This window comes from Staurois parvus, unplaced genomic scaffold, assembly GCF_062004578.1.
Source record: "Staurois parvus isolate SC_StPar_1 unplaced genomic scaffold, SC_StPar_1.0 ptg000014l, whole genome shotgun sequence".
Classification (NCBI taxonomy): domain Eukaryota; kingdom Metazoa; phylum Chordata; class Amphibia; order Anura; family Ranidae; genus Staurois; species Staurois parvus.
Window position 1 is genome coordinate 795,074 of NW_028317810.1, and position 288,358 is coordinate 1,083,431.

Sequence of the window (288,358 nt, forward strand, 5' to 3'; positions counted from 1 at the left end):
TTTTATAGCTGAAAGTAAAAAATATAATTTGTCTTCAAAATGTTTGGACTTTTTTTGTTTATAGCGTGAAAAATAAAAAGCACACAGGTAATCAAATACCACCGAAAGAAAGCTCTATTTGTGTGAAAAAAAGGACGTATATTTCGTTTGCATGCAGCATTGCATGACCGCGCAATTATCAGTTGAATTAGTGCAGCGCTGAGTAGCAAAAAGAGGCCTGGTCAGGAAGGGGGGTAAATCCTCAGGAGGGCAAGTGGTTATGTACCATTCCTATGCTGATGATACACAAATCTATCTTTCTACTCCTCACCTCACCCCTTCAGTCTCCTCTCGCATTACTAACCTGCTAAGTGACATATCGGCATGGATGTCACTCCACTTCCTCAAACTCAATCTTTCTAAAACTGAGCTCTTAGTATTCCCCTTAGCCCGTGCCCCCTCCCCTGACTTCTCCATCAAGATCAATAACACAATCATCAGTCCCTCCCCTCATGCCAGGGTACTAGGTGTAATCCTAGACTCCCATCTGTCCTTTCACCCCCAAATCCAATCACTGTCCAAATCTTGTAGACTTCACCTCCGCAACATCTCCAAGATACGGCCATTCTTAACCACTAAGCCACTTATTCACTCCCTTGTTATATCTCGCCTCGACTATTGTAACTCCCACCTCATTGGCCTACCTAATCGCAGGCTATCCCCTCTTCAGTCTATCATGAATGCTGCTGCCAGACTCATCCACCTTACTAACTGTTCTGTATCTGCCACCCCTCTCTGCCAATCCCTCCGCTGGCTTCCCATTGCACAACGGATACAATTCAAAACAATAATAATATATAAAGCCATTTATAACTCTGCCCCAAATTACATCACCAATCTTGTCTCCAAATATCACCCAAACCGTACTCTCCGCTCCTCGCAAGACCTCCTACTCTCTAGCTCCCTCGTCTCCTCCTCCCATGCTCATCTCCAGGACTTCTCCAGAGCTTCCCCCATCCTCTGGAACTCTCTACCCCAATTTATCAGACTATCACCTACTCTGCTCACTTTTAGGCGATCTCTGAAAACCTATCTCTTCAGGGAAGGCTATCCTGCCCTCAGCTAATAATGGAATCTTCTACTCTTCCAACCAGTCCATCCCCCACAGTTACTACCTTTTGTGCCACTAGACCCTCCCTCCTAGATTGTAAGCTCCAAGGAGCAGGGCCCTCTAATCCCTCTTGTATTGAACTGTATTGTTGCTGTATTGTCTCCCGTTATATTGTAAATCGCTGAGCAAACTGTTGGCGATATATAAATCCTGTATAATAATATTAATGATAATAATAAATGCATGTCACTGCCTGCTGGCCTCCTCTCGGCCGTCTTCCATCATTAGAAACGTTTCAAAAGCCTTCTAGACTTCGGCCGCTAGAGGTCAGCATAGCACACGAGCTGAGGAGCTGCTGCGCGCTCTCGCTCTCTACTGTGACGAGCCTTTATCTGCTGTTCCTGAGACTTCCTCTCATGACAGGAAGTGACCTTAGCAGTGAGGAGAGCGTCTCCTTGACAACTGTGTCACGCTTCTTCTAGGACTGTCTATTGTGTCAGGTAACATTTCACGTTTCTGTGCTTTTCATTTCTCTTTTTGTAGAGTAGTATTATACTTGATGCGAATGAGAATGTTCTGGAACTTTGTTTAAATAGTATTGGAGATAGGACCTTCCATGAGAGGATATGGGGCTGCCATTGTTCACCCGACTGCCAATGTTAGTTGCTTGGCTCTGACACTGACCCGCTGCCTTCAGTAGCTTAACCCCGTGCCTAGCCATGTGACATTTTTACCGTTTTCTGAGATAGCTTTCTCTTGGTGGTGTTTTGGTACTTTTTGCTAAACAATCGGAAAAAAATGTTTTTCTTAGTTTTTGTTATTTTGCAAATAAGTAATTTTTCTGCTGCACTGATGGGCACTGATAGGCATCAGTGATAGGCTGAACTGATGAGGAGGCACTGATAGGCTGAACTGATGAGGAGGCACTGATAGGTGGAACTGATGAGGAGGCACTGATGGGCACTGATAGGCATCAGTAATAGGCTGAACTGATGAGGAGGCACTGATGGGCACTGATAGGCATCAGTGATAGGCTGAACTGATGAGGCACTGATGGGCGGAACTGATGAGGATGCACTGATGGGCGGAACTGATGAGGATGCACTGATAGGTGGAACTGATGAGGACGCACTGATGGGCGGAACTGATGAGGACGCACTGATGGGCAGAACTGATGAGGTGGCATTGATGGGCGAAACTGATGAGGAGGCACTGATGGGCGAAACTGATGAGGAGGCACTGATGGGCGAAACTGATGAGGAGGCACTGATGGGCGGAACTGATGAGGAGGCACTGATGGGCGGAACTGATGAGGAGGCACTGATGGGCGGAACTGAAGAGGAGGCACTGATGGGCGGAACTGAAGAGGAGGCACTGATTGGCGGAAAAGATGAGGAGGCACTGATGAGGATGCACTGATAGGCGGAACTGATGAGGTGGCACTGATGGGCGGAACTGATGAGGTGGCACTGATGGGCGGAACTGATGAGGAGGCACTGATGGGCGGAACTGAAGAGGAGGCACTGATGGGCGGAAAAGATGAGGAGGCACAGATGAGGTGGCACTGATGGGCGGAACTGATGAGGTGGCACTGATGGGCGGAACTGATGAGGAGGTACTGATGGGCGGAACTGATGAGGAGGCACTGACGGGCGGAGCTGATGAGGAGGCACTTACGGGCAGCACCGATGGGCACTTATGGGTAGCACCGATAGGTGTCACTGATAGGTGGAACTGATGAGGAGGCACTTACAGGTAGCACTGATGGGTACTTATGGGGCTGCACTGATTGCACTGATAATCAAGGTCCTGATGATCAGTGCCCTGATTATCAGTGTAGATGTTCCGAGAGAATCGCCGTTGACTGGCTCTCTTCTCCTCATATTGTCACCACGCATGAGGAGAGGACTGCGGATAAGCGGCAAGTCTATTTACACTGTGATCAGCTGTGATTGGACACAGCTTATTACATGGTAAAGGGCCGATGTGATAGGCACTTTACCTCTCTTTGTGATCAGCTTTGTCCAAACGTCACAGTGATGACAGAGCACTCTCGATGCGTGCCCCGGGGGGGATTCTGGGAGGACATCCTCCCAGAACAAGCTGACCACGCTGTAGCCATCTTTCGGCTATAGTCTGGGCAGAAAGTGGTTCTAAAGTAAACATTTTTTACCTTATTGCATTCTCTGTGTTAGGGCCCATTCATACTAGGAACTGCATGTGACTTGCACAGGAACACTGAGCGATTCCTGTGTGATTCACATGTAGTTCTGTGCAGTGCGATTTTTAGCCCTTTCATCTTCAATGGGCTGAAATCGCACTACACGGCGCTGCACAATAGTAGTGAATGCGCTACTTTGGAAACACACTGTAACCGGATCGCATCTGATGGTGCTTTTGTACCATGTGATCTGGCGCTGACATATGCACTGTGTTTGTGACCTGCGTTTGGGGTGTCGTTAACTAAGCTGTAGATCTTAAGGGCAGTGCAATTGGAAGGCAATTCGGGAAACCGGCATAGAATGTGGGTCTCCCGTACAATGTCTCTAGTGTGAATGGGCCCCTAAAACAGAACTAAACCCTCTTATCCTTTTCAGCCAGGGAAGTTGTTTGGGTGAGAACAAAATGAAATGTGACAGTTCTATTCCTGGCACTCTGGGAATGTGTTTTTTGAAACTGTTAAATTGATGGGTTTAGTTCAGCTTTAAGATAAAAAAAAACTCCCCACTACTTGTTCCCCCCCCATCCCTAAACACTTACCTGACGCTGTCCTGTCTGCAGCACCTCTCTCCCCTCTTCCTGGTCGCAAGGAGATGCTGAGGACAGCAATAGCCATAGGCTACTACTACTGTCAGTAAAACTGCTATGGGCTTACTGGTGCTGTGTGTGTCCATGGACGCACACAGCCTGGCTCTTCCTTCGGAGGAAGAAAGGTCAGGCAGCACCAGTGGGGGGACCACCAAAGAGGAGGTAAGAAACTGCTTTTGGCAATATTATTGCACAGAACGGGTATGTATAACATGTGTTTTATTTTAATTAGGGTAAGGGGGAGCGGACGCCGCTCAGAACCAGACCCAGGAGTCCGATGTGATGAGTGTATGAAGTTTCTTCAGCATCGCACTAGCCACGTCCAGTGGGCGTGGCTAGTGTGGTGCTGAGGCCACTCCATACACTCAACACGTTGGACTCTTGGGGTTGGTTCTGAGCGGCGTCCGCTCCCCCTCACCTTACTCTAGATACTGGAACGGACCTAGGACACTGCTCCCTTTATTCCCGAGCTGGTGGGGCGATCCTTTTCTGTGAATCCAGCTTTGGAGCAGCGAGATTTAAGATTCACACAATGTTTTTTATTTTGGCATAGAAATAATAAGCCGTTAATATTGCTCTAAGTCACTGACTTGAAACATGCAAGCAAAATCAGGAATAATGTTCGGTTCACACCAGAACACGGTGTGGGAAACTTTCTATGCATGTTTCCCACACCGCGTTCAAAATGCACTGCACTTAGGATCTGCAGCAGGTGTCAGTGTTAACACCCCAAATGCAGGTCACAAACGCAATGCATTTGTCTGGCCCAGATCACATGGTACAACAGCACCATGCGATCCAGTTGTGGCGTGTTTTATAAAGTGCATGCACTACTTTTGATGCGGTCTGGCATGATTTCAGGCTACTCAAATGAATGAGCTGAAATTACACTGCACCCGGAACGCTCAGCAGGTTCCTGTGTGATTCATGGTGTGAACCTTGAGGTGGAACACAATTGCAAAATCAGTTTTGGGTGGAGCACTGGATCAACTCGGTGGGGAAAAATCACAAAACTTGTGGAAAATACAATAGGTTGTGAGAAATCACTTAATTTCACATCTAAGAGACTGTTGAATGTATGAATGTACAATGTGGTAATTATTACTTTTTGATAACAGAAGAGTGTATATATATATATATATATATATATGTGCAAAAATGGTTTAATGAGTGCATGTAGTTACATATACAAGTAAGTTGGAGTCACTATAGTTTGGTGATTATTTTGAGCTGTGCAACACTAACATTTACAACAAGTTTTTTTTCTTTTTCTTTTTTTTGTGTGGGAAGAAAAGGCTATATATAGGCAGGCAAGAGTCTTTTACTGTTTTTAGTTTTAATTCAGAAGCTGTTACCTTCATATTTATTCTAGGCTGGTGACCTAAAGTATCACTAAACAATACCCCTACTCTCCAAAATCCATACACAGCCATTACTTAACAGCTCTGTAATCTGTTTTCCATTAAATTGTTTCTTAGGGCTCATGCACACTAGTGTCACCCTCTGAAGAGCAATCTGTAGTGGAACCCTTTTCAGAGGGCATTTGACAGTTGGCAAGGAGATGTTATGTTGCATCCTCTCTGCCTACTTAAATCCCATAAAGTCTGCTTGATTGTGGGGTTGTTGAAGCGCGGCCCTATTCACTTGCATAGGTTGCAATTTTGCAGGCAGTGCTACCCATCAACCGTGACGGAGGGGATCATTTTGGATGCATCGCGGAGGCTGAATGTGTATATAATCTTGTACGGCTGCCTCTGCAGCTAAGGGTGGTAGTTGAAAATGCTACTGTTTTTACTGCTCCCCAATCACAATTGTAAACTAGGTCTTACTGTATTTTTCTGCCTACTTGTAACATTCTCATTTAGCTCCTGACCCCCCCCCCACCACCACTTCCATTTGTTTTGAGCAAGCATTACACCGTAGTTAAGGTCATGTGAACTGCTCTATGCACACTTCACATCCCGTAGCCCATTGTTTGTCTTGAGAGCAAGCCATAGAGGGTGGCTGCGTTCATACATATGGTAAGACCATGGAGAACGAATATAGCCACCCTCTAAGAGGAAACTGGGTCACAACAGCAAAAGAAAGGAACTTGGTGGAGGCTGAGAGCAATAGAAGTACTTTTCTGAGTTAAGAATATATACTTGAATAGAACTGAGTTTAAAGCGGTATAAAACCCAAAAACAAAAATGTAATGTATTTCAGCTTACCGATCATTGGATGTGGTGGCTGCATTAGTTTTCTTTTTTATTATTATTATACAGTTTGCTCAGCGCTTTACTTTTATAGGCTTTTCCCCTCTGTTTTCGCCTGGTGATCTGGCCAGTAACATACCTCCTGTAGTAGAGTAGACTCTGAAAGAAGGAGCACAGAGACACCTTTGGAGAGCAGCATTGGCAGTTCGGGGGAGGGGAGTGTTAGATGGAATAGGAAATTTAGATACACCAACAAATTGAAGCCAAACTCCAACTTAGGGCTCGTTCACACTTGACTGTTTTACCAATGCTTGCCAAACGCCCCTATAGCGTTTGGCAAGCGTTGGTCCAGCGTTTGCGGAACGTTTTTTAACGCTCCGCAAACGCCGCATGCACGGTTTAGCGGTGGTTGCTAGGCATTTGCTGAGCATTAAAAACGCCCCATAAACGCCTAGAATGAAGTTTGAATGGTGTTACCGCTCCGCAAACGCACCACGACGCAAACGCCGGCCGGGCGTTTGCGGATCGGCATCATAGACAAGAATAGGAGGCTTCAACGCCTCCTGACTCGTCCAGAGGTGTCCGTTTTGCCGCACCGCGACATTCTGAGACGCTACCGCTCCCGTTAGAACAGCACCATGTGCTGCAATGTGCAGAATTGTCAGAGGCATTTGGGAAGCGGTAAAAATGCTTCCCAAACGCCTCTCTGCCGCCTGCACACAACGCTAGTGTGAACGTAGCCTAATACTTATTAAGCAATAGCAGCAATATTTTTATCCTCTTGGGCTAAGAGTTTTACATAAATAAATAAAAGCTGATAATTGTAATCACCCCTGTCAGTGTTAAATGGTTTGTCTTAACCCCCTAAGTACTACATCTTCAGGACAGCTTGTTTTGTTTAAAAATAACAAACTTACTGGATAGATCACCAGATGAAAATAAAAGAAAGAAAGCCTAAAAAAAGAAAGCGAATGCAGCTACCGCATACCTCTAAGGATTAGTAAGCTGAAATATAATAAATGTTTGCTTTTGGGTTTATTACCACTTTAATGTCACATTAAATAATCTGAGCCAGAAAACAGTATAAAAATCAGGTGCCTGTTATTTCCTGAAAGGTAGGTGCCCTGCCAGAGAAGAGCTCTTATACTCACCCCTCCAGTGGCCCGTGTCTCCTACCTTTCTTCTTTCGCTGAGCATCCATCTTCATGTGTTTGATGTTTAGAGTTTTGGAGCTTTGGATGCCTTTTGGATGGCCATATGGCCATATTAGGTCAATGATATCTTAAGCATTGATGCTCATATGCGTGACTGTGGTAGGCGAGGAATGCCTTTGTAGGTAGTGTGGGAGTGGCAGCTTGCTTCTGGGTTCAGTTTGCACCTAAATTCCAACCAAACCCATGTTCATCAATACTTAGGAAGGCTGGTCCTTATCCAGCCCCATAGATGTCTATGGGGTCCTACTGCACATATACAGGCAGCAGTAACTGACATTCAGTCTCTGTGTTGCTGGTCTCCTCTAGCCTGCAGTGATCCCCGAACATACCAGCAATCAGGACCTGGCCCAGGAAGTCTTCCATTACTGATAACGTATTTGTGACTCTCTTCATTAGATCATGACATGAATAAGCAAATAAGTCATTAGTGATGAGACATTTGCTGTGCCAGATTGCTGATTGTTAGAAGAACAGCACTGTCACTAAATGTCAGGTCCATTCTTGGCTTATCCCAAAGACACGCGTGGTAGCATCAACAGCTGCCATCCACGACAGCCGTATCCAACAGAAAACATATAAACCAGTCTTTGTACTGGGCGAATTTGTGTTGCAATAGGAAAGAGTAATTTCTAGCCACATCAACTCACACCACCTCCCTACACCCCCACACATCTGCCAGCATCCTTCACCAGCACTTTGGCAGACCCTCCCCATTGCCAACTACTTACCACTATGCCTCAAACCCCACCACTAACTGCACCTCCACAACAAACCCCCCCACGCGCACTCTCACCACTGTATTTGACCAATTAATATACACCTATTGAGATTTTTTTTTACCAAAGACATATAGCAAAATGTGTGGAGAATATAAACAGTGAGCGCAAAGGAATATAAGAGCAGCTAGCACAATGTGGCAAACCCTTTGCTTCCACTGTACAAACATATAAACAAAGGTGCAGCGCTAACACAAATGACAAATGTGTGAACGTTATACACTATCATGCAGTATGCCATAATTAATCTATGTATGAATAATGACCAGAAATTAAATGTTCAACATATTGTAAAATTCAAATAGCAAATATGTGAATATAATTCACTATTAAACAATATTAGAGTGTCCCAAAAATAGTCTTGTGTGACCAGAAGTAAAAATGTCCAACGTATTGTGTGAATCAGTAGTTATCAGAAATAAAGGTGACTTCTGTGGTAATCCTTCACCACTGTGCACTCACCAGAAGCAAAAAGAAAACCAGTATTGAATGGAAATGACTCCGAAGAATGTATCCGTCCACTTCATGTCACCAGTCACTGATCCATCAAAGGTGCAGTACCTCCTAAGGGAAGAGCTCACATACAGAGCCCGAAGACAGTGTGCTATAGTGTAGTATATTTTTCTTAATAATTATTGCAGCCATGTGGAGTATAAACATTAACCTCCCTAGCGATATGATTATGTCAATATTTCTGTGCTCAAAGCAGTACTTTTTTTGCATGTAAATATGTTGTTTTTTTATTGTAGGCCTTTAATTTTGAGGAATAACTCACTGAAATCTGTCCAAACAAGAATCTAGTAAACATCCCGGGTATGATAAAATCTGAAACACGAAATCATAAATTATAATATAATCATTAAAAATAATAATATAATAATAATTATTGTACGGTATTTATAAAGCGCCAACAGTTCGCTCAGCACTGTACATTACAGTGGGAGACAGAACATGCGACAGTACAATAACAATACAATGCGATACATGAGGGGTTCGAGGGCCCTGCTCCTTGGAGCTTACAATCTAGGAGGGAGGGGATAGTGGAACAGGAGGAAATAACTGTGGGGGATGGAGTGGTAGGAAGAGTGGAGGAGGTCGGGAATTAGCAGAGGGTGGGGTAGGCTTCCCTGAAGAGGTGGGTTTTCAGGGTGCGCCTAAAGGAGAGGAGAGTAGGTGATAGTCTGATGGATTGGGGTAGGGAGTTCCAGAGGATGGGTGACGCCCTGGAGAAGTCCTGGAGGCGGGCATGGGAGGAGGAGACCAGGGAACTAGAGAGAAGGAGGTCTTGTGAGGAGCGAGAGTGCGTGTAGGGTGGTACTTGGATATTAGGTCAGTGATGTAGTTAGGGGCAGTATGATGGACCGCTTTGTACGTCAGTGTTAGGATTTTGAATTTGATCCGTTGCGCAATCGGAAGCCAGTGGAGGGATTGGCAGAGTGGGGTGGCGAAAACGGAGCGGTTGGTAAGGTGGATGAGTCTGGCTGCCGTATTCAGGAACGACTGAAGCGGGGATAGCCTGTGGCGTGGCAGGCCAGTGAGGAGGGAGTTGCAGTAATCGAGACGTGATATGATGAGGGAGTGGATGAGCTGCTTAGTGGTTTCTGGAGTTAGGAACGTGCGTATTTTGGCGATGTTGTGGAGGTGGAGTCTCCATGAGTTTGTTAGTGATTGGACTTGGGGCTGAAAGGATAGATTGGAGTCAAGAATGACACCAAGTACTCTGGCCTGCAGGGCGGGCCTGATTGTGGCATTGTTGGACGTGATGGAGAAGTCAGCAGGGGGTGGTGTGCGGGCTGGGGGGAAGACTAGGAGCTCGGTTTTGGAGATGTTCAGTTTAAGGAAGTGGAGCGACATCCAATCTGATATGTCGTTCAGTAGGCTTGTGATTCGGGCGGAGATTGAGGGGGTGAGGCGAGGGGTCGAGAGATAGATTTGTGTGTCGTCGGCATAGAGGTGGTAGTTGAAGCTGTGAGAGTGTATGAGTTGGCCAAGGGAGGAGGTGTAGATTGAGAAGAGAAGGGGCCCGAGGACAGAGCCTTGAGGGACCCCAACAGAGAGGGGGAGTGAGGGGGAGTTGGTAGCATTATAGGTAACGCTGAAGGAGCGTTGTAATAGGTAGGATGAGAGCCAGGAGAGAGCGGAATCTCTGAGGCCAAGGGAGTGAAGTTTTTTGAGGAGGAGAGGGTGGTCGACTGTGTTGAAAGAATGTTAGGTGAGGTGGAGGTCTGAACAGTGGTAAGGCCGAGGGAGAGGGGTGATGAGGGGGTTGCTGTGTGAGAGGGGATGGGTGGGGAGGACGTTTGAGCAGCAGCGATGCCCTTGCGAATTGCAAAGTGATTGGCAATCTCAAGGGCGGTGAGTGAGGTGCTGGGTGAAGGTGGGGGTGGAGAGAGTAGAGAGTTGAAGGTGGACAAGAGCCGGCGAGGATTGGAGTAGAGGGTCTTGATGAGGGTCAGGAAGTAGGCTTCTTTGGCATCGTGGAGGGAGGAGATCTAGGTGTGGAAGGCAGATTTATAGCGGGTGAATGCTAGTTGGGATCTGGTTTTGCACCATAGTCGCTCCAGCGCATGACTGCGTCGTTTGAGAGTTTTGGTGTGATCAGTCTGCCAGGGCTGGAGCGGTCAATAATATAATCAAACCAAAAACACTGAAATTTGAAATATAGCGCCAAGTTCGCACATCACTGAGCTTAGTCGCAAAATTGTTTTCAGTACTTGATGACGAATTTCCCCCACGAATCATCACTCAATTCTGCAAGTGGTTCTGATTTACTATCGCTGTTTTCTAGCTGGTCTAAAACCGCTTTTGACATAAAGGGACGGTTTTTGGACGCCATGGACATTTCTCAGTTTCAAGGTGGTAAAAATGTAGGTAGGGCACAGGACAAAGCACTAGGGACAAAATGTATGTGAAATGCTTTGAAACAGTAATGGTTTCTATGTGATTTTAGTGTATTTTGTGAATGTCACTTTTTAAAATTATTTCAATTTCCCGCTGGTTCCGGCCCCCATACATCCCGATGCTCGGAAGGGACCGGAACTCGGAAGATGGATGCCGGCATTGGCCAGAGGAGATGGCCAGGGACACTGCAGGGGGGATATCGCGGGAGCGCAGGACAAGGTAAGTGAAACAGGGATCCCGGAGCAACGCTGCAGTGTAATCCTGAGTGTAGCTCGGGGTTACCGCTTTTGGCACTGATAATTAACCCCGAGCTACACTTGGGAATACTGCCAGGGAGGTTAGAGAAGCAACAGATCACTCACAAAGATGTCCGCTGGACCATCGCATGGACTAGGCGGCGTGACATCAGCACGTAGGCTCCTCACTGACGCGTTTTGTGCACATGCACGTTCTCAAAGGGACCCGCCTCACACTGACGCCATTACAATGCATGCCTTAAATAGGTCTGGGGCGCTTGACCGAACCGGCACCATTTTCCCGAAGGTGCACAGATGAGCAGGTACCATTTTCTTGTGGACCAAACACACCATCACAACCATGCCTCGGAATCAAAACGATCACTGCAAATATGATCATCAAACAAACATTAATTACCCTCTAAACTATAATAATTTAAAACCCATAACCAGAGCATCTTCGCAAGGGCTCAGAATAACTTGGTAAGGAATATTGAGCCTGAATCTCCAGAAACACTGTGAGTAAGAGCTGGAGCACATCTGGCTATTGTATTGATTATTCTAGAAATTATCATAATTGCAATGTCCATGGTCTCTTAATAAGGGCTCAAAACTTAATAAATGATAATTAGCTTGAATCTCCAGAGCACTGTGGGTATAAGCATAATAACTGGAGATCATCAAGCCATTAATAGTTATATACTAAATCTCAGTGTGAACAGTAAAGGAAACTACAAATGCCTCTAAATCGCGCTAGTGCAAAAAATTATAAATAAGTTAAATCATGTGTAAATAATACAACTCCCTTGCTGCCACTATACAATAATCAAAACTAATATAAATAAACCCACAGTGAATTTGTGAAAAAGTGGCGCACACGCTTCACAGTGCCATACTTATCATAAAAAATAAAAATTTAAATATAAACATGCTACCCCAAACATGTTATCATATATACTCAAAATATCTTCCAGTGACCAATAAAAATGAAAATAAAATTGCAGTGATAAAAGATCAAGTGTTCAAATCAAGACAATATAGTGAGAAAAGAAAATCCAGTGATTAAAAAAATGTCCAGCCATGAAAATCATAAAGTGTTACAAAACAAACAGTGGTCACAGTGCGCCCCCACTCGGGTGTGCACTCACCAGTGTTTTAATGTCCTGTGCCTTTGGTATGTAGAATACAGAAGAGGGCTTCAACTTGCAAGTACTGGGAGATCCCAAACTTTGCTCATTCAACAATCAAATGCTAGGGTTCAACAAAATATCCACTCCATTGTTACTCCATGCTCCACCACATCATGAAAAGAGAGAAGAACAAGACCCGCTCTAATGGTGTAGTACCCAAGATATATCGCTTTATTGCTACAAATATTGCACTTACAATGTGTAAAATTAAAACAAGCCCATAATAGTAGTAATAGTAAACAACGGGGACCGCTTGGTGCTCTCACCACGTCCGGAACTATCGGACAAGACGTCGTCGCATCACTTTCGGTTACGGACCCACGTCACTTCCGTTTTGCTGCACCATCACACCCTTATCCACAGGAGGTTTTAAATCTTGTCAATCTATTTTGATGTTTAAAATGGTTTTCAGATTGCATCACTTTCTTTAGAGATCATTTTTCAGCATTCACTGCCTTTAGGTCATCTGCCAGAAGCATTCACTTTCCTGCTTTCAAACAGGAAGGGTCTTGATAGTCTTTGTAATGTTTAGAAAGAGAATGCTCTTTGAAAACCTTCCTAATATTATAAAGAGAGGAGGCTTGTGTCCAGAGGAGGGATCCTGGTTCCATATTGTCTGGCAGTTCCATTTAAAGGGGTTCCTTACAGATTCATATTCAGCTTATTGCGCATATATTATGCCCAGCTGGTGAGTGCGCATTTCTTACAGTCTTTGGCAGGGATTAGGTCACATGGATTCATTGGATGTCACTAGAGCAATATAACTATATGGAGCACTAATATGCTGACCTGATCTCGTCAAGCCTGCACTAATCTATGAACACTTTTTTAGATAATAGACTGTTCACATGATCACATTTATGTTTGGTGCCTAAATTAGCGCTATATTCACTTATAGATTTATTATTTACTACGTTATAATCTGGATGATTTGATTATTATTGATTATTATAGATAAAGAAACGTATCAGTGGGGAAATAAACCAGGAAAATATCTGATGAGAAGAGTAAGAGAGAGGAAATGAAGGAATTACATAGAAAAAAATAAAAGATGAAAACAGTGAAATGGTTTATTCAACCACTTATATAGCTAGAACGTTCCAAAAATATTATAGTAAGTTATATGATTTAAAACTCAGTAACCCAAAATAATCAGAGGGGGAAAGCGAAAGAGGCAACAATATTTAAAGGAAGCAGGATTGCCCAGGATAGAGGAAGAGAGATTGTTAGCATTAGAAAAATTAATCTCCCATGAAGAAATAAGTAAGGCATTGAGAAGTACAGCAATAGGAAAAAGCCCAGGACCAGATGGTTTTACGCTGAGATACTACATGAATTTTCAAAAACGGCTTATGCCCAAATTGTGTAGATATATGAACGCATTGGGAGAAGGGATGAATATAAGGGAGGAGTCTCTGCAGGAAATATCAGTTATTCCGAAGGAGGGAAAGGACCCCTCCCAATGTTCTAGTTATAGGCCAATATCACTCTTAAATATAGATACAAAATTATTTGCAAAGGTTTTAGCAAACAAGATGAAGGATCTGATGGCAGATTGGATACATATTGATCAAGTAGGATTTGTACCTTGGAGGAAGGGAAGAGACAATGGATTAAGATCATTGCTCCTTTTGCAAAAAAGTAAGAAAGAGAGGGGTTCGACGTTGATAATGTAGATTGACGCCGAAAAAGCCTTTGACAGGGTAGATTGGTGGTTCATGATGAGCACACTAGAAGCATTGGGTATTGGATATAAGATGATGCAGTGGATAAAAAAAATTGTATAGCTTTCCTTCAGCTGCAGTGAAGCTTAATGGTTCATTATCACAACTCTTCAAAATGTATAACTGGACAAGGCAAGGTTGTCCTTTGTCACCACTATTTTTTGTTATCTCACTGGAACCACTTCTGGCGACCGTTCGAAAGTCTTCAGATGTAAAAGGAGTTATGATTGGGAAGGAAGAACATAAGGTTGCGGCTTATGCAGATGACATGTTATTCTATATCACGAACCCTAGAGTAACATTACCCATTCTAATGAAAATTTTAAAATACTATGGCGAACTGTCAAATTTGAAGATCAATCCCTCAAAATCAGAGATATTGAATATTTCAGTCTCAAAGTTAGAAAAACAGAACTTGCAGGAAGCCTTCCCCTTTGGAGAGAAAGAGAATTAAGTTATTTAGGAGTAAAGCTCACTCCCTCTTGGAAAAATCTTTACCAAATAAACTATATCTCACTTGTAAATGAAGTTAAGGAAAAATTGAAGAAAATGTCTGTTGGGGCACTCGCGTGGTTGGGCCGCATAAATGTTATAAAAATGGTTATAGTTCCGAAAATCCTGTATAAGTTCCATGTGCTTCCAATATATTTACCAGTCCTTTTTTAAGACCATAAAAAAAAAAAAATTCATTTGGTCAAATAAAAAAGAGAGATAAGGCTAATGGTGGTTTAGGCGTTCAGATTTTAAGAGGTATTATTGCGCTGTACTAATTTCACCAATGATTGAGTGGATTTACAATACACTGGAGAAGTTATGGGTAAAAATAGAAAATACACTAAGTGGGTCACAGTTAGACAAGATAATATGGCTTCCACAACAATACCAAACTTTTTCAGAAAATATAAGTATTTTAACATGGAATGTTTTAAGGGAATGGGATAGATTACATAAGCGAATGGGATGGGAATATAATTTACTATTCCACTGGAGGGAACAGATTTTACAGGGAACAGGGAAGGAAGACGTTGTAGGTCACTGGATAAAAAATAATCATGCACGTTTGAAGGATATCACGGAAAAGGGGGAGTTGCTTTCTTTTTTAGGATTAAAAGATAAGAAGGATTTGTTTTTTAGGTTAGATGTGTGGCGGTACCACCAACTGAGGCATTTTGTATCAGCTGTTCCGCAACCCTTAAGGACGGTGGACAGTATGTATCTTCTGAAATGATTTTTTAGTCAGGAGATGACATGTAAACATACTTCTTGTATTTATAAGATTCTTACTAATATTGCAGGAACTGTCTGTCCGCTGTACCTTGAGAAATGGGAAAAAGAGCTTTGAACAAAACTAGAGGAACATGATGAGAAGAAAATATTTAGACTGGCCCATAGTGCTATAAATCTGAATATAGTAGAGATGAACTATAAATGTCTAGTAAGATGGTACTGTACACCGAGTGTAGCACATAAACAACGATCACAAAATGAACTGCTATGTTGGAGGGGATGTGGGTTTGAAGGAACTATTGCACATATATGGTGGGATTGCCGTTATATTCAAGAGTTTTGGCAAGGAATAATTCAGCAAATTCAGATAACAGGAACAAGATAACCAGATAACCCTTGCGTGTGTATATTTCACAAAGGAGACTTCACGGTGAAGCAATATAAAAATATATTAATATTTCACTTAATAAATGCAGCTAAAGGGTTGATTCCAAAATTTTGGCAGAGTATGGAAACCCCTAAGTTAAAAGATTGGTTTAGCAGAGTGGAATATGTGTATAGGATGGAGGAACTTTACCAAATTGGAGAAGATAAAACTAAAGAATTTAGAAAAACGTTGGAGGAGTGGATAATTTATAAAACAACTAAGATTTATGCAGAATTGAAAGGAATGTGAAGGAAAAGAAAGGAAAGCGAGGAGGGGAAGAAGGAAGATGAAAGAGAAGGGGACTTCTGTGGTAAAGGAAGGAATGAGGTTATTTGAGGGTTAAGGTGACCGGGGAGAGGGGAGGTTGGGGAGGGTGGTGTGTAGGTTTTTTCTTTGTTTAGTGTAACCATTTTTGATATGGAAAAACACTGTTGTAGAATGTGAAATAATGTATGTTAATTAAAAAAAAAAAAAAAGGAACAGCTTTGCTCAAAATTAAAAATGCCATTGTTGCCTACATCCGTCTTTTTTTGGGATCTGCAAACCCTCTTTCCCAGAAGAGGCCTAAATTTATGACAAAATTTTAGTTTATTGGATATTTTTTATAACAGAAATGAGAAAATATTGTGGTTTTTAAAAATATTTTTGGTCTTTTTTTATTCATAGCGCAAAAAAGAAAAAATCCAGAGGAGATCAAATACCACCGAGGGATGTAGAACTTTTTTAAAAAAACTACTTGTCCAGGGACTAAATCGGGGCTCCACTCTACTTGTCCCTCATGACAATCTACTTGTCCTGATAGAAAAATAAATACATTTTTTTACCAAAACCGTATTTAAATCGGAGGTGATTTTAGGTATATGTGGGACTTTGAAAAACAAAAGGGGCTTTATGGCGACTTAAACATGATATTTTTAACATTGAGCTGTTTATCTCTTCCTCCCCTCCCTGCCTGTCTCCAGCAACGCACCCGGGGACTAGCAGGGACGCGGGAGACCTTTCAGTGTGATGAAAAACGATTGGGTGCTCGTCAGGAAAGGGGCGTGTTGGCTTATACTATATCTCTCTCACTGCCAGAGCCGTTTATGCGTTTTTTGCACATGTTTAAAAAAAATCATTTTAGGCCTGAAGATTACATAAAACCCCCACACATTATGTATTGTATGAAAGCAGAGATCCTAGAGAATAAAACAGTGGTAGTTCCAATTTTTTATGTTGCATGATTTTAGTGCAAAATTTTAGTAAAAATTACAAGTAGGTTAATTTTAGGGCACAAAAAAGCAATAAATTACCCTATTTTTTTGTAAAATATAAAAGATGAGGTTGCACCCAGTAAATACATATCCAACTACATATCAAACCTTAAATTTGTGCGCGCTCATGAAATGGTGACGAACTTCTGTACCCTATATTTTCTATAGGTTGACACTTTTAAAGCTCCTTATAGGTCACCAGTATAGTGTACGGAGGAGGTCTGGTGCTAGAATTATCGCTCTCATCCTGGAGTGTGAGGCGATATGTGACGTGTATCGCAATCGACGGTTGCATGCATAGGCACCCCAGCGTGTGCTTTTACGTTTGTACGTGCGTATAAGTGGGGGTGGGTACCGCAGTATTTTTTTGGGGGGGATGTATGTGCTTGGGTGTAACTTTTTTACAATAAAAAAATTAAAAACAAAACTTTTTTTTTTCATCACATAGGGGACAAAGTCCCCTATGTGATGATTTTTGGTGACAGGTTCTCTTTGAGACATCCAAGGTCTAAAAGACCCTGCATGTTTCCCCTCTGCTCCACTGAATGTAATGTGGTGCACATGCACCATATTTAGTTCATTCCAAGGGATTGTATTGCAATCTCTCAACGGGGACCTGGAAGTGACATTGTAATGTCACTTCCAGATCAGCACCAGAAGAGGAGGCGAGGGGAGTGGAATTGTCTGCTCTTCTCCCTCCCTTCTAGCCGACGGCGAGCCGGGCCCACAGATGAGCAAGCGGAGCCCGGGAAACATCACGGCGGGGGCGCGGAGACGCTGGCACTGTGTGAAAGCAATTGGCGTCAGCGCTGCCGCCGATTGCTTCACCTGACAGGTGAGCCCGCTGCTTGCCCGCAGCAGGGCTAAAGGAAGAAGAAAACTACCTACCCGGCGCCATAACTACTTGTCCCGGGCGTTGGGCGATTGAAATCCAACATCCCTGCCACCAAAAGAAAGGTCTATTTGTGTGAAAAAAAATTACATAAATTTAATTTATGTACCATATTGCATGACCGCACAATTGTCAGTTAAACTAGAGCAGTGCTGTATAGCAAAAAATGGAGTAAATTCCAGTATCTGTACCATAGTTTGTAGACGCTATAAGTTTCACACAAAGCAATTAATATACACTTATTGAGATTTTTTTTTTACCAAAGACATGTAGCAGAATACATTTTGGCCAAAATTTATGACTAACTTTCAGTTTACTATATATTTTTTATAACCACAAAAAATAAATTGTTATTTTTAAAAATTTTCAGTCTTTTTTTGTTTATCGCGCAAAAAATGAAAAAACCAGAGGTAATTAAATACCACTAAAAGAAAGCCCTGTTTATGTGAAAAAAGGGCATACATTTTGTTTGGGTACAGCATTGCATGACCACGCAATTACCAGTTGAAATAGCGCGGCAAAAATGGCCTGGTCAGGAAGGAGGGTAAAGCCTCTGAAGGGCAAGTGGTTAAATACCAGGTTGACAGTGACGGCTCCCATGTTTTATTTTAACAATTTCTTTCCAAATTGAAGAATTGAGAACATTCAATATTATTGTTTGGTAACTGGCAGCAGCATAAGTAAATATGATTGTCTTTACACTAAAATAATATTTTTTTTTTCCAAAGTTAATATATAGAGACAGTTTCTCACCTTAAACTGTATTTTACTGTACCTTTTTGTATTTTATTTGTGTACTTTTAATGTTGTTTTATATCTGCAATTAACCAGGAGCTTTTATGTATTTAAAGGTTAATTTTTTAAAACCCAAAATGAGCGATCAACTTAAATTCATTGTTGAAAAGCTCAATAAGGAGCCATTTAAGAAGAACTTTAACCTGATAACATTTGACTCCCTGGAGCCCATGCAGCTGTTACAAGTCCTGAATGATGTTCTTGCTGAAATTGATCCAAAGGTAATGCATGCATTTTATCTTTATTATAATACTCAAGAGTGATACCATGCCTTGCAAAATGAATGTCTTTCAATAAACCTAGGAAAATACTGTGTATTATAAAAACTATAGTCAGTTGTGTTCCTTGGTCCTGTATTCATTGTACTTTGTACTCCTTTTTTTTTTTTGTCAGATGTGTAATGTCTTGTGTGTGGGCCTGAATTTTTAGTGTATGTATAAACAGATATAAAAGACCCCCCATTTAGTCAAATTATGTATTCAACAACCAGTGGAGGATCTTGGGCGTAGTCCCGAAAAAACTTCTATGAAGTACCTTGGGTGTATGCTGTTTACCCTGGCCACTCTTGCTGGCAAATTCTAGGACTTGTTCTGCAGTGAAACTTCTGCAAAACAGAAGCCATGCAAAACAGAAAGTTTGTGTAAAGAGCCTATGTGTAATTTCAAACTGCATATACATAAAAACAATGTTTTTTTAAAACAACGAGCAATGATAAGATTTTTTACTTCAAGTTGGTCTCCTCTACAGTATATATTTGAAATAAATATTGAAAAGATGGTATATTACCTCTAAAGCAAAGCTGTCAAGAAGTGTAACTAAACCTGTTAAGAGCAGATCATAAAAACAGGCACTGCATGGTGCATACATATACCTTTCACCCATGTGAAAATATTTTTTTTGTGACTCAAGATCCTCCAGATCTAGTTGTTTCAAGCAAATGATGTCTTCAGCTTGGTAAAGGGCTCGTTCACACTTGACTGTTTTACTAACGCTTGCCAAACGCCCCTATAGCGTTTGGCAAGCGTTGGTCCGGCGTTTGCGGAGCGTTTTTTAACGCTCGGCAAACGCCGCATGTGCGGTTTAGCGGCGGTGGCTAGGCATTTGCCGAGCGTTAAAAATGCTCCGCAAACGCCTATAATGAAGTTTAAATGGTGTTACCGCTCCAAAAAACACCCCGCAACCGCGCCGCAACCGCCCGGCCGGACGTTTGTGGAGCGGCACCATAGACTAGAATAGGAGGCTACAACACCTCCTGACTCGACCAGAGGCGTCCGTTTTGCCGCGACGCTGACGCTCCCGTTAGAACAGCACCATGTGCTGCAATGTGCAGAATTGTCAGAGGCGTTTGGGAAGCGGTAAAAATGCTTCCCAAATGCCTCTCTGCCGCCTGCACACAATGCTAGTGTGAATGTAGCCTTAAGCTTTGGGATAGTTCACTGCTATCCTTATATACAAAAGGGCCTCTTTGTGACCCTAATAGATGCAACAGCAGGGAACACTTGCCATAATTCTAACCACTTGCTTCCCAACCCTATTCTGACACTTCTCTCCTGTAATGTAAAAATCTATATTTTTTTTTTAGCTAGAAAAATACCAAGAACCCCAGAACATCATATACAGTCAGGTCCATAAATATTGGGACATCTACACAATTCTAACATTTTTGGCTCTATACACCACCACAATGGATTTGAAATGAAACGAACAAGATGCGCTTTAACTGCAGACTGTCAGCTTTAATTTGAGGGTATTTACATCCAAATCAGGTGAACGGTGTAGGAATTACAACAGTTTGCATATGTGCCTCCCACTTGTTAAGGGACCAAAAGTAATGGGACAGAATAATAATCATAAATCAAACTTTCACTTTTTAATACTTGGTTGCAAATCCTTTGCAGTCAATTACAGCCTGAAGTGTGGAACGCATAGACATCACCAGACGCTGGGTTTCATCCCTGGTGATGCTCTGCCAGGCCTCTACTGCAACTCTCTTCAGTTCCTGCTTGTTCTTGGGGCATTTTCCCTTCAGTTTTGTCTTCAGCAAGTGAAATGCATGCTCAATCGGATTCAGGTAAGGTGATTAACTTGGCCATTGCATAACATTCCACTTCTTTTCCTTAAAAAACTCTTTGGTTGCTTTTGCAGTATGCTTTGGGTCATTATCCATCTGCACTGTGAAGCGTCCAATGAGTTCTGAAGCATTTGGCTGAATATGAGCAGATAATATTGCCCGAAACACTTCAGAATTCATCCTGCTGCTTTTGTCAGCAGTCACATCATCAATAAATACAAGAGAACCAGTTCCATTGGCAGCCATACATGCTCACGCCATGACACTACCACCACCATGCTTCACTGATGAGGTGGTATGCTTAGGATCATGAGCAGTTCCTTTCCTTCTCCATACTCTTCTCTTCCCATCACTCTGGTACAAGTTGATCTCGGTCTCATCTGTCCATAGGATGTTGTTCCAGAACTGTGAAGGCTTTCTTCGATGTCGTTTGGCAAACTCTAACCTGGCCTTCCTGTTTTTGAGGCTCACCAATGGTTTACATCTTGTGGTGAACCCTCTGTATTCACTCTGGTGAAGTCTTCTCTTGATTGTTGACTTTGACACACATACACCTACCTCCTGGAGAGTGTTCTTGATCTGGCCAACTGTTGTGAAGGGTGTTTTCTTCACCAGGGAAAGAATTCTTCGGTCATCCACCACAGTTGTTTTCCGTGGTCTTCCGGGTCTTTTGCGGTTGCTGAGCTCACCGGTGCGTTCCTTCGTTTTAAGAATGTTCCAAACAGTTGTTTTGGCCACGCCTAATGTTTTTGCTATCTCTCTGATGGGTTTGTTTTGTTTTTTCAGCCTAATGATGGCTTGCTTCACTGATAGTGACAGCTCTTTGGATCTCATCTTGAGAGTTGACAGCAACAGATTCCAAATGCAAATAGCACACTTGAAATGAACTTTGTGACCTTTTATCTGCTCATTGTAATTGGGATAATGAGGGAATAACACACACCTGGCCATGGAACAGCTGAGAAGCCAATTGTCCCATTACTTTTGGTCCCTTAACAAGTGGGAGGCACATATGCAAACTGTTGTAATTCCTACACTGTTCGCCTGATTTGGATGTAAATACCCTCAAATTAAAGCTGACAGTCTGCAGTTAAAGCACATCTTGTTCGTTTCATTTCAAATCCATTGTGGTGGTGTATAGAGACAAAAATGTTAGAATTGTGTCGATGTCCCAATATTTATGGACCTGACTGTATATATATATTTTTAAACTGAGACCCTAGAGAATAAAATGGTGGATTTTGCATGTTTTTATGTCATATGAAATTTGCACAGCAGTTTTTCAAACACAATTTTTTGTGAGAAAAGTACAAAAAGAGGTACAGTAGATGTGTGCCGCAATCTTCAAGTATGCCATGCATACTTGCAGATTATAGCAAAAGCTCACCCTCCACCAACACATTTTTCTTCCTCTTTAAAATGTTTATAAACTTTTAAACATTAGAGCAGGAAATAATTGAACTTCATCTGTATTAGGATATCGCTAATATGCCCTCTTCTACTTGGAGTTTCCCATAAAGAAGGCCACTTTCTAATTAATCCTAATTTTGATAGACAAAATTATTGAAGTCCTACAGGGGGTTTTAACCAGAGAGAAAAATGTGGACCAGTTTTTCACAGTTGTATTGAATGATTCTCTAGTTTCCTTACCTCAATGTATGCATCTTATCTAAATCTCCTCTCTGAAGTGCGATTACTGATCACCAGCTACCTCCAAATGTTTATAGATGCTTCAAAGTCATCTACCTATTCATTTAAATAACTAACTATAAATTAAAATGTCTTTTATGCTGGGGTTTTATATACTAAAACTTGACTGTGTTGGTCTTAGTTTAAACTTCCTAGCAAACAGCTAAATATACAATCCAGTTCTCAGATATAAGCCTTAAGATAAAAAAAAAGAAGCCTTCCAGTATTAGCTCCTCCCAACAACACTCCCCCCCCCCCCCCATCCACCACCAAATACATACCTTGCTTCTCTTTCAGTCCACTGTACCAAAGTGCAGCATTGCTGCTTTCTCTCTCTCCTCACAGGACTCAGAGGCAGCAGCAGGAGCCATTGGTTCCTGCTGCTGCCAATCAAATTCTGTCAGGAGTGAGGGGGGGGGGGGCGAGACTGAGCAGCAGTGTGTGTCTATGGACAGACAAGCCTGCACATCTTCCCCCTACAGCAGAAATGGGGAAGCCAAGGTTGCCAGCGGGGGACCCTAGAAAAGGAGGTTTGGTGCCGCTCTGTGTAATACCATTGCACAGAGCAGATGAGTATATTTATTTATATTTATTATTTTAATTAGAAAAATTTCCTTTAATAACACTGTAGGTAACACTTACAGGTCTTGTCCCTCCCCCAGCCTATGAATGGACATTGGAAGAAGAAGCAGCACATGAGATCATCTCTGTCGCTCTGCCCTTATTCTGCACTGTAGTACAACTTCTGCTTCTCCCTCTTCCAGCTCAGTTCTAAAGGGAATTTACAAGAGACTGTTATAATACAAAATTGGGTGCTTACACTGCTTGCATATAAAAAAATAAATAAATATATATATATATATATATATATATATATATTACAATTGTGATTCAAGTAATATTGTTATTGAGTGTTATTAAAATTACCTTTCCTTTTGAATCTGTAGTGCTGTAATTTTCTGTAAAATCCAATGCAACATGGCTACCTTGAGGCGTTTTGTACACAGATGGTATACTTAACCACTAGGGGACTGCCCTGCAGTACATATACTGCTACAAGGCGGCCCCTGTGCGCAGGATCACTTATATAAACGTGATCCTGCATTTCAGGGTAGGGGGTGCACGCTCGCCCTACCTGTGGCACCGATCACGGCCGTGGGTGTCAATCACAGGATCCCGGCAGGTGATTACCCGCCGATTGCCGGCAGACACTGACGCAGAGGAAGGTTGCATTGTTTTTAATGGCGCTTTCCTCCCTGTCAGTTTTCAGCACACTGTTGTGGATTGCTGGGCACAGCCTTCCGGAACAGTGTGTAACAGTGAAGTACACACCTCCCGCCCCTTAGTAAAACACTCCCCTCACACAGTTAACCCTTTGATTGCCTCCAAATGTTAACCTCTTCCTCCCCAGAGCCATTATTACAATGTCAGTGTTTTTTTTTTTGCATTGATCACTGTATTGGTGTCACTGGGGATGTCAGTGACCCCAAGTCAGTTCCCCCCCAGTTTCAGATTGTCCACCGTAGTCCCGGAGTCCTGTCATAAGTCGCTGATCACCGCCATAAGTCGTTGCTTGCCGCCATAAGTCACTGATCGCCACTATTATTAGTATATAAAAAAAATAAATCCAGTATCTATACTGCCATTTGTAAACGCTATAACTTTCACGTAAACCAATTAATTTACACGTATTGGGATTTTTAGCAAAGACATGTCGCAGAATACATTTTCGCCTTCATTTATGTCGAAATTTTATTTTTATACTGGACATGTTTTATAGCAAAAAGTCCAAAGTATTGTTTTTTTTCTTCTCAAAATTGTCATTCTTTTTTTATAGCACAAAAAAATTAAAAACGCACAGGCGATCAAATACCACCAAATTTCTTTTGGTGGTTTTTTTTGGACTTTTTGCTATAAAACATGTCCAGTATAAAAATCAAATTTTGTGGGGAAAAAAAGGACGTAAATTTAATTTTGGTGCAGTGTTGCATGACCGCGCAATTGTCAGTTATATTGATGCAGCGCCATAACACAAACCACTTATGTAATGCCCCCTGCTGGTGCAGCAGCTGATTGATAATTATAAAACCACTCCCATACAGATTCACTCACATGGACACAGACAAACTGCTATTACTTCAGAATAACAAATGGTAGGAATCTGCAACTAATTTTTAAAAAATCCCTGCAATTTACATAGATCACCCAGAGGGGAATGTTTTTTCTCAACGGAAATTGATATAATCAGTATATACTGTGTGGTTACCAATTCAATATATTTGCATTTTGGGTTCTCAGCATGTGGATAGGTTTTTATAAATTAAAATGTGGAATCATGGCAGTTTCTACTTTATCACGAAAGAGGCAGTATCAGCAGCAGAAAGCAGGTGCTAGGTTTTAGGGAAGTTAGAAGTCAATATTTTTCCTTCTGAAGCAGAGGTATAAAATAGTCATGGTCCTGAAAGGCAAATGCTCCCAAACAGGAAGAAAGACTGAGCTTGAACCATAAAAAACTCATGGCATGGCTTGTCTGGATTGTTTACGTTTAAACGTGAAAGAGTATTTAGAATGATGAATACACTTATGGGATCGTGACATCACAAGAATTTAATACAATCCACAAGAATGAATTCTTTTTCACTCTTCTCTCTGTATAACGATAATAGTGTGATATGTATTATTTATTAATATTTTTGTCTTTGCAGCATTCTGTTGATATTCGTGAGGAAACACCTGATCAAACAGCAAAGAGAATGTTAAACATTCTTGGTATCCTTAAATATAAACCTCCAGGAAATGCTGCAGACATGTAGGTACCAATAATCATCAGACCGTGTGCTCTGTAAGAAAGACCTGTTTATTATACTCATATTTACTGCATATCTAGTTGTCAGAATTGCACAATTAATCATTTGTGATTTTCTTCCTTCAACAACTTTTGCTTCCTCAGTGTAGTCTATCTTTGTTTTCCTTTTCCCTGTCTGCTATATTTTATTATGACAAAATCTGTCAAGTATTGTGGCCCCTCTTTGTGCTAGCACAAAGGTTTCCATGGATTTGTATATGAACTGATATTGCTTGCTCTATATATACAGTACTGTATATGTGTAAGTATACACCTGTATGACCTGTTGTTGGTCTGCACTGTATATATGTGTTCATATGCACACATTCACTTCATTGCCAAAAGTATTGGTATGCCTGCCTTGAGACACACATGAACTTTAATGGCATCCCAGTCTGTAAGGTTCAATATTGAGTTGGCCCACCCTTTGCAGCTATAACAGCTTCAACTCCCCTGGGAAGGCTGTCCATAAGGTTTAGGAGTGTCTGTGGGAATGTTTGATCATTATTCCAGAAGCACATTTGTATCAGGCACTGATGTCGGACGAGAAGGACTAGCTTGCAGTCTCCACTCTAATTCGTGCCAGAGGTTGAGGTCATGACTCTATGCAGGCCAGTCAAGTTCCTCCACTCCAAACTCGCTCATCCATGTTTTTATGGACCTTGTTTTGTGCAGTGGTGCGCAGTCATGTTGGAATAGGAAAGAGCCATCCCCAAACTGTTCCTACAAAGTTGGGATCATGAAATTGTCCAAAATGTCTTGGTATGCTGACACCTTAAGAGTTATCTTCACTGGAACTAAGGGGCCAAGCCCAACCCCTGAAAAACAACCCCACACCATAATCCCCCCTCCACCAAACTTAACACTTGGCACAATGTAGTCAGGCAAGTACCGTTCTCCTGGCAACCAACAAAGCCAGACACGTCCATTGGATTGCCAGACAGAGAAGTGTGATTCGTTACGCCAGAGAACACGTCTCCACTGCTGTAGAGTCCAGTGGCGGCGTACTTTACACCACTGCATCTGACGCTTTGCATTGCACTTGGTGATGTAAGGCTTGGTTGCAGCTGCTAGGCCATGGAAACCCATTCCATGAAGCTCTCTACGCATTGTTGTTGTACTAACCTGAAGGCCACATGAAGTTTGGAGGTATTTAGCTATTGACTCTGCAGACAGTTGGCAACTTCTGCGCACTGTGCGCTTCAGCATGCACTGACTCTGCTCTGTCATTTTACGTGGCCTACCACTTGGTGGCTGAGTTGCTGTTGTTCCCAGTTGCTTCCACTTTGTTATAATACCACTAACAGTTGACCGTGGAATATTTAGAAGCAAGGAAATTTCACGGATGGACTTATTGCACAGGTGGCAACCTATCACGGTACCACGCTTGAATTCACTGAGTGCCTGAGAGCGACCCATTCTTTCACAAATGTTTTAGAAGCAGTCTGCAGGCCTCGGTGCTTGATTTTATACACCTGTGGCCATGTACAGTTGCAAGAAAAAGTATGTGAACCCCTTGGGATTATGTGGCGTTTTGCATGAATTGGGCATAAAATGTGCTCTGAACGTCATCTAAGTCACAACAATAGAAGAACACAGTCTGCTGAACATAATACTACACAAACATTAGATGTTGCCATGGTTTAATTGCACATAACATGTAAACATTCACAGTGCAGGGAGGAAAAAGTATGTGAGGCCCTAGCTTAATGACTTCTCCCAGAGCTAATTGGAGCCAGGAGTGAACCAACCTTGACTCCAGTCAGTGTGATGATATTGGATGTGTTGCTGACAGCTGTCCTGCCCTTAAAAACATACACCTGTTTTGGGTTTACTGGTTTCAAGAAGCACTGTCTGATGTGAACCATGCCTCACAGAAAAGAGCTCTCAGAAGACCCACGATCAAGAATTGCTGACTTGCCTGAAGCTGGAAAGGGTTACAAAATGATCTCCAAAAGCCTTGATGTTCATGTGTCCATGGTAAGACAGACTGTCTACAAATGGAGAAAGTTTAGCACTGTTGCTACTCTCCCTAGGCGTGGTCGTCCTGTAAAAATGACTGCAAGAGCACAGCGCAGAATGCTGCATGAGGTAAAGAAGAATCCCAGAGTGTCAGCTAAAGACCTACAGAAATCTCTGGCACATGCTAACATTTTTGTTGACACATCTACAATAAGGAAAACATTAAACAAGAATGGAGTACATGCGAGGACACCATGGAGGAAGCCATTGCTGTCCAAAAAGAATATTGCAGCACGTTTGAAGTTTGCAAAAGAGCACCTGGATGTTCCACAGCACTACTGGCAAAATATACTGTGGACAGATGAAACCAAGATTGAGTTGTTTGGGAAGAACACACAACACTGTGTGGAGAAAAAAAGGCACAGCACAACATCAAAACCTCATCCCCACTGTAAAACATGGCGGAGGGAGAATCATGGTTTGGGGCTGCTTTGCTGCCTCAGGGCCTGGACGGATTGTTGTCATTGATGGGAAATTGAATTCCAGAGTTTATCAAGACATTTTGCAGGAAAATGTACGACCATCTGTCCGCCAACTGAAGCTCCGCAGAGGATGGGTGATGCAACAGGACAATGACTCAAAGCATACAAGTAATTCAACAAAACAATGGCTGCAACAGCACAGAATACGCCTTCTGGAGTGGCCCAGTCAGAGTCCTGACCTCAAACCGATTGAAATGCTGTGGCATGACCTTAAGAGAGCGATTCACACCAGACATCCCAATAATATTGCTACACTGAAACAGTTTTGTGAAGAGGAGTGGTCCAAAATTACTCCAGATCGTTGTGCAGGTCTGATCTGCAACTACAGGAAACGTTTGGTTGAGGTTATTGCTGCCAAAGGAGGGTCAACCAGTTATTAAGTCCAAAGGTTCACATATTTTTTCCTCCCTGCACTGTGAATGTTTACATGTTATGTGCAATTAAACCATGGCAACATCTAATGTTTGTGTAGTATTATGTTCAGCAGACTGTGTTATTCTATTGTTGTGACTTAGATGACGTTCAGAGCACATTTTATGCCAATTCATGCAAAACTCCACGTAATCCCAAGGGGTTCACATACTTTTTCTTGCAACTGTAGGTGATTGGAACACCTGAATCCAATGCTTTGGAGGGCTGTTCCAATACTTTTGGTAATGTACTGTATATAAACTGGTGTTTCTCTGCTCTATATATGTGTGTACATATGCACATAGTATATGAACTAGTATTGCTCTGCTCTGTATATATGTGTACATATACACATAGTATATCAACTGGTGTTGCCCTGCTATGTATATGTGTGTACATATGCACATATATGAACTGGTGTTACTCTGCATATATGTGTACATATACACATAGTATATGAACTGGTGTTGCTCCGATTTGTATATGTGTGTACATATACACATAATAGGTACTGGTTTTACATTATATGTGTTTTTTTTCTAGCATATTTTTAATACCTTACACTGCCTGCAACATATGGAGTGTACATCATACACTCCTGGCATCTATCAGATTGCCAAAGTTAGGAACCGAGAGACAGAAAGGGACAACTCCATCACATGCATGGGAGTTGCACCATAATTGGCCACCCTACATCTACAGTGCAAAGACCAGGATTTCAGGATATTTATAAACCCACAGTTGTATGGTGTGTATAACCCCAGCTTCTGTACAAAGATATCTCCCTCAATAGCTAACCAGTATATAATTATCCACTTGCCCTCCAGAAGATTTACCCCCCTTCATGACCAGGCCATTTTTTTGCTATATGGTGCTGCACTACAATTTCGTGGTCATGCAACACTGTACACAAATGAAATTGATATAATGTTTTTCACATAAATAGAACTTTCTTATGGTGATATTTGATCACCAATGGGTTTTTTTATATTTTAAAAATTCAAAAAGACCGAAAATTAAAAAAAAACAAAACTATTTTTTACTTTTTGCTATGACACATATCCAGTAAAACAACAACAACAAAAAATCATAAATTTAGGCCAAAATGTATTCTGTTACGTTTTTAGTACAAAAAAAAAAATCCCAGTAAGTGTATTCTAATTGGCTTGCATAAAAGTTATAGTGTCTACAAATGGCGGTATATATGCTGGAATTTTTATTTATTTATTTTTTAATACTTGTAATGGCAGCGATCAGCAACTTATAGCGGGCTTGCGATAGTACGGCGGCCATTCTGACACTAACTAACTGCCACTGACATCTCCAGTGATCGCTGCTAATAAAAAGCACTGCCACCTGACACTGTACCAACCCACACTGGGCAGGAAGGGGTTAACATCTGGGGTGATCAAAGGGTTAAATGTGTGTTAGGGATTGATTTAATTGTGTATTGTGTAGTGTTTTACTAGGAGACATGCTGACTTTTATCTCCCTGCTTTGCAGAGAGATAAAAACAAGCACGTCCCCGCTTATAGGAGAGAGATCTGTGTTTACACTTACAGATCTCTCTCTTGTCAGTTTCTCCGCTGAATCGCTGGCCTTGGACCTGGTGATTGACACCTACAGGAGCCATTGACAGCACAGATGGGATGGTGCCCCCTACCCAGAAATGCAGAATCATATATATATGATTTTGCGCGGAGTGGCTGCAGGGCTATTGGCAAGTGGTTAAATAAATAAATAAAATATTTATATATATATATGTTACTGCTCTCTTAAAAATATACCTTTATCCATATATTGTGCAACCCCTATATACTATCATGAATAAAATACTACTATTATGTGCAAGCACTAGTAAGTTTGTATTTGTCACATGTAAAGTGCTTCAGTGTGCTCAATATTTTAATATCCTCTATTCTGATCCATAATAGTGTCCTTTAACACACTCCATATCATCAATTTGGAGTTATTCACTTTAACCTGTTCTTGCCTGGCCAATAACAGAATGACGGGCGAGCGGGACTCTCGTCGATCTGGGTGGGCGTCCTGTGGCGTCCTTCCTGGATTGCGTGCTCACGCGTGCCCACAGGGCCACGCTGTGGCGAGATCTGTCACCAGCTGTATACCTCGGACACTGAGCCAATGACAGATCTGCGTACTGGTCCATTGCCAGTACCATATGACCTGCTGTGACCAATCACATCCGGTCACACGACAATTGTAAACAATGTATGACTTCCTTTCATGCCATCCATTGTATACAATTGTGTCACTAGCTGTGATGGGTCACAGTGATCACATGTATAGAATGGGGAAAATCACAGCCCATCTGTGTTATGTGATTAGCTGTGGCTAATCATAACAAAGAAACCTGAATGAAACAATTTAATTCAGTTAAAGGCTTGCTTATATTAAAGAAATTCTTTGCTATAAGCAATCCTAATGTGTAAAAAAAAAAAAATACTGATCACTTCCCCAAAGAAGTACAATGTTACTATGGTAACATTATACTACTCTGGTCACGGTGTATTATGAAAAAAGAAATCTTTAAGAAAAAAATGCACTAGTAACTTAGTTTGGGTACAGCGGTGCATGACTGCGCAATTGTCAAAGTGTGAGAGCGCTGAAAATTGGCCTGGGCAGAAAGGGGGTAAAAGTGCTCAGTATTGAAGTGGTTAAGGTCATTACAAAGGACAAGAGCGCACTCTCTACACCTAAAAAAAGGCTTCTTCACAGTAAGAGCTGTGAAAGTGTGGAATAGACTCCCTAAAGAACTAGTTCTGGGCAGCTGAATAGATTGTTTAAAAAAGGGCTGGATGCATTCCTAAAGTGTTACTAAATCTACAACAGTACAATCATTCTGTATATGCAGTAAAGCATGCTTGTTATACTCTCTGTGGAACTTAAGGGGTTAATCATTTGCAATGTGTAAAAATGTTGTTTGATCCTGACTTTTCTGATCCTCCCCTTCTTCCAGTGCCCCCTTCTTATCTCCTGATAAGACATATCGTGTGGAGTCACTCTGCACGTGCTCAGTTTGGTGCGTATTGCTAGAGAGGTGTTTTTTTTTTTTTTTGGGGAGAGTGCGTGTGATCAGCACAGGGCCAATCAGCACTGTCCAGACAAAGGTCAGGGATTCTGCATCTTCCTGGAGGAAAATGAAAACTCATACAAAGCTTTAGCATGGGCTTAGCTGGACGCTGATAGAGCAGTCATGTGACTTCTACAGTGAAAGAAATACGTATTTGATCCCCTGCTGATTTTGAATGTTTGCCCACTCACAAAGAAATGATCAGTCTAAAAATTAAATGGTAGATGTATTGTAATACTGAGAGACAGAATAGCAACAAAAAAATTGAAAAAAAATGCATGTCTAACAAATTATGCACTGATTTGCATGTTCATGAGGGAAATAAGTATTTGATCCCCATCACAAAACATGACTTAGTACTCGGTGGAAAATCCCTTGTTGGCAATTACAGAGGTCAGACATTTCCTGTAGTTGGCCACCAGGTTTGCACACATCTCAGGAGGGATTTTGGCTCACTCCTCTTGGTAGATCCTCTCCAAATCTTTGAGGTTTGGTGGCTGACGTTTGGCAACTTGAACTTTCAGCTCCCTCCAAAGTATTTCAATCGGATTAAGGTCTGGAGACTGGCTAGGCCACTCCAGGACCTTAATGTGCTTCTTCTTGAGCCACTCCTTTGTTGCCTTGGCCGTGTGTTTTGGGTCATTGTCATGCTAGAACACCCATCCACGACCCATTTTCAATGCCCTGGCTGAGGGAAGAAGGTTCTCACCCAAGATTTGATGGTACATTTCCCCGTCCATCGTCCCTTTGATGCGGTGTCCTGTCCCCTTAGCAGAAAAACACCCCCAAAGCAGAATGTTTCCACCACCATGTTTGACAGCTGGGATGGTGTTCTTGGGGTCATAGGCAGCATTCCTCCCCCTCCAAACACGGCGAGTTAAGTTGATGCCAAACAGCTCGATTTTGGTCTCATCTGACCACAACACTTTCAACCAGACCTCCTCTGCATCATTCAGATGTTCAGTGGCAAACTTCAGATGGGCCTGGACATGTGCTTTCTTGAGCAGAAGGACCTTGTGGGCACTGTAGGATTTCAATCCTTGTCGGTGTAATGTGTTATCAATTGTTTTCTTGGTGACTGTGGTCACAGCTGCCTGGAGATCATTGACAGTTGTTTGGTCTTTCTCCCATTTGCGAATGATTGCACCAACGGTTGTCACCTTTTCACCAAGCTGATTGGCGATAGTTTTGTAGCTCAGTCCAGCCTTGTGTAGGTCTACAATCTTGTCCCTGACATCTTTGGACAGCTCTTTGGTCTTTGCCATGGTGGAGAGCTTGGAATCTGATTGTTTGCTCCTGTGGACAGGTGTCTTTTATACAGGTAACAAAATGCGATTAGCAGCACTCCCTTTAAGAGACTGCTTCTAATCCCAGCTTGTTACCTGTATGAAAGATACCTGGTGACCAGAAATGCTGCTGAATGATAGGGGATCAAATACTTATTTCCCTCATGAACGTGCAAATCAGTGCATAATTTGTTAGACATGCATTTCTTTAGAATTTTTTGTTGCTATTCTGTCTCTCAGTGTTATAATACACCTACCATTCGATTTTTAGACTGGTCATTTCTTTGTGAGTAGGCAAACATTCAAAATCAGCAGGGGATCAAATACTTATTTCCTTCACTGTAACTGCTGCTGAGAATTGGTATTTAGCAGTTTATATTTACTAACATAGTTGCATTTCCATGTTGTGTGTACTGTGAGAGACCAGATATAGTGAATGCAGGGTCCTGGGTTTATTAACAACTAAATTCCTAGACATAACTGAATATTAACTTTTGTAGGTAACAATACCAGGGATTGTTAATCCAGAAATCATTTGATTTCTTTCTGGGGGATCAAGAAGAAATTTATTTTTTCCCCCATTGGAGCAAATTGGACTATGCTTTAGGCTAGGCTCACACATACAGCTGGTAAAATAAGTATTGAACCCATCACCATATTTCTCAGTAAATATATTTCTAAAAGTGCTATTAACTTTAAACTTTCACTACATGTCGGTAACAACCCATGCAATCCATACATACAAAGAAACAAAAACAAATAAGTTAAACACAGGGAAAAATGATTGAACACATAAAGGGAGGTTTAAAAAGGCATGGAAAGCCAAGACACCAGCTGAAATCAATCCTGCCCCTTGTCAGTGTAAATTAATATCTGCTTGTTCAGTCTCAACTGATGGTCTATAAAAAAGTGGCTCATTACCAAGGTGTCACATAAAAAGCAAAGAGCTCTCTCAAGATCTTCGCAATTTTATTGTTGCAAAACATACTGATGGCATAGGTTTCAGAAAGATTTCTAAATGTTTGAGTGTTCCAGTGAGCACTGTTGGGGCCATAATCTGGAAGTGGAAAGAACCAGTTGATCCTCCCAAGATTCCTGACAGAGGAGTAAAAAGAATTATCAGTAGAGTTGTCCAAGAGCAAAGACCTGGAATTACCAGGTACATTTGTTTCAAAGAAAACAATAAGTAATGCACTCACCCGCCATGGCCTGTATGCACACTCACCAAGCAAGACTCCATTGCTGAAGAAAAAGCATGTTGAAGCTCGTTTAAAGTTTGCTGCAAAGCATTTAGACAAGCCTGTGAAATACTGGGAGAATATAGTCTGGTCAGATGAGGACAAAATTTAACTCTGGATGCCATGTCTGGAGGTCAAATGGCACTGCACATCACCCCAAAAACACCCCAATACCAACAGTGAAGTTTGGAGGTGGGAACATCATGGTGTGGGGCTGTTTTTCGGTATAGGGTACTGGCAAACCTCTTATCATTGAAGGAAGGATGAATGGAAAAATGTACCAAGACATTTTTGATAAAAATATGCTGCCATCTACCAGGATGATGACGATGAAACAAGGGTGGACATTTCAACAAGACAATCATCTCAAACACAAAACCAAGGAAACTCTCAATTGGTTTCAAAGAGAAAATAAAGCTGCCAGAATGGCCCAGCCAATCACCTGATTTAAATCCAATAGAAACTCTATGGAAAGAACTAAAGGTCAGAGTTCATAGAAGAGGCCCATGGGACCTTCAAGATTTGAAGACTGTTTGTGTGGAAGAATGTTTCTCCATACAGGAGGAGTTTTGAAGCTGTCATTGCCAATAAAGGATTTTGTATGACGTATTAAATAAATTTCACTTAGCGTGTTCAATATTTTTTTCCCTGTGACATACCATATTAGTATACATAACTTAATTTGTGAACTTATTTTTTTTGTTTTCTTTGTATGTATGGATTGCATGATTTTTTTACTGACGTGGTGAACATTTCATATCAATAGCACCTTTAGAAATATATTTACTGAGAAAAATGGTGACGTGTTCAATACTTACTTTACCTGCTGCATGTGGGTTGGGGAATGCATGCAAATTGCATGTGTCTTCCTACCCACAGGTAAAATGCACTGCTCTTTAATAGCAATGCAACTTTTAACAAAAATCAATGAAAAGAACCTTGTTAAACATATATCAAAACTAAGATGCATACTATTTAATTTGGTTGTAACCCTCAGTTATATTATTTTTCATCAGTTAAGAAAGTGCTTAAGTGTATATCACATCGCCTTTGCATGTTTACTATAGTACATATGTATGTAAGCAAGGGTTATAAATGAGAAGTGGTTGTGGTTATTTTTATATATATATATATATATATATATATATATATATATATATATATATATATATATATATTTTATTTTATTTTATTCTGCTGTCTAAACCATCCACAAGTCATATTTGAAGTCTCTAATGAAGACTGGTTATATTGAGTACTTTCAACAGTTCTGTTTTCACTGTTCATGAGCAATTGTCAATTATTAAAGGTTAAGAATAAGAATTGCGAAAGTGGTACCTTGGAAAGAATTTAGAAACCGCACTTAATCTATTTACAATACAAAAAGTATTCATATTACAAAATCATTTAATGTACTTTACATGCAGTTATCATCTGAATTCTTAATAATATCAACATTTTGTAATGCCCTGCACTACAGAACCTGATAAAGAAGGAGCTTTATTACTTTTTTTCACAGTGCTGTCAGCCTTACGCTGAACATGTTTTAGAAACCGAGAACACAGGACTGACCTCTTCAAGGTGCTACTGATCCTTCAATATCGACTCAGCTGGCTGGGGGAAGAGAGCCAAGGAAGCTAAATGTTAAAGAAAAAATGCACTTAGCCCAGGGGTGGGCAAACTTTTTGACTTGAGGGCCGCAATGGGTTCATATATTGGACCCGGGGGCCGGACCAAGAGTAGATGAATGATGTGTATGTGTCATCCATAGTAAGTATAGTAATATTCCCCCATAGTAAGCATAGTAATTAATCCCCCATATAGTAATTCATCCCCCATAGTAATTCATCCCCCATATAGTAATTCATCCCCCATATAGTAATTCATCCCCCCTATAGTAATTCATCCCCCCTATAGTAATTCATTCCCCATATTAATTCATCCCCCATATTAAGTCCCCAAGTCCCCCCTGTGTCAATTCACTTACCTTTGCTCCGCGCGTTCCTCTCGCCGTGTTCCCGCGCCGTTCCGGTGTAACATGAAAATCTGTCTCCTATGAGGATCTGTCCCCCTCGACGTATCTGCGCATGTGCCAGTTTCAGGCATTAGCAGCCGATCGGCGATCTCCGGCACATGCGCAGATACGTCGAGGGGGACAGATCCTCATAGGAGACAGATTTTCATGCTACACCGGTCTTCAGGGCGGACTGTGAGAGGAGCCTAGCGGGAGCCTAGCTCCGCGGGCCGGATTAAAAGGTCCGCCGGGCCGTAGTTTGCCCATTGCTGACTTAGCCAGTCTGCCCCTTTAAGATGATCTAATCATTCCCAGCCTGCAGCTATAATAATAGGGTAAAAATGTATGTTTGACATATATTTGAGATCCTAAGAATATGAATTTGTGCTTAAACACAACTAAAAGCTTCTCTATGACAGTCTAAACAGATGCTGAATCCATTTACTATATGATGCACAAGCCTCGTAAAGTATTAAAAAACTTCCCTTATCTTCCCATGAGCCGTACTGTGTGTCTTCATTCTCCTCCTCCCACACACTGCAACTCATTGTACATGGATTTTAGGAACAGAGGCACTGCTGTCAATCCAGAAAGCAGTCGGCAGGATTAGGTGTAGCCATTTACTAATTCAGGTTTGTGAATCAACACTGACAATTCTGATAGCCACATCCCCTGCAACTTTGTTTTATTCCATCATAGTGCAAGCAGGCACAGCCAACATGAAACTGGCAGCTCTGCTCTGAGCAGTGAACCAACTTTGCCACATCTTCTAGTCCTGTGGTTTCTAGTAACATCCACCCCAAACTAACTATGGTGTGACAGCACTGACATTGAAAACATGCAGGTACGTGTCTCTCAGCTATGGCCTATTTGCTACCAACAGGCCTGATCATGCACCCTGTTAATCCCTCTCCCCGTGGCAGCAAGTGAGAGGGGAGAACAGGCCCAGCGATGATGTCACTAGGTCTGCCTATTGCTGTAAATTAAAGTTGGAGCAAAATCATTGGATTCATATTTTTGCTATAATGTGAGGAGATAAAGAGGGGTTTTTTTTAATTACATTACTAGACAAGAGTTGAGCTTTAAAAATCCTGGAAGTTTGTTTTAGCTGTACAGAGACTGTTTGCTAATACAATACCAACCCAATTCCGAAAAAGTTGGGACAGTGTGTAAAGTCTACATAAACACATAATGCAATGATTTGCAAATCTCATAAACCCAAGTTAAACTCCACAGGTCACCATAAGCACTTTTATTTTGATACAGCACTGCAGATTTTTGTAACACTATGCATTATTTATGTGCAAACGGATTCTTAGAATAAGATATGAAACCACAGAAATTTTGACTTGCAACCCCAATTCCAAAATAGTTGGGACACTGTGTAAAATCTACATAAAAACAAAATGCAATGATTTGCATATCTCAAAAAAAAACATATTTTATGCACAATATAATACAGAAAACATTGAAAAAAGGAAGGTAATTTTTAAATTGTTGGCAGCAACATGTTTAAAAAAAATTGGGACAGGACAACAAAAAGCTGTGTAAGTAAGTGGTACTATCAAGGAAGAGCATGAACAACATTTTGCAACTAATTAGGTTAATTGGCAACAGGTCAGCAACATGATTGGGTGTAAGAAAGAGCATCTTAGAGAGTCAGAGTGTTTCAGAAGTAAAGTTGGGCAGAGGTTCACCAATCTGAAGAGCTGCATCTAAAAATTGTCAAACAATTTCAGGAAAAAAAAAATTCCTTGATATATTTAAAGTCTTTGCAATTTTAACAATGTACCATGTAGAGTACATAATATCAAAAGAGTCCAAGAATCTGGATAAATCTCTGTGCGCATAGGGCAAGGCTGAAATGCAGTATTGGATACCTGTGATCTTCAGGCTTTCAGATAGCACTGCATTAAAAACAGACATGATTCTGTGATGGACATCACTTCGTGGGCTCAGGAATACTTCCAAAAATCACTGTCTGTGAACACTGTTGCCATTCCATCCAAAAATTTGAGGTAAAGCTCTATTATGCAAAGAAGAAACCATATCTGGACATGATCCAAAAACACTGCCGTCTTCTCTGTGCCAAAATGTTTATTTTAAAATGGTCTGTTGCAAAGTAGAAAACTGTTCTGTGGTCATATGAATTGAAATTCAACACTTTTTGGCAATCATAGTTGCTGCATTCTCCTGACTAAAGAGGAGAGGGACCTTCTGGCTTGCTATCAGTGCTTAGTTCAAAAGCTTGCATTCTTAATGCTCTCGGGGTGCACTACTTCGTATGGAATGGGCAGCTTGCACATCTGGAAAGGCACCATTGATTCTGAAAGGTATATCCAGGTTTTAGAGCTGCATATGCTCCCATCCAGGGAATGTCTTTTTCAGGGAAGGCCTTGCATATTTCAGCAGGACAATGCTAAACCCATATACTGCACCCGTGGCAAGATAATGGCTTCTTAGTAGAGGAGTCCAGGTGCTTAACTGGCCTGCCTGCAGTGCAGACCTTTCACCAGTTGAATATAATGACAAAAATCCCAGTGTCTGTTTAGCATTTAAAATCCTATATCGGTCAAGAATGGAACAACATTCCTCTCCAAAAACTCCAGCAACTGGTCTTCTTAGTTCCCACGTGTTGTTAAAAAATGAAGGCATGCTGCACCGTGGTAAACATGACCCTGTCCCAACTTTTTTGGAGACATGTTGCCATCAATTTCAAAATGACCTAATTTTTTTCTTAAAATGGTACATCTCAGTTTAAACATTTCATATGTTTTCTATTTTCTGTTGTGAATACAATATGAATATATGAGATCTACAAATTATTGCATTCTGTTTCTATTTAGATTTTACACAGCATCCCAACTTTTTTCAAATTGAGGTTGTATGTAGTACAACCCTCCTCTGACCTCGCAACGGCACTGCCCCCCACCACACCCAAGGCCCTGCCTACCGTAACCCCCCCATCACTGCACTCCTTCTGCCCTACTACCACTGAGGAAGTCAGCAGAGTCTTCTCAGAAGCCCGCCTCACTACCTGCCCCCTGGACCCTATCCCCTCTCAACTCCTCCGGTCACCCCCCTCTTCCCTCATCCGCTCCCTTACCCACATCTTTAATCTCTCCCTCTCTACTGGCGTCTTCCCCTCCCCCCTAAAACATGCGCACATCACCCCCATACTCAAAAAGCCCTCCCTGGACCCCACTGACCTCAACAACCTCAGACCAATTTCCCTGCTGCCACTCACTTCCAAGCTCCTTGAGCGCTTGGTCTTCGATCGCCTAAGCGCCCACCTGACTGACAGCAACCTCCTTGACCCACTACAGTCCGGCTTCCGTCCCCTTCACTCCACCGAAACTGCCCTCCTCAAAATCACCAACGATCTACTAACCGCCAAAGCCAAACTCTGTCCTCCTCCTCCTAGACCTCTCCGCGGCCTTTGACACAGTCGACCACCCCCTCCTCCTTAATAAACTACTCTCCCTTGGCATCAGAGACACCGCTCTCTCCTGGTTCTCGTCCTATCTATCCCAACGCTCCTTCAGCGTTTCCTACAACGGTGCCACCTCCTCCTCACTCCCCCTCTCTGTTGGGGTCCCCCAGGGCTCTGTCCTTGGACCCCTTCTCTTCTCCATCTACACCTCCTCCCTTGGCAAGCTCATACACTCCCACGGCTTCAATTACCACCTCTATGTTGATGATACTCAAATCTACCTATCCACCCCTCACCTCACCCCCACATTCTCCGCCCGCATCACTCACCTCCTAAACGACATCTCTGACTGGATGTCGCTCCATTTCCTCAAACTCAACCTCTCCAAAACCGAGCTTCTCATCTTCCCCCCAGCCCGCGCCCCCCCCCCCCATCCTTTCCATCACTACCAACAACACCACCATCAATCCCGCCCAGCAAGCCAAGGTCCTTGGCGTCATTCTGGACTCAAACCTTTCCTTTCAACCTCATATCAAATCTCTCACAAACACATGCCGGCTCCACCTCCGGAACATCTCCAAGATACGCTCCTTCCTTACCCCAGACACCACTAAACTACTAGTACACTCCCTGATTATCTCACGCCTGGACTACTGCAACTCCCTCCTCACCGGCCTACCCCAGTGCAGGCTCTCCCCGCTTCAGACCATCCTGAACTCAGCGGCCAGACTCATCCACCTCACCAGCCGCTCCACCTCTGCCACCCCCCTCTGCCTCTCCCTCCACTGGCTCCCCATTGCCCAACGCATTAAATTCAAATTGCTCACCCTGACCTATAAGGCCATTCACAACACTGCCCCTAACTACCTCACCGACCTGATTCCCAGGTACCACCCTACCCGTACCCTTCGCTCTTCACAGGACCTCCTTCTATCTTGCTCCCTGGTCTCCTCCTCTCACGCACGAGTGCAAGACTTCTCCAGGTCCTCCCCCATCCTCTGGAACTCACTACCCCAATCCATCAGACTGTCACCTTCCCTCCTCACCTTCAGGCGCTCCCTGAAAACCCACCTCTTCAGGGAAGCCTACCCCACCCTCACCTAACAGCTGCTGCCCTTCCCTCCTCCTACCACTCCATCCCCCACAGCCGTTTCCTCCTGTGCCTCTACCCCCTCCCTCCTAGATTGTAAGCTCGAAAGAGTAGGGCCCTCTTACCCCTTGTGTACTGTTTGATGTTACTGTTCTGTTTCATGTATTGTCCCTCCTCTATTGTACAGCGCTGAGCAAACCCTTTGGCGCTATATAAACTCGATAAATAAATAAATGTACAGTTGTGGCCAAAATTATTCAACCCCCAATGCTGTAAAGGGGTTTAGGGACTATAGTGTACATTTGGAATTGTATTCAGAATCAAATCCTACAAGGACGTTGTAACTACCCAAATGCAACTAAAATGACATCAATTGTTTATGTAATACAGTAGTAAATGGTTCTTATGTGGTTTCTTCATTGCCACAATTATTCAACCCCTTAAAGACTACCACTCTGAAGAACAGAGGTTCATACAGGTGCTTTCCATCAGGTATTGAAAACACCTGTGGATGTCACCGAGCAGCAATCAAGCATAATAAGCACCAATTAGGCAGCTTTAAAATGACTGTGATACTCAGCTCCTTCTAGACATTTACTGGTGTGGTTACAAACATGGTGAAGGCAAGAGAATGGTCCAGGAAGACAAGAGAAGAGGTGATTTCTCTTCACAGGAAGGGCAATGGCTATAAGAAGATTGCAAAGATGTTAAACATACCAAGAGACACCTTAGGAAGCATCATTCGCAAATTCAAGGCAAAGGGCACTGTTGAAACGCTACCTGGTCGTGGCAGAAAGAAGATGCTGACTTCGACTGCTGTGCGCTACCTGAAGCGTAGAGTGGAGAGAAGTCCCCGTGTGACTGCTGAGGAACTGAGAAAAGATTTGTCAGATGTGGGTACAGAAGTTTCAGCCCAGACAATAAGACGCACACTGCGTAATGAAGGCCTCCGTGCCAGAACTCCCAGGCGTACCCCCTTGCTGTCTCCAAAGAATAAGAAGAGTCGACTGCAGTATGCCAAAAGCCATGTGGACAAACCACAAAAGTTGTGGGATAGTGTTCTGTGGACTGATGAAACAAAATTAGAACTGTTTGGGCCCATGGATCAACGCTATGTTTGGAGGAGGAAGAACAAGGCCTATGATGAAAAGAACACCTTGCCTACTGTGAAGCATGGTGGAGGGTCAATCATGCTTTGGGGCTGTTTTGCTTCTGCAGGTACAGGGAAGCTTCAGCGTGTGCAAGGTACCATGAATTCTCTTCAGTACCAGGAGATATTGGATGGAAACGTGATGCAGTCCGTCACACACCTGAGGCTTGGGAGACGTTGGACCTTTCAACAGGACAATGATCCCAAGCATACCTCCAAGTCCACTAGAGCATGGTTGCAGAGGAAAGGCTGGAACATTTTGGAGTGGCCATCGCAGTCACCAGACTTAAATCCGATTGAGAACCTCTGGTGGGACTTAAAGAAAGCAGTTGCAGTGCGCAAGCCTAAGAATGTGACTGAACTGGAGGCCTTTGCCCATGAAGAATGGGCGAAGATACCCGTAGATCGCTGCAAGACACTTGTGTCAAGCTATGCTTCACGTTTAAAAGCTGTTATAACTGTAAAAGGATGCTGTACTAAGTACTAAGATTGAATGTCACTTGGGGGTTGAATAAAACTGATAATGCTGTGAGCACAGAAAAGACATTTGTGGTTATTTCATTATAACTGTTATGTTATATTTGTCTGACCTACAAGTGCCTCTTTAATGTAAATGTAAGCAAGATGACTGAATGATCAAAAGCAATGTCAAACTGGCCAAAACACTCAATTTCAGTGGGGGTTGAATAATTTTGGCCACAACTGTAGTACTGCATAGAGGCGTATATTAAATACTTTCCTTTCTTTCATGTGATAGTACTGGTGGTTGGCCAAGCACTGTTACGTGGGGGTGGGAAAAGAGTCCTTAGCCCGTGTAAACTCCCACAAGAGTGACCTGAAGATTGCTTGGAACTGCCTTTTTTTTGCTCTTGACAGCTGTATGAAATGGCAGGAAAGAGAAGAATTAGTATTTGCTGCTGAGTAATTGGGCAGTAAAGCAGTTGTCGGTCTACTTCACCTGAAACAAAGTGTATCATTAGAAGTACAGTTGGTCACCAAAACTGGAGGAATGAAGATCTGGAAAACATTTCCTTTAGATATGGTGTACTCAGGAAAAATCTATTGGGATGACATGAACTTTGAAGCATGAATCTGTGATCGTCAAGAAATGAAATTTCAAGCAGTTCTGAAGGCAAATGGGAGGCTTTCCTGGTACCAGATAGTAGTAACTAATGATTGTGGTCTTGCAAGACCACTTCCCAGTTTTACCTGCTGGTGACAATATGCTTCAACAGCTGGCAGCATTTGGTTCCATTTGTCATCTGCCTTGGACTCATGAAGCCCTGTGATTATTACCATCTGTAAGTCTCATAGGATTCTGTGACCACTTGGTGTATGCGCTCATGATGTCCAGGAAAGTTAGATAGTAATATGCAGAGTTGATAGGCTCAGGTGTGGGGAGGGGGTAATGAGGGTGAATAAAAATCTTAAATTAATACCCACATCTTTCCTAGCTCAGTTCATTTATAATGTCCATAAACCTGGTTCAGTATCATAAAAGTCATAATTTCAAGACAACTTGCATATAACTGTATGGCTGGGCTGTCAAAGAATCCAGTAATCTAATTCCAATTTTGTCAGGCTATTTAGGGCCATTGGAAGTATGGCTTCACCATTGTAAAGCAAGTAAAATGCATACTGATTACAGCGTTACACAAATATACACTCAGCGGTCACTTTATTTAGTACACCTTTTCAATTGCTTGTTAACACAAATTGCTAATCAACCAATCACGACAGCAACTCAATGCATTTAGGCATCTAAACTTGGTGAAGACGACTTTCTGAAGTTCAAACTGAGCATCAGAATGGGGACAAAAGGGGTATTAAGTGACTTTGAACGTAGCATAGTTATTGGTGCCAGATGGGCTGGTCTGAGTATTTCAAAAACTGCTGATCTACTGGGATTTTCACGCACAACCATCTCTAGGGTTTACAGAGAATGGTCCAAAAAAGAGAAAATATCTAGTGAGTGGCATTTGTGTGGACTAAAATGCCTTGTTGATGTCGGAGGAGAATGGGCATTCGATTTCAGCTGCGACATTCAGATGGTAGGGTCAGCATTTGGTGTAAACAATATGAAAGCATGGATCCATCCTGCCTTTTATCAACGGTTCAGGCTGGTGGTGGTGAAGTAATGGTGTGGGGGAGATTTTCTTGGCACTAGCACCTAATAAAGTGGCCTGTGAATGTAAATTTATAAGCAATTTTAATTAGTATTTGTATTTTTAGCAAAATGGTCTGTCTATATAATCCTTCAATTTTATAAGCATTCTGGCCAACAAACCCAATACACATATACAGTAGTTCTTAGAGGGCTGTAGGGTTCTTATAGGGCCTCATGCACACAGGATGTTTTGCTAACTCTCCTAAACACCTTGCCACCTGCAGTGGTGTTTTTTGGCAGAAAAAATGCTTGACACTTCGCCAGGTCAAGTACTTGGGTGTTAACCCATTTCGTTGGCCAGAATAATAATTTTTTTTTTCGAATAATTTTTTTTTCTGCCTCTAAACATCTGTGTGTGCATGGACACAGAGGCTAACATGCAGGGGTGTTTAGAGGCAGGAAAAAAATACAAAACTGCCAGACTCCCCTAAGAGCAGGTTCAATAATGTTCAGTGTGTATGAGGCCTAATGAAAAGATATGAGGATGCTGATTATAAAGTATACCACAGTACATTTCTACTCCTCATTAAGTTTGTGGAACTATAGCATATTTGTAGTTACTGTTAAGAGTTGGCTGGGGACCACAGTGCTACAGCACTTGTTACCAAACAAAGATATCTCCTCTGTTATCTAATGAATGTCCTGCTACATGTTATTTGCACCTTCCTAATCTCTGGAATCTGGTCTGGCAGGCCTGTTTTGTTAAATAGAATAATATTGTAATTGGCTAAGGGACTGAAATTTAGAGCAAAGCTTTCAGATCAGTCAAGTTTCCCTTGGTTGGCTAAATCTGGAGTAATTTTGTAATGATTTAAATCTCCTGTGAACTTAAACACCTGTTCTAATTTTGGCTGCTCTATATTCTATCATTATTTGCCAGTTAAATCCATGGAGACACACATGTTATTCCACAAATCAACCAGAAGAGTGTAGTATTTGTTTGGTGAAAGCTCCTTCTCAGAGAAAACCCATGACTATTCAGACAGGCTGTTATTTCTCTTTGTAGTGCCATTAGCATGTGTGGTAAAAGACTACTGTAATAGCACAATAATACACTGAAAATGTATATTAACCGAGAAATGTGCTATCTTATGAATGTTACATTATGTTGATAGATGTCTCAAAACACTTGAAAGCATGGGGTTCTTGGATAAATGCTCTTCTTCCTCTCTGTGGACTTTGCTATTGTGATATGATTTAGTTTTTTCCATGTTTTTCCTAGTCTCCGTGTTAGAATATTTTCTGACGATCTGTCAAAGTCCTAATTAGCTTTAGTTATGCAGAAGCAAAAAAACCTATACCAACCAGTCAGAACTGTATTTTTTTACTGACTCCTATTGATGGAGGAAGCTGGAGTGGTTTCATTCATTCTGCTGTCAAAAATTGTGATTTATCACTATTGGCTACTCTTTTCTGTAGTTTTAAAGTGTCAACAGCAAAACTTTTTTAGTTTTGGATAGAGCGGTGAAGGATTAGAGCTCTTGTCATGTTTTTATTGCTGTCTGTTCCCCTCTTTAGGGAGGGAGATTCATCCTCTCTATTTGTACTGTTTATTGCTATCATTAAAAGTGAAATTAAATGACACCAGAACTGGTATAGCAGGGAAATCTTCCAATTGGGATACTAGTTCTGGTGACCCTAGTGGACACCCCTAAATTCCTTTGCACTTCCTGTTTTGGCTATGAGACAGAAAGTGAAGGCAAATCTCCCCATGGGACACAGATGGCATAAAAAAATGATAGTGCTTCTAACATCCCTTGGTCTATCCAAAATTAAACAAAATGCCTTTTGTGACTCTTTCTTTCATTTGAATTAGGCTTTACATAAGTTGGTGGTCTGAAGCACTATGTCAGAAATCAACAGGGTGACTCCACTACAGTTAAAGCAATACTCCACTTTAATTGGAAAAACAAAAAACCGTCTGAGTGTATTTGTGTACATTGCAAAGATTATAACAAAATTCATTACAGATTTTAACTGTACCTGCTCTGTTGATACTGATGTATTCATTCTACTTACTTCCTCCTTCCTAAGTGCTATCATCAAGCCATCAGTCAAAATTGTAATAAGAACAGATTGCTGCGAAGATTAGTGCGTGAATCCATGTGAAGGAAATGGCAAAGACAGTATGCACAACACCCTAGTTACCATAGTTACAATGAAGAGACATTTGACTTTTTGGCAGTGATAAAAAATTATAGTGGCTGCTGACTGAACTGGAATAAATAACATTAAAGTGTAGAATTGCTTGTGTAAGAATTATAAAAATGACATACATTTTTAATGAGAAAATGTATACATCTTGAATTTATTGCAGTGAAACTTGTACAGAACAAATTATATTTGAGAGGTATTAAAGCATAAATTACAGTTCACAGCATCTAGCCCCCCCAATTAATCGACTTGTAAGAAAAAAATATTCAAAAAATACCTTGAACTCTGACATTTTTGTCTGAAGGTGCTACTAAGGATTCCAAATCTTTTAAGAAGACACTACTTCAATCATGCAGAATTGATCCCACATAGGCACATGATCATTTTTCAGTATGATTGCTTTCAGACAGATATGGTGATGTTAAACTAATTTATTCATCTCATTAGCATTAAGCCAGCCATAGGTTTGAATCTCTGCCAGTTCAACAGAGACTGGCCTGAGATTTGAACCACCTATGAGCAGGCTGATTGTACCCAAGTTGATCCATTGAATGACTTGGGTACAACCAGCATGTTGGATTTTTACATGCAATTATTGCCAGTGGCTATCGCTGCTAGCAATAATCACTGTGTTCTCCTGGCAGGGACGGCTCCCCTGCTCCTCCTCGTCACTGGGAGAACATAATAGCTGTGTTGGAGAGATTCCCCCATCAACATGGACTGTGTTGATGGGGGAAATTAGCTATTTTCTTTCTTGCAACCCGTGGTTGCAGGAAAGAAAACTGTACTATTGTCAGGGATCTTGAGTTTCTCCGTGGCGCACGGGTCTGCGCATGCGCGGAATCCCGATGCGGACAAGTGTGTGGGCACTAGGACATAGGCGCCCGTGGCAACAGCTGCGGCCGCGCATGCGCACTCGCGCACATGGCCGCGCGCTTGGCACCAATGACAGCGCAGGTCGCACTATTTAAACCGGTTCTTGCAATGCTCAAATTGCCGTATGGTCTTATTCCATTTATCCTGTTCCTGTGAGAGTATCTTGTCGTTGCCGAACCCTGCCTGAACCTGATTACTGCTGACTGTCTCCTGTCCTGACCCCTTGCTCGTTTTTGACCACTCTTCTGTCTGTCCCCGATTGTCTGACCTCCTGCTGCTGAACCTGGTCTGTGACCCGATGATTCTCTGCCTGCTGCTCTGTTCCATTCTGCCTCCACTGTTACCGACCCGGCCTGTCTGATTCTGCTACCATTCACAGTGTGTTCTGTCCATCCATCCTGCACGGATCCATCCGTTACTGTCGAGGACTGCTCAGCCTCTTCACATCAGGCTCTTATCCAGCTACGTGCCACTGGTGGTTTCATCTACTACAGCTGGGCGTACCCAGGGGTCGCGCCGGTACGGTGGTCACACTACCTCCACCTGAACCCCGTGTGCTGACGCCGGAGCGTTTCAATGGGAGATCGAAGTAGATACAGGGCTTTCCAGAACGCCTGCCAGCTATACTTCGATCTGGAGCCACGAACATTCTCCTCAGAATCCGTAAAAGTGGGGTTCATCATATCTTTACTGCAAGGTGTACCCTAGGGCTGGGCCCACCGTCTGCTCAAAGCTCGCCATCCACACATGAACTCTGTGTCCACATTCTTCAATGCGATGGCGCAGTTGTATGACGACCCACAGCGGGCTACTTCGGCTGAGGCGGCTCTACACACACTCCGACAAGGTCACCGAGCAGCAGAAGACTACGCTTCTGATTTTAGACTCTGGAGTGGCGAAACGAGTTGGAATGATGCAGCCCTGCGTCATCAGTTTCGCTTGGGCCTATCTGAAATTCTCAAGGATGAGCTGGCTAGAGTAGGCATACCCGATTCCTTGGAGGACCTAATAACGTTGGCCATTCAGATCGACCGCAGGCTGCGCAAACGGAGGCTAGAAAGGTCCAGTCAAGGCCAGAGGCCGACATGGGTGTTACTTCGATTTCCAGTCCAGTCCAATCTCCCTGTCAGGAACCGGCATTCAGAAGCTACTGATGTACCTGAGCCAATGCAACTTGGACTGATACGACCTTCATTAACATTAGAGGAACGCCAAAGACGTCGGTTGAATAACCTCTGTCTTTATTGTGGAGAAGAAGGCCATTTTGTGCGCTCCTGTCCAGTGAAGCGGAGTAAGTGCTTCTCTGTTTCTTCTGCTGTGTCTCCAGCCTGTCTCAATAAGTCAACTCACCTAGACGTGCCCATCTCATTCGAGCTTACCGAAAGAACCGTGTCGGTGATGGCAATTATTGATTCAGGAGCCTGCAGCTGTTTTATAGACCTAGATTTTGCAGCCCAGCAGCGTATCCCTTTGCAGACCAAGGAGCATGGTTTGAACATCTTCCTGGCCGATGCTTCCCGTATTAGGTTTGGGCTGGTAGACCGAGAGACCCCACCAATCCACACTACGGTTGCCAGCCATCATCAGGAGTTTCTTCGTTTGGATGCCATCGCGTCGCCCATTATTTCCAGTTATTTTGGGACTTCCCTGGCTACGAGCGCATGACACCCAAATCAATTGGAGGACAGGGTCAATCCAGTTCTTTTCACCCTACTGTCAAGAACATTGTTTACCCAAGACACCCTTGGCGACACAGACCCTACTATGCATGGATTCTGACACGGAACTGACTCAAGCAATCCCTTCGGTTTACCATGATTACCTTGATGTGTTCAGTAAACGGGGAGCAGACATTCCTCCCCCTCATCGAGCCTATGATTGCCCAATTGACCTACTCCCCGGATCCGAGATCTCATTCGGGCGAATCTTTCCTTTTATCGGAGCGAGAGCTGGGGGTGTTAAAGGATTATATAGACGAGAACCTCCGAAAAGGATTCATCCACCCTTCCACTTCACCAGCTGGAGTCGGGATATTCTTTGTGGAGAAAAATGATAAGTCCCTGAGGCCTTGCATGGACTATCGGGAACTGAATAAAATAACCGTAAAGAACCGTTATCCCCTTCCCTTAGTTCCTGAGCTGTTCCAAAGATTGAAGACGGCAACTGTCTTTACTAAATTGGATCTGTGAGGGGCCTACAACTTGGTCCGCATACGAGAAGGGGATGAATGGAAGACAGCTTTCCGCACTCGGTTCGGCCACTTTGAGTATCTGGTCATGCCATTTGGATTGTGCAACGCACCTGCCACGTTCCAGCATTTTATCAATGATGTTTTCAAGGACTACCTAGATATCTGTGTTATCTACCTAGATGACATTCTAATTTTTTCATCGTCCCTGGAAATTCACCGAGGTCATGTCAGGAACGTGTTGGAGCGACTTCGCCAGCATGGGCTTTATGCCAATGCAGAGAAATGTAGTTTTGAGCAGCGTAGCATTCCATTCCTGGGATTGATTATCTCTACCGCAGGAATTACCATGGATCCTCAGAAGATTTCTGCAATTCTGGAATGTCCGGTGCCCTCAGATAAGAAGGGTATTCAGCGGTTCATCAGCTTTGCCAATTTTTACCGGAAGTTTTATTAAGAATTTTTCGGGCCTTGTGTCTCCTATTACCCAGCTCACAAAGCTAGGGGTCCGTTTCCATTGGACCCCTGAGGCACAGGTTGCTTTTGAAGCCCTAAAAAAATTGTTTACAGCAGCACCCATCTTAAGCCACCCAGACTCCGCTCTACCTTACATACTGGAGGTAGATGTGTCCGAAAACGCAGTGGGGGCGATCTTATCGCAAAGAAAAGGCCTCAAAGAGCTTATGCATCCAGTGGCTTTCTTTTCCAAAAAACTTAATCCGGCAGAAAGAAACTATGTTGGAGATCGAGAGCTTTTGGCAATCAAGGTGGCATTGGAAGAGTGGAGGTACTTGCTGGAAGGGGCCATGCACCCGATCTTGGTATTTACGGACCATAAGAATCTGGAGTATTTAAGGATGGCTAAGCGCCTTAATCCACGCCAAGCCAGATGGGCATTATTTTTTTCAAGGTTTGTTTTCCATATAACTTACAGGCCGGGGTCTAAAAACACGAAACCTGATGTGCTCTCTCGCATGTTCGAGGATCCAAAAGAATCCCCAGAGCCAGACACCATCCTGCCTGCAGGGAATTTCTTATTATTACAGTTCGAACTCTTGTCCAAATTACAAACGGCGTCCGTAGGAATGCCCCGTCCACCCGGAGTCTCGGTGCAGAGCAGAGAAGGACTCTTATGGAAAGGGGAGCAGATCCTGGTACCCGAGGAAGCTCGAACTTTGGTCCTGGGCTACTGCCACGATCACCCGTTGGCAGGTCAGTTTGGGGTGTTCAAGACATTAGAGCTGGCACAGCACACGTTCTGGTGGCCGAGTATGGCTAAGGACTGCAAGGCATATGTGAGAACCTGCACCATCTGTAATAGGAATAAGCCCACCAGAAACAAGGCTTGGGGCCTACTACGACCCTTGCCAGTACCTGATAGATCGTGGAGAATGATATCCATAGACTTTATAGTGGAACTTCCACCCTCCCAAGATCATACTGCTATCTTCGTGGTAGTGGATCGCCTATCAAAAATGGCCCACTTCCTACCATTAAGGAATACACCTTCTGTTCCGGAGACTGCGCGGATCTTTATTAAAGAAATGGTAAGGCTCCATGGAGTGCCTAAAGATATTGTCTCTGACCGAGGGGTTCAATTCACTTCGAGGTTCTGGAAGGCATTGTGCGAGACTTTAGAAATCAAGTTGACCTTTTCTTCTGCGTACCATCCGCAAACAAATGGGCAGACCGAACGGACTAACCAAACCTTAGAGCAATACCTCAGGTGTTATACTTCTTTCCTCCAAGATGACTGGCTGGCACTCTTGCCCTTAGCAGAATTTGCCTACAACAATGCGAGTCATTCTGCCACAAACCAATCTCCGTTTTTTGCTAATTACGGGTTCCATCCTACCTTCCTACCTGATCTGATCCCGGAAATTTTGGTTCCTGCTGCTCAGGATACACTGAATTTATTTTCTTCCAATAACAGGGTGTTGCAAGAGGCAGTTGCAAAGGCTCAGGAAGATAAGAGGGTCTTTGATAGAAGGAGAAGAGGGGAATTGATCTTGCGCCCAGGAGACCAAGTTTGGTTGGCAATAACCAACCTGAAGATGGCATGTCCGTTGAGGAAGTTGGCACCCAAGTTTGTGGGTCCATTCTGGGTAAGACGCAAAATGAATGACGTTGCTTATGAGCTAGCACTCTGTCGGAGATCGCCGCGCCGCTGGTCCCGGCGCAGGCGCAGTACACCTCCCTGTACGCGAGCGCCGGGACTTGGCCGACCGCGGCAATCAGGTTCGCGCATGCGCAGTAGTGACCGCGGGCGCGCGCCTGGCACCAATGACAGCGCAGGGCGGGATATTTAAACGGCCCTGAGCTGTCATTCAGTGCCTTTTGGTCTTTTGTATCCTGTGTACCTGTGAACCTGTCTGAAGTAAGTTGCTGACCCGGATTGTGCCCTGACCTTGCTGTTTTCTCCTGTTTTGACCCTTGCTTGCCTGACCTCTCTCCTGAATGCCCCCTATTGGATCTGACCTGCTGTTGCTGACCTGGCGTGTGACCCGACTATTCTCTGCCCGCCGCTCTGTACCGCACCGTCCCCATAGTTACCGACCCGGCTTGTATGACCCTGCTCCTGCTCAGCCATCCATCCATCCATCCATCCATCCGTCCCTCTCTACGGGGTCTCCAGACCTCCTCATACCTGGCTCTCTCCCGTGGGAGCCCCTGGCGAATACCCCTACCACTGACGGGTGTCCTCAGTAGTCACGACCTGGTCCTAGGGTACTCCAAGTCCATCCCCACCATCAGGGGCCCTGGTGAACAAGTACCCTGGGGCTTAGACTCCGTGCGCTGGGAACATCCGACCAGTGGAGTGCTAGTGGTACCGCCGGGCGGTCCCTTACACACTCCCTGAATCCTTCAGGATACATCCTGTCTTTCATGTATCTCTACTAAAGCCTGTTGCACCAGATCTTTCCCTGATCGTAGGTCAAGACCCCCGGAGGCCATAGACATTAATGGGGAAGAGGAATTTGAGGTCCAGGCAATCGTAGACTGCAGGAAAAGGGGGGGGGGGGGGTCAGACGCAGTACCTCATTAAGTGGAGGGGTTATGGCCCGGAGGAAATTTCTTGAGAACCGGCTCAAAATGTCCATGCTACGAGGCTAATTCAATTTTTTTTTCGCAACCAGCCACAAAAGAGAAGTCAGTTGGGCATCCGGAGGCTGCCCATAAGGGGGGGCATTGTCAGGGATCTCGAGTTTCTCCTCGGCGCACGGGTCTGCGTATGCGCGGAATTTCGATGCGGACAGGCGTGCGGGCGCTAGGACACAGGCGTCCGTGGCGACAGCTGCGGCCACGCATGCGCATGCGGACGCGCGTCTGGCACTAATGACAGTGCAGGGCGCACTATTTAAACTGGTTCTTGCAATGCTCAAATTGCCATATGGTCTTGTTCCCTGTTTATCCCGTTCCTGTGAGAGTATCTTGTCGTTGCCGAACCCTGCCTGATCCTGATTACTGCTGACCGTCTCCTGCCCTGACCCCTGGCTCGTTTTTGACCACTCTTCTGTCTGTCCCTGATTGTCTGACCTCCTGCTGCTGAACCTGGCCTGTGACCCGACGATTCTCTGCCTGCTGCTCTGTTCCATTCTGCCTCCACTGTTACCGACCCGGCCTGTCTGATTCTGCTACTGTTCACAGTGTGTTCTGTTCATCCATCCTGCACGGATCCATCCGTTACTGTCGAGGACTGCTCAGCCTCTTCACATAAGGCTCTTATCTAGCTACGTGCCACTGGCGGTTTCATCTACTACAGCTGGGCGTGCCCAGGGACCGCGACCTGGTTTCAGCCTGCTCCAAGTCCATCCCCACCATCAGGGGCTCTGAGGAACAAGCAGACTGGGGCTTAGACTCCGTGCCCTGGGGAATCCCGGTCTGTGGATCCATAGAGCTACCGTCAGTAGGTACGTGACAACCATTTATGGCCTGCCTTATTCATTGTTTTCAGATAGGCATTAAAATACGTTTCCTTAATCAGACATTACATTTTGTTGAATTCCCTTTCAATGCATAATTTATGATGTTGTTCGTGTACACTGAAATTTCTTTTCATTCTCTCTAGTTTTCCTATTACTTTATTTATCCAGTCTTTTACACCACAGAATACAGATTCCCACTTGGTTATATAATGATTTTCTGTTGATCTGTGCTTATACTTTGATCATAAGTTGTGCTCCTAATTTACTTATTTAATGTGTTGTAGAAGACGTACTCTAAAACTTTGAGTTGTTCCTTTTTGTAGGTTAATTAGCAGGCTTCTTTTTAATAATCAGTTTTTAAAGCAAAATAGCCCCAACCTTTGTGGTATTATTTGAGTCTGTCTCATCATCGTTATCTTCACTCATAATTTTCTCATTTATCAATGTTTCAACTAGAGAGATACAGTATGTGGTACTGAATAACAGGATTTTTCAGTAATATATGAAAAGGCCAAGGGTTGGATACCAAACTTTTGAAACAAAACACCATCAACATGTACATTCATAGTAAAAAGCATTTCTGGTCAGAATTAGGAATAATTATATTATTTTTATTGAAGGAAATACAGAGTCCATCCTAAATTCAAGTTTCTAAATGCAGCATTAGGGCTCATGTACCCTGCAGCTGATAAAGTCACGTTTAGGGACTGTTCAGCATTTTTTCAGCAGCCCCTGAACTCACCCTAATGTTTTCCTATGTGTCCGTTTACAGGCATTTGAGTTTACAGTCTTTTTTTTTAATGCAATAAACTTGCGTTCAGCAGTTGATTTTATCAGCGTTTAAAATGCAAAACGCTTGTAAACGTGGCTGAACGCGGCAAATCACATTTATAAGCATTTGCGTCTGAATTTTTTTTTTAACTCTTCCAGTTCCCGATGCTGTCCAGAGCCTTTTTTCATCATGAAAAATGCATGCAAAACGTTTTCAAGGTTCTGGGATTGGACAAAACACTGCCACAGGATGTTCCTACCAAGCTTGTCACACATTGTAATAACCAATTCGCACCTCAGTCCTCTCCCACCCTTGGAAACAAAAGATATGTTAATGAACATTCACACATCAAATTCCTTATGCAGACCCCCTGCCAGGTGGCCTTAATGACTCCACCAGACACCTTTCCCACCCTTGGAAACAAAAGAAATGTTAATGAGCAACTCACACCTAAGCTATTCTCAACACATACTGCTGTCTCTGCTTCTACTCTGTGTATTTCTCTGAAACAGTCTGAAATAGTTAATAATTTACCACTTTTCAGTGCATTCTGGGCATTTGCGAGGTTCTCCTGTGCTTATCTTTAAAAAATGCTTCTAAACGTAAACGCACATAAACATATTCTGCAAACACTGCTAAACAGACTTTTTTAACCTACGTTTTCCAGCAGTCCGTTTTTTTTACAGAAAAATAATTGCTAAACTAATACCATTTACCAGGAAAGTGTGTATACATTGTTACATATCTTTAAAGCTGAATTCATTAAAAGTAAGGTTGCACCGATACTGATACTTGTGCTCAAGTACTAGCGCATGGGTGTCAAACTGGCAGCCCTCCAGCTGTTGCCAAACTACAAGTCCCATGAGGCATTGCAAGATTGACAGTTACAAGCACGACTCCCAAAGGCAGAGGCATGATGGGACTTGCAGTTTCAACACAGCTAGAGGGCCGCAAGTTTGACAACCCTGTACTAGCGGATACCGATTACCGATACCTTTGCGGTGTGATTTGAGCCCATACAAAATGAATTGGCTCAAATCGCACTGCAAAGAATCACATGTGATTTGAACAGGAATGCGGTGTGATTCCGGTCCGAATCACATGCGTTTTCCCTGCGGGTGCAGTACAATTTTCAGTGTAATTTGAGCCATACAAAATGACCCACACCTGTAGGGCAACTGTATGTGATTCAGATAGGAATCGCACTTCATTCCTGTTCAAATCACATGCGATTCTTTACAGTGCAATTTGAGCCCATTCATTTTGTATGGGATCCAAGCGCACTGCAAAGGTACGGGCTTCAAATATTTTAGCATTTGCACAAGTACTAGTGCTTGTGCAAATGCTTAGTATCAGTATTGGTGTAACCCTAATTAAAAGCATAGTGTATATTTTTTGGGCAGCATGGAAAAACGTACAGAATTACAGTGTATCTAAAGGCAAAACATTATTTAAGGAGCTGGGAGGGATTAGAATGCCTGTCAGGTGTTTATCACTGTCTTTGTCCACGCTAGGGAGATTCATTCTCCCAGAGCATCCTTGTAACTTTCATCACAGTAAGTGAGGGAATAGCCAACATTTGAGTTGTCACCAGAAGCAGAATACAGGGGAATTCTTCCAATGTGGACAGATGTTCTGGTGACAACTGTCTAAAGAGGAGATTTCCTCTATCTTTCTTTTGAATCTACAGGACAAGTAAATGAAAATCTCTCAAATAGGATGCAGATGACAAAGAAAACTTGACAATGTTTTTGACCATTCCTCACTCTGTCCAAAATGGAAAAAAAATGTTTTGGCTTTAGACATATTTTATCTTATTTAAAATGTTTAGTATTTTAATTACATTCTCCGGGTTTGAGCCACATGATGCCAAGCAGCATATGCAAAATTAGGTGACAGTCTGTGAGGGTGCAATAAACAGCTCTTGTTTGTGTTATCTTCTGGACTAGTCCTAGCTGTTCTCTTGTGGGCAGAAACATGAAAAATAATAGTGCCATGTAAATATCCAGAGTCCTAGTGCCAGTCAATTGATGGAGGTTGTAATGGGCAGGTCTGCTATGGAACACAGCACTTGGCTCAGCCCTCCCGGCAGTACAGGAAAAATGGTAAAGCTTAGCTGCTTTACGCAGGCAGCCAGGGAAGTTCAAGGGCTAGAGTGAAAATAGCTTAGAGGAAACATAGGTCATTCTGGTCAACCAACTGAAAAGGGAAAATGGTGGATCCAGCACCATATTTTTTTTACTTTCTTAATTAAAGTGTTACTAAACCCAGGACCCTGCATTCACTATATCTGGTGTCCCACAGTACACAGAACGTGGAAATGCAATTATTTTAGTAAATATAAACTGCTAAATACCTTTTCTCATCTGCAGCTAGAGCAGTCTTGTGACTTCTATCAGTCTCCAGCAGAGCACTGGTTAAAGCTTGTAGGGAGGAGTTTTCATTCTCCCCTGATTGTCCTATGAGGCTGCAGGACCCCTGACCCTCTGTCTGGACAGCGCTGATTGGCCCTGCTTGTGCTGATCACATGCACTCTCCCAAGAAAAAAAAAACTCTAGCAACACACACCAAACTGAGCATGTGCATGCCTACGGTTCAGTCTGGAGATAAGTGGTCACTTGAAAAAGGCGAGGAACAGAGAAGAAAGGATCAAACAGCCTTTTTACACAATGCAGAGGATTATCCCATTAGGTTCCACAGTATAACAAGCATGCTTTACTGCATATACAGACTGATCTTACTGTTGTGGGTTTAGCAACATTTTAAATTTCTTACTGTGTTTTTCTGTCTCCTTGTAAAGTCCTCCGTAAGCTCCCGTACCTGTCATTTTCCCATGTATTTCCTTTTGTTTGTAATGAGTGGTGCACATTAGTTAAGAGTCATGTACACTGCTGTATGCACACTACACATTCCAAAGTCCCTAATCCATCTCAGGAGTGAACAAAGAGGGTAGCTGCACTCTTACATCCAGCACTGTCCAGACAGAGGTCAGGGGATTTCCATACTCCTAGAGCAGAAAGAAAACTCCTCCTACAAGCTTTAGCTAGTGCTGAGCTGGACACAGATAGAAGCCAGAAGATTTCTTTAACTTCTGATGAGAAAAGGAATTTAGCAGTTTTTATATTGGCTAAAATAATTGCACTTCCATGTTCTGTGTACTATGGGAGACCAGACATAGTGGATGCAGGGTCCTGGGTTTAGTAACACTTTAATGAAAAATAGTTTACAGTGCCATTAAGTAGTGGGTGTGTCTGAATTATTTTTGGAGAATAAGGACATAGCTTAGTGTGCCTTTCCCTTTATTGTGGTAGCCCCTGCCACTTTGTAATGTTTCTCAGTACGAGTATTTTAAAATTCATGTTTTTTTGCATTTAGATGCACACGGCATGTTACTGCAATCTTCTACAGAGACACAGCCATAAGGGGCATGGTCAGCACCTGGTTTTTAGTAACTCCTGTATCCAGACATGCAGAACCCTATCCAGTCAGAACTCCACTTCAGTCTGGTCTTGATCAGTGTCTGGCCCTGAGTACCCTCAATGGACAAGTTTCTGTCTTATCTATTATCTTCCAGAAGCCCCTTGCTTCACAGTCCTTTATCAAGACTTTTCGTAAGGGAGTTGTTCATATAAATTCCCCAGTTTGCCCTCCTGTGTCACCTTGGGATCTTAACTTGGTCCTTCAGAGTCTTCCTTTTGAACCGATTAAAGACATTCCTTTGGAAGTCCTCACATGTAAGGTTGCTATTTTCATGGTCTTCACATCAGTTAGATGTGTTTCTGAGTTGACAGCTCTTTCTTCTAAAGAGCCTTTTCTTGTTTTGCACAGGAAGAAGGTAGTTTTGAGACTAAAACCTCTCTTCTTTCCACCTCATTGAGGACAATGTCTTCCCTTTCTTTTCCTGCTCCAAAACATGGTAAGAAAATTGCCTTACACTTCCTGAATATTGTCAGGACTGTCGGCCTTCTTGTCAGGTATGGCTTCTGTTCACAAGACTGAATCTTCCTTTGTTCCGCCTGGAGGTAGAGGACATCCTACTTCCTGATCCACCATTTCCAGGTGGATCAAACAACTTCTTTTCATGGCCTACACTTTGCAGAAAAGGGTTCCTCCTTGTCCATCAAGTGCTCCTTTCACCAGGGCTGCTGGTGTCCCTTGGGCTTTTCAGCATCAAGCATCCTTATCCCAGATTTGTAAGGCTGCTGTCTGGTCCTCTGTTAACACTTTCTCCAAGTTCTATCTGGGTGATTTTCAGGCCTAGGCTGATGCAAGCTTCAGCCACAAGGTGCTTCAAGCTGTTATCTGGGTTTTCTTGGGTTCTTTTTTGTTTGTGTGCCTGTTGGCAGTTCTGTTTGCTATGTTGTTGCCCACCCACCAGTTTATTGCTTGGAGATGTCCCATGGTCTTGTACTGTGTGTTTAAGATAATAGGAACTTTGACTTATCTGAAATTCCTTTTCTTTGAGTACAGTACAGTATAGGACACAGGGCCCTCTCTTTTGTGACTTGATCACTCCTTATTGCTTGCTTAAAAAAAAGGAGGGTGCAGGGTTATGTGAGTGTGCTCTAGGGGCATCCCTAGCAAGTTTTGTGCCAGTGTCCAATCACCTGAAGGTACCCTGAATATAACTCATAATCTATAAATACAAGTTCTGTGTGCTGTACTGTACCCCAAAATAAGGAATAGATAGGTACAACCCCAATTCCAAAAGAGCTGGGACGCTGAAAGAAAGAAAGAAAATCACATCGTTGTTGGCTTGTGTTAGTTTCTCTTTTTATACCCAATCATATTACTGACCTGTTGCTAATTAACCTAATTAGTTGCAAAATGGTCTCTGGTTACATTGCCAGCTTTTTGTTGCCCTGTCCCAACTTTTTTGAGACGTGTTGCTGCCATCAATTTCAAAATTACCTTTTTTTTTTTCTAAAAATTGTACACTTTATCAGTTTAAACATTTGATATGTTTTGTATTATCTATTATCTATTGTGAATAAAAGATAGGTTTATGCATCCCAACTTTTTGGAAATTGGGATTGTAAGTCAAAATTCCTGTTTTTTATATCTTTTTCCAAAAATCCCTTTGAACATAGATAATGCATGATGTTACAAAAATCCACCATACTGTATTAAAATAAAGTGCTGATGGTGACCTGTGAGTTAAATTTGACCCTTCTTTTTTTTTTTCACCCATATTCTGATTCTGCTTTGTAATGTTCTTTTCACATAATCTTATAAAGACTATGTAATAAAAGATTTCTTAATATCCAGACTCTTTACAATTTAGTAAATAAGGCAATCAAATGCACATTTTATGGCCTATTATTGTCTGCATTTCATCATTTTGTTGGGAAAGAATTACAGGCTGTTATGGCAATCGGCCTCCAATTTACACTTTTAAAGTGATTCGCTTTAACACTAAAAAACACTGTTGAAGTTTGCCCAATCAGAGTGGTCTGGGATAATCATGTAGCATGAGTGGGTGGGCTTCAGACTGCTGTAAGTATTTCTAAAACTGAAATTCCTGCCTGAGAATTATACCATAAGATGCTAGCCATTATTTTTAATAGCCAGAGAGGACTCTTCTGTGATTTCATTTCTGATTGTTAATGATGCCTGACTGCTCTGGATTTCATGACAAACCTCTCTGAACTGTCATTATTTATATTATTTTGTGCAGCAGTTTACAAACTGAAGGTAGACATTACAGTTCCAATACAATTTGGTACAAGAAGAAACAGAGGGCCTTGCTCGTTAGAGATTACAATCTAGGAAATCATTTAATTGTCTATTGAAAGTGCCTCAGTGGATAGTGAGGGCAGTCTTATTGGACAGTGAATGGCCTTTTTGGCTAACAGCAGATATTCTGCAGTCTCTGCTTTTAGACAGAGATATTGCTATTATTCAAATCAGTATTTGACAGAGTACAATTGCTGATACAAGTCATACCATTGGACATGAGTAGTGATTAAACAATAGGTAAAGCACATAGGTGCAAATGGTAGACATAACCCAAACTATTGCTTTTAAATATTTATAGTGAACTATAGGTACACTTTAACACTATCATGCTGATGCTTGTAACATTTCTTCATCTGATATATTATTTTTCATTCTCCATATTTATAGGAGTACATTTCGTCAAGGTTTGGTTGTTGGAAGTAAACCTGTAATTCATCCAGCATTATACTGGCTACTCCAGAAAACAAATGAGTTGAAGAAGAGAGCTTATTTAGCCCGTTTTCTGGTAAAATTAGAAATTCCTGCTGAGTTTTTACAAGATGATTTGGTGTTTGAGACCAACAAGCAGGTATGGGCATTATATAATAAATATTTAATAAATGTTCAGTTATTGTATATTTGGCCATTGTTTTATTCATTACCTATTCTGTGTGCATAATGTTTGGCAATTGTATTTGATGACAGGATAGATAGCTGGATTTCAAGACCGCCATAGAAAAAAACTTCCATCTTTGAAGGATGGGTACTTTCTAATCAGCCCATCAGATGGACAGTATCCCATCCTCCCCTGTCCAGATGCATACTTACCTGAATCTGGTGGCTTCAATGTTTACAGCCCATAGCCAAAATTGTTTTTGCTTCTGGCAGCACCTGTGCATTGTGTCCCCATAGAATTTTTTATGGGCTTGAGACACATACGAGACAACCTTATGGAAGTCGCAGCAACAGTCAGTGGCAAGACAATTTCAACCAGAGTAGAAACATTGCAGAAGGCCTCATGTTTCAGATTCAGGGAATTATTGCAGCTTAACATTCATTAGATGTGATGGATGCATTGGGTCTCTTTATTTTAGGCTTTTTCCCCTCAGTTTTCCTATGGTGATCTGGCCAGTAACACACCTCCTGTATTAGAATACCTCTGCTCTGGATAAATGAGCACAAGGGCAGATGTGGAGAGCAAATCAGGCTGGGCGTGGGAGTGTTAGATGTACTATCAGATTTGAATACACTAACAAATTAAAGCCGAACTCCAGCTAACACTTTATAAGCAGTTACAGCAAACAGTTTTTTCCTTTTGGGATAAACGTTTTACATAAATAAAAGCTGATCATTATACAGTCGTAAATGGTTTGTCTCATCCCTGTAACGACAAGAGAGCTTGTTCTTTTGAAAAACAACAGACTTACTGGCTGAATCACCAGATGACAATAAAAGAGCCTAAAAAAATGAATACAGCCAGAGTTGGTAGGCTGCAATATATTAAATGTTTGCTTTTGGGTTCAATACCATCATCTGGGAAAGGGAAAAGTGGAATATGTGTTATCATAGGACACAGCCCCTTTAGAGCTAATGTTAGAGCTAAAAAAAAAAAAATCCTTACAGCTTTAGTCATATCATGTACCTATAATGAAGTACTGTATGTCCTATGTTGTGGACATGGAGATTGTTTTGGATCCTGGAAAAAATGTCCCTTTAGGGATGTCTGTCCTCTTCCTGTCTCGGAACATCTGATGCAACAATGGTTAACAGCTTTGGGTCTTCAGGCAGGACAGCAGTACGGATAGTCTGATGGGGACATGTCTCCTCATTCATGGAGATAATGTATTTCATTGTACAAGTGTAAACTGAGTTCATTTTGAAATGGAATGGTAAGGGTAAGAAATCGCCAAATCAGTTTAGTTGATTGAGAAGTACAATAAAAGCAAAAGGAAAAAAGGAAAGGAGGATAAAAACTGAGGAAAATCAGAAAAATGGGAGGAAAACTCCTGAGTAAAAAGACATTTGAATAAAGGGAGCATAAAGGAAAAGGAGCAAAACAGTAGGGAAACACCAATGCAGGAAAGCTTAAAAAAACACACTGGGGGAGATTTACTAACACTGTAGCACTCAGACTCTGGTGCAATTGTGCATGGTAGCCAATCTGCTTCTAACTTCACCTTGCTTAATTAGGCTTTGATCAAAAAACCTGAAAGCTGATTGGCTTCTTTGCAGAGCTGCAGCAGGTTTTATACTCTGCAGTTTTAGTAAATCTCCTCCATGGTCTCAAAGTGTTAAGCTGGGACAAGAAATCATCCGACTCAATTATTTTGAAAGCTGAGAGCTAACTGACTATTATACATTTAATTCTGGCTTTGTCTTCTGTGAAATTAAGTACTGATGAATTCTATGATTTGTCATCTGCATTTGTTTTCCAATATCTTCTCATTTCATAAGTTAATGAAGTGATGAAAACTTAGTTTTGGTCCTGTATGTATAATGTTCAGTAAACTCTTCCATCAGATATATGCTGTCAGAGGGTAAAAAGGTATGAAAAACTGCAATAAAGCTAGTTACACACCATTGAAGCACAGTTGGAGAACGGTTGTACTAAAGAGAAAAAGATTTCAGTTATCAGATATTTAAAAACAACAGGAATATGTTCTACAGTGGACAAAAAGTACCAGCTGCAATTGGTGTGAAATCTTATAATTGGCCAGCCTTTTTACGCCTACATTCCACCACAAGGGTCCTGTATCTGTTTGTCTTAATACCAATTCAAGCATGCTGTTTCCATAACAGGCTGTGCAGAGCGAAGTGTTTTTCTGCTCACTTAAAGGTTACAGAGCACATTTTACAGCAGTTGAGGTAGTGTACAGTCTGCCACAAAACTGATACTTACAGGCACAAGAAGATAAGAATTCTGTAGCTGGAAATTATTTCACTACATGCTCAGCACGTGTTAATTTCATATGAAAGATGATTGATCGTAGGTCTATTACACTTACAGATACTTAATTTCTTGCATTGTGCATTGGTTATCCTACATGTGAATAACAACCCCTTGATGAGTTTCTTTTCCCAATAAATTAATTTTGGAGTGTTTCCTGATTTTTATCAGTTGTTGAATAGTATCAGGAGTCCTGGAAGACTTGCCAGCATGATGTTTACATCTAAAACACAAGCCCTAAATAATTGACATATTTAAATGCCATGTACTTCAAAAAGCAGTATTTTATTGCTGCAGCCTTATTCTTTTTTGTTCTAGAACGAAGAGCTGTGATAGAAAAGATTTCAATAATTTCCTTTTATGATAACAATTATAGTTCAAAGAGAAAAGGGTACATCTGTGATGAATAATTTTAACACTTTGTCGCCATGATGTAGACATGTAAGGGAAAAGATGTTTATAAAGTTTTGGAGCCACCTTATCACAGGATCATATGCTATTACCTTGATTTTTCTAAAGGTTTAATGGCATACTATTTTGTAAATGCTTCTGTTGAGATGGAAATATGTAATAATTGTTAAGTCCCTTTTAATTGGGGATGTACAGCAGTCAAGTCCTGCAATGGTTTTGTTTCTAGCAGAGGGCTCTATCCCCATTTTTGGTTGCTAGTGATAGGTTCTTTGGGGAGCGAAAGTGAGGCATTCATAGGATAGAGAAGTGCAGAGTTGATTGTTGTGGTGCAAGCGCACTGTCGTGCTTCAAGACAGCACAAGGCATTCTGTGATGAAGGCTTACTGCAGTTCACTCCTGCGGCAGACGCGAGAACCTCCTGTGTTACAAATGCATGGGTAGCCAGCCTGGGTAGATCACAATTAGGCTTGTTACCTGACTTGTTTATAGAAAGTTCTTCTAGGCAAGGCACAGCTGATGCTTGTGCATATATCTACAGCTGATGCTTGTGCCATCAGTGAAGGAAGTACATCATACCAAAACTCCATCAGATGGAACTTACAGGATTGCAAGATGCAAGCTCATAAAAATCTTGTTTGGGTGTAATGTTTTTAATTTTATTAGCAACATTTTCCTTTTGTAAAGAGTTTGCAAGGTTGGGAATGTTACACACAAATTGAAGTAGCATTTTAGAGGACAATATGTACTGAAGAGGAGGGGACATGTGGTATGTGGAGGAGAGGAATGCAAATGTAGGACAACTAACACTATGCGCAGGAGAAGAGTGCTGATGGTATGACAGCGGGCAGTATTTGCAGGAGAGGAGAACAGAGAGTATGAAAGCAAGTCAGTATATGCAGGGTATGATTGCTGAGTATATGACAGTAGGAACTTTGCGGAGCAGTGAATTGCTGAAGGGTATAACATGAGCCAGGATGTGCAGGAAAGTTGTGTTAAATTTATTAGAAGGGGCGGTATATGCAGGAGAGAAATGCAAAGGGTATGACAGCAAGCTTTATGTACAGAAGAGAAATGCAGAGGGTATGACAGCAAGCTGTATCTGCCGTAGAGGAGTGCTGAGTGTATGACATGGGGCAACATGTTCAGGAGAGGGGGTATGGAGGGTGTGAAATCAGGCAATATGTGCAGGAGATGTGTGTGGAGGGTATGACGTGGGGCAGGATGTACAGGAGAGGATTGTGAAGGGTATACAGAATTGAAAATTTTGCATTCTATTGCATTTTCAAATATGTATTATGAGACACTGGCTGACAGAATTGCGGAGGGTGTATGTGTGCCATCTAGGGTCCTGGAGCCTAGAGGTTTTTATAGAATTTTGGTGTAATAGTTGCCATCAGTATGTCCACATCTTACCTGTTAGCCAGACCTCATTATTAGCCTCAGCTGTCCATGTCTAGCTGTTTATGTGTGAGCCGACTGATGCTGAGCCCTTTCTCTCTGCTGAGAAAGTCTGCTGCAGGGTGAAAAGTCTGACTGCGGATAGAACACTTGGAGGAAACATGGTAGGCTGCATGCATGTTTTGGGTTGCCCAGTTAGTTATGAACTGATAAGTTTATTTAGTGGCTCAGACAAGCAGTTGTTTTTGTTTGTTTTGTACAAGGCCCACTTGCATTGAGCTCTCCTTTTTTACTGCTTTGTTGAATAAAAGTGCAGGCCAAACCGCTTGAACTGTTCTGAATATCTTGTTGAGGAGTATTGTAAATCTTTCCATGACTGTCAAATGAATGCACTCCATTCACATTTTCAAAGTCTGCTAGAACCCTTGGCTATAATTTAGGTCCCCTTTTAGAGGGTTGCTGTAGATCGGCTGGCCAGGTCCATGGCAAAGTCTACCAGAATGCACCAGCACATATCCTTGACTTTGTCACCCTATATCCAGAAGCAATCCTTCACAGAAACAGGTATTCCTAAACAAATTTTGACAATGAACCCTTTTCATGTAAAAAATAACCAAATAGCTGTGTTGGTTGCTGAAAATTTACATACCTATGCTTCTCAGTGCTCCATCCCCAAACTGATGAATTAGTGAAATGGTTTGATAGAAATCTGAAAGGTATGCTAAAGTAAGTGGTTGTTAAGGATAGAAAAGACTAGGACTTCCTATTACCATTCTTAATTTTTCATTAAGGGAATTGTCACAGTCCTCTACAGGGTTTTACTTTGAAGTTTTGCACTTTGGATGTCCCTGGGAGTCCTAGATATAGTCCATGAAAATGTTAACTTTGCTCAGATATGGGATAGCAACCGTTATGCCCATAGTTTAGGATCTTAAGTCACAAGCTCAGGAGGAACAGGCCAGAGTTTTTACCCACTCGATGGGATAGTCTTAGTTTTGGTGCCCACTGTACAGAGTAAATTTCCGACAAAATGTCAGGGCCTCTATGAGGTGAGAGGAAATAATCAGTGATGTCAGAGAAAAAAATCAGGTTTTTCAAGCCCTAAAAGAAGGACCTACAAATATACAGTATCATGTTAACCTGATAGAAACAATTGAGTACTGTCCGTGATACTTTTTTTATTTGCACTAACATACAATTTTGAGAACAAGCTTTCGGGGAATGTCCCCTTCTTCAAGGTCTAAGCAGTACTACTCACAAAGTTAGCAGAATGTTAGAAGAGATGAAAGAAAAAAAAAAAAAAAGGTGGCTAGAGATAAGATGCAGTCAAAGCGAGGGGGGAGGGGGGGTACTACACTCACACAGAGGGAGTCAAGCTGCAGCTAATAGTCATAAAAATGTCGGATAATGATTGAGGAATCCCATGTCCAAATTAAGGCCCTTATCTCTTGTGTCAAATAGACACAAATACACTGCTGAGGATGTTACGCAGCTCATTGAATTCATACTTACACACAACTACTTTGCCTTCAATAAAGACATCTATCTTCAATGTATGGGTACTGCGATGGGAAGTAAAATGGCACCCCAATATGCCAATTTATTTATGGCTGACCTGGAGGAAAAATTCCTGAACAGCATGGAACAAAAACCATACAGATACTATCGCTATATTAATAATATTTTCATCATATGGACAGAAGGTGAAGAAAACCTAAAACAATTTTACTCATTGATCAACACTTTTCATCCATCAATCAAACTAAAAATGGAATACTCAAACACACACGTCAACTTCCTAGACACCACAGTATACATCAGGGATGATATGCTTCACACCTCAATATACAGGAAACCCACTGACAGATGCAACTACCTCCACAGTTCCAGCTTCCACCCCCAACACACGAAACGTGCCATCATACACAGTCAGGCCATCAGAAACCACCGAATATGTTCTAAACCAAGAGACAGAGATAAACTTCTCGGGACACTAGCAGACTCCTTCCATAAGAAAGGTTACAAGGACAAAACTATCAACACCGGCATAAACACAGCCTTGAGAACCCGAAGAGAAAATCTGCTTCAGTACAAGGAGAAAAAAACAAACAACCGTGTACCTCTAGTAACCACATACAACCCAGCACTAGAAGGGATAAGAAAAATAATCAAAGATTTACAACCCATCATAACGGAGGATGGAACTCTGAAAGAAATATTCCAGCAACCCCCAATACTGGCCTTCAAACAACCCCCCAAACTCAGAAATAAACTAATCAGTAGGAAACTTCCTTCTGATAATGATGTCACAAATAATGGAAGCGAACCCTGCAATAAGAAACGCTGCAAACTGTGCAACCAAATCAATCCATCAAAAAGTGTCAGACACTCAAAAGGGATCTTCAATATTTCCGGATCATACAGCTGCACCTCCAGTAATGTTGTGTACCTTATCCAGTGCAGAAAATGCAGCAAAGGATCTTATGTTGGCGAAACAGGACAGAAGTTACAAACAAGGATGAATTTGCACAGACATACCATCAAGGAACATAAAGAAGATGACCTCTGCACACCTGTAGGACAGCATTTTGCACAACCGGACCACACAATGGGAGACCTCAATGTTTTAGTACTTAAAGGAAATTTCAAATCCATTCAGGAAAGAAAAACTTTTGAACTAAGAATGATAATTCTATTTGACACAAGAGATAAGGGCCTTAATTTGGACACGGATTCCTCAATCATTATCCGACATTTTTATGACTATTAGCTGTAGCTTGACTCCCTCTGTGTGAGTGTAGTATCCTCCCCCCTCGCTTTGACTGCATCTTATCTCTAGCCTCCTTTTTTTTTTTTTCTTTTTTTTTTTTTCTTTCATCTCTTCTAACATTCTGCTAACTTTGTGAGTAGTACTGCTTAGACCTTGAAGAAGGGGACATTCCCTGAAAGCTTGTCCTCAAAATTGTATGTTAGTGCAAAAAAAAAAAAGTATCACGGACAGTACTCAATTGTTTCTGTCACAAATGCACTAATACGGCTACAATCAACTCAAACAAAATGTTGACCTGATAAAACCCTGGAAGGGTCAGGAGGCTTTCTAAGAAGAAGGTGAACCTAATGTATCACTAGCAAATGGTATAAGTGAGGTTAGGATCTCAGAGACTGTCTGCTGCTTACCTGATATCATTTACAGGGCCTCACATCAAATAAAGTTAAAACCTTAAAATCAGGCACCTGAGGCTCAGAGAAAAGACATTTCATAAAAGGTACACAAACTGTATTTGTTTATTGCCTTGCTGAATAAAAGTAGCGGGACTATTCCTAGGTGTCGCTGTCTCCTGCATGGTTCTCTGCTTCCACTACCAATTGATTCTGTCCTTTTGTACAGTATATTTTGTTCAGTTTTTTTGCGGTTCAGTTTAATATAAACAATGCATGTTTCCTTTGTAGTATGAAGAGCTCATGGAAAACTTCAAAACCCTTCATAAAGAGTGCGAGCAGCTTAAATCATCTGGCTTCTCCACTGCAGAGATTCGACGGGTAATGTCTGCATTATGCATATATAAAACAATTTTTTGTTCTGTCCTGTTGATATTTCTCTTGGTGAGCCTCAGCTCACAGTGTCTCAGGATACCTCTTAGACAATAAGTCATTGCCTGGCTCAAGTGACAGTTTTCAGGGTAAGCCAGCACTGAGCACCCTAAGAACACATAATTTAGGTACATCATTTTCTGTGGATACGACCTTGTTCTTAGTCATTTGGTACAGGACATAGGCATAGTCTTAGACAACTGGGTCATATATTGTTACCTTCACCTTACCAGTGATTGGACACTGGCAAATAGGAAAAAATGGGTATTTATAATGTTTATGTTATGTTGAGATTTTGGCCACAAGGTGACACGCCTTGTGACACACACAGGCTAAAATGACTATAAAAGTTAATTTCCCACATCTGTGGCTTTTTAAATTGCAGTTAGTGTCTGTGTATAAATAGTCAATGAGTTTGTTAGTGCTCACGTGGATGCACTGAGCAAGCTAGATACTGAGTCATGGGGAGCAGAACTGTCAAAAGACCTGCATAACAAGGCAATGGAACTCTATAGAGATTGAAAAGGATATAAAAAGATATCCAAAGCCTTGAATATGCAAGTCAGTGCTGTTTAATTACTTACAAAGAAGTAGAAATTTTGGGGATCTCTTGATACTAAGCCAAGGTCAGGCAAGACCAAGAAAGATTGCAGCCACAACTGCCAGAGGAATTGTTTGGAATACAAAGAAAACCAACAGGTAACCTCAGGAGAAATACAGGTTGCTCTGGAAAAAGATGCTGTGATTGTTTCAAGGAGCGCAATGCGACGATACTTGAACGAAAATGAGCTGCATGGTCGAGTTGCCAGAAAGAAGCCTATACTGCGCCAATGTCACATAAAAGCTCAGGTACAACATGACAACATCTTGACATGCCTTACAGCTTTCTGTTACATTCAGGGGCGGACTGACAACTCATGGGGCCCCTGGGCAATAGGGGATCATGGGGCCCCTGTGTCCTTGCCCAGACTCAAAAAAGCCTATGAAACGGGTACCAGGGGCATCTCATGGGGCCCCCTACTGACCCCGGACCCTCAGGCAGTGCCTCGAGTTTCCAAATGGTCAGTCCACCCCTGGTTACATTGTAATCTTGAGACCAAAATAGATCTTTATGGTCACAACCATAAGCGCTATATTTGGAGAGGGGTCAACAGAGACAACAGCAACAAGAATACCAACCACCATATGAAACATAGTGGTGGCTCACTGATGTTTTGGGGGGGGTGTATGAGCTCTAAAGGCATGGGGAATGTTGTGAAAATTGATGGCCAGGTGTATGCAGCGTGTTATCAGAAAATACTGGCAATTTGCATTCTTCTGTATAAAAACTGTTTATGGGATGCTCTTGGACTAGCTAGCATGACAGTGACCCTAAGCACAAGGCCAAGTTGACCCTCCAGTGGTTACAGCAGAAAAAAGTGAAGGTTCTGGAGTGGCCATTATATTCTCCTGACCTTAGTATAATTGAGCCACTCTGGGGAGATCTCAAATATATGGTTCATGCAAGACAACCAAAGACTTTGCATGACCTGGAGGCATTTTGCCAAGACAAATTGGCAGCCATATCACCTGCAAGAATTTGGGGCCTCATAGACAACTATTACAAAAGACTGCACACTGTCATTGATGCTAGGGGGCAATACACAGTGTTAAGCTAAAGGTATGCAGACTTTTGAACAAGGGGCAATTTAATTTGTTTACTTATTGCCATGTTTTGCTTTATGATTGTGCCATTTTGTTATGACCTACAGTTGAATATGAATCCCATAAGAAATGTGTTTTGCCTGCTTTATGTATTTTTGTGAAGTGCTTATTGAATTTTTTACTCATTGATTTATTTCTATACCTGTGGGTGATTGATTTGTCCAGTGCAATCCAGCTGCTGCTACTTTGTTTTCAGAGTTAAGTTCTTCTTTCTTGCACTTTAAGAATATACTTTTTTTTTTACCTGTGCACATTCCATGCAGACTCATTAGCACAGCTTCCAGATGGTACCCTAGGCATGCAACTGGGATCGCAGCCAGACCTTGCCAGATGGCAGTTTTGAGACTGGCTTGTAAAGCTGCTTTGGGCACTGGATCCTGTGTTTTGCACTCTTAAGCACATTGTACAACATATGAGTTTAGCCGCACAGTGCTATGTAGGTCCAGAGCAGTGGCAATCTGCACCAGTGTGTCCCAATCCCAAAGCCCCTCTCAGGATGTTGCCCTTGCAAAGTGGGGGTGCTGCATTTCTCACTTAACACTGCTGCTCATCTGTCCCTTTGGGTTAGTTCAGGTAAATCAAGAAAATCCTGTGTGTTCTCTGGCCATCTCTCTTTTTCCCCACGGTGCCTATGTAGAGCATGGCATCTTGCATTGTTGAGTAGTTTTGTGTGGGGGAGCAGGGTTGCAGCACTGCATGTTAGCGCCCTGGGAGCAGGCTGCAACAGTTTTATATGCGGTAGCGTAGCCATGAGAGACTGCTGCATGTGTTTTCAGTCAGGCACTTGGCCTCTCCCTTCTGCACTGCCCCTTAGAGGTCTTTGCTGTGCCTGTGCACCTCCAAGTGAAGGATGGAGCCAGGAAACTCTTCTAAGAGTAGAAACGTTTCCTGGCTCCACCATGGCCTGAGCCTTGCTGCAGAAGGAGGAGAGGAGGAAGAGGGTTAATCCTTTATGGAGTCTGAGAATTCCATGCAGTTAGAGGCTACCTTTTCTGCTATCTAACCCAAACTCAGGGACACCAGTTCTGCCCTGGTGGATGAGGTTCACACTTGCTTAAAGCATGAGTTGCTGGTGTCTGTTTGGCCACAAATTACCACAAAATCAAAAAAAGGTTTGCCAAACCACCTTTCCTTGCACTCTGTGTATGTGAAGTGTTGCCCTGTGAAGAAGGGGTTTTGCAAAGATGGGTGGTTTTCTGTTCTGTTGTGCCACCTGCTATTGCTGCCATGAAAGTATCTGAGACCTTTACGGTCTGGTATAGATGTATGGCCCAGAATCCAGGCTGTATTCTCAACAACCCTTCTGTCCTGCAGTGTTACTGCTTCCTATTGCTTTATGGTATTGTATAGGACCATGTGCTTTAGTTACTGCTATGCAGAGTTTGCATGTAAGAAACACCTGGAGCGGAAGCTTTTTGCAGGGGGAACATCTCTTCGGTGAGCATCTGGACTCCTTCAGCGTGGTTACTGAGGTACATGCTTTTGTCTAACAAAAGGAGAGGAAGGCCCTGACTAGCATGTTTTTCCTTTTTCAGGTTTGGGAAGAAATCCTTTCAGACCTCCAAGTCCTAGTCCAGGGCCAAGTTTGCCCCAAGTCCTGATCTAATCCCACCTAGCTATGGCGGGGCACCCCCACTTCTGGGTTCAGAATGTCATCTACTGGGGGAACAAGCTGAAGTTTCATTCACCTCCTCCTGTCTCACTGCCCTCCTGGCTCTCAAATCTGTGCTGTTCCCACAAATCCCGGGACACCTGCAGGCTGTGCAGCAAAATCTGTTTGCCATGGGGTCATTTTACTTGTGCGGGCAGAGAAAATGGCTTCTGGCTTTATGCTCCACCTTGTTTGTGCTTCCTAAGGCCAAGGCAGCATTCATCCCATCCTGGACCTGAGGTTTCTACAATTTCTTTTCCCTCAGGTACAAAAGTTTTGCATGCAATTAGCCAGGTCGATCATTGGCTTCCTCCATCTGGGGGATCCCTTGATTTCCATAGACATCTGGGATGCTTCATTTGTATTTGGTGGGTAAGCAACATTTTCAGTTTGTTGCTTTTCTATTTGGTTTGTTCACAGCTCCACAGGTCCTCATGAAAGGTCCCGCCTTGTTTCTCCCTCAGGTGTCCACATCCTGGGTGACATCTGTTAAAAAACTAGTCCATCCAGGCAGTTTGTGTTATTGTGCAATGGATAGTACAAACACTGCAGAGCTTTGGGTAGATCCTAAACTTTCAAAAGTTGTTTACCACCTGAAATACCTGGGTTTAGTTCTGGACATGAAACAGGCTGTTCCTCATCATAAGCCCTCTATCCAGATGGCGGGCATCTCGCTGATTCTCGTGGCTCCATAGTGGCTCAGTAAATTATGGCATTTGGACATACTCCGCCTGCTGGCAGACATACTATGGCCATTTCCAGACAACCCAGACCTTCTATTTGAAAGGTCCTAGATACTGCTTCTTGATCATTGACCTTGATGGTTTGGCATTTTGAAGGCCAGGAACTGAGGTATAAAGGTTTATTGATTCGATCATCCTTCTGCTTCACCATGCTGGAAAGTCCACTTCTTGCTAGGTCTACCATCGCACCTGGAAATCTCACTTTGCTTGATGTGAGCAGAGTAAGTTCAGTTCTAGGCCTTTGTGCACAGAGTTGTTTTTCTTGTTGTACTCTCCCCCGCTGGGTGAGTGAAATAGTTGGTAGCCTTATTGCATAAAGAAACATTTCTGGTGTTACACAAGAAAACTGTTTTGGGTCCCTCCTTTTTGCCTATGGTGGCTGACATTGTCCTGCTATTTGTTGTCTGGCTCCAAAACCGCCCCAAGGAGATTTCTTTCCAAGGTTTGGGCATGGTCTTTGCAGCACAATATTTCTTCTCTGTAATGGCTTTTGGGTTATCTTTTTTTGTTCCTGAGAATTCTTGAGGGGAATTTCCTGCTTCTTGATAAACCATTGTTCAGTGGATTAGGCAGGTCATTGTTGTAGCCTGTTCTTTGCGGGATAAGGTTCTGCCCTTCCCCATTAAGGTACATTCCAACAGATCTGCGGGTGCCTCATGGGCTTTTCAGCTATAGACATCCGATTTGCAAGGCTGCCAACTGGGCCTCTGCTCACAAGTTTGCAAAATTTTACCAATTGGATAATCAGACCTCTGATCTGACATCTGTTGGCATTTGTTGTATTGCCCACCCCTCATTTTTTTTATATTGCTTTTGGATCTCACAGTCATCTAAGACTCTGCCTGCATCCTGTAATGTATGACAACAAAAACCCCAGGAATTTTGACTTACCTGTAAAATCCTCTGTACTTGTATCCTCTTATTGTTTAATAAAAACAGATGATTTTTTTGAAGTGGGAGGGTTATATGGGGGTCTTTACAGCTCTGCTTTGCCAGTGCCTAATCACCTGAAGCTAACCACATGCAACCAAGTTCTCTAAGACTATGCCTGTGTCCTGTTCTGTACTCCCAGAAAATTATTTTACAGGTAAGTAAAAAATCCTGTTTCACTGTATAGTTTACAATTAGTTATATACTTGACATATAGTATAGTTCCCCTTTAAAACTATCCACAAATGATGTTATAATAGCTGTAAAGACTTTACATGTGATACTGAAAATTTCAATAATTCGACACATGTCAATGCAATTTTGTCAGTTTGTTAGAGCATTTAAAGTAGCCTGTCTTAGTTCATCTTTTTTACAATGTCTAAATTCAAAATTTGTTTATTTGTATGTATTTTGTGATGAATTAACTAACAATTTATCGAAGCATTCTCAATAATCAGAGCACATCCAATTCTTAGGACATCATAGCTATGGAAGAGGAAAAGGATCAGCTGATGAAGAGAGTTGAGCGCCTTAAAAAAAGGGTAAGGAGGAATATGATACTGTAACATTTCAATGTCAAAGCTGTTGGCTGAGGGAATGCAAACAAGGATTAAGAACAGCATGTTGCACTTGTAATAAGGTAGCTGAAAATGCAAGTGATGGAAAGGGAATCTCCTTAGGCCAAAGGCCAAAGCTTTTAGACTTCTTGAATCCAATACCTCTGTCAGCTGCTGGGAGAAATTGACATGAAGAGGAAATGCTAGACACAGTTACACATAATACTGTCTACTTATTTTCTGTAGGATGGATGTGACAGTAACTTGAATAACTTGAACTACACCATCACTTGTTGCAGGTGGAGACAGTTCAGAATCACCGGCGGATGCTTGAGATGGCAAGTCAATTGAGAGTAGAAAAAGAGAGGGAAGAATCTCTGGCTCAACAGAAGCAGGAACAAAGAAATCAGGTAGGTTTCCTCCATTGTCTTTTACTATCCAGGGATGTGGAAATTGTTGTAAAAACTGCCTGTCCCGGGACTAAATCGGGGTCCCATTCTACTTGTCCCTCATGACAATCTACTTGTCCAGATAAAAACAAAATACATTTTTAACCAAAACCGTACTTAAATCTGAGGTGCTTTTAGGAATGTCTGGGGCTTTTAAAATGAAAAGGTCTTTATGGCGACTTAAACATTTAATATTTTTAACATTGCACTGTTTTTCTCCTACTCCCCTCCCTGCCTGTCTCCACCATCGCACCCGAGGACTAGCAGGGAGGAGAGAGACCTTGTAATTAGCACTGATTGGGTGCTCATCAGGAAAGGGGCGTATCGGGCTCTCTTAACGCTCAGTAGAACTGCTTCTGCTGAGTAAGTAAATGAGGTGCTGGCCAAGATGAGAAAAAAAATAACTTTTTTCCTTCAGGTTTCCCTCACACACAGAAGCACTTGGGTGGTCAGTACAAGTGCATGCTGATCAGCCAAATCAAGCTCCGGTGTCTGCTCCGTTTAAAGCATAAGTTCACATTTAAAAAGAAATAAAAACAAAGAAATGCACAAGTTGTTTTCTTTTTTTTTTTGGTAGGAGCTTGGAAAGCATTGCACCAGCGATCAGCAAATCCCTGGTGCACTGCAGGACTCCTGAAGACTATCAATGTAAGCTGTCTGCTTGTACATTGTACAGAGTTCTGTGAATTAATCATGTGCGGTGTGGGTGGAGCCCCGCAAAGCTGCGCTCTTTTCAAAAAGTGATGGCTGGTATGGCGAACTTCTTCCCTTACTGCTGTCACACAGAAGGCTTAGATCGCCGAGCCACTGCAGGTGGAAAACAGATGGAACATGTAACACATTTCTGAAGGCGAACTTATGTTTTATCTCTTTCGCTACTAGAGATCTTTTTGAGTTATTTGCAGACCTTTAAAAAATCATTTTAGGCCTGAAGATTACATAAAACTCCAAAACATTATATATTTTCTGAAAGCAGAAACCTTAGAGAATAAAATAGGGGTAGTTCCAATTTTTTATGCCACACAATATTACCACAAAGGTCTAGGAAACATATAATTTCAGTAAAAAAATACACCTAAGTTAATTTTAGGGTACAAAAAGACATTAAATTACTCAGTTTTTTGGTAAAATATAAAATATGAGGTTGCACCGAGTAAATAGATGTCCAACATGTCAAACCTTAAATTTGCATGCGCTTGTGAAATGGTGACAAACTTTTGTACCCTATATTCCTATAGGCGGTGCTTTTAAAGCCCCTTATAGGTCATCAGTTTAGTGATACAGAGGAGGTCTGGTGCTAGAATTATTGATCTCATTCTGGCGTGTGCGGCGATATGTAATGTGTATTGCAGTCAACATTTTCATGCTTAGGTGTCTAGGCATGTGCATTTAGATTTGTACGTGCATATAAGTGGGTGTGGATGTGGGCTTAACGTTTCTTGGGGGGTGGGGGTTATGTGCTTGAGTGGAACTTAAATTTTTAACAATTCAAAAAAATGAATTGGCTCTGTAGTGGGGTGTGTGAAAGCAATCAGGCGGCAGCGCTGCCGCCCGAATACTTTCACCTGCCAAGTGAGCCCTGCTGTAAACCAACAGAGAGCGCACCGACCTAGTGCATTATCCAAGGATCCATTTATTTAAAACCTGGATAAAATTATAATCACAAGTATAAAGCTCCTTTTCAGGCATTACAGGGTCCATTGTGTCTCATCATAATCACAACATGTGGTGACACTTGTTTTGCGACCATTTCACTATAATGTTTGTGAGTATAATTTTACCCAGTTTTTAAATAAATTGATCCTTGGATAATGCACTAGGTCGGTGTGCTCTGTTTGTTTGTTTGTTTGTTTGTTTACAGTTGCCTTTGGACTACCCCAGTCATCTGTGAGAGCAGCAAGGCCTTTCAAAGCTGTTGGTTTACTTTGGTCATCCATACATCCTATGTGACACTATCAAGAGTGGCCTCTAGTCCTTCTCACTCATGTGCAGGAAAAATTAGCTCTGCTGCTTGCCCACAGCAGGGCTAAACGTTAAAAAAAAAAAAAAAAAAAGAAAAACTGCCTGCCTGGCGCCCGGAACTACATATCCCGGGCATTGGGTGATAGGAATTGCACATCCCTGTTATCTATAAACGTCAAAGTCTGTAATCAAAAAATAAGACAACAACTTTACAGTTCAACATTTGTAAAATTGCTGTTTGTCCACCTCATTTGCAGGAAATGGAAAATCAAATTTGTAGTTCCAGCAAACACCATCATCTCTTTCCGAGTATAATTAAAGCCAGCGCTCTAACTCTGTTGCAGCAGTTTTGATCTGCCAAATCCTTCATTACAAATGTATACATTCAACTGCAATTATATAAATACTCAGTAATAACCGCAGCACTTGGAATAATTTGTTGCATGAATGCCATCTTAGAAGGCTAGAAGGACATTCTGTAATTACTTTCTGCTCAAGTAAAAATAATTTCATAGCCTAGAAAGGTGTACGCTTAAATGTGCAAGCAGTTACATTTGATTTCAAATAGCTCTGGTCCAGTGTTAATTACTTGACCTGCAATGTTTTATAAATGTTCTACAAGATGTCATTTAAGCCTCCACAGCATTTATATATTTTAGCCAACCATCCACCATCTATGCACTCTCCCAAGCACACTTCTGCAGGTACCCGTTGTCAGCACGACAGGTTAAATATCAGTTAGCAAGTATGAACCAGAGCAGCTTTACTTGAAACTGCTAAAACCATTAGGTCACCCTAAGCTGGGACTGGTGCCCAAAACTGAGTAGTACCGACAGTTGTGTTTAAAATAATAGCAGTGTGTTGAAAAAAGTGAATAAAGCTCAAAATCCTTCTAATAGCTTTTATTTCCATACACTCAAATGCATTGGGAACACTACACATTCTATTCCAAATCAAAACATGAAGAAAAATATATCAAATTTGTTTTCCTCTAAAAAAATTGAAGAAAAGTGAATATTAGACTGTTCAAAAAAATAGCAGTGTTTGTATTCTTCTTTACGAACTCAGACATTCACTATATAAACTGAAAAATGTTTGAAGATTTTGCTTTCCTTTAAATCACTTAATTAATATTTAGTTGTATAACCACTATTTCTGAGAACTGCTGTACATCTGTGTTGCATGCAGTCCACCAACTTCTGGCACCTGTGAACAGGTATTCCAGCCCAGGATGATTGGACTACATTCCACAGTTCTTCTCTACTTCTTGGTTTTGCTTCAAAAACTGCATTTTTGATGTCACCCCACAAGTTTTCTATTGGATTAAGATCCGGGGATTGGGCTGGCCATTCCATAACGTCAATCTTGTTGGTCTGGAACCAAGATGTTGCACGTTTACGGGTGTGTTTGGGGTCGTTGTCTTGTTGGAATACCCATTTCAAGGGCATTTCCTCTTCAGCATAATAAGGCAGCATGACCTCTTCAGGTATTCTGATGTATTCAAACTGATCCATGATCCTTGGTATGCGATAAATAGGCCCAACACCGTAGTATGAGAAACATCCCCATATCATTATGCTTGCGCAACCATGCTTCACTGTCTTCACAGTGTACTGTGGCTTGAATTCAGTGTTTGGGGGTCGTCTGACAAACTGTCTCCGGCCACTAGACCGAAAAGGAACAATCTTACTTTCATCAGTCCACAAAATGTTGCGCCATTTCTCTTTAGGCCAGTCAATGTGCTCTTTGGCAAATTGTAACCTCTTCAGCACATGTCTTTTTTTCAACAGTGGGACTTTGCGGGGGCTTCTTGCAGATAGCTTGGCTTCACATAGGCGTCTTCCAATTGTAATAGTACTCACAGGTAACTTTACACCTTCTTTGATCTTCCTGGAGCTGATTGTTGGCTGAGTCCTTGCCATTTTGGCTATTCTTCTATCCATTCGAATGGTAGTTTTTCGCTTCTTCCATGTCTTTCAGGTTTTGGTTGCCATTTTAAAGCATTTGCGATCATTTTAGCTGAGCAGCCTATCATTTTCTGCACTTCTTTATATGTTTTCCCCTCTCCAATCAACTTTTTAATCAAGGTACGCTGTTCTTCTGAACAATGTCAGGAATGACCCATTTTCCTCAGAATTTCAGAGAGAAATGCACTGTAACCAGCATGTTCAACATTTGCTACCTTCCTTCCTTAAATAAGGGCAATAATTGCCACCTGTTTTTCAAAGAATGAATGACCTCACTAATAGAACTCCACACTGCTATTATTTTGAACATGCCCCTTTCAATTAGTGATTCAATGACACAGAATCAGCAGCATGCATGTCATGACTGTTGGGTCTGTTGGATTTCTATTACTCTACTACATCTGCTAGTAAATTATTTGCCATGTAGAAATATCATTTCTACCAAAAACAGTGATTGATCAGGTTAGGGATGTCTGACTCCTATTATTTTGAACACAACTGTATGTACGAGCATTAAAAATGACTTTTGGTTTAGAGCAGGGGTCTCCAAACCTTTTAAACAATGGAACAATTTTCTGTTCTTCAGACTTTAGGGGGCTGGACTGTGGCGATTAGGAGTAAAAAAATTGTATAACACCTGTGGTCAGTAGGAGGAGGAATTGTGTCCCATAGCAGGTATTAGTGATAGGAATAATACCCTATTGTTGGTGTCAGTGGAATGAATAGTGCCCCATCATTGCAGTCAGTGAGAGGAATAGAATGCCATCATTGCAGTCAGTGAGAGGAATAGTGCTCCACCATTGGTATCAGTGGAAGAATAATGTCCCATCATTAAGGTCAGTGAAAGAAATAATATTCCATCATTTACATCAGTGGAAGGAATAGTGCCTCATCGATAGTGTCAACGGGAGGAGTAGTGCCAATCATTGGTATCAGTGGAATGAATAATGCCCCATCATTGTCAGTGAAAGAAATAAAGTTTCAGCGTTTATATGAGTGGGAGGAATAACTCTTAATATCTGTAAACAGAATCCCTAAGGGCCGGATAAAGGCATGCAAAGTTCCACATTCTGGCCGCAGTTTGGAGACCACTGGTTTAGCGCGATCTTTCAGTGTAAATTTGAACACGGCTGCAGCTCTGTTAGTGAAAATATGTTTTGACACCATGTTTTTGGGATACTAATTTTTTTTTACAAATGTAGGATTATAGATACGAAAGTATTCATCTCTCGGCATACCTGTCTCTGCGTGCTCACAATTTTTGAGACCTTTAAGACCTGAGCACCATTTTAGCTTCATTATACTCCCTTCCTTCCTGATAAATTGTCCAGCCCTCTGATGGCATGCTTTTCAGAATTACTTGAGAAGTTACCTTTCAGGGCAACCTGCCCATAGGGATTTAACAACTTCTAGTCATCAAGTGGTTAGAATCTGTAGAAGGGGACAAGTAAAAACAGCTAATACATTACCAATGTTATGCAACAAAAGAGAGACATAATTTTCAGACTTTTAACCTTACAAACATTATGAACTAAACAAAGAAATGCAGATAAAATATGAATACATTTCTAGATTTCTACATCTCCAAGATTCACCCGTTCCTAACTCCTGAAACCACTAAGTTACTTATTCACTCCCTTGTCTTATCACGCCTCGACTATTGTAACTCCCTCCTCATTGGCCTACCTCATCGCAGGCTATCCCCACTCCAGTCTATCATGAACTTTGCTGCCAGACTCATCCACCTTACTACTCATTCTGTATCTGCCACCCCTCTCTGCCAATCCCTCCACTGGCTCCCAGTTGCCCAACGGATAAAATTCAAAACACTAACAATGACATATAAAGCCATCCACAGCACTGCCCCAATTTACATATCCGATCTTATCTCTAAATATCACGCAAACCGTACACTCACCTCCTCGCAAGACCTCCTACTCTCTAGCTCCCTTATCTCCTCCTCCCATGCTCGTCGCCAAGATTACTCTAGGGCGTTACCCATCCTCTGGAACTCCCTAACCCAATCTATCAGACTATCACCTACTCTACTTATCTATAGGCGATCATTGAAAACCTATCTCTTCAGGGAACCCTATCCCGCCCTCTGCTAATACTGGTATCCTCTACGCTTCCAACCACTCCATCCCCCACAGTTATTACCTATTGTACCACTCACCCCTCCTTCCTAGATTGTAAGCTCCAAGGAGCAGGGCCCTCAACTCCCTCTTGTATTGAACTGTATTGTTACTGTATTGTCCCCCACTATAATGTAAATCGCTCAGCAAACCATTGGCGCTACATAAATCCTGTATAATAATAATAATAATAATAGATATTGATCCATAACTTTTTTGAGAATCACAGAAGGTGAGCTAATTAGTCACCCAGAAGTCCAATGTTTTCTAAACAATAGAATGCTACCCTCAAGCCAAGCAGTACATTTTTCATTCATCTATATTTTGTTCAGTCTCTGTGGAAATGTGGGAATAGGAGCTTTGGCTGTGAGTCGGTTGGAAGCAATGACCTTCTTTATTGCTGAGCAGGCATGGAGGCAGACTTTACAGGCAAGTTTAGAGACCTTTTTTTTTAATCAAGTAATTTTTATTAAAGTGTTTTTGCATTTTATAAAAACAAAACGGCAAACAAGATATATAAATGCTACATGGAACAATATTATGCCAAAACCAGCTGATGCAAATCTGGACATTATTTGAACTAGAACAGAAAACAGAGAAAATGATTACAATAGATGAGGCTATAGGCCTTATGGCCAGAAAATATTTTTGTTATATATAGAGATCGTGCAAAATGACATCACTTATATACAAGATAGTCAGAGCCAGTATGATCAGACACCTCAATACAACCCTTCTCCGATATCACCACTGCAGACAAAACCTGAAGACCTTTCAGTATAAGTAACATTGTATCTATTTATACTTGATATCTAACTCCCCTCATCCATCCCCATGGATAATGATGAAAATGCTGATTCATTATACTCCAACCACAGAGACCATATTTTCCTAATTTTTTTAGGGCAGTTCCTATGCTTGTAAGTCAGTTCCTCTCTCTTCTAATTAACATTAAGAGTACTACGCCATTGACTATAAGTTGGTGGTGTAGTGGAGATCCACTTTTGAAGGATATGTTTACAGGCTAAATATAGGGATCTAATACATAATAAGTGCATCTCAACGGGGAGGATGTCCTCAGAAATTATGCTTAGTAATGCAATTTAGGGATCTAATTGCACTTGAATGGAACAGATTGAATTAAGGGTGTTAAAGACAGAAGACCGGTGACGTTTAGGGCAGCACCACAGCATATGATAAGTGTACCGGTATCTAAGTGACATCTAGAGCATAATGGAGATTCTATTCTCCCCCAGGAGTGAAGCTTTTGTGGGTTATAATGCACCCTATGAATTATAAACAGTTGTGTCAGGAGTTGTGATGGGAATAAAGAAACTTGTGAAAGGGATTTCAGTGCCTGAACCCATTCCCTGTCCTGTATTATTTCAAGATCCTGCCGCCACTGTAGTAAACTCTGCATTTGGGAGTGAGCAGTAATAGATGTTTGTAGGGAGGAGTATAGATCCCCAATGAGACCTCTCTTTGGGCAAGATGTGAATACCGCCATAGTCAATGGTATGGAAGGGTTATATTTAGATAGGATTGTCACAGCTTGGCAATGTAATGCATGGCGTAACTGTAGATATTGAAAAAAACTTTATGATATCGGTCTACTAGCGAGCTCTCTAAAGGGCAAAAATACATCTTGATTATACAATTGATGGAGAAACCACAGGCCAGACCGTTTACAAAGATCAAAGCCCTCAAGGTTCGCCACTGCTGATAACTGGGGGTTATTCCAAATAGACATATATTGAGTGTACCCCTTATGCGTGGTTATGGTTCGTACACAGTCCCATACCTTATTAATTAAATTAAAAGTAGGAAAGAAGAGACTTAACAATTGTACTGGTGGGGCACTAATAAATTGAGAGGGAATAATACACTGGATTGGGTCAGAGGCATCCAGCTTATTCCAGCCATACCAATGTTGCATCTGCAACGCTATAAAATATAATCTGCCATTAGGTACAGCCAGGCCCCCCCCATCCTTGGGCAGTTGTAATGTGGAAAGCCGTATTCTGGGATGTCTATATTTCCAGATAAGATCCCTAAAAAGAGATTACATTTTTCAAAAAAAGAGCTGCGAAAGCCACACTGGGCAATTATGTAAAATATAGAGGAGCTGAGGCATCCAAACCATCTTAACTAAATTAGCCCTACCAATGACCATTAGAGGCAATTTACACCACGTTCCACCCGTTTGTTTTAACCTATGGAATAAGGATTCCAAATTACATTTCTCATAGGCACCTGAGGGGTGACCAGAACTCCCAAATATTTGAAGGAGGACACAACCGATATCTGCTTAGCAATTTGGGGTAGGTCTAATGGAAGGGGGTCCAGCGGTAAAAGAACTGACTTGTCCCAATTAATAGTAAAACCTGAAAATGAACCATATGTGTTGATAAGGGACATTACTTCAATTGACCACTTCTAGTCCGAACACTTTTACCCCCTTCCTGTCCAGGCCAATTTTCAGCTTTCAGCGCTATCACACTTTGAATGACAATTGCACGGTCATGCAACACTGTACCCATATTAATTTTTTAGCATTTTTTTGAGACAGATCAAGCTTTATTTTGGTGGTATTTATTCACCACTGTGTTTTTTATTTATTCACCACTGTGATCACTGATTGTAAATGAAAAAGTCCAAAAATTTTGAAAAAGAAAGTGTTTTTCTTATAAAATTTTGCTAATAAATAATATTTCATCATAAATCTTGGGCAAAATTTATTCCGTTATCTTTTTAGTAAAAAAAAAAAAACTCAAATTAGTTTATAACCAAAAATTAAAATTTTTAAACATTTTACTTTATTTTTTTTAGATTATTATTTGTTTTTTTTTTGCATACTGGCACCCTAGCAGTACAGTGTCACCATGGTGACACTGTACTACTTGTGGGGGGTGATGAAGATTTTTTTTTTTTTTTTACACTGATTGCTTTTACACCCATAAAGGCTGTAAAAGCAATCATTTATCCTTCTCTCTGGCTGCATTCTTGCAGCCATTGAGAACTACTGTGTGAGCTGTGATTGGTCACAGCTTGTCACATGGTACATGGCTGTTGTGAATAGCCTTGTACCATGTGACCTCTGTGATCATTCACAGATTTCACATGTAGTAAGCAATGATGTCAGAAGTGACATCTTGCTTACTACTCTGCATGTGATCACTGATTGGCCAATCAGTGATCACATGATCGGGACCTTGCACAGAGGTCCTGTCCGACGATCGGTGTTCCACTGTGTCCGGAGGACACAGCGGGCACCGGATCATGGTGCTGCGCGCTCCCAGGGAGCGCGCACAAGCAGGGGGCGGGGAGACCGTTTATAAACGGCCACCCGACCCTGCACTGCCACCGTCCGGCCGTTTATATACAACGGCTGGACGGGAAGTGGTAAAGAGGAGGAAGTGTCCCCCAAAAACAATAAGGTGTCATCAGCATATAATGCTATTTTGTCCTCCCCTGTAGACCTTTTGAATCCTATGATATTAGAGGGCTCCAAAGCCAACGCAAAAAGGAGGGGTGATAATGGGCATCCCTGTCTCGTACCTCTATATAGAGGGAAAGGATCCGAAACATGCCCATTATTTTGTACTCTAGCTGTCGGCGCTACATAGAGAAGTTGGATTCATTGTAGAAATTTGGGCCCAATTCCAAACTTCCTTAGACAGTGCCACAGGAAACTCCATTCTATACTATTGAATACTTTCGCCGCATTAAGCGATAACACTGCTCTATTACCATCATCACTCGTAGGGATTTTCAAGTTCAGAAACATTCTTCTAATTTTTATGGAAGTTGCTCTAGTTGGAATAAAGCCTGACTGATCTAGATGAACTATCTTGCAAATGATATTCGATCTGGTGTAAACTTTAGGAGGTCCCTAAGGATGTCAAGTGAATAGGGAGGAGGGATATAGTTTTTAGCCACCAAATATGGTTTCCTAAACAACGTACAATACAGGAATATATACCTCCCTTTCATATCCTGCTGGACCTGGCTTCAGGAGAAGTCCATCCCATTAGCTATTAAGATAGGCACCCCTCTAGAATAAGAGGTATAAGTAGAATGATAATGAGTACTATAAGTAGTGCGTTTCAAATATTTTAGAGTATCTAAAGGTGGGTCTCCTGCAAACAGATCACAGAAAGAGAATGACATTTCAGAGTAGCAAACACAGCTTGTCGCTTGGTGGCATCACCGAGTCCTCTCACATTCCAGGAAATTAAAGTGTCAGTCAATGTACCCATAATAGTTCAGCAAAAATCAAAGTATAATAAAATTTCCTGCTCCAGCGAGTGGAGCCAAAAAAGTGGAATGGGGGCCCCACGCCATGAAACAGAGTGAAAGAGTTCAGAGCGTATATGATCATCACTTTGAGAAGACTAATTCTTACTGCTTCGGAGAGCATCTGGCTCATAAACCTTTGAGAATAGCACTGATCTCAAGCCCATACAATCAAATATTTTGCATGATCATAAAAACCAAAAGTCATCAAAAAGGAAAAAATAAATGAAAAACATAAAAAGAAGAAAAATATAAACAGCCTATAAAATAACTCGCTCCTTGCAGGAGCCACTACCTGGGGGGCCATGTGACCAGGGTTCAAGGTGGGTTGGAAGAGCAACTGGGTCACATATATTCATCTAGCCACTGGGCAGCTACAGCTGGCACATTAAAAAAGTAGGTAGTATTATGAGCAACTACCCACAGCCTAACCTGATATAGCGTGGAGTAACTAAGATCCAATTGGCGCATCTTTCTCTTCACATCAGAATACTTTGCACGTTGGTGCTGCATTTCCGCCAAAAAATCAGGAAAATGATGTCTTGACCTTGATAATTAAGCATCCTTATCAGAAAGGTTCTAGGAGGTGCTCCTGGCGGTGACGGCCTAGCTGGCACTCTGTGCGCCCTCTCTACAGCAAATAAAGGAGTAAAACTTTCAACTACAAATGTAGTTTTAAGCCAGGTTTCCACAATGTCCACCCGTTCTTTCATGAAGACCCATTATTCTAACAAGATTCCGGCATAAACAATTTTCTAGATCCTCCAAACGGAAGTCATGACTGGCTAACTTCTGAGTTGTAGATTGCAGCAAGGGATGAACATTGTCCTTCAGCACACTAATTCTGTCTTCCACAGCAGTAACCGTTTCTTTAAATTTGCGTAAATCTTGTTTAAGTAAAGAAATATCTTCCCTCATGCCTCCAAATCCCTGGGTTAGAGTAGTAAGAGAGCTATTACAGGAGGCAATTGCTGACATAAAATCTTTTAATGTCGGTTCAGTGTCACCATCAGGGATGGAGTCAGGGTCTGGAGCAGGGTTTTTTACTGCGCCCTCAGGAATAGGCCATGTGGCTGCGTCCTCCTCCCAGTCCGGGGAGTTGGAAGTCAAGGAAGTAGCTATCCCCACTGGAGATGCCGATGTACTGGGGCCGCCAGAATCCTTAGCCGGTGTTCGGGCAAAATGCTCCAAGCGGGCGGTTGTATCACGCAGCTTCTCCTTAACTGAGCGCTGAGGCTGAGGTCCGGCGCCATCTTAAGTGGCGTGGTCGGCCGCCAACCTCTCTTCCCTGTTGTCATGAGCCCGGAGCAAGAATTACAAGCACCAAGAGATCCAGGGGTCTCAGGAGAGCGAGGGTGTACAATCTAGCTTGGTAAATCAGGATGGGTCCCCATGTAGGATGGGAAAGGAGAGCTCTAGCCCGCACGTCCACTCACATCGCTGCCCAAGTCACACCCATAAGTTTAAAGTTAAATATGTAGTTAATACAGAATTAAATAATCTGTAGTAGACATGCTTATGGAATGTACCAGCAGCGTGTCAAATTTACCCTAAATATTTTGGTTTAAAGGTGAGGGTGGCATTTTATCAATGTTGAGCAGCATAATAAAATGCCCAAATATTCAAAAACCCTCTTTTCCCTAAAAATGCTAAAACACATGCAATTAACTGTATTCCTGGGTTTTTACCCCAACTCTGAGAAATATCAAATTTTAAGTGCTCTTTGTACACTGTGCAGATAGGAAGAACACAAAATAAAATTAGAAATTTGAGTTGAGGTGACTATTTCAATGGCTATAGTCCAGCCTAGCTGCAAAATGATATACAAACATCCCTGTTGATGTATTATGCCTGTACGTAAACACTACATAAACCCCATCACCACCACCACCCTTTCTGACATTCTGTAGCCTGTATATCTCTTTAAATCTAAAAAATAAAAAAAGAGAGTGAACAAATTAAGATGGCAGAACCATCCTTCAAAGGCCCTAACAAAGCATCTGAATAATAAGGGAAAGGTTGCCTGGTTAAATGCCCTATGATATACAGTATATGATCATCCTCTTTCCTAGATAATTTGATATAATATATTTTCTTTAACATTGGTAGAGAGATGAATTCTCAGTGATTCTGATTTTACTGTGTTGATAGCTTTATAAAGCAAGAAAGGGAGAACAGTGGATTTCCTATGTTTTACAAAATATCATTTGCATAAAAAGCAACCTGAAATTAACTGGACTGGGTGATCTAGGGAACCGAGAACAGAGAAGGGTGAGTCTCTACCTCTGTTGCAGAAAAGAAAATGCTGTCTCTACGTTCTAGGACAGGCGTTACCTCAGCCTCTACTTTCTTCTATTGAAAGCTTCTCAAAGACTTCCTGGTATAAGTCTTATAGGATGTGAAAACTGTTAGTATAAAGAGGAAGTACTTCAGCTGCTGACCTCATTAACACACACCCTGAACCTGTCCTCCCCCTGCAGAAAATTGCTCCCACCCACCTCTGTACTTACATGCTTCTCTAATGCAATTATTTACAGCACAGGTCTCTCTGAATACATAGTGTCTTCCACTGCTAATCAGTAGTTTTTTATCTCTTCATCTCCCTGCATAGATCGTTTATTGGGCAGAGTGTGCACACTGGAGCAGGAGAAGTTTTTTGAATTGAACAGTTTATGTGGAGCAGAGCTGTAGTATTGAACAAAATAAGTGTGTCCCTGGAAGTCTGTAAAGCTTGCCGTACACTGCATACATACAATCTAATTGTACAGTCTCCTTTAGATCTACCATCAACTACAGTGGGGGAAAATAATTATTTGATCCCATGCAGATTTTGTAAGTTTGCATACATATAAAGAAATGAAGGGTCTATAACTTTTATCATAGGTTTATTTTAAATGATAAAGACGACAGAATATCAACCAAAAATCCAGAAAAAAACCCCACATGATACAAATGTTATAAATTGGGTTGCAGTTCAGTGAGTAAAATAAGTATTTGATCCCCTACCAACCAACAATAGTTCTGGCTCCCACAGACTGACTAGATGCTCATGTGGTATACAGATTAGTCCTGCCAATTTAAGAAGGTGCTCCTAACAACAACTCATTATGTGTATAAAAGACACCTGTCCACAGAATCTTTCTTCCATACAAAATTCACTATCATGGGAAAGACCAAAGAGCTGTCAAAGAACATCAGGGACAAGATTGTAGACCTGCACAAGGCTGGAATGGGGTACAAGGCCATCAGCAAGAAGCTTGGTGTGAAGGAGACAACTGTTGGAGCGATTATTCGCAAATGGAAGAAATACAAAATAGCCATCAATTGCCCTTGGTCTGGAGCTCCATGTGAGATATCACCTCATGGGGTAAGGATGATCGTGAGAAAAGTGAGGGATCAGCCCAGAACTACATGGGAGGAGCTTGTAAATCATCTCAAGGCAGTTGGGACCACAGTCACCAAACCATTGGTATCACAATATGCCGATATGGATTTAAATCCCACAGCGCCCGCAAGGTCCCCCTCCTGAGGAAGGCACATGTACAGGACCATCTGAAGTTTGCCAATGAACATCTAAATGATTCAGAGAAGGATTGGGAGAAAGTGCTGTGAGACCAAATAAGACCAAAATTGAGCTCTTTGGCATTAACTTGACTTACCGTGTTTGGAGGAAGAAAAATGCTGACTATGACCATCCCTACAGACAAGCACGGAGGTGGAAACATTCTGTTTTGGGGCTATTCCTCTACTAAAGGTACAGGCTTACTTTGTCGCATTGAGGGGCCAATGGACAAGGCATGTATTGTAAATTTTTGGATGAGAACCTTATTTCAGGGCCTTCCAGCATGACAATGACCCAAAACATTCCACCAAGGCAACAGGAGTGGCTCAAGAAGAAGCACATTAAGGTCATGGAAAGGCCTAGCCAGTCTCCAGACCTATAGAAAGTTTATGGAGGGAGCTGAAACTGCGAGTTGCCAAGCGACAGCTAAGAAACCTTAGGGATTTAGAGAAGATCTGTAAAGAAGAGTGGACCAAAATCCCTCCTGAGATGTGTGCAAACCTGGTAACCAACTACAAGAAACGTCTTACCTCTGTGCTTGCCAACAAGGGTTTCTCCACCAAGTACTAAGTCATGTTTTGCATGGGGATCAAATACTTAATTTACTTTTAATTTTAATTTACTTTTACTCTTATTATATAGTTTTGGCAAATCTAAAGGAGATTTTACAGAGATTGTACAATCAGATTGTGTAGTTTGTGGCCACCTAAAACAAACTAGTTGGACTAGGTACATGAGAGATGGACACACTGGGATGGCTTAAATAGAGACGACATTAACAATAAATATAAATGAAATTCTTCTATTTATTGTGAAAAGTAAAATTCTGCCTGAAAAGCCTTTAATGGGAAGAGACTACATACGCAAAGAGGGCCATCATTTCCTGCTGCAGAGGAGAAATGCGGAAAGGATGTTTGTTTGGACCCTTGTTGAAGACTGGTAAAATCCAGGAGGTGCATTAGTAAAAGAGCCTTATTAAAGTGGTTGTAAAGGCTCAAGGTTTTTTACCATCATGCATTCTATGCCCCCAGTGATGTGCACTGGAGTCTCTGCTATCTCCGGACTCCCTCTCTTCATTGGCTGAGACCGTAGCGGGAGCCATTGACTCCCACTGCTGTCAATCACAGCCAGTAAGCCAATGAGAAGAGACGGGGCGGCGCTGAGCCGCAGCTCCGTGTGTAAATGGACACATGGAGCAGCAGGTACCCTCATAGCAAGCTATTTGCACCCCACAAGAGGGAAGGGCTAGGTGTGCCAGCGGGGGATCCAAGAAAAGGAGGATCCAGGCTGCTCTGTGCAAAACCACTGCACACAGCAGGTAAGTATAACATGTTTGTTATTTTTTAAAAATGTAAGCCTTTAGAATCACTTTAAAGACAGCAGACCCCCAAAATCAGAAAATGGTGGAGACCTAGCTCACATTGATCTCACATTTTGTCCACATTAGCCCTTTGTATAAATTCGCTCCCAGTTCCAGAGTTTTATGTCAAGTTTGATCTGATTGATAACTGTGAAGAAAATATTGAAATTTTTTAAATATTAGATATTCTGAATATGAGATACAGCAAAGAGCCTACAGTGCTGTGTTTAGGAATATTCTCCCTTTATGGCAAACCAGATGCAATTGCAGGACAGATCAGCAGAGGACAAACAAAAGTATTAGGGCGTACTGGTGCACCACAGCTTTACCTGCATGAAAAATGGAAGCTCTGGTTAAACAGGTTGTGTTCCCTGTTTATAGATTGCTTATTTAAAAAAGAAAATAAAAGTGGAGGCTGCTACTGTGTTGGAAGATGTCCACACAAAAGTGTTTCTTTTAATTCTTTTCCGTGTACCTCACCATAGCATAGGGATATTATGAGCATTTTTATTTCACAGAAAGTGTTTTAAAGAAAGTATCTGAAATTTGCTTTAGGGCTTTTATATGAAAAGTTTAATTGCAAACGCAGTTAAGTAGAGTTACTTGATGTTTTCCTTTCTATCTGTTAATGCACAGCATGTGAATTGACAGGGTCTTTATTTTGTTTCAAAGCTTTTTAATGCAGAACAGAAACTACAAAGAGCACAACTTCACTTGAAAAACATGCGACATGCTGCGACTGATGCGAAACCTGAAGGTAAATGTAAATTTGTGTAGAAATCTTTAGTTGCAATTGTTGGACATGTGTAAAAAAAAAATTAATTTCCTCTAGTTTTCTCTGTTATTTTACATTTTGTTGAGATTTTCTGGTAGTTCTAGTTTTTTGGTAGTTCTAGCTAGAGTCCTAGAGAGGAAAAACAATGGCACAAAACTAGCACAAACTGCTAGTTTATATTACTTATAAACATATCAATATTATTATATGCAACATATAGATTGGCACGTGTCTCTTTGTATCTAATATACTGTATGTACTGTATACTGTAAGTTTCTGTCTTAAAAAGCCTGCTATTAACCTGTGTATTTATGACAGTTTAATAATTTTTTTTTTTTTTACTGGCTAGCGTGAAAGTGTGCTAGAGACCCCCTTTGTATTGCTTTGTATTTCGCCCTGCCCAAGTGCACCTTTCTTCTTCTTGCTAGTTACAAACTGATTTGCGTTAGTGCCATTTTTTGGTGCAGACGCACATTGGAAGTCTTCAGTTGCCTTGTATGGGTGATGTCTAAGCTTCTGGTGTGTTGCTGTAATTTTAAGTAAGAAGGGGTTGCATCCACATGAGCTTGCTATTGGTTGGTGCACTGACTACACATGGCGCATAGTTGGGGACTCCGACAAGTTTTGAGTCAGGGACTCTATAGCAGTGTCTTGGCACAGCTGTGTGACTTCACCATGTATTTGCAAATATATGCAACAAAAGCTACTGTTTTTACCTGAGACCGTTTAGTTTAGGTCCCCTTTGTTATGCCATAATTGTGTCTGGATGTGTCTGCACAGGTCTGCAGGGTCATTATAAGCCTGGTCTGAGAGTAGCTCAGGGCAGTTGCTACCATTCAGGGACACAGCGTTTGTGTAGAGATTGCAATGTGCGCCAGCCAGGGGGGATGACCTTCTCGGGAGACAAGGCCCTATATTGGAAGGACTTCTTGCACACAGGACTACGAGTGTCAGACTGAGAAAGCTCAGGTGACTAGCAAGTCCACAGAAGGGGGCTGGAGGGAAGTCCTGTGTGAATACGTATGCCAATGTAATATTTCACTTTTTTCTTTTTAATAAATTTCACTTTGTCATTATGGGGTATTGAATGTAGATTAATGAGAAAAAAATGAATTTTAAACAACTGTAGTATCAGGCTACAACATAACAAAAGTGAAAAAAGTGGAGGGAGTCTGAATGCTTAATGAATGCACTGTATGTACACACACACACTTCACTGTACTTTTGGACAAACTAGATGTTTTGTAAAATGGAGTAAGAAAGTATAAGGTGGGACAGTGAATAACAAGTTTGTACAAATAATAAAAAGTGGAAAATGATTTTATATTTATGTAGAAAGCTGATTTGCTAGGTTGTTGGCCAGACTTGGATATTATTAGTTAACTGTCTGCCAGTTCATAACTTTCATAACATCTCTTCTATCCCAGCTGCATAGGCCTACAGGTAGTAGCTTCAAAATGAGCTAAGTTCTGATTCTTTTCTGTAAGACTGCACAACCATTTTGTTTCTTATTACCGATATACAGTGCTCAGCATAAATAAGTACACCCCTTTTGAAAAGTAAGATTTTACTCAATATCTCAATGAACACAAGAGCAATTTCCAAATCTGTGACAAAACTGAGTTATAGAACATTTGTTTAGTTCATTACATGAAAGTAAGGTTAATAGTATAACTTAGATTACAAAATCTTCAATTTTACTCAAATTAGTTAAAGCAAAAAAAAGAATACACCCCACAACAAAAACTACTACATCTATTATTTTGTATGACCTCCATGATTTGTAAGGATATCACCAGTCTTCAAGGCATGGAATGAACACATTGACGACATCTATTATTTTTATTTTATTTTTATTTATTTCAGGTACTTATATAGTGCTGTCAATTTATGCAGCGCTTTACATACATATACAGTTGTGTCCAAAATTATTCAACCCCCACTGAAATTGAGTGTTTTGGCCAGTTTGACATTGCTTTTGATCATTCAGTCATCTTGCTTACATTTACATTAAAGAGGCACTTGTAGGTCAGACAAATATAACATAACAGTTATAATGAAATAACCACAAATGTCTTTTCTGTGCTCACAGCATTATCAGTTTTATTCAACCCCCAAGTGACATTCAATCTTAGTACTTAGTACAGCATCCTTTTACAGTTATAACAGCTTTTAAACGTGAAGCATAGCTTGACACAAGTGTCTTGCAGCGATCTACGGGTATCTTCGCCCATTCTTCATGGGCAAAGGCCTCCAGTTCAGTCACATTCTTAGGCTTGCGCACTGCAACTGCTTTCTTTAAGTCCCACCAGAGGTTCTCAATCGGATTTAAGTCTGGTGACTGCGATGGCCACTCCAAAATGTTCCAGCCTTTCCTCTGCAACCATGCTCTAGTGGACTTGGAGGTATGCTTGGGATCATTGTCCTGTTGAAAGGTCCAACGTCTCCCAAGCCTCAGGTGTGTGACGGACTGCATCACGTTTCCATCCAATATCTCCTGGTACTGAAGAGAATTCATGGTACCTTGCACACGCTGAAGCTTCCCTGTACCTGCAGAAGCAAAACAGCCCCAAAGCATGATTGACCCTCCACCATGCTTCACAGTAGGCAAGGTGTTCTTTTCATCATAGGCCTTGTTCTTCCTCCTCCAAACATAGCGTTGATCCATGGGCCCAAACAGTTCTAATTTTGTTTCATCAGTCCACAGAACACTATCCCACAACTTTTGTGGTTTGTCCACATGGCTTTTGGCATACTGCAGTCGACTCTTCTTATTCTTTGGAGACAGCAAGGGGGTACGCCTGGGAGTTCTGGCACGGAGGCCTTCATTACGCAGTGTGCGTCTTATTGTCTGGGCTGAAACTTCTGTACCCACATCTGACAAATCTTTTCTCAGTTCCTCAGCAGTCACACGGGGACTTCTCTCCACTCTACGCTTCAGGTAGCGCACAGCAGTCGAAGTCAGCATCTTCTTTCTGCCACGACCAGGTAGCGTTTCAACAGTGCCCTTTGCCTTGAATTTGCGAATGATGCTTCCTAAGGTGTCTCTTGGTATGTTTAACATCTTTGCAATCTTCTTATAGCCATTGCCCTTCCTGTGAAGAGAAATCACCTCTTCTCTTGTCTTCCTGGACCATTCTCTTGCCTTCACCATGTTTGTAACCACACCAGTAAATGTCTAGAAGGAGCTGAGTATCACAGTCATTTTAAAGCTGCCTAATTGGTGCTTATTATGCTTGATTGCTGCTCGGTGACATCCACAGGTGTTTTCAATACCTGATGGAAAGCACCTGTATGAACCTCTGTTCTTCAGAGTGGTAGTCTTTAAGGGGTTGAATAATTGTGGCAATGAAGAAACCACATAAGAACCATTTACTACTGTATTACATAAACAATTGATGTCATTTTAGTTGCATTTGGGTAGTTACAACGTCCTTGTAGGATTTGATTCTGAATACAATTCCAAATGTACACTATAGTCCCTAAACCCCTTTACAGCATTGGGGGTTGAATAATTTTGGACACAACTGTATATGTTACATTCACATCTGTCCCTAACCCTCAAGGGGTGTAAAATCTAAGGTCCCTAACTCACATTCATACATACACATACTAGGGCCAATTTAGACAGGAGCCAATTAACCTACCAGAATGTCTCTGGAGTGTGGGAGGAAACCGAAGTACCCGGAGGAAACCCACGCAAGCACAGGGAAAACATGAAAACTCCAGGCAGGTGGTGCCATGGTTGGGATTTGAACCAGCGACCCTAGTACTGCCAGGCAGAAGTTCTAACCATTAAGCCACTGTGCTGCTCCTTTTCCATTCTGCAAGAACGACCTCTTTTGATGGAGAGTGATGCTCAACCTATCTCTTCAGAATTACCCTTAGGTGTTTGATTGAGTTCGGATCAGGAGACATACTTGGACACTGAATCACTTTCACCCTGTTCTTCTTCAGAAATGCAGCAGGAGCCTTAGATGTGTGTTTTGGATCATTGTCATGGTGGAAAAGTGCATGATGACAAAGGGCACGGAGTGATGGTAGCATCTTCTTTCAATATAGAGCAGTACATCTGTGAATTCATGATACTATCAATGAAATGCAGCTCCCTGACACCAGCAGCACTCATGCAGCCCCACAGAAGGACACTGCTACCACCATGTTTCACTGTAAGCACCATGCATTTTTCTTTGTACTCACCTTTGCAACGCCATACGGTTTTGAAACCTTCAGTTCCAAAAACATTTATCTTGGTCTCATCCCTCCAGAGTACAGAGTCCCAGTAGTCGTCTTCTTTTTCAGCAAGGCCCTGGCATATTCTAGGCGAGCTCTTTTGTGCATGGGCTTTAGGAGAGGCTTCCTTCGTGGACAGCACCCATGCATGCCAATCCTCTGTAGTGTACGCTGTATTGTGTCACAGGAAACAATCACCCCAGTTTGGCTTTCTACTCTTTAGCTAACTGCAGTGAATTTGCATGGCGATTTTCTTCATCCCTTCTCATCAGGAGACGCTCCTGTTGAGGTGTTGAGATTTCTCTGCACAATGGTTGCAGTTCAATCTTTGTTATATTTTTGGATCACTTTTGCTACAGTATTTTGACTGATGAGTACAGCTTTGCTGATCTTCTTGTAGCCTTCTCCTTTCTTGTGTAAAGAAATTATTTTCTTTCTCAGGCCTTGTGATATTTCTCTTCCATGTGGTGACAGCATGAAATGGGAAAGGTTTTCTTTGTTAGGTAACTCCCTTTTATAATCAACTGTCTGCTGGACACCTGTTTAATGAATAATTAGACTCACCTGTAGTTGAATTCTTGTTAATTATGATTTTGTTGGCTAAAATTTAGCTTTGCTCCTAACACTTTCATTGGGGTGTATTTATTTTTGCAACATGGTCTTGAATGAATTTGTTAGGAAAAATATGTTTTTGTGTGTGCAAATTAACAAATCTTGTTTGCAATCAATGGCCCACGTGTGTGGGAGTATAATGTACTGAAGTGTCTCAAAGAAAATGTTGATTCTGAAAGGAAAGGAAAGGTTTTCTGACAAATCTGTTCAGGTGTACTCATTTACAGTGGATATAAAAAGTCTACCCCCCCCCCCCCCCATTAAAATATCAGGTTTCTGTGATGTAGAAAAAATGAGACAAAGATAAATCATTTCAGAACGTTTTCCACCTTTTAATGTGACCTATAAACTGTACAACTCAATTGAAAAACAAACTGAAGTAAACATATGCAACCACATTATTTTAGTTTTTTAAGTGTGCACACCCTATTATAACTGAGGATATAGCTTTGTTCAGAATTAAGCAATCACATTTAAAACCATGCTAACTAGGAGTCAGTACACACCTGCCATCATTTAAAGTGCCTCTGAATAACCCCAAATAAAGCTCAGCTGTTCTAGTAGGTCTTTCCTGACATTTTCTTAGTTGCATCCTACAGCAAAAGCCATGGTCCGAGGAATCTCATTGTTAAAAGGTATCAGTCAGGAGAAGAGTTTAAAAAAAATTTTTCAAGGCATTAGATACCATGGAACACAGTGAAGACAGTCATCATCAAGTGGAGAAAATATGGCGCAACAGTGACATTAACAAGAACTGGATGGCCCTCCAAAATTGATGAAAATACGAGAAAACTTTTCTGGGAGGCTGCCAAGAGGCCTACAGCAACATAAAAGGAGTGTGTGCGGTACATGTGACAACAATCTCCCTTATTCTTCACATGTCTGGGCTACGGGGTAGCCTTTTCTTATGAAGAAAAACATCCAAGCCCAGCTAAAGTTTGCAAAAACACATCTGAAGTCTCCCAAAGGCATGTGGGAAAATGTGTTATGGTCTGATGAAACCAGGGTTGAACTTTTTGGCCATAATTCCAAAAGATATGTTTGGCGCATAAACAACACTGCGCATTACCAAAAGAACACGATACCCACAGTGAAGCATGGTGGTGGCAGCATCATGCTTTGGGGCTGTTTTTCTTCAGCTGGAACTGGGGCCTTAGTCAAGCTAGAGGGAATTATGAACAGTTCCAAATACCAGTCAATATTGGCACAAAACCTTCAGGCTTCTTCTAGAAAGCTGAACATGAAGAGGAACTTCATCTTTCAGCATTAAAACGACCCAAAGCATACATCCAAATCAACAAAGGAATGACTTCACTAGAAGAAGACTAAAGCTTTGGAATTGCCCAGCCAGAGCCTAGACCTGAATCCAATGGAAAATCTGTGGGGTAATCTAAAAAGGGCTGTGCACAGGAGATGCTCTGGCAATCTGACAGATTTGGTGTGTTTTTGCAAGGAAGAGTGGGCAAATATTGGCAAGTCAAGATGTGCCATGCTGATAGACTCATACCCAAAAGACTGAGTGCTATAATAAAATCAAAAGGGGCTTCAACAAAGTATTATTTTAAGGGTGTGCACACTTATACAATCATATTATTTTCGTTTTTTATTTTTACTTCCCTCCAGCTAAAAGATTTCAGTTTGTTGTTCAACTGACTTGTGCAGTGTATAGGTTACATTAAAGGTGGAAAAAGTTCTGAAATTATTTATCTTTGTCTCATTTTTTTACATCACAGAAACCTGAAATTTTAACAGGGGAGTGAAGACTTTTTATATCCACTGTATGCTGAGCATTGTATCTTTAAAGCATAAAAATGAAATAGCAAGATACTGATACTGTGATACCATGTGCTCTGTAATATCACTTATACTGTTACTATTTTTAACTTTGTGAACAGTATATTAATATGCAATTTGCTTGACACTCTGTAATGCTTTGCTCAATAAAAATGTACATGCTAAAAACAAAACACAAGGAAAACTTGCCTTTTAAATCATTTATTGAACAAAAGTATCAATAGATTTAAAGGTGCTCTGTGGAAAAAGTGAGTACACCCTTGGTCGTAGAAGCTGGTATTGCCCCATTTGGCAAAATTGACTTCTTGTGTGCATTATGCATAACTGCTGACCAGTCTCTGATTTTGACTTTTGAAAATTTTGATCACTCCTTCATGCAAAATTCTTTCAAATGTAAGATGCTTGTGGGTTGCCTTGCATAAATTGCCCTTTTCAAATTCCCCCACAGCATTTCAATGAGATTCAAATCAGGCCTTTATCTCTGGGTCAGTCCATAAAGTTTCATTTCCTATTTTTCAGCTATATCTCTGTGATTTTCTAGTGTTCTTTGGACCATTATCATGTTTTAAGATCTATTTCGGGTCATCTTTAACTTTTAGACAGGTAGCCTCACAATCTCATCATACACACTTTGGTATAATGGAAAATTCATAGCTGACTCAATGACTGCAAGCTGACCAGCAAAGCAATCCCACACAGAAACCTTTTCACCATCATGCTTCACATTTGGTATGAAGTTTTTTCCAGAAATGCTGTCTGTTATTTATACCAAACACGACCGCTGTTACTGTTGCCACACAAATTTACTTCTGATTCATCAGTTCACAGCACATTTTTTCAGAAGGCCTGTTCTTTGTCTATATGTTCAATGTTAAACTATATTCCTGATCTATGTTCTCTTTAGATTGCAAAAGGTTTTTTCCTTTCATGCCAGTTAAAGTGGTAATAAACTCTCCTTGACAGCTCAGCAGAATTTAAATCATTGCAACATGACAAAATATTAGGTGCCTTTTAAAGTTTTTCCAGGTGTGCTGTTTAGGATATACAGTTGTGTTCAAAATAATAGCAGTCAGACATCACTAACCTGATCAATCACAGTTTTTGGTAGAAATGATATTTCTACATGGCAAATAATTTACTAGCAGGTGTAATAGAGTAATAGAAATCCAACAGACCCAACAGTCATGACATGAATGCTTCTGATTCTGTGTAATTGAATCACTAATTGAAAGGGGCATTTTCAAAATAATAGCAATGTGGAGTTCTATTAGTGAGGTCCTTCATTCTTTGAAAAACAGGTGGCAATTATTGCCCTTATTTAAGGAAGGAAGGCAGCAAATGTTGTACATGCTGGTTACAGTGCATTTCTCTCTGAAATTCTGAGGAAAATGGGTCGTTCCTGACATTGTTCAGAAGAACAGCGTACCTTGATTAAAAGGTTGATTGGAGAGGGGAAAACATATAAAGAAGTGCAGAAAATGATAGGCTGCTCAGCTAAAATGATCGCAAATGCTTTAAAATGGCAACCAAAACCTGAAAGATGTGGAAGAAAGTGAAAAACTACCTTCAAAATGGCAAGGACTCTGCCAACAATCAGCTCCAGGAAGATCAAAGAAGGTCTAAAATTACCTGTGAGTACTGTTACAATTAGAAGACGCCTATGTGAAGCCAAGCTATCTGCAAGAAGCCCCACTGTTGAAAAAAAGACGTGCTGAAGAGGTTACAATTTGCCAAAGAGCACATTGACTGGCCTAAAGAAAAATGGCGCAACATTTTGTGGACTGATGAAAGTAAGATTGTTCTTTTTGGGTCTAGTGGCCGGAGACAGTTTGTCAGACGACCTCCAAACACTGAATTCAAGCCACAGTACACTGTGAAGACAGTGAAGCATGGTTGCGCAAGCATCATGATATGGGGATGTTTCTCATACTACGGTGTTGGGCCTATTTATCGCATACCAGGGATCATGGATCAGTTTGAATACATCAGAATACTTGAAGAGGTCATGCTGCCTTATGCTGAAGAGGAAATGCCCTTTAAATGGGTGTTCCAACAAGACAACGACCCCAAACACACCAGTAAACGTGCAACATCTTTGTTCCAGACCAACAAGATTGACGTTATGGAGTGGCCAGCCCAATCCCCGGATCTTAATCCAATAGAAAACTTGTGGGGTGACATCAAAAATGCAGTTTCTGAGGCAAAACCAAGAAATAGAGAAGAACTGTGGAATGTAGTCCAATCATCCTGGGCTGGAATACCTGTTCACAGGTGCCAGAAGTTGGTTGACTCCATGCAACACAGATGTACAGCAGTTCTCAGAAACAGTGCTTATACAACTAAATATTAATTAAGTGATTCAAAGGAAAGCAAAATCTTCAAACATTTTTCAGTTTATATAGTGAATGTTTGAGTTTGTAAAGAAGAATACAAACACTGCTATTTTTTTGAACAGTCTAATATTCACTTTTCTTCAATTTTTTTAGAGGAACAACACACTTTTGATATATTTTTCTTCATGTTTTGATTTGGAATAGAATGTGTAGTGTTCCCAATGCATTTGTGTGTATGGAAATAAAAGTTATTAGAAGGATTTTTAGCTTTATTCACTTTTTTCAACACACTGCTATTATTTTGAACACAACTGTATCCCCCGCTTCTTCTTTCTATGACATCATTCAGGCATGCCCAATGGAATCTCAATTGATGGTACATGCTGTCAATTTGTAGAGATATGTGCCTTGTTTGTCATCATTACTGCTTGGTATTATGTTGTAATACTGCGAGAGTGCTGACAATCATCAGTTCAGACTGGGTTTTATCCTATTGCGCATGCACAGGTTCAATGCAATGATGTATGAAAAGGGCAAAGTTCGGTTTCTGCAAATATGGTGCTGGCTTGGGATGACACAGACTACAATCATAAAAAGCTGCAGAAGTCATGAGAAGACTTTTATAATGCTCTAGCATATCCCAATATACAGTACTTGAAAGTGAATTGAATTCTGGTATTACGCTTTTACTGGATTATTTCCATTGAATTTACAAGCACTTTAAATTGGTGAAGTCTCTTTATGATTGTTATTGCATGCACTTTAAAACTGATTGTTGCAAAAGTTACATGCAGATCCCACATTTAAATGTTGGGGTTCTTGGAGACTTGTTTATCAGCAAATAGTTAGCTTTTAGACTGAATGTTTTGGGCTGGCTAGTCCTGAACAAATTATCAGTTGTTTGAAATCGTCTTATTTTCCTTAAAATAAAATTATTAATTTCAAATCATTTTACAATCTTTTTCAATCCCTTACAAGACACCTAGGCTTTCACAATCTTCTTTCTGAGGACTTTATGATCTTATGATGACACCACATGACAATAGCAAAGAGATCATCAGACTTTGGATATCTTGGGTTCAAATTTCTATCTGAATACTCCCTAAGGAGTTTGTAATCATTGGCACCAAATCTAAAACACTGCATTCTAATTTGAAGGTGGTGTTAAATGTAAGCGTGTACATACTTTTTCTACATTTTCATTAATTTAGTGTATGAGAGTGAATACATCATGTCAATTTTATCTGTAATTTGTTAAAGGGTATCACTTTTATCTGGCTACATGAATATCTGATGCTTGTATTTTCAAATACTTATTCAATATAATGAAAAAATGAACAATTTATATGTGGTGTTCTTACTTTTTTACAGACATGTACATGTGTATACACTGTATGTGTGTGTATGTACAGTTGTGTCCAAAATTATTCAACCCCCACTGAAATTGAGTGTTTTGGCCAGTTTGACATTGCTTTTGATCATTCAGTCATCTTGCTTACATTTACATTAAAGAGGCACTTGTAGGTCAGACAAATATAACATAACAGTTATAATGAAATAACCACAAATGTCTTTTCTGTGCTCACAGCATTATCAGTTTTATTCAACCCCCAAGTGACATTCAATCTTAGTACTTAGTACAGCATCCTTTTACAGTTATAACAGCTTTTAAACGTGAAGCATAGCTTGACACAAGTGTCTTGCAGCGATCTACGGGTATCTTCGCCCATTCTTCATGGGCAAAGGCCTCCAGTTCAGTCACATTCTTAGGCTTGCGCACTGCAACTGCTTTCTTTAAGTCCCACCAGAGGTTCTCAATCGGATTTAAGTCTGGTGACTGCGATGGCCACTCCAAAATGTTCCAGCCTTTCCTCTGCAACCATGCTCTAGTGGACTTGGAGGTATGCTTGGGATCATTGTCCTGTTGAAAGGTCCAACGTCTCCCAAGCCTCAGGTGTGTGACGGACTGCATCACGTTTCCATCCAATATCTCCTGGTACTGAAGAGAATTCATGGTACCTTGCACACGCTGAAGCTTCCCTGTACCTGCAGAAGCAAAACAGCCCCAAAGCATGATTGACCCTCCACCATGCTTCACAGTAGGCAAGGTGTTCTTTTCATCATAGGCCTTGTTCTTCCTCCTCCAAACATAGCGTTGATCCATGGGCCCAAACAGTTCTAATTTTGTTTCATCAGTCCACAGAACACTATCCCACAACTTTTGTGGTTTGTCCACATGGCTTTTGGCATACTGCAGTCGACTCTTCTTATTCTTTGGAGACAGCAAGGGGGTACGCCTGGGAGTTCTGGCACGGAGGCCTTCATTACGCAGTGTGCGTCTTATTGTCTGGGCTGAAACTTCTGTACCCACATCTGACAAATCTTTTCTCAGTTCCTCAGCAGTCACACGGGGACTTCTCTCCACTCTACGCTTCAGGTAGCGCACAGCAGTCGAAGTCAGCATCTTCTTTCTGCCACGACCAGGTAGCGTTTCAACAGTGCCCTTTGCCTTGAATTTGCGAATGATGCTTCCTAAGGTGTCTCTTGGTATGTTTAACATCTTTGCAATCTTCTTATAGCCATTGCCCTTCCTGTGAAGAGAAATCACCTCTTCTCTTGTCTTCCTGGACCATTCTCTTGCCTTCACCATGTTTGTAACCACACCAGTAAATGTCTAGAAGGAGCTGAGTATCACAGTCATTTTAAAGCTGCCTAATTGGTGCTTATTATGCTTGATTGCTGCTCGGTGACATCCACAGGTGTTTTCAATACCTGATGGAAAGCACCTGTATGAACCTCTGTTCTTCAGAGTGGTAGTCTTTAAGGGGTTGAATAATTGTGGCAATGAAGAAACCACATAAGAACCATTTACTACTGTATTACATAAACAATTGATGTCATTTTAGTTGCATTTGGGTAGTTACAACGTCCTTGTAGGATTTGATTCTGAATACAATTCCAAATGTACACTATAGTCCCTAAACCCCTTTACAGCATTGGGGGTTGAATAATTTTGGACACAACTGTATATGTGTGTATATACAGTGGGGCAAAAAAGTATTTAGTCAGCCACCAATTGTGCAAGTTCTCCCACTTAAAAAGATGAGAGAGGCCTGTAATTGGCATCATAGGTAGACCTCAACTATGAGAGACAAAATGAGAAAAAAAATCCAGACAATCACATTGGCTGATTTGGAAAGAATTTATTTGCAAATTATGGTGGAAAATAAGTATTTAGTCACCTACAAACAAGCAAGATTTCTGGCTCTCACAGACCTGTACCTTCTTCTTTAAGAGGCTCCTTTGTCCTGCACTCATTACCTGTATCAATGGCACCTGTTTGAACTTGTTATCAGTATAAAAGACACATGTCCACAACCTCAAACAGTCACACTCCAAACTCCACTATGGTGAAGACCAAAGAGCTGTCGAAGGACACCAGAAACAAAATTGTAGACCTGCACCATGCTGGGAAGACTGAATCTGCAATAGGCAAGCAGCTTGGTGTGAACAAATCTACTGTGGGAGCAATAATTAGAAAATCGAAGACATACAAGACCACTGATAATCTCCCTCGATCTGGGGCTCCACGCAAGATCTCACCCCGTGGGGTCAAAATGATCACAAGAACGGTGAGCAAAAATCCAAGGACCACACGGGGGGACCTAGTGAATGACCTGCAGAGAGCTGGAACCAACGTAACAAAGGCTACCATCAGTAACACACTACGCCGCCAGGGACTCAGATCCTGCAGTGTCAGACGTGTCCCCCTGCTTAAGCCAGTACATGTCCGGGTCCGTCTGAAGTTTGCTAGAGAGCATTTGGATGATCCAGAAGAGGATTGGGAGAATGTCATATGGTCAGATGAAACCAAAATAGAACTGTTTGGTAGAAACACAACTCGTCGTGTTTGGAGGAGAGAGAATGCTGAGTTGCATCCAAAGAACACCATACCTAATGTAAAGCATGGGGGTGGCAACATCATGCTTTGGGGCTGTTTCTCCGCAAAGGGACCAGGACGACTTATCCATGTACAGGACAGAATGAATGGGGCCATGTATCGTGAGATTTTGAGTGCAAACCTCCTTCCATCAGCAAGGGCATTGAAGATGAAACGTGGCTGGGTCTTCCAACATGACAATGATCCCAAACATACCGCCTGGGCAACGAAGGAGTGGCTTTGTAAGAAGCATTTCAAGGTCCTGGAGTGGCCTAGCCAGTCTCCAGATCTCAACCCCATAGAAAACCTTTGGAGGGAGTTGAAAGTGTTGCCCAGCGACAGCCCCAAAACATCACTGCTGTAGAGGAGATCTGCATGGAGGAATGGGCCAACATACCAGCAACAGTGTGTGCCAACCTTGTGAAGACTTACAGGAAACGTTTGACCTCTGTCATTGCCAACAAAGGATATATAACAAAGTATTGAGATGAACTTTTGCTATTGACCAAATACTTATTTTCCACCATAATTTGCAAATAAATTCTTTCCAAATCAGCCAATGTGATTGTCTGGATTTTTTTTCTCATTTTGTCTCTCATAGTTGAGGTCTACCTATGATGCCAATTACAGGCCTCTCTCATCTTTTTAAGTGGGAGAACTTGCACAATTGGTGGCTGACTAAATACTTTTTTGCCCCACTGTATATGTGTGTGTGTATGTATTTATATGAACAGTACTGTGCGAGGTGTGAAGAAATGCTGTAAAGTAAGAATGGTTTCAAAAATATATATTGTTTATATCAATTTGCAAAATTAGCAAACAGAAGAAAAATCTAAATCAAATGAATATTTGGTGTGGCTACCCTTTGACTTCAAACCAGCTTCAATTCTTATACTTGCACTTTGTACACTTGTACAAAGTCAGGAATTTGAGCCAGGCGTACGTTTAACCAATTATACCAAGCAGGTGCTAATGATAATCAATTTCACATGTAGGTTGAAACACAGTCATTAATTGAAACGGAACCAGCTGTGTAGGAGGCTTAATGCTGGGTGAGGAACAGCTAAACTCTGTTACTAAGGTGAGGTTGTGGAAGACAGTTTTATGTCACAGGTCATATACCATGACAAGACTGAGCACAGAAACGAGACACTAGGTAGTTATACTGCATCAGCAAGGTCTCTCCCAGGCAAAGATTTCAAAGTTGACTGGGGTTTCAAGATGTGCTGTTCAAGCGCTTTTGAAGAAGCACAAGGAAATAGGCAACGTTGAGGACCGTAGACATCGGAAAATGCCCAGCAGTTCAATCGGCACAGAACTGGCAGAAAGCAGTGGGGCACAGGTACACTTAGTGAACTGGCCAGCAGTGGTCTTCATGGAAGAATTTGGAGCCAAAAAGCCATACCTCCATCATAGAAACCAGGCTAGGCAACTCAATTATGCACATAAACATAGGAACTGGGGTGCAGAAAAATGCCAGCAGGTGCTCTGGTCTGATGAATAAAAATTTTAAATATTTGGCTAAAGCAAGAGGCAGTTTTTTCACTGAAAGGCCAGAGAGCAATACAATAATAAGTGTCTGCGGGCAACACTGAAGCATTGTGGTGGTTCCTAGCAAGTTTGGGGCTGCATTTCTGCAAATGGAGTGGAAGATTTAGTCAAGATCAATGGTGTCCTCGATGCTGAGAAATACAGGCAGATACGTTTTCCATCATGCCATACCATCAGGGAGCCATGTGTTTGGCCTAAAATTTATTCTGCAGCAGGACAAGGACTCCGAACATACAAACAATGTAATTAAGAACTATTTTCAGCATAAAGAAGAACAAGGAGTTCTGGAAGTGATGGTTTGGCCCCCACAGAGCCCTGATCTCAACGTCATTGAGTCCGTCTGGGATTACATAAAGAAACAGAAGGATTTGAGGCAGCCTACATTCACAGTAGGTCTGTGGTTAACTCTCTAAGATGTTTGGAACAACCTACCTGCCGAGTTCCTTCAAAAACATTGTGCAAGTGTACGTAGAAAAATTGATGCTGTTTTGAAGGCTAAAGGGTAGTCACACCAATTATTGATTTGATTTGGATTTCTCTTCTGTTCATTTACTTTCCATTTTGTTAACTGATAAAAAAAACTATTAACACTTCTATTTCTGAAAGCATTCTTATATTGCAGCATTTTTTCACACCAGCCTAAAATTTTTGCACATATATGTCAATAAGTTAGAATCTACGTAGACATTAAAGTGTTACTAAACCCAGGACCCTGCATTCACTATATTTGGTCTCCCATAGTACACAGAACATGCAAATGCAATTATTTTAATAAATATAAACTGTTAAATACCTTTTCTCATCAGCAGTTAGAGCAGTCTTGTGACTTCTACCGGTGTCCAGCCGAGCACTTGTTAAAGCTTGTAGTAGGAATTTTCATTCTGTTGAAGGAGGATACGGAACCCCTGATCTCTTTCTGGACAGTGCTGATTGGCCCTGTGCTGATCACATGCACTCTCCCAAGAAAAAAAAAAACCTCTCTAGCAAACAACACCAAACTGAGCATGTGCAGAGTGACTCTACACAATATGTCTTATCAGGAGATAAGAGGGGGACACTGGAAGAAGGGGAGGATCAGAGAAGTCAAGATCAAGTAGCGTTTTTACACAATGCAAAGGATTAACCCCTTAGGTTCCATTGTGAGTATAACAAGTATGCTTTACTGCATATACAGACTGATTTTACTGTTGTGGGTTTAGTAACGTTTTACATTTTTAAACATGAACAAAACAATGATAAACGTCACTAGTATTTTTTTATAACTTAGAATTTATAAATGCAATCTATTCTTATTCTCAAAGTCTAATACCAGCATTTTATTGGCCAAATCAACATCTGTAAACAGGTATATTTAGTGATGCTGATTCAAAAAATAGGAAGCAAAGAATACTGAAAATTAAGTTGTGTTGTTGCTCAAAGCAAGTACTTGGATTTCATGTTCTTGTTTATTCTAAGCTACTCTATTTCTGCTTATTTAGTACCTTTTTTTATTGAAAAAGATTCATATTCAAGCATTAAAGAAAAGCTGATTCCTCAGGTGTCAGAACACGTATTATGTGCCTGCTTGCAGTTCAGTGACTTACTATTTATGCAGCAAGAATAAGAATGCACAATCAAAAATAGGTCTGCTATGGTAGCTCCCTTACTGGCATTTTCCAAGCTTTACCTGCCACAACCAATACAGAGATTTGTGTTTTTTACATACCTTTTATACCTAACTCTCTGTTCTACGACATTCACAGGAAAATCATTTGATTTTCCTACCGATACAGGCCAGATTTTTCTGTATGAAGCTAAATTTAGTTTGTTAAATGTGAAACTTCCCATCATTCCCATACTCTTTAGAATTATTGTTTCTAAATTAAGCAGCAGTAGTTCCTTTATTTCAATGCAGTCCACGCTACACCCATGTACATGTAAGTACTTGGTTGGGAAGTTAATACTTGGAAGCAAATCTCAGGGCATCTTGCCAAAGTCATTACAGTGTGTTCTACGTCTGCACATTTTGAAAACCATGGTTATCTACAAATGGAAAACAAACCTCTAATATGTCATGGAAACACTTCATATGCCTATGCAGTCTGAAAACAAAAGGGAATAGTGAATCCCACACTTGTAATACATTCTATAACAAATATTTAATATTTTCAAATATTCTGGAAGTTTTTATTTTAGCAGATTAATAAATCCTAATTGTATTTATAGTGCTTTTAAATTTAGAAGATTTCATTTTTTAATGATGCCTATATGAAAAGAAAGAAAATTGGGTGTCACCATACTGTGATTTTCTTGTTGTGGCTTTATATCCTGTTTAACATTTTATACTTTATGGGCATTTTTACAACCTTTTTTAGATTATTTGCTTCATTTTCTCATATATACTGTAAAAAAAGTACATTTAAAGTCTTGTTTTGTTTGTTTTTTAGTAGAGGTAGCAATTATCAGTCTTGTTCAGAAATGAGAACAATTCTGGAAGTGTAGTAATCTTTGGCTGCACTAAAAATTGATGGTTGATTCATATCAATATATATTCATATCAATATTTATATCAATATATATGGGCAGCACAGTGGCTAAATGGTTAGCACTTCCGCCTGGCAGTACTAGGGTCATTGGTTCAAATCCCAGCCACGGCACCTGCTGCCTGGAGTTTGCATGTTCTCCCTGTGCTTGCGTGGGTTTCCTCCAGGTACTCCTGTTTCCTCCTACACTCCAAAGACATGCTGGTAGGTTAATTGGCTCCTGTCTAAATTGGCCCTAGTATGTGTATGTATGAATGTAAGCTAGGGATCTTAGATTGTACACCCCTTGAGGGTTAGGGACTGATGTGAATGTACAATATATATGTAAAATGCTGCGTAAATTGACGGCGCTATATTAGTACCTGAAATAAATAAATATCAGTTGCTGTATTTTGCATCACTTACAAATGTACTTTTTATTCAAATAAGCCTTGTCTCTTTTTTGTCTGTTACTGTAGAATTAATGGTTAAGCCATAGGTTAAGCCTCTGCTACTTTGTGGGTCTGCAGGTGGTAAATAAGGGAACAAACTCTAGATATACTATAAACTAAGTTGCAGGCCATGGGAACAGACCTCATATATGGCCTACGAGATTGATGTGACTTGGTCAGTCAACACTAAACTAAATAAGTCGACAACTAAATAAGTCCATCCAAAAGAAGAGGCCTGTTTCCTTAGATGTCACTTAGGCATCTTTAACCAGTTCCCGACCACACACTGTAGTTTTGCTGCTGCAGTGCAGGCAAAATCTGCAGAATATATATGTGATTTCGCATTTTTGGGTAGGGGGCGTGCACCTGCTACCCGGCTATAATGCACTAGCTCCAACACATGCCGATTACCAGTTCCTGGACAATAATTTATGGCTGTGACCCGTGATCGGTGGAGCGAGTGACAGGAAAGGGCTCTGTGTTGGGGAAACAACACAGAGCTTTCTACTGACAGCAGCAATGTGCCTGTTTTTGTCTCTTGATAAAAACACCACACAGCAAACACTTTACACATCTTAGGCACACGGTTAACCCTTTGATTTCCCCTAGATGTCAACCCCTTCCCAGCCAGTGTAATTAGTACAGTGACAGTGTATAAGATTATCACTGATCACCATGGTAATGTCACCGGTGATATCAGCATCAGTTTGTGTCAGATTGCCTGCCACTCTATCGCAGTCTCATTATAAGTCGCTGATCACCTCCATTAGTAGTATAAAATACAGAAATAAAAATTCCAATATATATACCATAGTGTCAGGGCTGGAGCGGGGGAATGGACAGGCAGGCCTTATGGTAAGGTCCCGCACTGACTGACGACAGCCACCACCCACAGACCGGAGTCCCTCAGGGCGCGCAGTCTAAGCCCCAGGCTGCCTTTCACCAGGGCCCCTGATGGTGGGGAAGGACTTAACGCAGCCTGAGACCAGGTCGCGACCCCCGAGTAACCCCAGCTGCGGTAACGGCTGCCGCCAATGGCGTATAGCTAGTGGGAGCCAGATGGGAAGACGTATAGCGTGGTCGGACAGGCCGGGTCGATAACGGCGGAACAGACAGTACAAGACGGTAGGCAAGAATACTCAGGTCACGGGCCGGGTTCAGCAACGGGAGGTCAGGTTAAGGGGATAAGGCAGAGAAATGTCTTGTCAAAGCCGGGTCGGTTTCCAGTAGAGCAACGAGAGCTGAACATGAGCTTGCGGCAATGAAACATACAGGACACGAATGCAAAGAGCAGCTGCAGACAGCAGGCTTAAATGTGATCAGCCACGCCCTCCTGGAGGAGGAACTGCAGAGGCCTGAAAGCATAAAGGCTCCCACTTTGCTTTGCAGAAACCTAAGATGGATGCCAGCACATGGAGCAGCAAGCTCTGAGGAAAGGTAGGACCTTGACACATAGTTTGTAGGCGCTATAGCTTTCACACAAATTAATGTACATTTATAGAAGGGGGGGGGGGGGTTATCAAAGATGTAGCAAAATACATTTTGGCCAAAATTTATGAAGAAATTAGATTTGTTTACAGTTTTTTGACGATAATTTTTAATTTGATATGTTTCATAGCATAAAGAAAAAAATATAGTTTTTTTCAAAATTTTCAGTCTTTTTTTTTTTGTTTATTTTGCAAAAACTAAAAAACACAGGGATGATCACATACCACCAAGAGAAAGCTCTGTTTGTGTGAAAAAATTGCTATAAATTTCGCTTGGGTACATTGTTGCATGACCGCGCAATCGCCAGTTAAAGTAGCTCAGTACCGAACTTCAAAAAATGACCTGGTCATGTAGGGGGTAAAATCTTCCGGAGCTCAAGTGATTAAACAAGCTTATAAAAGAATCAACTATACACTGAAAGATTTGCAATGACTGCATGCTGATAATGTTTGACTTCAAGAAAAGGACAAAAATTAGATGCTGGAACGTTAGGGTCATGTATGAATTAGGCACTTGAACAGGTAGCTGCATAGCTACAGAGGTATAACATTGAATTCCCTGGCCTCAAGGAAACAAGGTAGAATGTAAATGTTTATTGCAAGTACCTGTTATTATACTCAGGACATGAAGAAAATAATGCCCACATGACAGGGTTTATGTTCCTGCTTATTAAGTCAGCTGAGAGAAGCGTAATTATTGCCAATCTACACTATATTGCCAAAAGTATTGAGACGCCTGCTTTTACACACACACAAACTTTAATGGCATCCCAGTCTTAGTCTGTAGGGTTCCATATTGCGTTGGCCCACTCTTTGCAGCTATAACAGCTTCAATTCTTCTAGAAGCGCATTTGTGAGGTCAGGCACTGATGTCGGACGAGAAGGCCTGGCTCACAATATCCACTCTAATTCATCCCAAAGGTGCTCTGTCAGGATGAGGCCAGGACATTGTGCAGGCCAGTCATGTTCCTCCACCCCAAACTCGCTCATCCATGTCTTTATGGACCTTGTTTTGTGCACTGGTGCGCAGTCATGTTGGAACAGGAAGAGGCCATCCCCAAACTGTTCCCACAAAGTTGGGAGCATGAAAGTTTCCAAAATGTCTTGGTATGCTGGTGCCCTTCAGTGGAATTAAGGGGTCAAGCCCAACCCCTGAAAAATAGCCCCACACCTTAATCCCCCCTCCACTAAACTTTACACTTGGCACAATGCAGTCAGGTAAGTACCGTTCTCCTTGTAACTGCCAAACCCAGACACGTCCATCGGATTGCCAGACAGGGAAGCGTGATTAGTCACTCCAGAGAACACGTCTTCACTGCTTTAGATTCTAGTGATGGCGTGCTTTACACCACTGCATCCGACGCTTTGCATTGCAACTGGTGATGTAAAGCTTGGATGCAGCTGCTCGGCCATGGAAACTCATTCCATGAAGCTCTCTATCCACTGTTCTTGTGCTAATCTGAAGGCCACACCAAGTTTGGAGGTCTTTAGCTATTGACTCTGCAGACAGTTGGTGACTTCTGCGCACTGTGTGCTTCAACCTGTGCTGACCCCGCTCTCTCATTTTACATGACCTACCACTTCATGGCTGAGCTGTTGTTGTTCCCATTAGCTTTCACTTTGTTATAATACCACTAACAGTTGACCGTGGAATATTTAGTAACAAGGAAATTTCACGGATGGACTTGCACAGGTGGCAACCTATCACGGTGCCACGCTTGAATTCACTGAGCTCCTGAGAGTGACCCATTCTTTCACAAATCTTTGTAAAAGCAGTCTGCATGCCTAGGTGCTTGATTTTATACACCTGTGGCCATGGAGGTGATTGGAACACCTGAATCCAATGATTTGGAGGGGTGGCCCAATACGTTTGGCAATATAGTGTATCTCAGAGAAGTCCCTTCCAAAATGTGTCACTTGGCTTACAAATGTGGAGAAAAACCTAGTGGGGAGGAAGGAAGAGCATCATACTGCCATTGCTGAATTAATACTTGCAAAGCTGATTTATTGATATCAGGCAGCAACAACTGTGGAATTGTGGCTGTTGGCCTGAGTGACATGATTACACTATTGACATAGAACATAATATTACACAAAGTGGCATTGCACTGTTGTGCAGTTCTTCTGTTTGTAATTTGTATTGGTGGTACTTACCTTATATCTGAGTTGAGAATATGCAGGTCAGGTATACTGGAAAGGCACAATACACTGCATAATTTAATGATGTTGGAGTTTGATAACCTTAGCAAAGAGTAACTATGGCCTATTACAAAAACTAGTAGCAGCCAAGACAAGACTATACACCTTGTGATGGTAAGGTATAGTTTTATATGTCATGTAGAACATGCAAGTAATATATCTGATACCTTTACTTTTTATTGGGTACATAAAAATACAAAAAATGCATAATGTGAACCCGTGCTTTGGATGTGATCCCTTAATTCGTCACAGCTGCTGTACCAAGTGCTATCCTAATCGTATATACCCTATCTTTTATACAGCGCTATAGGTTTTTGTTTAAACATGTGTAATAAACTAGGTATTATTATTAAAGCGCAAAGGACACTTTATTGAATCATATTTAATTTTTATTTGAGTATATGAGCATTATAGAGAATAGGCTTGTTTATTGTTAAACCAATATTGCCGTATAAAAGATAGGGTAAAGTCAAACGTAGCTTAAGCTTGAGCTGTACAATGCAGGACACGTGAGTGTAGAGTCAGAAAGGCAAGATAACATTGGACATAACATTCACGCTTATATTATACTGTATATTATGTATGCCTGAATATAATCAGTAGCAAAGCGATACAGTCTGATGTAGACCTTGCTACATTTGCCCAGTGAAAGAATGAAAGAACTTAGAAGACCTGTAAGTGTGAAAGAAGAATAAGAAGACATAGGGAAGAAATAATTTGAGCAAGCCAACGTTCTAGGCGTCACTCTAGACTCCAATCTGTCCTTCTAGCCCCATGTCCAATTGCTGGCAAATTCATGCAGGCTCCACCTCCGCAACATCTCTAAAATAAGTTTGTTCCTAACCCCAGACTCTACTAAAAAACTCATTCACTCCCTGATTATCTCATGACTCGACTACTGTAACTCCCTCCTCACCGGCTTACCTCATCACAGACTATCCCCGCTTCAGTCTATCCTGAACTCAGCGGCCAGACTCATCCACCTTACCAACCGCTCCATATCCGCCACCCCCCTCTGTCATTCCCTCCACTGGCTTCCGATTGCCCAATGCATTCAAATTCAAACTACTAACATTGACATACAAAGATATTCATAATACTGCCCCAAACTACCTCACCGACCTGATATCCAAATACCACCCAATATGTACTCTTCGCTCCTCACAAGACCTCCTACTTTCTAGCTCCCTGGTCTCCTCCTCCCATGCCCGACTCCAGGACTTCTCCAGGTCTTCCCCCATCCTCTGGAACTCACTACCCCAATCCATCAGACTGTCACCTACCCTCCTCACCTTTAGGCGTACTCTGAAAACCCATCTCTTCAGGGAAGCCTACCCCGCCCTCACCTAACAGCCGATCTCCTCCACTCCTCCTACCACTCCATCCCCCACAGTCATTTCCTCCTGTACCACTATCCCATCCCTCCTAGATTGTAAGCTCCAAGGAGCAGGGCCCTTGAACCCCTCATGTATTGTATTGTTACTGTATTGTCTCATGTACTGTCTCCCACTATAATGTACAGCGCTGAGCAAACTTTTTGGTGCTATATAAATACTGTATAATAATAATAATAATAAAATGGAGATTGGGGAGGCCAGAAGAGGGGAAAAAGGGGATGAGAGATAATTAGTAGATACCCAGGTCTCATTGGGGAATGGCCCCAGTGTAATAACGGTACTGTTCATTTGTAAAAGGTTCCTATTAAAAATAGGTGGTAGAAAACGACTGACCCAGGGGGTACTAACTTTGTCAAAGTTGGAAATCCTGTATAAACATGTTGCCCTAATGTTTTCATAGATCAGTCTCTTTAATTGGATTTTATTTGGCCATTCTATAACATACTGTCTACATTAAAATATTTTGTAATTTAATGTTACTAAAATGTTATTTTCATTTAGGACTGTAGCCATGTATGATTTTCAAAAAGTGCCTAAAAATCTCAATTTCTTTTCCTTGCAACAGTTCTTTATGTATATCAATTACTATCATTGTGTTTGTGTAACTGGTTCACTACCTATCTCCCACAAGTTTTATCAGAAATTATGGTGAAATTACTCTCATTCCTTGCAGTAGGAGGTTCATCTTTTAGTTAACTTAAGTAGTCTCAAAAAGCTTGAATGTATAAAGAGATGCCTGGGATGCAGACCCTCACATTTAGCACATTTAGCAACCACTTTTAGAAAGTGTCATAATGAATGGCATACTTGAATATCTGCAAGTACCTACATATCTGCAATAACATTTGCTAAAATGTTACTAGTTAACCTGGAGAGAAATTTTTTCTTTCAACAGAAAAGTTCATGTTTGTATTTTTTTTTGTTTATATTTTGTGTCACTTGCAGGTTTAATGAAAAGACTTGAAGAAGAAATAAAATTTAATTCATATATGGTTTCTGAAAAGCTTCCTAAAGAACTGGAGAGCAAACAACGGACCCTGAGCTTCATGCAGAAAGTTGTCAGTGAACAAGTAATGGACCAATCTGATCTCACCGAACTGGAGACTAAGGTAACGCCTAAAATATATTTCTTTTTTTGTACTTCACGGGACACAGAGCAGGCTATAATTAATGACTTCCTGTTATACACCACCTATTGGTGAGTGGACATTGGCATTAAAAACAGACAGGAATTCCCCCTATATAACATCCCCCACCCAGGAAGCTCTTCATTTTTTTTGCCAGTGTCTGAAAGATGATGGTCTTTGGAGTACAACTCTATATGGTAATACTATATTCTCAAGTCGTTTGAGCAGGGATCAGGAGATTTTTTGGCCAAATCAATTCCTATTTCTGGAATGCTAAGATAGATGGTCCCTAGGCCCTGCTATGACTGAAGTGAACACTTTAGTGGGAATTGCCTATAATGCAGCTGGTTGGCACTGGACCCTGCAGATATAGAACCCTCTGCACCAATAAATGACCAAGTGTTTTCCAGTGAGGTACTGTACAGGTTTATTATTATTAATAGCATACCAGATTTATATAGTGCCAACAGTTTATGCAGTGCTTTAAGATAGAAGGGGGACAGTACAATTACAATACAATTCGAAACAGAAGAAATAGGAGATCCCTGCTCATAGAGCTTACAGTCTAAAGGGAAGGGGAGATGGAACAAAAGGTAATAGCTGCAGGGGATGATCTGAAGCAGGTGACTTAAGTACGCTTCTTAGGTGGAGGTGGGGTAGGCTTCCATGAATAAATAAGTTTTCAAGGATCGTCTAAAGGCAGTCAGGGTAGGAGCTGACCAGACATACTGGGGCAAGGAGTTCCAGAGGATGGGAGAGGTTCTGGAGAAGTCCTGTAGTTGAACGTGGGAGCAGGTAACAAGGGAGCTAGACAGTAAGATGTCTTGAGAGGACCGGAGAGGATTATTTGGGCTATATTTGCAGATGGGTTGGTGATGTAGCTGGGGTGATGTTGTGGATGACTTTGTACATTGTGGTTAGTATTTGAAATTTTATACGATGGGTTAGGGGAAGCCAGTGAAGAGATTGTCAGAGAGGGACAGCAGTCACAGATCAGTTAGTAAAGTGTATTAGTCTAACAGAAGCATTCATAATAGACTAAAGGGGGGATAGCCTGTATAAAGGTAGGCCAGTGAGGAGGGAGTTGCAGTAGTCAAAGCAGGCAACAACCACAGAGTGAAAAAGTTGTTTTGTGGTGCCATTGGTCAGTAAGAGGTGAATTCTTGAACTGTTGTAGAGGTTAAGACTGCAAAATTTAGCCAGTGATTGGATGTGGGAGCTGAAGGAGAGGTCAGAGTCTAGGATTACACCCAGCACCCTGGCATGTGTGGAGGGACCAATGGTAGTTCCTTTGATCTCATTGGGAAAGTCATGGGTGGTGGGGGGGGATTGGGGAGAAGGAATTATTACAAGCTCAGTTTTAGAAAAATTTAGTTTGAGAAAGTGGTGCGACATCCAGACTGATGTGTCGCTCAGTAAATTTGTGATACATGAGGAGATTAAGGGGGTGGGTTGAGGAGTGGAGAGATAGATCTGGGTGTCGTTGGCATAGAGGTGGTATTGGAAGCCATGGGAGGTTATCAACAGCCCAGGGAAGAGGTATATAGAGAGAAATGGAGGGGCCCAAAGAAGGAGCCTTGGGGTACCCCAACAGATAGAAGAAGAGGAGAAGGTGGTGTTTTATGTGACTTTGAAAGTGCACTGAGATAGGTAAGAGAAGAACCAGGATAGAGCACAATCATGGAGGCCAAGGGAGTGGAGATTGAGGAGGAGGGTGGTCAGCTGTGTCAAAAGCAGCAGAAAGGTCTAAGAGTATGAGTATGGAGTGGTGGCCTTTGGTTTTAGTAGTTAGTAGGTCATTAGTGAGTTTTAGTATGTCAGTTTCAGTGGAATGTTGTGGGTGGAAGCCAGACTGTAGAGGATCGAGAATTTTGTTGTCAGTGAGTCAGCAACTCATATGGTTGTGGACAAGGCATTTGGTAAGCTTGGAGGCAAATGGAAGCAGGGATCTTCAGTTTTTCAAACAGGTGGGGTTTAGTGAACGTTTTTAAGGTATTGGGGGGTAACCAGTGCATGTTTGAGCGCGGAGGGAAAGGTGCCAGAGGAGAGAGAGAGGTTAAAGATGTGGGTTAGAGAGTTTAGGATAGAGCAGGAAGGGGGTCACTTGTGTAATTGTGAGGGGACAGGGTCCAGGTGACAGGTGGTGAGGTGGGCCACAGAAAGGAGTTTGGCAACTTCCTCAGTGGTTCCTCTCAGGAATCCCCGTCTGTTAAGTATTCCACTTTGGGATCATTACGCCTGCCACAGAGTGCACAGGCTTTTCCCTTGCACCCTCTCCTAGAAGAGATGTTGCATGTTGAATGGGATAACCAAGATGGTGTGTTTGTGCTACCAAAGAGATTTACTCAACTTTATCCAATGGAGGACACATTTTTTTTTAAAATTGCAGCATGCCTGCAGTTGCCGCAGCAGTTTTCTATCTCAATAAGAATTTGACTTGCCTGGTTGATGATGCCCAGATGTTCAAAGACATGGCAGAGAATAAACTGGAGACGCTGTTTAAAGCTTTCTTTGCCTTTGGGGGCTCTGCTATACAGCCAGAGGTGTTTGTCAAAGCCTTAAGGATTGCATTAAGCTTTTGGTAAAGAAAAACCTGTCACATGTTGAAGCAGACACTAGTGAGGGGTGAACAGAGTTACCCTAGGCCCTGTGTTTTGCAGTAGATTCCCTTAAGGACTCCATTTAACAAATTTCTTGTTTTGCAATGGTGTCTAGTCTCATTCATAGGGTACTGTGGTTGAAAAGCTGGTCAGTGGAGCTGCTCTGTAATTATGAGCAGGGTTTCGTTTTCATGGGGAATGTCTGTTTGGTGATGGCTTGGATAAATAGATCAAAAACATTTCTGGCAGTAAGAGCTCCCTTTTGCGGCTTAAGAAAAAGGGCAAGCATCCAGCCTTTTGGGATTCTGCCCCTCCGACTTCTGTTTCCACGTCATCTAGGCAGTCCTTTCTGCTTTCCCAGATGGACGGGTCCAGAGGGAGAACTCAAGGTCAAGGGCAAAAAAGGTCCTGGTCAGCCAGGTCAGCTAAATTGAAATCCAAGACTGTGAAGGGGCGCCCCACTCGTTTGGGTTGGAGGAAGGCTGTTGGCTTTTTCAGAAGCCTGAAAAAAGTAATTTCAGACAGTTGGGTCCTTTCCACAGTATCTCACAGGTACAGGATGGAGTTTCAGATCTTGCGTCCTCCACAATTTATGAGGTCAAATGTACCTGTAAATCAGCAGAAGAGGGAATTGTTGTTTCAGGTCAAATAGGGGTGTGGGGCCAATTTTTGGACATCAAAGGGCTGAACAAAGTTTAGACATTTTGTATCGTGTTGGTTCGTTCAGTGGTAGCCTTGCAGCAGGGAGAATTTGTTGTGTCAGTGGGCATAAGCGATGCATATCTCCATGTTCCAATTTGTGCATCAGAAATGTATACAGTTTGTAGTAGCGGACTGACACTTTGTTTATGGCTCTACCATCTGGGCTGGCCACAGCTCCCCAGGTGTTCTCAAAAGCGTTCGCTCTTGTGTGCTGAGCTTGTTAAGGGTTCTAGGAGTATGCATCCTGGTGTATCTGGACAACCTGTTGTTTAGAGAATGGTTGGTGCATCAGTTACAGCAAAATGTGTCCCTCTTGATTTGTACACTGGAACGTCTAGGTTGGATTCTAAATGTGCAAAAATCAGTTTTGGTATGGTTGCAGAGTCTAGAGTATGTAGGCTTAATCTTGAAAACTGTCCAGGTGAAGGTTTTACCTCTGGAAATGGGCTTTCCTCTGACAAATCAGATGACTGTACTAAGAAGTTGCAAGTCTCCTTATATTTGTCTTTGCATAAGATTGCTGGACAAGATGGTTGCCAGGTTCGAGGCTGTCCCATACGTGCAGTTCCATGCTATGCCACTGTGGAGAAATATCCTACTGGAATTCAGTCACTGGACTGTCATGTGTCCCTAGGTCCAAGTACTCTTTAGGTGCTGAACTGGTGAATGGATCATCGGAAGTTGAAGGCAGGAAAGTAATTTCTGCCAGTTGCCTGGAAGGTGGTAACTATGGATGCCAGTTTCACAGGATAGGGAGCTGTGAAGGGGTCCCTTTCAGTTCAGGGGATGTGGTCTCCTCAGGAAAGGGTCTTACCTATCAACATTCTGGAGCAGCAAGAAGTCTGCTTCGTTCTGCTTCAATGGACGGGGCAGCTGCAGGGGCATCCAGTCAGAATCTAGTTAGAAAATGCCACAGCATCATCCATCAAGGAAGCACCAGGAGTCTCATTCTGTCATGGGCAGAACATCATGTTCCAGCCCTGTTGGCAGTAAATACCCCAAGTGTGGGGTATTGGCAGGAAGACTTTGAGTCGCTAGTGGTTAATTGCGGGGGAATGGGCGCTCCATCATGAGGTATCCAGAGTGATTGGTCAGTGGTGGGGCATACTGGTTTTAGATCTGCTAGCGTCCAGATTCACTGCAAATCTGTAAAGGCTTTTCTCCAGGACCAGAGATCTGCATGCGACTGCAGTAGATGCACTAGTAACACTGAGGAACCATTTCCCCCTAATATATGCCTTTCCTTCAGTTCAGCTCCTTCCACGTCTGTTGCGCAGGATTCAAGAGGAAAGAATGGCGGTGAATCTGGTCGCACCAGCCTGGCCCAGGAAGACATGATATGCCAACATCATAAACTTGGCAGTGGGCAGTTCTTGGCCACTGCCAGCTCGACTGGACCTCCTGTCCTCAGGGTCCAATATTGCATCCTGCTTTACAGTCACTGGATTTGACAGTTTGGAAGCAGATATTCTTATTCATTATTGAAAGCTAGAAAGCCATCTTCTAGGAAGTTTTGCCATAGGACCTGGAGGTCCTATTTGTCGCCCCATGAGGCTAGGAAGTTTCATCCCCGAAAAATATGTGATTGGCCATATATTAGCTTTTCTCCAGTCAGGGGTGGAACTGAACTGGCTTTAAGTACCGTTAAAGGCCAGGCATCGGCCCTGAGGGTTTTTTCCAGAGACTGACTGCTTCCCAGTTGATATTCACGTTTATCTAGGTCACCCTTCTGTTCGTGGGATTTAAATTTGGTCTTGTCTGTTTTACAGAAACCACCTTTTGAACCAATTTGAGAAATTCCTTTTGACTCAGGAGGTGTTTTTTTGGTAGCTATCACTTCTGCAAGCAGAGTGTCAGAAATGGCAGCTCTCTTGGAAGGACCCATTGTTTGGTACTATATCATGTCATTTTTGCTGAAGGTTGTTTCAAATTTTCACCTTAATCAGGACATCGTCTTGCCTTCGTTTTTTTCCAGTCCTTAGTCGCCAGGAGAAAATGCCCTGCACACCCTAGATACGGTTCAGGTTGTCAGGATGTATTTGAACAAATCCAGGATGGATTTGTCCGTGGCAGTCAGATTCATTCCTGAAGGCTCTAGGAAAGACCAGTTGGCAGCTAAGTTGACCATTTCACGATGGATTTGGCAGCTTATTGTCCAAGCCTATTGCTTGAACTGGAAAGCTCCACCTTTTCAAGTACAGGCACATTCTACCAGAAGTGTGGGCGCTTCCTGGGCTATCGGTCATAGGAGTCAGTGACTCAGGTTTGCAAAGCTACAATCTGGTCATTAGTACACACCTTTACAAAGTTTTGCAGGTGGAGGTGAAGGCTGCTGAGGATATTGCTTTTGGCTGCACTGTTTTAGGGCTGCACAGTAGTTATTGGGCATGATTGTGGGTGCTGTGTCTTCTTCCCTTCATGAGCATGGCTGTGGGCATCACTGATAGTCTTGATTTATAGCCTGCTCAGTGTCCTGTGATGTACAAAAAGAAAAGTGGATTTTTGTATTTGCCTCTAAAATCCTTTTTTTGAAGTACATCATAGGACACAGAGGTCCCTCCCCTCCTTTTTGGGGTTCCTTGCTATTAAACTGAGGAGCTCCTGGAGTGGCTTTTTTTTTCTCTGCCAGTGTTCACTTACCTATAGGTGGTGCATATTCAAGGTAGTCCTGATTTATAGCCTGTTCTGTGCCTCGTGCTGAACTGCAAAAAATGAATTTTCTAGGTAAGAATAACATTCCAATTTTTACCTGATAGTCATTTATAATACTCTGGACACAGAGTAATGAAAGATAGTAAAGTGGGCCTGTTAAGCAACAAAGAAAAATGTACTACTGCAGAAACTACGTATTCAAAGCTGTAATGCAATTAGACAGACTTTACAAGAGAAATTCCGGCTCCTTTTTTCTCTCTTTAATTATGCAAATTAGCTTCTGTCAAGAATACAAGTGCTGTAATACTGATGATTAACATATGATCCGAGCCCATCACAAATCTGAACAATTGCATCACAACATTTATCAGTAACACACTGACAGTGTTCTGTAGTTGTGTATGCACATAGGTTGAAGAATATGTATTTTGTGTGGTATATGGGTTCTTCATACAGTTACATTGAGGTCTAAACATTACAACAATAAACATTTCTCACCTTTGCTTTAGCAGTGATCAACTTTCGTAATATAGTTGCCTCAATTCTGGCCCCTGCCTTCACCACACAGCCTCACATTATATTTAGTAAATTGAAAGTTGTCAGAGGCTGCGGATTATTATTATTATACAGTATTTATAAAGTGCCAATAGTTCGCTCAGCGCTGTACATTACAAAGGGGGACAGAACATGTGACAGAACAACAACAATACAATGCAAAACATGAGGGGATCGAGGGCCCTGCTCTTTCGAGCTTACAATCTAGGAGGGAGGGGATGGTGGCACAGGAGGAGATAGCTGTGCGGGATGGCGTGGTAGGAAGAGTGGAGGAGGTTGGCAAGTTAGCAGGGGGTGGGGTAGGCTTCCCTGAAGAGGTGGGTTTTCAGGGTGCGCCTAAAGGAGAGGAGAGTAGGTGATAATCTGATGGGTTGGGGCAGGGAGTTCCAGAGGATGAGTGACACCCTGGAGAAGTCCTGGAGGCGGGCATTGGAGGAGGAGACCAGGGAACTAGAGAGAAGGAGGTCTTGTGAGGAGCGGAGTGTGCGTGCTGGGTGGTACTTGGATATTAGGTCAGTGATGTAGTTCGGGGCAGTATGGTGGACGGCTTTGTATGTCAGTGTTAGGATTTTGAATTTGATCCGTTGCGCAATCGGAAGCCAGTGGAGGGATTGGCAGAGAGGGGTGGCGGAAATGAAGCAGTTGGAAAGGCGAATGAGTCTGGCAGCCGTATTCAGGATCAACTGAAGCGGGGATAGCCAGCGGCGAGGCAGGCCAGTGAGGAGGGAGTTGCAGTAGTCAAGTCGTGATATGATCAGAGAGTGGATGAGCTGTTTAGTGGTTTCTGGGGTTAGGAACGTGCATATTTTGGCGATGTTGCGGAGGTGGAGTCTGCACGAGCTTGTTAAAGATTGGACTTGGGGCTGGAAGGATAGGTTGGAGTCCAGAAGGACACCAAGTACTCTGGCCTGCGGGGCGGGTTTGATGGTGGCGTTGTTGGATGTGATGGAGAAATCAATGGGGGGTGGGGTCCGGGCTGGGGGGAAGACAAGAAACTCGGTTTTGGAGAGGTTCAGTTTAAGGAGGTGGAGCGACATCCAGTCTGATATGTTGCTCAGTAGGTGCGTGATTCGGGCGGAGACTGAGGTGGTGAGGTGGGGGGGTTGAGAGATAGATTTGTGTGTCGTCGGCATATAGGTGGTAGTTGAAGCCGTGAGAGTGTATGAGTTGGCCAAGGGAGGAGGTGTAGATGGAGAAGAGAAGGGGCCCGAGGACGGATGTGCAATAGGACATGATCAAAGACTATGGGCAATGCTGAAAGAGCTGGTGAGAGCCTGCATGCATGCTGCAGTACATTGTCAGAAATTGTGAACTTGTTAAGGGAGTTGTTAGAAACTAGTAACCTTTTTCAGGACACATTCATGCACTGGAGACATTCTATGGGACTATAAGAGATCACAGCTGTTACAGCTGCTTTGTAAATCATTGCTTCCACATTTAAGCTTTCCACGCCCCACTTTAAAAATGACTTGTCACATTTGATTTGTCTTTTCGTATCCATTATAAAATATCAGAGGAAAAAACCCATAAAAGAGTAAAGTTATGAACAGCACATAAAAAAGTAAGATAGTGTGAAAGAAATTAACCAAGCTTTTTAAATACTAGAAGCCATTCTAAAAAATATTTTTGCTTCACTGGCTTGAGTAAGCACCTAAGGCAAGCAGTAGATGAATCAGTTTTCTTTCCTTCCAACACATGTGGAAGTAAAGAAAATCACTTGATTCCCCCATCAACACAGTCAACGTTGATAGGGGAATGCCTCTCGTTGATCGATAGATCGACCTGGGTACAACCAGCTTGCCCAAAGTTGGATCGAATCTCATCCAGCCCCTGCTGAACCAGCCAATATTTGCTCTGTCTGTGGTTGGCTTACATAAGAAAAACACACACTACTGTCTGCAAGGGCCCCAAAGGCCACAAAATGATGGCCAAGTGTTTGGCAGCAAGGGTTTATGATCAGAGAGGAATAATATCAAATCATAGGTTCTCTGTTTACACAATGATTCGTTGTAGATTACAGATATTTACTAAATAGGCACATTCAAAGGAGCATTTACTTCAGTTTTTTTGAGGGGGGCATCGCCAAACAAACCAGTGGTGTTTGTCAGACAACTCAGTGTTTTTGTTTTTTTTGGTGTTTTTTTTTTAGATCCAAGAAGTCAATGCAGAAATCAATCAGCTGACTGAAAAGAGAATGAGAAATGACCCGACTGATGACAAACTGTCCCTTTTTCGACAGCAAGTATGTATTCAAATAATTCTCCAAACATTTGTTTTCTTATGGATTGTTCTTTTTTTTTTTTTTTTTTTTGTCAGAGACATAAGGATCTCTTATAATGGGTAGTAGTAATAGTAATGCTCGACAAGTAATACTGACATCCTTTTACTCCATAGAAATCTAAGAAAGTGAGCCAGATAAGGGTGAACTAAAACTTTCTGGAAAATAAGGTTTACAGTGCCAGGGAATTATTTGTTTACAAAGGATTTCATTAAAGAAATTGTATATTTATATATACAGTGTACTGGAAGTCCTGGTCCCTTTGTATTCCTTGCATTTAGCCCCACAACACAGGGACAGCATGACAGCCAACTATCTACATTGGAGAAAAGCTTCCCTTTATGTAGCCTCTTGTCAGAGCAAGGGAAACATATTCACAATGATTTTCTAGATTGGTTTACAAATAACTATATAAATATAGTAAAAGGTGTATTTTATTAATTTGACTACAGGAAGACAGTATTCTTAAAACTAGGATTGTGTGTGTGTATAACACAAATATATTTACGTATAACCAAATTCTGACTTCACAGGCAGCAATAATTTCACGCAAAAAAGAAACCAAAGCTGAAGAATTACAGGATGCTAGGGAAGAAATTGCAAATTTAGAAAGAGAAATAGCACAGAAATCAAGTCAGGTCCAAGATTCTGATGGCTCTGAAATGCTAAGAGGAGATGAGGTAAGAGTTAAGTTATATAAATGGACCAGTCTCATGAGCCTATAAAATAATTGTGTCTAAAAATAATGATTTGTGTATTTCTTGCATGGTTTAGAATCCATGTCTTGTTTTGAATCTATTTACAAAACTCGTATTTGTTCTTTTTTGGTCTGTTTAAAAATATACAACTGAACATGTTTTTTACATTTGTTTTATAAGTGCAAAAGAAAATGCATGTGGATCCTGCTAGAAATCCAGTGAGTTTATAACTTCCTGTGTTTTCTACCTGTGCTGCACTGCTGTCTTAAGCAGTTTTATCGTCCCTGCCCAGTTTACCTCTTTACACTGGAGAACATCCCCCCCTTTTCCTGTTATACAGATTAAGAGAGGGGAAGGTGTTCTGTAGTGCTGTCCTTGGTTGAAAATGCTTCTCCTTTGTAATGACAGTACAGTGAATGAGTGTTGTCACCTATAGGAAAATACATTTTTTAAGACTGAAAAAACTAATAATGACACCACATTTAGGACTGAAAATCTGCAGTATATAATAATTTTGTTCATAGTGTACAGGATGCCAATGATGGGTCCTGGACAGGTGTTATGTTTTGCCCATATTTGGGTTGTGGTCCCTTTAAGGGAAATGGATGGTGCAGTTGGTGTACTCAGGAGTTCTCGCCTATACAGGGTAAGATGTTCTGGGACAGTTTGCACATAGAAGAGAGGACTACCTTACAGCCCTCTCTGTGTTAATAATGCCTATTTGGGACCTGTAATTTTGGAGGTTCAGAAAGATATTCAGGTGGGAAAGAACCTCCACCCCTGATTATGGGGACAAAGAACCAGCAAACACAAATGCTCCTGCGCTTAGGGATGGAATCGATGCAGGCTACAACCACATTAAGAATGTCCTGGAACATGCACACCTTGCTGCCCTCAAATAGACCGGGGGAATCCAAATATACTGAATGAGGAAAGAACAAACAGAGGGCGCACAGGCCTAGTGTGAGCCTTGTGGCTCTGAGGAAGAGGCAAATCCTCGAAACACGTCAGCCTATTGGATGTCTACACTCCCTATTGCGGACTGTTACTCAGCGCGGTGTTGACCCAACTGTTCTTTTATGATTTGCCTTGACTTTATTCTTGTTTGTGAGTACAACACCTACTTTATTTCTTATTAAACATTTTTTATGGTAATGCACTAGGCCTGTGCGCCCTCTGTTTGTTCTTTCCTGATTATGGGGACTCTGGTCCCAAGAGGGTTAAGCTTACCTCCCAGAATTAGCACTTAAGACAGGAAGCTCCTAGTGCAGTAGTAGTGGAGTAATAGGAGTTTTGGTTGAAGCCCAACTCCAGGATATTAGCAACCCCCCTTATCTCTCCTCCTTCCCACTCGCTCTAACTAACCGCTGGTATGAAAAAAAACTATTCAGTTACCCATTTTACTTACCTGAAGCCACAGTCACATGATGATCCTTTTCTTTTGTTTACTTACTGGGGTCCTTCTTTGTATGTCCACACTTCTGCCTGCGTTATGTGGACACCTCCTATTGGTGGAGGCAACACTTCAGCAACCAGGTCCTCTTAGAAATGAAAGGCAAAAAATGTGTGTGTGTATGTAATATATATAATAAAAACATTCTAAGTACAATATAATATGTTTTCCCTTTGTTATAAGTGATTACATACCCTCTGTTCTCAGCTGCATAGGGAGATGGGGGAGGAGAAACTGCAGGGCACTGGTCTTCCCAGTGAATGGCTGTGCAGGGGAGATATGTCAGCGCAAGTTTGATCGTTGGAGGACAGCAGGCTGAGTTCTCCGCGCAGCCAGAAAACTGACCACACTGTGCTTTCATGCCTAGCGTGGTCATTGTTTAATAAGAAAGCAGAGGGACTGGCAGGAACACCAGGGATTTCATACAAAAATAGCAATACAAAGAACAGGTTATTTTTCATACCAGTACATGGTACAGCCAGGGGCATATCAGAAATCATGAAATAATTGGTTTACCTATTCTTTAATGCACAATGCACGATTTAAAATTAATTTTTGCCTGGAGTTGTGTTTTAAACACTTCCTGCCTGCCCCGCCTGCAATGTACTACGGACAGGCAGCCGCAGTTGGCAAAGCAATGTACCTGTACGTCGCTGCATACTTCTGGGTTTTGGGTGTGCACATGCTTGCCCCCTGCTCAACACTCTGTGATTGTACACAGCGAGAGCCTGTCAGCAAGTCTCAGGCAATGATTCACAGCCAGGACCTGCTGATCGACTGTGTACAATCACAGCCCAGAGCTCTGTGTTGACAATCACCTCAGAGCTCTGTACAGAAAGAACAATCTCTCTGTTTTTCCTCCCTGCTCTGCAGCGAGGAGGAACTTAGAGATCTATTAGTAAAAGCAGCACATTTTACACATTGTTAGCCACATATTTATCCCTAGATGTTTCCCCTTCCTAGCAAGTGTCATTAGTACAGCGACAGTGTATAATATTATCATTGATCACTATATTAAGGTCACTGGTGATGTCAGTGGCAGTTATTTCCCCCAGTTTGTGTCAGATTGTCTGACGTACATCACAGTCCCATTATAGGTCGCTGATCACCACTATTATTAGTATTAAAAAAAAGTATTAAAAAAATCCAGTATATATACAGTGAAGGAAAAAAGCATTTGTTAGACATGCATTTCTTTTGAATTTTGTGTTGCTATTCTGTCTCTCGGTGTTACAATACACCTACCATTCGATTTTTAGACTGATCATTTCTTTGTGAGTGGGCAAACATTCAAAATCAGCAGGGAATCAAATACTTATTTCCTTGATTGTACCATGATTTGTAGGCACTATAACTTTCACGCAAACCAATCAATATACACTTATTTTTTTTCAAAGACATGTAGCAGAATACATTTTGCCTAAAATTTATGAAGACATTTTGATTTTTTTTGATTTTTATATTGGATATGTTTTATAGCAGAAAGTAAAACAAATTGGGTTTTTTTTCAAAATTTGGGGTATTTTTGGTATTTTGTTTTGTATTTTTTTGTTTATAGCACAAAAAAAGAAAAAAAATGGCCTGATCAAATGCCACCACAGAAGGCTCTATCTATGTTTAAAATAATTATATAAATTTTGTTTGGGTACAGCTTTGCATGACTGCACAATTACCACATAAAGTAGCAGAGTTCTAAATAGCAAAAAATGGCCCCGTAATGAAGGGAGGAAAATCTTCCAGAGCTCAAGTGGTTAAAGCACATCCCTACCATTAAGCTCACCTAGAACTGTGGCTGAAAATCTAGACTGTATTGCTAAAACCGTAAGGAGGGTTTTTTTTTTATTTGCATTCTTTATTTTTCAATAAGCATAGAGTTAAGAAGAGTAACTTAACTGTACATATGAATGTATCAGTGTTATCGTATTCAGAGTCAATTCAAATATAGTAGAAAACTTACAATAAGATTTAATCTCAAAACAAATGCAAGAGCAGCCACTTGGTGTAGAAACGTGTTCATTTGGAGAAACGTATAAGAAGGTCTTTCGTGATTTTAGGGTTGGCATTCTCTCTGACTTCATAACTTGGTATTTGCTATTTATAAATAGGGGTAAAGGTTAAGGGATAGTTGGGGGGAATGAACAAGATGGTAGAGAGGGCTTCTTTATGTGGGGTGCATGGTTATTAATATTATCGATTTTTGTGATTTTTCAATCTTTTAGTGCAATATGTTACATACAAAAAATGCAAGCACATAATCATTAGAGGAAAAATTAAATCCATCACATTAGCTACAAACATACAACAGAGATCATGAAATCCTGTATCAGCTCTTACTTATCCCCATGCATGTAATAGCAGTGAGTATCACAGCATTGCTGAAACATTAGCACCGTCTTTTGTTACATTTGAACATTGTGTTCAGTCTATCTTTGTGGACTTCTGACAGCAAAATAGCTTTACTAATATAGCACTGAAGGTGTACATAGACATGCAGAGATAAGTTGAGAATTAATTACATTTCTTTGAAGTAGAATTAATTTTTTTCCTGCATGATTTTAAAGCTTTTCCTCATTTTAAAGCAGATGACAAATGTCAAGAGTCATTGATTTTGGATTATCATTCCTAGGGGATGCGTTATAATATTTTTGGAAAATTTCTGGTAATATTTCCTAATACCTTATTCTTGACCTTATTATTGGTCTAAGTCTGGTTATATTATTTTTTCCCTCTTCTGTCAAGTGACTAAAACTTCAAGGCAAAATTCAAGAAAGGAGTATAGAAAAAACAAACAAGTCTTACACCCCGGTCACATCGGGTGCAATTTGCCATGCGATTTGCATGCCCTGCAACTTGGAAATCGTATGCCAAGTCGCACCCTATTGTCTGCTATTAGAGCAGTCATATCGGTGCGGTTCCGACTTGGTCAGAGCCACACCTATTTCTAAAGTAGTGCATGCACTACTTTTATTGCAATTTGCATAGATATCTGTGTCAGATTTATTTCAGTTACTTATATAGCGCCGTCAATTTACACAGCGCTTTACATATATATTGTACATTCACATCAGTCCCTATCCCTCAAGGGGTGTACAATCTAAGGTGTCTTGCAAATCGCAACTGAATCAGCAAGTCACCCGATTTTGAAATTGTGCAACTTCACTGTAAGTCGCACTATTTCAGAATTGGCTTTGATGTGACCGGGGGCTTAGACCTAGTACACGTGATCAGAAAATCGTATGAAAAATACCACTTCTAAGCAATCATACGATAATCTGATCGTTAGTGTACAGCTTTTGTCCAAAATTATTTGAAGAGACAAGCATGAAATTTTTCTCGTACGATACCAGATCATACGATTTTTTTTAATCAGTACAGTTTTCAACCGATAATACAATACATCACTTCCAAATTTTCTTTCTGTCGTACAATAATTTTCATGACTTTAGTAACCGCTTCACTTTTGATATGAGACTAGCATGCAAAAACAAAAAAAGGTGATCATTCGTCCAATATTCTCATTGTGTTTACGGGGCTTAAGGGTTCTACCTCACTATTTAAGTACCTTGTGTCCGGTAACTTTTTTGTACTACCAGTAATTTGACTGTACAGTACATTGGAGTAGGGTGTAATGAAATGTTAGTGTACAGTCCCTATAAAACTATTTATCCCCATGGAAGGTTTCAGGCCTTATTGTCATAGAATATTGGATCACAGTGGATTTCATTTAATTTCTTTTGATACTGATCAACAGAAATATACTAATCAGCCTGAGTTCACACTAAATACAACTTTGAAATCGTGTGACTTCACTTGAAGTCGCGTAATTTCAAAGTCACATGTCAGTGGGACTTCAGGTGCGACTTTTAAGACATATGTGCTACTTCATGCACAGATGTCTATGCAAGTTGTGGCCGAAATTGTCAAACATAGCGCAGGAACTACTTTCAAAATCCATCGGAGTTGCACTGATTAGAACAGTTCCATTGTGAACAGTTTGGACTATCAAATTGCATGACAAGTTGCACTTCTGTGAACGGGGGATTAAGGTGAAAGTGAAAACAGATTTCTGCAAAGCAGAGATGATCAGAGGTGCTGCCAATTCTTTGGAAAGTCACATAACTAGATAAATGGAAATTACCCATTTGTAGTTGAGGCTGTAGATAGTAACGGTCACAACTATGCCTCTTTGACTTCTCATCCTGAATTTGTCTTTAAAAGAGAAGTTTGGGAAATAAAAAAAAAAAAAAAAATCATACTCGCATAGATGGCTGCAGCACAGATCCTACCGAGAACTGAGCAATCAAATACCACTGATCACTCAGCTCTCAGCCCTGAGCCTGCAGAGAGCTGGTGACTGTCAGTCACTGGCTTTCTACTTGGCTCTTGCTCTGTTACTTGATTTTATTGCTAGACTGAATCATAAAAACTGGAATTTACAGTTTACTATGTCTTGTGACCAGTTTGAGCTATTCTTTTTGGATGTTTTCATCAGGAAGGATAAGGATAGTTGTATCTCTAGTGCCTTGTACCTTAAACCTATGGTTGGCACCATTATTTTGCACACCACTAGTGCCCTTTCCACACCACTTATATGATCAGTCCCTTAAAGTCAATATTTATGGCTTAAACGCAATTGTAATGATGAGGATACTTTTGAAATTCAAGCTAAACTTTTGTGTGATCGATTACGGACTAGAGGGTATAGCAGAATATGTTTGGCCAAGGCGTACAATCGCACTAAAGCTGATTCCAAAGATTAATTGCTGTTTAAAAAGAAGGCCACTTATGTATTGTATCCGGTTGCTTATGATCAAGTTATATTTTCATCAATGTTGAACATATGAATATAAAGGTCTTCTTTTTTATTCTGTATGAATTTTTTAAGATGTATATCTTTATGTAAAAAAAGTATCACTTTTAATGTGTCTCTTTAAAGTTCCTTGGGCATTTTTTTGTGGATCTCTACTCTGCCCCTCCAGCACTCACTGGAGTGCTGGGCTGTGGAGGAGGCGAGAGCGGCTGGATCAGGTTCTCAGCGTTTCGCTGAGAGGCCGAGCCTTCTGGTGGTACAGGCTTCTGGGCGGATTCTGGACCGGCTCTCTGATTTCAGCTGACAGCAGGCTTTAGCACGTTGTCGGCTTAAAGCAGTTCATAGGAGTGCAGAACTGACTGCACTCCTGTGACCCACAGGAGAAGTATAGCCAAAAAAGCTTTGGCCATACTTCTTTAATTTTACTCTTGAGCCAGACATGTTACCTAAAGAGAAGGTGATCCTTTCCATCTGAGGAATTGGATCAAGGTGACATGCTTGTAGCAGAAATTTCATTCACGTTTATGGATACCATAGCTATTCTTATTGACACTGTGCTCTCCTGCTTAGCTTTAGAGCATTCTGAGTCTTTTCACCCCAAGGTTTCAAACATTGGGTCCATTGAACTTTGAGAAATTTAAAACCCATTCCGAGCAATGGGGCTGTATCTACACTACAAGAGTTAACTGCTCATTAATGGCTAGGGGGACAACAGTTTTACACCTCATTAACCACTCCCACAGGTTCCTTCACACTGCTAGACTGGTTCCTGTAGTCTCTTCTCCTCTATGCCTCCAGAACTCTAAGGTCCTCTGATGTCATCAAGACCGATGCAGGGCTAATAGCCTGTATTGGCATAAGGATGCCAAAGGACACACTACTGCTGAAGCGTAGGGGAGCAGAATCATTTTCCTATCCCCTAGACAAAAAGGAGAAGTTAACCCTGCTGGGTTGGTGCACAAGGGATAACTTTTTAATTTTCCTGGAGTTGGGCTTTAAATTGCCTGAACCAAGACTTTCTTTGTTCACTTTCTGTTAAAGCCTGTCCTGTATGGGGATTGGCCTCACCTAGAGAAGATTCAAAGGGAATTTCTCACTATTGCCTTGAATGTAGTATGTGCTGTTAGATTCTACCTCTCTACTACTGATTCCCTCAGATTCCCTCTTTGTTCTTCCTGAGGATTCCCACAGGGAACCCTGCTTCTCCCTCCTACCATTACTAGGTGGATCAGACCAGTTCTCATTCGAGCCTATGGTTTGATGAACAGGGTTCTTACCTATTAAAACCTACTCTACCCTATCTGTTATTGCTTCATGGGCTTTTCAGCATCAGACATTTATTTTTTTTGTAATTCCTTTATTTATTTATTTTTATGGCCAAAGGTTACATAGTGCAATATATACAGAAATAAAAAAACAAATGTCCCTTAATAAACCAGAGTAATGGTATGCAAAAGTAAACTGTTAACATTATGCATTATGCAATGAACAGAAACAACAAAAAAATGGAAGAAAGTGATAAATGGTAGAGATACAGGACTGATAAACGGTAGAGATACAAAAGATCATTAATTGTAACTGTAGCTAGCCTCCCAATGAGCACCTAAGGACAGCGACCAAAGGATCATTCTCAAACTTAGAGAGTAACTGGGTCACCTAAAGTGTATAAGGACCAGACGATGGAGGATCCCGTATAGAAAATCAGGCACTAAGTAGGAAAGGCACATCTGATGAATAACAACACATAAAATAGAGAGCCAGGGAGTACAGCTAGGATGGGGGGGGGGGGAGACTCCAAGTTCCTCAACCGTGATTGGCCCTTCCAACCCCTCGCAAACCTCAGGAGGGACAGAAGGCATGCCCGGGGCCGCGATGTAAGATCGAATTGATGGCAACATGCTCAAAGGAGAGACAGCTGGAGTAGAGAGGCCTATATTGTAAAGGTCTTGATAGTATCTGTGGAATTCAGCAGCCATCTCAGTAGAAGTGGTCAGCTTCTGGCCAGAAGGGGTTTGTATATGTAAGATATAGGTTTTGGTCCATGGGCCTTGAAGAGCCCGAGCCAGCATGGTACCTGGCTTATTTGAAAATTCATACATAGAACGATGGGTCCATGCCAGCTTTTTCTTTGTTTTATGGTAGAGGAGGGAACGCAGGTCCTCCCGGACTTTTGAGAGTTCTTGGTTGGTGGCACGTGCTAACGTCACTTTATGAGTTTGTTTAATTCTGATCAGACATTTATTTATCAAATTTGCAATGCTGCCACTTGGGCTTCTGTCAAAACATTTGTTAAGCTCCACCATGTGTATGTTTGGATGTCCTCTGATGACAAGTTGGATCAAAGGGTGCTTCAAGCTTCTGTCAGAGTAGTCAAGCCTTCTTGGCCTATTGGCATTTTTATTAGTGCTGCCCCCCCCCATTTGGACTGCTTTTGGATTTCTCACCCCTCTGTTCTGTGATTTCCCTGTTGCTTGGTACAAAACTAGCTAGCTGGGGGGGTTATATAAGTGTAAATATAGGTGTCAGTATAGGTGTCCAGTCACCCGAGGGTAACTGCTTAACCACTTCCATACAGGGCACTTTTACCCCCTTCCATCCCAGGCCAGTTTTCAGGTTTCAGCGCTCTCACACCTTGAATGACAATTGTGCGGTCATACAACACTGTGCCCAAACTAAATTTTTATCATTTTCTTCACACAACTAGAGCTTTCTTTTGGTGGTATTTAATCAACACTGGGGTTTTTATTTTTTGCTAAATTAACAAAAAAAGGCCGAAAATTTTGAAAAAAAAAAACACGTTTTTCTTTGTTTCTGTTATAAAAGTTTGCAAATAAATAATTATTCTTCATAAATTTAGGCCAAGATGTATTCTACTACATTTCTTTGGTGAAAACAACCCAAATTAGGATGTATTATTTAGTTTGTAGGAATGTTATAGAGTTCACAAACTATGGTACAGATATCCCCCAAATGACCACTTTTTGCAAAGTAGACAGTCCGAAGTATTTCATAACAGGCATGGCGAGTTTTTTGAAGTTGTAATTTTTTTGTCATAATTTCTCGGAAAATGAAAAAATTGAAAACATTATTTTCACTATTTTTTTTTTTTTTACATACTGTCACCAGTGCAGTACAGCGTCATCATATAACTGGCATGGCGGTGATCGGGGACACTGACTGGTGACAGTACGAAAAAAAAAATGTATAATTATTTTCATTTTTTGTTTATTTTTTTATTAGTTTTAATTTTTTATTACATTTTTATCGGATTTTTTTTCATATTTCACTATGACCAAAGTAGTGTAATGTTACCATAGTAACATTGTACTACTTTGGGGAAGTGACCAGTATTTTTTTTTTTTTACAATTTGCTTATAGCAAAGAATTACTTTGTTATAAGCAAGCATTTACCTGAATGACATCGATTCATTAAGGGTTTTTTTTTGTGCTTTGTGATTTGACCACGGCTAATCACATGACACAGCTTGGCTGTGATTGGCCCAGCTTGTGCATGTGATCGCTGTGACCATTCACAGCTAGACACACTTGTATACAATGGATGGCATGAAAGGAAGCTATCCATTGTATACAACTGTCATGTGACCTGCTGTGATTGGTCACAGCAGGTCTCATGATACTGAAAACGGGGCCGGTACACAGATCTGTCATTGGCTGTGTCCAAGGTACACGGCTGGTGACAGATCGCGCCGCAGAGGGACCCTGCAGGCAGGCGCACTGCGCATGCCTGAAAGGATGCCATATAGTGTCCACCCGGAAGGACGAGCTGTTCGCCCGGCCTCCATCTGGCTATAGGCTGGGCGGTAACTGGTTAAAACCCAATGGTAATTTATTATTATACTGTATAGCCCCAAAAGTTTGAGTGGCAGTTTACAAAATGGAGGCAGACAGTACAGTTAGAATATGATTCAATACAAGAGGTTCAAGCAGGGGGCCCCACTCTTTAGAGCTTAAAAACTAAAAGGAAGGGTCGTTTATTGCTTAAAAGCAGGATTGGCCGCTCTGAAGTGATGCGACTTCAGGGATCCCCTAAAGGTGGAAAGTTTAGTAGATAGACAGGGTGGGGGGAGTAGCCTATGCAAAGGTAAACCCATGAGGAGGGAGTTAAAATAGTCGAGACAAGAGATAATAAGGGAGTGAAGCTTTGTGCTGTCATTGGTCAAGAAGGGGTGTAGTTTGGAGATGTTAGAGGTTGATTTGGTAAGATTTGGAAAGAATTCCACAGATAAACAATGAGGTTGATTGCACTCCAATTAGCAGGGAATCCAGCAAAGTTTATTAATATAAATCCATGATAAAACACATCACAGGTCAAACAGGCAGGGAACACGATGTTAACGCATTTCATGCAATATGCAGTTATGATTATTTTAGTGAGCTGACCTGGAGCAGTGTTTATTTGTTAACTAAGATTTGGATTGGATGTGAGGACAAAGGGAAAGTTCATAGTCGAGGATTGCACCTGACGCCTTGGCATGTGGGGACTGACTGACAGTTGTGCCATCAATCTCTACAAAGAAGTCAGGGGAGGGAACACGGGGAAGGAAATATTATGAGCTGAGTTTTGGAAAGATATTAGCAAATTAGTGCTGCATGACTGATGTGGTGAAGTATCCACATATAAATGGTATGGGAAGCCTTGGGAGGCTATCAGCTGGCCCAGGGAGGAGGTGTAGATAGAGAATAACAGAGGTTCACGGACAGAACCTTGGCGGACCCCAATGAAAAAGGAAGAGGAGAGTTGTAAATGACACTGAAGGTATGGTAGGATAGGTAAGAGGGAAGCCAACAAAGTAGAGTTACAGAGGCCAATGGAATGGAATTTTTTTTAGGAAGAGAGAGTGGCAACTGTATCGAAGGCAGCAGAGAGGTCCAAAAATAAGAGTACAGAAAAGTGACCATTGGATTTACCAGATATGAGTTACAGAGTGAAAGTCAGAACAAGAGGGTGAGATTATTATACGCGAGTGAACGGGGCCCAGACGGCAGGTGGTTAGGTAATTAGAAAAACATTTTGCAACCTCCTCTATGGTAGCAGGCTTAAAAGAGGGAAGTGTAGAATGTGCATGTAGACAATCTTCTCTTGAGAAGAGGAGATGAAGGGGGGATATGATCAACATAAATACATCAGTGGTTCATCTAGTGAACTCGGTGTAGAGCTATTCACCCTGAGGTCATCAAGAGGACAAGGGGGCACTTTTTATGTCTGGGGGAAAAGAAATTTAATCTCCAAACACGGAAAGGTTTCTTCACAGTGAGAGCTGTGAAAATGGGGAATAGACTCCCTCAAGAGTTGGTTCTGGCCATCTCAGTGGATTGCTTCAAAAATGCCTGGATTCTTTCTTGGATACACAGAATATAACTGGATACTAACAATTATAGGTAAAGTTGATCCAGGGAATATCCGGTTGCCTCTCGGGGGATCAGGAAGGAATTTTTTTCCCAGCAGGAGCAAATTGGATCATGCTTTGCTGGGTTTTTTTTGCCTACCTCTGGATAAACTGTGGGTATAGGATTGTACATTTTTTTGTATAAAAAAAGCCTATCCTGCCCTCAGCTAATAATGGAATCTTCTACTCTTGCAACCAGTCCATCCCCCACAGTTACTACCTTTTGTACCACTAGCCCCTCCCTCCTAGATTGTAAGCTCCAAGGAGCAGGGCCCTCTTTTCCCTCTTGTATTGAACTGTATCGTTGCTGTATTGTCTCCCATTATATTGTAAAGCGCTGAGCAAACTGTTGGCGCTACATAAATCTTTTATAATAATAATAATAATAATAATAATGTTCATTCAAAAGAATGGTGTTAATGTTTGTTTGCTGCTCTTCTAACAATTAATTCTATTTTTAAAGTGATTTGCAATCTCATGGGCAGTGGGACTGTGTAAATGTGTTAATAAGAGTGATAAAATAGGTCTGTTTGATAGTGTAGAGGCAGGAACTGTTTTTTGGAGAGGAGATTTATACTGGGTGAAGTCTTGCTGGGACATCGTTTTACAACGAAGATATTCATAAGTGCGGCTACATTTTTTGAGACTTCTAGTGTCGCCTGTATTTTAAGGTTGTAGTGTTTGGTTCTTTGTGTAGTAAGGGGTGAGTGTGTCCAGGAAGGATGAGAGCGAAATGGAATGCTGATATTAACAGGGATGTTGAACTCACTGTGAATGATTGTGGGAATTTCAGAGGAGGGAATGTAAAGCAAGCAGACAGAGAAGTCATCAAGGAAGTTTAATACAGTCCAGGAAGCTGATAGATCACATCAATTCTCAAAGAACCTGGAGAAAATAGCTCAAACGAGTAAAGGGACAGAGAGGGAGCTGAGTGAAGAACCTGGAAGGTGTTAGCTTCAAACGAGGAAAGAGACAGAGAGGGAGGCGAGCGAAGAACCTGGAAGGTGTTAGCTTCAAACGATGAAAGGGACAGAGAGGGAGGCGAGTGAAGAACCTGGAAGGTACTTTGTGAGGATAGAAAGATTCCAACTCCACCTCCCTTCTGTCTACTGGATCTAAGAGAGTGAGTCCAAGAGAGTGAGTCCAGAGAGGCCACCATGGGAGCGGGCAGCTGGAGAGACAGAGTCAAATTCTTGATGCCAGGTTTCAGTTACAGATAGTAGGTTAAAGGAATTAGTGATAAAAAGGTCATGGACAGAGGTGAGTTTGTTACAGATTAAGTGTGCATTCCAAGGGCACATAAAAGGGGGAGGCTGGATGAGGAATAGAAATAGAGAGTCGGGTGAGTTGGGCATGGTAAAATGATGGAGGCCCCTGATTAGGTGATATATCTCGAGAAGTTATCTTCAAAAACGGAAGGGTGAGGGAAATAAAGTGTGTGTGTGGGTGGGGGTGATTTATATGGAGGGACATGCTCTAGTGCACTGGATGTTTTGTTAGCATGTAGGTTCAGAATTAACAGGAGTTCATGAGTGCAGTAATAAGGAGAGAGTGTTGAAGAGAGTTTAAGGAGGGAGTACACAACTGTGAAAAAGAAAGGTACAGAGTACATTACACAGTGGAGAGATTTTGAAGCATACTAGATAAAAGATGAAAGAGCTGGATGGGGAAACAGGGTCACCTGCATTCTGTTTAGTGTTTTACAAAGTAGGTTTTTGCAGGTTTTCGCTTTGTGCTTTAGCTGAAGTGCTGTGCTGCAGTATGCTGATACTTGATCAAGATGATATTTTGGTCCAGATGTTATTTGCAGGTGCTAGCCCCAGACTGTGCTACCCTAGCCTAATGATTAAAGATCCTGTGTCCTGTACTGAAATCCAATAATTGTTTTTTACTGGTAAGACAAAAATCCTATTTTTCTGGACAATAGACCAATTACCTTGCTTGACAAAGACCAATTATCGTAAATACATCAACCATCATTATTCTCCTTGAACTATTGTTGTAGCCGCATCATATTGGGGCTGGTTTCTTTGCAGGAGGCCTTGGAAGGCTTTTGAGGCCGCAGAATAAAATAATACAGCAAAATACAGGGAAACCTTGGAGGAAAACCTTATGAAGTCTGCTAAAAAAACTCGAGCCTAGAGAGCAGGCTTGCCTCCCAGAAAGGCATTGATCTTAATTATAAAGTCAAAACTACACAAAAAGTACCTAAAAACAAACCTGGCAAAGCTCTGGAGTAAACAAATCGAAATCCAGATCTCATTCCAATAGAAAATTTGTGGCTGGACTTGACTAAGGTTGTTCATTCATCATCTCCATGTATCCAGACAGAGCTGAAGCCATTGTGCAGGGAGGAATGTGCAAACGCTGCAATATCCAGATGTGCAAGGCTGATGGATACCAAGCCACACAGACTAAATACTAACTTGAAGCCTGTATACAGTATATACTTATGCAGCCATTTTGTATTGTAATTAAAGCAGTATTAAGCCCACAAGCAATTACCATTTCTTAGATGCATTGGCTGCATTGGTTTCTTTTTTTAGGCTTCTTTTCTATTTTCATCTTTCATTCAGCCAGCAACTCTGCTGTTTTTCAGATATTCAAGCTCTAAAGCAGAATGCATCAGCTAACATGGATGAGACCATCCAATTACCACTGGCAGAGGTGATTAAAATGGATCTCGGATCATGTTTGTCTTTAGGGGAGAATGGAAGAGTTAAAGCAGTATTACACCCAAAAACATACATTTATTATATCACAGATTACCAGTTTTTAGATGTGATGGCTGGTTTAGGTTTTTTTTTTAGGCTTTCTGTTTCATCTGGCGATCCAGTCAGTAAGTCTGTTTCTTAAGAGAAAAGCTGTCTGGCAGTGCAGTTACAGGGATGATACAAACCAGTGACACTGTTAGGGGTGCTTAAAATTATCAACTTTTATTTATTCATGTAAAACCTCTATCACAAAAGGAAAAAAGTTTGTAACCGATTATAAAAAGTGTGAGCTGGAGTTTGGCTTCAATTTGTTATTGTATTCAAATCTGCTATTACAGTTAAAACATTGTTAAAACATTCCCATCCCCCAAGAACGACAATGCTGCTGTCTGCTATGTCCTGCTCATTCCTCCGGAGTGGTGTCTCACTAATACAAGAGGAGTGTTATCAAAGCCAAAGAAAATAAAACTGATGTAGCCACCATAATTTAATAATTGATAAACTGCAGTATAATACATTTTTGGTTTTGAGTTTAATAATGCTTTAAGACCAGGCCTATTCTGACACTTTTCTCACATATATGTAAAAATCAGCATTTTTTGCTAGAAAATTACATAGAACCTCCTAAACATACATTTTTAAGCAGAGGCCCTTGAGGATAAAATGGTGGGTGTTGCAATTTTTTAACGTCATGCGGTATTTGAGCAGCGGTTTTACAAACGCAAATATTTTGGAAAGCATTTATTTAAATGAATTTTAGTGCACACAAACACAATATAATACCCAATATTGGTAAAATATAAGTAAATAGATACCCGCTTTAATATTGCACAAGACTGTAGACAAACATATTTTAATTATCCTTAAGCGACGCTTTAAAAGCCTTTACAGGTTACCAGTTAAGAGTTACACAGGAGGTCCTAGAATTGTTGCTCTTGCTCTGACATTTACGGTGATACCTCACGTGTGTTTCGATCGCTGTTTACATATGCATGCAGAACCGATGCGTGTGTTTGACTTTGTGCGTGAGCATGGGGGGGCAGGGGCACTTTCATTTTTTTTTTTACATTGTCACTGTAAGTTTGTTGATCAACTTTTTTGCTATTACAGTGATGAACAACATTTCTTGTGATAGCATAGGCAGTGACAGGTACTCTTTACTCAGAGATCTGTAGTCTGTTAAACCCCAGATCTCTTCACTGCCCTTGAAAGCATTGGTTCAAACCAAGATCAGTTTGATCCAATCTTTTCCCAAGCCAGTAATGGCTTGTTTACATCTGACAAAACCAGAAGTGACGGTTTGTCATCACTCCCGATTTCTTAGACCATAGAGATGTCCGGGGATGTTCTGGTCTTCGATCACCTATATGGTCAGAGCCCAGCCTCTATGGAAGAGCCCAGAAAGGTGTCAGGATACCCCCTTCCACCACTTGTAAAAGCGATTCAGTGGCTAATTAGCCACTAGGATCAGTTTTACTAAAACAGTCCATTGCCAGCTGAAAACACCGATACCAGGATGATGCCTTTAGTTCCACTTTAACTGAACAAGCTTAACCAGTTGCCCACTGTCCTATGGCAGAAATACTGCTACAGGACAGCAGGGCTGCGCAAACTCATATTTATATACGTGATTTGCAATAATAGGTAGGGGGCGCGTGCACCGCCCTACCCAAGTTGCCATTGGCGGTTACGGATGTCAGTCACCGGGTCCCGGCCGGAGATTCTCCGCTGGCACCCGTCAATCGCCGAGTAACACTGACAGGGGAGAGACCTGTGTGTAAACAACACAGGTCTCTCTCCTGCCAGCAGTAACATGCTGCTGTGAGAGAAATACACAGCAGCATGTTTCCCAAGTAAAAAAACACACATCACATGTAAAACACAGCACAGCACACAGTTAACCCTTTGAACGCCCCAGATGTTAACCCCTTCCTGCCCAGTGTCATTAGTACAGTGTCAGTGCTTTTTATTAGCACTGATCACTGTATTGGTGTCACTGGAGATGTCAGTGGCAGTTAGTCAGTTCCCACCCAGTGTCAGAATGCCCGACGCAGTCCCACTATAAGTTGCTGATTGCCGCCATTACTAGTATAAAAGAAATAAAAATAAAAATTTCAGTATATATACCGCTATTTGTAGACGCTATAACTTTCACGTAAACCAATTAATTTACATTGAGGGTCAGCAACCAGTAGATTGTGATATACCAGTAGATCTCAGTCAGGTGACTGGTAGATCACAGTCAGGTCTTGCTGATCCGCCATCCCACAGCATCAACCGGAGTGCAATGCAGAGGGACTACTTGTAAAGTTGGAGCTGTAGTAGGGAGCAAGAGCCGCATAAATTGATTGGCTCCTACACCCTGTCATGGTTTGTGGGTGTAGCAACTGCCAAGCATGACCCATTCAAGTGAATGAGGCCACTGTGCAAGTGCCCTGCAACCCTATGCAATACAGAAAACAAGGGGTTAAACAGGAAGTGGTATGTTGCTTTCTCACTACTTGCTTTAACTCCTTGGATCCTGCAGAAGCATGCAGTTGCAGGGCACTTGCAGAGTGGCCCCATTTACTAGAAGGGGTCTTGAATGACAGGCAGTAGCACCTTCGAAAAGCAACAGGGGGTGTAATTCCTGTTGTGGCATGTGTATACCTTTGGCTGCTGCCTCAGCAGCTAAAGGGGGTGGGGATTTGGGGCATTAAAACCATTACTCAACCGCAGGGTTACACACACACATACACACACACACACACACACACACACACACACACTCATTCACAAGTGCCACAGATACTACTTCTCCTCTGCAAAGTGATCCGAGTGTGTTTGGCAGGAGGTGAGGAGGCGATGTACTGTATTGCCTCCTCAACACCTGATTTAAACCCATGATTGTGCAAAGCATGCAATTGTGACACGGTAGTACTGCATTCAGAGGTTTCAGTCAGGTGTGAGGAGGTGACACTGACCGACACTGTGCCCGGTAATCTTTGACTTCTCCCATGTTATTCAGGTAGATCTCCACCTCTTTAAAATTGCCTACCCCTGATTTACATGTATTGGGATTTTTGTAGCAAAGACATGTAGCAGAATACATTTTGGCCGAAATTTATGACAAAATTAGATTTTTTTTTATTTTCTTACTGGATATGTTTTATAACAAAAAGAAAAACATATTTTTTTTTTTCAAATTGGTGTTTTTTTTGTTTATACTGCAAAAAATAAAAACGCACAGGTGATCAAATACCACTGAAAGAAAGCTCTATTTGTTGGGAAAAAAAGGACATAAATTTAATTTGGGTGCAGCGTTGCCTGTCTACGCAATTGTCAGTTAAAGTAATTGAGAACTGTAATTAAGTAAGGGCTGGTCAGGAAGGGGGGTAAATCCTCTGGAGGGCAAGTGGTTAAAGTGGTTCTAAAGGCTCAAGGTTTTTTACCTTCATGCATTTTTTGCCTTCATGCATTCTATGCATGAAGATATAAAACCTTTTGTGTGTAGCACTAACACTTACCTGAGCCCCTTCCTGATCCAGCGGTGTCCACGTGAGCCTCGGTTCTCTGGGGACTCTTACTCCTGATTGGCTGAGGCAGCAGTGGGAGTTATTGGCTTACGCTGCTGTCAATCACAGCTAGTGAGCCAATCAGGAGAGGGAGGGGTGGGGCCACTGCTCTGTGTGTGCATGGACATGCAAGATGCTTGATGCGGGGGCACTCAACAGGAGGGAAAGGCCAGGAGCACCAGTGGGGAACCCAAGAAGAGAAAGATCCGGGCTGATCTGTGCAAAACACAGACCAGTTAAATATGACATATTTGTAATTTTTGAAAAAAAGACTTTAGTATCACTTTAAGTTAGAAGATTTAGCACAGCTGTTACAGATTCTGTCAAGTTTCGTAAAGCCCCCACTGTCTTTTAATGTTTTATAACAGTAGGGAGATTATTTTATGTTTATAACTAATTTATAAAACCTAAAACAGAGAGACCATGTGTTGCTGTTACAGCCAATCACACTTGAGCTGTAATTTTCCCAGACAGCTTAAAGACAGGCTGTAGATGGGAGATGCCTCACTGAAAACTATGGGTAATGAAATACTGTATCTGCCTGTCCTCCAGAATATCTAGGCAATTGGCTAACTGACTGAATAACAGTGCCAAAGTTCACCTTTGGAACATGTAAGGTGCTCTTTCACCCGTTTTTGGGATGGATCATGCAACATGTTCCAGCATCTGCAGCCTTAACACAGCCCCCCCCTTTCCCCGATTCCCTCTCCCTGTGACGGAGGGTGGGGCATCTTATCACTGCACCTGCTGTCACAATTTAACAACAGCACAGCTATGTGGGGCTCCGCCCATGTGGCCAAGTCATTAATGTACTGTTCCCTGTGAGTGAATGCCTACATGTACCGTCAGCCATTGCAGCTGACAGCTTGTATTTCCCAATGAACTACGAGGGCTCTGGTGAGCACTCTCATAATCCATTGATCTTCCTGCTCTCAGGTAACTGCCTGCCTATACATGGTATGAGCAGACAGCTATGCTGAGAGTCTGCAGGAGCCACAGCATACATCCACAATCTGCTGATTGTGGGTGCAGTGCTCTGCAGGCACCTTTTTTTACCTGCAAAAAAAAGTGCATTTATTATTTTTTTTCAAAAGGCAAACTTATCCTTTAAACACAATTTCTTTTTTCAGTGATAGAAAGGAAGGTTCAGCTCCATAACACAGATACTTTCCAAAAGTGTGTATAATTGGTTAGGGAAGCCCTACAGAACTTGATCCTCTGTGAGTGTCATATTAGGTCCTTTATTTGGCACAGTATATATGACCGAACTTAGAACAAGCAGTTGATTGGTTGCATGGCCACTGCCTCCTTTTTTTCATTTCCTTAAAAGGAGATTTATCTCAGCAATGGATGCAGTTGCAGCTCTACAGATTACAAACTAAACATCAGCTAGCAACTGATTGTACACTTAAAAGCAAAGTACTAGAATTGCTGAAGTTAGGCTCACCATTCTGTGTTTTGTATAATGTTGTATGTTCAATAACTGCTGCTTTTTGACTGATACTCTCATTTATTATAAGAAGTTCTAATATGGCATTAGTAGATCTAAAAAGGAAACAACAGTCAGGATAAAAGTGTTAGGAAAACTTGTAGGTTCCCAGGTTTCTGACTTTCAAAAACTCGTAGCTTTTTCTTGTTACGGTGGGTGGTAGGGGGGGCAGTAACTGTAACTACATTATGTGCAAAGGCTAGATTAGATTCCAACCATATCCTAGTACACACGATCAGAAAATTGTAAAACAACAGTTTTTGAAGCGATCGTATGATAATCTGATCGTTAGTACACATTTTTTGTCCAAAACTATTCGAAAGGGCAAGCACGAAAATGTTTCATGTACTTTACCAGATCATACGATTTTTGTTTAATCACTACATTTTTCATCTGAAAATACAATACAAATACAATACACTACATCACTTCTGAATTTTTATTCTGTTATACAAGAATTTTCGTAACTTTAGCAACCTCTTCATTTTTGATATGGAGACCAGCATGCAAAAAAAAAAAAACAGACAATCATTCATCCTATATTCTCACCGTGTGTATGAGGCTTAATGAGGAGCAGCCTCATGCCAAAGATGGCCTTAAAGGATAGCTAAAGACAGTTTTGAATAGGGTGGAGAAGGATTACAACCCTGATCAGGTGCTCATCCTCTGACAACTATTATAACCCTTCCTAACCCTCCAAAATGGAAAAAAGTGTTGCCTTTAGTTCTTTACTCTTTTGGAACAGGCACAAAACTTTATAGATTTTTTTTCTTTTTTCCAAGCTAAAAGCAAAAACAAGTATACAGTTGTGTCCAAAATTATTCAACCCCCAATGCTGTAAAGGGGTTTAGGGACTATAGTGTACATTTGGAATTGTATTCAGAATCAAATCCTACAAGGACGTTGTAACTACCCAAATGCAACTAAAATGACATCAATTGTTTATGTAATACAGTAGTAAATGGTTCTTATGTGGTTTCTTCATTGCCACAATTATTCAACCCCTTAAAGACTACCACTCTGAAGAACAGAGGTTCATACAGGTGCTTTCCATCAGGTATTGAAAACACCTGTGGATGTCACCGAGCAGCAATCAAGCATAATAAGCACCAATTAGGCAGCTTTAAAATGACTGTGATACTCAGCTCCTTCTAGACATTTACTGGTGTGGTTACAAACATGGTGAAGGCAAGAGAATGGTCCAGGAAGACAAGAGAAGAGGTGATTTCTCTTCACAGGAAGGGCAATGGCTATAAGAAGATTGCAAAGATGTTAAACATACCAAGAGACACCTTAGGAAGCATCATTCGCAAATTCAAGGCAAAGGGCACTGTTGAAACGCTACCTGGTCGTGGCAGAAAGAAGATGCTGACTTCGACTGCTGTGCGCTACCTGAAGCGTAGAGTGGAGAGAAGTCCCCGTGTGACTGCTGAGGAACTGAGAAAAGATTTGTCAGATGTGGGTACAGAAGTTTCAGCCCAGACAATAAGACGCACACTGCGTAATGAAGGCCTCCGTGCCAGAACTCCCAGGCGTACCCCCTTGCTGTCTCCAAAGAATAAGAAGAGTCGACTGCAGTATGCCAAAAGCCATGTGGACAAACCACAAAAGTTGTGGGATAGTGTTCTGTGGACTGATGAAACAAAATTAGAACTGTTTGGGCCCATGGATCAACGCTATGTTTGGAGGAGGAAGAACAAGGCCTATGATGAAAAGAACACCTTGCCTACTGTGAAGCATGGTGGAGGGTCAATCATGCTTTGGGGCTGTTTTGCTTCTGCAGGTACAGGGAAGCTTCAGCGTGTGCAAGGTACCATGAATTCTCTTCAGTACCAGGAGATATTGGATGGAAACGTGATGCAGTCCGTCACACACCTGAGGCTTGGGAGACGTTGGACCTTTCAACAGGACAATGATCCCAAGCATACCTCCAAGTCCACTAGAGCATGGTTGCAGAGGAAAGGCTGGAACATTTTGGAGTGGCCATCGCAGTCACCAGACTTAAATCCGATTGAGAACCTCTGGTGGGACTTAAAGAAAGCAGTTGCAGTGCGCAAGCCTAAGAATGTGACTGAACTGGAGGCCTTTGCCCATGAAGAATGGGCGAAGATACCCGTAGATCGCTGCAAGACACTTGTGTCAAGCTATGCTTCACGTTTAAAAGCTGTTATAACTGTAAAAGGATGCTGTACTAAGTACTAAGATTGAATGTCACTTGGGGGTTGAATAAAACTGATAATGCTGTGAGCACAGAAAAGACATTTGTGGTTATTTCATTATAACTGTTATGTTATATTTGTCTGACCTACAAGTGCCTCTTTAATGTAAATGTAAGCAAGATGACTGAATGATCAAAAGCAATGTCAAACTGGCCAAAACACTCAATTTCAGTGGGGGTTGAATAATTTTGGACACAACTGTACCTTTTAATACAGAACTTTGTGCTTCATCTTCAATTCATTTAAGTTTTACATAACTAAACTATATGCGCATGTTATTTATGAATAAGGCGAATGTGCTTCTAGAATATTGGTAGCTCCAGTTTATCTTCTGCCATTTAGCTATGTGTTGAGGATATGCATCCCCTATTAAGAATATATATGTGATGATGACAAGAAAAGAAAAGGATGGGCACATGTGACATAAAACACAGCGTGGAGTTACATACTAGGCGTTGCAACTCTCATTCCATCATGTGGCTATTCGTAGACTGGAGATACTTTAAATTGTTTCCAGGAATAAATTATCCTCCATGGTCAGTTGAAACGAAGTCTCCAAGAATAAAGGATTTGTCTCCTGGTAAATGTAGTGGGACATCAAAAATAAATAGGTTACAAATGTCTTTAGGTTTCAAAACCTCCAGTAATTGCAGGTACAACAATACAGCAGTGAATATATGGTTTCTTATTATAGTTTTTCACAATGACATCTCTAGGTGATGGTTAATAAAGTGAATCACCTACAAATATTACATCGGGCAAAAATTACATGGTGGTGAAAAGAATAAGAGTTCATATTTAATTTTATACATCTGTATTCATTGTTATGTAGCAGTACATGAAAGGTAATTAGAGCTGGAAGATAATAAATTGAAATTTCCATATGTAAAGCTGAACCCCAGCCTTATCTTCAGCCTTGCACAGTTGTACAGGTTCCTCTATTGTTTTGAAATTGCTCTATCTGATTTCACACATTTTTAGAGCTCTTACCGCGAAGAAGCCTTTCCATATTTGAAGATTAAATCTCTTTTCCTCCATGTAAAGAGTGCCACTTTGTCCTCTGTAATGACCTGAAAGTGAATATCTCAACACCAAGTTCATTATATGGACCACATATGTTGACCACAAACATGGTGATATGGACCACAAACATGGACCACAAACATGGTGATCATATTCCCCTTTAATCGCCTCCCGCCCGCCATATAGTACAATGACGGGCGCAAGGTGGTTCTCTCGCTCTGGGGGGATGTCATATGATGTCCTCCCACTCTAACCACACATGCGCGGCTCCAGGAGCGCGCAGTGCGGTGATCGGCGGTGCGTTGTGTCCCTCGGACACAGCAGATCACCGATCAATGGAAAGAGCTGAAGATGTCGCTCGGTCATGTGATCAGCTGTGTCCAATCACAGCTGATCGCATGTAAATAGGGAAATGCCGGTTATCAGCATTTCTCTCCTCATGAGCTGTCACGCTGACAGTTCGAGAGGAGAGCCGGTAATCGGCATCCCTCAGATTGGACATGTACACTGATCATCGGCACTGATGATCAGTGTGCCCTGACGATCTGTGTAGCCCCAGCAGTGCCACCTGTCAATGTCCATCAGTGCCAGCTCTCAGTGCTCATCCATGCCACCTGCCAGTGCCCATCAGTGCCACATGAACGCCACATTTCAGTGCCTACCAGTGCACATCAATGCCACATATCAGTGCCCATCTGAGCTGCCTTTCCGTGTCACCCATCAGTGCCAGTCAGTGCTGCCAATCAGTGCCACCTATCAGTGCCAGTCAGTGCCGCCTATCAGTGTGCATCAGTGCCGCCTATCAGTGCCCGTCAGTGCCGCCTAACAGTGCCAGTCAGTGCCGCCTATCAGTGCCATATATGAGTGCTGCCTTTCAGTGCCCATCAGTGATGCCTGCCAATACCCATCAGTGCCACCTACCAGTGCCTCCTCTTCAGTGACACCTATCAGTGTCCATCAGTGCAGCCTATCAGTGCCCATCACTGCAGCCTCATTAGCGCACATCAGTGAAGGAGAAAAATCACTTATTTACAAAATTTTATAACAAAAACTAAGAAAAAACTTTTTTTTTTCAAAATTTTCAGTGATTTTTGGTTTGTTTAAGAAAAAATTAAAAACCCAGAGGTGATTAAATACCACCAAAATAAAGCTCTATCTGTCACAAAACAATGATAAAAATTTCATATAGGTACAGTGTTGCATGACTGCGCAATTGTCATTCAAAGTGCAACAGCGCTGAAAGCTGGAAATTGGTATGGGCAGGAAGGGGGTATGAGTGCCCTGTAGGCTAGTGGTTAAAGGATAGGTTCACCTTTTATAACATGTTCAGTGTTACACCCATACTCAGGGTGTAACATGTTACAAATAGACCCCCCCCCCCCCCCCCCGCACCCTCTGATCCTTGTTGTGACAGCTAGCGGGGGATCTTCTCCCTCCCACTAGCTATCACAATTTTTTAAAAAAACCTTGCCTGCCCAGCCATGTCACTCATTCACAGAAGCCTGTGAATGGGAAAACTCCAGGTTCCGAAAGCCTTTGCGGTTGTCAGCTGGTAGTTCTCAATTAACTACCACGGCACTTTGGATCGCTGTGGTAGTTCATTGAGTCTTCCTGTTAGTAGTATCTGCTTGCAGGCACACAGATACACTGACAGGTCTGCAGAAGACTTGCATGGCACCAGCAATCTGCTGATCTCTGGTGCAATGTTTTACAGACCCCATAAACAAAAACCTGCAAAAAATGTGCATTTATTTTTTTTTAAAAGGTAAACCTATCTGTGACGGAAGCGTAGGCGGGACAGAACACGCAAAGAAGATGATAAACACACAAAGCTTTATTGAACTATGGAAGGCACTTAATCAGGGTAGGAAGGTAGCGTCCAGGTACCCAAAAAAAGGGGGGAAGAGGGGCGAGGAGTCCCGACAGTTATAATCCGGCCAACACTAGGGCGATTCGGGTAGCGATGGCCCGAGCACTCAGGGGGGCAGTCCAGGTAGCTACGATAATCCAGACATGCAATAGGCAGTCCAAGCAAGTATTAATCCAAGTGGGCAGTTCCGGCAAGGATAATAGATTCAATGGGGCAGTCCAGGCAGGGAAAGTATGGGTGCATTCAGTGGGGGCAGTCCAGACAGGGCAATATATGGATTCAAGGGGGGCAGTTCAGGCAGGAGAATATGAGCACTCACGGTTTAGGCAGGGGTAACTTCCCAGAGGCAAACAGCAGTCAGGAGACAGGGACTCGTGCAGCACTCAGCTTTCCAGGAACACAGCGGTCAGCAGGCAGGAACAACTTTCCAGGGACAAACAGTGGCCAGCGGACAGGAACAGCTTTCCAGGGACAAAGCGGTCAGCAGACAGGGACCCTCACGGTGCTCAGCTTTCCAGGGCCAACCAGCGGTCAGCATACAGGAACAGTTTTCCCAGGACAAAGTGGTCAACAGACAGGGATTGCTTTCCAGGGACGAACAGCGATCAGCGGACACTCAGCGGGGTCTGGGCTGTGGGGTTTGGCCTCAGCTCAGACCTCCAAACAGCGGACAGGAACAGCTTTCCAGGGACAAAGCGGTCAGCAGACAGGGACAGCTTTCCAGGGACAAACAGCGGTCAGCGGACAGGAATGGCTTTCCAGGGACAAAGTGGTCAGCAGACAGGGATCGCTTTCCAGGGATGAATAGCGATCAGCGGACACTCAGTGGGGTCTGGGCTGTGGGGTCTGGCCTCAGCTAAGACCTCCAAACAGCGGCCAGCAGACAGGAACAGCTTTCCAGAGACAAAGCGGTCAGCAGACAGGGACCCTCACGGGGCTCAGCTTTCCAGGGACAACCAGCGAGCAGCAGACAGGGACCCTCACGGTACTCAGCCTTCCAAGGACAAACAGCGATCAGCAGACAGGCTCACTGGGACTCAGTGGGGTCTTGGCTGTGGGGTCTGGCCTCAGCTCAGACCTCACACAGCACTTCTATCCAGAGCAAGGGACCAACAGGGAAGCCGGGTCCTGGCTGTGGGGTCTGGCCTCAGCTCAGACCCCACACAATGCTTCCCTCAACAGCAGGGGACCAACAGGCTTGCAGGGTCTTGGCTGTGGGGTCTGGCCTCAGCTCAGACCTCACACAGCACCCTGTCCCGAGTGGGGGACAAACTCGTGGGCTGGGTCCCGCTCTGGCCTTCTTAATGTCCGGCCCAGTGCCATGTTGCCGGGGCAACGAGGCACGCCCCCCTGACTTGGGCTGCGCTCTTGTGAGCGCGGCCTTTGTCTCCGGGCGGAGGGCGCGGGAAGCCTCATGCCTGCTCTGCGCCCGCCGGGGGGGACACACTGAGACATCCCGGCAGCCTGCACCGGAGGTCGTGACTCTCCAGCGACATTGCTGGGAGAGGTGCGACCCACACCACAGGTGCCGCTTCCTCCCATCCTGCACAGCCTTTGAAGTAGGCTGTGATAGGATGTGAGGAATCTGCAAGGGGGGAGGGAGGGGTGAAGGGACAGGCAGAGGGACAGCAGGCACAGGGGGGGTGGGGGCATGGGGCACACTGTGACACTATCCTTTAATCACTTTTTCTCAAGAGGGAATACATTTTGTTCAGCTCATCTTCCCTCATAGCTGAGCTCCTTATCAGTTTGATTGCCCTTCTCTGTACTTTCTCTAGTTCTCCAATATCCTTTTTTTGAATTGGTGCCCAAAACTGAACATTATTTTTCAGATGAGGTCTTACTAAACTTTTGTACATTGGCACAATTATCTCTTTCTCTCTGGAGTCTATACCTCTATTATTACAAGAAAGTATTTTTGCTAGCTTTAGAAACCGCAGCTTGGTATTGCATGCTAATATTAAAGTGGCTGTAAACCTCTGCAATAAAATATGGACAAAGCATATCATTTTATAGTGTGTGTTTGTCTCATCCCAGAGCACTAATTGTCATCTCTGTCTGCTGCGCTTTCATTCCTCTGCTATCTGCATAAGTCACATCTGACACATTTTGCTAATACTAAGAGATAAAAAGGTGACAGATGATGGAGCTGGAGCACACATCCTGTGATTAACAGCCTCACCTCCTGTTCCTGTGTGAAGTGGGTGTGTCCCTTCCCTCCAGTCAACTCTCACTAAGCTCTGGAAAAGTGTAAATTCTGCTCCCCAAACCCTTTCTTTCTGAAAGCTCAGACAAGCTGTATAAATTCTGCACTTTCAACGGATGTAGAGAAGAAAGAGCTGCAGATAACAAGTAAAACTTATGCAGGAGGATTTGTTTCACCACTGTGTATCACCTGAGGCTAGTTACTTCACCGGGTATATGCAAGGGTATATAACCACTTTAAATTTATCTTTCTCGACCATTGACTCCGGCAGCAGTTTTTCTAGAATGTATGATTCTTGCAAGTTTTTAGCCCCCAAGTGCATAACTTTACATTTGTCAAGATTAAATCTCATTTTCCACATACGTAGTTGCCCAAATAAACAGTGCATTGAGGTCAGCTTGTAAGTTGGAGACATCTTGTAAGGATGCAGTAAATTAACTCTGTAGTTATAAAAATCACACTTACATGGCAAATTCTTTAAAATATAGGTATTACAGTTGCAAGAAAAAGTATGTGAACCCCTTGGGATTACGTGGAGTTTTGCATGAATTGGGCATAAAATATGCTCTGAACGTCATCTAAGTCACAACAATAGAAGAACACAGTCTGCTGAATATAATACTACACAAACAGATGTTGTCATGGTTTAATTGCACATGTTCTCCGCTGATCATTTCTGTTTCCTACACCACAAATGATCGGAAATCAGCAACGATCCTCATGATCGCCGCTGATCTCTGCTTCATAAAAGGACACCATAGTTAGACAGCGTTGTGGGGAGGCAGGGTGTGCTGCTAACCACGCTATCTCTGGATCCAAAGCACCAGTCAAAATGGGGCTACATGCACTTTGCCCCATGGGGAAAGGATGGAGAAAATAGGTTTATGTTATGACATCTTATTTGAACCGCATTATTTTGAGGAAATTATGGCATAATGATTCCTCTCAAACCTATTACAAAGAAGTGCACAAACTTTCAAGTGATATTTTTTGTTTTTTCCTCTCTACCACATCACTACCTCTGTTTAGACACTTCCTCAAACTGTCATTCAAATCATTGTCATTGGTGCACTTCCCAGAAAGGGAGGTGGCCTTGTTGGTTTTAAAGTAAATCTGTTTAATGAATGTTAAAGACCTATGCCCTGCAAAATATAGTTCATCTGAACCACAGCATGAAGGACGAGACTATGTATTGGAAATGAGCCATAAGAAAACAACATGTACATATTGCCTTCTGCTGTGAGATTCGTCCATTTACAAATCTAATAAATTCTTTGATCAGAAATGTTTATACCCAGCTTAGATCCTAAAATGTTTTGGAACAGAACCATTGAAAACATTGTCTTAATATAGCTCATGATAACAAAGAGGTTAGGTTTTATTTTAGGCAAACTGCTGGTGCTACTTTCATGGAACATTAATAGAACATACAGTTTCTCTATGAGACATGTTTGTTTATAATATCCGTAGATTACATTTTTATATTGGGACAATCTTTGGAACTATTTATATGCCCTGATGTTATCATGTCATCTGTAAAAAGGAAACCTGAATAAGCAATGGCTGATGAGCATTCATTCTGTGCTGCTAGTAATGAATAGCAGATCTTCAGTTGTTTGATTATGGCTTTGACTAAAGAAAAGTCATGGAAAAATGAATTTGTAGTGACCTTGTAGTTACTCTGTAACTATGTAACTATGAAAGGAGTCCCTTCAACCAGTGATAATTTTGATGTCAAATTTCAATTTAGTTTCAGTCATAGTCTTACTAAAATGCCATTTTAGTTTTAATTGTATTTTAGTCACCTGAATTGTTTTAGTTTTAGTCCTATTTTAGTTGAATAAAATAGTGTTAGTTTAGTCGAAAGTAATATTTTCGTTGACAAAATTAACACTGCCTTCAACCCATCTTCTTTTGCCTTCCACTGCTTTGTTACTTTTTGTTCACCATGCCTTTTGCTACTTTTCCCAGATATTCCTGCTTACCATCACTGTGCTCCAAGTTTACTTTTGTGTTATGGAAGCAAAAGTGTAGTTTAATTTGCTATTAAATTGATACATTGAGGGTGCAATAGAAATTATGTTTTTAAAAATGTTTTTTTTTTGTCTGCAAATCAGCTTTAGAGAAAATACAAATTCCTTTCCCCAAGCAAGTCTGCAAGTTTTACTAGAGCTGGTTTCCAGACAAAAGGAATGTATCTATTTAGTTTTTACAGTGTTAATAATATCTCAAAACGTTTTCTAAAATTCTGCTTAAAAATTATGTAGCACCAAGCACCACACCCCTTCTGATCTTTTGCTTTGCACTCCCTACTATGGCAGCAGCTTCTTCACCTGATTTTTACTAACCCATACAGGGGCGGACTGACAAATCATGGGGTCCCCGGGCAATAGGGGATCATGGGGCCCCTGTGTCCTTGCCCACACTCAAAGCACACCCAAAAAAGCCTATAAAAGGTACCAGGGGCATTTCATAGGGCCCCCTACTGACCCTGGGCCCTTGAGCAGTGCCTGAATGCTCGAATGGTCAGTCTGTCCCTGAACCCATAACATCTGTAGCACGATCTGTGGTCTCTGTTCCATGACCACATACTTTCTCACCATCACAGATAACACTTTTTTTTTTCTTATAGTTTAAACGTTATTTGAGCAAGCTCAGAGGAAAAAGCTTAGTCTTTAAAAAGAAGCGTCAAGAACTGGCCGATCTTACAGCAGAATGTGGAGTTCTTCAAAGAACAGAGCAAGTCCTGAAGCAACGCCATGATAGCTTACAGCAGCAATTGGTAAGCTTCCACATTGATTAGGGCCTGGGGGAAGAAGAAAGAAGTAACAGGTTGTTGTCCGTAGATGTCTGAGGATATATTAGAGGATGTAATTGAACACATTTGTTTCTCATGAGTGCTAATTCATATTGCAGTAGCTCATAGCAACCAAACAGAATTCACTTTGACCAGTATGATATAAAATCCAATTGGCTACTGTGGGTTACTGCTCTTATGAATCAGTCACTAATAATTTTTGAGTTACTGAATAAAGAGTTATTACTGTTATAAATGTAGAGTTATGCTGATCACACATGGATAAAAATTCAGCCATGTATGGGCTGAGTGGTTGTACAGAAGTTGATCTACTGTTCTACTTCTGTGCAACAGCCCTGTTGGAAAATTTCCACTCGATCGCTGCCACCGGGTATCGCCAGTGGCTCTGATCAGATTATTCTGATAGTGGGGAAGTCTTCCCACCATCAGAATGCAAAGGCACCTCGAATGTGTAGATGGGGGAATCAGGTCATTTTTTTTTTGTTCAGCCAACTGGTTGAAGGAAAAAAAAAAATCATCTATGGGCTGCCTTTGCATTTAAAAATAAGGGCCTCAGCATCAAAGAAATATTATAGTTTACTGTTTCAGAGGCTGAAGGTATTGTGTAAAGAACAATTGGCTGGAACTGTGCATGCCATGTTTCTATTGTGCAGGTGATTATCAGTGTGGAAACTGTCTATCCAAATGACATGACTATGTCTGGAAAAAAAGTCTGTTCTGTTGGGGTGTTCACAAACGGGTTAATTTACTAAAACTGGAGAGTGCAAAATCTGATGCAGCTCTACAAAGAAACCAGTCAGCTTCCAGGTTTTTTTTGTCAAAGCCTTATTGGACAAGTCGTAGTTAGAAGCTGATTGGCTACCGTGCACAGCTGCACCTGATTTTGCACTCTCCAGTCTTACTAAATCAACCCTATAATGTGCAAAAGTGATTTTATTTGAACATAAGATTGCCTCATTATATGGTGCAGTAAAAATACCTAAATTTAAAGACAATGAATATTTACAATAGCTTATTTTAATTGGTATAGCTACCATTTTTAATTTGGGTACATTACACTGCTCAATTTGTATGACATCATTTTAAAACTGGTTCTATAGACAAGTGCTGGTTAACAAAGTGAGAGATACTCTTGGATATGTTGAAGAGAATTTACATAGAGTGTGATTACTTGGTAACTTGTGGAGTGGTTTAGACAAAGTGCAACACTCAAAAGTTGACAAGAAGCCAAAATAACTTCAGAGACTGTAACAGCACATGGATTTCCCATGTCTATTAAGGGCTTCGGCAAAATTATATTGGCCCTGTTCTAAGTTTAAGAATACTGATGTTTTATTTATAGATATTTTGTGAGATCCACATTGTGTATTTATTTGTAATTATTATAGAACTCAGTATCTGTTTATTTCATAAGACATGATGATTCTGTAATACAGATTTATGCTACCTGTATAAGATAATATGCTAACATAATTTCAGTTACCTGTTTAAAGTGAATTTATAGCTAATAAAACAGAGGTCCTTACTCAGTGGGGACATATTACAGTTTAGTTCCCATTTTACTCTTTGACGCTGCCTTAAAGTGGAATTCCAGTTGTCACGGACTGCCAGTGCCTCTCCCATCCCCCGCCATATCCCTCCACCCCTCCCTTCCCCCTTGCACATTCCGATGTCTGTGGAGCTTCCATGGACAGGGCTGGGCCGGCCATTGCCAAGGCAACCTAGCCGCGTCCCACATGGTTTTCAAAAGACCCGCACAGGAATAAGCCCTCCTCTCTCTGTTCCTGTCCATGCTGCTGGAATCATCTTGCTCCCAGAAAGATGCTGGGAGGCTCGGGTGAGGGGGACCGAGCCTCCCCAGCCATCCCCCCTACACACTCTGCAGACCCCCAAAAGGTCAGGACTGTAGCCCTCTGCAATACCCCAGGGTTGGGAGTCTCCACAGCTCTGCATGAGCCTTCCCCTCAAAGGTCAGACCCCACAGCTGAGACCCTGCCAGACCCTACAAGTCTGTAAGCCTGTCTACTGAGCACCCTTGCACCCTGTCTGTTGCTGAGTGCCCTGGGAGTTGCTGCTGAGGGACCCTGCACACTATCCGGGGCTGCGTGTCCCTGGAAGCTGTCTGCTGCTGAGTGCCCTGGGAGCTGCTGCTGAGGGACCCTGCACACTCTCCGTGGCTGCGTGTCCCTGGAAGCCGTCCGCTGTTGAGTGCCTGGGGAGCTGCTGCTGTCTGCTGATCGCTGGTTGTCCCTGGAATGCCGACCGCTGGTCGTCCCTGTCTGGAGCCGCCTGCCGCTGAGGGTCTGCAAGCTGCTTACCGTGAGTGTCCTGAACTGTCCCTGTTGTGCGCACTGACCACCTGTGTCTTGAACTGTCCCTGTTGTGTGCACTAACCACCTGTGTCTTGAACTGTCCCAGCTGTGTACACCGAACACCCGTGTTCTGAACTGTCCCCGCTGTGTGCATCGACCACACGTGTTCTGAACTGTCCCCGCTGTGTGCACCGACCACCCGTGTCCTGAACTGTCCCTGTTGTGCGCACTGACCACCTGTGTCCTGAACTGTGCCTGCTGTGTGCACCGACCACTCGTGTTCTGAACTGTCCCCAGTGTGTGCACCGACCACTCGTGTCCTGAACTGTCCCCGCTGTGTGCACCGACCACCCGTGTTCCGAACTGCCCCGCTGTGTGCACTGACCACCCGTGTCCTAAACTGTCCCTGTTGTGCGCACAGACCACCTGGGTTATGCACTGCCCTACTACACGCCTAGACTACCCTTACTTGAACCGCCCCATGGCGTGCCCGGAGTATAGCTACTTATGGTGCCCCTGAGTGCTTGAGCCATCGCTACCCATTGAGTCCCCGTGAACCCAATGTCCCTAGAAAGCTGGGTGGTAGCTGTGCTGAGGCCAGACTCCACAGCTAGAGTCCCGTTGAGTCCCCGAGACCCCTGCCCAGGGGTAGATTGCCGCATGTTGCCCGAGGTCCCTGCCCAGTGGTAGGTTGCCGCCTGTTGCCCGAGGTCCCTGCCCAGTGGTAGGTTGTCGCCTGTTGCTCGAGACCCCTGCCCAGGGGTAGATTGCCGCCTGTTGCCTGAGGTCCCTGCCCAGTGGTAGGTTGCCGCCTGTTGCCCAAGGTCCCTGCCCAGTGGTAGGTTGCCGCCTGTTGCTCGAGGCCCCTGCCCAGGGGTAGATTGCCTGCCTGTTGCCCCAGACCCCTGCTCAGGGGTAGGTTGCCCGCCTATTGCCCGAGTCTCCAATCCGCTGTCCAGTTACGGAGGGAGCTCGGCTGAGGCCCCAAGCCTAGGGGGGAGATTGCCTGCCTGTCGCCGAAGACCCCCTGTGCCTGGAATCGTCCCTGGTTTGCGCACACATCACCCTCCCTGCCATTTCCCCATTGAGTATCTGTCATTTTGTTGCTTCAATAAAGCTTTGTGTGTTCCCCATCTTCTCCGTGTGCTCTGTCCTGCCTACGCTTCCGTTACACCAGTCAATAGCTATAAAAGGCAAAACCTACTCCTACCCCCATTCTAAAGCTATTCTATCTAACCCTGTAATGAAAAGATGCCTATACTCTATCACTATCCTGAAGGCACTCCGGTTCGGTCCCAGGCTGAGCTGTCAGCGGTGGCTTCTGTGTGCAGGAGAGGCAGCCAACAACGGATGCTCCATAGTAAGTCTATGGGTGACGTCATCTCCCAGGCATTTTCCACCTGTTGTCAGCTCTCTCCTCCACACAGAATCTGCAGCTAGAGATAGGACCAGAGCTGCTTCAGAATAGGTAAGTATAGGGATCTTTTTTTTACAGGGTTAGATAGATATGCTTTAGGATGAGGATGGGAGTAGGTTTAGCCTTAGTTGGCTATTAACTGGAATTCCATTTTAAGAGTCAATTCACTATTATTGCCTTGTAAAAGTTTACCCTTTGTCTTTATTTAACCACTTGCCAACCGCGCTATAGCCGAATAACAGCTACAGCACGGTTATCCAGTCCTGGGAGGGCATCATATGACATCCTCCCAGAAAGCGCCCTCCTGCGTGCCCCTGGACACAGCTGATCACGTGATGTGGTACACTGCCAATCACAGCTACCTTTTACCACGTGATCAGCCATGTCCAATGACACAGCAGATCACCGGGTAAATGCAGTTGCCAGTTATCGGCTGCACTTTCCTCACGCTGTCACTGCGTGAGGAAAGTACTGCCAATAACTGGCAATTGTCAGAGGACGAATCGGCACTGATGATCAGTGCCCTGATGATTGGTGCCCATCAGTGCCACCCACTTGTGCCCATGAGTGCCTAGTAGTGCCACCCACTTGTGCCCATCAATGCCGCCCAGCAGTGCCGTCAGTCAGTGCCACCCATCAGTGCCTATCTGTGCCGCCTATCAGTGCCCATCATTGTTGCATATCAGTGCTGCCTATCTTTGCCACCTCATCAGTGCCGCCTATCAGTGCCCTTCAGTGCTGCCTATCAGTGCAGCCTCATCAACGCACATCAATGAAGGAGAAAAATTACCTGTTTGCTAAATGTTATAATAGAAACAAAGAACAACTTTTTTTTCAACTTTTTTGCTCTTTTTTTTGTTTATAGCGCAAAAAATAAAACACCCAGTGATTAATAAACACCTCCAAAAGAAAACTCTATTTGTGTGAAAAAATAATAAAAATTTCATATGGGTACGGTGTTGCATGACTGCGCAATTGTCATTCAAAGTGACAGCACTGAAAGCTGCAAATTGGCCTGGGCAGGAAGGGGGTACAAGTGCCTGGTAGGCAAGTGGTTAACCACTTGCCACTTGCCTGTAGTAGTGGCACAGGCAGGCCAGGCAATGTACAACGTACATGTAAATAAATTTGGCTGAAACATGGTGATCAAACACATAGGACTCTTTGTTCACAGCACAGCGATCTGGCTTTTTCTTGCAGGGAGAAAAGACAGCAAAATCTTTTATTAAAAGCAGCACATATTACACACATTACATATGTTAGACACACAGTTAACCCTTGATTGCCCCTGGATGTTAACCCCTTTGCAGCCAGCGTAATTAATACAGTGTACATTGTACAGTATTATATCTAATCACTATATTAAGGTCAATAGCTACGTTAATGTCAGTTAGCGTACCTCCCAGCAAGTGTCTGTTAGTGGCAGATTGCTTGCCACGGTATCACAGTCCTACTATAAGTCACCAATCTCTGCCATTACCAGTGACGCATGTATAGCTGCGTAAATTATACATTAGTACCATAGTTATACCATAGTTTGTATGTGCTATACCTTTCTCACAAACCAATTAATATGTACACTTATTTAGATTTTCTTTTTTTACCAAAGACATGTTGCAGAATATGGCCTAAGTTAATGAAGAGAATTGATGTTTTGATTTTTTTATTGGATATGTTTTATCCACTTGCCCTCTGGAAGATTTGTCCCCCCCCCCCCCCCCTTTGTGACCAGGCCATTTTTTGCTATATGGTGCTAAGCTACTTTGACAATAGCGTGGCCGTGCAATGCTGTACCCAAATTAAATTTATATAATTTTTTTTCATGCAAATAGAGTGGTGGTATTTGATCACCACTGGGTTTTTTTTTTGCACTATAAATGAAAAAAACAAAACATTTTGAGAAAAAAAAGCAATATTTTTTACTTTATTAAAAAAGCCCCAATGGTGATCAAATACCACCAGAAGAAAGCTCTATTTGTGTGAACAAATTACATAAATTTCATTTGGATACAGTGTTGCATGGTTCAGGAATTGCCAGTTAAAGTGGAACTTTAGTCAGAAAATTAAGTCCTGCTAGATCACTTCAGGCTGGCCCCTTTTGCAGGCATACAGTGGGGATCGAAAGTTTGGGCACCCCAGCTAACAATTTGTATTAATGTGCATAAAGAAGCCAAGGAAAGATGGAAAAATCTCCAAAAGGCATCAAATTACAGATTAGACATTCTTATAATATGTCAACAAAAGTTAGATTTTATTTCCATCATTTACACTTTCAAAATAACAGAAAACAAAAAAATGGCGTCTGCAAAAGTTTGGGCACCCTGCAGAATTTATAGCATGCACTGCCCCCTTTGCCAAGCTGAGACCTGCCAGTGTCATGGATTGTTCTCAACCATCGTCTGGGAAGACCAGGTGATGTCAATCTCAAAGGTTTTAAATGCCCAGACTGATCTGACCTTGCCCCAACAATCAGCACCATGGGTTCTTCTAAGCAGTTGTCTAGAAAACTGAAAATAGTTGACGCTCACAAAGCTGGAGAAGGCTATAAGAAGATAGCAAAGCGTTTTCAGATGTCAATATCCTCTGTTCGGAATGTAATTAAGAAATGGCAGTCATCAGGAACAGTGGAAGTTAAAGCAAGATCTGGAGGACCAAGAAAAATATCAGACAGAACAGCTCGCAGGATTGTGAGAAAAACAATTCAAAACCCACGTTTGACTGCATGATCCCTCCAGAAAGATCTGGCAGACACTGGAGTTGTGGTACACTATTCCACTATAAAGAGATACTTGTACAAATATGGTCTTCATGGAAGAGTCATCAGAAGAAAACCTCTTCTACGTCCTCACCACAAAAATCATCGTTTGAACTTTGCAAATGAACATATAGACAAGCCTGATGCATTTTGGAAACAGGTTCTGTGGACCGATGAGGTTAAAATTGAACTTTTTGGCCGGAATGAGCAAAGGTACGTTTGGAGAAGAAGGGGCACAGAATTTAATGAAAAGAACCCCTGTCCAACTGTTAAGCATGGGGTTGGATCAATCATGCTTTGGGGTTGTGTTGCAGCCAGTGGCACAGGGAACATCTCACTAGTAGAAGGAAAAATGGATTCAATAAAATTTCAGCAAATTTTGGATGGTAACTTGATGCCATCTGTGAAAAAGCTGAAGTTAAAGAGAGGATGGCTTCTACAAATGGATAATGATCCTAAACACACCTCGAAATCCATGGGGGATTAGATCAAGAGGCGTAAACTGAAGGTTTTGCCATGGCCTTCACAATCTCCTGACCTCAACATAATTGAAAATCTATGGATAGACCTTAAAAGAGCAGTGCGTGACAGACAGCCCAGAAATCTCAAAGAACTGGAAGACTTTTGTAAGGAAGAATGGGCAAAGATACCTCAAACAAGAATTGAAAGACTCTTGGCTGGCTACAAAAAGCATTTACAAGCTGTGATACTTGCCAAAGGGGGCAGTACAAGATATTAACTCTGCAGGGTGCCCAAACTTTTGCAGACGCCATTTTTTTGTTTTCTGTTATTTTGAAAGAGTAAATGATGGAAATAAAATCTAACTTTTGTTGACATATTATAAGAATGTCTAATCTGTAATTTGATGCCTTTTGGAGATTTTCCATCTTTCCTTGGCTTCTTTATGCACATTAATACAAATTTTTAGCTGGGGTGCCCAAACTTTCGATCCCCACTGTAGCTATATAAAACATTAAAAATAAGTGCCTATACTGTTTAACACCTTGGCGCCAGCGCCTCCCAGCCCTTTAAGAGTTTTAGAAGCCGGGGTGGGGTTTTAAGGTCACGTGACCGCCGTGATTCGCCACCACGGCAGTCACATGATCAGGAAAGGTCCCAATCGAAAGAGGAGATCTGGACCTTTCCTTGAGTACCGGACATGTGTGCTGGAAGAGTGCAGGGCGCATGCTCTCAGCACGTTTTTCTTAATTACACGCAAATGTGCGGCCGCTCAGCATCAAGTCCCAGACGCCGGGATGCCGCACATTTGCGTGCGGCCGGCTCGTAGAGGTTAAAATCCAGTAATTCAATGTATCACTCTGCTCTGCACATGCTCAGTTGCTCTCCCAAGTTGCTCGAATTTGTATAGGCTGATCTGCTGGCAGTCTAAAGATTAAAGCAGCACTAAACCTACTGATTTTACAGTTTCAAAAAACAATTGCGTTCCCGGCATGCCAGGAATGCTAACTGTTAAGTTGCTTGTGTTCTTAACCAAACTGTCAAACCATTAAATCACTGGTGTTATAATGATTATATGTTCCGCACCATGGCAACTGCAGATCAAGCAGATGGCAGCTTCCTTGACTGAAAAGAATAGGAGGGTTTAGTTCTGCTTTAACTGCTGCTCAGGGCTCTGGGCATCAACAAAATGGCAGCCTCCAGCAAGAAGAAACAAGAACAATGCTCACACTAATTTTGGTAGATTAATTATTAATTTGGAATGTATGTTCCTTTCTAAAGAACATTCGTTTTTATTAATTGCTAAAAGGTCCATGTGACGGAGGGTAAGCGGGACAGAACACACAAGGCAGACGGCAAACACTTAAAGCTTTATTAAAACAGACAACAGTCACTCAATGGGGAGTGGAGTAATGCAGGGAGAGAGAGTCCAAAATACTTGTAATCCAGCCCCAGTGGGCAAAGTTAAAGTCTCTACAGCAATTTGTAATCCGAGAGGCAGTTCATAAGCAGTCAGATAGCACAAGGGAAGCATACACTCACGCAAAGCTGATGTGGTAGCCTCAGGCAGAGCTGGTGTGGTAGTCTCAGGCAAAGCTGGTGGCATTGCATGCAGGGCTGATGTAGCTTCTGGGGTCCCCCTGCTCCAATGGGGATTAGGCAGAGTCTGGCCACTAACGTCCCGCCGCAGCTGGGATCCCTTAGTGACTGTACGCAAAATGGAACAACAAGAGAGACCAGTACTGGCCTCTTAAACCGCTGAGCAGGACGAGAGGCGGAGGGGGGTCATTAGCAGGTGACAATGAAGAGAATGGACAGGAATGGAACTACAGTAATTTAATTTGCAGCTGTAAACGGAAAGGACCAGTTGAACAGAATGGACACAATAATTCAATCTGCAGCTGTAAACAGTGTAACAGTGTGGGAAAATACATTAGTACAAAGGTAAGGCACTAATTAGTGGTGTATACACTAATTGAATTTGGGACCTTTTGTGGAGGGGTGAGTTAATTACAGCTAGGGGCCTTTGGCACACAGGAGTGAATACTAATTGGAGGATGCCCTCCCTATGGCCAGGAGGTATTAGGAACAAGGAATTAATACCTGGAGATTAATAACTAGGCTGGCAGAGAACTCATATCGTGACAGTCCACTTTAAAGTAGTGCAGTGCTGAATAGCAAAAAATACTCTGGTCTCGAAGGGGGCAACATGTTCTGGAGGGCAAGTGGTTAAATAAATTGTAGAAATTTTCAGTGTTTAAACTGTTACTGGTTTCCCTAAATTGAAATCTATAAAGATTTACTAAACTGAAGAAAACATCCAACAGACAGTGGTACTGTTATTTTTTTAATTTGATGCCCTCAAAAGTTTGTCTTTCATTACCAGTCATTTTTTACCCATTGCAGTTCTTCAGTGTGTATGAACTCTTAATTCTGAACTCATGGCACCAGACACAACAATAATACAATTATGTGTTTGTTAAAAAATCATTACATATATTAGTAAATTAAATTAAATATCATGTACCTTGTTAAAGTGAGGAGAGGGCTTCCCTTATACCTCTGGTCGAAGAGGGCACAGAGTGGCATGAGTGCCAAATCTCCAATCTAGAGATGTCTGTAGAAACTCTGAGGGGTGGCTTTGCTGGCAGGTCATCTTGAAGATAGATAGATGTAGGATTTTAGGAAGAGCAGGGCTGCAGAATAGTCACTGCACAAGACAGGATTTAGATTGGTTTAGCAGCTGGTAGCTGAATTTGGCAACCATGGAGACAAACCGTAGGCAGTTTAGCAGGCAGAGTTCTGATCAGAAAGCAGGATGAGGTTACACCTGGGAGTCAATAAGGCATGGGTAAGTCATAGTAAGGAACTAGCCAGGTCAGTAACATGTAAGCAGAGTAGAAGGTGGTCTGAGGGTAAGCTCAGTGAGCAGAGGGTAGGCAGAATAGAAGCATGTCCAAAGGCAAGTGGGGTCAGCAACGGATATTAGAACAACAGCATCAGGTCACGATGTAATAACTTAAAACCATCCAGCAATTTCTTAGTTTAGCTGTGATCACTAAATAGACCCATGCAGCCGGCTCACATAAATATGCATGCAAATGGAAATGCCTGGCTATTACCCTAGGCACTAGGCCCCATGTCAGAGGAATGCTTAGGAACACATTGTCTTGTAATGCTATCCTGACTGTATTGTAAGCATACATTTTTAAAAAACTTTCTTTATTTAGATGAGGGTTTTGCCATTACGATAAGAAAAAAAGAAAAAACATCAATTGCATGCTATGCAATATAGTTTCCACATAATGAATAAAAAGCAGAGGGTCAATATATACAGTATAGTATATTCAAACAAAGCATAATGGTATTAGGGGCTTAAAAAAGAAATTAAAGGGGGGGCACTCCTGAGCAGCACCCATGATGGCTGCTCGGGAGGCGCGCTCCTCGCCCACCAAGCACATCGGCCACTTTGACAGCTCTCTGGGGGGTCAGCCAGCTACCCACTGACCCTCCCCGGATCGCTGCCTCCCCAGCCGCTTTGATGGGGAAGAAAACTGGGGCTGCCTGTACCTCCAGTGCTTGGCAGGCCGCTCCGGAATTTGCAGCCTACCCACCGGAGGCCGCAAATGGATCCCTGGCCTCGAGCCAGGGGCACCCCTGCAATCCCCTGCACCGACCCTGCGAGATGCGGAGCTCCTGGATCACTTTAAGTTTATGCTCCAGATCGAATTGTCCTCCGCTACTTCCAAACTGGCAGACCGCCTCTCAGGAGAAATCAGAGAGCTGGGCAACCAGACGAATGATCTCGAGGATAAAATGGATACTGCGGCCACGGTCATTGAAAGCCTTGAGCAGAACCTGTGCGACCTTAAGAAAGAATTGTCGGACGCCGCGGCAACTTGCGCTTACGGGTATTCTGAAATCCTCACCTCAACCACTTCTGCCCTGTTTCAGGAGCTGACCCCTGCCATTCCCATTGACCATCTCGAATTTGACTGCATACACCGTGCATGTTGTTTTTCAGACGGCTGGAGAGGCCTCCAAGAGACATTATTATCAAAATCACCTATTACTGCACTAAGGAAACCATTCTCTTGGCTGCCAGGAACAACCCAGACCTCAGCTTCCAGGGGCATCGTTATCAGCTCTTCTCGGGCCTTTTCCAGATCACTCTGCAGAAGCGCCACCAGTTGAAGCCCTTCACTTCGGTCCTGATAAATCGCAGTATCAAGTACGCATGGGGCTTTCCATTCCGCCTCACCTTCGTCTACCAAGGCCGTAGCTACTCTGTAGCCACGCTGGAGGAAGCCCACTCTCTCCTAGAATCCTTGCATCTTATCCCACCAGAAGGCACTGTGCAGAGTCTGACACATTCATCTGGATCTCAAGCAGGGCCACCTCATCTTGGCCGCCTCTGGCAGAAGGCATCCGACCGGAAGAGGGCCTTTCCTAGGACCCCTCTACGATCTAGTCCAACCTGTTCTTCAGCCTTTTCTGCTGAGCGGATTACACTGATCTCATCATGGCTTTGCCCCTTTGAAAGTGCGCTCACATAATATCCAAGGCTTTAATCCGTCTCCGAAGCGGTCTAACATTTTTCATCACCTCAGATCGCAACAAATTGACATGGTATGCTTGCAGGAAACCAGATTTTCCCAGTTCTCTGCCCACGGTATCTATCACCTCATTATCCCACTTTCTACAAGGGCTCGGCTCCTGAGAAACGACGGGGTGTTCTGATAGCCTTCAAACGCAATCTCGCTTTTAGCTGTGTTTGGAATGTAGCGGACCCCACAGGCAGGTACTTGCTCCTGCAGGGCAACCTTTTGGATCAGGAGGTCACTTTTGTTTTTTATTACACTCCCAATCGCTTTCAGCACAAATTCTTCTCACATCTCTGTACCATCATTTCCCGACACTCCAAGGGCCTTCTTCTTCTTCTTCTTCTGGGGGATTCAAATGTTACCTTATACAGTAGTCTGCTCTAGATGGGCGCTATGTTCGAGGGGCGGCCCCTTCTCACGACTTAGTGCAGGAGGAATTCATGCGCTCTCTCCTGCAGTCTGCAGAGCTGGCAGACATTTGGAGGGAACTTCACCCGACTGAACACGACTTCACATTCTACTCGAATCCTCATAATAGTTTTTGCATAATTTACCACGTATTTATGAATGTTCAACAGCTCCCTTTAGTCAGGTGGATAGCTATCCCTTCCTTGACTTGGTCAGACCATGATCCCCTGGTTCTACTTCTTACACATTCGGGGTTGACACGGCGCCCTTTTCACTGGCGCATTAATGAGTCCTTATTGACCACCCAGGCCCCTTGCCAGCAAATTGAATCTTCCATACGAACATATTTTACGGAGAACTCGGAATCGGTTTCTTCGGCAGTGCCCCTGTGGAAGGCGCATATAGCTACAGTGCGTGGTCACATTATACAGCTGTCTGCGGCACGTTAGTGGGAGTGTCGTCTTTTGGACCTTCACTGTCTGCTAGCCTCTGTGGATGATCGTTGGAAGTAGCACCCGTCCACGGCCCATAAACGAATGCGGGACGCCCTTGCAGCAGAATTGGACTTACTTGCTTCTTCAGAGACTGAACGGTCCCTGCGTTGGACCAAACATACATTTTATACCTGTGCTAATAAACCAGATCTGATGCTGGCTAGGAAACTCAATTCCATGGTCTGGTTGTGACTCCCTGCGGGAGGCTATACCTCCAATCCTCAGCAGGTCATCTCGCGTTTCACGGACTTTCTTTCACGCTTATACGCCAAACCGAATCCCTTTCCGTTAGCTCAGGCGGAAGCGTTCTTTCAAGATCTACAACTCCCTGGATTGTCCGAAGCGGCGCGGGTTGCCCTTAATGCAGGTCTAACTGTATCAGAAGTGCTTCAAGCTATCAAATGTTTACGGTTCACCGTGACCCTGGGTCTTGGCGACTTTTCAGGTCTCTATTACAAGAAATCTGCAACCCTGCTGGCGCTCTTTTTGGCTGGTTATTTTAATGAATTGCGACAGGGTTCTTTTCCTTCTCCGGGCGTGCTTAGAGCTCATATCTCAATGATTCCTAAGACAACGGAAGACGTGCAGGAACCACAAGCCTTCCGGCCCATTTCTCTTCTTAATGAGGATCTGAAGATATTGGGCAAGATTCTCAGTCTTCGTATCAATAAATATTTGCAGAGTCTGGTCCACAGGGACTAAGTGGGATTCATCCCTGGGAGGCAGGCGGGTGATAATGTTTGTAAAGTTGTTCACCTTGTACACCACCTACAACAGGGCAAAATTCCGGGATTTCTATTGTCTTTAGATATATACAAGGTTTTTGATTCCCTATCCTGGGAATATCTGCGGTTTGTGCTGTCCCGTTGGGGCTTTGGGGATTCTATCCTTTCTTGGATCCAGGCCTTGTATTCTTCCCCCTCGGCTTCGGTTAAGTGTGCAAGGTATTTCTCAGATCCTTTTCCAATTTGGCGAGAATGGGATGCCCCTTGTCTCCGGCGCTCTTTGTCCTGGCGCTGGAGCCACTGGTTTTGGCTCTCCAAGTAGAGTGTAATGTATCTGGTGTCCCTTATGCTGGACAGGAATTTAAGTTGAACTTTTTTGCGGGCGATGCCCTGTTGACTCTCACTAATCCTTTCATGACGCTTCCAAACTTACAATGGGTCCTTGCGTGTTTTTCTTTGATTTTGGGTCTCCGTATTAATTTGGATAAGACTGTTGCTCTCAATATCACTTTGGCCTCAGATTTGGTTTCATGCCTGTAATCCCACTTCCCTTACAAATGGGCTTCCTTTTCCCTGTAATACTTGGGCATTCTCCTGACCCCCACTTATGGCTCTTTGTTTACTGCAAATTATTATCCATTGCTTCGCTCTGTGTCCTCCTTTATGCAGTCTTGGCAACTCCAGCACCTGTCCTGGATTGGACAGGTTAATTCGGTGAAAATGACTATCCTGGCTAAATTATTGTATTATTTTTGCACCGTCGCAGTGTGGGTTCCTTCTCATTTTCTCAGGTTACTTCAGGCGATTTATCTGGGCTGACAGACACCCCAGAGTCTCCAGAAACACGCTTTTTGCCTATAGACTGAATGGAGATCTTGGGGTGCCTAATGTGGCTAAGTATTACTAGGCGAGCCAGATTGCCCCCCTGTCTATGTTGCTCACTTCCTCTTATGTTCCTCTCTGGGTCCTTTTGGAACTACCTAACTGTGCCCCCTTTGCGACGTTGATGCTTTTATGGCTCCCACCGGCCCAACACCCCGAGAACATTGAGTCCCATTTTGCCATTTTGCTTAACGGACTAAGAGTGTGGGATTTGGTACAATACTCTAGTGGCTTGATGTCGCCCTTTCTGCCCTTGCTCCCGATTTATCAATAATCCTCTTTTTCCACGGGGTCTGAATCAGCCAGGGGTGTTCTCTTGTTGGGTGGCCAACGGTTTTTCACAGGTGCGACACTTTGTGACCTCTCGATCCTTCCCCCACCTGGAAATTTCTTTGGGAATCACGGGAGATCCCTCAGGCAGAATTTCTCCGTTACCTTCAATTGCGACACTGGTTGACCTCACTGCGTGGCACTTCTGCCTTTCCATATCAGAAAGCAGCCTTTGAACAGCTTTGCCAACAGCGTCCAGGCGCCTCGGGTCTTGTTTCCCTACTATATGCATCCTTGAATAGGTGCCCAATTCGTAATTCTCTATCATATGTTGTCCAGTGGGAGCGTGACTTGGGGATGGTCGTGGATTTGGAGGATTGGAATAAGGACTTGTCATTTGTAGCTAAATGTTCATTTATTACGGCCATGCTGAAGGCGGCATACAAAGTACTGTTTTGTTGGTATTGGGTCCCGGCTCGTATAGCCCAGGAGAACCCTGCCTATAGTGATCACTGCTTTCGGGGTTGTGGCCATCGTGGAGATGTGTTGCATAAATGGTGGTCATGTCCGAGACTGCTTCGTTTTTGGTCTCGTGTCTTTGGCCTTCTTTACACCTTGTTCCATCTCTCTATACGCCGAGAGGCTTGGTGTGCTTTGCTTCATTGTCCCATATCGGGCCTGTTGGCTCATCAGCAGAAGTTGGCTTCTTATGTGTTTCTGTCGGCCACTAGAACAATTGCCCAGGAAGAGCCCGTCTGTCCCTCTTCAGGGGGTGCGGGACCGTATGACCACTCTGATGCTCAATGAACAGATTTCGTGTATCCGTAATGACTCCCAACGTAAATTTTTGAAAATATGGGAGCCGTGGTTGACATATGCTTTTCCCATTCTCCCTCCGGCTAGTGTGGGTTTATGACACTGTATGGTATTTGCATTCCCGGATCCCTGCTTCTGGTCTTGTTTTCTTCTTCCTTCTTTACTCTTTTTTCCTCTTTCTTTTTTGTTTGATTACATGAGGCGATAGATATTTGCCTTTGGCTGGAAATTTTTGTTGGTGTTATATCACTGTTTCTGTATTTTATGTGTTATTGATAGCCCCTACGTGGGCACGCCTCTTGCATTGTTGGAGTTACAGTACTGATTTCTTTATTTTTTATGTACCATTGATAGACCCTGCCGGCGTGTCTTTTGCTCTAATCCTTCTTGTTCATTTGTTTACAAAAGTTAATAAAAACCATTGAAATACAAAAAAAAAATTAAAGTTGGTTAGGTGTGGGGGAGGGCAGAGGGCGAGAAGACAGGTAAGATATATATGGTTGCTGCCTCAATCAAATTTACGTCTGCCGGTACCTGCATCTACTAAACTGAGATAGGGTAAAGGAGGTGAGGGCAGATGTAGGTGATGAAACTAGACTCCTAAGACAAAAAGTATTATCAGAACAGCAGGATCAGTGAAGGGTGAAGAAGCCAGGACAGAGCTCTGCATAGCTGCTGCTTTCATCCCGGAAGAGGGAAAGCACCAGATGTTAAAAATGGAAAAGTATCTGGCCATTTCACATAGCGTAGGGCCAGTTAATGGATGTTTCTAAAAGGAGACGGGGATATGTTGTCCTGCCCTTGGCAGACCCGTTAATGGTACTATTGAGCATCTAGTTCTAGCAAGACCCACAGTTTGAACTCACTGTGCTTGCACAAGTCTATTACTTGCACCATATGTACAGCGGTGTAGTAGCTTGCTTGATCTGGCAACTGCTACCCCACCTGTAGCTTTTGGCCTAATCATTACATCTCTGCTGATACGTGGAGCCTTGTCTCTCCAAATACATTGGATACTTTCCACTGTAAGGGATTCGAACAATGTCCCTGGGACATGTATGGGTAAGGTCTGGAGCAGGTACAGTAGTCAGGGCATGATGTTCATTTTTAAGACAATACACTTCTCCGACCGGGAGAGTGTGAGATAATTCCATATGCTGAGGTCTTTTCAAATAGAATTCAAGAGTGGAAGGAAGGAAGCTGAATTTAAATATCAAATCTGGGTTGGCTGGGATGTGTGTGCCCAAGTACTTGGGAGTTTGGGGCACTCAACAGAAAGGAAAACTAGGGCACAGGGACTTCAAAGTAGGTTCATCCAATAATACATTTAGGGCCTTTGATTTCTGCAGGTTACCCTTGAAGTTTGATAAGGAGCCATATTTCCAGAGTTTTATATAGGATTTGTAATGTAAAAAAGGGGGATGTCGTCATACACTGCAGTCTTGTGATGGTGACCCTGGAAAGATATGGCAGTAATATCTAGGGTATTGCCTGCATATTGTAACAAGGGTTCAAGGGATAAAACAAAAATCAGAGGAAATAGGGGAAACACTGTCTGGTGTAAGCACCCAAATTTAATTTGGTATTAGTCCCCTGGTATTTCTCTAGCCAGGTGTGCTGTATGTACATTTGCTGACAAGGAAATACTGTATAGAGCAAGGAGATGGCCTCATCAGTCCGCTATTGTTCCTTTGTTTTCCAATCACAAGTAGAGAGCATGGAGATTGTTTAGGTTTTTTAGCTTAATTGCAGTAAAGTCAGATCACCATACTTACAGTGCTGTCTGGCAAGGCTTTGCAAATTTCAGGGCCAGATATGTATTTTATCTGTGTAATTAGCTGTTTGCCTGAAGTTCAGCTTCAGTGCTGTTTACAGCTGGTGTGTTCTGTTTCTTTCTGCAGATTACACTAGCTGATGATGTGTTGCATTTATAATCCTTTTGCTGGTGATTTTATAATTTGGCGTTTGCAGAGATTGTAAAAATACACTTGTCATTGGAAGCCAGTGCAAGCAGAAAGTGGTTTTAAAGGTAAAAGGTTTTTTACCTTAATGCATTCTCTGCATTAAGGTAAAAAAAACCTTTCCATGTCAGCTACACCCAGCCCCCCATAAATACTTACCTGAGCCTGATTTCGATCCAGCGCTGTGCCTGTCTGCAGCAACACTGCTCTTCTCTCCCCTCTTCTCACAGGAGGCTTGGCAGCCATTGGCTCTTGCTGCTGTCAGTCAAATCCTGTGAGCGGGGCGTGGGGCTGAGCTGCATTGTGTATGTCAGTAGATGCACACAGTGTGGCTCGGGATCGAGCCCAGATGAGTGCTCCCATAGCAAGTGGCTTGCTAAGGGGGCACTTGGAAGGCAGGAGGGCTGGAGGAGAATCCCAGAAGAGGAGGGGTGGGGCTGCTGTGTGCAAAACCATTGCACACAACAGGTAAGTATGACATGTTTATTATTATTATTTATTATTATTTTAGAAAAAAAAACTTTTACAATCACTTTAAGATCATTGTACAACCACTATTACTGTTTTCTGTCAGTAAATTTTACTATGTATACAGGGTTTTATTCAAGTTGTGTAAGATAATTCTTCCATGACATTAATTATTTGATTTTCTCCAGCAAGCCATAGAGCAGAAAAGAGGGCTATCTGGATACAGTGACACCCAAGAAGAGCTGGAGAGAGTGTCTGCTTTGAAAAGTGAAGTAGATGAAATGAAGGGAAGAACTCTGGATGACATGTCTGAAATGGTAATTTTATTCTAAATATTTTCGTTACAATGCACAGAGGCAGAACTTAAGTGGAGTGTTTATATGCCTGAACTGTGTTCCTCTCTATCGAAGATTTAGAATTGTATTTATTGCCTAGCAGCAGCTGAGCTGTGACTATGAGGCAACCCTACATGCCTCTGTATCCTAACCATAGATAGCAGTTTCCTTCTGAGCACTGTGAGTTTACTCCCCTGGTCTGTGGCCTCCTACAGTGCACGAGACATCATGAGATGAGGAGTTTAGAGCTAAACACTCTACTCGTGCCTAATAATAATTTGACCCAGCATGCATACCATGTGGAGAAATACTGAAGGTACAAATTGCTTCAAATGGACTAAGACAAATTTTGTTAAACGTTTTACCATAGATTTTCAGCTCAACCCAACTGTTTCTAAATTTAGCACAAATAATTATTGTAAATTTGCCTGATAGTGTAACTAAACCAAGGACCCAAATAAATCAAACTGAATTAACACTACCCATGGATGCATTGTCTCTGATAACTAGTAAATGTACATTTTTTGCATTATGTTTATTAAAGATACCAATAAAGAGTTAATATCTTCCCTCCTCTACTTTTCAAACCACTTCTTTTTATAGTAAATGGCACTGCCATCCTACCTACCTGACACATTTAATGTTTCAGGGCCACTCAACTCTCCCCTAACATTACCTCTCACATTCATTACACCCCCAAGTGCGCTGCATTCAAACACTTTACTACTCACCCACTGATATTTGTGACCTCATACACAAATTGTCTCCAAACCTTCTTCTCAGCTTCCCTAGTAGTATTCTCTTCATTCATAATATCTTCTTATGAACACCTACAGGATTTGTATAGAACAGCCTTCATTTTCTGGAATTCTCTGCCTAGCCCTATTGCTGCTGCCTTTAAACCTTTAAACAAGACATGTCAATCTCAAATGAAACAGTGGGTCAAACTGGAGTGGAGTTAATCTTCAAGGGGCTGATATAAGAGCCACACCGCTTTATTTCAGAAAAGGATTATAGCACTTTGGTAATTAATATTACAGTAAACATTGCAACTTATGCTATACCAGAGAAAAAAGCCATGCATCATTTTTAAACTGCTAACCACAAAATGTCATATGGAAGTGTAACTTTTGGGAAGTAAAAAACAACTGGGCCCACTTTCAGTTAATTAATTGAGGACCGCAAAGCAGGAGCAAAAGGGCCACATGTGGCCCTAAAAGAAAAACTCCAGTTGATCATTGCTGCTCTACATAGTCCCTAAAACCCATCTCTTAAACATATATATACAGTATATATATATATTTATATTTCTTTCTATTTCAATCATTCACTACTATGTACCTAACTCAAATTACCTAATTAAATTGCCATCTCTCTTGCCTCTTTTGTTCATTGTTTTCTATTTTCTTACATTGTAAGCTCATACAGGCAGGGTCCTGCTCTCCTTTTGTCTGGAGTCTGTAACTTTAACCTTTCACTTCTTAATACATAGTGCTGCATAATATGTTGGTGCTTTATAAATATGGGATAATAATACATTTCTCATTAAGCCTATCGTTAGAGTCTGAAATGTTAAATTTTTTTCCCAAACAGCCTAACGTCCTTAAACGGGGATGTTTGTAATACACTGTACGTCTGTTTGACCTTGATGAATGAAAGTCTTCTACTCTGCTTTAAGCTATGGATAGATGTCAGAGACTAGTAGGTTTGTAGGTTTGCTTATTTGGACTAGGCATTTCTGTAATCCTCTCCTCTGTCTGAATTAATGGTCTCAAGGCACGAACACTGTAGAGTACAGTGGTAATAGGAATTTGTGAAAAGTCAACACTACTTACAACTTTCTGCTGATAATTGTCTGTGCAGATTGGTTCCTGCTGACTTTAATTGGTCTTATTTAATTTTTACTGTCTTTTTATCATAATTGATTGCTTCTAAACCTTCTGCCAGATAGGATTATATTAATTGTACAGTACAGGACACAGGACTTGCATTCATACTGTGGGTTATATGAGGGGTACCTTCACATGACATTAGCAAAAGCATTTGTTATGGCCATTGCTATGTCGCACTCAAAAAATCCATGAGACTCGATTTTTTGCTAGCGTCCTTAGGTGATGGACCTGTTCAAGGCTGGTGCAAGGATTTTTGTCTACACAAGTGAAGGTGCATTTTGTAATTGGCTGGAAAATCTGATTTTATCACTCCCCATCCTGACATACTAAGGCTGCCTAATCAGCCGTATGTTGGCCCTGGCCCTGGACCTGTTCTCCTCTAGAGAAGTATTTTTCTTTTTAAACCATTCAATGTTTTTTCTCTGATATTTCTATCTGAATCGGAATGCTTATTGCTCTGTGCTGTATAGACGTTTCTGGATTGGTTACCTTTGGTGTGTACCTTGGGGGCCATACCCAGGACCCACTGTGTGGGGCCAGCCCTTAAGGTTTGCTTTGGGCCCTGAATGAGCAGACTTTGGAAAATGATTTATCCAGCCAAAAGTTTGAACCAAGCAACTGAATTGTCCACCCGACAGTGGCAGACAAGGTTTTGCCTGAGGAGTCGTACAGCAAGAGGTTTTCGAAGTAACCTGTGAGATGAATGCCCTTGGTCTGCAGAAGAGTCAGAAGTAAGGCAAGCTCTTTTGTGAACACTTGGGGTGCAGAGGAGAGCCCAAATGGTAGTGATACAAATTGGAAGTTTTGGTCTCCCACAACAAACGGCAGAAAGTGTTGTTGGGAGAGGAGGATGGGAATGTGTAGATAAGCATCTTGTATGTCTACTGATGACAGAAATTCCCCTTGATGAGAGCCTCAAGGACAGTTCTTGTTAATTGCATCCAGAATCCAAAAAAAAATCTGTTTAGATATTTTAACCATTTTCCATCCACCCTATAGCAGGATTACTGCTACAGGGTGGACTCCCTGTGCAAAATCATGTATATATATGTGATCTGCACTCTGGCCGTGTTCGCGGGTGGGGACGTGCGCATGCTAACCTGTCAGTGCCGTGATTCGGTGCAGCACCAATCAGTCAGAAGATTCAGGCCAGTGATATTCGGCCTGAATCTGATTGATCACTGCCCTATCACAGAGCTTCTCTCCCTGGGGCACATTCTTCTCTCTCTTCTGCAATCTTCCGTTTCAGAGAGAGAAGAAAGCAGATCCACGTGAGTCAAAAGCACTACACCTTACAGTAAAAGCGCTGATAGGTCACATTTAACCCCCTAATCGCCCCCCTCCCCCAGTTAAGCCCTTCACTGCCCTGTCACCAGTGTCAGTACAGTGTACAGATTTTTTTTTACTGATCAATGGGGGTGGACTGAAAACTCATGGGGCCTCCGGGCAATAAGAGATAATGGGGCCCCCTGTGTCCCTGCCTACACTCAAGCCACACCCACACAACGCCCCCACCTACATATTGCAGCTCAGCTGCATAGAAGGGGCATTTACATATTTACTTCAGAAGACTGCATGAATGTTCCTGGCTTCTTTCCGTAGAGGCCACTGGTCACTTCCAGGTTTAAAGATGGCTGCCATGTGGGGGAAGTAAGAGAGAGGGTAGTGAGAGAGAGGAGAAGGAGGAGTGAGAGAGGGGGGGTGAGAGAGAGGGGTGTGTTTTAAATTGCGCTTTAAAAAATGGGTGTGGCTTAAAAGGGGTGTGGTTAAATAGTGTCTGAGATGGTTTACATACAGTGCATCCAGAAAGTATTCAGAGCGCTTAACTTTTGCCACATTTTGTTATGTTTACAGCCTTATTCCAAAATGGATCAAATTAAATTTTTTCCTCAACATTCTACAAAATGTGAAAGAAGTTCGTTTTGAAATCTTTGCAATTTATTACAAATAATAAACCAAAAAAAACACATGTACATAAGTATTCACAGCCTTTGCTCAACAGTTTGTTGAAGCAACTTTAGCACCAATTACAGCCTCAAGTAGTGCACAATGTGTTAATATTAAATAGGGAATGTATAGTGTGGAGTGTATGGCGGTGGGTAGTATGTACAGGGAGAGGAATGCGAAGTGTATGGCGGTTGGTAGTATGTTCAGGGAGAGGAGTGCGTAGTGTATGGCGGTTAGTAGTACAGGGAGAGGAGTGTGGAGTGTGTGGCGGTTGGTAGTATATACAGGGAGAGGAGCGCATGGCGGTAGGTAGTATGTACAGGGAGAGGAGTGCGGAGTGTATGGCGGTTGGTAGTATGTTCAGAAAGAGGAGTGTGGAGTTTATGGCGGTGGGTAGTATGTGCAGGATGGTGTCAGTAGGGCAGTGGATGGTGTCAGTAGATCTTTATTGTTATTAATAATTTGTTTTACATTGTTATGTTTTATTGTTTTTATAATTTTTTTCAAAATGCTTTTGGTTGGCTAGTGGATGGTGTCAGTAGAGCAATGGCATGAGTGTTAGAATTTTTTTTATTTGTATTATTTTTTACAATTTATTTTTGTATATTTTTTTTTCACATTGATTTGGGGGGGGGCAGTGGACAGTGTCAGTAGGGAGTGAACAGGGAGCACTAATATATGTTGGGCTGTCATTAGATTGGGATCAATAAACAGAACCTGTACCCCCTTATATCAGGAGGAAAGAAGAAAGAGAGGGAGGGAATGGATGGAGGAGAGGAAGGGAAGGAAGGAAGGAAGTAAAGGAAGGAGGGGAGGGAGGAAGGAAGAAAAGGGATGGAGGGAATGGATGAAGGAAGGATTGAAGGAAGGGGAGGAAAGGAAGAAAGGGGAGGGAAGGAAGGAAGGAAATGGATGGAGTAAGGAAGGAAGAAAGGAAAGGGAGGGAATGGATGGAGGAAGGAAGGAAATGGATACAGAAAGGAAAAAAGGGAAGGGAGGGAGGGAATGACTCATGTGGATGGTTCCTGGCTTACTGGCACATTCAGAATCATCACAGAGCTGCAAGCTGATCTGGACACAATGTGGGGACACATCCTCTTCGGACTGGAGTGTGGGTGGGGACAGGGGGAGGAAGCACAAATCCATGCTCTCTCCTCTGCTCTGCCATTGTTTTGGAGGATGGGTGGAGGGGCAGGGCACTGTCAGAGAAGACGAGGCATCAGAGGCTTGTGGGGGGGGGGGGGCTGAGGAGCACACTGGGTGGGGGCAGAAGGGAAATCCGATGCAGACAGGGATGATTGGTGCAACGGAGGGACAGTTACAAGCACCGATCCCCCTGTATGGCTTTCAATGAAGCACCTGGAAGCCGATTCTCCTCTCCCTCCTGTAGCTTTCAGCTGCTTCATGGAAAGCCATACAGGGAGATCGGTGCTTGTAACTGTACCTCCGCTGCACTGATCATCCCCGACTTTGCGCCTGATACATGTCATCCATGGGTGCAGAGTGTGTGTGGCGAACACCCTGCACCCATGGTTGAATCGCCTCTCAGCTTCCCACCGGCTCCATCACTAGCAGCGTGTACAAGGCACTGCCACTGCCCGGGACCCCGACTCGCTCTGTCACCATATGAAGTGAAAGGTGAACTACTTCCACTAGCTGAGACTGCCGCCTCCTCTGCCCCCACACTGTCACCGGACAGTGAGCCTCTCACGGGGCCCCCTACTGACAACGGGCCCTTCCAGGTAGGATTGGTGAACTTCGGAGTACAGGGCTTGTGACAAAAAGAAGCATTAAGCCTTGGTTTTGAGCTTGATTCTTGGGGATGGTGAAAAGGCCCCTTTCACTGAGTTGAAAAAGAGCTTGAATGGAGTCCAAGGAATCACAAAAAGTGTTTACTCTGAAGGCTAGAGAATCCATGGAGCTGGCAGCTCTTTATTGTAAAGTGCCCTTTTTATTTTTCACAAGGTGTTTTTGAGACCAAAACCTTCCTTCCTATCTAAAGTTTTCTTTTTTTTACACTTCAATGAAGACATTGTTCCTCCTTCCTTTTTCCTGCCCCAAAGCATCCTAGGAAATGGCCCTACATTGCCTGGATATGACCAGAGCTGTCAGGGTCTACCTGGCAGCTACAGCCACAGTTCACAAGTCTCTCTCAGTTCTGCCAGTGGGCCCTCATAGAGGGCATCCTGCTTCCTGCTCCACCATTGCCAGATGAGTTTTCCCTAGGGTTTACATGATTACTGAGAAAGTTCCTCCGTTCCCTATCAGAGCTCATTCCACCAGGGTTGTTGGTGTCTCTTGGGCTTTTCAGCATCAAGCTTCTGCTTTCAAGATTTACAAGGCCCCAATTGGTCCTCTGTGTCCACATTCTTCAAGTTCAACCAGATAGATGTTCAGGCCCTGGCTGATATAAGCTTTGGTAACAAGGCGCTTCAAGCTGCTACGTGTGTGTTTTGTTTGGGTTCTTTAATGTTTGTTTTGTTGTGGGCCTTTGGACAGTCCTGTGTGCTGTGTTGCTGCCCACCTTTCATTTTATTGCTTGGGTACATTCCAAAATACAAGTCCTGTATCACATACTGTATGGTTAAGATAACAGTAATTTTGACTTACCTGTAAATTCCTTAACTTAATAAAGAATTTACACATAAGTCAAACTTCCTGTTTTCAGACTTTCTTAATCTGTGGTTGTGAGCCATCCACAGAATCTGGCTCCCAGGTCTGAGAAGAGACAAATCTCCTATTCATTTTTATAATACTTGTTGTCACACCTGTGCACTGCAGCACAGTTGCCCACATCCATGGTCTGTGTAACAGCATAGTATATAGAAGGTTTTTGAAGGTAAAATTATTTTCTATTTTTAAAGTGCTTTTCAAGCCAAAATCCTAATTTCTAGTTTTGGAAAGAGTGGGGAAATTTTTGTCTCATGTTTTGTTTTTACTGTTATCCAGGATTAGAAATTTACCCTCGCTTCCTGTCTTGCTAATAATGGTTTCACCAGAGTTAAACTGAATGAAAATCTGCAACAGGAACACAGACAATTAAAAATCTAACAGGAGATCTAGCTTTGGAAAGAAAAGCCTTTAGAAACTCTACGAAAGAAAGGCATTTTTTTATTTCTGTCTATAATGCTGTTGGAGAGTTCCCCTTTCCTGTCTGGTGAAACATTGCAAGCAGGAGAGAAAGTTAGTGGAACCTGGGATAGCAGTAAAACCTGACAGGGTTCTAACCCTTTCCAATTCTGTCCAAGAAAGAATGTTTTAGCTGGACATGCATTTTAAATGAGATTGCTGATCTGCAGATGCTGGTTAACCAAATTAATATGAATATTTTTAACACAAGAACATGTATGTGTTTTCATGTTTGTGTATGTTCTTTACTATTTTAGGTAAAGAAGTTGAATACCATGATAGCGGATAAAAAGTCGGCATTGGCCCCTGTTATAAAAGAACTAAGGCCTCTACGTCAACAGTGTCAGGTAAAGTATCTGTTTGTTTGGTTGTGTTTATTGTACAACTCCTTTTTCACAAGGAAAAAAAAACACATGCTGAATGGAGCACAGTGGGTTTTTTAGTAGATTTTTTCCCAAATATCATTCATGCAAATATGAAGTACTGTGTTAATTATATAAACTTAGTTGTACCATGAGTTCTAAAACCTAGCGATCCAATCAAAAAACAAACACCATGTAATAAAAGAGAATTCTATGCTAATATGCCCCTGCCCTAATATCCATAAACTAAACACATACAGTTGTGTCCAAAATTATTCAACCCCCACTGAAATTGAGTGTTTTGGCCAGTTTGACATTGCTTTTGATCATTCAGTCATCTTGCTTACATTTACATTAAAGAGGCACTTGTAGGTCAGACAAATATAACATAACAGTTATAATGAAATAACCACAAATGTCTTTTCTGTGCTCACAGCATTATCAGTTTTATTCAACCCCCAAGTGACATTCAATCTTAGTACTTAGTACAGCATCCTTTTACAGTTATAACAGCTTTTAAACGTGAAGCATAGCTTGACACAAGTGTCTTGCAGCGATCTACGGGTATCTTCGCCCATTCTTCATGGGCAAAGGCCTCCAGTTCAGTCACATTCTTAGGCTTGCGCACTGCAACTGCTTTCTTTAAGTCCCACCAGAGGTTCTCAATCGGATTTAAGTCTGGTGACTGCGATGGCCACTCCAAAATGTTCCAGCCTTTCCTCTGCAACCATGCTCTAGTGGACTTGGAGGTATGCTTGGGATCATTGTCCTGTTGAAAGGTCCAACGTCTCCCAAGCCTCAGGTGTGTGACGGACTGCATCACGTTTCCATCCAATATCTCTTGGTACTGAAGAGAATTCATGGTACCTTGCACACGCTGAAGCTTCCCTGTACCTGCAGAAGCAAAACAGCCCCAAAGCATGATTGACCCTCCACCATGCTTCACAGTAGGCAAGGTGTTCTTTTCATCATAGGCCTTGTTCTTCCTCCTCCAAACATAGCGTTGATCCATGGGCCCAAACAGTTCTAATTTTGTTTCATCAGTCCACAGAACACTATCCCACAACTTTTGTGGTTTGTCCACATGGCTTTTGGCATACTGCAGTCGACTCTTCTTATTCTTTGGAGACAGCAAGGGGGTACGCCTGGGAGTTCTGGCACGGAGGCCTTCATTACGCAGTGTGCGTCTTATTGTCTGGGCTGAAACTTCTGTACCCACATCTGACAAATCTTTTCTCAGTTCCTCAGCAGTCACACGGGGACTTCTCTCCACTCTACGCTTCAGGTAGCGCACAGCAGTCGAAGTCAGCATCTTCTTTCTGCCACGACCAGGTAGCGTTTCAACAGTGCCCTTTGCCTTGAATTTGCGAATGATGCTTCCTAAGGTGTCTCTTGGTATGTTTAACATCTTTGCAATCTTCTTATAGCCATTGCCCTTCCTGTGAAGAGAAATCACCTCTTCTCTTGTCTTCCTGGACCATTCTCTTGCCTTCACCATGTTTGTAACCACACCAGTAAATGTCTAGAAGGAGCTGAGTATCACAGTCATTTTAAAGCTGCCTAATTGGTGCTTATTATGCTTGATTGCTGCTCGGTGACATCCACAGGTGTTTTCAATACCTGATGGAAAGCACCTGTATGAACCTCTGTTCTTCAGAGTGGTAGTCTTTAAGGGGTTGAATAATTGTGGCAATGAAGAAACCACATAAGAACCATTTACTACTGTATTACATAAACAATTGATGTCATTTTAGTTGCATTTGGGTAGTTACAACGTCCTTGTAGGATTTGATTCTGAATACAATTCCAAATGTACACTATAGTCCCTAAACCCCTTTACAGCATTGGGGGTTGAATAATTTTGGACACAACTGTATGTAGCAAGGACTTTCACGGGCACATATACAAAAAATTGCGGTAATGAGAAAATGGTATAGTTAAAAAACAAATTACATCTTCTTTATTAAATATGGATATAAAAACATGCATTGTGACCAATGGGTTTCTTTTGATGTGGATGGAGAAGTGGGTCCTATGATTCAAACTATATGGGCCCTGAATATTTGCTTTTCTGGTACAATGATTTTTATTGAAGTTAAAAGAAAGAACATGTCAAAATGAATGGCTAACAAATAGTTATCAGGCAGGGGACATGAGCAGTAAAGAAAAAATGGTCTAGAGAATCAGTACATACATTTTTAATGTGCTAGACTGAAAACTCCCAGCCAAAAGGGCCAGGGGTAACCACAGTTGACTGGGCCCAAAGGAACGAGGACTGGGCGTAAAGGTGGGGGGAACCTCCATCCACAGAGGGTAGGAAGATCACAATCTGGGTGTGGGGGAGGGAAGGAATAGGGCAAAACAAAGGAGGAGGGAGTGCAAGGTAGTAACGTGAGGGGTAAGAGGGTTGAAAGGGGAAAGGAAGGGGAGAAGAAGCAGGGCGAAACTAGGGAAAGAGAAGAGATCCTGCAGGCTGGAGAACATCATATTAACCAGGGGCACCCACACTAGCCAGGTGCAGGGTTGGGAGAACATATGACCACCAAGAGCCCCAAATCTTGAGGAATTTGGAATGAGAGTCCTGGAGAATAGGGGTCATCGTCTCTTGGATCATTAGGGTGGTCAGAATGCTGTTCACCTCCGTGATCCGGACTGAGGGTTTCTTCCAAGCCCTGGCTATAGCCCATTTGGCAGCTAAAAAAAGTAATGTGGCCAATTTCTGCTGCTATGAAAAGAGACGCAGGATTGGGAAGTGAAGAAGCTCCTGACTCTTACTTTTAATCTACATATATACATCAGCTAATGGCCCTGTTACATGTGCAGTATTCATAAAGGGGACATACAAACTGAGTCTATTTGGCGGCATTTTTTCCCTTGTAGTTGTTGTTTGCTGGCTGTGGATTGTAGGGGGATACCATTCTATATCATGGAGACGATAATCCATACAGATTGTAAATCTGTTTCACTGAGTTTGGCTGTAATGATAAAAACATAATCGTATACAGTACTGTCAACATGTGGTCCTGAAGAAAACAGGTGTTCGAATGCGTTCAGTCTTTACATGTGGATTCTGTCATCTTCTAATAAGAATTAAGTATAACTGAGATATGAGCTGTGCTCCTGATGGATATCGTATGGATACAAGGTCGCCCTCCTCAAGAAGGCACATGTACATGCCTGTCTGAAGTTTGCCAATGAACATCTAAATGATTCAAAAAAGGATTAGGAGAAAGTGCTGTGGTCAGATGAGGCCAAAATTGAGCTCTTTGGCATTCACTCGACTTGCCATGTTTAAAAAATGCTGACTATGACCCTAAGAACACCATCCTTAGAGTCAACCACGGAGGTGGAAACATTACGCTTTGGGGCTGTTTTTCTGCTAAAGGTACAGGCCGACTTTGCCACATTGAGGGGCCAATGGATAGGGCCATATATTGTAAAATCTTGGATGAGAACCTTCTTCCCTCAGCCAGAACACTGAAGATGGGTCGTGGATGAGTCTTCTGGCATGACAGTGACCCAAAACATACTGCCAAGGCAACAAAGGAGTGGCACAAGAAGAAGCACATTAAGGTAATGGAGTTGCCTAGCCAGTCTCCAGACCTTAATCCTATAGAAAATTTATGGAGGGAAATGAAACTACAAGTTGCCAAGCGACAGCCAAGAAACCTTAAAGATTTAGAGAAGATCTGTAAAAAAAGAGTGTACTAAAATCCCTCCTGAGATGTGTGCAAATCTGGTAACCAAATACAAGAAACATCTTACCTCTATGCTTGCCAACAAGGTTTTCTCCACCAAGTACAAAGTCATGTTTTGCTTGGGGATCAAATACTTATTTTTCTCACTGAAATACAGCTCAATTTTTAACATTTGTATCATGTGTTTTTTTATGGATTTATGGTTGATATTCCGTCTCTATCATTTAAAATACACCTATGATAAAAATGAATGACCCTTCATTTCTTTGTAAGTGGGCAAACCTACAATATCTGCAGGGGATCAAATAATTATTTATCCCACTGTATGTCCCCCGAAATGTCCCTACCACATATGTATTTGTTTAGTTTACAAATTAAGAAACAAACAAGGGGATTAAACCAGACTCGCGATGTGCAAAAATAGGGACTACAGCTGGAGTGTTTTTTTTTGTTTTTTTTATTGAACGGTAGTGGAAGCCCTTCAGTGTACACTCTAACTGTGCTCATCTCAGTGACATATACATCTCTGCAATTCTCTTATACTCACATGATCAGCCAACTTCTTCCTGTGAACTGTGGGTAAAACCACAGGAGTTCAGGAATTCTAATACGATCAGGTTATACTGCCACCCACAGGAAGTTGAAAGCCAGCCCACATATAACCCCTCTTCTACACAGTATGCCTCTTGTTTTTGCTAATGTCCTGAGAGGTTGGACATTGGGCTTTGCATTTCCAAACCAGTGTGTACTGTGTCAGCCAGCCGCAGAGCACTTTCAGGGTCGAGTGCCATGACACAGCCTCTGGTGTGACCCAGTCTCTGTAGACTAACATAGTGAGTAAGGCTGCTCAGGCTGAAGCATGGGTACTACTTCAGATGGTACTGTTGGGCACCATTTTAAACTTCACTTCGCCGTCATCTTAAAGTACTGTATATGCGAACCCTTACCTTGTAGAATAACCCACTCAGTTTAAAATAGAAATGCAAGACAATACCTTTCTGTATATATAAAAAAAAATACCTTTATTTCATTTTGTATTAGTGATCACATCACTTCTGTTCTTAGATGCATAAGGAACTTAGGTTGGTGGTGGTGGGTGGAAACTCCTTGTGATGATGGGGGGTTGCAGTAGAAGGTTGACTAAAGCACAGACACAGTCCTGTAGAAAATGTAGAGACAGAAATACACTATGACAAGCTTGGCAGGGGGCATGTCAGCAGAAGGCAGAGAAACAGCAGTACACTGATCTTTCTGGTGAAGTGCTGTGCAAGAGGAGTTACCAGAAGTCTGCCCACTAGAGTGCAGGCAGGTTTTGCTCCCAATTAGAATGCAAAAAAGCTAATTGACATTGCTGGGATGTATGTGCTTCCATGCCTAGCTTGATTAGTTTAAAATAGAAAAGCAGGGGACTAGCAGGATCACCAGGTATATCACACAAAGGAAGCAATGCAAAGAGAACAGGATACTTTTTAATACAGGTACAAGGTAACACAGACACATATATGAAACATGACATGTTGGGGTAACATACATTTTTAACTCCGTAACGGGTAAGGCTGTGGAAACTTAATTCTGACATTATGCGCAAGGTAGAATGTTGCTCTTTCCAAGCACTTTCTCCTGTCATTTAACCTGGAAGGAGCACTGGCTTCCTGCTGCTCATGTAGAAACACATGGATCACCTCTGGAAGGTCTTGCTTTACTTTTGCCCTAGTTGTCCTCTGCTAAGCAGTGCAACATGTCTTCTCAAAAATGCACAGAGAACAGTTCCATTGCAACAAGTGACCTCAGCCTACACTATCTCATACTGGTTGAGGGGATGTTTATATAGTATATTTTGTCATCCCCGGCAGAGTCTAGCTCTGACCTTTCTGGGCCCCCAACTCAAACCATGACCGAGACCCTGTTGACCATCTCTGATTCAGATTTGACATAGTCTTCACCTAGAAAGGTTATTTTTGTGCCATTTTCAGATGATTCAGGTGTATAAGAGGTTGTTTTTAACTAAGCATCTAAACTTGTTTCAGGATGTTGTTTATTCACATATGTATGGCACTTTGGCTAAGTGACTAGAATGCAGATAATACATCCAAGAAACATCCAACTCAGTTTTCCTTTGAGGGATGTCACCTCTTGGGATTTGCACACTTGCCTCAATGCCTTTGAGGCAAGGAAGAAATGACCCCTTTCTCCTATACTTTTTCAGCAGTAGTTGTACTGTAAGTAGGCAGTCTGAGACTACCTCCCATTCAAGACATAGGGCTCAAAGTTGCAGGTCCTTTAACTCCTCAGCCTTCTGCCTAAAGGTGCAACCTACTTGTTTAAGTACGGGAGAGACAACCAGATGATCCCTTTGGATCCCAGATATTGCTTTACTATATCTGCCTGGGGATGAAGCAGTATCTTCAAGTCACCCTTGGGGTACCTTATGATACAGTATGGTAGGTTTCCACACTCTGGACGTCTGTCTAATTCACTACCAGAACAGACACTTTTTACTGCTTTGGAGGATTCTTCTGTATGGTTGTGTGCTTAAGTACTACTGGTCATTTTACTCCATGAAGGTTTGGGAACTTCCCCATTGACAGTGCTGAGTATGTATCTGTTGTCCATACTGCTCCTCCTGCTCTCAATTCTTTGTCTTCCAGATCACCTCAGCTGAGGCATGAGGATTTAGCTCCAGTTTGTTTCATGCTTTTCTGTTTGGCAAGAAGTATCTGTTGCTGGATGGCGCGATATCAGGCCACAAGTGGATAAAGCCTGGTTCTTGCTACAAGTACCTCATGTTGAGGATGGTATACTGTATATGAAGAGACCTCTGTGAGACCTGACCACCAGTACTTGTGTCCTTCATTTACAGTTGATCTGCAGATTTTTGAGGAAAATTCTTCTGTTTCCTTCCTCCCTCCCTCCCTCCCTCCCTCATATGTCCAGTGTCATTCCATCTGATGGGGAGGTTTTCTCCTCATCTACAGTAGCTTGTTTCAGAAGTTGGTTTCTCCAGATACCTCTGAAATGCCTAGCCCCTCTAAAATGTATTGGGTCTGTCAGTGGATGTTGCCTACCCCTCAGTCGGGACTGCTTTTGAATGTCCTGGCTGTATTAGACTTCCTGAAGTCTTGGTTCACTCAGTGAAAGAGAAAGAAAAAACGTACTGTATATTTTTTTTCTTTGCGTCCATTAAGGAAAAGCGGGCCCTTTCCCTCTGTGATAATTGGCTCTATGTATTGCTTACTCACAAAACTGGGGCATTCGTGCTAGAGGAGAGATTATACAGAAGATGGCTATAAAATCTTTTTGCCAGTGTCCCAAATTCCAGTAGGTGGTAGTATACCCCGAGTGCAATAGAATCCATGTAACTGCAGTCCTTGTTTTTTCTGTGGTGTTACATGGCCTAGCACAGAATATGAATTGGGGGGAATCAGTGGACTCTGTACTGGCTCAAAGCAACTTCCTTGCTCCTTATGTTCTTTACTAAGATAGACCAGATATTCCAGGGACAGAGCACCAGTCTCACAGCTACCCCTGCGGGTAGGGTTTTCTCATTTGTATTCACAGTGCATGTGTATCTTTTATCCCTGTGATCTATCTTCAGCACTAGCTATACACAGAAAAACAACTTCTATCCTTTTTAATCTTAAGCCCTGCCCCTTCTGACACTAAGCCTGCACTTTTCACTGGCATTTCACAGTTGAGTGACAGGAGCACGGCTTGGTTGTAGGAAGGGGCATGCTTAATATCGACTTGGAGGAAAGTCAAGGCTATCTATAAAAAAAAAACACTGGTACTTTGCGTACATTTCAGCTCTGTTGCTACCTTGGGTTTTTTTTTGGCCATTTCAAATTCACTACAATTTAAACAATTGTTAGTGAAGAGAATGTCAGTATTCCTAGTGTTAGTATAACCTTCATGATTTTAATGTGATTTGATTATGTTTCTGTTACTGTTGTGAGGTAAATATGTGCACTTGTCTGCATTGTTATACTTTTGAAATGTTCACATTTTTTTTTACCACCAATTTTTTTTTTTAATTCCTAATTATTATATATAATCATATTATTATCATAGCTCTGTAATTAAGCTTTAGCTATTAAAGCAGAGTGTCATAGAAGTCCTCACATAGAACCTCACACGTCTAAAGTCTAACTTGTAAAAAGTATATAAACAACTGCTGACAATGGTTACTTACCATTTGAGTATAATTTTATAACTCGCATTATAAAAAAAAAAGGATCTGCTTAAATCTAAGTGGGCAGTGCAGACACTTGTTTCCTTGTGTTTTAATAAACTTGCTCAAGTCACTTGAAGCGTTCTGGACTTTCCTTTTTCCAGTAGAAAAGTATAGAAATCTTTTTTTAACCTGTTGATATCATGGTACATTAATTTCCAGTACAAATAGAATTTTTAACATTCTCCTAAGTTTTTATTTTATTGTACTATTATTATTAAAGTGGAACTTTACTGTAAAAGAATACATTTGCAAGCAGGAAAGTTTTTCACTTATCCTGGAGAGGGGTTTTAACGCCTGTGTCAATCAGGATGTCCAAAGATACCAAACTAGGAAAAAGACCAGGACAAGATGTTAGTACTGGCGAGGAATTCACCACTCTGAATTGTCTCTTAACAAGCCTCAGTGGATTAAAAATGCACATGCAATTTAGTGCATACAATCACAATATAATGTTCTTTTTTTTTTAATGGCAAAGATGAGGGAAGATATCGTGTCAAGTAAATAGATACCAAATATGGCTGGTTTAAAAAAGTATGCGCTTATGAAATGGAGGCCTGTAGAAGTGATCAGGTGACCCAGATAACATCAGCAACAAAGCCCACAGCTCCGAGGTGTGGGACAAATCCTTGCCCGTCAAAGGGTTAAACCACATAAAGAAATGCTGATCATTATGCATACCTCTAGCAGTGTTATATGATTTGTCCCAATACCTGTAACTGTCACTTGCGGACAGCTTCACCTGCATGTAAATGTGCAGAAATATATAAATATAGTGAAAGCATGCAAAATAAAAAAGGAAATTAAATACTGCATACTATCAATACAGGTGTTAACCCCTTACAGTAGTCAGAATATAATATTCTTCACTGTAATGGCCTTACACAATCCCTGTGAGCAGTAGCAGTAGTCAGACAAGTGAGATGTAAACGAAAATCAGGATCTATGGGGCTAACATAATTGTTTATTTAAAATCTAAAGCAGTATGGCAGGTGTAAATAGCAGAGATCTTTTCCCTTGCTAATACAGCTGGATGGACCTACCCTGTATTATTATATTTTTATTATTATACAGGATTTATATAGCGCCAATGGTTTACTCAGTGCTTTACATTATAGTGGGAGACAATACAGTAACAATACAGTTCATTACAAGAGGGAATTGAGGGCCCTGCTCCTTGGAGCTTACAATCTAGGAGGGAGGGGTGAGTGGTACAATAGATAAAAACTGTGGGGGATGGAGTGTTTGGAAGAGTAGAGGATTCCAGTATTAGCTGAGGGCAGGATAGGCTTCCCTGAAGAGATAGGTTTTCAGTGATCGCCTAAAGGTAAGTAGAGTAGGTGATAGTCTGATAGATTGGGGTAGGGCGTTCCAGAGGATGGGTGACACCCTGGAGAAGTCTTGGAGACGAGCATGGGAGGAGGAGATAAGGGAGCTAGAGAGTAGGAGGTCTTGCGAGGAGCAGAATGTACGGTTTGGGTGATATTTAGAGCTAAGATCAGATATGTAAATTGGGGCAGTGTTGTGGATGGCTTTGTATGTCATAGTTAGTGTTTTGAATTTTATCCATTTGGCAACTGGGAGCCAGTGGAGAGGGGTGGCAGATACAGAACGGTTAGTGAGGTGGATGAGTCTGGCAGCAGCGTTCACGATAGACTGAAGGGGGGATAGCCTGCAATGAGGTAGGCCAATGAGGAGGGAGTTACAATAGTCGAGGCGTGATGTGACAAGGGAGTGAATAAGTTGCTTAGTGGTTTCCGGGGTTAGGAATGTTCGTATCTCTGTATTTCTTTTTGAGAAAAAATGATCTACCTTTATGTAAACTAGACACAATTACAGCGCAGATTTATCAGCACTTAATGCAGTTTTTGGCATCTGTTTAGTTTTTAAAAAAACACCAGTTCTATTAGTTGTTTTGGGGCATATCCAGCTCTATCTAAATGAAAGCAGAATGTTTTATCAAAATTTTGAAAATACACATTTGTAAGTTACTTAAAAGATTTTAACATAACTAACTTCTTCCAATTATTCTGAATTATTGTTAATTATTAAAATAGTTATCTAAATATATTAGATAAGCATAAATGACTCTGCATTTTTACATAATTATTGAAAGGAATGCGTATCGTAGTGACTTCCTAATATGAGTGAAATTATTGCTACAGTTTTACATGAACTGAATAGGAATTTTTGCATTTAAAGTGGTGGAAGCTTTAAATGGATATATAAATGATTGGAATATGTTTTATTTTAGGTATTATGGTCAAGACTAAAAAAACAATTATGATCCTTTTGTGAGGAAATTTGAGGAAAATGTGAATTATTGCATATGTAATTTTTTTCCAGACAACATGTAAATATATTTGGTTCCACTCTTCAGCCAGCAGCTGGAGCCCTGTTTTTATCTGGATGCACTGATGTAGCTTTACTGATGTACACAGAAGTTAGTGAGTGTCAGACACCGCCTGGCGGTATCTCTAGCAGCCCACAGCACGGGGTTCCTCAGGGCGTGGGGTCTAAGTCCCAATCTGCTTATTCACCAGGGCCCCTGATGGTGGGGATGGACTTGGAGCAGACTGAGACCAGGTCGCGACCCCTGAGTACGTCCGGCAGTGGTAGAGGGTACCAACAGAGGTATGCGGGGAATAGAGCCTGATGTGAAGAGGCTGGCAGGCCTGGCAGCAGGGACTGATCCCTGTGGGATGGATGGATGGACGGTCAGAGTAAGGTAAGGCGTAGTCAGGCAGACCGGGTCAGCAACGTGCGGGCAGCGAGGTACCAGAGGAGCAGACAGAGAATGGTCAGGGTCATGAGCCAGGTTCAGCAAGTAACGGGCAGGTAGGTACCAGAGGAGCAGGCAGAAGAGTGGTCAGGTCAAGCCAGGGGTCAAGCAGGAGACTATCAGCAGGGTCAGGATCAAGCAGAGGTCGGCAACAGGAAGCTTCACTAATCAGATCACAGGAACAGATAACAAGACCAAGCGGCAATGCACATACCTTCTGTCCCGTTTAAATAGCACGCCCTGCGCTGTCATTAGTGCCAGGCGCGTGTCCGCGATCGCGAGTGCGCATGTGCGGCCGTTGCTGTTGCCGCGATCGCCCAGGTCCCGCTACCTGCCGGCTAGAGCGCGTTGGTGTTCTGCGCATGCGCCGCTCGGTGTATCGCTGCAGAACACCGGATCCCTGACAGTGAGTTATCAGAGCATTAACCTATCTCTTATTAGATGATTAAGTACAATGTTTTGTCCAGAAAATAGGGAGCTGCAATACAAGCAGCATCTGCTATGTTGTCTTTTTAGATAAGCCGTAGTACTTTGGGAATCTTTCGTTGTGTAGTAAATATTTAAAGCAGTGGTTCTTAACCTTTTTGGAGGTACTGAACCCCACCAGTTTCATATGCGCATTCACCGAACCCTTCTTAATTGGAAAAATAAAATATGATTTTTAAAATTCAAAACATAGGTATATATTTATACATAGGTGCACAAAATGAACAAAACCATTAAGAACAAAGAACAAAACCATTAAAACATGATTTTCACACAAAAACAAAATAATGAATATTTACCGCAAATCAGTGTGACTTCTGCTGTTGTCTTTCAGAGACCAGTTCAGAAATGCGCGGCATTACCTTGGCAAGTGCCACTCTCATGTCATTTTCGCAACAAAGTCTGTTCCTTTTCTTCGTCTGTATGTCCAGCATCCTCGAAAAGGATTGCTCGCAAAGATATGTTGTAACAAACGGTATGAAAATTCATCCCCCATAGTAATTCATCCCCCATATAGTAATTCATCCCCCATATAGTAATTCATCCCCCATAGTAATTCATCCCCCATATAGTAATTCATCCCCCATATAGTAATTCATCCCTCATATAGTAATTCATCCCCCATATAGTAATTCATCCCCCATAGTAATTCATCCCCCCATATAGTAATTCATCCCCCCTATAGTAATTCCTTCCCCATATAGTAATTCATCCCCATATAGTAATTCATCCCCCATAGTAATTCATCCCCCATATAGTAATTCATCCCCCATATAGTAATTCATCCCCCATAGTAATACATCCCCCATAGTAATTCATCCCCCATATAGTAATTCATCCCCCATATAGTAATTCATCCCCCATATAGTAATACATCCCCCATATAGTAATTCATCCCCCATATAGTAATTCATCCCCCATATAGTAATTCATCCCCCATATAGTAATTCATCCCCCCTATAGTAATTCATTCCCCATATTAATTCATCCCCCATATTAAGTCCCCAAGTCCCCCGTGTCAATTCACTTACCTTTGCTCCGCGCGTTCCTCTCGCTGTATTCCCGCGCCGTTCCGGTCTTCAGGGCGGACTGTGAGAGGAGCCTAGCTCCTTTCACGTTTGTCACGCTGCCCCGCCTACACACATCCTGACAGCCAATCACTGGCTATCAGGATGTGAGTGGCAGCGAGACTGGCCAATCATTGCATTTGAGTCCCTGCCGCCCGAGAGGAGGGAGGGGAGCGGGCGCCCGGCACACAAGAGCCGCGGCTTGCCGACCACTGGGCATGTCATCACAAATCGTATGAGTCGGGTGTGGGTCACCTCCGCCGAACCCCCGAGACTGACTCACCGAACCCCTGGGGTTCGATCGAACCCAGGTTAAGAACCACTGATTTAAAGAGATGAAACACAGATATAAAATAATAATTAAAAAATCTATAAACCTGAAACAAAACATCAAAAGTAGAACTGACTCAAATCAATTATAGTTTCCCTTTAAAGGATAGATGCATTATGAGCAATAAAATACCCAGATGTATCTATTATTATTATTTACTAATAAAATACCCAGATCTATCTCCCCGCTCCCCAGCTCACCCCCTCAATCTCCTCACGTATCACAGATCTACTAAGCGACATCAGCATGGCTGTCACATGACTACCTTAAACTCAATCTTTCCAAAACCGAGCTTGTAATATTTCCTCCTCCCTGATCCCCCACTCACAACTTTACCATTAAGATCAACAGCACAACCATTGGTCCTTCCCCTCATGCCAGGGTGCTAGGCGTAATCCTAGACTCTGACCTCTCCTTTGGGCTCCACATCCACTCACTGGCTAAATCCTGCCGCCTCAACCTCCGGAACATTTCCAAAATCCGCCCCTTTCTGACCAATGACACCACAAAACAACTTATCCATGCCTTGGTTATATCCCTCCTTGTTTACTGCAACTCCCCCCTCACTGGTCTACCGTTACACAGGCTATCCCCCCTTCAGTCTATTATGAATGCTGCTGCTAGACTCATACACCTTACCAACCGATCAGCGACTGCTGTCCCTCTCTGCCAATCCCTTCACTGGCTTCCACTAGCCCAACATATAAAATTCAAAATACTAACCACAGCTTACAAAGCCATCCATAACACTGCCCCTAGCTACATCACCAACCTCATCCGCAGATACCGCCCAAATCGCCCACTCCGCTCCTCCCAAGATATCTTCCTCTCTAGCTCCCTCATCACCTCCTGCCATGCTCGCCTCCAGGACTTCTCCAGAGCCTCTTCCATCCTCTGAAACTCCCTACCACAGCATGTCAGGTCAGCCCCCACCCTGTCTGCCTTTAGGCAATCTTTGAAAACTCACTTCTTCAGGGAAGCCTACCCCACCTCCACCTAAGAACTGTACTTGAATCACCTCCACCAGATCATCCCCCGCAGCTATCACCTTTTGTATCACCTCCCCCTTACTTTACATTGTAAGCTCCACGAGCAGGGCCCTCATATTCCTTCTGTACTGAATTGTATTGTAATTGTATTGTCTGCCTTATATTGTAAAGCACTGTGCAAACTGTTGGCGCTATATAAATCCTGTATAATAATAATAATAATAATAATAATAAAATCCTGACAAATGCACAATTAAAATACACTATATTGCCAAAAGTATTTGGATGCCTCCCTTTACACACACATGAACTTTAATGGCATCCCAGTCTTAGTCCATAGGGTTCAATATTGATTTGGCCCACCCTTTGCAGCTATAACAGCTTCAACAGTTCTGAGAAGGCTGTCCACAAGGTTTAGAAGTGTGTGGGAATGTTTGATTATTCTTCCGGAAGCGTATTTTGTGAGGTGTTCTTTCGGGTCAAGGTCCGGACTCTATGCAGGCCAGTCAGGTTCCTCCACCCCAAACTGACTCATCCATGTCTTTATGGACCTTGCTTTGTGCACTGGTCCACAGTCATGTTGGAACAGGAAGGGGCCATCCCCAAACTGTTCCCACAAAGTTGAGAGCATGAAATTGTCCAAAATGTCTTGGTATGCTGACGCCTTAAGAGTTCCCTTCACTGGAACTAAGGGACCAAGCCCTACCCCTGAGAAACAACCCCACACCAGAATTTCCCCTCCACCAAACTTTACACTTGCCTCAATGCAGTCAGGCAAGTACTGTTCTCCTGGGAATCGACAAACCGAGACACGCCCATCAGATTGCCAGACAGGGAAGCGTGATTCATCACTCCAGAGAACATGTCTCCGCTGCTCTAGAGTCCAGTGGCGGCATACTTAACACCGCTGCATCCAACACTTTGCATTGCACTTGGTGATGTAAGGCTTGGATGCGGTTGTTCGACAATAGAAACCCATTCCATGAAGCTCTTTACGCACTGTTGTGCTAATCTGAAAGCCACGCAAAGTTTGGAGGTCTTTAGCTATTGACTTTGCAGACAGTTGGCGACTTCTGCACACTGTGAGCTTCAGCATGCGCTGACCCAGCTCTGTCATTTTAAATGGCCTACCACTTCATGGCTGAGTTGCTGTTGTTCCCAGTTGCTTTGACTATGTTATATACCAATAACAGTTGACCGGGAATATTTAGTAGCAAGGAAATTTCACGGATGGACTCATTGCACAGGTGGCAACCTATCACGATACCATGCTTGAATTCACTGAGCTCCTGAGAGTGACCCATTCTTTCACAAATGTTTGTAGAAGCAGTCTGCATGCCTAGGTGCTTCATTTTATACACCTGTGGCCATGGAGGTGATTGGAACACCTGAATCCAATGATTTGGAGGGGTGTCCCAATACTTTTGGCATTATAGTATATCTCAGAGAAGTCCCTTCCAAAATGTGTCACTTGACTTACAAATGTGGAGAAAAACCTAGTGGGAAGGAAGGGAGAGCATCATACTGCCATTGCTGAATTAATACTTGCAAAGCTAATTTATTGAGATCAGATAGCAACAACTGTGGAATTGTGGCTGTTGGTCTGAGTGACATGGTTACAATATTGGGATAGAACATAATATTGCACAAAGTGGCATTGCACTGTTGTGTAGTTATTCTGTTTTTAACTTGGATTGGTGGTACTTACCTTGTATCTGAGTTGAGAATGTGCAGGTCAGGTATACTGCCTAGGTGCTTGATTTTATACATCTGTAGCCATGGAGGTGACTGAAACACCTCAATCCAATGATTTGGAGGAGTGTCCCAATACTTTTAGCAGTATAGTGTACATATGCCAGGGCCAAATGATTTGCCAGTTTGACCAGGCAGTCCTGATAGTTAATCAACCCTGCAAAATGTGATGACCTCACTTTCTTTTACTGCCAATAATAATTCAGTTTGGTCACCACCTGGCCCTGAGTTTGTTATCAGACAATGAAGAAGCAGCAGCAGCACTCTTAACTTTTCCCAACACCTAACCTCTAACATGAGATCTTAACTCATAACCTCCCCCAACATCTAACCCTGTAACCCAGGCTTTAGAGAAGGATCCTTGTTCTCTGTGTGGAAGCAGTGGTGGTTCTCTGCAGATGCCTCACACACACTCTGCTCAGTCGGACCTATAGGTCTTGAATCAAGAAAGTTCATGTTCCTTACTAAACATAGGAGATCTAGCTCTAAATCTTCAGGGGACATGTCAGACCACTGCACTGCTTACATACAGGGAGCAAGCTTCCTTCTCTGCAGCATGCTGTCCGGCGTTCAGGCTTTTTTTTTAATAGGGTTGAGGCAGAAATAGGACTAACTGTAGGACTTTAAACACCTTTTGTTTTGATGAACCTTGTATTTGTTTAGCTGATTTAAATTAAAAGTTCATTTGAGTTTAATGTTGACCGCTGCTCAAGGTAGAGAGACTCCCAATCTCCGAGCACAACTCCTCCTGTAGGTGCTAGCCCAGCTCGTGTACTGCACTCCAAACAATCCACTATATGAACCAAGATAAAACCTATACAGACACTGGAAATACAGAGGGGGACTGGCAGGTAAACACGTTTCACGCTAAAGACAGCTCTTATTCATTATCCAAATTTATTTGAGTTTAACCACTTCAATACTGGAAAAAAACATAGAAAAGAAAATTAATGCAGCCACATTATCTAATGATAAGCTGCAATATATTACAATTTTGGTTTTGGGTTTACTACCACTTTAAGTTACTTAAGGAAACTTGAGTCTGCTCTGCCCACAATAATCATGTTCAAACTTTTTATTTCTAGACCAGCTTAGAAAATGAAAGAACAGACCGGATTGGTACATTAAAACAGACCTATTGTTACCCACATTCCACAGATGAACCCCAGTAATCAGAATTGTGCAGGTGTAAGCAGAAACTATCATGTGTCAGTACTCAAGTGTCTCCACTGCCTCCACTTTGTGTTGATGAATAAGTACCCTATAATAAATAGTCATTAATCGCAATTAAAATCTTGCAATTAGGTGACATATCTATCAAAAGTGTAATCACAGCTTGTGTGTTTGGCAGATAGAGCGATGTTATTCATTTGGAATACAACATGTTGGACTTCTCAGCAATAGTCACTGTTTTGCAGAAAACTGGTGCAATGGTTTATTATGCTGTGGGTTTTTAGCCATATGTCAGTCTGAGGCATCAGACAGCACCCATGTCCCCCCTTCCCCAGCCATGTGTGAAAGTGGAATGATACACATCTGCTAAGTTTAAGTATGCGACACTCTGTGTGCCAAGATGACAGGCTCAGGCCGCTGACTGACAGGAACTCTCTGTGCCATGTGCTGAGGTATCACACTACTTGCTGACATGAATCTTTGCCCTTTTCACATTAGGAGCTGACCCAAGAGCACGATGAAAAGAAAACACAATACGACAGCTGTGCGGCTGGCCTGGAAAGTAACTGCTCCAAGCTAGAGCAGGTATAATTTTGTTTAAATAATTCCAATAAACAGGGTCCCTCTTTGCCCTGAAAGCATGTGCAGCCCTTTTAACTTGTACATAAAGATGTGGTTTGAGAATCCCATCAGTGAACTATTTAAAAGCTGAGTATGTGTGGATCATAGCGTTCTTTATTTTCATGTTTCTTTCTAGTCACTGGCTTTATTTAAAGCTGAGACAAATCTAGTTTTGAATGGCTGGTTGTGAATTGAATCTCTCATTAGCTTTTAATTTATCCTGAGATCTCCATCTTCCCACCAGAGTTCTCAGTTCTTCCTCTCTGCTAGGGCCATTACTAATGAAAATATTAGTGCCTTGCTTCATTCAGAATCTAGAATAAAGGAAGAATCTATCGGTGATTGTGGGACATCACAGTCTGACCTAGATGCAAGCTACCGCATTGAGATTTTATCACTGGTGCTTCAGAGATAGTATATCAAATTAAATGACCGAACCCATAGTTTTCCTCCCAAAACTAGAAATATATTTGTAGATATTCTATACCGTTATATAATTTGTAACATTAAATATAAAGTGGAAAATACTTGGTAGCATAGTAACCCAGAGCAGTCAATTAGAGGACAGATGATGGCAGTATAGTCACCCTAATAAAAGTTATTTCTATGTGGATACAATTGATTTATACTCCTACTACTTTATTTCTGAAATTCAAAAGTTAGAAAATAAGTTTTTCAATAGTTCAGGTATTGTCATGTATGCATGAACAAAGCACAATGGCAAATCATCTGTTTTCATAGTACTTGTATGATTTTAAATAAAAAGAACTTACAGTGCTATCTGGCAACTACTGTGTGTTATAAAACTTTAAAGCTACCCTGCATACTAAATGTCGCCTGGATTCCAGAGAGAAGGTTTTCACAGAACTACGTATTAAAAATCTGCATTCATTTTAGAAGCCTTTGGAAAAGCCTGCTAAATCTGGATGCATTAAAATGAAGGACTTTAACACAGATCCCTAGATAGCTTTAGCATGTCACCAACTGAACTGCTTTCATGGAGTAGTGTTTTACTTCAGTGGTCCACTGCACTATATTTTTATTTCTAACCCTCACTAATATTCTATCGTAGGAAGTCCGAGGTCTTCTGGAGGAGTGCAGTCAAGCAGAGAGTCAATATCATTACATAAACTTGATGAAAAAGGTTAGAAAGTGGCTGCTTATAAAACATTTTTTTGTGATCATGGACACATGTAGTTACCCTGTATTGTTTATTAGATTGCTGAAGTACAGATACAACGGGCAGCAGATGAGATGAAGGCCTATGTCTCTCCAGATGCTCTGGAAAGGAAGAAAGCTCTCAGGTTTGTTTACTCAACCCTCTTCATATTTTGGTTTTGGATACCTAAATGGATGGATCACCATATACAAGGTCGTACTATTAATGTGCATTTGATACAGGTTTCCCTAACATGTTTAAAATTGAGTCTTCTAGCTTAGCAGTGTAAATATTTATTGAGATTAAATCCCTTTGTACATTAATAATAATGGTAGCCTGGGATTTGTTCTATAGCTAAAAACCCTAAATAGGTTCTAGCATGGATGGGCTAATTTAAGCTGGCCATAGACGGTTCTAATCTTGGCCGGTTCAGTAGGGACGACCAAGATTCAAACCGTGTATGGGCAGGCTGAATGTACCCAAGTTGTTCAATCAACTTGGGTACAACCAGCCTATCAGATTTTACATGCTGTTATAGTCGCTAGAAGTAATAACTTTGTTCTCCCGGCAGGGGCAGCTCTCCCCACCCGCCCGCTAGGAGAACACAATGGCTCAATGACTCCGTGAGAGGGATTCCCCCATCAACACTGACTGTGTTGATGGGGAAATCGAGCGATTTTCTTTCTTGCAGCCCGTGGTTACAGGAAAGAAAATCGCTCCATTTATGGCCTAGCTTAAGACCATGACTTTTTAGATGTTTCTGTCAGGAAGATCTCCCTATCACAATTCTCCACTCTGTTTCTGTCCACATGAGAGATTGGAGTGTCTCCTCAGTCTTTGTGTGTTCCAGTTGATACTGCTGCATTTTCTGTAATGTTATAATAAATAAAAATGTGGGAACCTCTCATGATGGCCAGAGCAGGGGTGCAGTCCCAAGAAACCAAGCACAGAGAATTCAGCATTACAGTCCCTGAGAGATGTATGAAATCATCAGATGGTTTTAGTCTTCAGCATCTATCATAAATCACAGAAGAATAGTTGTGAGTGCACTGGCTATTTAAACTATGAAGCGTAACTATAGAAGTATTTTTTTTATTTCTGTGTCTCATTTCCTAATAATTTTTATTCTCAATTCGTGTTCCCTTTTATTATGTTAAAGGTTTACTGAAGACCACATAAAAGACAATTTCACATAGTTATCAAGATTAAAATTGATCTAATTTCTAATGTGACTTCAAATTTTCCATTATAAAAATGCATCCATCATGTGAGCACTGACAGACTGTGAACTGTGTATTTTGGTATCTAAATTTAGAACATTTTTGAATCTATGAGGCATTCTTTCCGCGGTCAGAATTATAAATAGTAATACAAGAAATCTAAATAATACCACAACAGATTGTCCCAAGTACTTGTTCCACAGTCATACTATACAACATAGATCTTCCTAGTGTTAATGAAATAGAGGCTAAAAATGTGTAAGGGTTGTGGATATAATGGACAGTATATGGAATGATTCACAGTTGTAAATGAAAGTAATAATTCATATGGGAAACATGAATGGGGAGGTGGCTGAGAACCTTGACCTCTGTACCAAAATACTGTGGAACTTAATTGTAATAAACACAAACAGTGTAAATATTACCATTAACAACCTGTACAATTCCAGTTAAAATTGTAATTATGCATATTATCAAGAAGTCTAAAGCCTGATTGTGTGCGGTGTTGGGCAGCACTGTGTTTCATCTTCCTGATTTTAAATATTTAGATCACTGTGTGTTTCATATTATTTTAATCTTTTTTTGAACAGTAAGTACACTTTCTGTAATCCTCCTACCTAGCTCCCTTGACCTACAGTTAAAGCGGCATTAAACCAAAAAGAAAACCTTTATTATTTAGCAGTTTACCAATTCTTAGATGTGGAGACTACTTTCATTTTCTTATTATGCTTTCTTTCTTTTATTTTCACCTAGTAATCTAGCCAGTAAGTCTGTTGTTTTACAACTGAACAAGCTGACCTGCAGATGTAGCAGTTAGAGGGTTGAGATAAACCATTTAACACTGACAGGGGTGCTTACAGTTATCAGCTTTCATTTATTTATGTAAAACCTTTATCCCAAAAGGAACAAAACTGATGCTGCTTGTTAGCTGAAGTTTGGCTTCAGTTTGTTAGTGTATCTAAATCTATTAGTGCATCCAAAATTCCCCTCCCCCAGACTGACAGTGGTGCTGTCCGAAGGTGTCTCTGTTGCTCCTTCATCCAGAGTGTAGGCACCGTAAAACAGGAAGTTTGTTACTGGACAGATCACCAGGTGAAAACATGGGAAAGAAGCCAAAAAAGAAAAATAATGCAGCCACCATATCTAGTGAATAGTAAGCTGCAATATGTAACTTTATTTGGTTTTGGGATTAATACCCCTTTTACCCATCCTCCATCACCCCAAATGCATATTTAACTTGATCTCAGAGCCATGGCCTGCTGCAATATTGACAGCCCTGAAATATCCCTACTGTTGGCCATGCTTGCACAGTCAATCCCACCAGATTTTTTTTGGACTGTCTGCTGAGCACCTCCAATCCCGAGCAATGGCCTCATAGTAGTTTCTGGGGATAGACTGCACAGCCATCAATAAATAGATTTCAGCCTGGGCTGTGAACATAGACTCAAAGATCAAGGTAATTATGCATCTGGAACATTGAAAGGGTTACTGTAGGTTAGGGCACTTGACAGAAATAAGTGCACTTGATGTCCTTTAAAGGGGGTTAAAAAAAATAAGCATATATACTCACCTCCATGATGCAGCAAAAAAATGCTGCAGCTGTCCCCACTGCCTCTAAGCCCAAGAACTGAATGATCACTAAATTCTCAGTTTTCCTAGAGCAGTCACCGCTCTCTGCTCTGCCCCTCCAGTGCTCACTGGAACGCCAGGCTGAAGACGAAGGTGGAAGCAGCTAGCTCTGGCTCTCAGCTATGTTTTTTGTCAAAGCCTAACTGAACAAGCTGAAGTTAGAAGCTGATTTGCTACCATGCACAGGTGCACCAGTAAACCAACCCCATCTTATCATTCAGTCTTTTTCAGCCTTTTAATTGGAGATTTGTTTTAAAGTATATCTAGACCCAGAACAAAATTTTTTATATATTGCTGGATGTGGTGTCTGCATTTATATTTTTTTCAAGATTCTTTTGCTTTATTCCACCTGATATTCCTGTAAATAATACACTTCCTGCCCCTGGATGGCTCTAGCACTCCTCTACTTTATATGTATAGAGCACCATAGTCATCACCTTAAGCTGCTCTCCTGATATGGACCACAAACAAGTCTGTATCTCTTCGTCTCCATTATATGGAGGGAAGGACAATGGATAGTTTACAAAAGATAGCTTGAAAGGAAGATATTCTTTGCTGCACTTCACAAGAAGAGATAAGGGCATTGTATTTATGAGAAGATCAACAGGTATTTTCTGAAAATCTTATAAAAAAAAAAGAAAACTAATGTAGCCACCACAGTCTAAGGACTGTAAACTGCAAAATTGTCCAATCCTGAAAGGTCAGGGTACTATTAAATCTACCCTCACATAAGCTGATGTCTAGCCATGAAACATTGTTCTTAAAGTAGTTGTAAAGGCTGAAGGTTTTTTTTACCTTCTGTGTGCAGCAGCTCTCCCAGCCCCCTCAATACTTACCTGAGCCTCATCACGATCCAACGATGTAAATGACAGCCTCCCGGGTTTCTGCCTCTTCATTGGCTGAAACAGCAAACAGCTGCTGTCAGTCACAGCCAGTCAGCCAATGGGAAGAGAGGGGTGGGACCAAGCCGCTGCTCCGTGTGAATGCACACACGGAGCAGTAGTTGCCCCCATAGCAAGCTGCTTGCTGTGGGGGGCACCCGACAGACCAGAGGAGCCAGGAGAGCCTGTGGGGGACCCGAGAAGAGGAGGATTCAGGCTGGTCTATGCAAAAACACTGCACACAGCAGGTAAGTATAACATGTTTGTTATTTTACAAAAAAAGAACCTTTAGAACAGCTTCACCTTTCACTGTGTGGCCAAATCTACTAATTGTGAAGGAAAACAATGATTGTAAATCCAGGCTCTTATTAGACATTCATGCCATTAAAAATTAAAAAATTAAACCTTGAGATACATACAGATCACTTAGCCTACCTGCCCACTACTTCAGTTTTTTATCCAGACACTGCTGTAAGGGTGTTCTCTTTAACAGTCAGTAGGGATGGAGGGGGCACAGATTGATGTAGAGTTGTACCATACAGAGTTTACATCTAAGCCATGTGTTATGTTTGCTTATTGTGATCAGAAGAATTGGGATTGGGGTGGGAATTGCATAGGCAAATGGTGCCATTAACCTTTTACTTGAAACTCTATTTTTTGTTGAAAAATATTCCATCCAGGGGAAATATATGCACTGCAAGAATTTTAGTAAACTAGTCAACTTTTTATTGCAGATTCTTACCTTTTTTTCAAACTGATTTTTAAATCTGAGTGTCATAACTACCTGCATATGTTCAGTATTATTCATATACGTTTGGGCCTCTTTTTCCCTGAACCAGGGATGGCCCACCCTTAAAAGGACTGGAATGACACTGACACACCTGAACAGTTTCAAAGGGCTTTATTTAAGGCAGTAAAAGCCGTGAAAAAAATAGGTGAGGAAAACAAAAGCAATGTCAAACAATTTACAGCATAAAAACACACTTGGCAATAAGATGACTTATCTCTGAGCAAAGGCTCAGTCTACAAGCAGGGTACTCTGTCTACTTCTGTTCAACTGACCAATGAAATGTTAAGTCAGTCCTTTTGGTGTTGGAGTTCATTCTCTGATGGAGTGCTATATGGTGTGCTATGGAGTGATATTTTTGTTTCCAAAAGCCCAGCAAACATGCAGATGCAAGTGGCCAAAGGCTTCTCACCACAGATGCAGTCCTGGTCCCTGACAGTCCTGCAAGGAAGAATGAAAGGTAATGCTCCTCTACCCAGGGCCTGTTCTCAAACTGGCAGCATTTCAAGGCAATTAGTCCCCACTCTTCTCCACTCAAAGGATTTGGAAACAGCCACAGTCTCTCACAAATCCAGTAATGTTCAGCAGCACACAGTAGCCCAGGAATGCTAATATGCAGCATCTGGGAATTCTCTGACACTCACCTCAACTTGGACACAGCAGCCACACTGAGCTAGGCTTAACCTGTGGTCAGCAGCCAATTGCAGCTCTCCTGGCCTGCCCTGCCAGTCAAAATCCATCTTGCTCCATCTACATTGCCTAAAAAAAAAAAGTTATTGTAGCCAAAAGGGATTAAGAACACTGCTGGGCATGTGTTAAAGTGTTAAAGGAGCACAGCTGGTGCTACATTCAGTTCAGTGTTAGAAAGTATCTCATCAAAATGAAATACCTATTGCAGAGGATGTGCTGATCACCCAAGCAGGAAGCAGAAATTTGAGTTTTTCTTTAAATAATCTTTATTATTATTTTTTACACATTGATATTGCAACCTCTACTGTTGCATCATGGGTGGTGAAAATACTGTTGCTGAAACAACTTCACAGATGCCTATATCCCTGTTCCCAATCTTATTATTAAAAAGTAGGAAAAGCAGGGATAAAATGTTGGTCATGTATTTATTAATTCCTAAATGATTTATTCTGTATAGTAGAATGAACCATGAACTGATATTAAATGTGTTAACTAGGCAGCCAGTCAGAAGAAAAACTAAAATTAATATTTACATAAAACTATCCAGAGTACTGTAAACAACCTCAGCCACTGGTATAAAATTGGCAGGCAACTTAACAGCCCTGCTAATAGTTAAAATAATGTTAATATTTTCATCTGCAGAACAGTTTTAATCACCTAGCCTTTTAATATTGTGATTAACCAACTACACATATTTTATTTGTTCTTGTTTATATATATATATTAACTCTGTATGTGTGTGTAATATATATATATATATATATATATATATATATATATATATATATATATATATATATATATATATATATATATATATATATATATATTTTTTTTTTTTTTTTTTTTTTTTTTTTTTTTTTTTTTTTCATGGATCTCCCCATGTCAGCCTACCATGGATCAGCTCTGTCCTCTCTGACCCCTCAACCTCTTTCCTAGCCCATAAGAGCGGCTGTCTCCCCTCACTCAGCGTTCTTTTTTTCATCCTCACTCCAGACACCTTGGAAAAAAAAAAATCTCTCTCCTATGGCCTTCCCAGGTTCAGCCTCTCCTGGGTAAGAAGACCCCTCGTTTGGGCTGTAAACCTCTCTGTGCAGTGGGTTCCTTTGGTGCAGGGATTGTTATGCATGCTTTAAAAATGCATGCACATTGCTTATGCCATCCTACAGCAGTTATTTTCGTGGGGCAGTATAAAGTACTTCTGGAAGGCGGGGTGACTTACCTGTGCATAGTTTGGCTGGCTTGTAGTTCTATATCTCAGTACGTCTGTGGTCTGGCTGGCACTTGAAGTCCATATCTCAGCATGTCTGTAGGCTGGCTGGCACTTGTAGTCACATATCTCAGTAGGTCTGTGGGCTTGTTGGCATTTGTAGTCCATATCTCAGCATTTCTGTGGGCTGTCTGGCATTTGTAGTCCATATCTCAGCATGTCAGTAGACTGGCTGGCACTTGTATTCCATATCTTAGCATGTCAGTAGACTGGCACTTGTAGTCCATATCTCAGCATGTCTGTGGGCTGTCTGGCACTTGTAGTCTATATCTCAGCAGGTCTGTGGGCCGGCTGGCACCTGGGGTCTGCCTGGGGCTGGTAATCCCCACATCATAGCAGCGGCGTTTGTTCTGGCTGCAGAGTTGGCTAGGTGGTATATGTGCAAAGACGGCGGGTGCTGAACTTCCCAGGTTGCCATGGAGCTGCCGGGACGCTCTGTGACACAGGAAGCTACTGCGTTATCTAGAGTCTGGCTCTCTCTCATGTTGCAGCTCTGTGGCGGCTGCAGAGGCTGCTGTGTCTCTATGAGCTACACATGTTTACCTAATCACTTTGCTGCTCCAGCCTGGGTCCTTCTGCTGCTCTGCTCCCTGAAGGTCGCCTCAGCTGTTTGCCTTGGATGCATGCACTCTGAGATGTGGGTTAGGTGATATCTCCCCTTAGGCTGTTGCTAAAAGCTGCAGCTTCAAGCACTGAAGATGTAATGGAGAGGTTTTTTTTTTGTTATTTATTTTATATTTTATTTTTTTCTTCCCTTTGCACTGCTTTGTGGAATTGTTATATTTTTTATTTTATTTATATTTTGCTACTTTTTAAAAGAGTGGTATCTGCGTACCTTTGTGGTAGAAAGAAGACTCCAGCATGGAATAAAGCGTCCACCAAGAGCTTGGTCCAAAGCACTCCTGTCTCCTGTTGTCCAGGACAAGTTGCTTCACCAGAACAGTGCAAGGTGGATTAAACATCCACCAAGTGGTCATTCTAGGACATCTTCGCCAGTGGCCCATTGCAGAAGTGGGACGAGGAAAATCACACCACCAAAACACTTCCAAGTAGAATAAATCCTCTGGCCGGCACAGGAAAAAGTCTTCTACCTCTTCCAGAGCCTCTTCTCCAACCCACCCTGACATAGTGGCTTGTTAGGGCTGTTCAGCTGAGGCATTGCTGGGCATATTGGTGTGCACATCCTATCTTAGGTAGGGGGCACATGACAAAGCTGCAGACGCACAGCAAGTAAAATTGTACATTAGAGACACAGCAAAAAAGAATTCTCCACCCAAAAAAAAAAAAAGATACTACCCAGATTAAAAAAAAAGACAGTTCCTTCTTTTCCTATGATATTTGAAATCAAAGAGCCCATTAAGGATAAATGGACAAAACACCTAACAAAAGATTAAATGTCCATGACAGAGTTTCAAAGTTATACCTGTTTTGTCAAAGGGATGGAAACAGTTTAAAAGCGGCCTGGCATATAATTAGTGTCAAATTCAGCAATCGAAAGGGCAGTGTCCCTCTCTAACCTCGGGTTTAAGGTTGTTGGAAGAGGCAGACTACACAGAAGTCCTATCTGCTAGAGTTAGTACCTTCCCAATTCACTCTGCAAGCGTTCCAGTATCTGTTATGTGGTAAAGTGGTTAAGGTGCTTTCAGAAAATCAAACTACAGTGGCTTACTTAAATGTAATAAAGAATGTAGCGCTACACCCGAACTATATATGCACATTTAAATGAAAATTAAATATATATAAAAAATGTGAAATCACAAAATCTCATATAGAATATATATAAATGTGACAGTGATGTCAATTGATATTAATTAGTGCTCATAAATGATAAAATCAACACAATAAATAAATAGCTCAAAAAAATTGTGAAAAAAAACATTTCCATATATATATGTATAAACCACACATACACATATATATGATTATGATCACACGTGCCTCTTGTGAAGTGAAATAACCATTAAAATGGTACAAACAACAGTGTTCTCAAAGTCCAATAAATATTGCTGGTGACCAAACAGTAAACAGTGCTTCCAAATACTACTGTTAGTGACCATAGGTGAAACTCGTGCAGATCTCTGAGTGTATATAAATCTGAGAATCCAACCACCATCTGGAAAAGCCTCTCACCTCATCCCTTCGACCCTTGCAGATCAAAGAGCAGTAGTGGATCCCCCTCACAGATCCTCCAAGCAAAAACTATCACTCCAAAGGTTGTTCTCTCAGAAATAGGTATTCCCACTCTGGCTCTTCTCCAGGAAAGTATTGCAGCATCAATCTCTCAAATGAGACAAAATGAATCCTCCCATAGTGCAGTAAATTTTATTTATACCATAGGGACAGATAACATCAAGCATTTGCACTTACGTAGCAGCCAGTCCAAAAACCTCATGCTTTCAGATGAGGATATGTCTGTGTGGGTGTACAGCTGAATACACAGGTGTACCAAAATGGCCGCCACGCCGGAAATGCGTCACCACGTCAAGCCGACGCGTTGCGTCACTGTATCATGTGACTTCCTCAGGGCTGAGCCTTGACGTGGTGACGCATTTCCGGCGTGGCGGCCATTTTGGTACACCTGTGTGTTCAGCTGTACACCCACACAGACATATCCTCATCTGAAAGCATGAGGTTTTTGGACTGGCTGCTACGTAAGTTCAAATGCTTGATGTTATCTGTCCCTATGGTATAAATAAAATTTACTGCACTATGGGAGGATTCATTTTGTCTCATTTGAGAGATTGATGCTGCAATACTTTCCTGGAGAAGAGCCAGAGTGGGAATACCTATTTCTGAGAGAACAACCTTTGGAGTGATAGTTTTTGCTTGGAGGATCTGTGAGGGGAATCCACTACTGCTCTTTGATCCGCAAGGGTCGAAGGGATGAGGTGAGAGGCTTATCCAGATGGTGGTTGGATTCTCAGATTTATATACACTCAGAGATCTGCACGAGTTTCACCTATGGTCACTAACAGTAGTATTTGGAAGCACTGTTTACTGTTTGGTCACCAGCAATATTTATTGGACTTTGAGAACACTGTTGTTTGTACCATTTTAATGGTTATTTCACTTCACAAGAGGCACGTGTGATCATAATCATATATATGTGTATGTGTGGTTTATACATATATATATGGAAATGTTTTTTTCACAATTTTTTTGAGCTATTTATTTATTGTGTTGATTTTATCATTTATGAGCACTAATTAATATCAATTGACATCACTGTCACATTTATATATATTCTATATGAGATTTTGTGATTTCACATTTTTTATATATATTTAATTTTCATTTAAATGTGCATATATAGTTCGGGTGTAGCGCTACATTCTTTATTACATTTATTTATCACAATCACTGGTATATGATTTAATGTTAGCAGCTTCCCCTAGGATTTATATATATATATATATTTTTTTATTTTAGTTTAAAACACTTGGGAGCGCAGGAGGTTCACACCACTACAGTGGCTTACTTGGCATGTCAAAGGGGCACCAGAAGCTTGCCTCTCTTGAGAATAGCTTGTCAAAACTTCCTTTGAGCAGAAGGGAATTTACCCTCGCTTCATACCTCCCAGGAACAGAGAACATTCTTGCGAACCAGAGTCTGAGTTTTGTAGATCACTGCGAATGGGGCCTCAATTCGAAATTGTTGTGGAAAAAGCCTGGGCGACACCAGACGTGGATCTGATGGTGTCAGCAATCAACTTCCAGCTTCCCTCTACTTCTCCTAATTCGGGACCCACAATCCTTGGGCCAAGATGCCCTTTCCAGGCCATGGAGGTTTCACCTAGTGCACATTTTTCCACCAATCCCTCTAATTCAAAGTGTTCTCCTGAAGATACAACGTGAAGTGGGGCCGATAATAGCCCTGCCCTTTTAGCCAAGCTGGCCTTGGTTTCCCCTTGTAGAGGATGAGGCTAGAACAACCAATTCCACTCCCAGTTTGTTTGGATCTCCTGGTTCAGAATGGGGTGTTCCAGCTGAACCCCACAAGACTGAAATTATTGGCTTGGAAGTTAAGAGGTGCTCTCTAAGACATCTGGAGCTGTCCAAGGGCGTAGTTGACACCTTGTTGCAAGCTAGGAAAAAGTCAACTATTTAGACCTTCCATTGTTTATGGAAAGCCTTTTTTGGGGCTCTCTTCTGGCAAAAATTGGAATGCTTTAACTTCCTTGGTATCTAATGTTCTTAAATTCCTGCAAATTATGGAATATAGTTCCCAAAGTAGCCACCTCTTTGCAAAGATTGGCCAGCCACATAATGCTTCCACTTGAAGGTTTGGTGTCTTTTAGGCAATGAACTGCAATATTGATACAGATCTGAAGAGGATGCACGCTGTAGTGGAACCATACCCTATGGGATGGTTTGGGTGGCAGAAATGGAGTCCTGTGGTTCAGGAGAAGTGCAATTCTTCAGGATAGCTGTGGACTTCATAGCTGAAGTGGCAGTGGATCTAGTCAGAATGACAGCAAAGTTAATGGCTCACACTGTAACACCAAAAGAGCCTTATGGCTAATGCATTGGTCTGCTGACAATGCCTCTAAACACAGCCTTGGCTTGATTCTATTTGATGGGAAGCTCCTTTTTGGAAAGACCTTTAAAGCTGCCATTCAGCAGGTATCCAGTGGGAACTCAGTTCTTATCCTGCAGGAGAAGAGATGGCAACGTCAGTCCTTTCACTCTTTCAGAAGAATTAAGAATCATTTCAAAGAAGCCAGTGCGTACAGGCCTGGTGGGCCATTTTTCAGACATTGGAAGAATGTCAGTGCAGCATTTCCCAAGGGAGTCAAGTCCAAATCAAGCCAGCTAGTTAAGTCTTCCAACAAGGCCTTCAGAAGGTGTCTCCGTCTGGCCCTCTCAAGTGGGAGCAAAATTGGCTCTATTCAGGGAGGTCTGGGTGGAAGAAGTGAAGGATGCTTGAATTCTGGATATCATCCGAAGTGGATATCTGTTAGAATTTGCAAAAAGGCCCCTCAGTATTTCTTCGGGGGAATTCAGGTACCAATGTGTCCAGACAAATTGAATTGTTTGCACGCATATATAAAAGAATTGTTAACAGCTTAAGCTATTTTTCCTGTACCAAGACAAAAATGGGGAGGAGACATATATTCCTCTTTGGTTCTGGTGCTCAAGTCCTCAGGTGCTTTCAGACCAGTTCTAGACCTGGAATATCTAAATTCCTCTATGATGGCCCCTCCTTTCAAGATGGATTCCTTGGAGACCATCATTTCAGTAGTAAAAGTCAGAGACTGGATGTCCTGATTTTCGCTTTCTCAGGTGCGTATACAAGAGGCACTTTTCCAGTTCGTTCCTTGCCATTCTGGCTTTGCATCACTCCCAGAACCTTCACAAGACTGCTCTCAGCCATCATAGCTGTTCGGAGACTCAGGGGTCTTCAGATATTTCATTATCTCGATTACATCCTTCTGTTGGCCCTGTCGAGGAGTCTTCTGTTGGATCACATGTCCCTAACTTGTAACACACCCAAAAGCTTGGGGTGGATAATTAACCATAAAAAGAGTCAACTTCAACACAGGTCCTGCTATATCTTTCTTCCCCAGTAGAAAGTCCAGAAAAATCCAGACTAATGAGCAGGCCTTGCTTATGGGTCCTGTTGGCCATGGCAAGTCAAAGATGGACCTTTAACCCTTTGGTGATTCATTTTCTGAAGGCAGCAATGAAGATTAGAACACTAGTGGGAATGTGTCACTCGGCTTGAATGTCTTGCTGGCACCACCATTTATCTGATAACTTTGTGTTCCTTATTCTATTTGGCTCTGAGGACATACTTCCTGATGGCAATTGCTACCACAAGGAGAGTATCTGACATGTATGCCTTTTTAGCTAGCGAGCCATACTGCTGGATCCTCCAAGGCAGGGTCATTCTGAGACAGGTCCCAAATTTCTTCCAAAAAGTTTCAACTTCATTCCATATAAGTTGGAAGTCCATACTTTCACCTTTTCTGGAAGATGGGTCAGAGGATGAGTGGAAGAAGTTAGATCTGGTTCATTCACTTTCAGTATATCTGAAATGCACGGAAGACATTCGTGAACAAGATAGTCTTTATACCTTCCATCAAGGTCCAATGAAGGGCTTCATGGTACTACCCAAGGTCATGTCTTTGTGGATTGCCAAGACCATTCAGATTGCCTACAAAGTCCTAGGCTTGCCGCCACCTTTGGAAGTGGGAGCTAATTCAATAAGAAGCATTTCAATCTCATAGGCTAAAGTGTCAGCAAAGGTGGTTTGCAGGGCAGTAAGCTGGAGCACAGCAAATGCATTTATTTGCCACCACAGAACGGGTATGGCTTTTCCATTGGTGCAGTCTTTTTCGGATCTACAGTCATTGCAGCGGCTGTCAGTAATAGAGGTTTACTAAACATAAAATCGTGCAGCGCTAAGATCAATAAATAAATATAAATATATATATATATGATGTCCAAAAGGGCAATAAAATACCAATAAAAGTGACTAATATCTCAATGAATTAAAAACGTTCCAATATGGTGACTTTAGTACATCTTGGTCCAGCGAGTAGTGCTATGGTGGGGTAAAAAATGCACACTCACCGGACGCGCATAATGATAGCGCTTTGATATCATAAATCCAGATGTCATCTATTGGAACCTGATGTTGAAAGATCTTCCCTCTTTGGGATGGGTCATCAGATAATGTGCCAAACACTATGGATCCTTGTTCCTTCCTGGGGTAGTATCACCAAGTATCCGTGAGGAATATCAGCCTGTCCAGGGATGATGGGTCTATGGATTTAAAGTACTCCCCCAAGGGGTGGAAACAGGAACACTTCCATAGTGTAGTAGGTATTTTAAAAGACTTTATTATTGATGCATCAAAGTAGCAAGATAAAATAGTGGGTATAGTACAGACAGCAGTGTGACTAACCGTCAGGTATTTAAAGATGGCCACCGGAGCTCCACGTTTATATGCAGCATTCAGTTTGTTTGTGTCTTGTTTTTTGCCCCTCCCTTCGTTCCTCTTAGCATTGCTCAGTACATCCCATGGTAGGCTGACATGGGGTCCTCCAGGAATAGGGAAAATTGTATTCCATACTTACCATAATTTTCCTTTCCTGGATTCTCCCCACGTCAGCCAGGGATTCCCACCCAGTCTCCGTCGCGAGGAGCGATAGGTTGAACACTGAGTTAAGGGATACAGCCGCTCTTATGGGCTAGGAAAGAGGTTGTCCTGGAGGAGTCAGAGAGGGTGGAGCTGATCCGTGGCAGGCATGGGGAGGATGCAGGAAAGGAAAATTACGATAAGTGTGGAATACAATTTTCTCTAATTTATTTATATATATATATATATTCACAGTTGTGTTCAAAATAATAGCAGTCAGACATCACTAACCTAATAAATCACTGTTTTTGGTAGAAATGATATTTCTACATGGCAAATAATTTACTAGCAGGTGTAGTAGAGTAATATAAATCGAACAAACCCAACAGTCATGACATGCATGCTGCTGATTCTGTGTAATTGAATCACTCATTGAAAGGGACATGTTCAAAATAATAGCAGTGTGGAGTTCTATTAGTGAGGTCAGTCAGTCTTTGAAAAACAGGTGGCAATTATTGCCCTTATTTAAGGAAGGACGCCTATGTGAAGCCAAGCTATCTGCAAGAAGCCCCCGCAAAGTCCCACTGTTGAAAAAAAGACATGCTGAAGAGGTTACAATTTGCCAAAGAGCACATTGACTGGCCTAAAGAGAAATGGCGCAACATTTTGTGGACTGATGAAAGTAAGATTGTTCTTTTTGGGTCTAGTGGCCAGAGACAGTTTGTCAGATGACCCCCAAACACTGAATTCAAGCCACAGTACACTGTGAAGACAGTGAAGCATGGTTGCGCAAGCATCATGATATGGGGAAGTTTCTCATACTACGGTGTTGGGTCTATTTATCGCATACCAGGGATCATGGATCAGTTTGAATACATAAGAATACTTGAAGAGGTCATGCTGCCTTATGCTGAAGAGGAAATGCCCTTAAAATGGGTGTTCCAACAAGACAACGACCCCAAACACACCAGTAAACGTGCAACATCTTGGTTCCAGACCAACAAGATTGACGTTATGGAGTGGCCAGCCCAATCCCCGGATCTTAATCCAATAGCAAACTTGTGGGGTGACATCAAAAATGCAGTTTCTGAGGCAAAACCAAGAAATAGAGAAGAACTGTGGAATGTAGTCCAATCATCCTGGGCTGGAATACCTGTTTACAAGTGCCAGAAGTTGGTTGACTCCATGCAACACAGATGTACAGCAGTTCTCAGAAACAGTGCTTATACAACTAAATATTCATTAAGTGATTCAAAGGAAAGCAAAATCTTCAAACATTTTTCAGTTTACATAGTGAATGTTTGAGTTTGTAAAGAAGAATACAAACACTGCTATTTTTTTGAACAGTCTAATATTCACTTTTCTTCAATTTTTTTTTTAGAGGAACAACACAAATTTTATATATTTTCTTCATGTTTTGATTTGGAATAGAATGTGTAGTGTTCCCAATGCATTTGTGTGTGTGGAAATAAAAGCTATTAGAAGGATTTTGAGCTTTATTCACTTTTTTTCAACACACTGCTGTTATTTTGAACACAATTATATATATATATATATATATATATGTCCATATATATTTGCACACAGGCACAGTTTTAGTTTTTTCAGGTATTTACCAAAACATATTCAAGCTATAGTTATATAATGGATATGGTCTGAATTTGTATATCCAACTTAAAGGAAGGGTTTACGAATTACAGCAGTTAAGAGTAGCCATCCCCCCTTTTTCAAAGGACCAAAAGTAATTGGACAATTGAATATAATCATAAATAAAATGTGCATTTTTAATATTTTGTTGAGAATCCTTTACTGGCAATGACTGCCTGAAGTTTGGAACCCATGGACATTACCAAAGACTGGGTTTCCTCCTTTATGATGCTTTGCCAGGCTCTAACTGCAGCTGTGTTCTGTTGTTCTTTGTTTGTGAGTCTTTCTGCCTTTAGTTTTGCCTTCAGCAAGTGAAATGCATGCTCAATTGGGTTGAGATCAGGTGATTGACTCGGCCATTGCAGAATATTCCACTTCTTTTCCTTCAAAAGCTCCTGGGTTGCTTTTTGCACATCCATGCCTTTTTATGTTGCTGAGCTCACCAGTGCATTCTTCTTTCCTCCGAATGTACCAAACTGTTTATTTGGCCAAGCTTAATGTTGCTGGTATCTCTCTGATGGATTTGTTTGGGTTTTGAAGCCTTACAATGGCCTGTTTCACTTGCATGGACAGCTCCTTTGAATGCATGATGTAGGTTCACAGCAATAGATTCCAAATGCAAATACCACACTTAGAATCAACTCCAGACCTTTTCCTGCTTAATTGATGAAGAAATAACAAAGTAGCAGCCCACACCTGGCCATGAAACAGCTTTTGATTCAAATGTCCAATTACTTTTGGTCCCTTGAAAAAGGGGGGATGGCTACTCTTAAGAGCTGTAATTCCTAAACCCTTACTCCAATTTGGATGTACATACCCTCAAATTAAACCTGACAGTGTGCACTTTCAGCCCATATCCATTATATAACTATAGCTTCAATATGTTTTGGTAAATACCTAAAAAAAAACACGTAAATTGTGCCTGTGTCCAAATATATATTGACCTAACTGTATATACTGTTATTTGCAAATGTTATAACTTTCATGTAAACCAATTAATATACACTTAATGGAATTTCTTTTAGCAAAGGCATTTAGCAGAATACATTTTGGCCTAAATTTATGAAGAATTTTTTTTTAATGTTTGTTTTTCTTTTTTTAAAAATTGTCAGTTTTTTTTTGTTTATAGCGCAAAAAAATAAAAACAGCAGAGGTGATTAAATTCCACCAAAAGAAATGTCTATTTGTGGGAATATAATGACTTAAATTTCATTTGTGGGGTAATGCGGGGTCGCTTGTCCATTGTTTATGCTTTGTTGGTTGATCCTCTAACAAAATTGTCTTACATGACTTTATGGGAACGGGATTTAAATAGTTCATTGGATTTGGATACCTGGCGGACGGCGGCCCATGCCTTATCGAAGATTTCGATTAACACTGATCTTGTTGAATCTAATTACAAGACGCTACTTCGGTGGTATTTGGTCCCTGCTCGCCTAGCCATTATGTATCCTTCCGTTTCTTCTGCCTGTTTCCGACGCTGTGGTCAAGAGGGTACTATGTTCCATGTCTGGTGGAAATGCCCAGTCGTGAGTAGGTTCTGGATCCGCATATTTAATTTTCTTTACTCAGTGACAGGAATTAATATCCGTAGATCGCCGGAAGTAGCCTTGTTTAATATACTACCCTCTGATGTTCCCAAAAGATCGATTAAACTAATTGTATATATCTTATTGGCGGCTCGCATTACTATAGCTAGGAGTTGGAAGCAATCTTTGATCCCGCTGGATAGGGTGAAACAAAAACTGAACTGGATAATGGTTAATGATAAACTGACGAGTATCGTCTCTGATGATGTGTCCAGATTTGAGAGGACTTGGGATCCTTGGATTGCTTATATTACTGTATCGTGAGTGTCTGGCAGCTGACCCCCCCCCCCCCCCCCTCCTTTCTCTATTTTTCCTCTTTTTTTCTCTTTTCCTACTATTTGTTAAACATTTTTATTTTTCTTTGTTATTTTTGGTCTATTTTGCTATAATTGTTGTTTATTGATCTTTGAAACTTGTATATTTTGATGGCTTTGACTTTTTTCATGTGCATTGTAATGCTATTATCTGCTAAATTTCTTTTTTTTTTTTTTTTTTTTTTACCTACCAGTATTATGTTTATGATTCTGAATCTGGTTCCATTTTGTTGGTGGGCCCTTTCTTTTTTTTTTCTTTTCTTTTATTGTTAGCCATCTTGTTTTAATATGTTTATTTCTCAATAAAAATATTGAAATATAAATTTCATTTGTGTATAGTGTTGCATGACTGCCCAATTGTCAGTTAAAGTAACGCAGCGCCGTATCACAAAAAATGGCCTGGTCATGAAGGGCGGTAAATCTTCTGGAGGGAAAGTGGTTAATTTATCTCAGCTGTCCACAGGCCTTTTTATATTTAAACTGACTGATGCTCATGTCTCTCCATCTCTACAGCAAGAGCGTGCTGCTAGGTGAAAAGGCTGACTATTGACAGAACACTAAAAGGGTACAAGAGTCACCTGTATGTTTTGAGGAACAATTTAGGGGAACCCTGTTATTCAGGAACTGACCTGCATTTAGTTGGTAGCTCAGTTGAGCAGTTTATTTTATATAATGGCTTTCTGTACAAAGCCCCCTCCCTTTGAACCTGTATTTGTTGACTGCATTACAAAATACAATGCAAGACAAACCTGCTTGGACTGTTCTTGGATGTTCCTGTCTCACGCAGGGTTTTCCACTGCCATGTTACTACTAGTTGAGTAGGTCGATAGAGATATCACTTACATTCACTTGTAACAACTAAAATAAAGGAATACAGTCTGTCGCTAAAGTGCATTCTGTCACATTTGCATTTGTTTTATTCCCACTGCAAATATGGCAGCTGGAATCTTTTGGCTAGGGGAAACATCTTTGCTGCAGTTTTTAGGAATGTAGACAGTATTTATTTAAACATGTAGATTTTCAGTTCGAGTGAATATGTATTCTAGATCAGAATTCAACCCCACTACCATGTCTCTTTGGCAAAGGGGTTACATTTCATAATCTGACTACCTGTATAAAATTAAATATGATTTTTCTTCTGTTTTAATTAGATTACTGGAAAGATTTTTTTGCAATGACAAAAGATATCCCAACCACTTTAAAGAAGTTGCATGGGAGCTGAACAAGTGGTAGGGTTGCCAGTTCCTGTCCTCATGGATGTTGTGGTGGGACAACGCTTTGCACTGTAAGAAACATTGTGATAAAAGAAATAGGGCTTTTTGACACCGCAGCATTGGCACATGTGTGGAAACAGTTGACTCATGTTTCAATTTTGCCAAGTAAAACCGTTTCACTATGATGGATTTTGAGTTTTTAAAGCAGGAGAATATTGACATACATGAAACGTTGTATGATTCACCACTGGGTGTGTCCATTCTGGGCAAACTGCGAGCCATGAAACACTTTCATACATCTTCCCTGTACTGTACACAGAGACATCAATCTGCTTTGAGTTCATACCTGGCTGAAGAAAAAAGGTGCACATGTGCCCCATATCAGGGGCAAAAGGTTGATTAAACATACCTGTTTCATCTTGTGGGTTGCACGTTGTCCTATTTTTTGTGGTTTCATTTTTGAATAAGCTATATTAAATGTGTTTGCATTTTGGGAACGTTTTACTGAGTATTTAGCCACTTGTGTTGCTAAATGTATGTGACCTATGTGTTGAATAAACTTTTGTAATATTTTTCTACCTAAAATGTAATTGTCCAAATATCTAGAGCATTAACGCATTGCAATAATTATGTACAATACTATGGTCATTTTAGTGAGTTTCATAGTGGACTTAAGTGAACTGCTGCTCAGTAAAGAAAATGACAGAAGGTTGCCATGACAACATCCTACAGAGAAGTTTGCCCACATGAAGATTGCAGTTAAAGTTGGCTGTCTTTCATGAATTCATTGTACATCTTCAACAATTCAAACCAAGATTTGCATCACTGTTTTTACTTTAAACGTGAAAAAAATACTTACATCATAACCACATATTATGTTTGCTATGTCGATCTATGTTTTCATCCTCAAATAACACCTGTACTCCAAAATTAAGAATTTATCAGGCACTAGTATAATGGTTAATAAGCATTTAAAGCAGAATTAAACTCCACTTTTTTCAAGAAACTGGCCCTCTGAAGGTGTTCGCCATAATGTATGTCAAACACAGCCCTCCAGCACTGGGCTATCAGCGCCTCAGGCATTTCTATGTTCTCCTTTCTGAGTTTGCGGCCTACTGCCTCTTTAATGGCCAGGCTACTCTGACATCACTCCCACGCATGTGTACGGGAGTCACATCAGAGAACAGAGCGGTGCTGTAAAGGTACACTGAAGTGTGCATGCGTGGATTAGTGTCCATTACCAGTGACAGGCCAGGAGAAGCATTTTCGACACTAGGGTCTCTTCTGTTATAAAAACCCTACCTGTCAGCAGTTCTAAAAAAAAATAAGTTTAATTCCATGTTAAATTACAGCATAACAAAATACATTGCCAGTAGTGAAATCGAGACTGGCAGAACTGCAAACCTATAGAGAAGCTTAAAATTGTAGCAATAGTAAACCAAAATGGACTGCCTTTTCCTGACCTTTACATATAAAAGAGAGAGAGCTAGCTACATTGTCCGGAACACTTTGTGGGAACAAAATGAAGGACCACATCAGTGCTAAACTGATGTAAGGCAAAATAGAATGGACATTCTTGGAATAGAAGGACTCGATGGTCAAAATCTTCAGTTCAGTGCCTAAATATACCTTAATCTTTGCTGCTCTCTCCAGAAATCTTTAGTTCTAAATGACAAAACAACAAAAAGGGCACACTAGCCTTGTGCACAATTAGACAGCACTGCTTCTACCCAAAATGTTTTTATAGTCAGAAAGGTATGTTATGTTGAAGGGATTAAAGCAAACCTAAACTGTTCTTTTTGAGAAAAAAAGTATTAAAAAAGAGACTATGTCAAACAAAATACCTATATAAGATATAAATAACCTTTTAATGAGGCAGCAATATAAATCGTTTACATTTTCAGCCAGTGTGTGATTGTTTTTTAAACAAAAAATCACCAGCGCCAAAAAATATTGTGAAATAATTCCCAAAAAATGCTTCTGCTCCTTAGCGATAACACATAAATAACAAAAAGTGCAAATAAATATTATATGTGCAGCTTATAAAATCTCAAATAATACAAAGAAAAAATTATATTGTTGAAATAGTCCCACTCCAAAAAATAGAGAATATGGTGAAAAAAATAAAGTCCTTATTCCAAGACCCTTGACCAGTACTGTCACCCGTTTGTGTTGTAATCACATACCGCAGTCAACCATGTCTATACATTCTGTCATCTATTGCTGACTGTGAGATCTTTACCCTGGCTATGTGGCGATTTGGCTTCAACAATATATTTTTTTCTTTGTTTTATTTGAGATTTTATAAGTTGCGCATATAATATTTATTTGCTCTGTTATTTATGTTTTTTTGTTAGTGTGTGATTGTTGCCAGCATCTTAGTACAGCTCTCTGTGGTGTACCAAGGTGAGGGCACAGTGATGACACTAGCGCCATTAAAAGCCTTTTAGGCTAGAAGTTGCTTAGTCACTTGGTACTCTTGGGCCTGGTTTACACCTATGCGGTTTTTGGTGCTTTTTGTAGAAACGCACTACAGTCCATTTAACATGGTTTCCTATGAGACATGTTCACATCTATGTTTTTTTTTTTTTTCAGCTGCTGCATTTTTGGAAAGGGTCAGAGACATTTTTAAATGCAAAAATGTGCATTTTGGCTCAATAGACTTCAATGGAGATGCTGCAGAAAAGAATAATATGTTTTTGATGCATTTTGCGTTTTTTAATCTGCCAAACAACAAAGTGGCCAAAAAAAAGAAAAACACGTAAAAAAAGTGTGTGCAAAAACGCAAAGCGCACCACAAAAAAGCACTTCAGAAACAGATCAAAAGAAAACTGCATAGGCATGAACCAAGCCTTACTGAGGGACAGGGAACTCTGCTTGTCTTTTCCCAGCATGAGGATTGAGGACCTAAAATGCAGTTGGACATCACATGACCAGCTACCACTTTCATCCTGAACTGCAGGTTTAAAAGCTTTGATGCAGTTAAATGCAGCCATCTCACTTTGCTTCCTGTGTGCTGTAATGACAAATTTATAGCAGCTTTTCACATATGCTCACTAATTTATTATAGTCAGGACTTAAATAAAGGATAAAATTAAAGGTTCTGGTAAATATGAAATATTGTATATGTATATTCAGCATTTTCATGTGTATCCAACATGTGGAGTGTAACGCTTCTTTCATATGTTTTCCAGTTTCTCTTTACCTGCTGTGTACAGAGCTCAATACCTCAAGTTGATATATATACAATACAAGTGAAAGAGTTGGAGCAGTCATCATACAGGTCTATCTGAGGTTCAAAGAAAGATAGCAAGCCAGAAAGAAGACAACTACTTCTGTACTCTTTCTTATAGAAAACCCATAGTGCTCTGTTAAGCGATAGGATATGAATTATTCCAAAGTAAGGGAAATTACCTCTTAGAAAATTGTCATGGGCTCTGGGTGTCAATTTACACACAGAGTACTGCTTGGCCTCACCCCTGCTCCCTCTTCACTGGCTGTGATTGACAGCAGCGGGAGCCAATGCACCAATGGTCCTTTGGTCATCTCGGGATCACGTTTGGGCTCAGGTAAGTATAAGGGTGGGGGTTGGGGGGAGTTTAGCATTGAAGGTTTTTAACTTGATACAGAAAATGCATTAAGGTAATGTAAAAAACCTTCAGCACGTGCAACCACTTTAATTGAACAAGCTGAATGGTTACTATGCAGAGCTGCACCAATTTCTGTGTTCTCCAGTTTTTGTAAATATCCCCCATTATATAAAAAGTTCCCTTTATTTAATTTTTCCTCTTCTGTCCACCTTTGTGTTCATATACTTATTTTTTTAAAAGACAGACAACTAAATGACCAAACTCTGTGATGAAAAGGCTGGTCAAAAGACAACAAAAGAAACATTTTTAAATCTACAATATTTTTTCTTGTATTGTAATGTGGCTTTTGTGTTTCTGTGTTTACTGCTTACATATTCGATTAAGTTTCTGATTTCACTTATTGTGGAACTGTTTTGTGGATTGAACCAATAGTCCAAGACTGTAGTTGGCACAATTTTGCATTTCAATTATGTCAATAGAAATCATTTACATTTGGATCTAAGATTTAAAAAAAAACACTCCACAGTAAGTAACTTCTCTCTTTTTTTCTGTATCCTTTAGAGACCAATATTCAAAAAACATCCAGGAGCAGGAAAATCTAGGAAAGGTAAGAATTCCTATGTGTGTTTCTTTTAGAATTGTTGATCTCTGTTCTAACCACCAACACAAAATGAATACAGGACTTGACAGTAATCACTGTATTTGTTTAATTCTGATTAATGATGCTGAACCATGGCTTAGTGAATAGTGAAAATATTTCATCCCAGTTTAATTTGATTTATTCCTGGGATCTGTTTCTTCAAAGGGACGGGGAACGATCACAGAAAATGCATTCTGAGTAAAAGGAATTCTGACTGAAATAGCCTGTAATGTGACCAGTGCACAGCAAGGAATACAGGATGTTTACATTACTACATGTATAAAAATTTCTGATGAATAGGAGTTGGTCTTTAAGAGATGTTGTAGGGTGAAAAGCTGGGCAAGACAGTTTATAATTCTGTTATTTTTTTATTAAAGGGAACAGCTTTTATATAATTTTTGCTGGATTATGTGTCTCATTCCAGACAATGCACACGCTCCTTCTCGTCTTTCTATGTTTTCAATAATTACTGCAGATGACTGAAATAGCTATCAAGCATTGCCTTATACAGTAAAGCCATAAACTGCTTGCATTTCCTGTTCCTACTTGTTTTTTTCAGGGATTATTTAAGCAGATGCTTGCTGATTGACAGCACTATTTTTACAGCCACAGACATAAATTTTAAAGGAAAATTGTGGCTGCTTTATTCCAAAATTATACTGAAGCCATTATTTTCTTTCTATTAGTCAGCTTGTTTTGCTAACTACAATCATTTTAAAGGAATATAACTTTTTTCCTTTTCATGTTTATTAAATGAAGAACTTCAAAGGGAATGCCATTCTTTAGTTTTACATTTGTTGTTTACAATTGTTTTTAACTTCCCAAATAGAATGAAATTCACCAATATTGCTAAAGCTATAATATAAAGTTTGTCAAATATAGTAAGCTGCCTCTCTATGGAACATAAAGCTATTACATTCTGAAATGCTTTCATGTGACATCCCATTTTAAATTTGTTTAAAAAAAATTCCAAGGCCTTCACTTCCAAAACACATGCTACTGTATATTGTATATTTGGGCTCTATGGTTGTGACAGTCATCTTCTTTTATGAGCATTCAAACATCACGTGTTAGTATATGTTTCCACCCACTGGACATATTGATGATGAAAAAACTCAGCTTTCATTAGTAGTAGCTGCTGGTAATTTCAATTCATGATATAAGCATCATTTTGATTGGCTTCATTTAGGCTGGGAGCTTTACCTATAGTTTGAGTACAATGAATTAGGCTAGTTCAGGGGTAGGCAACTTTGGCACTCCAGCTGTGATGAAACTACAAATCCCATCATGCCTCTGGGAGTCATGTCTGTGGTTATAAGAGTCTTGCAATGTCTCATGAGATTTGTGCTTTCACCACATCTGGAGCACTCAGGTTGCCTACCCTTGGGTCAGTTTATGTATTTTTATGTAGTACCCCAACATAGATTTTTTTCTTTAATTCCCAATTGCTATCATCATCCCTGGCTAAAGGTCCCCATACACACATTGGTCTAGCTTGAATATATTTTAAACATATTTGGTTATACAAATAAACTATCTAGAGTCAATGATTGTACAGTACCCAAGGCAAAAGATGTAGTGTCGTGTGCTAAGACATTCCTTTTTCATATCAGCTCAAAGTCACAGTCTTATGTTGTCCTGCCAACCTCCACTGAGACTATGATCTAATCCTAATAAAATGCTGTGGTCGCAGCCCTGCCCTAGATTTATCTGTTTATTTAAAAAGGTTCGAAACCCTTACATATATCCAATGAAATGAGTGGACTCACATGTGATACACAGTGATTAAACAAATCCCCCTTCATAAATTGTACTTGTCTATCTGCAGTCCTCTCTTCTCTATATCCATCCAACGTGCTAAATTTATAAAGCTTGTCTGAGCTATCAGAAAAAAGGGGTGGGGAGCTGAAATTACACTCTGTAGAGCTCAGTGATGGGAGCTCTAAGAACATTATTGAGGGAAGAAACAAACGCCCACCACACAGCTCACAGGAACAGAGCTGAAGTTGTCAATCTGCTGGAGTTCCCTCCCCTTTCACTATTTTTCTCTTGGTGTCAGGAAAACATTTCAGAAGTGGTTCCTGCTGATAGCAGATGAACAAAGCAGCAGACAGAAATGACACTTAGTGCTCTGGATTGAGACAAGTACACACTATAGAAGGATATGCTTTATTCAGATTTCATGTCTGAGATTTACAACCACTTTAAACTTTCACTGTTTGTTGAAGTTATTTTGCTCAAAGCATTTCCTTTAACCAGAAGTCTGCCCTGCATACCTAGATGTCCATGTTTCCAGTTCCAGGAGTCTATTTTTCTGTGTTTGTCCCATGTAATGGTATGAATGGAATGAATTAAAATTAAATATTCATGAATGAGTTGTAATTAAGAAGCTTATTTATGCTTTCAGAATAAATAATTTAAGATGGCCACGTATCTTCACTAGTGTGCATGACCATGTCCACTGTTAGAAACAGCCATGGCTTTGAGCCATTGAAAGCATTTTACTATATGTGCTCTGACCAAAAATGCAAAAGTCCTCTTTGTCATGAAGTAGTTAAAGAAGAACAATGTTAAGGTAGAGAGAAAAACAGGTAATAATAATTATAACAGGTAATAATGTTATAGGGAGGACTCGGGGGGGAAAAAAATTTGTGTTACAGTGATACTAAACAGAGAAGTGTTAATCACCATAATTCATTTTACATAAATCATATACTGTATGCTCTCTGTAGTATGAGTCTGTGCCTGCAGAGCCCTAATTTGGTGGTGTGCTGGTCACATGAGTAAAAAAAAAAAAAGTTTCAGAAGAGGCTCCAAGGATCTTTGTTTTACTTTACAGTTATTAGCAATTCCATGCAATATACTTAATACTGATTTATTTGAAAACTAAGCTTTTTTGTGAGTTTCCTAGTGAATGTAATTGTCAGGAGCGTGTAGCGCTCCTCATCCAACACAGCTGCTGGTCTCATTCCAGCATCCTGGTTTTGGCTATGATGCACTGTACCTGTCTGTCCACCTGGAAGGTGATTGATTTGGCCAGTCTCTGGGTGGATACCAAACTTGATTTAAGCCAGCCAAGCCTGCAATTTCATGCTTGTGATATTGCATTTGTAACACATGCTGCAAGCTCCCTGTCTGTCCTGCTCTGCTGTTTCAATTCCCTTGTTGATAACCTTGGATTGGATATCGACTACTCTGAACTCTGCCTACCTTTTGACTACGGATCTGACCCTGACTATCCTGAATCTTACCTGCCTTGTACCTGGACTGTCATTGAACCACTCTACTGGTCTGCTAACTGCAAGTACCTGTTTGCTTTGCTTAGTTTGCACCTACCCTGCTGTGGTAGCCAGGCAGTATAGCATTGTGTATACATCCGGGGTCAATTGAGTACCGATAGGCCTGCTTGCCTTATGGGAAAGGGGGCTGCTATAGATGAAGAACACAGAAGCTAGCTATAGTGTCATACCAACTTCATTAGGGGTTGCTGTGACATTATCACAAGCCTTTAACAAGAACATTTTTCTGTGAAGATGAACTCTACACAGGCTTGTTTATTTGCTGTGGAGATCTGAAAACTGACACCCCAAGTCCAGAAACTGTTTTGTGTGCGCAAACGCACCTCCAGCAGCAACGCAAGAACCAGAGCTCAAGGTTAACCCACCTGACCATTTTTCTGGTGACTTTTGTTTTCTAGCTTTAAAAACAGTTGTATGCTTTACTCTACATTTAGACCATGCTCTTCTGGTTCTGAAGCACAGCGGGTTAATTTGATTATTACATGGTTGCAGGAAAACCCCCAGTCTTAGGGCGTCAGTCTCAGCATTTTTTAAAGCCCTGGGTTTACTCTATGATAATCCTGATCGTGCCCATTCAGCAGAAGCTAACCTTAGATCATTGCGTCGGGGTAAATGCACCACTGGTCACCTGACTCGGGTTAGAATGACCCAGCTCTAAGAAGCCAGTTCAGGTTAGGCTTATCAGACTCCATCATGGACATCTTAGTGCACTACCCTGAACCAAAGTCATTGAATTAAGCCATGGAAGTAGCCATCTGTAGGGACAGGTGCTTACGGGCAAGGTGTACAGAGGTTTATTTCTTTGCCCCCTAGTATGCTGCCCACTTCTTCTTCGTGAGACCTTCCAGGGTCCTCTCAGCCTCTCCAAGAGGAGGAGCCCATGCAAATTGACACTACTCATTCATCCTCTGTGAAAAAGGCTAGAAAAAGATCCCAGGGACTCTGCTTATACTGTGATGACCACGGCCACTTTGTCACCAGCTGCCCCAATAAGCCAGGAAAAACTAACAGTCTAGTACAGATGGGATCTGCTTCTTTAGACAATATGGTGCCAGATTCCCCCCCCCCCCCCCCCCCCGAGACAAACTATTTGTTCCTGCGCAACCTCTGCCACGTCCTCTCATCACCTCTCAGGTTTCATAGATTCTGGTGTTGCTATCAATTTCATTGATAGAGACCTAGCACACCATCTACAGATTCTTCTGACTAAGGTGCACAAACACTTCTCGGTCTTAGCTGTTGATAACTGTCCCTTGTCCATGGACCTGGTCACCTTGTGCACGGTACCTATTACTCTAACCATTGGGGAATTTCATAGGGAGACAATCAGGTTCTACTTGTTAAAATCTCCCGCTTATCCCCTTATCTTAGGTTATCCTTGGCTTAAACTTCATAACCCGCACATAGATTGGGCTACAGGAAAGGTTAGGTCCTGGTCTCAGACCTGCCTCCAGAATTGCATTAAAACTGCTGACCAGTTGCCTATTGTGACTATTTTGTAGCCAATACCAGTCACTTGTCTTTATTACAGTCCTTTTTGGTTCCTGATCATGACAACTTTTCCAAGTGTGACTTTATTTTACTTAACCATTTGCCTTTATCTGACTTTGCTGTAGCAGAAGACACTGACGAGTTTATTGAATCCTCTACAGGCCTCCTCTCCAGCCAATTGCCACAGTCTGAATCTTTTCCTCCTAGAGGTCGAATTTACCCACTGTCTCGCAGCCTTGAGCCCTGTTCCAGTGCTCCAAGCTACCCTCTGGAAAGCTGTGTGTTCTCCTCCACCATAGGCTTACATTTGTATAGTGCCAACAGTTTATGCAGAGCTCTACAATATAAAGGGAGACAATACAATAAAATACAAGATGGTTAAGAGGGCTCAGTGGAGCAGGTAGTACAAAATGTTATAACTGTGGGGAAATTTGTTGGTGGAACCTTTTAATGTAAAATAACCTAATTAATAATATTCACAGGCCTCAGAGCAGCATATATTTCAAGGATAGACTGTAATAATAGGAAAAAGATACACTATTTAATCAACTCACTATTGTCCCTGCAAACAATGCAATTTAAAATGCAACCCAGACCTCCCATTAAAAATATGTGCTGCAGCATTAAACCACTTACAGTTTTCCCTTCATGTCTCTACATAGTCTCACAAATACCTGTTGTACCAGCCAGTGATATCCACATCACGCATGCACATGGGAGTTCATTCATTCCAGCAAGGTTGAAAATTTACATTGCAAATAGGCAGGTAAGTTTGTTTTATTGCAGAGGAGACATAAAGTAGCATGTCTCTTCTGCCATAAAAAGTTTGAAAGTTTAGTTCCGCTTTAAATATTTATAGGCTGCCATTACACTAAACTGTGAAAAAGATTTAATGACCAAACATTAAAAAAATGCAAGCTTCTATGTCATTAAAGTCTATTGGTAAATAAGTATTTGCAGCTGATCAAGTGTGTGTTTTCCTTAGACCAGTTAGAAATGTGCAGAAGTCTATTTTGTATCTCTAATTATAGCTGCTGGGTCTTTATCATAACCCTCTATTGCTCCAGGAAAGCAGTACTTGCTGTACTCATAAGATAATGACTGTTTCCCATGCCCTCTGTTGGTTAAACCATCTTTTTTTCTAGTTGCAAAGTCATATGATTGTTGTATGAAAGCTCTCTGGCTCTTTTGTGCAGACTGTGAGAAATAGGCACTGTGCAGGCTTTTGAGTAGAGGCACAGAGGAGTGACGTCAGCAGAGGTTCCTACAATGATTCATCAACTGTAATGTGAGCTTACTCAGTTGCATTTCATATAAATAATGGAAAGTCACTCTCCATGGAGATGTTGTGCACACACACTACCTTTTTCATCATCCCAATTATAAGTCACACCTGTCTTTCAGACTGAACTGTAATCCTATTAAGGCCGTTCCCACCATGTTTTTGAGATAATGCACACATTACTGTGCACTTTATCACAACACACAATAAGTGCGCTAATGCGATCTAGTGCCATTCATTCTCAGTGGTACCCTAGCATACCATTCTGATGAATGTGCGTTGCAGGGACTGGCAAAAAATGGTGCATGTGCCACTCTTTATCAGTGTTCTTGCACCGCAACGCATTTTAGTATTCATCCATCCATCCATCAGAAAGTACATTTAGGTAGCATTTAGAGTGAATGCAACTCACACACACTGCTGCAAAACCAAGGTGTGAATGGGCCCTTACAGAAAGGCAGGTGCCTGTAATAGTGTGTTATACTGTTGTAATTAAAGGGTTTACGATCACTTTAAATATCACTATCCATTATCTCAACTTGAAATCAGTCACTAAAATATTTTTTATTTATTTGAGAAGTAAGCTTAAAGTGGTAGTAAAGTCCACTTAGTTTAGGCTTACCTGTGAGTAAAAATCAGTCTTACCTGTAGGCAAAATGAATATCTCCTAAACGTGCACCGTTTATAAAATGATTACTCTTTTTTGCAGCCAGTGACATCACCAGCACATGCTCTCTGAAGGAATGGCATACCGATGCCATTCCTTCAGAATGCAGAACGTTGTGCCGTGGCCACGGTTTCCTGCGTGCGTGCGCAGGAGTGACGTCATCACAGCTAGGCCATTCAAGCTGCCAGAGCCCGCAAACCCGGAAGGAAGATCAGGTGAAGATGGAAGCCTTGTCAGCAGTGATGGCACACCATAAGTACTTCATAATGTGCTAGTATGCAATGCATACTGGCGCATTATGCCATTGCCTTGCAAGGGTTTTTTTTTTAACTGCCACTTTAAGTTGGCTATACATGGATTTCAATCCTTGTATGAGCAGGAAAGTTGTAGAGAAGTTGATTGTATGAGCAAGAAAGTTGTAGAGAAGTTGATCTACTGATTGATTTCTCTACAACCACCCTATCGGCTATAGCTTGCAACGTTGATCAGTGTATCTTGTGTTCTGATGGTGGGGAATTCTCCCCACTGTCAGATTACAATAGCTCAGCAGGGAGGATGTGGATGGGGGGAGATTGAGTTAGTTATTTTCATTCAACCCGTGGTTTGAACAAAAAAAAAACACTTAATCCACGCTGATCATACATGACACGATGTTCTTCTGTTGTTTGTCTTCCACTTTCTGCCGAACTGAATTTACATAGAGGTGTCCTATAAATTACAGACACCGGGATAAAGAGCAGCAAAACAAGACCATCAATTAAAGATTATTTTGGTGTTTTTTAGGAGCAGGGTGGGGTGCCCTATTCACCCCTAAACATTAGTATTATAATATATTTTAAGTTAAATTTTAAGCTTTTCTTATCTAGGGGTAATCAAACGCTTTGTGCCATTTTGATGTGCTAAAGGTTACTCAGTATAATTTTAACCACTATGCAAATAATAATGATTTCCATGCATTTGTTTTTTTTTGTTTTTGTGTTTTTTTAACAGATATGGGGTCTTGTTTGTTTTCAAAATACCCTGACTATATTTTATGATAGGTAGATGAATAGACTAAAGCAGGGGTTGGCAAAGAGGTGGAGATCTATCTGAACAACATGAGAAGTCAAAGATTACCGGGCACAGTGCTGGCCAGTGTCACCTCCTCACACCTGATTTAAACCTGTGACTGCCGTACTACCGTGTCACAATTGCATGCATTGCACAACAATCATGGGTTTAAGTCAAGCGGTGAGGAGGCAACATATTGCCTCCTCACCACCTGTCATACACACTTGGATCGCATTGCAGAGGAGCAGCAGTGCCTACTGCGCTTGTGAATGGGCCCTTAGTTGCGTCCGGCAGTGGGGGGGGGGGGGGGGGGTTGTTAAAACCCTGCAGTGAAGTCACTGTTTTACTACCCCTTGTAGCTGCTGAGGCAACAGCAAAGGTGTACACATGCCTCGGCAGGAATTACATGCCATGTGGCTTTTGGTGCATACCACTGCCTGTCAGTAAATGGGGCCATTCTGCAAGTGTATTTTTCTGCGGGGTCCAGTGGGTTAAAGCAGCTGGTGAGAAAGCAACACACCACTGCCTGTTTAATCCCTTGTTTGCTGTACTGCACAAGGTTGCAAGGCACTTGCAGAGCAGTCTCATTCACTGGAATGGGTCATGCTTGGCAGGTGCTACACCCACCAACCACGACAGGGTGTAGGAGCCAATACTACAGAGGAGGCTCGTGCTCCGTACCACACCTTTAACTTTACAGTCAGTCCTTCTGCGTTGCACTCTGTTTAATGCTCTGGGATGGCGGGTCAGCAAGCCCTGATCGTGATCTACTGGTAGATCATGATCTACTAGTTGCTGACCCCCAAACTAAATGATGATAAAAATGCGGTTTTAGTTTCTTTTAATGTACAACATGTGTTCCATTATTTGTACTATGCCAGATATTTTCAACTATTTATTTTTCTCCTATTTGTCCTAAATACAGTAATCACAAACATGCCTAGGTTTTGATATACGCATCAATGCTGTATGGTCAATATACAAATGTGCATATTTTGCATTTCATTTTCCAGTACCATGGCTGTAATTCACCGACCTGCCTAGGAGGAAGTTGATGTACAGTAGGGTGTCATGAACATCTACATGTGCCCCAGCTGCTTGTATATGTATACGCTTGTATTATTCAAAAATTCCATACTACGAGTACACAAAATACAAACCAAATAAATAATTGAAATTGAGCTGCTATGCCTGTGATTAAAAATTACCCCAAATTAGTGAATTAATAACAGTGCAGTGTTATATTTCCATCAGACTACAATATACATAATAGCAGGTTACAGAACATTGTCCATTGCCAGTATTTGCCAATAATAATGATGGTGGAGAGGGAATGTAGGAGATACACCATAAACTTTATTGAAGGGTATATCAACTACATTCAAGGTACTCAAGTGGCCAAAACCAGTTATAATCAAAAGAACACTCACATGTGCTGATTCTAAAAACCATTTGATAAAAGTGCCTGCACATAATCTTACACAGTCAGTTGCAGACTCTGGTGTGTGTGATGACCTCACTTCCTCCTGTCCCTCTTCTTCCCCTTCTCTCTATGCATTTTGTCAGATAGACGTCATTAGGGGGTCATCCAATCAACATTGTTGTCCCTGTCAGCAGATGTACATGCAGTGCAACATAATTAGCATCTAGTGCTCCTGGCCCTTCTTCTCCCCATCTGTATGTTTCTGTTCAAAGGCTGACAGGTAGCTGATACCAAAACAGGTTAAGGTATTTATGCTAGTTGTTTGTAAAATTACATTTAGATGGTTTTAAAGGAAAGCACAACTGCATTAGATGGTTTTGCCTGGAGTTCAGCTTTAATAAACTGGGGTCTTTTAATGATCCATCTTTTCATGAACGGCATAGTACAATACAATCTATATCTTAATTTATTTTTGTTTTTTGTTTTATCTCAGAAATTAAGAGAGCAGCAAAAGTCAGTTAGAGAAAGCCATGGACCAAACATGAAACAAGTAAAGATGTGGAAAGATTTTGAGAAGCTGATGGAATGTAAAAAAATGTGTTTTCTGAAACTGCAAAATCAAGTGTCAACTGAGCGAGTGATTCAAGAAGGAGGAGAAGACCGCCTCATCTTATAGATGTCCTGCAAACTGTATTCAGGAAGAAATATGTGTGCACTTAATGAATATTTATTTATAGAAAATATATTTTAGCTAAGTTTTGGCAGTGGTATAACTGCCTAGTACACTCATCGAATTACTCCATCACGTCACTTATACACTTTAGATGTCAAACAAATCAATAAAAGGTAAACATGAATTACTGCTGGGGCTGTTGCTTGAAAAGTATTTCAGTTCTGTAGATCCAAAGCATTTGTTTTAAAATATATCTTAGTTCAAGTTTAAAAGAGGAGTTCGGGAATTTAAAAAAACTAACATTCACCTAGGTGGATGCATCATTAATCCGTGCTGCATCGGTCTCCCGACGACTCAGCGATCAAACACCACTGATCACTCATCTCTCAGGCATTCAGATAGTCTCTGCAGACTGAAGACCATCATCGGCTCTCTGCTCTGCCCCTCCAGTGCTCACTGGAACACCCCGGGCTGTGGAGGGCATGGGAGTGGGTGGCTTTCTAAGAGACTGAGCCATCTGACGGTCCAGGCATCTGGGTGGATCCCAACTGTACAGTCAGGATCTTTCCTGGGCCTGGACCGTCTCAGTGATGTCAGCCGACAGCGGACTTTAGCCCGCTTTCAGCTGTAAACAGGTCACCAGAGTGCAGATTGAAGTGTACTCCTGTGACCCACAGAATAAGTATAGCCAAAAGAGCTTAACTATACTTCTCCTTTAAATTACCATTTTTGTGTGACTTGTATCTAGTGAAGGTCTGATTCCTTTTTATTTTGCATAATAAATTGATCAAAATATAATAAATATACATAACTGTATTAGGCTCCATGCACACTAGTGTTTTTTTAAGCTCCTAGAAGCTGTTATTAGCATTTTTTTTCTGCTCCTAGAAGCTAAATAGTGTTCTTCTATGTGTCCATGCACACTACTTTAGGCTATTAGGGTTTTTTGAGCTTCATCTTCTAGGAGCAGAAAAAAATTGTTTTTGTAGAGTTTTTTTGGAGCGTTTTTCCAGCAGAAAAAAAAACCTTATAAGTGACAGTGTATTTAACAAATTCTCCAAAAAGCAATAATCCTACAATCACCTTAATCCCCAAATTTTTACAAAAATATATAAATCCACTACAAATATAAAGTCCACTACAATTCTTTTTCAAGTCCACTAAAATATCCAATCAATTCTTCCAACGATATTCATAAAATGTCCACCTCAAAAAAAGGAAAATTCATATAGTGCATTATCTTCCACAAAAATATATATGTATAAAAAAACTTTCAGATACTTCCTACAGTGAATATAGGTGAAAATAGTGAAAAACGTGAACCAAACGTGATCAGTGAAAAACAAATCAGTGTATATAACAGTTTTTCCTAGCTGGTGATATTGAGTAGATACCCGAAAGGAAAACAGCGGCAGAGGATCGGAGAGGAGGGAGGTACGGAGAGCGGCACGGGCACAGGCCACAGTGAACTTATGCAGACATGAAATTTTAAGGTGGAGAACTGACTAAGAGTGTCTGGGGAGTCCAGAGAGTGTGGTGGCTACAGGATACAGCAGAGGAAAGATCCCTAAGAGGTCTAGCCTGTGGAGTTTCTGGATTATTATAAAGCATACTATATTGGGATGGTTGGTAAGGGTACCCTTACTGCAAATAGAAGTACCCTGAGTTTTTGATGTGGCACTAAAAGAGTGTTATATACACTGATTTGTTTTTCACTGATCATGTTTGGTTCACGTTTTTCACTATTTTCACCTATATTCACTGTAGGAAGTATATGAAAGTTTTTTTATACATATATATTTTTGTGGAAGATAATGCACTATATGAATTTTCCTTTTTTTGAGGTGGACATTTTATGAATATCGTTGGAAGAATTGATTGGATATTTTAGTGGACTTGAAAAAGAATTGTAGTGGACTTTATATTTGTAGTGGATTTATATATTTTTGTAAAAATTTGGGGATTAAGGTGATTGTAGGATTATTGCTTTTTGGAGAATTTGTTAAATACACTGTCACTTATATGGTTTGGTACACTTTCAGGGGAAGGTGTTGATTGTGTTGTGGGGTAATTATAGTACTAAGGAGGTGGTTAATTTATGATTATGAGAAAAAAAAAACCTGCTAAACTTTAAAATGCAATACCAGCTTTTTTCTAGCTTTTTCTTTTTTCTTTTTTTTACATGTACTGTAAAAACGCTAATAAAACAGTAATGCTCCTAAATGCTATTACCAGGATTTTCTATCCAGCGTTTTTTCTCGAGCATATTTTTAGCTTAAAAATAACCCACTAATGTGCATGGAGCCTTAAATGACATTAATATTTACAAATAATATTTCTGAGTACAGTGGTTTTGGTGGCCGAATGGAGTTAAGATATGATACCTGGATTTTCTTGTAATGGTTGCCTAGCTCCATGTTAAAGACGCAAGATAGACATTTCTTGTCTCAATCACTCTCCTAACTCTGTACCAATGTTTTTAAACATTCTTGAAATCCACAACCCCAGTTTTTTATAATGCTAACAAAGCCTGAATCAGGTGGAAACCTCCTAGAATATGTCTAATTTTCTGCTAGAACACTTTTAATCTATACTAAAGCTATTTATCCATAGCTGTAGAACAAGACTTCTTTATGTTGGAAATATATGATCTGGGAACCCTTTTGCTTATCTTTTTTACTATGCAGGTACCGATTCCCTACACACCCATATTTCTGTCTCTGGTTTGCAGAAAGCCTCATCTATCAAAGTGAACCATGTTCTAACGTTTGTTCAAACATGTGAGGCAGTCTGTGGACACTTGCTGCAGTTGGTTACAATGCCCTCAAATGAGAGTAAACTGTGTGTATTTTCCAATTTTAGCACAGTTGTGTTTGCTGAGCAGCATTTACTTGCTTTAATTGCTTATTTAATGAGCTCAAGCCAGTACAAGATTGGTTTCTGTGCTCTTCATATAGATGCTATGGCCCCCTTCCTGGATTGTATGTATGTATATATATTTTTTTTTTCTTGTTCTTTACTCTCCATCTATTTTCCCACTCTACCCCTAGTGCTCCCCCTATCCTTCCCCTGCCTATTTTGACTTTAGTCCTTTTTTTTTGTCTCCTTCAAACTTGAATCCTTCAGCTTTGTTGTTTCTTCCACTTCCACCCCAACCTTATAACCCCTTGTAAACCCATGAAGACCACATATCCTACAGTTTTGTGAACATCCACAATCCTACAGTTTTTACCATTCTTGCTCTATCTCATCATTCCAGTTCTGAGACAGCTATGTCTGTTGTTATCCTTGTATTATTTTGTTACATAATTTATATAATGATTTTTCTTCTGTACTACTTCTAAAGTTCAATAAAAAACAATTGAAACAGTAAACGTGTGCATAGTAAAAGTTGCTTTCATTTTCTTCAATATAAATAGTTAATGCCCTCTGCCTGGATAGCCTCGTCCTTATCAGAACCTTGTTTTTACAATGAACATTTGCTATGGAGTAAGATAGAGTTAGACTTTCCAGGCTTGGGCACTGGCCATGTTGGTGGAAATAATAACAATCACCTTGTAAAATCCATCCCAGATTGATGAGTGTTTGGGGTGTTGGTGGTAATAGCGGGATGTGTTAGCCCTACTGGAAATAAGATTGAAACATCTAAATAAAAAAAGCCTGAGTCTGTTTGATTTAGGTGATGTTATTAAAGAAAACATGTATATGAACTTTCCTTCACCTACTCCCTTCTATATCCAATTATTGGTAACCCAAAATTTTACCTTCGGCTCCCTGGATGACCTTTTCCTTGACTTGCTCTGCAAAAAGCTGTCAAGCCTCCCCTTCCTTCCCTCTGAACAATGGCCATTTATGGTGACTTGACAAAAACCAATGGCCCCTCTAAACTTAACCTCTGGGAGTCCTTGCAATTCAGACATTTCATTGACACCCCTTGTCTAACATCTATTCATATCTTTCCTTACCGAGTTTAGGACATATGGTCCCCATTTTGAAGCAGTGAGGGAAATGCATAGAGACTTTACCCCAGAACAATATCAAGATACTTTTTTTTTTCCTTGATACAATATTTTTATATTCATTTTTTTATGTCTAAAGGGGAATGCTGTGGACTTTGATGTAAAGGGGAACACTGTGGACTGTCATGTAAAGGGGAACTCTGTAAGGGGGTCTCTGGTCACCATAGCCTCCCCTTACACAAGAGTTCCCCTTACATCAAAGTCCTCAGAGTTCCCATTGACATCAAAATCTGTAGGTGCAAGGGGGACCTCTATGGACCGTGATGTAAAGAGAATTCTGATGTAAGAGGGACACTGCAGACTGTGATGTAAGGTGGTCTCTGGTCACCAGAGCCCCCCCCCCCTTACATCACAGTCAGAAGATTCCCCCTTTACATCAAGGTCCGCAGTGTTCCCTCTTACATCAGAGTTCCCCTTCACATCTGGATTCCGCAGAGGAGCCCTTTCACTGTGGTGGGGGAGCTCTGGTGACCACAGCCCCCCTCACATCTCTGTGGAGGGAGTGATGTTGCATTGTATACACAGTGACCTGTTCAGTGTGATCCACCCTCCCCCCTCTTCTGTGTGCAGGACAGCTGTGTAGAGACTCTTCCACTCTGATCACTGACAGGCCTGTGCCCTCTCTGCTCTGCCTAGATAGATCCTGACTGTCCCCGGCCCGGACTCCTCTGCTCACTTTCCTCCCCCAGTACCTACTGGAGAGGGGATGGCTCTGTTTAGAACACAGGTGTCAAACTGGCAGACCTCCAGCTGTTGCCAAACTACAAGTCCCATGAGGCATTGCAAGGATGACAGGTACAAGCCTGACTCCCAAAGGCAGAGGCATGATGGGACTTGTAGTTTCACAACAGCTGGAGGGCTGTCAGTTTGACACCCCTGGTTTAGAGTGTCTGCAGCCCGACTGAGCCTGTCACACCTGCACCAGATGACAGGCCAGCACGATGACCTCAAGGCGACTACACCCCCTCCAAGTGCCGCCCAATCACTGCAAGCCTCGATTCACTATTAGAGCTGCTCTATCAGATTCTGGGGACCAGCAGATGGAGGAGGTAGAGGGAGGTATCTGTGTTCCTCAAGTATGTCTGTTACTTTACTGTTTCTTTTTTTCCGCCATCTGCACTAAGTTCACTGCAAGCAGCTCAGCTGCCTGTGACAGACCTTCATTTCCGGGACCCCTCAGGACAGCTGTAAAAAAAAAAAAACTCATGCAGACGGGCGTCCCTATAGGATTGGCGCCTGTAGGCACATGCCTACAGTGCCTATTGGGAAATCCGTCCTTGACCACACCTCTAACTAAAATCTTCCACCATGTCACACACCACTGTTGGTGATGCACAAAATATTAGGGCCCAGTCCTCTGTGTCCTGGTGCTTCTGTCTACACTCACCAGCCACTTTATTAAGTACACCTTGCTAGTATCAGGTTGGACCCCCTTTTGTCTTCAGAACTGCCTTAATTCTTCATGGCATAGATTCAATAAGGTGTTAGAAACATTTCACAGAGATTTTGATCCATATTGACATGAGTTACTGTTGCCTTTCTATCATCTTGAACCAGTCTGCCCATTCTCTGACATCTGGCAAGGCATTTTCATCCACATAGCTGCCACTCACTGGATATTTTCTCATTTTCGGACCATTCTCTGTAAACCCTAGAGATGGTTGTGCGTGAAAATCCCAGTAGATCAGCAGTTTTTGAAATACTCAGACCAGCCCATCTGGCACCAACAACCATGTCACATTCAAAGTCACTTAAATCCCCTTTCTTCCCCATTCTGATGCTCAGTGTGAACTTCAGCAAGTCGTCTTCACCACATTTGGATGCTTAAATGCATTTCGTTTCTGCCATGTGATTGGCTGATTAGCAATTTGTGTTACCAAGCAATTGAACAGGTGTACCTAATAAAGTGGCTGATGAGTTTATATTTATAAAAACTTCTCAGACATCTTCTCACTGCCACTAAATCCTGTATTTTTTTAGAATGGATTTCTTTGTGGCTATGCAGGGTGGATGAAATCGGGTAGATGGAGGGACTTTAGAGCCCCCTGCTATTCGCAACTGCTTGCCATTTAAAATTGATTTTTTTTTAATGACAACCTAAATTACTGCTACTTCATTTGTTTTCTGGAAATGACTATAAAATCTTAATGAAATGAACAACTGGAAAATATTTGTATCAATATGGTTGTTCTACTGAGGCTGTAGTGTTTGAAGGCTGCTCACTGATTGCCTGCCATCTAAATATAGCCCCAGAGCTGTGTTGGTTATACATTTGAGTGTCCTTTGATTAGTGTTTATTCTTTGTGTAATGCTGACTGCTCACAGCTATCTTTTTCAAGCCTGCTCTGTAGAGGTTGTAGTCTGTATGCCTGGGCCAAACCTTCCTTTAAATAAACAATTCTTTATATATACTCTACCTCACTATAGATGTATTGCATTGAAGTTATGCTCCAGTCAAACTTGAAACCTTGAAATGCATATGGGGTGCAACCTACCTACCTTCCCACATGGAAGAAAAATATATTTAAAAAATATTCTTCCCAAATATATTGACATATAGTTGAAATACTACAATTTTGGGTGTATGCAAATATATTTAAAAAAATAAATAAATATATATATATATATATATATATATATATATATATATATATATACACTGTATGTTGAAATTAGTTTTTTATATATTACAAAATATATGAAAAATATTTTTAAAATATATATTTCTTTAAATATATTCTTATTTTTTTTAACATAAAAAAGTTATTTTAACATATATTTTTACATATATTTGTAAATGCATTCCAAAAATGTAGATTAAATGTGTTTTTAAAGACATATAGTATAGTTGAAAATGTACCGTATTTTGCGCTCCATAAGACGCACCTAGGTTTTAGAGGCAGAAAACAGGAAAAAAACATTCTAAACCAATGGACAGCAGACATAGTACAGGAGATGACCAGAGACTGCGGACATAGTACAGGAGATGACCAGAGACTGCGGACACAGTACAGGGGATGACCAGAGACTGCGGACAGCACAGGAGATGACCAGAGACTGCGGACACAGTACAGGAGATGACCAGAGACTGCGGACACAGTACAGGAGATGACCAGAGACTGCGGACATGGTACAGGAGATGACCAGAGACTGCGGACACAGTACAGGAGATGACCAGAGACTGCGGACAGCACAGGAGATGACCAGAGACTGCGGACAGCACAGGAGATGACCAGAGACTGCGGACAGTACAGGAGATGACTGCTGACCTTTGCGGAGGGGGGGGGAGCGGGTACCTGAATTTGACAGGTACTCACTCTTACTTCCGCGGAGTTGTTCTTTAGTTAGTGTCCGCTCTGCAGTGGGACCTTACCTGTTCCTCTATCCAGCGTCATGCTGTCTTCCCGGCTTCTGTAGTGTGGGCGCTCGACTTGACAGCCGGGTGCCCAGTGCGCATGAGCGAGAAGCGCTGCGCTTTGTGATTGGTCCAGCGGCTTCTGGGACTTGTCATGTGTCCCAGGTGCCGCCTTACCATTCACAAAGCGCACCGCTTCTCGCGCATGCGCACTGGGCACCCGGCTGTCAAGCCGAGCGCCCACACTACAGAAGCCGGGAAGACAGCGTGGCACTGGAGAGAGGAACAAGTGAGGTCCCGCTGCAGAGCTGAGCGGCCGGCCCTGTATTCTGACACGGCGGCGGTGGAAATACCGGACTGGCCGCTCCATATTTGCTCCATAAGATGCACTGACATTATCCCCCCTTTTTTGGGGGGAAAAAAGTGCGTCTTATGGAGCGAAAAATACAGTATTTTTAAAAATATTTTTCATATATTTTGTAATATATAAAAACGCATTTCAACATACTGTGTGTGTGTATATATATATATTGAATACGGCCAAAATTTTAATATTTCAAATATATGTCAATATATTTGAGAAGAATATTTTTTTAAATATATTTAAAATATATTTTTCTTCCATGTGGGTTGATCTTCTGTTTATCCCATCAAATCTTTGTAAAACACATTAGGCCTAAATTAAACCTGTTATGAATAACCAAATGTTTAATGATGTTTGGTAAAATGTAATATCTACAGATACCTTCACGGATCAACATATCAGTTCCTTTGTACCTGGGGAGGTGCCTAGATCCTAAAGTCTGGCTGTATACAGTACACTGACTTCTGTCCAGTTCAAAAAAAAGCACTGCCCTCTTTTTAGCAGTTCGCTGTATCCCCTAGCAAAACCTCTACAGGTCACAGGAGTTCTTCCATTTCTCATTGATTCAGAGGGGACAGGACTTAACATGGGCCCAGAATACAGGTTCCTCCCTTGAACACAGAGGAACTAATCTGTAGACAAATGCAGAAATATGTGGCTGCCCTTTACCAAATATGTTGGCTTGTACATTTTACTGGACATGACAGATTCAGTTTAAGGATATATGCACAGAGGACTTAAAAAAATTGTTGCTTCTGCAGGAGTTTTGTGTTTTGCCTGTAGAAGCAGCTCAATGTTATCCTATGTGTCCATGCACATTAGGACGTTTGGAGGCATATTTTAAGCTCAGCGTTTAGAGGCAGAAAAATAACCTTTCTGTTTTGCATTTTTGAGAGAAATTTTCTGGCAGAAAGAAATGCTAAGCATGCCAAAATGCTAGTACAAAAAAACTCTAAATTAGTGTTTTTTTTTCCTGCCAAGGGCACTGGTGCTTTTTTATGCCCAGACTGCATTAACCCTAAGCCTGGGTTTACACATATGCGGTGCGGTATATTGCATGTGATTCTCACAGGAACCGCACTGCCTTCCTGTGCAAATCACATGAGAATTCAGTGCTGTGCAATTTAAGCCATGCATTTTGTATGGCTCAAATCACAACATTCCCTTTTGCGTACATTCCCTTTCAGGAACCTTTTTTGATTCGCACTAGAATTGGATCGCATGGGTATTCACACACATGCGATCCGATTCTGCACAAGGCACCACATTTTGCAAACTGATTTCTGGGTGTTGTTAACATAACATAAACACCCGCAGTGGTTCGCATGAATGGGGTGCGATTGTGATCGGTGCGGAATTCGCACAGTAACTGCTGCGAATTCTGCACCGCATCAGTGTGAACCCAGGCTAAAACTGTCTTGCACCTGTAATCTGGTGTTCTTGGAAACACTTTCCTAAATCTGCAAATGTGCAAGCCATGTACTTTGCCCACTGCAGGCTCTTCAGTCCCTCAGAAAGTACAGTTGCACACCACAAATCATGTGACATGAGACTGTAGACCTATTTAAAAGTACTTAAATGCATACAAAAGGACTACAAAATTTGTCTGCAGTGGATTATATAAAACTCGGAGTGAGGTAAATCAGGTTGACTCTCCCGCAACATGTCACTGCCGAAAAAAGCTGCTGACATTAGGGGCAAGCTGGATAAATTCCGACATAAAGAGAGACACTACAGGGGAAGATGGCGCTTTTACTTCCTCTGTGGGGGAACCTGTGAACATCGATACTAACAAGGTGTTGGAGGCGATCTCCACCTGCCAGAGTACCTTGACCTGTAATATTGAAGAGGAAAATATTGATATCACCCTCATCTGTCAAGATCTACAAAAGCTTCGGGAACGGGTCACGGAGGCGGAAACGTGCCTCATCCACATGGAGGATGCCGCCATTACAGGTTACTACTGAATGCCTACAGCACCAACTACATGCCGTGTTGCAGAAGCAAGACGATATGGAAAATAGGCTTTGGAGGTGTAATCTTCAATTTGTGGGCCTGCCCGAGGGCGCAGAGGGCTCGGATCCAGATACTTTTCTAGAATCACTGCTTACCACCACCTATGACAGGCCAGTCTTCTCCTCCACCTCCGTGATGGAACGAGCCCATCACCTGTCCTCTGCCAAAAGATACACCACCGTGCACATTCCCTTTCAAAATGTCAAGATTGCAGTGTACCCTGACTACTCTGCTGAGGTGCAAAAACGCTGAGCGCAATTTGTGGAAGCCAAGCGTCCACTCCAGATCCCTCATATCTCCTATGCTATGATATTCCCTGCCAGACTTCAAGTTGTGAGTGATAACAAGGTTCACTTTTTTGAAGACCCAGAATCGGTGATTGCCTGGCTGGAGCAACAAGGGGACATCATCTGTGACTGTGCTCCATTTCTCCGCTCCGCACCTTTCCATGACTCTGGCTCCCCTTCATCACACACATTACATCATCTGTGACTGTGTTCCATTTCTCCGCTCCGCACCTTTCCATGACTCTGGCTCCCCTTCATCACATACATATTTTTCTAATCATTTTTTTCCATCCCCCCCCCCCCCAAGTATTTTATATTCTTCTCTGATTACAGGGACGCAAACAACAAAACCAAACCTTATAACAACAAATGCTACAAACTGTGCAGCCAATTCAATCCATTAAAAGTGTTGTGTAAGCAAAAAAGATATAGAGGATTGTACAGCTGTACCTCCAGTAATGTTGAGTATCTTATTCAACGGACAAATGCAACCAAGGGCATGTAAAGGAAGATTGAGGTGAGGGAAGAGAGCAGTGGCTGGAGTAAAGTTTTGTGGCGAGCTATTATGGAGGGTGGACTACAACAGGATGAGCATGTGGCATGGCCCATCCATAGTCTAAACTGATTATAATTCAAACCATTAGGCCTATCGTTATAATAGAGAAACAGGAACATCAAACATGTTGTATTTCCAGCATGCAAAAATGATAGGAAGAGATGCAGAGAAGTGATGGGCACGAGTTTGGGTTGGAGATAACTTACAGTAATGAGCTGGTTTGCTCTGCTACTTTCAGTGATTTGAAGCTATGCCATACAGGTGAATGAAAAGCAAAGGACATTGATGTGATTGTCGCTGACATGAAATCCTGCTCAAACTCAAATAAATCAATATAAAATTAGATCTCGGATTGAACAGAAGAATAGCGTGAATGGTAGACAAAGAGCGAAACAAAACGCCCTCAGAGACACAAGCTGAACTCCAAGGTCAACATACAGTACATCAGTGTCTGATTGTACTATCAGTGACTTAGCAACAGTGGACTCAAAAGAAAAAGGAAAAATCTACTCTTGAAATAAAACCATAAAACAGACAGACTGGAATTCGGTAAAATACATACTGACAAATCACAATGCTTCTGGGAGAAATAAAACAAAAGAACACAGTACATACTGTGAGACATGGAGGAGGCTCAGTTATGATTTAGGGTTGCTTTGCTGTGTCTGGTACGGGGTGCCTTGAATCTGTGTAGGGCTCAAGACTATCAAGGAATTCTTGGGCAAAACATACAGCCCAGTGTCGGGAAGCTCTGCTTCATTCAAGGATATTGGTATAATGACCAAAAGCTAAAATCACAGAAGAATGGCAAGAACAAAACATTTGACTTTTCTGAAATGGCTTTTGACAAACCCTATCCTGAACTCTATAGAAACAACTATGGAAAGAGCTGAAACAATGCTGGAAAAATCAATCTTTAAAACTGAGACAGCTGAAGCAGTTTTCTCAAGAAGAGTGGCCCAAGCTACCCTTTGGCAGGTTCAGAAGTCTCATCTAAACAAAGTCTGACTACCTCTCTTAAAAAAAAAAAAAACAAAGTCTGACTTTTATTGAATATGGAATAAACAGTGATAAGTGTCAATTACTTTGGTTAGCTTCAAGTTATTTCAGAGAAAATTGTAGTTTCTTCTTTTTTTGTGAAAGGGTACCAACATATTTTTCTTGCATGGACAAAACACAGGTTAATGTTAAAGTGGAAGTCCAGGCTAGATCTAACGAAGCTGAAAACAGCTCCCACCCCCTTCCTAACTCCTGTTTAACCTGTTCTCAGGGCACTCTGGTCTGGTCAAGTGATCTCCCCAGCGACTGACTTAAGGTGATAGGAGAGGGCGCCAACAATGGCTGCAATACCTAGGCAATGATGTCACCCATAGACTTACTATGGGGCATCCTTTGTTGGCTGTCTCTCCGCTCCCCTGAAGCCGGCCACTAGGACCTGATCACATGACTGGACCAGAGCACATCTTCCCTTCTTCAGGGTAGTTAGAATTGGAGTTAGAAGAGAGGAGGGAGCTATTTTAGGCTTAGTTAGATCTAGCCTGGACTTCCACTTTAAGCTGCCTGCTATTATCCTGCTATCTCAGGTAAAGGTCAAAGAAACCACTTTCTATACAGATATTATGGAAGAGGACAGAAAGGCGCTTCTAAGTGCAGTATTCCACTGTGTTTTATTCAGAAACAGTTCAAAACACTTACAGGATTTTCATGATCAATAAGCTCATCATTGAAATCTATGCGGGGTTCCTGGCACTCTGGATCTCTCTCATAATCCTATGCCGGCCAGCAGCTGCAGGGGTAGCAGAGAACATAGGTCCAAGATGGCTGCTGCTCTTCCAGGATGCCTGGTGAAATGCACACCGCCGGCGTGGAGCGCATACGCTGGAAGTGATGTCAAAAGGGGAGGTGACGCGTTTCGGAGCATGCACGGTAAGCTCCTTCTGTCCTCTTCCCTGTTCCCACAGAGCCTTGCTTCGCTCTTGAAAGTGCTGCCGGGTGCTTGTTCCAGATGTCATCCATACAGAGGCTACTGTCTCCAGCAGAGGCGCCCTCAGACTTTTTTTTAAACAGATATTATACCAACTAGTTTCAACACTGATTGGATAGAAAAGAAGTTTGTCCTGAAAATTTAACTGTTGATGAAAATACAAAAAGTATCATGGACAGTACTGAAATTTAACAATACAGACAGGTTTCCAATCTTAGACTTTCTGGTTAGCACAAATACAGAGCTCTCTAGGTCAAACCTGGATAGGGATTCTTTTTAGGTGCACTAAGAATAACATCATTTATTCCTTCTGTGCAATGCATTTTCTTATTGAAAAAGACAGTGATAATATAAATGCTCTTCAGATATTGGCTGCAAAAATTCTTCTTTATCTCTCCTCAATATACATACACAAATGCTTAGCACACACCTAAATAATAAAAGGCGTGCACACCAGTAAAAGTATTAGCATATCGACCATAGTATAAAAGGCAGAAAATGTTTGCATGCCCCGGAAGTTGAGCATTAGTTAAACCTTGTATCACATTTTCCATTGGAAACTGTGACCTTGTGGTGGGCTTTCAGATCTCAAGTAGAAGTGATGTCAGTCTCTTCTTTTGCATCTCTCAAGAGAGTCAAGGACGTCACTGCAGACCTCTATTGTAAAATGTTGTATTTACAAGGAGAAAGTAAAAGAGTCAGCTGAATCTGATAAAACATCTTTTATGGTATGTTCTCATATTTAAAATAGGCTCAACATCAGTCATATATTTGGATTTCCTTTCTTTTATGTTTTAAAATAGATGCAGCAGAGAACTTCAAATGTATGAATCTATTCCTAGCAGAAAATCTAAGAAAGAGATACAAAAAACATACACACACCAGAGTGCTCTAAGAAAAAAAAATGTATGTATATATATATATATATATATATACACACACTGTATTGCCAAAAGTATTGGGACACTCCTCCAAATCATTGGATTCAGGTGTTCCTTTCCCCTCCATGGCCACAGGTATATAAAATCAAGCCCCTAAGCATGCAGACTGCTTCTACAAACATTTGTGAAAGAATGGGTCGCTCTCAGGAGTTCAGTGAATTCAAGCTTGGTACCGTGATAGGTTGCCACCTGTGCAATAAGTTCATCCATAAAATTTCCCTGCTGCTAAATATTCCACGGTCAACTGTTAATGGTATTATAACAAAGCGCAAGCAACTGGGAACAACAGCAACTCAGACAGAAGTCGCCAACTGTCTGCAGAGTCAATAGCTATAGACCTCTAAACTTCATGTGGCCTTCAGATTACCACAACAACAGTGTGTAGAGAGCTTCACGGAATGGGTTTCCATGGCCAAGCAGCTGCGGATGCAGTGGTTTAAAGCATGCTGCCACTGGACTCTAGAGCAGTGAAGATGTGTTCTCTGGAGTGACAGATCCCACTTCTCTGTCTGGCAATCCGATGGAGTTGTCTGGGTTTTGGCGCTTGCTAGGGGAACGGGACTTGCTTGCATTGTGCCAAGTATAAAGTTTGGAGGAGGGTGCTTATGGTGTGGGGTTCTTTTTCAGGGGTTGGACTTTTCTCTTAGTTTCCAGTGAAGGGAACTCTTAGGGTGTCAGCATACCAAGACATTTTGAACAATTTCATGCTCCCAACTTTGTGGGAACAGTTTGGGGATGGCCCCTTCCTGTTCCAACATGACTGCACACCAGTGCACAAAGCAAGGTCCATAAAGACATGGATGAGTGAGTTTGGGTTGGAGGTACTTGACTGGCCTACACAGAGTCCTGACCTCAACCCGATAGAACTCCTTTGGGATGAATTAGAGTGGAGACTGTGAGCCAGGCCTTCTCGTCCAACATAAGTGCCTGACCTCACAAATGCGCTTCTGGAAGAATGGTCAAACATTCCTATAGACACACTCCTAAACCTTGTGGACAGCCTTCCCAGAAGAGTTGAAGCTGTTATAGCTGCAAAGGGTGGGCCAACTCAATATTGAACCCTACGGACTAAGACTAAGACATTAAAGTTCATGTGTGTGTAAAGGCAGGCCAACCAATACTTTTGGCAATATAGTGTGTATGTGTGTGTATATATATATATATATACAGTTGCAAGAAAAAGTATGTGAACCCCTTGGGATTACATGGAGTTTTGCATGAATTGGGCATAAAATGTGCTCTGAACATCATCTAAGTCACAACAATAGAAGAACACAGTCTGCTGAACATAATACTACACAAACATTAGATGTTGCCATGGTTTAATTGCACATAACATGTAAACATTCACAGTGCAGGGAGGAAAAAGTATATGAGGCCCTAGCTTAATGACTTCTCCCAGAGCTAATTGGAGCCAGGAGTGAGCCAATCTTGACTCCAATCAGTGTGATGATATTGGATGTGTTGCTGACAGCTGTCCTGCCCTTAAAAAACGCACACCTGTTTTGGGTTTACTGGTTTCAAGAAGCACTGTCTGATGTGAACCATGCCTCGCAGAAAAGAGCTCTCAGAAGACCTACGATCAAGAATTGTGTACTTGCATGAAGCTGGAAATTGTTACAAAAGTATCTCCAAAAGCCTTGATGTTCATGTGTCCATGGTAAGACAGACTGTCTACAAATGGAGAAAGTTTAGCACTGTTGCTACTCTCCCTAGGCGTGGTCGTCCTGTAAAAATGACTGCAAGAGCACAGTGCAGAATGCTGCATGAGGTAAAGAAGAATCCCAGAGTGTCAGCTAAAGACCTACAGAAATCTCTGGCACATGCTAACATTTTTGTTGACACATCTATAATAAGGAAAACATTAAACAAGAATGGAGTACATGGGAGGACACCACGGAGGAAGCCATTGCTGTCCAAAAAGAATATTGCAGCACGTTTGAAGTTTGCAAAAGAGCACCTGGATGTTCCACAGCACTACTGGCAAAATATACTGTGGACAGATGAAACCAAGATTGAGTTGTTTGGGAAGAACACACAACACTATGTGTGGAGAAAAAAAGGCACAGCACACCAACATCAAAACCTCATCCCCACTGTAAAACATGGCGGAGGGAGCATCATGGTTTGGGGCTGCTTTGCTGCCTCAGGGCCTGGACGGATTGTTGTCAGTGATGGGAAAATTGATTCCAGAGTTTATCAAGACATTTTGCAGGAAAACGTACGACCATCTGTCCGCCAACTGAAGCTCCGCAGAGGATGGGTGATGCAACAGGACAATGACCCAAAGCATACAAGTAATTCAACAAAACAATGGCTGCAACAGCACAGAATACGCCTTCTGGAGTGGCCTAGTCAGAGTCCTGACCTCAACCCGATTGAAATGCTGTGGCATGACCTTAAGAGAGCAATTCACACCAGACATCCCAAGAATATTGCTACACGGAAACAGTTTTGTGAAGAGGAGTGGTCCAAAATAACTCCAGATCGTTGTGCAGGTCTGATCTGCAACTACAGGAAACGTTTGGTTGAGGTTATTGCTGCCAAAGGAGGGTCAACCAGTTAAGTCCAAAGGTTCACATACTTTTTCCTCCCTGCACTGTGAATCTTTACATGTTATGTGCAATTAAACCATGGCATCATCTAATGTTTGTGTAGTATTATGTTCAGCAGACTGTGTTCTTCTATTGTTGTGACTTAGATGACGTTCAGAGCACATTTTATGCCCAATTCATGCAAAACTCCACGTAATCCCAAGGGGTTCACATACTTTTTCTTGCAACTGTATATCTATATATATAACAATTTAAGCACGTCATAGAGACAAAAGAAACCACACTTGAACATCACACCGAGGTCTACAAAAAATACATACATTTATTATTTAATCTGGCTATACATTAGTAGAATTTAGTTCAAAGTTCTGCATTTTAAGAACATTCCTTTGATTTCTAATTGTTTTTTGGACATTCATTTTTGACCACAGAAACAAGAACATTTGAAGGAGCAGTATGGAAAATTTTTCTCAAAAGAAAGACTTTCTACCAGGGTATTTGGTTTTTTGTTCAGGAAAGTCCATTCATTACAAAACTGAATTTTAAAAGCAAGCAAAATTTTAAAATAAGTTCAAACATTGGTCAAGACATCAAATGTACTGAGAAGTTTTGTACGAGCGTTATTTGAAAATCTACTTGTGTATGGACAGCTTTGTAGCGAATTTCACAAACTGACTAAGACATCAGATGAAAATCAAATATCTTACAGGCACATTTACAGGATCTCTTACACCATTGTGCGGCATAACAGAAAAAAAATTATAAAAATATTGGTCAAAGTACAGTGAAATTATTGGATCAGCTACATAGCAATCACATTCTATTATATTTTTCTAGTGTGGGATAGAAGGGAATTGTCAGCTATCCTTTTTGCTATATTTTTAGTGGGAAACAATAATAGTTTAAGGTACAATTTTAATTTTTATGAGGATACAAGTTTTTAAACAGATCTATTTGTATTCATCATGACACAGATTTTGCTGAGTACCATGAGGGTTATTTATTAAACCTGGTACAGCTCTGCATAGAAATCAGCTTCCAGGTTTTATTGTCAAAGCTTAATTGAACAAGCTGAAGTTAGAAGCTGATTTGCTACCATACACCGCTGCACCAGATTCTGAGTGCGCTAGTTTTAGTAAGGCTGGCCATACATTATACAATTATCTGGAGATTTTTGGTTTAGATTTACCAAAAACCATATAATAGGAGGACAAACCTAACAACACTTTCAGTTGTATCCAATTAGGCAGGCCCTTGCACTACATAGTTGAAGGTAAATCTAAAGGAAATTGGGCAGAAAATTGGAAGATAATTGTATAATGTATGGCCAGCCTAAGTCTACCCCTTTGTAATTTCTAATAGAGAGAGTACATGCGTCTTCCTTCTAGGTAGGCTCTCTTTAACCAGAAGTTTACAGACAGTCTTACAGAGCAGAGAATGGTAGAGGAAGGAGCAATGGGGATGAATCACTTATCTGATTCATTTAGCTGTACGAGTAATTTGAGCATCACCTATTCACCTATGACACCAAGTCAGTTCCCCCAGTGTCAGAATGCCCGCTGCAGTCCCGCTCTAAGTCGCTGATCGCCGCCATTACTAGTAAAGACATTTCAGTATATATTTGTAAACGCTATAACTTGCACGTAAACCAATTAATTTATACGTATTGGGATTTTGTTTTAGCAAAGACATGTAGCAGAATACATTTTCTCCTAAATTTATGACGAAATTTGATTTGTTAAAATTTTTTACTGGACACTTTTTAATAGCAAAAAGTCAAAAATACATATTTTTTTCTCAAAATTGTCAGTCTTTTTTTTTGTTTATAGCGCAAAAAAATTAAAACTGCACAAACAATCAAATACCACCAAATGAAAGCTCTATTTGTGGGGAAAAAACAGATGCAAATTTAATTTGGGTGCAGCATTGCATGACTGCGTAATTGTCAGTTAAATTAACAAAGCGATGTATCACAAAAAATGGCCTGGTTAGGAAGGGGAGTAAATCGTCTGGAGGGTAAGTGGTTAACATAAATTATAAACAAAAACGCACAGGGGTCCATTTATATAGCAGCTGTATGGCCTTGCTGCAGCCACACCACTGCTTTAAAAAGGGAAAAAAAACAAAAGGAAGGGCACATTTATACAGTGCTAATGTGCTTGGCTGTTTGCTTGCTTTGGGACCCACTTATTTTAACAAATGGAGGAAAAAAAAGTGCTGGGAGGAGAACCAATTTTCACGATCTTTCAAAGTCATGTGAATGGCCTTTCCTCCAGTCATGGATTTGTGTAGAATTTAGAAGAGAGCACTCTGTAGGGCACCTCAGGCTCTGCACTGTGGCTTGCCTTTCACAAATTACTCTTGGACTAATACGGCAGTGTCCAGGAGGGAGCAGATAGTGGTATCCCCTCTTCATTATGAATGGGCTGCTAAACTGACGTTCAGGAGCTGTTCAGCATTTTTTTTCAGCAGCCCCTGAACTCTCCCTCCTGTTTTCCTATGTGTCCATGTACACTATGTCATTTACAGTCGTTCACAGGCCGTTGAGTCTACAGTTGTTTTTTTAACGCACCAAAATTGCATTGAGGAGTAGATTTTACAGGCGTTTCAAACACCAAACGCTGTCCAGAGCCTTTTTTTCATCATCACAAATGCATGCAAAGCATTTTCCATGTATTCAAATGGACCTAATACACCAGCGCAGTCAGTTCCAGGTTTCCCGTGAAGGAAAGAATGGTGGAACGTGCTGCATTCTGCTCATGATGGGATCCATAGTGAATACAACCAGAAAAGACAGGTAATATCAACACATACTGCTCTCTCTGCTTCTGCTCTCTCTATTTCTCTCAAAATGTCTGAAATAGTTAATTATTTACTATTTTTCAGTGCATTCTGGGCATTTGGGAAGTTCTCCTGAGGTTATCTTTTTAAAAACGCTTCTAAATTCCAAAATTGTAAGCTCTAACGAGCAAGGCCCTCTGTTTTCTCTTGTACCAAATTGTATTGTAACTGTGATGTCTACCTTCATTTTGTAAAGCACTGTGCAAACTGTTGGCGCTATATAAATCCTGTATAATAATAAATACAAACGTGCATAAACGCGGTATGCAAAGGCGGATAACCTGATGTTTTTTAACCTACGTTTTCAAGCAGTCAGTTTCCAGTGGTCAGAAGAGTTTTCCAAACGTCCCGTGTACATGACCCCCAAGTCTTTACTATGGATACTGTTACATAGTATCAGAGCCCAGTTGAACACACACTTCAGAATTACAGCCAGTGCTGGAAGAAAGAAAAGCGCTGAATTAGTATTTTGCCGTTAAATCTTTTAGATCAACATTAAATATTTCAGCCCTGTTTTTAAGTTGAGCTCAGTTGGGCTTTAAGATCAAATATGACTATGCAAGTTATGGACAATATGGGGCTACTGAGAGTTAACAGATATTACCATTGTAAAATAAAATGTGAACTCCAGTCAACAGCTCAATTTAAATACCAAATCGGTTGAGAAGCAGACTCTAGCTGAGACTGTGATTGGTCAGTATGAATTTCAGTTTCACTGCACTTTGTTCAATTTTGTTACATTTCTGTACTAAGGTTTTGTAAATTTTGTAAACTTTCAATCCAAATATATTGAACCAGAATTTCAGTTTCACACACCTATTAGCTTTACACAGGTCAGTATGAAGAAATCACAATTGAGACCAGCCAATCAGCAACAAGGCAGGCACTTGATTCTATCACCTGATGTGGGTTGTTTTACCAGGCATTATCATAACTAAATTCTTTCATTCGCAATGACATGGTTATTGAGAGAATCAATTAGAAAACACACAAGGGATATTTTAAACTGTCTCCAAGGTATGGAGGAGGTGGCTAATTCGATTTAGTGTCTTCTTAAAATGCTTTATTTTGAAGTGATCCTACCCAATGTCATCAAGCCTAGAGCCACATATGAAAACATTATGCCCCCGCTTTTCTTGACGTTTTCAGCTGGATTCATTGGGATTGGTGTCCTTCGTGTAATGTTTACTACTGTACCTTGCATGTACAATATTCACACAAACAGTTTGCGTTGGCAATACAAAGGTGCTTTCATGGCTGTATGATTTGTTTGCAAACATAGTCTGGGAGGTAAGGAATGAGAACTGTTTTTGTGACATTAGGCAAGTCAGATTCCGGATCAGTGAGATTACTTAGAATTTGTTGTCCTAATCCAAATATGATCAGAATCAGAGTTCTACTACCTAACACAGAAGGACTCCTGAGCAACATACTAATATAAGAGGTATTTGGGTATTGGAAATACATTCTTTAGCATGGAAGAAGTCTTGTTCTCAGATTGGGCAAGGAAAAGTAGCAAGTAGAATGCATAATCTTTTTGGTTTGTTTTCTATGGCCAGTAGGCAGAGGACTCCAGAACATACGAGCTTTGCACTTCCTAGAGATTGAAAAATACAGCAAGAACTTGGGTGAAGGTTTGGGTCCCGAGCAGCACCTTCCAAGTTGTCAATTAGGGTAACAAGGATACAAACTGTAATGCAGAAGTGCTTCAGTGGTGCCACACTGATGACCAGATTCCTTTAAGCCAATGGTCTCTAATGGGGCACTATTCCTTTTCCTGTTACCAGTGTGGCACTATTCCTCCCACTAATACCAATGATAAGGCATTGTTTACTCCCATTGACACCAGGGTATTTTCTACTCACACTGGCCACAATTCATACCCTCCCCTCAAAGTCTGAAGGACAGTAAACCGGTCTTTTATTTGCAAAGTTTAGGGACCCTTGCTGTAAGCAGACGCAACCTACCCCAACACCAGCAGGGATAGTGATCAATAACAGTGACATGTCATCCTCAAGCTCATGTGCTGAGCAATGTGTGGAACTGTCAAACTACAAAAGTGGAGATTGTCAAAGTTTTGTACAGAAAACGGACAACAGCAGAATATTGGTCAGTTTTCAAAGGATCTCTATAGATGGTGAGCTGTGTATATTTTATTACTTGTGTGTTACTCATTTTTATGTCTATTGCATGACATCCTGTAGTAAAGGTTCATCCTGTTAGGTCTATGACTGCAAGCTATTTCTGGGTGAAAGGTGACACCAGTCACGACTATCCAGGAAGGTAGCAGGTGTGTACCTACCTGATTTCTGGGAACTTACTAACAAGGCAGAGATTTGTGGAGGAATTGTTTCTCTTTATGTAGAGATACGAAGGTCCACTGACTTATGGTAATGGACATGTAGAAGCAGCTGTCCTCAAAGAGCCTTCCACCAATGCCAATTTGAAGAAGTCATAGCTCAAACTTGGGATCCACTTTTACCCCTGCCAATACTCTGACCCTAAATCTTAGGCAGGTTCCCCAGAATTCTAAATAAAAGCATTATAGGGCAACCGTAAACCGTAGAACAATGCAGATACTGTAACAAATGGATACAGTTGAACTTTATTACAGAATAGGAGAAGAAAAATAGGTGCATATTCATGGTTTGCTCTACAATGCACTATAAGCCAAGGCTGCAATTAAAGCAATTACATTTTTTGTACCCTGTACATACACGCCACTAAGTACTTATGGAAATCTGTTTCTAGCAATGCGTTCCATCGCTTTCATATAACCTGTGCCAATAAACATTGTTGCCTGTATTTATTTATTAATTGTGAATAGTTCCAAAAATATATCTGTGTTGTCTGTGCCAATATCACAACACATGGGCTTTTGTGTGTTTTTTTATAGTGCGGAATCTATAATGGGTTAGAATAGCCACCAGCTGCCGTGCAGAACTGGAACCAAACCAGGTTGTTATTAAGAATGCTATTATTGACGTAGGTAATTGTATCTGCTGTGTTGGGAGAGCAGCAGATGATGTACAGGCAGAATTTACTCTTTGTAATCCACGTATCACGGCTGTAGGTTTTAATCATTCCCCCCTCCCATGTTCTGCTTTTTAAAAAATACACAAAGAAAATCATTATTCAGCCTGCGCTTGTGAAACCGAACCTACATTCAACAAATAGCATCTAGAAAGCACATCTTGTATTCATCAAGAAAACATCCCTCTTATTGTATGTGTCAAGCTGCTCTCCTTGGCCTTTTAAAGGGATCCGCTTGATGGTGGTTTGGCAATGTCAAGCAAATTTTAGACTGACACTTCTTCAAGAATTTGATTGAAACTATATATGTCTAGATAACATTCAAAGCAGTGCTCCTGCCTTTGTTTCAAGATTATTTTTGGAAACAACAGAAGCGACCTTGGTCTCAGCTGCTTTTCCAATTTAGGAGTTTCATGGGTCTATTGAAATACATATATGTGCAAGTATGTATGTAGGTGTACGCCTGTCTGAGCAAGGACAGCCAGCATCATTAAAACTTTGCATTGCATTAAACCTAATGTTGTCCTAGTTTACAGATTGTTTAAATTGTGCAAAATGTCTTTCCATGAAGGTGCTGTCAGGTTAATGTTGTGAGAACTTGTTATATTTAGTAATATTTGTTCAGCTAACATGGCTATAGTATATACATCAACTTATAACATGAACAAGGAAAAAAGTCACAGAAGAAGACAAAAAACATGTTGAACATTTGTTCCTTTGGTACTGACGTGAGAAGTTTGATTGTGAGCCAAGAGACACTGCCATGTAAAGTCTAAATGAGGACAGTCATTCTAATAGGCATCCCGCCATTGCCACCTGTCCAGAGGAGATATTTTTAAAGTTGCAGATTTTTTTATATAAGATACCTGTTTGCTCATTTGAATGCATGAATTAAAGCATATCTAAACCCAACAACAAAATGTTAATATATTGCAGCTTACCAGTCCATAGATGTGGTGGATGATTTTTTTTTTCTTTATTTTCATATTGGTCAACCTGCAAGTAACACATTTCCTGTCCTAGGGTTACAATGCACTCCCGTACTTTTTCTGTGGAGGAGAAGCAATGCCAGCATGAGCTGCTATCCTCATTTGGACTACAAACTCCTCCCCTTCTCCATATTCCCGTTACATAGGGAGGCAAGGTTGTGTAGTTCTTAGAGGATAGCTTGGTCTGTCATATTGGGTTGCCTTCTCACATTCTTCATAAATGGTTAAGGACATATGTATGAAAGCAATTCACCATAACTCATTACATGAAATTATGTACATCCAAAAAACACATGGATGAAAAAAATCAGCATATGCAAGATCATCTGTGATGTACACTACATAAAAATGGTGTTTCTATTTGATTTTTGTATGGTTTCATCAATGAAAATTTGTGAATGACAAATTAAAACATACTATGTGAAAAAAATAAAATCTGAAATCTTTTTATTCATGTGCGAAGCTGGCCATAGATGGTTCTAAATTCGTCTAGTTTGGCAGGGACTGGCTGAATTACGATCCATGTGTGGCTGCTCCTGCTTGGCAGAAGCCAATCTAATTATCGACTTCTGTCAAACAGGTTGCTGCAAATTTTTTTCTTGATTCTCTGCAGCTGCTGATCAGAGTATTCTGACGGAGGGTTCAGCAGGGAAAGGACAAATTTCCATCCATGTATGACTGTTCCGTCCAGCAAAAGCCAATATAAAGCCCTGTACACAGGATGAGAATATCGGATGAACGATCGCCCGTTTTTTTTTGCCTGCTAGTCTCACATCAAAAGTGAAAAGGTTACTAAAGATACAAAAATTCTCCTATGAAAGAAAAGAATTTCAAAAGTGATGTCATGTATTGTATTGTATTTGTATTGTATTTTCAGATGACTACTGTACTGATTAAATGAAAATCGTACGAGAAAACTTTTTGCGCTTGTTCCTTCGGATATTGTCGTACGAATTGTCGTGATCGGCTCTCGAAAGCTGTGTACTACCGATCAGATTATTGGACGATCGGTCCTCGTACGAAAATTTTCGTACGATTTTCTTATAGTGTGTACGGGGCATAACGATTGACTTCTGTCAAATGGGCTTGTTGGATATATTTTTCTTGATTGACTGCAGTCACTGATCAGTGTATTCTAACAATGGAGAAGTCCCGCTGTCAGAATACAATGTCCCAGGGCCGAGGATTCCTCCATCCACCTTGATCGTTTCCAGCTCGCTAGCTGAATGAAAAAAAAAAGAATAACCTATAGCCAGTTCTTAGTGTTGAGCATTTACATACCCCGAATATACTCCAGTCTTTTGCTGTAGCTTTAATCACTTCTTTTTTTTTTTTTTGTACACTGATTGCTTTTACACCCATAAAGGCTGTAATAGCAATAATTTCTCCTTCTCTCTGACTGCATTCTTGCAGCTATTGAGAAATACTGTGTGAGCTGTGATTGGTCACAGCTTGTCACATGGTAGAAGGCTGTTGTGAATAGATCATTCACAGATTTCACACGTAGTAAGCAATGATGTCAGAAGTGACATCTTGCTTACTACTATTCATGTGATCACTGATTGGCCAATCAGTGATCATATGATCGGGACCTCACACAGAGGTCCCGTACAGCAATCGGTGTCCCAGGGAGCGCGCACAGGCAGGGAAGCGGGGAGGATGTTTATAAACAGCCACCCGCTCCTGCAATGCTCCCATCCAGCCGTTTATATACATGGGCCGGACCGGAAGTGGTGAAAAACATTTATTAATAGACCCCCTAGAGTTTAAATACACTTACACAGCTTCGGTTGATGTTCCCTCTGTAATTCCAGGCCATGGCCTGAGGCAACAAAACAGTCCTAAACCATGATCCCTAACAGTTCGGGAGAGGCTTTTGTCTTGATTGGCGCTGCATTCCCTCCAAACATAAATACCAAAAAGTTCAACTGTTGTCTCTTCCTTCCATTTTCCCAGAACCATTGTGGAACATCTAGGTTTTCCTTTGTATATCAAATTCACACGGCTTTTTTTTTTTCTGGAGAGCAATGGTTTCCTCTGTGGTATCCTTCCATGGACATCATTCTGGTTTATTTTCTTATAGTGACAATTAAACAAAGACATTGTCAAGATTAAGAGATGGGCTTGTTTTTCAGAATGTTAGAAGACTGTCAATAGAGCTTTATTTCCTCTGTTCCTCAGTAATTTCTCTTACTTTTGAGCACTCAGAGCATAGTAATGATTTTGTAGCTCTTCCAGCTCTTTTTAAACTATATTTTATTGATTTATTTTTTTGTTATTTATCTTGATATTTTTATTGATTTAATATTAATCATAAGACAGAAAGTACGAATAAAAGTATAGTAAGAAAAAAAACATGGTCCTGTATCACAATGGTACTGTGATATTTATCAATTCAGTATATGATGTATAAGGAATAGTTGTTATTACAGCTCTTCTTTTAATGTCCTCCAACATTTCTTGATATGGTTCACATGAATAGACCTTTTCTGAGAAGCAGTTGTGTTGCTAGACTCTTGCCATCAGGGCATGTGCCTTAGGTCTTTAACTGAGAGCCCTTTGCAATAATTGTTGCCATGTCCCATGTAGGATACTCCTTACCATGGATCTGAAACCTTTTTTTTCCATTAAGGGGGTTATTTACTAAAACTGGAGAGTGCAAAATCTGGTGCAACTCTGCAGAGAAACCAATCAGCTTCCAGGTTTTATTGCCAAAGCCTAATTAAACTAGCTGAAGTTAGAAGCTGATTGGATTGGCTACCATGCACAGCTGCACCAGATTCTGAATGCATCAGTTTTATTAAATATACCCCTAAGTGTCAATTTAGACAACTCACGTACCACAAACAATGGCACACTGTAGATAAGCCCCAATTTCTGCACCTTCAGACCTCAGACCATCCCTAATTCCTGCACCATCAGAAATGCACGGGTCTTACATTTATACCAGCTGTCTGTTCCACTAAGAAGAGGTCAGGCAGGTGGGGACTCCTTTCGTGAAACAACTTCTGTAGCTGCAGGCAGGACTGGTAGTGGAGATGGGTGTGGGGACTTGACCCCTGGAAAACAGTGATGCCAATCAGACCTCTGACTGGGCGGGTAAAGGCTTTGTAATCTTCCGGGTACCACTGAAAATTTCAGGGTGCATGCCCGCCCTGGCATCTGTGCCTTGGGTTGCGTATTCATGCTTCTGATAAACATATTTCAGTCTTGTTCATTCATTCTTATCTACTGTATATTCCCCTCACAATCCTTTAGACCAGTGTTTCTCAACCTTTTTTCAGTCAAGGCACCCTTTAAAATAATGGACAGTCCCAAGGCACCCTTTAAAATTATGGACCGTCTTGAGGCACCCCATTCTAAAATGTGAAAAACTATTTTAATCGTTTTATATCATGCTGCAACATCCACACATGTAGGGTGATTTATTCTTCCAAAGCAAATACACTTCTGCACACTGGTACTGACTAGTATTCCAATGTTTCTCTTCTCCCTTAGTTTTTAACCATCACTGAGCTAATGTGACCCCAGCACTGATGGAGAGGGGCAGGGGGGGATCAAACTAAGATGCTGTGAAGGCAGCAGACATACTCCTTATCAACTAATGATGTTATTGGTTGTCAGGATGCCAGTGGCTAGAAGGTTTTAATGTTGCGCAATGAAAACCTGTGCCTTTGTGTAACTAAAAGGTAGGCTTGTTCCACCTGCTGGCTTGTATACAAGTTTTGGGCAATTTTTGGACATTTTGCCAAGGCACCCCTGAGGAAACCTCAAGGCACCCCAGGATGCCTGGGCACCCTGGCTGAGAAAGGCTCCTTTATAATGATGTTAGGTAGCTAATTAGATAATCTGCTGTTTTCCAAGTGTCTGGTGACTACTTGGGTTCTATGTTTTACTGTATATTACAATGCATCTTTCTTTTTTTTACTAAACAAGTAACACCCATTATTTAATGCTATAAAAATATATACTGTATATTATATGCATATCATGCTTTTGGAACATCATATATTTTATCAGCTTAATATTATTAATAAAATAATTTTGAAAACAATTTTATGTTTTTGATTTTGATTTTTTTATGCCAATGTATTAAACGGTATATAAGAAGCAATGTCACCCACTTTTTAGCATAGTGAACTTCAAACCCTACAAAATTTGAGTCTATGTGCTGGGCTACCCCAGGTATTTTAGGGTCCTAGAAACACTTCTGAAGTGTAGTTTCTGTCAGTAACTAAACTGTATGTGTTTTTTTTCTCAATACCTTCAAACCACACCTTTAATCTTCTTTCATTAAGTCCAATTACCCTTATTTGCAATGTCATTATCCTAGGACAGTGGTGGTGAACCTATGGCACGCAGAGTCTTCTCTGTCAGCACGTGAGCCAAGTCGCCCCAGCAGCTGAGCATCAGCTGCACATAGGGCCAATGCACATGCTCAGAAAGGAGTAGCGGCGCCAGGCGATGACATCATGAGCTGTAACTCATTAGCCACGACTCGTCCAAGCTTCCGCGTGGCTGGTCAGTGCGCTGCGAAGGATATATATATTGGACTGGCTGTGAGTTTTAATACATTAGTTTTTATTAACACAAGACATTAGCTTGTGTTGGTGGTCAGTTGAACTCTGCCCCTTGTGCTGGTGATCAGTGGAACTTTACTCCTTGTGCTGGTGATCACTGGAACTTTGCCTGCTTGTGCTGGTGGTCATTGGAACTTTGCCCCTTGTGCTGGTGATCAGTAGAACATTGCCCCTTGTGCTGGTGGTCAGTGGAACTTTGCCCCCTTGTGCTGGTGGTCAGTGGAGCTTTGCCCGCTTGTGCTGCTGGTCAGTGGAACTTTGTCCCTTGTCCTGGTGGTCAGTGGAACTTTTTCCACTTGTGCTGGTGGTCAGTGGAACTTTTCTCCCTTGTGCTGGTGATCAGTGGAACTTTGCCCCCTTGTGCTGGCAGTCAGTGGAGCTTTGCCCCTTGTGCTGGCAGTCAGTGGAGCTTTGCCCCTTGTGCTGGCGATCAGTTGAACTTTGCCCCCTTGTGCTGGTGGTCAGTGGAACTTTTCCCCCTTGTGTTGGCGGTCAGTGGAGCTTTGCCCCTTGTGCTGGCGGTCAGTGGAACTTTGCCCCCTTGTGCTGGCGGTCAGTGGAACTTTGCCCCCTTGTGCTGGCGGTCAGTGGAACTTTGCCCCCTTGTGCTGGTGGTCAGTGGAACTTTGCCCCCTTGTGCTGGTGGTCAGTGGAACTTTGCCCCCTTGTGCTGGTGGTCAGTGGAACTTTGCCCCCTTGTGCTATCGGTCAGTGGAACTTTTCCCCCTTGTGCTGGTGGTCAGTGGAACTTTGCCCCTTGTGCTGGTGATCAGTGGAACTTTGCCCCTTGTGCTGGTGGTCGGTGGAACTTTACCCCTTGTGCTGGTGGTCGGTGGAACTTTGCCCCTTGTGCTGGTGATCAGTGGAACTTTAACCAGGGGCGTATTTACCACAAGGCAAACAAGGCATTTGCCTAGGGCAGCATTTTTCAGGGGGGGCAGCACTGGCCCCTGGAAGAAGAGACGGAAGAAGGGACACACGTGGCATGGGGACCAGATGAGAACTGAGAGAGACTGCGGACTGTTTGACGGTGTATATAGAGCTGGACTCTCATTCCCGGGAATGTTCAGAGCTGTGAAAGTGAGTGTCTTCTCTCTCTTCCCAGAGGTTTGGGCATCTGTTGTATGGGGGGACAATGGTAGTGGAAGGCTCTCTTGGGTGGGGTGACAGGAGTGTTGTTGGTCAATGTCAGTCTCTCTCCATGGGCAAGGGGGGGGGGGTGTTGGTCGGTGTCAAACTCTGTCCGTGGGGGAGGGGGATGGCCGCCAATTTTTTGTTGCCTAGGGCAGCACAAAACCTAAATACACCACTGACTTTAACCCATTGTGCTGGCAGTCAGTGGAGCTTTGCCCCCTTGTACTGGTGATCAGTGGAACTTTTCCCCCTTGTGCTGGCAGTCAGTAGAGCTTTGCCCCCTTGTGCTGGCAGTCAGTGGAGCTTGCCCCCTTGTACTGGTGATCAGTGGAACTTTTCCCCCTTGTGCTGGCAGTCAGTAGAGCTTTGCCCCCTTGTGCTGGCAGTCAGTGGAGCTTTGCCCCCTTGTGCTGGTGATCAGTGGAACTTTTCCCCCTTGTGCTGGCAGTCAGTGGAGCTTTGCCCCCTTGTGCTGGTGGTCAGTGGAGCTTTGCCCCCTTGTGCTGGCAGTCAGTGGAGCTTTGCCCCCTTGTGCTGGTGGTCAGTGGAAGCTCTATTATTGTGTTTTTCTTTTAAGACGAAAGATGTTAATGTATGGGTTGTTTTTCTAAACTAAAACCTCAGCATTCAGGTTTATTTGCAGTGTTGGCACTTCGTGATAAATAAGTGGATTTTTGGTTGCAGTATGGGCACTCGGTCTCTAAAAGGTTCACCATCACTGTCCTAGGATGTCTCCATATTCACCAATTTATGGCCAAGGATATTGTTCATGACTATTAATGTGAAACGTATGCACAATTGTTGTAGCTGCATTTATACTTTTTATTGTTATTTATATGATATTGTAATAAAGATTTATAATTTTTATATGATGGGTTCTTATGGATTTTGTTCCTATAATAGTCCCCTTGAGCAAGAAGGTTCTTTTTTCTATACCATTATCCTAGAGGTTCAAAGAATTTCATGGGCATTAATTGTTTTAAAAAATAATTTAATAAACACGTGACAATGTTAAATTGTGATAAACAAGACTGCCATTGTGTAATACAGTATGACAACTTCATTTTAGGAAGAGTTCTTACAGAAATTCATGCAAATCCAAATGATTCATAATCTTCTTGCAGCATAGATGTCCCAATATATCAAATATATATTGAAAAAAATATGAACTGTTCAGCTGGGACTTTAGATTTCGTTATGAAATAGGTTTGGAATATAAGTACCAGAACTATATTCACTCACCTCTCCACCTGCTAGAGGAGCTCATCTGTGTTTGTGTCAGGAGCTCAGGATTCATGATGACAGGAGATTGAAGTTCACTTCTCAGTATTCATTCTGTTCACTATTCAGCTCTACTGACAATATCCGCTGCCACTATCTCATTGTGAAGTATGTATTGCTGTTAATTATTAATACTGCGGTTTTAAAATGGTGTAGATAGTGAAGAAACCAGGACAAAGGGCATTAAGCAATTCATCTGCAAAAATAATTATTTTAAATTTTATCCTAAGGATGGCCATACACTATACAATTTTCTGTTCAATTTCTGCTGAATTTCCTTTAGATTTACCTTCAACTATGTAGTGCAAGGGCCTGCTTAATTGGATAAAATTGAAAGTGTTGTTTAGGTTTGACCTCATATTATATGGTTTTTGGTAAATCTAAAGACATTTTCTAAAGAAAATTGTATAATGTAGGCCAGCCTTACACTAATTCATGAGCACCGACTCATGAGAAGAAAGGTGCCAGTATGAACTGGTATAGGCTTTCATTAATCAGGTGGCAGCAAAAAATGACATTTCAAAAAAACAGCAGGACTTGGTTCTGCACATTGCAGCCGGTCTACTGTTGGAGGAAGTAGGGCAGCAGGACATGACATGAGCATGCTGTTTCATCAACGCTCACTTGGTATGGGAATTAGGAACTTTAATAAACTGCCACCTGTGGTATTCTACAAATGCAGGAACAATAAGGAAGCTTCCAATTACAATCAGATTATTGTTTTCATTTTTAAAATGTGCTTCATAAGCTGGAAAGGATGCACATTAGTGCAGCAAATACCCAGTCCTCCTATCTTCACTCTCCCAAGCATCTGTCATTTTGCTGCAGCTGGAAGATAGAATAGGATGAGTACAAATCTTTTATTAAATATGCGCTGAAAACATGATTTATATCTGATTGCTATGTGCTGTGATTTCTACCTACTTCTCCACCATTTTTAATAAATTCCATTATTAATCCTAATTAACATTCCAGCCAGCAGCTTGCTAATTATACACTGCAGAGCATCCTTTGTTAACTAGGGTTGTGCAGAAACCTGGGTACCTCCTGAGGTTGCCAGGGCTTCCTTGAGCAGTGGCATTCCTTTAGAAGTGACTAACCCTTTAGGAGCATCTCACCAAAATGAGATTTGTGTTGCATAGGATGCCTAAAATTTTACTTTTATCTTAGTGCAGACTTCTGGAATAATCAGTGGGCCAATCACAAAAGCAGGAAATTACATTCTAGGGGGCGTTCTATATACCAACTCTGCACAGAACGCCTCCTTGTTGCCATATTGCATTGAATTTTACAGAAAATTACAGTGGCTGCAGATTGAAAAGGAAAGATAATTTCTAATAGCATTATTATTTATTTTATTACAGGTACTTATATAGCGCCATCAATTTACGCAGCGCTTTACATATATATATTGTACATTCAGATCAGTCCCTAACCCTCAAGGAACGTGCAATCTAAGATCCCTAACTCACATTCATACATATATATACTAGAACCAATTTAGACAGGAGCCAATCAATCTACAAGCATGTCTTTGGAGTGTGGGAGGAAACTGGAGTACCTGGAGGAAACCCACGCAAGCACAGGGAGAACATGCAAACTCCAGGCAGGTGGTTCCATGGTTGGTATTGGAACCAAGAACCCTAGCACTGCCTGGCAGAAGTGCTAACCATTTAGCTACTGTGCTACCCGCATTAAATTGCAATATGGCTTGTGTCACAATTTTATATTCTATATATTTTTTTTTTTTTGCAATATTTTTTCCCCACAAAAGTGGAGATACCTTTTGAATAAATTTCATGTGCTATATTAGATAACGGTTTGAATCTTGAATATTAGGTAAAGCAAAGCAGTCAAAACCTTTATATGTAATTTTAGTGTGATGTGGAATAAAGTCTTTACCTTTAGGAGCTAAGAGCTTCCCACAGATGTTCCCAGGAAACCAGGCAAGTCCACCTTTAGAATATATAAGCGATGTCACATCAAAGAGCTAGTTATATGTTAACCATTGACAAGTACAAACCAAGTCATATTTAGGGCCCTGAGTTTGGCTTAGATTTAGTAGGCAATTTAAAGTAAGACTCCATTAAGCACTATTTAAAGTGTATTGTTTTCCAATAGTGTTTATTCAGTTTTTCATAAGAAATTACAAATCAGTACATTGAAGATATACATCTATTTTCCTCCCCCATATAAACTGCAGCCCATTTGGGCCGGAACAGGCAATGCGCAAAATACAATATTTCAATAAGAAAAATAAACCTCTGTTGATGGTAACCAAAGGGGTCCCTTAGGGACCTGTATATGGAAGATGTTCAAATCCAGGGAAGGAAAAGAGGCGAGTCAAAACAGAAAGGGAAGAGTGAGAATAGAGATAGGGCAAATAAAGGAAAGAAAAAAGGAAGACACAAAGGACGCTTGTTGAAGAAGGGTCCGACCACCAGTCAGGTACAGGGAGCAAGACGGTTTATGTTTATCGACATCCCATGTCAAGTATCCTCCATCCTAGGATGAAAAGTGTATTGTTTTAGTTTTAGATGTTGAGGGGAAAGAAACCCTGTAAGGTTTTTATTGGCTGGTTTAGACTTTCTACTCTCTATTTGTCCTGATGGCCACTGTCACCAGGACCGAGAGCGAGGAATTATCCAAATAATTTGAGTTGTCACCTGAACAGGAAGAGAGGGGAATCTTTCAAGGGCGAACTATCTATATAGACATTTCCTTTACTTTAGAGATAATTCTTCTTACTCTTAGTTGTGTTTATAAGACAGGAAGCGAAGAGAAATTGCCCCAGTGGTACACAGATGATCAAAAATATCTGACAGAATTATATACTGTTTTCTACCAAACCTGTATAATCTAAATTCTGGTTAACTTGGGAAAATCTTAATAAAAATTATATTTGATCAAAATGATTTATTTTACCTAAAATAAAATATGTACATAATGCCAAAAAATTACAGTGGAATAACAACTTTTTGTGACTTCACTGGAGCACATAGTGTCAATGGGGAGACTGTAAAGCAATGTTTATGTAGAGATACAGTTGCAAGAAAAAGTATGTGAACCCCTTAGGATTACGTGGAGTTTTGCATGAATTGGGCATAAAATGTGCTCTGAACGTCATGTAAGTCACAACAATAGAATAACACAGTCTGCTGAACATAATACTACACAAACATTAGATGTTACCATGGTTTAATTGCACATAACATGTAAACATTCACAGTGCAGGGAGGAAAAAGTATGTGAGGCCCTAGCTTAATGACTTCTCCCAGAGCTAATTGGAGCCAGGAGTGAGCCAACCTTGACTCCAGTCAGTGTGATGATATTGGATGTGTTGCTGACAGCTGTCCTGCCCTTAAAAAACACACACCTGTTTTGGGTTTACTGGTTTCAAGAAGCACTGTCTGATGTGAACCATGCCTCGCAGAAAAGAGCTCTCAGAAGACCTACGATCAAGAATTGTTGACTTGCATGAAGCTGGAAAGGGTTCCAAAATTATCTCCAAAAGCCTTGATGTTCATGTGTCCACGGTAAGACAGACTGTCTACAAATGGAGAAAGTTTAGCACTGTTGCTACTCTCCCTAGGCATGGTCGTCCTGTAAAAATGACTGCAAGAGCACAGCGCAGAATGCTGCATGAGGTAAAGAAGAATCCCAGAGTGTCAGCTAAAGACCTACAGAAATCTCTGGCACATGCTAACATTTTTGTTGACACATCTACAATAAGGAAAACATTAAACAAGAATGGAGTACATGTGAGGACACCACGGAGGAAGCCATTGCTGTCAAAAGAGAATATTGCAGCACGTTTGAAGTTTGCAAAAGAGCACCTGGATGTTCCACAGCACTACTGGCAAAATATACTGTAAACAGATGAAACCAAGATTGAGTTGTTTGGAAAGAACACACAACACTATGTGTGGAGAAAAAAAGGCACAGCACACCAACATCAAAACCTCATCCCCACTGTAAAACATGGTGGAGGGAGCATCATGGTTTGGGGCTGCTTTGCTGCCTCAGGGCCTGGATGGATTGTTGTCATTGATGGGAAAATGAATTCCAGAGTTTATCAAGACATTTTGCAGGAAAACGTACGACCATCTGTCCGCCAACTGAAGCTCCGTAGAGGATGGGTGATGCAACAGGACAATGACCCAAAGCATACAAGTAATTCAACAAAACAATGGCTGCAACAGCACAGAATACGCCTTCTGGAGTGGCCTAGTCAGAGTTCTGACCTCAACCGGATTGAAATGCTGTGGCATGACCTTAAGAGAGCGATTCACACAAGACATCCCAAGAATATTGCTACACTGAAACAGTTTTGTGAAGAGGAGTGGTCCAAAATTACTCCAGATCGTTGTGCAGGTCTGATCTGCAACTACAGGAAACGTTTGGTTGAGGTTATTGCTGCCAAAGGAGGGTCAACCAGTTATTAAGTCCAAAGGTTCACATACATTTTCCTCCCTGCACTGTGAATATTTACATGTTATGTGCAATTAAACCATGGCAACATCTAATGTTTGTGTAGTATTATGTTCAGAAGACTGTGTTCTTCTATTGTTGTGACTTACATGATGTTCAGAGCACATTTTATGCCCAATTCATGCAAAACTCCACGTAATCCCAAGGGTTTCACATACTTTTTCTTGCAACTGTACATGCAGATAACCCTCTTCAGCCCTAATAAGCCCAACTTGTTTAAATTCTTTTCCCCTCAGTCCTTCCCTTATGTGTTGATGACACATATGATGACACACATCCATTGCATGTGTCCATGATGGCCTAGGTTCCCAGGATGTAGAAGAAGACAAGCAAATGAGAAAAAGCAGAGGGCAGTTTTGCAGCAGGAGGCAGTGATGGAATGGAGGGATAAAGCAAAAAAAGGTATAATTGGACTTAAAAGCAATCACACAGTTTATTTCTGAACCAGAAAAGGTACATAGTTTTAGTCATCAGGTGAAGCACCACAGAAATTTCTTAAAACGATCACCCCAGATGATAATATCATGTTCTACATGCATTGTGTGTTTCTTTGCCTTTATAATTTTGTCCCTACCTCACTCCCTAGCTAGGAATGTATAGTTAGTCCCACCTAGCCCACCTTCCTTCAGTGTGCCTGTAGTTTCTATTCTAAATACATGTATATTGTAGGAGCTAGACATATTATGATTTTTTTACATGATGTTCATCTGTCAAGATCTGCACAAGTTTTTAATTAAAGAATTCAATGAACTGAAAGATTTGAATTCGAGTCTCTGTCTGCCAACTGTAAGTTACACCTATCCTACCACAACTGGATCAGTTATAGAGATCACACTTTCAATGTTTAGATTGGGGAGGCAGAACATGATAGTGCAACCAATCCTGGAGGGGCATTTTCTTAAAATAACCCATTCCAGACCAGCTTTTCTCTCCCACAAATTTGTTAGCAGTCAGCAGAGGTTGAATACTGTCCACAGACTATTTTTCAATATGACCATAATCCGTGTGATCTGGCAATGATCATGTGATATATGTAGGTACCTTGGGAGTTCATACATGCAAGTACATTAAAAACCTTTTACATGAGATGATTGTTTTGGATCTGTTGGATCAGATGTTTTTGGAGGACCTAAGAAATTGACCAAGTTGGAATATGTTGACTTTATTATTTCTTTAGTTATTGTAGCAGCTGTGAGGTGTATGCCTACTCTATCCCTTCCCAACACACGCACGCTCTGTCTATGCATTTTATTTATTTATTTGTTTATTATATTTTTTGGCAGTCAGACCATCCTCAGATGTCCAACTACCATAATGTCTAACACTTTTTAAATTTTTTTTCGACCTCCAACTTGTGACCAGGCATAGACAACTCACACCCCAACCTGTTGTGGAGCTACCCACATATATAATACAAAAGCGATATCATTTAAATATTTTTTTTATAGCTGATGCCCTTTTGTCTGTTGACTTAGTGACCTGACATCCTGCAGCTGACCAATGTTTTCTGACTGTATTTCATGTTTGGTCAGCCTTTAGATGTGCACATTTCTTTAAGGTGATAGTGTATGTAGGCTGATATATAATCCATTGTGTGCAGCCTTTATATGTTATATTGATCTTGTCCCCTTTGTTGGTTGTTCTGCACATGTTATTGGGAAGCCCCATCCTCCAGCTCACTTTGAATGACTACAAACACAGGCTGCTCATCTGCTGACCTTGCAGCGCACAATGCAAAGGGCTTCAGCCAGTCTGTAGCACACATCCTATTTTAAACCTCCTTTTATAGGCAGCCCATGAGATGAGAGCCTTACTTGGCCTGTCACGCTCCCCCCAGGCTGTGCATGAGTCCTTCTGGATATGCTGTAATCCCTGGACACTTCTTATTTGATAAGTGCATGTGCAAGCATCAGACAAGCACTTCCACTTAACGGAAAGAAGAGATGACATGTAACCACTTCATCTCAGCTCCACACATTAAAAACAATAGGCAGCATCCTAGTACTTGTAATTCTCCGGGGCTTTAAAGAGTTAAACTGCAGTAGGTGGCTTTCAGGGGGGGAAAAAAAAACCTCCTGATTCAGCTCGTTGTTTTAGTATGTTTAACCTTGTGATTGCAGTTATGTCTGACAATTTTGCATAATACCCATTTTCAAACGCATATAAAAATATCAAAGTCCCAAAGCCTCACCTTTCTTCCTAAGCAAAATCCAGATTATTTGTAGATATTTGGTCTTCATGCCTGTGGCTGTGATTGATGATAAAACACAGATTAAATGTGCCCTGGAAAAGTGGAGGGTGAGTGAGGCACATAATGATTTTGCAGTTAACACAAAGAACATTGGACCTGTGATTATGAATGCTGTAACCTTCAAAGAATACCTTTTGTCATGCTGTAGAGTGAGAGTGGAATATAAACGTACACAGCATTGGATCTGAATACTAAAAGCATCAATGTCTCAGTGCCAGCTACTGTGTCGAGATACAGGCAGATATCTTGTATTCTGCCTTCGGGAACCATATCCACAGCTTCAAGGGCTACATTTTTCTCTTAAATTGGACCTGCAACCTGCATTGAGAGCAGGCTGACCCTTTCTGGGAATGTTCGGAACTCAGCTTTTATTCATTTCACTTCCAATTAGCAAGATTACTGAAGCATAAAGCAGATGGTGATTTGATGGGTTAAATATATAATCCTTTGGTTTTGTGTCTAGGTGATAGTTCCTTTAGGTCAATGATTATTAATAGTTAAAATATATCTACAGCCAAAATGTTTTTTTTACTACATTTTTTATATCAATGGTAAAAAAAAAGTGAAGGACTGCTATGTTTTAAGCTAAACTTCCACCACATTATTTTATTTTGTGTCTGTTAAGACTGTAAGGCTACAGTTATAGTGTGCTTCACATATAGCAGTCAGCTTTTGAGGATACAATACAACAAAGGGGGTCCCTAGAAATTTAAAGTGGACATGAAATCAAAAGTCATTATTTTCTATTTTATAGGGGAACATCTAGAACTGTTAATCATACTAAGCAGTACTCTGAAAAATGTAACTTTTGCCCTAAATTCTGCCTATAGTCTTGTGCACACTGGGCATTAAAACTTGCCTCTAAACTCTGCTCAATGTTAGCCTATGTATCCAGTGGTGTATTTAGGTTTTGTACTGCCCTAGGCAACACAAAAATTGTCTGCCCCCCCGGACACCAACCAACACAACCCTCCCTTCCCCCTCCCGCAGAGAGAGCCTGCTGTTGACCAACAACACCCCTGCCCACCACTCGGGAGAGCTTTCCACTACCCCCCCCCACGGCGATAGTGAGAAATACACTCATCTTCAAAACTCTGGACATCCCTGGGAACGATAGACAGGCTCTACATACACCATCAAGCAGCCTGCAGCCTCTCTTAAATCCCACCTGGTTCCCATGGCATGCGTGTCCCTTCTTTCATCCCTTCTTCTGAGGGGAAGTGCTGCCCCCCTGAAAAATGCTGTCCTAGGCAAGTGCCTTGTGGTAAATTTGCCCCTGTATGTGTCCATGCACACATAGGCATTTACAGATATTCAGGGGCAGAAAAAAATTCCACTGCCAAAACATTCAGGAGCAGTGGTGTTTTGGCAAATAAAACACTTGACACACCTAAACGAGTGTAAACGCACATTAACACTAGGCTCATTTATCATTTGAGTGTTAATAATTTCATTGGCTAGAATAAATTCTTATTCTGGCCAAAGAAAAGAATGAAGGCCCAAATGCTTGATGCACCTAAATGCTTCTAAGCGTGTTTAAAAAAACAAGGCGTGTTTTGATGCTGCTTTTCTCCTGCCAGGGAAAAGGCATTCTGGAGAGTTGAGCAAATGTCCAATGTGCATAAGGAATTAACAGTGGGATTACTGCTCTGTGAGGGTGCCTGGGTACTCCTGTTCCTACAGCCTCATAGCTGTAGACCTGCAGTGCTAGAGGCATTATTGCCTGTCACTGTTAATTCAATGAGACCTGAAGTGAGGTTTGGTGATATTACTACTGCACTGCTTGCTGAAGAGAAATCTGTACCTGAGGACCTGCACTGAATGCATCTCCCTGCTCCTACTGTTTTCATTCTATGGATCAAGAAGCATCAGGAAAGGTAAAGAAATTACAGAACTCCAGAGTGAAAAAAGATTACTGAGGTCCCCTTTACACGTGTGCAATGCATCAATTTTTTTGTATGTTTGTCTTGTAACAGCATAGGGAAGCCCATTCAATGGATTGGTCTGCCCTATGCATGAAAAACACACCAAAGAAGCTCCTGCACCTTTTCTTTTTTTGACAGCAAGTCTTGGGCATTTTGCAATGCATGGTTGGGTGTGTTTTTTGTGTGTTTTGTTGCATAACAAAACGTGTGACTCTGATACCCTGTTTAGGGTGCCATTAAGAAATAATAGCACCACAACCGTGATGCGCATTTTGGTAAGTTTTTTGCTCCCTTCCAGGAACAGGAATGTGTGAAAGCAGCCCTAACCTCATTCCAAATCCCGATAAAGCGGCAGTGGCAGCAGTGCCTTAGATGCTCTCATATTGCAGATAAACTATGAGGCTTTAGGCCAGGGGTAGGCAAACTTAACGAGATCTACTTGAACAGGACGGGAGAAGTCAAAGATCCCCAGGCACAGTGTTGCCTCCTCACACCTAATTAACCTCTAATTGCCATAGTAACATGTCACAATCTCATGCATTGCATGGCAATCATGGGTATAAATCCGGTAGTGAGGAGGCAACATATCAACTCCTCACCACCTGTGAAACAAACTCGGATCACTTTTCAGAGAAGCAGCAGTGCCTGTTGCACTCGTGAATAAGTCCTTTGTTGCATTCGGCAGCGACATGCTTAGGGCTTGTTCATGCGTACATATGGGGGGTGGTAAAACCCTCTGCCCCCAATCCCTACCCCCTTTAGCTGCTGATGCAGCAGCCAAAGGTCTACACATGCTTCAGCAGGAATTACCCCCCTGTTGCTTTTGGTGGGTGCTACCGCCTGCCAATCGTGACCCATTTAAGTAAATGGGGCCATGCTACAAGTACCCTGCAACTGCATGCTTCTGTGAGGTCCAAGGGGTTAAAGCAGGTGGTGAGAAAGTAACACAACAATGCCTGCTTTAACCCCTTGTCTGCTGTACTGCACTTGTAGAGCGGCCTCATTCACCTGAATGGGTCATGCTTAGCAGGTGCTACACCCACCAGCCATGACAGGGCGCATAACTTCTGCTGCAACGTGGGTACACCCCTGGCCACTGCAGCGAAAGGAAGAGCGTTTCAGGAGGGGATGGCAAAAAAATGTCTTAACTATGGTGTTTTACCTCCCCCTCAAATTGCCAATTTAAATTAACCCTTACTGTTCTGAGCCCCCGAAAAGGCTGCTTTCAAACTGATATGCTGCACTTTATCTGCATCTGCGACTATCCTGGGTTAGTTGCACTTTGCCATAGAATTCTATTATATCCTGCAGGTGTGGTGCACTTTCTGAAAGCGCATCAAAACTCCTGTAATCAGGAGCATTGGTGTGCTTTCAGAAAGTGCACTAAGCACACAGGATATAATAGAAGTCTATGGCTAAGTGTAACAAACCCACAGGAAAGCTGCAGGTACGCTGCAATGCACCCGCGGTGTGGGGAAACCGCAGCCCATCAGTGTGAAAGCAGCCTTATACTATTATGCCCGGTGTATTGCTTCATACTGACCTGAAGATCTCCTCTTTCCTGCTGCTGGCACCACTCTGGAGACCACTAGCCGAGATAAGAGGAGGAGTGCAGTTTGTATCACTCCGCATGGGACAGGAGCCAGCACTACAGAGGAGACATCAATTTATGCAGCTCTTGCTCCCTACTACAGCTTCAACTTTACCAGTAGTCCCTCTGCATTGCACACAGTTTGATGCTCTGGGATGCGGGTCAGCAAGCCCAGAACTGGACCGACCCGTGTCACCTGGCCACAATCTGCAGGTTGCTGACCCCCAATTTAGGCAAAGGATTTGCTCTGCTGTTTTACAGCAGTAAATCAATTTAAAAGTAGATTTTTTTTCAGGGTGCTGCTTTTAGCGCAATTAACATTTCTAGATGCGTGCAATAGCAACTCTTAAGCTTAGGCATAATTATCCTTTCTAGATGTTTGCTATAAGATAGCAGATTTTGAGCTGAGTTTCTGTCCCCTTTAATTTTGCTCAGGCTTTTCAGAAATTTTCTATTTCTCAGCCTGCAGAAGTTTTATAAATGCCCTACCCTTCTGACCTAATTGATACCTAATCCAGTGGCGTCCCGAGGCAGGTGCGGTGGGTGCGGTCTGCACCGGGTGACACCGATTGCACAGGGTGACACCGGACCCGCTCCACAAAAAGGTAAGTTGTAAAGCAAACCGACGATCCCCGCAGGATGGATCCAATCAATCCTGAGGGGATTATCAGCTTTCTTTACAACTTACCTTTCTTGGAGTGGGTCTGGTGTCACCCCGTATAGGTTGCATGCCGACAATCCTGCGGGGATCATTGGCATGCAACCTATACGGGGTGACACCAGACCCACTCCAAGAAAAGGTAAGTTGTAAAGAAAGCCGACGATCCCCGCAGGATGGATTGGATCTGCGGATTGAGCATAATGGATCAGAGTCCGATCCATTATGCTGAATCCGCAGATCCGATCCATTCTGCGGGGCTCGTCGGAGGGGGTGTCACCAAGTGTTACCGCACCAACCCTAGGGACACCTCTGACCTAATCTAGATACTAAACAGCAAGTTATTGTAGTTGGTTCACAGTTCTGGCAGAAAGGTAAGTAGCGGTCTATGTTTTGACAAGTTCATTGTGTACTTCTGTCTAATAAACTGGATTCAGAATGACAGTTTAATATTGTTGCAAACAATAAAAACTGAACAAAACATAATAAATAACAGAATAATGTTTATTCTTTAACTCCTTGGCACCATTACCTCCCGGTCCTTTAAATGGTTTTAGATGCCAGGCGGCAGGGCAGAGTTTGTAATCATGTGACCACTGCGATTGGAGTCACAGCGGTCACATGATCAGAAAGCTCCAGATCGCAAGTAGAGATCAGTAGACTTTACTGGTAACTGTTCCGGGAGCATGCTCTCGTCACAGGTCTGGTTTTATAGGTATGCATACAGTATATGAGGCCTCTCGGTGTTAAGGCTCACCTGCCGAGAGGCCACATAAATGCATGCGACCAGTGGGAAGGAGTTACCGCTTCAAAAGACCAATGAAAAGTGTGCTATCAACAAATGTTCTTGAAGCCTATAAAGTAGGGATGGGTAAAAAGTCAAGTAAGTTTATTATTTCCTGTATGTGTCCCATTGAGGAGATTTCCCCCTTAAATTGGCACATAATGCGATGGAGGAACCCCATCCTATAAAATTCACTCATCAAAACATTATGCTAGGAAGAGTGACCTTGTTTGTCTATTACTAAAGTGTCCTCCTTTTATAGAACACAGAGTTATGATTTAACAAGTCAACTTAGTACTGAATGTTATAATAGTAATAATAATAAAATATCATTATGTGGTAAATATTTATTTCCCATGACCTTTGTCATATTCCTGCTACTTTTCTGAAAGGGTCCACTAATTAAAATATTTTATCTCTTTCTTCTTCAGAAAAAGACAGATGTGCACATTTGTGATTAATGACCATCCTTCAGTGATAAATGAAGTGAAGTTATCACTCTGGAAAGCTTTTAAAAATGTCATTCAAGATCACTCGTTAAGGTAGAATAGAAAAGAAGATATACTGTATGTATCTCCTGTTGGGTAGGGGGTTTATGACAAATAACCCTCCCCAAACATGAAATTGCTCTAAAGCTATAGGTAAATAAAAGAACCAGAACCTTCGATGAGTGGGTTTGATAATAAAGTTAGCAATGCCTCCAGCCATGACGGGGTTTCTGTGAACAGAGGGGATTGCCTTTGTAGGTAATTAAACAGTAATCTAAGCCAAGTAATTGGAAGCAGAGAAACTACTGCAACCAGCATATCACATTAACCATCAGTATATAGATGCACACTAGTATAGAAATGATGCACACTTCATATAATAAAAGCTTAGTAATAGTACATACATCCAAGGTACAAATAGGTTTTATCAGCAAAGGGCCCAGTAGGAGTCCTGGTGGAATTGTGCACATATACTGGAGATACCTCCAGAAGAATGCTGCAGGAAAGTCAAGTTGCAGGGGCCCCTGAGGATGACTGCAATTCAGCATCGGTCTTTGTGTCAGAGCCCTGTAGACAAATCAGCGGTGATAGAGAGATGCTCCATTTGTTGTCCAATCAGCCTGGAATGCAGCTCCTTACAAGCAGAAACTGAGGTGTGGCATTGGAACTCAGAGTCAGCCTATCTACTCTATGCCTTAGTCCTTCCCTAGTAGTTTGTAATCTGACAAGCAACCGGGCCTCTAACTACCAGAAGTGGGCACTTACTTTCAATTCACATACACAGATCATTGCCCAGAACCAAGATGGCTGCAACTGGTTAACACATGCACGGTGGCATGTGTTCTAGCTCCGCCCAATGTGTTTCATCAGAGGTGATGTCAACAGTGCCCCTGTGCATGCATGAACCAGCTGCAGCCATCTTGGTTTTGGGCAAACTATCTGTGTATGTGAATTGAAATGCCTGCTCGTCACTTATCCATTGTAAGCGCATATACCTCATTAAAATTGCATTCTCTACTGGTTTACACTATGAAGAGTGTTTCTTTTTTTCTTTCTTTCATTATACCATTGTATATGAGTCCAACTGCATTCTGATCTGTGGGAACACAGTGGGGCAGTTGTTTGAAAAACTACCTGAGTGAAGGTGGACATCCTGTGGAGTATACAGAGTGCTGTTAGACCTCTCATTATTGGGGGTCATTCAACTCCAGTAAGCTCCCCTCTTTACACACTGAGGTGTTATATGGCTTTACTGCAGAGAAGCTCAGAGGATATTATGATTCACATGTCCATGTTTATATGTCCTCCTCTTTTCGCATATTGAAGACTATTTGATATATCGTTTGAATCTTCATTTGGGACTTTGGTTTTTTCACTTTAAACACTTATATATTTATGCAATTTTGGGACACGTTTCTTTTGTAATGATTGTGTTATACACATGTTTATGATTTCAATAGGGGGAACATGGTGGAGCGCAGTTCCAGCACTTAATGTATGTAATGGCAAGGGTTGTTGGGGTGTGCTGGAACGTCTATTAATGCTGACTACTGGGGGATCTATTGTCACTGGAGGATATTATTTTCTAATGGTGGTCTATTGTTGCTGGGGAGGTCTAATGTTGCTTGAAGGGATCTACTGCTAAGGGAGGGGTCTATTATTGCTGGCTACTGGAGAGTCTATTGATGCTGGCTGCTGGGGAATCTGTTGTTGCTGGTAGGGATCTATTGTTGCTGGGTTGGTAGTTTGTTGCCCGTCCATTGTTGCGGAAGGAATCCATTGATGCTCGGGAGAGAATCTATTGCTGCTGGTTGTGGAGGATCTATTTTATTGCTTTTCTTGTTATCATTAACATATTCCATACAAATTACTTAGCACCACAAAATGATACTTGGCTATACTCTATAAGGAACAGTACTGAGAGGCGAGTAGGAACCATGGGACTGCGCTTGGAGGTGGGTAGGGAGCAGAGACAAAAAGTCATTCAGAATGGGGAAGTCCTTGGTCCTATTTTCTGAAAAAAAAAGCCCTTGTGATTCTTCTAGCCCTGCACTATTGTTTATTATAGTTGGGTGACATGCACTGTTAGTCAAACTTGAGAAATGAAACTAGGTATTACAATGGTCAGAGTTGTATTTATCTTACTGGCACTCATAGATAAATGAGCATGATAATGTACCACCAAGCTACGAGGACAGCTTGAGTTTACCATACTTTGGGTCTTTTTCAGGCATTTCTGCAATATTATTAATAAATAATTACCTATTAATAATACATCAAAATAAGGGGATTATATTGCTCAAGAGATATTTCCTCTTCCTCTACTGATGAAAGAACTCTAATGTCCAATGGGAATGCCATATACAAACCAGACATAATTTTGACGTCAAGTGTTTGATCTTGTTTATTTGTATGTTGGCTTATGATAACTGTTATTACAACTTGATGGTAAATGAGGCTGACTGGTCCAACAGCAGTAGAACCTGTATGGAAATGGGTGTTGTAATTATAGTGTGTGTGACGGCATCAGTGTGTAATTACAGCTTTGTATCACAGCAACCCCCAGTTCGAAGGACGACCAAATAACAACTATGCACCACATCGTACACATTTGCGACTACTCCATCTTCCAGTATATTGGTTTTATTTGGGTGGAGTCATTTAAGTGATGTCTTCTACAAGTAACAAAAGAGGTTAAGTGTTCTCTGTAAAATGTATTGATTGATTGTTACAACAGACAATTCCACTATGAATATTTCTTTCAGAGGAATCATCACTGAACAGAGTAATTCATCCTTTAGAATAAAATCTGAAAAGCATTCCTTGAAAGCTTGTGGTTGATCAGGATCTGAACATTTGCCAAAATTCTAGTCTGCCTCAGCTATCATGAAACTAGATGCTGGTTGTAGCATCTTCTTCTACTGATTTTTCATTTTAGGCGTCACTGCTACCAAGCGACTAGCTAGGGCAAAGATCGCCTTGGGCCCCAACATCCTTATGAAATAGCAACTTAATGTTTGTCAACAGAAAATGTGTCAATAAGAGGGAAACTGGTACATGTACAAATTGCATGAAGTCCGGGTATGTGATATGTATAGAAATTAGAAAGGAAATGCTTAAGATAAACTAAACGACAATTGTATCACCTAAAAATGAAAGCTTTTAAACTTTTTTTTAATTATATTGTTGTTGCATGAGATGATGTTCCTCTTCAAAAAAATTGAAGCAGAACACCAAGATGTGATTTGAGCAATGTAATTGCTATTACTTGTCAGCCTTTTGTTGGGCCCAAGGTACTGATGGACCAACATAACCTTACTACCTTGTTTAAATCCCCATTGTGGGACAAAATTCACATTAAATTGTTACTAAACCCACAACAGTAAAATCATTCTGTATATGCAGTAAAGCATGCTTGTTATACCCACTGCGGAACCCTCTGCATTTTTTAAAAAGGCTGTTTGATCCTATCTTCTCTGATTCTACCCTTCTTTTTCTGTCCCAAATCCATCTGCCATAGTTAAAGCAGCAGTGGGCAAATATCTGCACATGCTCTGTTTGGTGGGTACTGATAGTTTGTTTTATTTTTTTTTTTGGCAGGGTGCACGTAATTGGAACAGGGCCAATCGGTGCTGTCCAGACAGAGGGTCAGGGGTTATGAAGCCTCATAGGACAGTCAGAGGAGAATTAAAACTTCACCTACAAGATAAAAACGCGCTCGGCCATAAACTAAAAGAAATCACATGACTGCTACATAGTGCTGATGAGAAAAGGCATTTAGCAGTTTATATTTACTAAAATAATTGCATTTCCATGTTTTGTGTACTGTGGATAATTGGATATAGGTAATGCTGGTTCAGCAGTTTAGTAACACTTTAAGTATTAACCTACAGAAGCTTCATGATTGGAACAAAATCATTTGGAGAGACCAAAATTAAACTTCATTGATATAGCCATTTTATTATTTTTTATTTTATTTTATTGTATTTTAAGAGGAGCCTACGATGAGAAGTACACCCCCATTACTGTGAATCATGAAAGTCGATTTTTTTTGTGCTGTTTTGGTAGTGTGTGAGGCACAGCAACACATTATCAGAAAATAATGGAAGAAAATTAACATTTAACTGCATTAAAGCTGCTCATGAACTTTCCAAAATTACAATGATCCAAAACATAAAGCCACGTCAACCCTTTAGTGGCTGCCACAAAAAAAAAGTGGTTCTGGTGTGACCACGAAATCTCTTGACCTCAACAGCATGAGGTGGAACACTTATCCTTTGTTTTGGGTCCTCTTCTGGAAAACAACCAGTCACCTATATTGATTTTGTATGCATGAAAGTCTGGTGATAAGGGCTTACTCTTTTGTTTGATGGACACTTACGAGGGGCGACTGAAAAGTTCTCGTCCTACCCATGAAGCATTTGTCTTAGCCCAATTTTATTTTTGCTACTCATAGTACATATCTTTGCAAGGTTCCGTATCAAATTTCTCACAAATAGTTTTTTCTTTGTTTCAGTTATTGAAGACTGAAGCACAGAAGGTCATCATTGTCTGAAAGATAGAGAAAGTGAGCAAATGTGCTGTTACCCAATACCTGCTGTCTGTCACGTTTGTTTTCAACAGTCAACATTCTCACCCACCGACTTGACACCTTGTGCATACCCAGCACTACTGTTAACATGTGTCCAACACGTTCCTGGGATATGCCCACTTTCTCTGCGATGAAACATTCTGTCACACGCCTGTCTGCCATTACGAGAACCTGGATTGCTGTGATGTTTTCCTCCATACAGGGAGTTGCTGGCCTTCCACTGCGAGGGGCTTCTTGAACAGAGGGGTTCCCCCTCTTGAATTCTGCCACCCACTTTTTATGATGGAATAGGATGGGGCATCCTCACATAATGTTTGTGGATGTCCTGTCCACTCATTCCTTTTTACAGCAGGTATTGGATAACAGCACATTTGCTAACTTTATCCATCTTTCAGACAATGATGACCTTCTGCGCTTCAGTCTTCAATAACTGAAACAAAGAAAAAGCTATTTGTGAGGAAATTGGTATGGAACCTTGCAAAGATATGTACTATGAGTAGCAAAGATAAAATTGGGCAAAGACAAGTGCTTCTTGGGTAGGCTGAGAACTTTTCAGTTGCCCCTCGTAATTATAATTCATACTGGATAGGAATTCATTGATGTATTGTATATGTTTATACGCTTATACGCTTATGTTCATTTAATAGATGGTGGATATATTTAAAGGGCCATAGCCTTCTTTTTTATGCGTATTAATTATATACCTCCCAACTTTCTGAAATGATAAAGAGTGAAAGGACACGTTCCCACCTAGGCTTTGATTAGGGACCACAAAGATCTAATATGCAGAAAGATATTGGTTAAACCACACAATTGCTTTTTTGACGTCTATTTTTCTATTACATTTGTGTTACAGATATCAAATTAAGTAATATAGAGATAGAAAGTTAGTGCAGTATAACGCTTTGGTAGTAAAATAGTACATTGGCTTCTTGCACACTGGGCATTTGAATGACGTTTAGCCGCATTTTGCCACATTTTTCCACATTTGTGGTTTTTAACATTTTTTAGTGTTTTTTTTTTTACCAAAAAAATTTGTTTTGCTCCAAAAAAGATGAAAAATGCTGGTTTGCTGCGTTTTACCACGTTTTACTACGTTTTTCAGCATTAGAGCATTTTTACAGCTAAAAAACTCCTCTAGAAACCCACTGATTACAGTCTATGTATGCATGGACACCTACGATACCATGATGGGGAGTTTACTGGCTGTAGAAAAAAACACCAAAAGCAAAAAACAGCCGCTGTAAAAACGTCCAGTGTGCATGAGGACTTTGTATAGAGATAACTGAGGCTACTCGAGGGCAAGAGGGATTTGCTTTCAAAAGAGACATAGGAGGGCATTTACTAAAACTATATGGTGCAAAATCTGGTGAGGCTCTGCAAAGAAGCCAATCAGCTTCCAGGTTTTATTCTCAAAGCTTAATTGAACAAGCTGAAGTTAGAAGCTGTTTGGCTACCGTGCACAGCTGCACTAAATTGCTCCAGTTTTAGTAAATACCCCCCACAGTATCTCCAAATGAGGCACAGTTGGGAGCTTTGCAATTTTACTTTCAAGTGAAATACTGATAAACTGGAGTAAATGATTAGCGATTTTTATTGTTAGTTTTGGACGTAGCAATATGCTAAAATAGGATCCTTTGCAGATAATTGCTTCTGTATATCATTCTTTCTTGTCTGTTTAGTCATACCCCTAAGTAAGCTTGCTAGAATGAAGCATCAGTCTTTTCTAAACAGGTCATTGTATATTAAATGTACATTATGCTCACTGCACTGGGTCTATGCCAGAACAAAATTATTTTTCTTGTACTTGTCATGTCTTTTGTGCGTGTTTGATATTTTGTTCCTGTTGTAATTTTGGTCCTTACATATCCTACGGCGAGTCTCCCTGCTGTCTGTCATAATCATTGTCTTATTATTTGCTTCTGGCTATCAGTTTTCTACCCTGAACCTTTTTGTGGGCTAAAAGGAGCCATAGACAGATCAAAATTTGGCCAGTTCAGCAGCTCTGATATTCCCTTACCAACCCCCCCCCCCCCCCCTCCCATTTTGCTTTTTTGCCCATTTCAATTTTTTCCCTCTTTTGCTCCTTCTCCATACTTCTCACCCTCTCCTTCTCTTAATTTACATATTTCTGCTTGCCTATTAATACAGTAAATACAGTATAATACCCATATTCAGTAACCTATCCATGATCTAAAGGTACTGTGGAGCCAAATAAACCATATAAACCTTCTGTGCTCTTCTCCACCCTGGATAAGTTACAAGTGTTAATTATATACCATGCTCAGTCATTGCCTCTACAAAATGTCTAATATAATGTACTATTGTTTTTGAAACTGGAATGGAAAATGTTGCAGTACTGTAACCTTAAAGATACCAATGAATGGAATAGGAAGCAGCTCCACCTCAAAATTGTGCAAACATCCAATAAAGGAATGATATAGAGGCTTCCAATGCATACGTTTACCAATGAAAAGCCCAATTATGGAAGAATAATTGTAAGTTGAATGTGCGTTAAACTTCTGTAAAGCATATATCAAGGCAAAATTAGAAAAAAAAAATGTGCAGTTCATTTCTGCCATACACGCACATTTCCCCATGTTGTATTCCTATAAAGACCCTGCAATACACAAAATATCTGCCAACTTAATAGAAATACATTCAGCTCCTAATTACTGTTAAGGCATGACAACACACAGCATTATTGTGGACTGAGTGCTGTCAACCCTGCTTAGTGTCTTTTGCTAAACTACTCATTGGTGTTGATTTACTGAATAGTCTGTTCTCTTTGCAAAGAAAGTTGAACTTTGCAAAGGAATTTTCCCTAAAGCTTAGTGATGCTCTGCTGACTTCCATCTTCCAATCATATGAAGCAAAAATACTGTTTTCTTTTTTTTAATTTGCCTTGCACCTGGTATTCTTGCTAAGTGAAGTTTCAGCCCATTCACTAAGCTTTGGGAGGCAAATTCCCTTGCAAAGTGAACAGCCTTTAGTAAATCATTCTCAGTCACTCCTACTCTCTGGTCCCCACAACATAAATCTATAAACAGCACAAAGGCATTAACTTCAGTAGCCCAAGATAAGAACTAAGAAGGTTCAATATGATAAAATAGGAAGTACGCAGAGGACACAGACCACAGTTCTAAATTTCTGACATGATCAATAGGGGTTTTTAGCACTTAAAACAAATATAACAAAACGTATCTAATGATAGATTAAAAAATCCAAAATAGAGCAAGTAAGACAAGTTTAGGGTTTAAGTTTACATATACTGTAACCACTTCAGTCCCAGGATAATTCGGACATTCCTCTCCCACCCCAAAAAAACCTCCAAACATTACATATTTTTTAAGCAGAAGCCCTAGAAGAAAAAATGGCGGGTGTTGCAATTGTTTATGTCATGTAGTATTTGCGCAGCTTTTTTTCCAATTCAAATTGTTCTGAAAAATTACACATTAATGAATTTAAGTACACACAAACACAATGTAATACCTCATTTTTGGTAAAGTATAAAAGATGGGGTTACGTTGATTAAATTAATACCAAACATTTCATGCTTTAAAATTACGCATGCCCGGCAACAGACTACGGTACATTAAATTATCCATAGGTGAAGCTTTAAAAGCCTTTACAGGTTACCACTTTGTATTTACACAGGAGTTCAGCTGATAGAATTATTGCTCTATTTCTGCCATTAGAGGTGATACAAGTGTGTATTTTTACACTGTACCTTTACATTTTTTTTATTCACTTTTATTGCTGTTACAAGTAATGAACAACATCCCTTGTGATAGGGGCCATGACAGCTGCTCTTTATGGAGAGATCTGGGGTCTCATAGACCTCCAAAGCTGCAGCTAAAATCAAAATCAGTTTTATCAGTTTTATCTGCTGCTACACAAGCTGGCAATGACTTGTAAACAAAGGAACCAAAACCAGAAGGGATAAAATACTTGTTGCTTCCGGTTTCTAACATCACACAGTGGGAGAAACAATATCAGTTCCTCTGACTGTGTTTGGGGAAGTCGATGCCACTGGTGGTATCCTTGCTGCTGCCCCAGATCGCTCGGGAGAACCCGGTAAGGGCAGCGTTGGGGGTATTTTGGCAGGAGGGCGGTGGGACTCTGATCAGTCGCCTGTAAAAGTAATACAGTAGTTACTTAGCTGCTAGGATTACTTTTACAGTGAAGGAAATTGCTGGCGGAAAAAAATTATATCTTGATCATTGCTGCAGCTGCAGCGATGACCAAGATATCACCCTTCCAATCCAGTGTCACTGGTCAGCAAGTGTCAATCCAAACACCTGAGTGGTCCTTTCCATGTCCATTGATTAAGGTGTGATAAAATCTAGTGTTTGTGGGTCAAGTCTGTTTGTGGGTCAAAGTGTCAAGTCTGACTGCCTTGGTAGTACTTGGTGTACCCATACACATCTGCTTAGCATTGTTACATAGTTAGTGTGGCTGAGAAAAGACAAAAGTCCATCCAGTTCAACCAATAAAAAAAAAAATTATAATCCTATACCCACAGTTGATCCAGAGGAAGGCAAAAAACCCAGCAAAGCATGATCCAATTTGCTCCTGCAGGGAAAAATACCTATACATGTTAGTATCCAGTTATATTCTGTGTATCTAAGAAAGAATCCAGGCCTTTTGTAAAGCGATCCACTGAGCTGGCCAGAACCAATGCTGGAGGGAGTCTATTCCACATTTTCACAGCTCTAACTGTGAAGAAACCTTTCTGTGTTTGGAGATTTAATTTATTTTCCTCCAGACGTAAAGCATGCCCCCTTGTCCTCTGTGATGATGCACTACCTGTTAAGCTACATTATTTAATATTCTAATTTATCTGGTGTTAGCCTGCCTGTGAATGGACTATCCTATATTCAAAGTTGCCATAGAATCCACTAAATTGACTGAGTGGAATGTCAGAGGTATAGGTCACAAAGTTAAAGTGGAACTTAAGTGTATCCATAAAACAAAAACACTACTTAATTCATATTTAATATTCAAAGGAAACTCCCTCATCCATGTCTCCATGCTTTATTTTGTTGAGAAATCACTCCCCCAAGCATTTCTAGCCGTGGCCATCATGAGTAAGGGCAGATAATTTAAGTAGCAATTTTGGAATCCATTTGCCTTTCTGCAATTCATCTGCCCTAAGCTCAAGCACACAGGCAAGAGGGTGTGCTTAGCTGAGAAAGCCCCTCCTCCCCTCCTTTAGGTGAATACAAAAATACCCATGAAGATTCCAGGGATGTACGACATCATTTTGGCCTAGGGCAGAAACCAGGAAGCAACTGATGGCTAAATGGTTAGCACAGAGGCTAAATGGTTAGCACTTCCGCCTGGCAGTACTAGGTTTGTTGGTTTGAATCCCAGCCACAGTACCACCTGCCTGGAGTTTGCATGTTCTCCCTGTGCCTGCGTGGGTTTCCTCCGGGTACTCTGGTTTCCTCCCACACTCTAAAGACATGCTTGTAGGTTAATTGGATCCTGTCTAATTTGGCCCTAGTATGTGTATGTATGAATGTGAGTTAGGGACCTTATATTGTATGCCCCTTGAGGGTTAGGGACTGATGTGCATGTACTATATATGTAAAGTGCTGTGTAAATTGACGACACTATATAAATACCTGAAATAAATAAATAAATAACTGAAGCAATGTTAAAAACAAGTAAATATAGCACCTTTCTATTGATTTACTAATGATAGCAGCATAAGGATTCAAAATGGTTAATGTTGATTGAGGGAGTAAAGTTGCGCTTAAAAGCTGAAGTTTAGCTAAAAAGAAAACAAACAAATTCCCAACAGCTTCAGCCACATCACTTACCTGTAATGAAGGATGTCTAATGTTGTGTAGGCAGCTGGATCTTGCAGAAATCTTCACTGCAGGGATGCCTGTCCTCCTCCTGGTTCTAAACTTCCAATGCTACAATGGTTAAGAGCCTTGGGTGTTCAGGCAGAACTGCAAGGCAGAGTGTCTGATGGGATCATGTTCCTGCCTTCCTCCTCCATTGAGAAACGTTCTTCATTGATTACACTGCTTGTAACATGATTTGTGAATGGAGGAGAATCTGATCAGTCACACTTTTCTCTCCCCATTCACAGATCATGTTACAGGCAAGGCAATCTATGAAAGAACTTTTCTCAATGGAGGAGGAGAAAGGAGGGGGGATATCTTCCTCAGACCATCTGTTACTGCTGGTCTGCCCAAGATCCAAAGCAGTTAACTATTGCAGCACCATAAATCCAGAGACAGGAAGACAACAGGCATCCCTGCAGTAAAGATTTCTCCAGGATCCAGTTGTCTGATCAATACATTATTTTTACAAGTAAGTAAAGTGATGTGACTAAAGTTGTCAGGATTTTTTTTAACTAAACTTCAGCTTTAAATGGTCCTCCATTTTCTTGAGCAGCAAAAGGCTGGAAAAAAAATCTAGTGTTTGCTTTCCTATTTAAAACAATGGCATTAACCACAAGCAATCACAGCAGCAGTGGTTGCATCTGTTTGTGTTGTGCCTTGGGCAATGCAGGTGTGAACTGTTCTATTGTGTTCAGTCATTTCTGCCTTAAAAGGTTCCCTTTTGTTGTCTTCAGATCTTTAGTTAGGAAGTCTCATGCCTGTGGACTTTTTCCCCATAATGATGTACTGACCATATACTCAATGGACTGAGCATCAACCAGCCGTTTTACTTGAAAATGTCTAGGAACAGACAGGGCTTGAGGGAAATAAAGCAATAACATGATGGGGGTTATTTACTAAAACTGGAGAGTGCAAAATCTGGTGCAGCTCTGCAGAGAAACCAACAAGCTGGAGTTAGAAGCTGATTGGCTAGCATGCACAGTGGCACCAGATTCTGAGTGATCCAATTTTAGTAAATCCACCCCAATATTGGGATAACACCTTAGGGAGCTCAGGGGGCAGTATCAAAACAAAAAAAATCTGGATAGTTGACATCATTGGGGTACAAGTGTAAATAGTTAATTGTCAATTCTAAGATTTAGAGACGTACACAGAAAGCAGACTCTCAAATCACTTTTTTTTCCCAGCTTTCTATTGTTTTTATACATTTTTGAAAATCTGATTCACAGAGGAGTGTGCCACATAATTTTGTATTTACTTATTCTTGCCCAAATGGAGAATGTAAAAAACCAAAGCAACAACTATTTATTTATTTCCCTCTCTCTGACCACAACCTCATTACGTTCTCTGTCTCCCCATCCTCTAACACCTGCCCCCCCAAACGTCAAACCATCACCAGCCGTAACCTCCGCAACCTGAACCTGGCCCCTCTCCACTCTGCAGCTGACCATCTGTACGACAGTATCCTTCCACTGTCCTGCCCTGACCTAGGTACTACTGCGTGCGACTCGCTGTCAGCTGCCTTAGACTCCTTAGCACCCCTAACCACATGCAGCATTAGACCCCAACCGCTTCAACCCTGTCAGAATGACCACACTAAAAATCTTAAACAACCCAGTCGCGCGCTGGAGCGATTATGGTGCAAAACCAGATCCCCTCGAGCGTTCTCCCTCTACAAATTCGCCTTCCTCACCTACACCTCCTCCCTCCATGCCGCCAAAGAAGCCTACTTCGTAACCCTCATCAACACCCTCTCCACCTGTCCTTGCCGGCTCTTCTCCACTTTCAACTCCCTACTCTCCCCCCCCCAACCTCCACCCAGTACCTCAATCACCGCCCACGAGATTGCCAATCACTTCCAAAATAAGATCGACGCAGTCCGTAAGGACATTGCCAATGCTCAATCTACCTCCCCACCTAGCCAAACTCCCACTATAACCCCTTTAATTCTACCCTCCTCTGACCTCGCAACCGCCCTGCCCCCCACCACACCTAACATCCCGCACACTATAACCTCCCCAACACTCTGCTCCCTCAGCCTTGCTACCACTGAGGAGGTCTCTAAGGTCTTCTCAGAAGCCTGCCTCAGCACTTGCCCCCTTGACCCTGTCCCCACACAACTCCTCTGGTCACCCTCCTCCTCCATCCTATGCTCCCTCACCCATATCTTCAATCTCTCCCTCTCTACTGGCGCATTCCCCTCCCCCCTAAAGCACGCGCACATCACCCCCATACTCAAAAAACCTTCCCTGGACCCCACCGACCTGAACAACCTTAGACCCAGCTCCCTGCTGCCATTTACATCCAAGCTCCTTGAGCGCTTAGTCTAAGCACCCTCCTCACTGACAACAACCTCCTCGATCCACTACAGTCTGGCTTCCGTCCCCTACACTCCACTGAAACCGCCCTACTCAAAATCACGAATGACCTGCTAACTGCCAAAGCTAATGGCCACTACTCAGTCCTCCTACTCCTCGACCTCTCCGCGGCCTTCGACACAGTTGACCACCCCCTCCTCCTTAATAAACTACACTCCCTTGGCATCAGAGACTCCGCTCTCTCCTGGCTCTCCTCCTATTCTATCCCAACGCTCTTTCAGCGTTACCTATAATGCTACCACCTCCCCCTCTCTGTTGGGGTCCCCCAAGGCTCTGTCCTTGGGCCCCTTCTCTTCTCCATCTACACCTCCTCCTTTGGCAAACTGATACACTCTAACGGCTTCAACTATCACCTCTACGCCGATGACACGCAAATTTACCTCTCCACCCCTCACCCCTTCAGTCTCCACCCGTATCACCCACCTACTGAATGACATATCAGACTGGATGTCGCTCTATTTCCTCAAATTGAACCTTTCCAAAACCGAGCTCCTAATTTTCCCCCCAGCCCGCGCCCCCCCCCCCCATCATCACCAACAATGCCACCATCAGTCCCACCCCACATGCCAAAGTCCTAGGTGTCACTCTAGACCAGTGATGGCAAACCCGTGGCACGCGTGCCACAGCCGGCACGCCGAGCCTTATCTGTGGGCACGCCAGGAGAATCCAGCGGCGCGCTGTCTTCCCGGCTGTAGTGTGCGTGACAGCCGGGTCCCAAGTGCGCATGCACAAGAAGCAGTGCTCTTTGTGAATGGTAAGGCGGTACCTGGGACACATGACAGATCCCAGAAGCCGCCTGACCAATCACAAAGCGCAGCGCTTCTCGCGCATGCGCACTGGGCATCCGGCTGTCCGACGAGCGCCCACACTACAGAAGCCGGGAAGACAACGCGCGGCTGGATAAAGGAACAGGTAAGATAAAAAAAAAAACTCTGCGGAAGTAAGAGCGGGTACCTGTCAAATTCAGGTACCCGCTCCCCCTCCCTCCCCAAAGGTCAGCAGTCATCCCTGTGCTGTCTGCAGTCTTTGGTCATCCCTGTGCTGTCCGCAGTCTCTGGTCATCCCTGTGCTGTCCGCAGTCTCTGGTCATCCCTGTGCTGTCCGCAGTCTCTGGTCATCCCTGTGCTGTCCGCAGTCTCTGGTCATCCCTGTGCTGTCCGCAGTCTCTGGTCATCCCCTGTACTGTCCGCAGTCTCTGGTCATCTCCTGTACTGTCCGCAGTCTCTGGTCATCCCTGTACTGTGTCCGCAGTCTCTGGTCATCCCTGTGCTGTCTGCAGTCTCTGGTCATCTCCTGTACTGTGTCCGCAGTCTCTGGTCATCCCTGTACTGTGTCCGCAGTCTCTGGTCATCTCCTGTACTGTGTCCGCAGTCTCTGGTCATCCCTGTACTGTGTCCGCAGTCTCTGGTCATCCCTGTACTGTGTCCGCAGTCTCTGGTCATCCCTGTACTGTCCGCAGTCTCTGGTCATCCCTGTACTGTGTCCGCAGTCACTGGTCATCCCTGTACTATGTCCGCAGTCTCTGGTCATCCCTGTACTGTCCGCAGTCTCTGGTCATCTCCTGTACTTTCCGCAGTCTCTGGTCATCCCTGTACTGTCCGCAGTCACTGGTCATCCCTGTACTGTGTCCGCAGTCTCTGGTCATCTCCTGTACTGTCCGCAGTCTCTGGTCATCCCTGTACTGTCCGCAGTCTCTGGTCATCTCCTGTACTGTCCGCAGTCTCTGGTCATCCCTGTACTGTGTCCGCAGTCTCTGGTCATCCCTGTACTGTGTCTGCAGTCTCTGGTCATCTCTGTACTGTGTCTGCAGTCTCTGGTCATCTCCTGTACTTTCCGCAGTCTCTGGTCATCCCTGTACTGTCCGCAGTCTCTGGTCATCTCCTGTACTGTGTCCGCAGTCTCTGGTCATCTCCTGTACTGTGTCCGCAGTCTCTGGTCATCCCTGTACTGTGTCCGCAGTCTCTGGTCATCCCTGTACTGTCCGCAGTCTCTGGTCATCCCTGTACTGTGTCTGCAGTCTCTGGTCATCCCTGTACTGTGTCTGCAGTCTCTGGTCATCTCCTGTACTTTCCGCAGTCTCTGGTCATCCCTGTACTGTCCGCAGTCACTGGTCATCCCTGTACTGTGTCCGCAGTCTCTGGTCATCTCCTGTACTGTGTCCGCAGTCTCTGGTCATCCCTGTACTGTCCGCAGTCTCTGGTCATCTCCTGTACTGTCCGCAGTCTCTGGTCATCTTCTGTACTGTTTGCAGTCTCTGGTCATCTCCTGTACTGTGTCCGCAGTCTCTGGTCATCTCCTGTACTGTGTCCGCAGTCTCTGGTCATCCCTGTACTGTGTCCGCAGTCTCTGGTCATCCCTGTACTGTTAATTAGTTTGCACTACTGTACGAGTTGTTTTTTCTAAACCAAAAGCTCGATATTCAGGTTTCATTGCAGTGTTGGCACTGGGTTGCAGTTTGGGCACTCGGGCTCAAAAAGGTTCGCCATCACTGCTCTAGACTCAAACCTGTTCTTCCAACCCCATGTCCAATCGCTGGCAAACTCATGCAGGCTCCACCTCCGCAACATCTCCAAAATTTGTACGTTCCTAACCCCAGACACTACTAAACAACTCGTTCACTCCCTCATTATCTCACGTCTGGACTACTGCAACTCCCTTCTCACCGGCCTACCCCAACACAGGCTATCCCCGCTTGAGTCTATCCTGAACTCAGCGGCCAAACTCATCCACCTTACCAACCGCTCCGCTTCTGCCACCCCCCTCTGTCATTCCCTCCACTGGCTTCCATTTGCCCAATGCATTAAATTCAAACTACTAACATTGACATACAAAACCATTCATAACGCTGCCCCAAACTACCTTACTGACCTGATACCCAAATACCACCCAACCTGTACTCACAAGACCTTCTACTTTCTAGCTCCCTGGTCTCCTCCTCCCACGCCCGACTGCAGGACTTCTCCAGGACTTCCCCCATCCTCTGGAACTCACTACCCCAATCCATCAGACTGTCACCTACCCTCCTCGCCTTTAGGCGCATCCTGAAAACCCATCTCGTCAGGGAAGCCTACCCCACTCTCACCTAACAGCCGTTCGCTTCCACTCCTCCTACCACTCCATACCCCACAGCCACTTCCTCCTCTACCACTATCTCCTCCCTCCTAGATTGTAAGCTCGAAAGAGCAGGGCCCTCGAACCCCTTGTGTATTGTTTTGTTACTGTATTGTCTCATGTACTGTCCCCCACTATAATGTACAGCGCTGAGCAAACCTTTTGGCGCTATATAAATACTGTATAATAATAATAATATTTATGAAAGGTTCTTAAATATGGTTGACAATGTGTAGAACACTTTACATACTGTACTTTCACATCAATCACTGCACTTAAAAAGCTTAAAATCTAAGGTCCTAATCCCACCTACATACACATACTAGGGCCAATTTAGACAGTAGCCAGTACCCAACAATAACCTACCCACATGTCTTTGGAGAGTGGAAGAAAGCTGGAGTACCCAGAGGAAACCCATGCAAGCCTAGGGAGTCATGGCCAGGATTCAATCTGAGGATTGCAAGCCAAGGGCTAACCCATAAGCCAATGTTCTGCCTTACTTCTAGGAATGAGCTTTGGATAGGGGGTTTGACTCAAACTCTAGTTGGCCTGTTCACCCATGCCAAACCCCTATGGTAGCAGTCTGAAGTCATTCATTTGGTGGCTGCATCACTACTGCCACTAGAATAATGATTTCCCAAGGTTTTTTTCCCCATGTTAAGGGCATGTGGCCTGGTGTGGTTTGAGGGGTGGGAAACACACGTGGACCCTCCTTTTCCTGGCCAGCCAGGCTATTTGGTCAGGGTTTTTTTTGTTTTACATAGGCTCCCCCTGAAATTCTTTACTATATGCTCAGATAAATCCATAGTCCCTTACTTCCTCTGTGGGCTGCCAGTGCCTTTGCAAATGCAGCAGGGTTACCAGGTAAGGGTTACCAGGTATGGGAGAGCACATGACATCCCCCATATGGTAGTGCTCAGGCCTGAGCAGCCAATCTCCAGACCCAAACACTGTCATGTGAGGGATGCCTTGACTTCATCCCTACCTAGACTCCAACAGCAGTTGACACTGGTGCTTACACAGGTAGGACTGTTACATCAGGGAGGTAGCAAGGGAGTGCGGGAGGGTAAGTATACATACCCAGGAGATGGGCTATGTTAACATGCTCTCACTTAACTCTTAACCTCCCTAGCGGTCTGATTATGTCAGTATTTCTGTGCTCAAAGCGGTACATTTTTTTGCATGGAAATATGTTTTTTTTATTGTAGGCTTGTAATTTTTAGGAATAACTCACTGAAATCTGTCCGAACAAGAGTCTAGTAAACATCCCGGGTATGTTAAAATTTGAAACACGAAATCAGAAATTATAAATTTAATTCAATTATGTAATCAAACCAAAAACACTGAAATTTGAAATAGAGCGCCAAGTTCGCACATCACTGAGCAAAGTTGCAAAATCGTTTTCAGTGTCTGATGACGCATTTCCCCACGAATCATTATCACTCAATTCTGCAAGTGGTTCTAATTTACTATCGCTGTTCTCTAGCTGGTCTAAAACCGCTTTTGACCTAAAGGGATGCTTTTTGGACGCCATGGACATTTCTCAGTTTCCAGGCAGAAAGAATAGTAAAAATGCGGGCAGGGCGCAGGACAAAGCACTCGGGACAAAATGTATGTGAAATGGTGTGATACAGTAATGTTATACTATGTGATTTTAGTGTATTTAGTGAATGTCACTTTTTCACATTTTTAAATTTCTCGCCGTTCCATCCCCGTACGTCCTGACGTCCCAGGGAACGGAACCCAGAAGACAGATGCCGGCATCGGCCGGAGGACATGGCCGGGGACGCTAGAGGGGGGAAATCATGGGAGCGAAGGACAAGGTAAGTACAGAAGAGATCCCGTACCAATGCTGCAGGGTATTCC

General features: G+C 41.8%; 1 protein-coding gene and 1 long non-coding RNA gene across 2 annotated transcripts; one reads left to right on the forward strand and one right to left on the reverse strand.

Annotated features, from left to right (window-relative positions):
• Nucleotides 1–1,476: 1,476 nt before the first annotated feature.
• IFT81 (intraflagellar transport 81) lies at nucleotides 1,477–228,612 on the forward strand. Its single transcript, XM_089676578.1, has 19 exons — nucleotides 1,477–1,590; nucleotides 18,785–18,949; nucleotides 25,194–25,297; nucleotides 59,763–59,943; nucleotides 67,561–67,650; nucleotides 73,206–73,271; nucleotides 73,586–73,696; nucleotides 89,690–89,774; nucleotides 113,237–113,400; nucleotides 122,077–122,169; nucleotides 122,739–122,885; nucleotides 152,282–152,431; nucleotides 170,227–170,355; nucleotides 177,599–177,688; nucleotides 194,708–194,794; nucleotides 195,903–195,974; nucleotides 196,049–196,134; nucleotides 218,465–218,510; nucleotides 228,249–228,612. Exons 2-19 carry the CDS (start codon nucleotides 18,806–18,808, stop codon nucleotides 228,429–228,431), a joined length of 2,028 nt encoding a protein of 675 aa, XP_089532704.1. The 5' UTR covers nucleotides 1,477–1,590; nucleotides 18,785–18,805; the 3' UTR covers nucleotides 228,432–228,612.
• A 12,061-nt stretch (nucleotides 228,613–240,673) lies between these two features.
• Nucleotides 240,674–258,422, reverse strand: LOC149473471 (uncharacterized). Its single transcript, XR_016312760.1, has 3 exons — nucleotides 258,325–258,422; nucleotides 247,647–247,784; nucleotides 240,674–241,154 (listed from the first exon to the last, which is right to left on the reverse strand). It is a non-coding gene; the product is annotated as an uncharacterized LOC149473471 (long non-coding RNA).
• Nucleotides 258,423–288,358: the final 29,936 nt, after the last annotated feature.

Coding starts and splice junctions, on each gene's coding strand:
- IFT81 (XM_089676578.1), top strand. CDS start 18,806: ATGAGCGATCAACTTAAATTCATTGTTGAAAAGCTCAATAAGGAGCCA. Junction 113,401..122,076: donor TCACCGAACTGGAGACTAAG/GTAACGCCTAAA, acceptor TTTTTTTTTTAG/ATCCAAGAAGTCAATGCAGA. Junction 195,975..196,048: donor ACATAAACTTGATGAAAAAG/GTTAGAAAGTGG, acceptor ATTGTTTATTAG/ATTGCTGAAGTACAGATACA.